The 288,358-nt window shown below is 35.3% G+C and overlaps 1 protein-coding gene and 1 pseudogene across 9 annotated transcripts; both read left to right on the forward strand.

The window, feature by feature from the left end:
* Nucleotides 1-10,345: 10,345 nt before the first annotated feature.
* On the forward strand, nt 10,346-160,294 carry Ikzf2 (IKAROS family zinc finger 2). 9 transcript variants are annotated; one of them, XM_046462915.2, is made up of 9 exons: nt 10,970-11,251; nt 12,458-12,561; nt 14,062-14,110; nt 14,914-15,018; nt 107,221-107,487; nt 113,450-113,617; nt 138,069-138,206; nt 146,177-146,320; nt 152,015-160,294. In XM_046462915.2, exons 3-9 carry the CDS (start codon nt 14,077-14,079, stop codon nt 152,737-152,739), a joined length of 1,581 nt encoding a protein of 526 aa, XP_046318871.1. In that variant the 5' UTR covers nt 10,970-11,251; nt 12,458-12,561; nt 14,062-14,076; the 3' UTR covers nt 152,740-160,294. The 9 variants fall into 9 exon arrangements, with proteins under 9 accessions (XP_046318872.1, XP_046318871.1, XP_046318869.1 ...); XM_046462913.2 differs by having other exon boundaries at nt 12,458-12,524; XM_058585183.1 differs by lacking the exon at nt 10,970-11,251 and adding an exon at nt 11,295-11,713.
* A 24,999-nt stretch (nt 160,295-185,293) lies between these two features.
* Nucleotides 185,294-185,446, forward strand: LOC124105668 (large ribosomal subunit protein eL39-like; annotated as a pseudogene).
* The last annotated feature ends 102,912 nt before the right edge of the window (nt 185,447-288,358 follow it).

The following is a 288,358-nucleotide window of genomic DNA, read 5'->3' on the forward strand; positions in this document are numbered from 1 at the left end:
GATTGAAGAAAGCCCATAGCTCATGGAAATGGCTTTACTTACCTCTCCATATGCTACATTGATAAGCTTTGTCTCAGTTGCATTACCCTATATTGTTTCAAGACTTAAATACAAATGAAATTATTGACTCAAAGTTGGTCTCCTATGATGATGTTGTAATGGGGATTTCTATGTTTAGTGGGTGGGGATCATACCTTCTTTAAAGAATAATCTTCAATTCCAATTCAGGAATTGGAATTGAATGCCTAGATGTTATATTGATCTTGAAGTTGCATTATAACCTATGGCTATGACTAGAGACATAAGAATATTTTGCTTTTAACATGAGGGGTAATTTCTACTTGCTTTTTACATTGTCATGTGACCTAAGTGTGATAATCCTTTGTCATCAGCTCTCAGTATACAATGCTTGACAAAATCTAGTGACTTCAATGAATAATACAGTCTTCATATGATCCAGAGGAAAGGCTTTAAGCCGCCTTGTTTTCTTACCCTCATTTTGAAGAAAATAATGGGGTTGAGTTGGCAGAGAAGTCCAAATCTGTCAAGACTCAGAATAAAGAACTCTTAAATTGTAAGTGCGAAGGAAAGCAAGTGTTAGGAGGCTATCGACCTTATTAGGAGTCACTGTATAGCAGGGGTATGCAGGAACTTGGACTCTGGTGATCATTTTTAAAAGTTTCTGGCCTAAATGTTTCATCTTATAGTATAATAACTGCTGTAATCACTGCCCACTGGGTAAAGATGTAAATAACAATGGGCACATTTAAGCCCTGAGGCTTGCTTGTCCATCTGACTCCAGATTGAGGGAGGAAGAAAGCTGATAGGGAGATTGAAATGTAATATGGGAGCTCCAGCTGAGGTCAACTCACCCTTTTGCACTCTCAGTTACAATACTGCCTGGTACCTCCCTTACCCTAACTCAATATTCTCCCAAGTTTTTCTTGATATGGAACCCCAAAGTCCAAATCCAAACAACATCACCCCACTTCTTTAAAAGTACATTTATTTCTTAAACAAAACAAACAGACAAAGGGCTGGGGTTGTGGCTTAGTGGTAGAGTGTTTGTCTAACAGGTGTGAGGCACTGGGTTTGATTCTTAGCACTGCATATAAGTAAATAAAATAAAGATCAATTGACAACTAAAAAATATTTTAATAAAACGGAGAAAAACAAACAAACAAAAACCAAAAAACCCCTCTTCCTTGAGTTTACTACTTCCTTCTTAGCTAAGGTGAATATGTGATTTTACATAGAATCAAGGAGAAATTTTAAAGAGTGAAAGGGGGAACTATTGATAATTATATTAGGACACAGATGTAAACTGAGACTGTTCTTGGAAAACCAGTTCTTCTTTGGTCCTCTCAAGTGAAGACAACTCATTTTCCTACAATTCACTTGATAAGGGTTAACCAAATGGGATCAGCTTCCCCTATGCCATCAAAGACATTTTCAGAACATATATACTTGTTGAAGACCCAGTTCCTCTGATTGTCAATTCTTTCCTGATACTTCCTCATGATCTTTTATTTTTGCTGTTATTTATCAGCCTTTATCACATAGCTACAGCCCCAATTCTATTTCTTTTAATTAAATTTAGCTTCTTTGATTCAATGTCTTCTAGCTTTGTATCTGACAATTTTTTTTTACATTGTATCAATACTTTTTCTGATTATACTGGGGCTGTGCATTCAGCTATTGCTCCAGCATTGAGTACATTGATGGATTATTTGTGATCAACAGCCTCAAATGGGTCTGCTTGCCAATTTTTGTAGACCTTTTCAGTTGGCCTCTCTCAATAACCTGCCCAATAACCTCCTTCTTGCTATGGCACCCGAAAGTCCAAATCTATTCTTCATCATCTCACTTCCTTAAAACCATATTTATTTCCTAAAACAAAATGGAAAACTAACTCTTCCTTGAGGCTTCTTCACAGCAGTTATTTCAGTCTTACTCAATGTACTAACTTTTCCCTTTGTCTTTAGTAAATGACATTGATGTCATCTTAAAAACCTTCCTCAACTTTTCATCATGATATCTAACAAATTTATTTGTATTGTACCCAGTCTATCTTACTTCTGAGGTTCAAGAGGTGTGTCCTCTCCTATCTGAAGCTAATCATGCCACCTGCACAAAAGATTCTTTTTCTCCCCCCTTAACATTTGGGGACTTCCCTTTTCTAGTTTTTTCTATCTTTAATCTGTTATTTGTACTGATGCTTTCATATTAGCATTGGGTATTCTGAAGTCTTAAAAACAAAACAAAACAAACACCTCTCAACCCATATTGTCCTCTATCTACTAGATTCTACCTTTCTTCTTATACCTAAACTTTTAAAATTTAATGTCTATACTCACAGTCTCTACTCTCTCACTTCTTGTTCTCTCCTCAACAACTTTAACCTGCCTCTTGTGTCATCATTACAGGCAACATTTGATGCTCATATTTTTTTTTCCTCTCTCATTCTTAGATTTTCTGTGTTTTTTTTTTTCTCTGAGGGGCACCATTTAGACAGCCTAGCTAAAAATGACTGCATGTTCTTTATGAATTTCCTTAAGTGGGATGACTTGACTGAGGGTGAATGGTCCACTGAAATTCCCAAGCAGCCAAAAGAATGAGTCTATGATATTCTCAAGGGACACTACAAATGACATGGGCTTCATGTGCTCCAAGGTCGAGGGTCTGGCCATTAGCTTGAGGCATTGCAGAAACTCAAGTGTATAGGTACAATACTTACTGTTCTTAGGACGCACAACTATATATTTCTCAACTCATAAGAACTGGGTGTACAAAACCCAGAAATAACATTTACTTATAAAGAAAATTATAATTATATATTTTTTCTCTTCATAAGAGAATCATATGGAAAGTGAAAATATAAGAAAGATGCTAATGTTGAGTTTAGAATTGATGAAGGGGTTTTATGTATATAGTCTCTGATAATAACAGGCCATATATCCTGCAATGTCTCGCTCCACATCGTAAATGACCTCTGAAGTCAATATTTTCAAAGACTTGCAAGGAGGGTGCCCATGTATCTTCCATATCATATTGTGAAGAAATGCAATTCTTGTTTTACCAGTCAACCAGTGTGATATCAACTCATCCTCTAACATAAATATTGGGAAATTAAATTTGCAAAAAAGAATATACTATGAACATATCAGATACTATGTTCATTTATTTCTTGGCTGCCTCCTGATGTTTTGGGTAGCTCTTGTGGATTAGAACAGGAATTTCAAAATGTCCTACAGTGAAGTTTCCCCAAAATGATTAATAAGCTTCCTTCATAAATAATGTTTGTTATCAAATGAAACCATTATTTCTTTCTGTTTTTAGAAAAAAATATATAGCTTTCATGCCTATGCAAACTGGGATAGAAAAGTCTAATCAAAATAATATAGTTATGTTTTTTACTCCCATAGTTACTATATTTGTAAATTAAATTTGAGAGAAAAATCCTAATCTCACAGGTTTCACTTAACAGACTGTAACAAAATGTTCAAAGTGATTTACTCTAAACTGAGAGCTGCTCCCTGCTAGAAAACAAATGTTTCCTGAAAAATTCAAAATATCATTTAGCAACACCATAACCATTTACAATTACAGCGTTCACCACAGAAAGTCATTCATTTTTTGCACAAGTAAGTGAAGTAAGTCTATAAAAGGAAGAAGGATGATCCATGTGTCTAGAAGCAATGAATCAGAAATGATCTCTGTTGAAACAAAATGTGCAAATATGTTCTTATCTATATCTCTTTGTCATTAATTGTTACTCAGAGTCTTTTGTGTGTGTGTGTGTGTGTGTGTGTGTGTGTGTGTGTGTGCATGGTTCTGGGGATAGAACCCAGGGCCTTGTGCATGAAAGGCAAGCACTCTACCAACTGAACTGTATCCCAGCCCCTCAGTTCTTTATAGGATGGTTATATTTTAATTTATTCCCAGTGTCTCCCTCATGTCTTTTACTTGTTCAGAAGCACTCAAAGTAGGTGTTAATAAATAACTGGTAGTACAACACTAAATATCAGGTCACATGTGATACACAGAAAGCATCAGGTTTGGCAGATTTCACATTCCACATTCAATTGACCTTCTGAGAACATTCTGGACGTTCAGTTTCCTTTCAAGAGATTTAATACTGTTACCCAAAGCGCAGTATTTAACTACAGCAACAGTTCTATATGATTGACAATGATATTTGGTTATGTAGTGCTGGGAGCCATTAGCCAAGTAGGTATGACAATTTCCTTGCCAGCGTACCCCATGTTGCTGACATGTTGCAGTGACATTGAATGTAGGTGACCTTGCTCAAGGATCAAGGCAGATTAGGGTGTTCCCGGTTTTAAGATAATCGTGTTTAGGGCGTTCCCAGTTTAGGTTCCAGGTTTAAGGTTTAAGATTATTCCTGCTGGGAATAGGGCGTATCCTGCTGCCTGAGTTCCCCTTGAGTTCTCACGGGATTCAGACAGTATATTTTGGAGATAGAAGCCCAGTGGAGGTGGATTTTGGCAGAGAACGTGGATTTGGGCAGAGAACGTGGAGATTTCCCCAGAACGTGTTTGTAGACGGCTGGTGTGAGTTCGGGAATAAAGAGTTGCTGTTTGAATCTACAAGCTGTGTGGTGGCTCGTGGTTGTGTGCCCAGCCAGACTGCGGCATTTGTGCCCAGCCAGACTGTGGCAATGTAGGAGACAATATAGAATGATGGTCATGAATATGGTCTTTATAGAACTTAAAAATGTCTTTGGCACTGTCTATCTTTAACACTGTGGAACTCAGAAAAGTTAATTAAGTCTCCAAGCTTCAATTTCTTCAAGTAAAAATAAGGATAACATTACCTCTGTTAAAATGACAGTGGGCGTCAAATGAGATAATGCATGTGATGTGCTTGTCCTAGTGCCTGGCATAAAATAAATGCCTATAATGATAATTATACATAGCTTTCCAAGTCTCACTGATACTCCAGTTTCATTGAAATCAGTTATATCATCAATCTGAAATATTATATTCCTTATATGGATTTATTTATCAATAATGGTACACTTCAAAAACACAATTCTCCAAATGGAATATAGTTTGTAGGACATTTAGTGATATTCTTAATCTAATGGGTAGGACTTTCCCAGGTATCTAGGAGCTCACCATGATGTCAGGTTTCAGTTATGTTTCTGAACATAACTGCTAGGAGGATAGATACTGATATTCTTTCTTTGTATATCATGTCTTGTGACAGTTCAGAATGCCACACTAACTTCTATATTAAGCTAACCTTTCTCTAAACCACAAGTCTTGAGAATAAAAGGGAGGTGGTAGAGGGAGGTGACATTTGACTTTACTACCTGTAAATGACCTTTCTTTAATGCAAATCCCTTTTCCATAGCACACACTCTCTTTCACTATTATCAAACAGCAAATGGCTCCAAAGTTCTATCTCTCTAGGGCTCTAAATTTCCTAGGTTGCCACCATCTGACCATAAAAAGCAAGAAGGTGGAGTTCCTGGATTCACTTTCTGTTGGAAATTAATTCCTCTATTTTCTTCAGCCCATGTAGAATTATTTAAGCAAGTAATCAGATTTTGCTGCACTGTGAAAGAATGTTGGTTCACAAAGAGCTGAAGCTTCTCACAAACACTGGGCATGTACTTCACAAGCTTTTCACAGGATTAAAAAGACAGGATCATACTGCTGTTGGCACTGTTTTAACTACCAAATGCTTCCCTGGAGATGCAACCTGTGGTAACTCTGCTTTAGAATACAGATCCACCTAGCAGATCCCACCTTTGGTATTACAGATCCTTAGGCTAGCCTGTCCTATTTTCTCCTCCTACTCTAAAGTCAAAGGATCACTTTGACTTTATCTTCTTATCCCTAGCAAAATAACTTTCTTAATTTCTTGTATTTAGTTGCAAAAAATATTCTGGAAAAACGAAGGTGGTTTTTATCCTATATCTAAATGAATACTCACTAGACAATGTCTACTTGTTTTATTGTTATCATCTATTTGTATGTTTATACAAAGTTGTCTTTCTCTTTTCTTGTATTAACACTTCATTGAGGATCCCAATATCATGACTGTATTGCTTGTTTGCTAAAATTTGAAGGTTTCTTAGAATGTTTTTCCGCAATGCCTTTTGACAGGGTTTTTGAGCATTATCACTTGACCCAGCTCGGAGTTACATTTTTGCATGAATGGCACTAATTTCCTCAAAAGCTGAATACATCTGCATTTTAAAAACAACTGTGATGGATTTTAATGACATCTTTAAAAATATATACTTTCATTGTTATTTAGAAACTTCTCTGATCCTCACCTTCTTTGTCTAACTCCCTCAATTTATAATTCTCTCCTAGGATAGATTTTTCTTATCATCTGCTCTACATCAAAATGAGCTCTTTAAAGAAATCTAACATTATTCTATCCAAGTGTGAATTTAAGTCACAATGTTACCTTTTCTAGGGACAGGGGTATTTGGCACAAGAGCCTATCTCTAATTGCAAAGTGACACTCTTAAGAATTGTTTAAAAGAACCTATTGTTCAAAATATATAGAATAAGAAGCCCCATACCATGCAGGACTCACATGCCAGCCAGCTAGACTTCAGGCCACCTGAAGTATTAATATATTTACTCATAAAAGGGATTTGGGAACTTAGAATGTTTTCTTTGAAACTATGCTTCCATTTCTGGCTTCTTTACTTCTTCAGTGCTGATCTAGGTCTACAGGAGAAAAGTGAGACTGTTGTTCCATGTCCTGCTTAAAAAGATAACATTACTTCAAAGACAAGAACAATAACACCTGACAAAAATAAAACAAATTTTCAGTTTAAAAACACTGTGCCTGGGGCTGGATTTGTGGCTCAGTGGTACAGCACTTGCCTTGAATGTATGAGGCACTGGGTTCGATTTTCAGCACCACATATAAATAAAAAATAAAGATCCATCAACAACTAAAATTAATAAAATAAAATAAAAAACCCCCCACTGTGCCTACGTATGCTTCTTAATTTTAACTTTTTCCAGGAATTAAAGTTATTTTGGGGTACTTACTCATGCAATTTTGTTCTAGATCTAGCACCATAAAACCATCTAAATATATATAACATATATATATATATATATATATATATATTTCCAAAAATTTCTTCTTTGATATGAGAGAATTTTTCTAAACCCTTCTCCCCTTAAAACGAAAACAAAACTTAAAAACATGGAGTTAATTCCTTGAACAAACAAAAATTAGATTTTACCCAAGTTGCTTTAAAGAAAATGGAATTTATTTTCTACTTTTTTTTGGAGGGGGAAGGGGGAACAGGGATTGCATCCAGGGGAACTTAACCATTAAGCCACATATTTTTAGTTTTTATTTTTAGAAAACATCTGCTAAGTTGCTTTGGGTGAGACTGGCTTTGAACTTGTAATCCTCCTGCCTCAGCCTCCCAAATTGCTGGGATTATAGGAATGTACCACCACGCCTGGCAAAAAGGGAATTTCCTTTAAATCTAAGACAGATAATACAAACCACCCAAAGAAAACAAAACTAATACTTAAGAACATACTTTTTAGCACTACAGCCTTGTAATATTTTTCTTTAGGTAATTGCACTTAATTGTTATAAATTTAAATATGTTGCACTTCTTGATAGTCACCCTGGCTCTTGAACTGTCAGATAGTGAGATGAAATAAGCTGTTGATGAAACAAAGGAGTCACATAAATGTTTTTTAATCAAAATTGCATTTACATATAATTATAGTCACTTTTTCAATTTATACTTATACATTTATTTGATAACATCTACCAAGAGGTTCTTGTGGACTACAAACCAGAGTTGACATGTTAAGGATATATGTAACATGATTTATGAATAAAGATTTGACCAAATTGTGGAATAAGAATGTATCTTTGATATTTTTAAAAACAGTTTAATATTCTAAAGGTAGATATGTAATTTCCTTCAAATTCATTCATTCAATAAATGTTTGAGTGCCAACTTGTGCCAAATACTATTCTAGTTCCTAGAAAACAGTGATTATCAGGACACACATAATCCCTGTCCTTAAAAATGATCACACTCTGGTGGGAGAGACTGATTTTAAAACTCAACACATGAATAAAATATTTATAAATTATGTTATGAAGGAAATATACAAGTTGCAAACCAGGATTTGGTGCTGGGAAGAAGTTTCTACAGGGTAAAGCTATGTGAAAAATGGAAGAGGTAAGGTATGTTTTCTCCCTGTCTTGTCACCCCCTTGTCAAAGTGAAAATTTAACTCACCAACTGGATACAGTGGCAAAAGAATATGGGTATTCCATTTCCCTGGTAGTATATTTTCATGTGCAGTGCAATTATGGCAAAGAACACAAATATACGCATCCTATAATTACTACCAAAATACTGTGGAGACAATCTTGAATTACTGCAATTTATGTAAGGGTTCCTTCCCATGAGTGGATTTCATTGTAAGTTTTAGTGCCAGGACCATAGCTCCAGAAGCATGAAACAGAACCCCAATCCTAGCATGTAAACAACCTTGACTTCCCTGAATGAGTTGAATACACTATGATCTGCAAATGAGAAAGGAGCATGTGATGTTAAAGAAAGGAAAGGTGTACAAGGTGGTCTAACTCAGAGCAGCCATTGAGACTTTTGCCACTCCAAAATCTGAGATCCATCTCCTTCCTGTGTTCAAGAATCTCACTCCTGGGGAGAGAGGGTAACCCAAATATAAACTATCAGAAGGCTCAACCACTAGAGGGAGAAAGTGTGCCTCTGGTGACTAGGGAGCCAATGAAAGCAACTCATTAAAAGGAGAGGCTTCAAGGGAGCTAAATTAAGCTCTAATCAGTCAGGGGTAAGACCTATATCAACCATGGAAGCCTTGGGAAACTTCATGATGAACCCATAAGACTTTACAATTGATTCTCTTCTACCAAAGAATTCAGTTGCTTAAACTATCAAGATATTTCACCTTTGAATGTTTTAATTCATGGTTTCTAAGCACCTCTTTAACTTTGCACATACTTACAATACTTAAGCTTAGTTTCCAGGAGGAATGACAATATAGAGAAGCTATGTGACCCTTTATATACTGGCCATTTACATATTATGAACAAAATTCCAATTTTCTCAGTTAATTTAAGATTAAAATCTTTGCTATCCATTGGGATGATTAAAATGATTTGTGGGTTCTGTTTAGTCTCTCCTAAATATGACTTTAGAAAAATTAATTTTATTTTGATCACTGGAAGATAGGTAAAAAAATTGCTTTACCAATATGTAATTCACAGGCACAGTAACTATCTTAAAATCATTAGAAAGTTGTTCCAAGCTTGAGCCCAAATGATTTCTCTCCAATCTTGTTTGCTGTATGGCATCATAATTTTCCCCACTCCCCCCATCCAAATAAAGGGAAATAAAAGGGAAAAAGTGATTCTATTGGCACAGTTGATCAATAAATAAATACAATATATGGAATAAATCTCAAAAGGAGATCATTAAAAAAACTTAACTACAGTATTACTCAAGTTATACAGTATCCATTATTTAGACAGTCTCATTGTGAACGAATTCTTCCCTCACACGAAAAATCTAAAGAAGACATTTCCCCAAATTTCCCAGACATACACAGTGGTGCTTAAGATAAAGTTGATAATTTTATTTTCTATGTGTCATTTCTCTTTCCTCAGAGGGGGGGGGGCGGGGAAACCCTCAGCAACTATTTCTGGGATTCTTAAAAGGAGTAGGAGGAGTGGAGTACGGTGCTGCATTGATTTTCTTCACAATCTGTGATATGGTTTCTCAGAAATGCTGTTTGGCAGTCCTGATAATTTCATGTGTTTTCAAACTTAACCCACCCAGACTACACAGTTCAGTATTTTCAGCTCCTTTCATTTTCCTTTTCCCCTTTAATTATAGATGTCTCCATTCCCTCTTTTTTGCAAATGTGGTTAAGAAAGATACTAAATGCTACTATTGTAGAAAGAACATACATTTGTTATTCTCATGACGATTTCTAGAAATTCTTCCAAAATACAGAGGCTGTGATCGATGCTTTTTGCTGGGCAACACTTGAATGAGGGTCCACTTTTTTGGACCCTCATTCGTCCCTCTGACTTGGATGAATGTGGCACTTGCCGGGGGGAGAAAAAGCAAGTAAACACTCTAATTTTAAACTTGCACTGTAAAGCACTTTCAAAATAGTCATAGTTGAGCTTCATCTCAGACCTGAATTTCTGCCTGGGTCCATTCCCGAGGGCCCCTCTATTCTGCTCGGTGTCCTGGTCTACCAGGTGCCCTTTTGTGAAACTGCACCGTAGACTTGACTGCGAAGCCCGGGCGAGCTGGTGGGTGGGTCCAGGCGCACACCCCGGCTCGGACCAGCACGCCGATCCCAGAGCTCCGCGTCCTGCGCCGCGACTGCCGTCCCGCTCCAGTCGCCCGGCCTCTCCACGAATCCCAGTTTGAAAGAAAACTTCACGCGGCCGAGATGAACCTCCCTGCACCGTTCCAATCCTTCCTTCCCGGCGGGACGAAAACGTGAGATTTATTAGGAACCTGGGGGTGTGCGTGTCTGTGTGTGTGGGGGGGGGCCGCCGCCGCACAGCCGGAGCGGGTTACCTGCCCTCCCCCGGACGGGGGCGGGGTCCGCCGCGGCGGCTGGCGGGCGGGGGGCGACGCGGCCGGGCGCGCGGGTGGGCGCGAAGGAGTGCGCGCGTCGCGGAGCCGCCGGGGCAGCACTTGTCCTGTAATCGATTGCCGAGCGCGCCGAGCGGCTGAGCGCGCCGACACGCGCACACGCGCCCGCCAGCCGGAGAGCACACACACGCGCGCACACACTCACACTCGCACCGGCGCTCGGGTCCCGCACACACGCACGCCCGCGCGCGCGCACGCACGCCCGCGCCCGGGGCCCAGCCGCCCGCCGCCCGCAGCCGCCGCCGCCGCCGCCAGCCCGCCCTCCGCCCGCGGGCGTCTGCGCGAGCCCGGCCGGCTGGGGAGATGTGCTCGGGCTCCGCCGGATCGGTTTCTCGGGGTTTGACCAGCTGTCCCGGGCTAACCCTGCTCCTCGCTGAAGATGGAGGAAGTAAAAACAGGATTACCCTTAGCTACAGATCCACTGCCTTAGTTTCCACCACCAACTGCAGTGCACAAACACACGTTAGGCACAGGAAAGAAAGAAAGAGAGAGGACACACTAACAGTAAACACAAACAAAAGGGTGATGGGATTATTTTACTGCATGCACTGCTGAGGTAAATCTCCGCTTGGCTTTTGCGTGGGGAAGAAGAGCTCTTGTTTTATTTGTCTTCTGATTCATAGATTATATATGAATTTGTGTATGATTTGCAAAGGGGGGAGTGTTTTCAAAGTTAAGTGTAATTATATAGCATCTCGTTTTGCACTGTGATCAAATGACTTGTTGCTGTTAACCAGTGATAATAATAATATAGGTGTTTTTCTCTGGGAGGGATGGATTGTGGTTATGATTAGGGTAATGATTTCTGTTAAGGACGCTCAGGAAATCGGGTTGAAGATGATGTCCTCTGCCTTAATTTATCTTCCCCTCCTTGTAATCTGTTTCTGGGATGTTAATCGATTAATCAGTTCTCATCTCTATAGCTGTCACAGATTTGGACTTGTTTTGCTTTGTTTTAACTTGAATTCTAAGAAGAAAGATTGGATAGACTGGAATAAATTGCAGCTGTCCAGATAAGGTAATATCCAGATCCTGTTGGGATTGAAAAAAACAAACAAAACAAAACAAAACAAAAAAACTGGTATGACACATGTAAAAAGGCAGCAGTTAAATCACTTTGACAGGTTCTGGTATGGGCGAAAGAGATGGAATTAAGATTTATTTTCTCTCTCTCTCTCTCCTCTCTCTTTCTCTCTCTGTCTCTCTCTTTGCCAAAGGCCAAAAACAGTCCTGTGAAGTTGGCCTGGGTTCCTTGCTGGGTTATGCCTGACTGTCCCTCCCCTCTTACCCCCCCTCCCCTTTTTTTCTTTCAGTTTTCTTGTCTTAGCTTTTGGTCGATTCTTAAGGAACCGGTGGATCAAGTTTTTTCTCTTCTTGTTAATCGCATTGCTGTAGCACTGACTGACCTCTCTCTCTCTCTCCCTCTCCCTCTCTCTTTTTTTCCTCTTTCCTGAAAGTACGTGGTGCCATTCCTGAGTGACTTTTCCTACTAGACCATCCCAAAGGGACGAGGGGGAGGGGTGGAAGAAGAAGGAGGAGGAGGAGGAGGAGAAGGGGGGTGTTCCTTCTCTCTCATTTCTTGGTTTTGTTTATCTGCCGATCTGTTTGCTGGATTTGGGCTTGGAATGACCCACCTGTAAAGTGCTTTTCCTTCCTCCTTGCCTTGAACTCTGCAGGGGGCTTGGCTTGGAGGGGGCCAGAGAGGGAAAGAGAGAAGGGGGAAACACAAAAAACTTCTTTCTTTCTCTCCGTTTATCTTCAGCCCGACATTGTCACCTCCTCTTTGAGGGGTTAGAAGAAGCTGAGATCTCCCGACAGAGCTGGAAATGGTGATGAATCTTTTTTAATCAAAGGACAATTTCTTTTGTATGTACATTTCGTTTCTCTTTCTCCTTTTTCTTTATTTTCTTCTCTGAGGGTTAGTAACCATTTCATTGATGGGGCAGACTTCTTTCACTTCTCCCTGACGTTTCTTTCTTTTTAATATGTGTATGTTAAATGTGTACGTTTTTAAAGAGATAAACTCATTTGTTAAATATCCGAAGAAACTGCTCCCCTTTTGAACTTCCCGGATCCCTTTCCTTAAAGCCTTATGTAATCATAATTTGAAAGAATTTGATAACAGGACAGCAGGTTGAAATTTAAGTGCTATGTAGTTTCAGAGTTGGGAATTTGATCTGATTATTCCACAAAGAAAGAAAGAAAAGTTTTTTTTGGTGGGGGGGCGGGTAGGGAGGGTGATGGTGAAGCAGGGGAGGGGAGGGAGAAGGGAAGTGGTTTTGGAGACAAGAAGTGAAGCTGCCTGTTTTCCAGTAAGTAATGGAGAAATTCCAGGAGCCAGGGCTAAATATACTTGGCGATCAATACAGAAATGGCTCATTGTGAATAATTTAGCTGCTGGTGCAGTGAGAGTTTTGAAACTAACGGCAAAAAGGACCAGGGCCAAAAGAAAAAAAAATAAGTAAAAATCTCTTCAGGACTTGTCAATTCTTAAACTTTTTCCTTCAAAGAATACAGTTAGATTATTGATCTTTTCATTATGTGAATCAAAGCTAGGGGGTGTCATCTCATATAATTTATTTTTGTTTCTGTGAGTTAAGTTCTGTCTTGTGTCATTGGTGCATGAAAATAATTCCCCAAACTGGAAAAAAGTGATTCCTTTCTGCATAGCCAAAAGTTTCTGAAATTCTTGAAATCAGAATGTATTAAGTAGACTTGGCATTTGTATCCAACCGTGGTCTGGCAGGAAATTAAGGTTACATTGAACAGGTGCTTACACAGAACTTGGGGTAGGCTAAAATGTCAATACAAGTCAGAGAGTTGGCCAAGTGCTGCAGAAGTCTTCAAGACACAGTTGGGCAGGAAGTTTTTTGTTTTGTTTTGTTTTCTTCTGGTTGTTTGTCCTCCCCCTCCCAATTAGAACATGATGAACCAACTTGCAACAATTGTGAATAGAGCTATCTGTATACTGGGGAAGTCCTCAAACTGCAGTGTGATTGTGGGAAGTAGTGAATGGCAAAGAACTTAAGTCCCAGTTGTAGCTGGCAAATTTAAGGTGTATTTCCCTCATTTTTTTTTTTTTTTGTTAAAACAAATAAATTTTTATTAAAAAGAGCCACTCTTTTCTTGCTACAGCCCATCTCACAGCACACTTATCTTTCCTGTCCTATCTCCAGTAGGAATCAGATCATTTGCAGAAGGAGTTCAGTGACTTGCAAATGAGCACATACAGTACACTGTAGTATGTTTCTTGGGCACAGGTTGAAGCAGCAACATGGTCTAACTGCTTGGAGCTTCAAATAAGAATTTAATGGCAGATAGCAAAAGGAATCACTGTGTTTAAGGGTATAATTTCTTGTTTTACAGCATTGCACTTTGACTATGGAAACAGAGGCTATTGATGGCTATATAACGTGTAAGTATTCATTTTTCACTAATTTGTTATTGATGATAAAGTTACCTTTGTATATTACTTGGGATATAATTAAGAATTCTGTTCTCTTATTTTTTTTTCACAATTTTCCTTTAAATGAGTTTGAGAAATAGCACAGAAACGAGATATATCAGAAATATAGAAGTATACCTACTACTTACTAAATTAAGGATAGTATTTAAGTCAGTCACAGCTTAGCAGATCAACACTTTTCTACTTGATTTTTTCCCCCATTTACTTTTAAGTTTAAAATAGGTTAGGTTATTTACGTATGTACTAGTATGCTGTGTACTAAATATTTACTACTCTGTAGCCTAATTTTTCTGGACACATAATGTGAAAGAAATCAGCTTCTTTTAAGTTGACATTTTTTTTTTAGCAAACTCTTTTTTCAGACATTTAACTTTGTAACAGGCAGCATTTTGGAAAATGCTTATAATACATTCTTTATGTTTAATAATTAAATTAAACGTTAAAACTTATCTTTTTTCAAGGAAAAGATACTTTAGAAGTCAACTACTTCATTTCCCCTTATTTGATGTGTAAGAGCATTGTGATAATAAAGTTTCGTTAATTTTTTTATTGTGGGCTGATTGTGGCTTTTCGTCATTTCATTCATTGACTATGTTTCTAAAAGATATTTCCTTATAGTTTCTTTTAAGGGAGAAATGTACTGCTTAAAAATTCAAGACTATGCATTTCACTGTGTATATGAAGCAAAGTTAGTAATTAGATTTTTTGTGACAATGAACAGAGACCAAAAGATTTTATTTTTGTGAAAACAGGTGACAATGAGCTTTCACCTGAAAGGGAGCACTCCAATATGGCAATTGACCTCACCTCAAGCACACCCAATGGACAGCATGCCTCACCAAGTCACATGACAAGCAGTAAGTCTTCATTTTATGATTTTTTTTTCTGTTTCTCAAGTGACAGATTTGAATTTGTTAGGTCTGTGGGGTCTGCTCACATTGTGGTGTTGCTACTGCTGTAGATTTTGCTAAAGAAAGAACAACATAGATTTATTCCTGTTCATTCTAGTATCATAAAACATGAGCCTGCTTACTAGTCTGAACTATCCCAAGGTGGCATTTGGGAGCTGGTGCTTACCTGTATCAGGTAAGAAATGTTAGAATCTGCTGATTAGTGTTTTGACTTGGTGAATTTCTATCTGGATTTGTTATTGTTGTTGTTGTTGTTGGATTAAAAAAAATATGGAAACATGTCACTTCCAAAGGACTTTTCCATTGGAAAAGGACTCTTGCAGCATATTTAAAAAATAGCATTATTTTATGTTATCATGGTACAAAGCTAAACCATTGTATTATTTCTTGCTTAAAAGAGAAGGTGGTGGGGGGGGGGGAGAGAGAGAGAGAGAGAGAGAGAGAGAGAGAAGAAAATGTTAGTTTCTCCTCCAAAGCATTGTAAGTGGAATATAATTGAAATTTATCAAACTCATTTATATTCATTTCTCTAACAAAGTTGAAAGCATTTGTTTCAGATTGTCCAGGAGAGAGTTGTGAAAATTTGGAAGGATGTTTTGAATTTGTAGGAATAGACAGTTTTGGCTGCTATTTTGATAAAGGGTCATTCGTTGATGTAGTATACTATGTTTCAGTGTAGTAAAAAAGCAACTTACATGCAGTCAGTGACACAAGACAAAATACTTACAGTTATTAAGAATATGGTTTATCTTCTCTTAATGTTTTATCAGCAAATCAACTGCCAGTACTCTGTTATTCCTACTCAAAAGTAATTTGAAATCTTGTTTTCTTTATACTTTTGTATTATCTTCCTATATGGAAATGACAGGATTTATATGTAAATATAATTTAAATGGCGAGTTTTCTGTTGATGCTATGTGAAGGAAGGGCATTTCTTTTCTTTTGTGAAGACTAAATTGAAGAAAACCGAATCATCTATTTAATTTTAAGCATATACTTAATTCTAATTACCCGAGAGAAATTTTCCTTTCCACTTGCCTCTTATAGCCTTTTAAACTTAAGTTATTTTAAAGTTACAAGCTTTGTAACTAGTTAAGCTTACTGAATTATAAGCAAACGTATTTAGATTACTCTTGAATACATTTTGCAATTCATTAACTTTAAGCGATCTTGGATTGAAATATTTGAATTTACTGTATTTAAAAGTTTTCTTCTTTAATAATGGAGGAGTTACTCAGAAAATTTCATCATTCTAGCAGTCCTTGAAATTCCTTTACTGTGTAGAAAAGAAGAACTAAGAAAGTTATTGAGTGCATATGTACTAAATTATATTGCTAATTTCTTATATTATGTCTTGCAGCATTAATTTGTGTTTTCTGTGTTGATTTGATAAAGGTTATTCTCTGTAGCAATGTAGGCAATAAGAGTTTTTACATTTAATATTTAATTGTTGTTGTTGTTGTTGTTGGATTACTAGTTCTTTGGCAGGATATGTTTTTATTTCACAGAAACTTTCTACATGATTTCCTAAAAAGTCAAGACAGGTTTGCATTATAGTTTCTTTTTATTAAGTATTTAACTATTGGATTTAGAAATATTGAATATATGGAGTAGAGAGTAACTGTTACTCAGACTTGACTGTCTTACACTGGTCACCACCAGAATATCTGCAAGAAAATGCTGGTTAATTAGTTAATTAGCCCCTTCATTTGTGAATTTGATTCAGCTTTTGCAGGTACTTGCTTCAAAAAGGCAGTTCACTCATCTTTTAAAATAAATAGTACGGAGTATAGGCATGATTAATTTGAACAAGTAAGAAGTGTGCTTTTGACATTCAAGCTTTTCTCACCCAACAGTAAACTTATGTTTGGTAAAGAGTTTCTTGTGGTGTTGTGTGTTTTTTTTTTTTTTTTTTAAACTTTCTAGCCTGGGGCAATTCCATGTTAGTATAGTTTTTGGCTGAACTGCACATGTTTTCAGGTTCTTTTCCAAAGAGTTGCAGGTTAAATATTTTGGCTTTCACTTCAGAGCTGTCTGTGCATCCTTTATGTAGCCTCTATTTACAGTATCTAGGTTACCCACTTAGGTGTTAGATGGAGAAGATACCCATTTTTCCTCTCTTAGATCTAGGAGAATATCAACATTTTAGATTGCCAAAGTAAATGGGGTAGAGAGGAACTCTTGACCATTAATTAGAACAGGGAGCGAGAATTGGTCACTCGGTTGCTTTTCTGTGACTTAGAATACTTTTTGGGTATGAGACCTGTCAAATCACTTGTATCTGAGATCACTAGTTTTCTATATCCCTTTACACACACTGTTGATTTTGTTAAATGAAAATAGCTTATTTTCCTCATTTTTTGAATCTTCAAATATACTTCTAAAGGACTGCTGCTTCCTAAAACAGAATAAGTAAATGCAGAAAACTTTATGATAGAATAAGAGAGTCTCTAGTAGCAAGGAAGAGAGGTCTGTATGTAATGGGAAAAGGAGGAAAAATTATTTTTAAATATTTTAGAAAAAATAAAAGAAGTAAAACCTTTGACTTTTATAAACCTACTAACATTCTGGCCATAAAGTATTAATAAGATGTGATAGATAACTTATTTGGCTTTAGGAAAGTGGTCAGTATCACTATAGGGTCCTAGTCATTTGTTCAGGGTATTTGGGGACTATTCCAAGATGAAGGGTATCTGTACAACTTGCTGCCAGCTATTGTATAAAAAATAATGACAGCAGCTATCATTATTTGACAGTGCTAGAATAGAGTACTGGCGGCTTGGGAGAGAACTAAAAATGTGATAATGCCTGACATTTTTTAGTTTTAAATTTCAGCGTATAAGATAACCTTGAAAAGAAGTAAGAGGTATTAGTGATCCTAACATTCTATAATGACTACTTCCTATGTTTTAGACTGAATTTTCATGGTGAACTTTTTAGACTTTTTATTCTGGAATAAGGATCTCTTTGATAAGAGGATGGGCACTGTTGCCTGGGATCATTAGTGTACATACTGAGTCTGCTGACAATCTTCGATGTCAGGGATGACAGAATATGCCTTGATGGCTACTGGAAATACACAATGTTAAGTGATTTTAAAAATAGAATCTGGAAGTTAAGAATCTGAGATAGACAACTCAGACAGAACAATATAAAAATAATCCATATTGTGTTTTGGTCCATCAGATGAAACTTTGTGATTCCTTCTGATTCTGGGTTAGCTTATTTCCAATTCTTGCATAGTTGCTTTGCTATCAGTTTTAAACTGTTCAATACTTACAGCTGACTATGTTGAAAAAAAATTAAGGCTCAAAAATTATAATTTTTTAAATAATGCAAATATGTAAATGTTTTGTAGATAATTACTTAAATGATCTATGAAAATATATTGACAATTTGTTTCTCTTACTTTAAAACCTTTAGGTGGATCAACTATATAGTCACTACTATTTATCAGTCAGTTTGATGGCCTGGTGGCATGTATGGAATTGGAAGAAGTAGTAATTCCAGTGTTACAAGGCTCTGACCATTAATCAGGTCAGGGAATCTAGTTTATTCTTTTCATAGTGCTTCACATTCATTTTTTTTCTTAGTTTCCATTTTTAGAACCTAGTGAAGCAGAAGTATATTATGATTTCTATTTTTCATATGTGGAAATTGAGGCTTGAAGAAATCAATTGACCTGTTAGGTTGCTTAGCAGAAAGATAAAATTCTCAGGGTTGGGACATAAAGTGGGATATAACTTTGTGGGTAGGTAGATAATTGGTATCTGTCTCTATCATCTTATCCTCTCAGGTTGTGTGCCATGTCCAATACTGAACCATGTTTTAGTGACAAAAAGAGTATTACAGAAATAGAAGAGTGTTATTATGAGGGTGGAGCAACATCAGATAATCTTGTCAAGCCAGTGTTCTAATGTGCTTTTTAAAATATAGCTTATATTATGGGATTCACCAGCTTTCTGAGTTGTCTTCTATAGCTTAGTTTGGCAGTCACCCTTGGTTGGATTTTCATAGGGCACACCCAAATATGACACCAGCTGGGCTTGATGTAAAATCTAGCTCTGTTTGGAATTGTAGTGCTTTGGTTTGTGTATATGTCCAATGTACTTTACATTTAGTTCTTATTTGTTAAAACTTTTAACAAAAGCCAAAAAGAAATTTGATTTAATTTCTTTATACCTATCAGAGATAAATATCTGACTGCATTTCTAAAGAAAAAAGAAAACTAAAAGAAACATATATTTGCAGGTAATTAACAGAAAAAGTGTTGTTGTTGTTATTATTATTATTATTTTGCTTTGTAACTCATTCTACCTCGACCACTCCATATTTTTAGACTGCTTAGAGTTGAAGATTAAGGTTTGTCTTTGAAAAACAAAAATGCTTACTGTAGAAGGGTTGTCCTTATTGCCTTTATCTTTGCTCAAATCTGTCTTTCTCTTTGGAAGTGCTGTTGTTAATATGTAACATGATCGATTATGTTCCATTGGGAGTCTTCCAGGAAGCCATAATGAATTAAGATCTCTGGGTTCCTTGCTCATCTCTCCTAACTTTTGATACATTGATATATTCTGAATATTGATGTATTTTGATCTATGGTTTTCTGAAAGATCAATATAGCAGTGTCACAGTTCAAACCCAAGGTAGCGTATGTTGCTTTTCTCTGCTTTTTTTCTTTTATATCTGTTTATATCTAATATGTGTGTGTGTGTGTGTGTGTATATATATATATATATATATATGTGTGTGTGTGTGTGTGTGTATATATATATATATACACACACACACACACACACACACATGTTAACATGTTAGTACATTTGTTAATTAATTGAGACACAGAACATCTGTGCTTTGCAATAAGTAAGGAGTATTAAGGAATTTATCCCCCATATTATAAATGCATTTACCACTGGATTGAGAGAGGTAGAAAGCCCTTGTTTATTGAGGTTACATGGGATGCTCAGCACTGTTCTAAATGCTTTCCATATTATTAGTCTTTGCAGCAATTCCCTGAGGTAGATAACCTATCTCATCTCTCCATATGATATCATAAAACTGAGGGGCAGAAGAAGCATGGGAGTTATACTGGCCACTGACTTGCTGTGTGAACTTGGGCTTTTTTTTTTTTTTTTGCCACACAGGGAATTGAATTTAGGGGTACTTTCTCACTGAGCCAACACCCAGCCTTTTTTATTTTTTATTTTGAGACAGGGTCTCACTGAGTTGCTTAGGGCCTTGCCAAATTGCTGAGGATAGCCTTTAATTTGTGATCCTCCTGCCACAGCCTCCCAAATTGTTGGGATTATAGGTATATGCCACCGCGCCTGGTGAACTTGGGCATTTTAAGTTGTATCCCTGAGCTTCAGTTTCCTCAATTGTAATTATGGGGGTAAACAATACCTACTCCAATGGGTTGCTGATAGATTTAAATGAAGCAATATATATAAAATGCTTAGCATGATTCCTGGCACTTAATAAGACCCAATAAATTATCACTGCTGCTATTATTCAGAGCAGTCAAGTCACTGTTTTTTGTACCCATGACTCATAAAAAAAAGGGTTTGTTTTCAAACCCAGGTCTGTTTGGAGTCTGGATCTTTTGCTCTTGCCTGTTAACTGCATTGATCCGTGGCACAGAGACAGGTATTTTTGGTAACTTAGAGTAAAAATTGAGGAAAAAATATTCTCTACTATTTAAAGTTCTATGAACATTTTTGTTAAGAAATAAATAGAGTTTATCTGTTTGTCAGAAATTATTTTAATTGATTTTCAGTGTTCTCAAATAAAGTTGTATGGTTTTGGTCATATGTAAAAATAGTCATTGCTTATCCTGGGGTGCCAAGGATACCAGTCATTAGGACTGGAAAAAGAAAAAGTATCCCCCACTTTTTTTTTTTTTTTTTGGTCCTGGGACTGAATCAAGTGTTACTCTACCACTGAGCTATATCCCTAGCCCTTTTTATTTTGAGACAGGGTCTCTCTGGTTTGCTTAAGACCTTGCTAAATTGCTGAGGCTGGCTTCGAACTTTTCGATCCTTCTACCTCAGTCTCCTAAATACTGGGATTACAGGTGTGTGTCATGGTGCTGGGCAGAAAATATCCTCTTAATAGAGTAATATGTCCATATAGTCTTTCACAGCATGTTCCCCTCAAAAATTTAATATTATTTGATGCTCTTAAGTGTACCATAAATCTCACTTGATTTAAATTGTGCTAGGCGTGGTGGCACATACCTGTAATCCCAGCGGCTTGGGAGGCTGAGATAGTAGGATTGTGAGTTCAAAGCCACCCTCAACAACTATGAGGTGCTAATCCAACTCAGTGAGACCCTGTCTCTAAATAAAATACAAAATAAGGCTGGGGATGTGGCTCAGTGGTCGAGTACCCGAGTTCAATCCCCAGTACCAAAACCAAACCAAAACAAAACAAAACAAAAACTTGATGATACCTATTTAAGTTGTAATCAAGTTGTTGCTGTGTGTGTTGGGGGCAATGGTTTAGATGTATTAAATTTGAAGTAAGCTTAAAATATGATTATTAGTTATAGGCATTTGACACTTTGATGTACGGTTCTAGTTGACTGATTCAACAATTTTGTTGGCTGTCTTCTAAGGATGCCAGGCACTGTAAGGTACATATGTGCACCCTTCTTGTCCTTTAGGAGCTCATGCTCTGTGGGGACAAACAGACTTCTTCTAAACAGGGTGTTGTGTTATAGGAAGCTGAGTATCTTCATGATTATAGGGTGTGAGAGGTGGTACTAGTTTGGGAAGATTTCCTAGAGGGAGAGGCTGCATGAGCTAAGATTTATTTATTATAAAGGTTTTAGGAGAGGAGTGGAAGGTATCTTCAGTAGATGATGTACCCACAATGAGAGCTGAGAAATAGCATGCAATATTCTGGGAAATGTAGGTAGGTTGGTATTTCTAGAGTATAAAATTGGCCTCTAGGAAGTTTGAAGCCAGAGGTTACTCTGAAGAGTTAATCAGGATAGGATGATGGAATATTTTAGCATGATGGTTTTCATTTTCAGGAGAGCCAAGGCTGTTAACAAAGCAGACTTAGGGATTTTTTTTTTTTTTTTGGTGGTGGTGGGGGGTGACATGTTTGTGTTTTTTGAGGTGGAGTCTTACTGTGTTGGTCTCAAACTTCTGGGTTCAGCTGGTCCTCCCACCTTAGCCTCTTGAGAAGCTAGATCCACAGTCACAAGCTACTGCACCCTGCTTGTGATTCCAACTTTTTCATTGATGTGGATCACACTGAATGTAATGTGGGGAAAAACTTGTGGATGGGGACCAATCTATAGGTATGGGCATCTTTAATAAGTTGTTGTAGTGATTGAGAAAGCATGAGAGCTAGTGGTAGTGGGGATAAAAAAGGAAGAGAGGCATGAGAGATAGGGATCTGGTTTCATTTTTCTACAAGGGGATCCAAAGGGAGAGAAGAGGGGTGAACATGAAATTGATAAAATTATGCTCTCTCTACATACAGATATACTACAATGAATCCTGCTTTTATATCTAATTATAATATATTAATGAAGGTAATAATAATAATGACAAATACAGTAATAATAATAGAATACAGTAATAATAATAGAAGAGTGATTAGTAGAGTAGAGCAAATGGATCAGTAGAAAGAGGAGGGGAGGGAAAGGGAAGTACTGGGGAATGAGGTTGATCAAATTATCTTATGTGTATTTATTTTTTTATTTTTATTTTTTTGCATTTTTTTAATTTTTTATTTATTTTTTGTTTTTTTTAATTTAATTTTTTTTTGCATTTATGAATATGGCATAATGTGTCCCGCTAGTACAAATAATTATAATCAATTAAAAAATAAAGAGAGAGAGAGTGTAGAGTTTGGGTAATGTCTTAAGAGTAGATTGGACTTGGTTAGTAGAGTTAAGGAGAAGAGGGAGTTAAATATGGTGATTCCCAAATTACTGGATAGAAGACGATATGTTCCCTCAGCAAAGAAGACATTCTGGAACAAGTTTCCAGGAAAAGATTAGTTTAGTTTAATTCTGGATACAGAGTTTGAAGCATCAATAGGGTATAATATGAGACAGGCACTCGAGATTCTCCTACCTCGGCTTTATAAGCTGCTGGTGTTACAGATGTGCGCCATGGTCATCTGCAAAGGAATTCTTTTACTCTAGTTTCAGAAGTTGGATTAATGTGATATACTCACTGGATTTTTAATCAATAGGGTAGAATATGGGAAAGGATAGTAATCAAGTATCTGGACACATTAGAGTGTGAACTTTGCTTAGTAGTGAAATGTAGCTTGTGCCTTCCTTCCATGATCCTGTATGAGTTCAGCAATAGTTTGGTATTTCTTAAAAATTCGTTCCTTAGTACCTCTTAGCTTTATTTTCCCAATTGACCCATGAAATAAAAATCATATATTGAAGTGGATAAAGACATGCTTTAATAATCTCTTTGCTTAAAGGAATTCTTTTTTTTTTAGTACTGAGGAATGAATCCAGGGGCACTCCACAACTGAGCTACATCCCCAGCCCCACTCCCCCTTTTTGTATTTTATTTAGAGATAGGGTCTCACTGAGTTGCTTAGGGCCTTCCTAAATTGATAAGGCAGGCACTTTTGATCCTCCTGCCTTGGAAAGCCGCTGGTGTTACAGATGTGCACTATGGCCATCGGCAAAGGAATTCTTTTACTCTAGTTTCAGAATTTGGATTAATGTGATATAGTATTTATTTTTAAATAAACTATGCTAGCTCTTCTCTTTATAATTTTATGGTGTATTTAATACCATAATTTTTATATTTATATTTTTTAAAAAGTCATAGCTAATATATGTCATATATTCCAATGCCTCTAATGATTTGTCTTTATTCTATACCTATTTCTTTATGAGTAAATATGTAATTTATAATACATAATTTTTTTTAGCTAAATGCCATTCTGTTCTGCCATATTATTAGTCAAGGAATTTAGTACAATAACTCAGAGACTTTTGAAAACTTTGGGATAAATATGTAGACATTGTGCATATTATTTTCAAATGATTTGGAATATACTTAATTTTTTACAGAAGATAATAATATTATGTCCCTTGGGTAAAATTACCTAGAGAAGAATTAATTATCATAGTATGTATCTTAAAATATATGTTATAGAATGCTATCTTAAAAATGTAAATTACCCAAGATACCATAGAGTTCCAAATGCATTTAATGATAGAAATACTTCTTAGATGTCCTGCATGTGGAGATTTCAGAACTCTCTAGAGAGATGCTTTTCATCTTTGTATCATTGATCCAGCAAATATTTATTGAGCACTTACTTCTTGTAATGCACTGCTGGTGTTTGGGCACTAAAAATTGTTAGAGGTGTTTTAAAGAGAAGGATGTTATTTTCAAGGGTCCAAATAAATTGATTTTATTTGAGATTATAATATTGTTTATTGTATTTAGAAGTAAATAGGTGTTATGTACATATCATCATTTATATCCACTATAAATGAATTTATTGCTTGTCATTTATATGCATTATAAATGAATTTATTGCTTATTTTGTTTTATCACCGATTATTATTTTTTTTAAATGCAACGTTGAAGACATACAATGAGACAAAGTTGAAAGACCAACCAGTTACATAGAAAGGTTCCTACAGGATAGCATTACCCCATGAAATTATTTATAATACAGGATTTGGCTCTCACCCTTGCAAGTTCCAAAACTTGAATTGTGGCACACCTAAAGTATATTCCTGTATCAGGGTTGACTGACATTAAATAAGTTTACAGAATTAATATTTAAAGTCTGGGTGCCAAGTTATGTTTATACCTTCATTAAAATAAAAGAAACAAACAAAACCCCCAAGCAGATAACATGGGATTTGGCTTACTGTAGTTAGCTTGACCAGATCATTTTGTTCTTTTGAACTGACCTATATGGGTAATTAATGAAGGTCGTTTGCTGAGCAGATTCTGAACAAATGAGATTATATAATTCAAATATTTAGAGGTCTTATATATTCAGCATCACAATAGAGATAACATTGCCCTTGGGGTTGAAGTCCTTTGTCTAATTCCTTCTCCCTTGAATGGATATGGATTTAGACACCCTAGATCTAGGTTCAGTCAACATACTTCTGAGATGCATTTTTCCCCCCTCACCTTCTTAACTAAAAACCCCAGATTTAATCTGTAGCCTATGTTAATATTTATAATCAGGTTACAAGAAATTCTTGCTGGCCTGGGATTCATTCAATTTCTTTAATGTGGTTTATATTTCTGTTTTAAATTTGTTAAATGTTGATTTTGCAGCTTAACTCTAGGAAGGCAATCTTAGAATGAATGCCTGTAAAGGATACTTCAACTACTATTGCTATAAATTTAAACTTCTGTTCAGTGATATGTTGACAAGTGTTATGGTCAGCATCTTAAGAGGTCTTATGTCTACATTAGATGAAGATGATAAGTAGCACTGCCGCCTAGAAAAAACACCTTAAATGAGCTGAAGGTTGAGAAGGAACATCCAGTTTATAGGTCAGAAGGAAAAAAAAAAAATATCACACTAATTCCATGGGATCATGGAAGTAATCTGACTATAACATATAAGATTTCATAGCAAATTTATAATATTTCATGTTACTTAATAGGAATGATATCTGTTCTGGTGCTATATAATCATGTTCAGTGAAATCCAAGTTAATATTAGTATGAATGTTTTCATGATGCCATCATCATCATCTTCATTACTACGACTACTATCTTTATATGGCACATTTAGAATTCATGATTGAACACCATATACTTGTAATTTTAAAACCAGTTCTCTATCACTTATTTAAAACTGTTTTTAGTAGCATGTACAAGATGAAATGCTTCAATTAAGTATTCTTATGCACTTCAGATATTTTGAGGAGCATATAATTAATCAGTGTAAAGTCACGTTCTAATAAATTAACATTCTGGGTGTCTACACCTTTGACATTTTTGTCATTGCTCTTTTATTATCCTTGAAGCTGTAGTTTTTCTCACACCCGACTATATCAACTCTACCTACTTCTTACTAAGACATCAAACACAGGGCTTGGTAATATTTTGAAGTGCTGAGATACTACATTACTCTTTTTCAGTTGAATTAGTGTTGAGAATTTCTGGTTGAGTTCTAAAGAGGCACCATTTCTTTTACAGCTATACAAAACATATTCTGTTATGACCATTTTTGTGAAGATCCTTATATTGTTTTTGTTTAAAACACACAATTTAAACAAATAATATTTACATAGAGAAATATTTTTCTTTTATAAAATATGTCTTCCAGATACCTTTATTATCCATAGGATCTTATGTAGATAGCTTTATTTTCAATACATTTGTTGTCACTTAGATAGAAAAGTGGCATTTCTGTGTTTTTTGGACTGAGGATTTGTGTTAAATACCTGATTGTAAAAGGTGTATCTATTTGTATTAGAAATGTTTGCTCATATCATTCATATATTTTCTAAAACTTAGAAATTGGGCTATTAATTTTTAGGTCTTAAAAATTTTTTTAGGTATTAAAGATAGGTAGTGCCTAATCATTTTTGGGTGCTGTTTTAAAGTTTTAAACACAGTAAAATTATAGACTCTATTATAGTATTTTGAAATATAAAGTGAATTCTATTATAATGTTAAAATTTCACCAAGCATTTGAAAGCAGCAATACATTTTTTGGCATAACAGATAATTAGAAAAATAAATATATATTCTGTCAGTCTACTGTTTTCAGACTCTCAAAGCCTGAATTCCATATTGCCTCTGCATGAACTATGACAAATTCATAACCTAATGACAGTTTGTGATTGGGGGATTTTGGAAACCAAACAAAAAAGAAACATCCCCTGTCTCCTGGCAAAATTAAATTTAAAGTAAATTATTTTTATATAAGTTATCAAAGAGAAGCTTTTTGCATTAAAGATTTTGACGAATTTGAATAGTTTTTAGTTGGTCTCACAGTTTGAGTAAAATAGCTAGTAAAAAGTTTGAAGGGATTTTATATTTTAGCAAATCAGAAAAGCTCTCCTTAACCAGAAAATTGACTTTGTGGGACTCTAGGTGCAAGATAATGCCATTTATGTTTTAAAAGCACAAGTACGTGTGCATATGCAAAGATAAGGGCAAGAAGGAAACATCAAACTAATGAAATAATTTACTTTGTAATCTGTGAGGGTAAACAAGGCTTTTATCTTTTGTTTTTCCTGAACAGTTGTGAATTCTTTGGATTTCTTACAAAGAAGGAATTCATATATTTCTTGTGTAATTCCAAAAAAAAAAAAAAGCAAATTCAGTCAGCTCTCTTTTCAAAGACATAAAGTATGGTGCTGTTTTGCAAGAGAGGTAATGATAACTCCGATCTCAAAGGTTTAACTTTGAAATTTCAGTGATATTATAGACTCATGAATATGGACTAGTGTCATTGATGATAAATACTGAAGTCTGTTTTTTTCATATACGAGTGTATATACGGGTGTTATCCTCGTATTTATTGACTACTATTTTAGATTTAGTTAGCCTATGGCATTTTTTCAATTGTTATAATACTGTGGGATTTCCAGGTAATATAATACCCTCTGATTTATTTTATGAGTGATCATTTATAGCCTCAGATACTGTAAACTAAATAATACACATAATATTTGTTAAAATGATTCCTGCAATGGTGAGGAGACATTGTAGGATATGATAGCAAAAGATGTCTGAGTTGAGGAGTTAAAACTTAGATTTTCTGTTCTATCACATACAGGGCAAACAAGTTTACTTTTTAAAGAGAGCCTCAGTCTCTTTTTTCATGTTTATCAATTTAAAACTCCATTGAGTGTTGCTAATTTTTTCCTTTAAAATTTTTAAAGAGAAACTGTTTTTAGTAAGACAACTATGGTATGTTGTTAATGAGAGTAGGACCTGTGAAAATAACTTGAGGCACATGAAAATAAAAAAAAAAAAAAGCAAGCAGAGATGTGAAGTATAGAGAACTTAGAAGATTGCTGGTTCAATTAAGAAATCAAGAACCAAAATAACCAATCCTGCAGTCAGTAAACCTAGTAGGGAGAGCAGAAGGACAAATGAAAAATTGGACCATTTCTTCCTTTCTCTTTTCTTTTAGAGTATGTAAATAAAGAAATCAGTTTCTAAGTCAATCAAGGAAGCTTCCTACTTAATTATGAAGAATATGGCATAGGATGAGAATGGTTTCTGGTAAAAGGTAAATGACTAAACATTCAGACTCAGTAACTGAGATAACTGAAAGCCAGGGACTTGGAGATGGCGAGAGGTTGGTTAGGAGAAACTGAGGTCCTGAGAGTTTGAGCTGATTAAAGCAGGGCAAAAGTGGGTAGTGCCTCAAATAGATTGTTCTAATACACCAGTACTGCTACCAGTGCCACTTTAGACTCATCTTTTGCTTTTATCTTTTGCACACAAGTGACTTGTGATAAGCTGGGTTTGTGTGTAAGAAATCCCAACTGGTTATGTTCTGAAATTAACATTGGTCTTGCCTATAAGCTGCCATTTTACTTCACTGCAGAAGGATGGAAGATTGGGGAATTAGGGAGACCATAAGCCTGGCAGAAACAGTAAGAAATCTCTGTGCTCTTCCTACCCCCTTTTGTGAGGTATCGATGAAGAAGGAAACTGATATTGAGCAGATGAGATGGGGTTTTGCATTCAATTTTTGTCTCTGATCTGTTTGTTATCTTTTCATTTTCCTCCTCAAGTGTCTCTGACACAGGCACTGAGTGTTTGACAGACTTTCTTTTCTTTTCTTTCTTTTCTTCTTGTTTCAGTGCTGGAGATTAAATCCAGGAGTGTCTCCCTCTGAGCTACATCCCCAGCCCATTTTTAAATTTTATTTTGTGACCAGGACTACGTTGTCCAGGTCAGGCTCCCTGCCTGAGTAGTTGGGATTACAGGTGTGTGCCACCACACCCATCCTGAAAATGCTCTTTTGAGTATATACTCTACCAGAGATTTAGAATCCCCAGGTTGGTTTTTACTCTTTGAGACACTTTTTTTTAAAAATAAGCCTTGTGATAATATATCAGTAAAAAATTATCAGGCATGAAGTAAAGTTTACATAAGTATTATAGTTAAAGGAAAGGTTTAAGGTCATAAATAATAAGACAAAATCAAAGTGTATGTTTAAATTGCTTAAGAGAACAAGCTAATTTTAAGCCTATTAAAATAACATTTTTATTTGTAAAATACATTAAACTATTCAAAATGCTTTCACATCTTGCATAGAATGTACAGATCTAAATTTTAGCTTAATGTTTATTTGAACAGTTTCAGGAGAATCTATTATTTCTGGTGTTACTTGGCTGACATTTATTTGTTACTGGAAAAGGACAAACATATATATTTTTTTTAATTACAGAATTGAATGGTTTTTTCCTCTTCTCTCCCTCTCATACAAAGAAGTGAGTCCTGATACCTATTAGATGTGGGTCCCCAAGACAGATATTTAATCTCCAGGAATCTTACTTTTATTTATAAAATGGAAACATTAATATCTGCCTTGTCAGAATAGTGATCACAAGCATTAGAGAGAATTATATAAAGCTTCTAGAATGGTGACTGGCACATGGTCAATTAACCAGAATGATAGTTATTATTGTATTGTTAGGTAAACAAAGTATATGATAAAGTTGAATCCAGTAATAACTAAGAAACATCCCACAAATATGTTAAATAAAATTTATATCAAATAGTCTTTTAGAAAGGACATGCTGTTAGTCTGCTTTTCATCGATAATGACAATTAAAAAAAAAGTAGTCTAAAGCATTGCCTAAAGCACAAGATTCTTGGATCACTTATTGAACATTTTGCTGTCAGATAGACAGACTCGTAAACCTTGTTTGAGAAGAATTGTGTGTATGGATATAAGGCAATTATTAATGCTGTTGTATTCAAATCAATTACTGAAGAAATGAAAGTAAAATTACCTAATTAAAGCAAATCACAAATAAACCTCTGTTTGTGAGGGGGATAATTGAAATGGCAATTATGCAGTAATAATGCATTTCATTTGAAGATGGTTATTCAGAAGGTGTTTTCTGGCAGGTGGTGGCTCTATGGTACCTGTACCTCCCAACTGACCTTGCCCAGATTTTTTTTTTAAATCATGGATTTGTTTACTTGTACACTAGATGTGTTAGTGAATGGATTTCCTTTGTGGCTCTGAAATTTCTCAAGTTTTCATACTCATGGTGCTGTATGTCCTGCGTCATAACTCATCTCTTAGTTGTGTGTCCAGAATTCTCAGAGCTTACTATTAGACGCCAGTAGTGTCTTTTTTTCTTCTTATTCTCAGAAGAATCCAGGAGAAAAGGGAATATATTTTCAAAAGTTTGCATAGCAGAGTACATGTAAACAGACATGGTCATGTCTGAACTTTAACTCTTTTTGGGACTCTAAGTCACAGCGCAGTCAGCCCCTATAACTATATGATCCTTCTCATCCAGGAGTAGTTTCCTCTCTAAAATTTTGGAAGCATCCATCTCTTGCTATCTTGTTTTCCTATTACTTGATTACTTGAGTACTGCTTATCTCCCCTCTGCAACTGGAAACTGCTTGAGGGTAGAGAAAATGATTGTAAACTCTGTAGCCTGAGGGTAGCAGACAGAGAGAGCAGGGCTTTAGAGCTGAAGAGACTGGGATTTTTATCTTGACTGAATTTTGTGTTGGTCTTTATTTCCTCATTTGTAGAATATGAAGTTAGTGCTTGACTGTTAGGGATGTGAGGATTAATGAGTAACTTTAGTAAGGCTTTTCTTACGGTGCCTAATATATTCCAAGAAATAATTTAAAAAATATTAGTTTCTTACATAAAAGCTATGAGTTCATTTGTGTTAGTTATCTAACTGAATGCATTAGAAACCCATCTCAGTTGTTCTGGATGTTATTTACTGAGATTGTCCATGGGTTTGGTCACTTCAGTTGTGCTATCTGTGTTGAGTATACCAGAAACCAAATCACCCAGTTGGTCAAATCCACAAGGCAGTTTTAAAACTAGTGCTCTAAAGTTAGCTCTAGCTTAGACTTTTAACTCTCTTTTCAACATTCATTTGAGCAGAATACTAGGTTGATGTAAAAGCTTTAGGTATTTGGAAGCTTCACATGACTTCAAAAAAGTCCATGTTTTATCCAGTATCACTCTAGAATTTAGACATAAAGTCATAAAAGGCTTTTAAAGGATATGTGTATAGAGTATTGATGTATTTTTGTCAGCATATCTACACACTAATGAAAAGAGTTGAATTTTACTCCAAGACACTTTTGTTATTTATGGGTAAGACATATGCATTAAGAGCTGGAAAAGTTTAAAGTTATAATTCTAAAGTTATTGTTATTATTATTTTGGTTAATGAATTTTTATAATCTCTCATATCCAAGATCTCTTAAATCATAAATTGGTGGTTTAGTAGGCACACATAAAAATACCATGTGATACTACTATCATTTTTAGTTTATTCTTATCCAGTAGCTGAATCTGAAAGATCATTTAGAAACGTATGAATCAAATGGTTCTTCCTTCAAACTGTTAAACAGTTCTGTTTATACCAGATTGTGAGACCAGACCTCAATTTTCTTAGGGCAGTTGTGATAATTATCACATTAGTCCATGATATTATTATTATAACAGTGCCTGGGATAAGATACACAACCTTTACAAAGGTCCTTTCCCTAACTCTTTAATCCTTTCTTGAAGTATTTTTTAGATGTATTCTAACAATGTCCAAGCAATTTGTTGGGTGAGCAACCCTTATCTGGTTTGTAAACATTTGTTTGTGATCATTCCTCTAGTTGCAAGAAATAAGGCAATGTATTTAATAGCTTGGTGAATACCAAGACATCTCATTGTTTATATTGTAACAGATCATCTTCTTACAAGTAGTGTTTTCATTGTTTCTCTACCCTTGCTTTTTTTTTTTTAATGTTACAACAAAATTGTATGTTATTTGGAAGCTCATGAAATATAATTTGCTTGGCATAAGGATTTGTAAATTAAGGCCTTAATATTTAACGGGAAATATTATATATAAGAAAGCAGTGCGTGGCTGGGTTTGTGGCTCAGCGGTAGGTCACTCACCTAGCATGTGTGAGGCCCTGGGTTTGATCCTCAGCACCACATAAAAATAAATAAATAAAATAAACGTATTGTTTACAACTAAAAAATAAATATTTTTTAAGAGAAAGGAATGTATTTAATACAAACTGAACTGAAGGTTCAGATTTCCATCTGTGTATCTATAGTAGCAATTTAATGATAGTAGGTTACATACATTTTTACACTGCAAAGAATTTTTCGTGGTAATCAATTTGCACTTTTCTATTTGACCTTTTTTTTTCCTTTATTGTGTGAGTGGTTGAACTTGAATTATTTTAAAATACTGTCAGCTTCTGGCAAGATTTGTTTTAAATAATAAAGTGCATTTTTACCTACTTGGGAAGCTCTTAAGAATGGTGGGAAACCTCAGGACTCTTCCAAATGCTTTCTTTTGGAGTGGAAAATTTATGAGTATTTTGGATTTTAAATGTGTTTTTAGGATCATGTTTCTGAATGATCACAGCTTTGGTGATGATGCCTATTAATTTATCACTTCATAGCAAAGTATTTATTGCTTGAAAATGCTCTCATGCTTTGAATTTGGTGTTTCAACTTCTTTTCTGTCTATGAGACCCTTGAATATGGTGATTAGTATTTGTTTCAGAGTTTCTATTTTTATCATGTGTTTTGATTTTTCTGGAATACTGACTGTTGAGATAAAGGAAATGATCTAGTTAATTGACATCAGAAAATCAGAAGCTTTTGATTGAAAAGTGAGATCTATTGCCCCATTTCTAAGAGAAAGAAATAGAGGAATGACCTCGTTAGCAGTGTTGTAACCAAAGGCTGTCAATTAAGCCAGGAAGAGAAAATATCTGGTACTCACCTTCCGTCTTTTGGTAGCCCTTATGTCTCTATCCGCGGGTCCTTTTCTCCCTCAGTTGATTTCTTTAGCTACCATTGGCGCTTTGTGATTTTAGACTTTGTATTTAGTACTCTTCCTTTCCTCAAACCACACATCTAGTCCATCAGAAATCATTGGCTCCACTTCTAAAATACATCTGGTATTTAAGTAATTTTTACCAATGACAAGTTCAGTCCTATCTCAGGGCCTTTGTACCAGCTGTTTCTTCTCTTTGCAACAGCTTTTGTTTGTAACTTTGCATGAAAAATCCTTCTTTTCTTATTTTAATTTACCTGTTGCCTCCTTGGAGTGTCTTTACCTGAAAAACCATAGGAAAGTAAGCACCCCTCCTCCATTATCCTAATTTGTCTTTATTATACTAGAAAGGGTCTAAAATTATCTAATTTATTTGTCTACTCTCCCAGCACATACTTGAGGAATGTTATTAGTCATGTTCACTGATGTGGCCTCCGTACCTGGAATAGGGCCAGTAACATAGAAGACAATAAATGTGGACTCATAGACTAACTGACTTGCTATCTTTTTCCTTTCTGTAAATAGAATTCTCTGTGTCTGTGTCTGTAACACGCACAGCACTTTATACTATAGTCTTCATTCTGAAGCCTCTATTATAGAAATCTATGTACCTAGGCCCAAAGTCACACAGGAAAAGAGAGCAGGCTCAGTGATTAGAAATCTTGTCTTCCTGCTGTTGATCTGGTTTCTTCCTTTACATACATTCATACCTTCTTTTCATTTATTTATGTAATTACTTCATTCATAACAAATATTGGATACTTGTGTGCTCAAGTTCCTGTAGTAGTCCCTGTGAATGCAGCTGTTCTTATGTTTTGTGGTGTAATTCTACAGAAGTGGTCAAGAATACCAGCTTTCAAGTTATGAAGAACTGGATTCAAGTCTTTACTCAGGTTAAACTGTAGGAAATGGGATAATATTCTGTTGTTTTTCAACTTAAAGCTGTGTGTCCTTGATTTTTCTAAACTCAGTCCCCTCAAGTGTAAAATTGATATAATTTAATACTTATTACAGATTTTAAGAAGTAAATGCAACAACTTGCATTAAACACTTAGCTCATTCACTGGCGCCCTTTGCTATTATTGTATATAGACTAAACATTTGCCTACGGCTTTTTATACTTACTATTTAGAGTTCCTAAAGTTTGAAAGTTAGATAATACCAAAACCTGGTCTAAAGTTACCACTTGTGTTCCAGAGACTACATATATTTTTTTCTGACTCAACTGCTATAAGATTTAGAATTTTCTTATCCATTAAATAAAAACAAAACACACCACAACAAAAATCCCACCAAATTTGTTATTTTCAAATTTACTGTCTCCCAAATCCTTTGTGGTGTTTCACAAATCTGTTTTATTTTATTTTGTAATGGCAATTTTATTTAGGTTTTCTATTTGATTTTATATTATATTTAAAAGCATTTTAATTATTGTGGTTGATTATCATGGTAATTTCATCATCTCTTAGTACTTAGAAAAGGCAATGCTTTATAGTTCCTATGGATATTTAGTGCTTAGGATATTTTGGAAATAAATGTTTTAAAGATAGTTAATTGGATGGAAAAGTTGTACATTATAATTCTTCAGAAAATAAAATTGATATCTCTAACCCAAAATTTTTGTGATAGATTAGGACCAAAAGAGAAAATGAAAACAAGTATGCTGTCGATTCCAAATTACCTTTATTTGAAATTGATTAGCTGTCTTCACTTTATGACTGTTTGTGTGTAATATAGATCAAATAAAGTATTCAGAATGGGATTAACTATCTGGAAGGAAATAGTGTTATCTAAACCCTACAGCTGGAAAATATGAGAATTAAAAATTTAATTGATTAATACTGTTTTATAACAGTATCTAATGATTAAGGACTGTTAGGTGGAAATGACATAATGGGGTTTTCTCTTTGGAAAATAGTATCTTAATTGCAATGGTGTTCCACTGGGTATTTAGTCAAAATGGTATTTACTGGGAATAAATGTAGTGTCTAAAAAGAGATCTAGCTCTAGGTTGGTTGTTATGAAGCTTCTGATGAAGATTTGGGGAGAAGTTTGAAACTAGGATGTGAAGTCAGAGCAGCATGACTTCACCTAATGTACTGTTGACCCCTGTTCCACAATCTCCAGTAATGGAAGGTCTTTGATAAGTGTAACTGTGTTATACCCATTTTATTTACAGTTTTCATAGCTAATGAATAATAAAAAGTCCACCAGGACCTGATTGTTTACTTCTCTAATAGCAATTTACAGTGGTGCATGCTGTGGCTGTTACAAACCATGTCTTATAATAGCATTTGCTGTGAGTAGCTGCTCACCATTCTGTATTGTGGTTGCAGCTGGAGAAATAGAAAATTGGTCATTTCCCGGCAGATAGCAGTAAGTTTCAATTCAGTCAGATGCTGTATGTACTGTGATAGGTTTATAATTATTACCCAAAGACTGATGGTTTTTTTGGTGAGTGTAAATTTGTGCAGCAGTAATCCATTAAGAAATCAATAATCATTCCATTCTGATGTGTAGTTCCTATTCACTTTCATAAATGTGTACCAGAAGCTGAAACTAATGTTTTGTTTGGTGTGTGTGTGTGAGTTTGAAATCTTAGTTAACTCCTAGAAATGAAGAAATTCTTATCATTTTTTTTTCCTTTAGTTAGATTCCTTTTTCTTTGCCTGGGTTCCCTTTCTTTGTATGTCATACCTATACCTACTTAATGTCTGTCTGTTTTTCTAATCTTTTAGAAAATTTATTTTGGCCTGTTTTTAACATTTCTTCTTTTCTCCATCTTTTATTTCGTTGTTTAATATTGGAAAATTATAAGTTTAAATTACCTCAACATTTCTCTAATTGGAAGTGATTCATTGCCAAATCTGCAAGGTAGGAAAGTGGAAGATTCTTCCTTTTTAAGATAGAATTTTAACCTTAATGGCATAATTTCATGAAAAATAAATTAAACATTGATTAAGCTGTATCTGCTGAGAACTATACAAGATACCATTGGGGAAAGCCATGGTTAAGGCCAACACTGACCCTGCTCTTAAAAGAGTTGTTTATATTTGGGGGGGGGCAGATAGAAAGAGAGGGAAGGAGGGGAGGAGCACACCTGCGCACACAGGCTCAACACAAAAACACATAGATGTGAAGAAAGGGGGAAGTGGAGGAAGTGGGGGAAATGTGAATACCAAGCCATCCATTATGAAAGCTGTGAACTGAAACTTGGGTGTTATAGCATGATAATGCTGGGGAAGACGGGTGTGGGAGGTGAGCTTTATCCCACAGGGGATGTGGCCAGCATTACAAAATTCTGCATGGTGTGGGGCTAAAGAGCAATCTAAATAGATAATGTAAATAAAAGTGATCTAGGAACAGGGCCTTTAGTTTCTTGTGTTAGCAATTTCTTAATTATACTTCCATATTTTTTTTAGCACATACTGGCATGTTCAGGTATATACATATAATTTTTCACTTTTCTATTAATAATACAAACAGGAATAAACTGTACATATTGACCTGTAGCTTGGCTGAGGATGTTTTTTGCATATCTACAATTTGTTGTTGGCTTCATACAATTCCATTATATCCTGAGGATACACAGTGACTTACTTAACTAGTAAATTTACTAGTTACTTAATTAGTCTTTCACTGATGAACATTTAGGTTGTTTCTAGGTTTTTACTTTTACATAAAAAGTGTTACAATGAGTGCCCTTGTTCATTTACCTTTGTATACTTAAGATAGTGTAGTTTAGCTGTAGATTTGCTAGGTCAGAAAGTATATGCACTGATCATTTTGGTAGGCAAGAGTATGGCCAGATTGTCCTCTGAAAGGATTACCAATTTTAGAATAAAATCAATGGTGTCTGAGATCCTATTTTTATACCTTGTCAACAGTACATTTTATTAATTTTGGTTAATCTGGTAGGGAAAAATGGAACCTGGGTGTATTTGACATTTCTCAATTATGGGTATTTAAATATTATTTTATATGTCTGTTGGCTGGAAAGTCCATGTTTAATTTCTGTTCTTGATTCATTGTCCAGGAGAAATTGTTTAAAAACTCTGTTAAGAACTTGAAGGCATGGACTGCATGATGGGATGGTGTGTGCCTGTAATCCCAGTGACTCAGGGGGCTGAGGCAGGAGGATTCCAAGTTAAAGGCCTGAGCAATTTACAAAGCTCTAAGCAACTTAATAAAACCCTGTCTCAAAATTAAATAAACAAACAAAAAACTTTAAAAAAAATGGTTGCATGCGTAGCTCAATGGTAAAGTGCCCGAGGTTCCACCCCTAAAAATCCATGCTCCCCACGCCCCACCGCAAAAAAAAAAAAAAAAAACTAAGAGAAGAAGAAAAATACTAGATTTTATTTGAGATCCATGTTTTGTGACATTAATTATGGAAAATGGAAGGATACTGGTTGTTTGATATTAAGAAAAGTCTTCCAAATGTTGCACATGCTAGAACAGAAGCTGTTGCTATTATTCCTGTGTCTGCTTTTATTTCAGTGGTTCTTCTCAGTAAAACACATACAAATCCCTTCCAGGGTATTCAGCATAGCACTTGAATAAATTTCAAATTGTTACACTAAGGAACTTGGTCATCCATATAATAATTCTTTTAGGAGAAAAGCATGTGTGTCTAATACTACAAGTAGCCAGCAAAGGATTCAGAAAGAAAAACAAGCCCTTTACTTAAACATTTGATTAACATTTAGGTTGTTAGGTGAGATATAAGGGGATCGATACCTTGTGTGGGGTGTGAGGGATAGGACCCAGGTTCTTTCTTTCCAATTTCAAGAATGCTGGAGATCTTTGAGTATGTCAATTGATTTGTAAGTTAAATTGCCTAGAAACTCAGAGGCTAAGGCTACTGAGAAAAGCTGAAGTCTGATTCTTTCTCTCTCTCTTAAATATACTTGTTCATGAAACTACCAGGTTTGGACTAGTCTTGTACTGTCTTTACATCGGAAACTGATATATAGTTGAGGGCAGAGAAGGTTCATTGCATGACATGTTTTTACAAGAGCAGTTACACATTCAAGTATGTTGTGTAGTTTTGTAGCTCCTAGTGTGTCCCAAGAACAGATTGTTGGCAAACTGTTAAAGAATATGCTAGAGATTACTAAGGACCTGGGTTTGTTCTTTGACCCAAAGATAATCCTCAGGTAGGAAAAACCTGTATCTCCTTTCCCTTTCCCCAGAATGACGGCTTGAGGACGTACTGATTGATCCTTTGGTTTTTGCCTCCAGAATCACATTTTATATCATCAAGCTTCCAAGTTGTCTTCTGGAGTAAATTCTCTCATTCTCTCTCTCTCTCTCTCTCTCTCCTCTGTGTGTTCATGTCATTCACCTCATCACTGAAAATGACCCTTGAATTAAACACTTACTTGAAAGTGACCCTAAAGGTCATTTTAAACAACTTCCCTAACAAAGCAAAAATATTCTTGACAGCATGTGTGACAGGTGGTCTCTGGGATTTTACTGGATTTCTAGTGCTGGAGGAAGGAAGCTCACTGTTGTTTCTTATTCTTAGAAAGTTCTTCCTCAATTGATCCCTTATCTGCCCCTATACATGTCACCTCTTTTTTATTATGACAAAAACCAGATATCTATGGGCAGTTTTAGATGCTTTGTTCTGTGTAAGTGCTTGTAGGTTGGGTTTTCATACAGGTTTTTAAAGGATTTTGCATTGGCTCCTGTGTTTAAAAGAGTGTCGCAATTTCTTCTGAGGAGTGATGCCACAAGTGCAATGCTTAGGGACATATTGTATCTCTTTCCGTCTTTGCCCACATAGCTGTAGATAAACTGTGAAATATGGTAACTAGAAAAAAAAAAGTCCTGGGTTTATTTTCTGAAGTTTACATCTTACAAATGTTCCTCTTGGTCATTTTACTTTAAAAACTTCTAAATCTTTAGTTGGCAATTCAGATTAAATTATAGTCAAAATGATATTTTGATTGAAAGATACACAGTTTTTCTTTCTTTCTTTCTGTCTTCTTTCCCCCCTTTTCTTGCAGTACTGGGGATTGAACTCAGGGGCACTGCAAATCTGAGGTGTAGTATAGCTTCAGTTCTTTTAAAAACTTTAAAATTGTGAACAGGGTCTTGCTAATATGCCCAGGCTAGACTCAAATTTGTGATCTTCCTGCCTCAACCTCCAAATTTCTGGTATTACAGGCATGTGCCACCTGACTTGCAAATATGCATATTTTGAAAACAGATATTCATAGATTAGACTTCCGTTTCAAAAATAATACAAAATTTTGGCTTTATGCAGACCTTTGAGTAGTTACTATTACCCTAAAACAACACTTTGATACTTAAAAGTGGGACTTAAAAACCAAGGGAAAATACAGAGACATTGCAAAAGGTCTAAGGAGAAAATGGAATCATCTTTCAGGGTTTTTTTTTTTAGCTTAGCATGTGGAAATTTACCAGTTTTCCAGCTGACATTTCTTATAAAAAAAAATCGTAGGTGAAAAAGATAATTTGGAGTCTCTAAAAGTAGTTCTAGGCATTTACATTTGTCCCTCTGAGGATATTAGCAATATCTGAATTGGCTTATGACTTCGTATTTCTCCCTTGCCTGAGTGGCAGTTTTACTGTGCCTTTATTGGGTTTACTGTTGTAATTGGATATGGAATTGTGCCGGGAAGCTTACATTTCAATATGTGCACCTTAGCTATCTAAATCGTTAGGATGATGACTCACTTACATTTAACAGGGAAATTAGCTGGCTTTGTCTCTGTGAACTTTTGGGGAGGAGTTGACCCTGGCTGCAGAGAAATCACCAGTGTTTCAGGTCACCCGTGTCTAAGTCTAGCCATGTACAGGGTTGTAGTCTCTCTTGATTAGCCAGACTAGATTTTGTCAGGCATGTCTTTGCTTTAGTTTGGAGAATTATCTTATTAGGAGACTGACTGCCTGAGAAATGATTGGATATAAGTTTAAGAGATATGTTAGCCCATTTAATTATGTCACTGCAGATTTGGTAAAGGTGCTTGAGCAAGGTCTTATAATACCCTAGAGGTCTCCCAACATGAAAAAATTATGAAATTCTTGGAGAAGAATAATCCTTACAACCAAGCTATTTTAAGAAATAGTTATATCATGGAGCCCTGTTTGCCAAACTTGCTTGATCATAAGAATCATGTAGGACACTTGTAAAACTAAAGATTCCCAGACCTCACCCCAGGATGCTGAATCAGAATCCTCAAGGCAGGAGCCTGTGACTCTTTAATCCTGATGACCAGGCAATTTAAGAAACATTAGCAAACAGTGTCAATGCTGGGAATGGGAAAGGACTGCACGAGGACTAGGATGCAGATAGTGATTGCCTCAGGAGCTGGTATTACAGATGTCACCATCACTCAAATATCCCTTTTGTACTGGATAGTAGAAGAAATGACTGAACTGTATCTTTAGGGTTTGTGTGTGTAGGGTTATAGTTCTTCTCAAGAAAAAACTAAAATTACAAAGATATATTTTATATTTGTATTGCAGCATACATGAGGTCTTCACTTTTCTCTCGCTTTTTCTTTAATCTACATGCCTTAGCATATTTTTCTTTTTCTTAGCCTCCAAGTCTTTTTGTTTGGGATGTTTTATAAAATCATGTATAATATTTTCCCACTACATTTTATAAGACTGAATGTTTTCTTTCTCCTTTTCTCTCTCAGTTGTATTCCTTCAGCCTGTTGACGCAAAATAGACACATGTTCCTGTTTTAGCCAGAGAGCTTGTGCATCTGTTGACACTTCAGAAATAATCAGTTTAGATTTCAACAGCTGATTAGTGCTCCTAACCAAACTGAGAAGGAACTCTTAAGAATGGTAACAGATAACATTCCACTTAGTTTTCTGTACAAAAACCTGGTAATAAATATTGCAAACCAATTCTGTGTTTATAAAAGTTTTTTTCTTTGTTGTACCCCACAGATACTGTCAAAACATTTAGTGATCTGTATTCTGCCAGTCATGAATTCCGTTGGTAATCACAAGCATTTTGTTAGGGTCTCTTAATTTATAGCAACTGGACAAACGTTAGAAAGAATACAGAAAGAATTTCAGGGATATTCTACGTGACCTGCTAAACAGTTTCAGGAACTCCAGCTTCCACATTGAATTACTACGGAATGTAAGAAATATAGCTAATGGTATCAGCATGGCACCCAAGTTCTGATTTGCCTAAGATAGGAAGCCATATCCCCATGACCTGGAGCCAAAAGGAAAGAAGAGCTGCACGTTTTAAATGCACTTCTACAAACATTTACCTGGTTGACCTTATATTTCTCCTACAGTCTGGAGAAATAGATTAGAAACAGCATCAGGCAGCATAAATTTGATGAATAGAGTCAACATAGAACACATAAAACAATTATCTAGAAAAGATCCTATAGGACAATTTTGTGCATCTTAGCCAATAAGCAAGTATTTTTGAATACATTATGAAAAATATTGTGTGTAGGATGGAGAAGAAAATACATCCTTCCTTTAAAGAGAAGGAAATTTAGCAGAGTGAAATCATTAGATTAAAAAAATTAGGTAGCTGACTATTTTAGATGTGAATTTGAGACATTCAGGCAAACATAACACATTTTCCAAATTATATCCATATAATTAAAGCACAGGATACAATGCTTTCTTAGGAAGAATTGTAGGTGATCAGCCTTCTAGTTAGATTCATAGAATTAATCGTATTCTGTCTGTAATCGTGTCACCTTTTTCTATAATAAAATCTGTTTGCCATTCCTCTTTCTGAAAACCTTAATGACTCTCTTACCAATGAAATGATGGCTAATAAGCTCTTCAGTATTTTATACTACACTCTTTATTAAACAGCCCAATCCATCTTTTTGTTTTCATCTCCTGAAATTCCCTTTATACTGTGCTTTTAGCCGCAGAAACTTGCCATGTCTTTAACATAATATGTTCTTTCATATCTTCTTATCATTGCATAAATCCTCCTCTACCCTTTTTAAAGATTTCTGCCTATTTTCTCAACCAGGCAAGTTCCCAATCCTTAAAGATCAAATATTACTGTTTCTTTGAAATCTTAGTCATTCCCTGTATTTACTGCATTGTACATTATTGTTTTATGTTTTTTTCTCCCATATTAGATTTTGAAATCCTCCAAAACAGAGACTGTGTCTTTTCATGTTTGTACCTGGAATCTTCTTGCCTTTGTACCTGGGCCAGAGTATCTGTACCTTTCCTCAATGCTGTATGAACACATGACTAAGGGAAAGGGAGTGAGTTTTCATGAATAGGATGGAAGTAGGGACTGCCTTTGAGGAAAGAGAGATGGATGTGTCCTCTGATAGGGAAAACCAAGGGAGAGACCCAGGCTCATTTAATACATAGTCTGCCTTCAATAGCAAATTCCTTCTCTAAACAAATAGCTACCACCTCATGAAGGTCACCTAATGAGACTGCTCCTTCCTTTGATGTGCATAGTAGATATTGATTAATTCATTATTATTTTTTCTCCTTCAGGATTGCTAGTGAAAGTGACTTCTGATCTGATTTCACCTGCCCTTGTGGGAATAGGATACAGTAGGGATCTATATAAGACAGTGACCTCTGAACCCAGATCTGTAGAGATATCTTGCACACGGTGCTCAAATCCAACTAAGACTTGCTTCCTGCTTATTCTTGTAATTTGGAGCTGGCCAAGATGGATACGTATGTAAGCTATGCTTCATGGTACAGTAGAGTATTAATAAGCAAAATTCCTATGAACTTCCTTATATGTGTCATCTGTAACAGAATAATAACAGTGGTACACCCTTTCTTCTTTGTCCTTCTCATGTTTCTTCTCTCCCACACTTTCATCTGTCCTGTTTGTGCTGGCTCATGGCTTTAGACTTCTAATGAAACTTCCTCTGGCTAAACTTAGGGAAATTTGTTTCGGCTTAGTCATTTACCCTTTGTCAGGCTGACCTATTTCATTAAAAATGAGGTTGTGGTGGGATGAGTACTTAGAAAGCAGGAAGGGGCCATCCACCATTGCTCTAGCACAGGCTCTGTAGTTAATGCAGGCTTTAGGGTGTTGTCTCTGTACTATGCTCACTTCTGTCCTAGCACTCTTTTTTACAGACCAGCTTCCCTTGTGGCTCTTATATCCAATGTCCTCCTCAGTCCTGCCTCTCTCTCAGAAGTATATGATTCTAGTAGGTCTTCACAGTCCTTCATACAAACCAAAACCTGTTTGGAGGCCCTAGGAACCTTTTTCTCAGCTCTCCATCTTGTCATGGAACAATTTCAGTAAATTAATCCAAGCTGAGGTTTTCAGAGAGTGACATAATTTACTAGAGTACTGCTCTCTTATGGTAGAGTGTGTGTGCTTCCATAGAGGTATCTCTAGAGATTTTGTTACAAGTCATAGTAATAAATCTGTAGTGGAATTTTAGACACCAGATCATACTTGAGAGCTTCAAGAAGTTTGTAGCAATGATTATTATTCTATTTATACGGAATAATAGCATTAAATTTACTGTCTTCTCAACCCAAAGATAGTTCCACACCTGAATTGAAGCTTTTTTTCATGAGTACAAAATATCAGCATTCATCACTAACTTTATGGTTACAAAAGTATTAAAGAATATTAGGATCTAAAGTCGGGCATTCATTGACCTGTGCCAAATAACTTTGTGGAAGAAACGTTTTAAGTGTCATCTGTTTGGTATTCTGGCCAAAATAAGAGCTTTGAGCTAAAAGTAAGATTACCAGCTACCTTGCTCAGTTTGTTAGAGTCAGTGCTTTTTATTTTTGTTTTAATATAAGGACCTTCTAGTTATAGTTTCATAAATACTGAACAAATTTCTTTAAATATTTCATAAATATGGTGCTGAATACTGCCTATATGTGTACCTGAAAATTTCAATTAGGAGACCTTCTTAGACCATCTTTTCTTGGTAAGCAGTACTCACTCGGATAATGTTAATGTGTGCTCATTTATGAATTGTCATAGTTGTTTAAACTATTCCAAGAAAAAGATTTTCAGCAATTTTGATAAAGACCCCAAAACCACAGCTTCTAAATATTCCAAAGATGAAATGCCACAAGTAAAAAAATATATATTTTTTACAAAATATATCAAAACTTTCATGTTTGTATCAAGGATACCTGTTCTAGGAAGGAGGGAAAACCTTGTTGGTTGGAAAACATAGGGTACAAAGCCCTTAATGTAACTGATATAGTCTTTTAAGTCCATTTAGATGTTACCTTTCTATTTTATTAGGAGTGCATTTTTGTTTTGTGTTCTAATTATGGTGGTGGGTACACAAATTTATATGTGTTATAGAACTATAACACTATAGAACTATGCTGTGGTTTGAATACATCTCCCTAAAGTTCTTGTGTTGTAAACCTAATTCCTAAATTCAGATGTGTTGGTAGTTGAAGGTGGAATCTTCTGAGAGATAAGGGTTAGATGATGTCATAAGGATGGGCCCCATGATAGGATTAGTGGCCATTACAAGAAAAGAGAGACCTGAGTTTTGCAATCTCTGCTCCACTTTCTGGCCTTATTATGTCTTCCACTATGGTGTGATGCAGCAAGAAGACTTTCACCAGCTGCAACCTCTTGATATTAGACTTCCCAACCACCAGAACTGTGAGAAATAAAATGCTTTTTTTTGTAGATTACCCAGCCTCAGGTGTTCTGTTTTAGCAACACAAAATGAATTAAGACAAAATATATGCTAAAAGGAAAAATTAAAAGCTAAATTTTTTGGTACAATTTAAAAAATAAAATGACACTATGAAAGGATGCATTTTCATTTGAAATAGTATAAAAATGGTGGTTAAATTCCCAGAATTACCAATGTGATATTTATCTAGTTGGTAGTATTCATAGTGTTATGCAAACTAAAATCACTTCTGAGACATGTGCTTCAAATCACAACTTAGAACTTGAAAAACACCTTTTCCCATTCTCAGAAGCGGTGAACAGAAATATGGCAGCTGGAGTTCTGATGATAGTGGTGACAAGTGCTGCTGACAGTGACTGCAGTGATAGATGTAGGGGCTCAGAATCAGGATTCAAAGAGGACAGTGGTTAGAATAGGATGCAAAGTGGGCTAGGGAAAGGTTGATCAAGAAGTACAGTACTAAGTTACAGTTAGGAGTGAGAACTTCTAGTGTGTTGTTGCACAGTAGGGTGACTAGATAACAATATAATATACTACATATTTCAAAAAGCTTGAAGAAAGGATTTTGAAAGTTTTCACTGTAAAGAAATGATAAATGTTTGAGGAAATAGGTATATTTAACCTAATTCAAACATTACATAATGTGTAAGTGTATCAAAACATCACATTACTCCATTAATATGTATACATTTTATGTTATTTAGCAGTTTTAAAATAATGTTAATAATAATAATAATAATAATAATAATAATAATAATCAACAAGAGGATAGTGGAGAGTAATTGTTGGAGACTCCGGAGTTAGCAAGACAGGTCTTCACTGATGAATATTTGTATTAGTCTGTTTTCCATGGCTGTAGTGGAATACTTGAGGCTTGGTGATGTATAAAGAAAAGAGGTTTATTTAGCTCACAGTTTGGGAGGTTTTAGCACATGGCACTGGCCTCATGTCAGCTCTGATAATGGCGCCCTTCAATGCAATCTCTTGGTTGATTTTATGGTGGGAGTGTGTGTGTGAGAGGAAGAGATCACAGGGAGAGATCACATGGTGATATAGGATGCCAAAGACCAGGAAGAGCCCAGTCTTGTTCCTTTATAATAATCCTCTCATGAGAACTAACCAGTGTCCCATGGTAACTACCTTAATTTCTTTGAAGGGCATCACCCTCAGTGACCTAATTACTTCCCACTAGGCCCTACTTCTGGAAAGTTCTGTCACCTTTCATATTGCCACACTGAGGATCATGCTTTCCACACATGAACCCTTGGGGATAAACCACATTTGAATCATAGCAACCATAAGCTCTATGAGGTGTCTAGCATTCTGTCCTTAGTAAGTGCTCAATAATTGGGGACTAGAAGCTGGGGCTTAGATTCTGCCTATGTTTAAATTCTGGCTCTACTTACCAGCTATGTGATTTTGAATAAATTGCTTAAATCTCTCTTTGCCTCATTTTCCTCAGCTCTCCAGAGTGTGAAAAGCACCTCTCTCATAAGGCTATTGGGAGGATTGAGTATTTAAAGCTGTTAGCAGAGTATGGGACTCAGAGTAGTTCCCAGAGTGAAGTGTTGCAGTAAATGTCAGAGGTGATTTATTCAGTATCTGTTGGTTGCATGGCAGCATCTTCTGTGGCTCATTGTGTTAGGAGGCAGTGTTGAGTGGTAGTTGCTTGTTTACACCTTGGCTTATTTATTGAGGTCAGGAGCTTTTGTGAAAATAATTTCAAATTACAGCATAGTATACCCAGATGTTTAAAATTTTAGTATTTATTGTTTCTCTTCCCTCTTCAATTCTGAGCCATTTTGTTCTTTTTTCTTTCTTTTTGAGTAATGGGGATTGAATTTGGGGGCACTCAACCACTGAGCCACATCCCCAGCCCTATTTTGTATTTTATTTAGAGACAGGGTCTCACTGAGTTGCTTAGTGCCTTGCTTTTGCTAAGGCTAGCTTTGAACTCATGATCCTCCTGACTCAGACTCCCAAGCCACTGGATTATAGGCGTGTGCCTCTGCGCCTGGCAATTCTGAGCCATTTTCCTTTGGAATTTTACTTTAAATGCTATTTAGCAAAAACTATTAGGCATATCAATTACATGAGGGATTTAAAATATGAGCTAATTTTCCTGGATTGTGATTAGTAGATATGAGAATTATGCTTTTAAAGAATTATATTTTAATGGTATAGATAATTATTAATATTTTCGAAAGAACAAAGCAGGTTCATTAAGGGGACAAGAAAATATATATATTAAAAAAAGTCAAGGGTAAGCACTCATAACCCATAGAGTCAATAACCATGCACAATTATAACAGCAGAAACTCACATATAGTGTTCACTGTGTATTAGGCACTGTTCTAAGTGCTTTACTTATTTTTCACTTAGCTACTAATTCTGTTTAGGTTCTTTTCTATTCTCATGTAGACATTGGAATGGATGGGAATATATAATAGAAATTGTTTATCATGTGATTAATTTTGCTTTAACATTAGACATCTTGAATTCTGTTTTATGTCACTAAGCATATACAAAACATGATTTTAACAGCTGTGGAGTATTTCATTCTGTGGTACATAATTTTTGTGCTTCTGTAACTAAGGAAGAGTTTCACACTGAAGGTGTTGATAATATGGTTTTGTTTTTCTACAAATAGTATCATTAACTAGAAAGTCAGTAAAGTATAATCTGATAGTCCTTCATGTTAAGTAAGGTTTAGGCAGTGCATTGGTGTTTCTAAGATTTTTATCCTGTTTTGTATGCAATGTAAGAGAAGCTCTGATTTGTGGCTTTTTTTTTCTGTCATAAACTCATACAATGTGATAATAATAAAACTGTTTCTTTGCAAAAATGTTTTAAAGTAAAATAATATCTATGTACTTATTATGCCATATAAATAATTTGGCTCTCTTGTTTTACTGAAAAGGTAGATCCAACACCAATTGACAATTTCATGACAGTAAAGGGGACAATTTGTCAAGATCCAGATAGTTTGAGTCATGCGGCACCTTTGCCTATTCCTTTAACTTCTTTCTAAGGCCAGGAGATCATAGTGATGGATTAGTTTCAGGGTGTGACTCAGTCTCTGATTATAATTTGGGAGATATGTGGATCTGAAGTTGATGGGCAAGTTGCCTGGTTAGCCAGGCAAGCTCCATTATCTCAAGAATGGTACTGATTAGTCTGCTATCTTTTTGAGAGACCTCACTATGAAAACAGGTCTTTTCCCAGGGTAGCAAAGAAACAAAAGGAAATATTCCATATGAGGTTGAGGTTTAATTCTTCTGTTGTTTCAAGCCTACAGAATTTTGTCTAAGAGTATACTATATTTATTCAGAAGGGGCTACGAGTCATTTTTCTTCTGTAATCACGTTCACTTTCTACCTACCTCAAGTAAGGACCATTTCATATTCAAGGCATTCAAATGTATAATTTTTTTAGGCCAATGCCTTATGTTGGCTAAAAGCTCAGTAAACTTATTGACTAGTACATGAATAAAATTAAGTGAAGGCTTATATAGCAACATGAAAATGACTTATCACAATGAGTATGATTATCCATCTTTTTCATAGCTACCATGCCCTAGCATCACCTATTTTAGCTGTGGGTTTGCCTTTTTTAAGCCATAAGTAAAACTGCTGTTTTTCAGTTTTACTTACAAGGATTAACATGCATTTTCCTGAATTCTAGAAAACTTCCCCTGAATAGATGTATGCTTTTGTTTCTGAAGAAGTTAATGCATTAATTAAAGTCTTACTGAATCAGATGCTGTGGAGTGTTGTATTTTTACTATTTTTAAGGAACTTTTTTTTTTTTTGGCACTTGGGATTTAACCCAGGGGTACTTTACTACTGAGTCCTTTATTTATTTAGTTTTATGAATTTTGAGACAGGGTCTCACCAAATTGCTTAGGTACTCACTAAATTGCCAAGGGTGACTTTCAACTTGTGATCCTCCTATCTCATCCTCCCTAGTTGCTGTGCCACACTGTTCCTGGTTTAGGGGACTTTTAGAAGAATCTCTCACCCTCAGTTTCATAATGCCTTTCATACACTTTATTTTGGGAAGGTACTGGGTTCACAATACTGTATACCACATAGTTAATTAATATGGCCACTATTAATTACATTTCCTAAGTCCACCCAAAAGTAAATAGATGGGTGAAACTTGATAGGAAGAAACAAAACAAAACAAAACTGGTTCATCTCAATTTTTTGTTTAATTCAAAATACCCTTAGATTTTTTTTGTAACATTTGTTTACATTTAGGGTTTATTGAAATAAAACTATTGGAGTACTTGACAAACTTATAATTAAAAAAAAAAACATAAAGAGCCTTTGCTCCTATAACATATGTGTGTGCACCCACACACAACTCTTTTTTTTTTTATTTTAGGGGAAGATTGAATTTAAATTTCTCTGAGGTAGAAAACATATTTACCCTAAGAAACCCTATTGTTTTTATTAATAAGTATTATAGTATTATCAGCGAAAATATGAAGCTGGCCATTTTTTGAACTTCAAATTTGGGATTGGCTATCAGTGTTAGAGAAATTCAGGGAGATACTTAATGGCAGAGAACATGGCTAAAGAAGATGTATCAGACAGGGCTGATTGTTATAGGTGTATTAGGAGGGTGGAATTCCAGTTGCAGTAGAAGATAGGTGTTCTGCCAGCTTACTGGCACTTGCTGTTCTTGTGATAAGCATAAAAATATCCCTTTACCTTTATTTCTGTCAAACTTGTGTACCCTTGCCTCTCCTTGTTGAATACATGCCAATTTTAAGAATATAATTCCAGTCAAGTTTAGGAACATACTGAAACAAAAGAAAAAAATACAAACCCCTGCCTTCACCCCACCCACACCACAATTGTGGGGGAAAGTGCCTAATATCAATAAGTACAATTGAAAAAAATAGATTTAAAAAAACTTATCACTTCCAAAGTAAATTTATTTTAAAACATGGCTCTTTATTGTTTAGAGAAATAGACATGTGTGTAGTTAAAGGTTTTCTTGAGTTGTCCCTGAAATTCAGGTAGTATGTTTACCAAAGATGACCTAGATACTAATACTATTTTCCATATACAATGTGTGAAACCTAGCAAATTGATATAATAGTGAAATTATGTCTAATAGAATCTTATTCTCCAATGGCTCTAAAGTTCATGTTAGACTTATAGAGGAAATACAATGACTCTTTGTTTCAGGCTGGATTTAAAATGTTTGGACCCCTAGCTGGTTATGGTGATGCACACCTGTAATCCCAGCCACTCAAGAAGCTGAGGCAGGAGGTCTCCATGTTTAAGGCTAGTAGCCTCAGCAATTTAGCAAGACCACGGCAGAAAACAAAACAAACAAACAAACAAACAAAAAAAACCCAACTACCTAACTAACTAGAAGGAAAGGGGTAGATCTCGTTTTAAAAATGATGAGTCATTTAGATCAACTAATGAACTAAATCAATCAGTCAATAAAAAGGGCTGGGGATGTGACTCAGTCATTAAGCACCACTGGGTTCAATCCCTGGTACCAAAACAAAACAAAAGTTAAAAAAAAAAAAAGATTAGGGCACTCCCTGTTACCATTTTCAGACTGAATTAAGGTTGAACCATCACTGATCTGGAGAGCCTTTTGTTATAGGTGGACCAGGAGCATGTGTGGGTGTGCATTGGTATTGGTGGATATAGTAGAAAAACTCAATTTTCTATTGTGGAAATGACCATAGGATGTTGGTTCCCTTTTGTACCAATCTTTGTCACATGCTTTTTTCCCCTTCAGTTTGAATCTCTTGAGTACTATATTAGCTCTTAATTATCCTAAGAGGATAATTGTTCATTGAAACACTCTTGGTGTTGCCAGTTTCTCCAGCTGATGTTGTGGATGAGGGACATTGAGCTTATGGATTTCAGGAACTGGATACTGAGTTCCTTATGACATTCCTGTAGTAAGTTGATGGTGCCATAACCTCTTATACTACTCAGTCAGAAGCAGAGTCCATTGAGTTTATAGATTTGAAAATCTGGAGTGTATGTCTGCATATACCAAAGATATTTATGTTACTGTGAAATTGTTAACAAGTATCTCATTTTGTGTCATTATATATAATAACATCTTGTTATATGGTAAAATATGCTGGTAACTTATAATTTCTTAGCATGTTTAGTGATTTCATGAAGGCCCTAAAAGGAGTTAAGTGTACCTGTGTATAAAAGGGAGAAAAAGGAAGATTTAATGTTTAATCCAGCATGTATTATATTTATTGGTTATTTGATAATGGCTTAGAAGGAAAGGGGTAGACATAGTTTTAAAAATGAGGAGTCATTTAGATCATATTGGCATGCTTATAATAGTTTTTATTACATGATAGGGAATCTATATGTCTAATGCTTTTTAAAAAATTTTGGAAAGGCTGTTTTTATTTTAGCAACTGTAAAGTCAAGAGAAGTGTTTTGCTAAGCCTATCAAATTTATTTTTTAAACATGTATTTTTAAGTATTAATTTACTTAATTGCCTTCAAAATCTGTGAGATGGATATTAAAATGTTATTCACACAGAACCTAACCAGTAGAACTATAACAATCAAATATAGTCAATCAATTTCTACCCACTCCCAGCCTCAGTTCAAGACCACTTCCCTAAATATTTCTGGTTGATAATTTTTTATTGCTTTAAAATGTGACATTTTTTTAACATCATAGTTACCACATAATCACTGTTTTAAAACCTGGCAATTTCTAAAAGCAACAAAAAAGTTGATAATATAGTTTTCTGCAGGAAATAATATGTTATCAACAGGTGAAGTTACTTCAGCAATGTGAGGATGGTTCCATTATAAGGGAATTTGCTAACATTTATCATACTAAACTAAGGAGATCTGTCATATCATTTTTTCTGTGCATACTGAAAAGACATGACAAAAGTTAACAGCCTTCCTTTATGCTGAACAAATAGGATTAAAGGGAGACTTTTTAAATGTGATAAAATATGTTTATGTTGGTTCAAAAACTCCTAGGACTTATTAGAAGACTCACATGCTCACTAATATCAAAAACGACACTGTTGTTCACTTTCTTCATCATTTTTTAATATTGTGCTAGAATAAGTTACTAATGTGCTTAGGTAAAAGAATGAAAATAGGAGCATAAAAATTTGAAAGACAAGGGTAAAAAGAATCACTTTTTACCCATGATAGTATTTTATACCCATAAACTTCAGAGAATCAGTTGAAAAGTAATTTATAAACCATAAAATAATTAAATAATAGGAAATTCAAAATTAATGTACAAATATAATGTAATTGTGTAATACCTACATTAAAGAATATGCTAAAGAATTTTTAAGAATGAGAAGGCATGCTATATTATTTGACAGGTACTGAACCTTAGCATAAGCGTGAATTGGAACAAAGATGTATGTTTAAAAAAAAATCCTGCAACTCTTTTAATGAACACAAATGAATTTTCCTAATACATAACAACTCCTAATAACTGACAATAAGAGCAACTATGTAATAGGAGTTTGGTCAGATTATCCTAGTAGTTAAAGAAAAATGCAATTGTCTTACATATGTAGTTACTCAACTTCTCTTAAAATAGGAGAAATATAAAACCATAGTGACATTTTAATCCATTTTATTTGTAAAACCCATAAGTTTTATGGCATACTCTTTTGGCAAGGTTGCAAGGAAACAGGGAATTTCATACATTGTTAATGGGAATATAAATTGATATAAATGTAAATTGGAGCAAATGCATGCAAGTTTTGACTACTCCTGTTTGTCTTAAAATGTAAAATGTTGACTGTACAATTTATTCATCTTTATTGTAGCTTTGTCTTTTTGTGAAAAGATGGCAAAGATTTTGCAGATAATATTCATCAATAAGGGAATGATTAAATAAATTAGGTAATTCCATAATGGAATATTACTGTATTTTACTGCATAATTGTTGCCCATTTTATGCCTTTTTTTTTTTTTTTTTTTTGCAAAAATGTGAGGTGAAACCATTAAAAGAAGCTTTTAAAAACTTGTGCTGTTAATACTTAGTTTTTACTAAACTATCTTTGGCACAAGATTAGGATGCTTGGAATACTTGTGAATGTACTTTAATATGGTGACAGTGATTATGATGGTGCAACATGCTGTTTTAATATACATAAAATGAGGAAACTTAGGAATATGGAAAGATTTCCAAAATATATTTCTAAGTAAACAAAACAAAACAACAAATCCCCAAAACAAAAAGGAAAGGACAGAATAAAATAAGTTACATTTGTTAAAAAAAAAAAGGAAACATTTGCTGGTAATTATGTAAAACAAGTGGAAGGTAATACAAGAAATTAATAAAATGATTACTTGGTTGGGGATGTGTTTGTTGGTAGAGGTATGAGAGCTGAGCAAATAGGGGACTGGTATGGAAGCAAAACTCATTAGATGTCTTTTTAAGCTTTTTTATTTTTCAGCCATGCAAATATATATCTATTTGATAAAAATGTCAATAAAGAAAAGAAAAATAACAAACCACACTAAATGTTAGTTTTTTTGAGAACATAATACTTCTATGAAGTGAGACTGAATGTGCCAACCCCTAAATTCCTTGCCAATGCAACTTCGAGAAACTAGTGTAGTCCATTAATTTGCCTCCCCCGTGACCAACTTAGATGTTGGTTTCTCTCACTGAAACCATTTATTGGTACTTTTATTTATGTGTACATTTAATAATTGTAATTGCATTTTATTTTTTGGTTTATTATACTTTAATAGCATCAAATAGTTTTTATTTGTATGTAAGTGGCCGTTTTAAGATTTTTACCAGTTAGGCAAAAATCAAGACTGGTATTCATTTTAGAAATTAGTTGATAGTTTTTATATAACATACAACTTTGGAAATTATGTAAACTTCTCTGTATATATTTTACTTTGCTTATGTTTATCCCCTTGAAATATAACATTGTCCAATTGCTGTGCTGTGAAGTGATAGTAATAGCAATGGTTTTAGGAGTTGATCTTCATTAGAGTTATGGTACAGTTACTAATTATAAATGAGAACACTGAATATCTGTTAAGATACAGCATTCAAGAGCTACATCTTATTTTGGTAGGATTCATTTAGCAGTTCTGTAAATTTTTCAACTTTTCACAAAATGGGTTTCTTAATCTGTAGAATGTGTATATTAATACTTACCTTTTGTTAGGGTCAGAGCAAATGAGTTCAAAATACCTCATGTAGTATCTTGGACATTTTAGAAACAATATAAGCATTTATTAATTTGATAGTTATGTTAATCAGGATGTGTAGCTATAAAATTCCAAGATGAATATTAATAAGAAAATATACAATGTTTTCCACTAGCTACATTTTGTTTATTTGAATAAAATAAATTGATTATAAAAGATTCACTGCTATAGTTTTTTCACTCACTGAAAGCCTGATAAGTTCATCTATTAAAAATTCTTTAAAATAATCTACCCAGGGCATTTCATAAAGGGAATTAATTGTTACTTTGAAATATTTTAAATAATATTTGATTGTTTAAAAATGGCATACAAGTTGAATAGAATAAGATGCAGCTATTAACTATATTCTAAAATGTAATTATGACTTAAGAATTTTTCAAAATACATAAATTACAATAGTTTGTGCAAATTTAAATTGTAGGATACCAAATTTGTAGGTAAAAGCCTGTAATATATGCATATATATAAATGTGTGGTATATATATTTTTCATAGAAAAAAGATGGGAAGAATATATGCTAATGTATGTTAATAGTGGTCACTTTTTAGTATTGTGGAACTTTATGATTTTTTATGTATAGTTTCTTTAGCTCTTAATTTTTTTCTCTTTATTTTTGCAATGAACACACATTACTTTTTATATCAAGAATAGAAAGGCATTGTGTTTGTGTATTCTTCAAGATTGTATTTTAGGATGAGTAAAATCTGAATATATGTATTTCCTTCTTAAAAAAAAAAAAAAAAACAGTTAAAGCCGTATTAACTTAGTGAACTCTTATTCCAGAAGAATAGAAGTTGGCACGTGGAAGCACTCTTGGAACGTTTTCCTATTGAGGAGGGGTTTATTTTGGTAAAGTAACACTACCACTATAGCCCGATGGCGATTGCAGTGGAATCAGATCTCAGGTCACATCAGTTCAGTAGCTCAGCATGTAGCTCAGTTCTCTGAAATTGTGGGCCTCATGAAGAAGATTTTTTAGAAGCTAATCCTTGTGTCTTTTCATGCATGTAAATCTGTTTATCAGGACCAGGGGGCATTGGAGATCATACAAGTAACACATTAAGAAAAGTTATTTTATTCTATATAAGTGCAAAAGAAATATTCAAAAATTTATAAAGTTCTGCCATAGTTCTGATCAATAAAAATCACCTACTTCTCAATGAATAATTCTGCATCTTCTGTAGTTCTCATTATTCCATTTCTTAGCTCTTGGTGTTATACTAGTTGACATTAGACAAAGCACCCATTTTGAATACTTTGGAGAATCTCACTAAGTTCAGAAAAGAATAATGCCAATAATGCCTAGTTGGTTGCTATGAAGTAATTTCAGTAAATTTTCCACAGTTTACCCTGTCCTCCTGATAATTCAGTATGGTGTCACTGTTATTTTAATGTTACCTTTGGCTTGATTTAGCATCTTACCCCTGATTGTTTATATTTCATTTAATCATAACTTTTGAGATGTAACAAGGTCCTCTTTGTTTTAGAGATATGAAAACTAAGACCTAGGAAAGTTAATGAACTGCCCAAGATCATGTAGTTAGTACATAGATGCAGTTCAGGTCTTTTGACTTCAGTTTAGCATGTATTTTTGCTCTGCCACATTCCACTATATTTTTTTTGAGGGAGAGGGGATTACTGGGGATTGAATTTGAGGGCACTTGACAACTGAGCTACATCCCCAGTCCTATTTTGTATTTTATTAAGAGACAAAGTCTCACTGAGTTGCTTAGTGCCTGGCTTTTGCTGAGGCTAGCTTTGAACTCTCAGTCCTCCTACCTCACCCTCCTGAACCACTGAGATTACAGGTGTGTGCCACCTGATAATTCTCTAAAATGTTAAAAAGAAGGCTCTAGCATTTTTGCAATATCTTCTGAGGAGTTCAGAAGTATGTATATATGTTGTGTGTTAGTTTGTTTGGGGGGCACATTGTCTAGAATATTACACAAAACTCTGATACATGAAGGTAAGTATGTAGTTCTAGCAGTGACTAAACTTGAGCCCTGATTTACATAACTTGCCTGTTAAGTTCCATTTGGGTTCTCACTATAGATGAGCAAATCTGTTCTTTCCATGGTAAGAGAAGTGTGTAGAGAGAATTCTACAATTAGAATTTTGAGATTCTAATGGAAAATGGAAAAATGTACGTATATACACATACTTAAAATGAGCCACATAGTTAGTCAAGATTTCAAAGATGCCACCTTTCAAAACTACATTGCCAAACTATGAGACCTTAGGATTATTATCTTTCTTGCCATAAATGTAATAAATCTTGCCCAAGTAAGAAATTACTCATTTTTATCACTAAGCCTTAATGTTGTCCTAAGCAAATGATGAGAAATTGTAGTATCTTCTAAGGACCGCTGTTGGATTGTGTTTTATTAACCGTCCAAGTGCTTTGTGATGGTCCTTTTTCAGCATATCTGAGGGAATCCAAAGTGGTGTTTCTGATCCAGAAGAGGCTAATTTGGCCACAGTAGACAAATGGACCTGTTGATGAATGGCACATTCTCTTCACCTCAGCCTGTTATGTGTTATGTAGTTAATTTCCAAATTAATAATTTTCTTCATTATAATTAATCAACATCACATTATATCTGTTCTTTATCATATGATGTGTTGCTTGGTGGGTTATAAATAATTTAAATAAAATTATATTAGTATTTTTTGTCTTTTAGCTCTAGGGAGATGCTTTTAGTTTCTATATTTAAGTATTATGTTTAACTACATAGAATTCATTTGTTAGTTAATATTTCAATACTAATTTTTTGGCTGATTATTTTTAGTCATATGGTAGAGCCTTCTTGTTCTTTGAGCAGCCAATTTTGAAGTTTTCAGCTTAAATAAAGACAGGTTAGGTAAATTTATTCTTAAAAAGGAAAAAGGGGAGTCAAATCTTGTCCCTGTGTTTCTGACTATAAAATTTATTGATAAAAAAAGTTTTGCAACAGTTTATACATTCACCTTTTGCCCCAGAGATCTTGCTGTCCTGAAAGTAGGCAAAACATTAAAATAGTGTAGGAGCAGTTATTTGAAAACTCTTAAAATTTGGTACAAACATTACAATGAAATAGTTTTCTGAAAGAGCTTGGTTAAGCAATGAGATCAGGAGCATAGCATTCTCACAAGAGAAGTTTTCAACAAGATGCCAACCTACCAATAGTTTTAGTTGAAGAAGTTCTGTTTTGTTTTTGTTTCTTTCTGGGTTATGATTTCCAATGTTTGATAGTCAAGAAGTGTAATAAAATCTTTGTACTTATCTTTTGATTTTGGTGACAATTTTATAAGTTAATAAATTCGTAGTTTTTTGTTAGAAAAAAAAATATATATACACATTTACATATATATGCATGCATGTTCTTTCACACTCACAGATGTTCTATACTTCTTTTAATTTTTCAGATAAACTTATTTAATCAAGTTATTTGGGAATGTTTGAATGTAACAGAGGTGATACAATGTATTATATTATATTGATACAATGTATTATATTACCTGCAGAAAGGGTAAGAGAAAACCAGTTGAGGAATTACAATATCATTCCTTCATTGTGTATTTATGGGGGTTTCCTTTTCTCTAATGGTATTCTTCTGTCCCTCTCAAACTTCTCACATATTTTTACTCATACTGATATCAGATTAAGTTCCTTTGGGAGCAGTTGGAAAGGAAAACAGCCAGGGAGAAGATTGGATCTTGGGGGAATGTTTGGGAGGGAAGGCAGTCTGGGGAATTGGTTTCTATGGGGAGCTCAAGGGAGAGAGCTTTGCAGTAGAAGTCAAATCTTTTGGGAGGTTCAGAGGAATAAAGGCTCAGGAATTGGACATTTCAGGGAGTCACTAGAATTGAAACAAGCAGTCAGAGCAATGAAAGAAGTCTTTTGGATGTTCCTCAAAGGAACCCAGTGAAGGAAAGCAATGAGCTTCTTGAGAAAATTTTGAGATAGAAACGGAGGGGGCTGTGTGAGTTACCTTTGTCATTGACTCCGTTTAGGTCCCAGTGCATGGAAAGATCTAGATAGGTGTAGTTATAAATGGGCTGGCCATGTAAATCTATTTGTGTATGTGAATGTGGTTCTGATTTCCTCTTCTTTTTACAGTCTTATCTGAGTATGGGAATGGCTGAAGGCTTTTGCTATCTGTGTGTTGCACGCTATGTGGATCTTTTAAGGCGTGACCTTATCAAAGTTGACATCTCAATGCAAAGGAAAATGCAGGGCAAGCTTGTTCTAGTTGGGGTTCCTGTCACCAGACAATACCAGTGTGGAACAATGGATGCATTACCTGAATACACTGGGTACAAGCACAGCCCCTCTTGTATGCATGTCTTATCCATGTTTAACAGTTCCCAGAGCAGGGTGCTATGGTATATGCCTGTAATTCCAGCTACTCTAGAGGCTGAGGCAGGAGAATAGATGGTTTGAGATTAGCCTTGGCAACATAAGTGAAACCAATCTCAAAAAAATCAGTCAATCAATAAAAATAAAATATGACTAGTATTTTGAGTATTATCTGGAAGAGAACATCTCTTTATTCTCTTCTGTTCTTTTTTGTCCACTGTGAATATATTTTAGGGGGAGGCCTTTTGCTCCCATAGTTAGAAAATGTGGAAAAACAAGAATACAAGGTCATAGTGAAAGTAGTACAAGATTGGAAGAATGAAAGTCTTTTTCTTCACTTAGTAAAATGATACTCTTGGCTCAAGGCCAGAGAAACAGGAGAGTTGGGATGGTGCAGACAGGACTAGCAACAAGTTTGTTAAGGAATGGGCTGAGAACACCTTGTCTCTGCCCTGTGGTTTACTGTTTGTATTTGAGTTTAACTCTTTGTTTTTTGTCCCTTGGAAGCAGTGGTAGAGAGATTACACTAAGTTTTAAAACCAAGACAGTACAAAACTCTTAAAACACTTATTGGGTAGCCTAAGAAGAAAGGTTAACAGGTTCTGTTTCAGCTGTACTATTAAATGCATTTCTGAGGGTTTGCAGTACCTCTTAGCATGCGATAGTTAACTCTTTAGCCCTTTCTACTTTGTTGTAAATAGGATCTGAGGTGTATGAGCACTGAAATAAAGGAATGAAGCCCTATTTTATCCAGAAAAAATAGATCTTTGAATACTAAAATTCTCCGGAATGTACAGTGTACATACTTTACATCACTCTTAGTACATTTCAAAATATACTATTATTAACAAAGTCAAAGTAATTTTAACACTTGCTTATAAATCTTATCATAGCATTTGTAACTAAGGAGGAATTTTATAGTGAGATTATTTGAATGTTATATATTTCTTTAATAACAGTTTTTACAATTAATATCTTTAGTGTATCTATATGCACCTTACAATAACCTTCAGATGTTGTATTACGTTAATATTTCTCCTAATTACCCAAGTTTACAAAACAAAAATTTATTGAAGATTGTGTAAAGTTTTATTATAAAGAAGACATTTTGTTTTAGGAAATGGAAGTAGAAGTCAGAAACGTTAAAAAAAATTCTCATCCTTTCCTTTAAAAATAAGCCTGTTACTTTATCACTTACCATCTTTACTCATTCACTCATCATTTCATTCAGCATGCATTCATTAAGTGCTCACTAAATTTCTTTTCTCTGCCTGTTGACTTGATAAATCAAAAGGTTATTTCTGTAAGCATTAATAAAATATTTTTGATTAGCCTTTTATGAATAGTAAACTATCAGGCCAGGCTTTGGAGACAATGTGCTTAAAGTGTTGACATTAGCTGTGGCATACAGATGTGTGTTTGTGTGTGTGTGTGTGTGTGTGTGTGTAGGTGTGTGTCTGTTGTCATTTTTCAGTCCCTCATTGCTTACTCAAAGTAATAATTAGCTACTGAGTGACCTTGTGTGAATAAATTAATATTTAAGCCTTAGTTGGCTTACCTATAAAAAGGGAGAATACTCACGTTTGCTAAGATTTTTATTAGATTTTTTTATTATTTAAACTCCTATGTAGTATTTAGGACATCAAAGAAACTCTGTTTCTTATTACTATTTATGTTTTCATTATCCTGACCACTGTATGGACTTGAGTCTCCAGTACTTGAATCCATGTGATCTTGATTCTTATTTTTCCCTTACTACTTGCCTCTTATATTCTAGAGTTTAAAAGAATGTTTTGGCTGCCCTGTTCCTCACATGTGCTTCCTTCTTGATGTCGTTGTATATGCTGACTTGCTTGCTGTTGTAGAGCAGCAGAGTATTGCTAAGGAAACATACCTTTATTTTTTCTCATTTTCTGGTATAGCTGGGAATGTGACAGGAAGATTGGAATATTTGATTTTTAGCTGAATCAACACTGTATTTTTCTATAGATTCAATATAATTAATTGATACCTCTTTTCACTTAAGGATTACACTTAGTCTTATTATAACTCAGTTTGTTCTATGCTGTGGATTTCAGTGCATCTTTTAAGTTTCTGATATGAGTTATTAAAATCATATGAGATAGATATCTTATTTCTGCTAAAGTTTTTATATTACTTTTACCTTATGAGCAAACAAAGGGGAGTACGAAAGAAACCCCTCTAAACTTGTCTGGGTGAAATTGTGAACTATTCTGGTCTATTTTTGTTTGTATTGAATTTAATAATCATGTACTATACTGTACTATGCATTTTAAGTTAGTATTGAAAATTTAACCTGCAAGTTTTTACTTTTTCTACTTTCTCTTTATGCTTTAAGAGCTTATTACCTTTGCTCTAGCTGGGTAAAAGTTGGGCAAACAGATACCTTGACAACTGCCAACAGTACCACACCTTGACTTTCCTAGGTACAGAAAGTAGTCAGTGTTTCTGGGAATATTATATGTGTCCTATATGAAAGATGCTATTCACAAATTCTAGTCAAAATAACTGTGATTGTAAAGAATGAAAATCACTACAACTTTAAAATATATATTAAAATATGTATCATATGTACTTCTTCCTGGTTTTACCAAAAGAAGTGGAAAACAAATCTATTGTAGCAAATTGAGGTTTATAGCCTGCAGATCACTTCCTGTTGGCTTCATAGTGACACTGTTTTAAGTGTCAGTTTTGAATACTAGTAACTCGTCATGGATCAGTTGCCTGAAATGGCAGGCTTATTTGTTAAGGGAGGAATGACATTATTTCCTGTCCTTTTGACAGCACTAAAGTAAGAGTAAAGTGCTGTGAAAGAATGTTCCTTTGCACTTTAGGTGTGAATGTACTATCATTTGTGCTACTGATTTGATTGCCACAGCTACTATCATTAGCATCTTGGACCAAACATGGAACAAGCTGTACTGTATTTCATGTATGATGTAGTACAGAGACTGATTAAAAATACCCTGAAAGTTGCTTGATTATTCCTTTGATAGCTGATTATGGCCTTACACCTTTAGGGACATAAAGTTATTTCCATTTGTGGATGTTAAACATTTTAAATCATTGCTTTCTAAAATTAAATATAAATTTAATTTGGAGCCTAAGGAAGGATTTTCTGTATTTGAACTACTTTGTTTTGGTAATCTCAGAATCATTTAATAGTAGATAGTGTCAACTGCCAGAAAACCTCCAAAAGAAAGAAAGAGGCTTCCAAGTTGGAGAAATAATGAGTAATGTTGGTTTAGAGACTGTCTCTTACCTTCCTTTACAATTCCAGTTCACTTCATAGTGTTTTAAATAACCAACAAAAACATTTTTATGATTTCTGAGTTTCTTTTAAGGCAGGTTTGAAGATGTGAAGTGACGTGGACAAGCTAAAATATCATTATAGAAGGAAGAATGTTTTGTTTATCTTTATTTCATTGTATTATTTTCTCATACTGATAAGAAATAGACAAAACAGTTTCATCACTAAAGGGATGTGTGCTACACATATGTGTGTATTATATATCATATTTAATTTATTGTATATTATATAATCTATATTATATAATATATTTAATATATTATTACAATATATTATATACAACATATAAAATATATTATTATAATATGTAATATATTACATATGATACAATGTATGTAAGTATGGAAAGATTAGCCCTAAGGGAGTTCAATTCAGTAGATAGAGTATTATTACTTTGCATTAATGCAGGAGATTGTGTTGAAACCATTACACAGAAGAAAATACCGAATGAGTATTTTATTTTACTTAAAAAACACTTTAAACTAAACATTTAAATATGTTTTAAATATATTACTAACTTTTTTGGCTGTATACTACTGGGACTTTAGTACTCCCTCTACCCAACACTTACTTTTAGTACTACATTGACTAGCAACAGGTTCTGTTAAAGTTACCATCTGTTTCTAAGTTTATTGTAATTAGATTAGTGTAAGGAACTTCATCTAATAATTTAAAAGTGAACCTGTGTGGTTACTTTTATTCGTTGTGTTTTACACCTTATTTTGTGAGTACAGTATGGAAGCCATTTGGTATTATTCTGTATTAATTCAGTATTAAATCATTACTTAGTTGGGTTTTAAAATAACTTTTTAATATGGCTATTTTAGTAATTCTTTGTTGTTTATTGCTATCTAGTTTGCCTGGAGATCTGTGAAAGTGAAACATCATAAGTACATTTTTATAGTTTATCATGAAATAGTTGGTATCCATCATTCCTAAAATCAGATATTCTTTAGAGCAGTCCTACTTAATGTACAATCTGTAGACTAGAAAGTGTTTGTTTCCAGTCTGCCTGGAGATAAATATGGAGATTGAGTACATATAAAACTTTTATAGAAAATTGCTGGAGTAATAAAAATTGGAGATCTATACTTGGTATTTGTCAAATTTTACTTTTATTATATTATACAAAGGTATTTTTCCTGTGATGAATTGGAAATTAAAAACAAAAAACAAAACCTGGTCCTTCCTTCATAGATCACTTGAGATACTCTGCTTTAGAAGATATAAGAGTAATTATGTGCTCAGTACCAATTAGCTTAAATGCTACATAATAAAATATAAATATATCCAAACCAATTTATGTAACTAATTTACTTGTGTACATAACAATATGTTTTATAAAGAAAACTGAAGTGTAAATAAAAGCTTTAGAATCTAAAGCAGCAGAGCTTTTACTTATACTCCTTAAATTTTTTCGTGTCAGTTAATCCTATTTAAAGCACAATGGGGGTAGGCTCAATATTTCCTTCATATTAAAAATATGGAACTAAGGGTCAGAGAAGTTAAAAAAAATATGTTGATGATCACTTAGCTTACTAACAAAGCTCATATTAACATATACTTTTGTTCATAGTATGATTAGGCCTCTTAACATTTTTTCTTTTCAAAGAGGAAATAGTATCATATACTGGGTAAAGAATGTTGTTTTGTGTTTGTAGGTAAAGCTTTTCTTGTTTAAATAAAATAATAATATTTATTTTGCTTTTAAATTGTTATTTAACTGCCCTGTATAAATTCTGATATATATTCTTAGTTATTTTAGATATCAATTTTGCATGGCTAGGTTGAGTTACACTACTATTAGATTAAATTTGCAAATTATTCATGCAGTTAGTAGTAATATAGATTTGTGGATATTTTACAGATTACCCCAAAAGTTCTAAATTTGTCATTTAAATTTTTTAGAAGATAAAGTTCCAAGATAGAGTATTATAAATTTTTGCTGATTATAAATACCTACCCATTAAAAATAGTTGATTTGGGAAAGATATAGAAAAGAGAGTACAAAGCATCCATATTCCCTATCCCTCAGAAGTAATAGCCACTAGCCAAACTTAGTAACATACATATGCAGATTTTTACCAAAATGGGATGAAATATACCTTTTATAATGTTTTATGTTTCTCACTTATAACTTCCTGGTACATATAGATCTATAGCCTCAATATTAATGGCTATACAGCAATAATCCTAACTAATACCAGGGGCTTAGTGTGCATCAGGCTCTTAGTAAGTTCTCTGCATTATCTATGTTTTATGATTATAGTCTGGAAGATAATTTATGTTATCATCACCATGGTTTGGGGTGAGACATAAGTTCAAGCAGATTAATGGCCACAATTATTTAATTAGTAAATGATGGAGCCAAAATATAAACCGGTGCAGTTTGATTTTAGAGTCTGTGTTCTTAAGTACTATGTGTAACATTCTGCTCAATGTTTATACTGTATTTTATTTATTTATATCTTCTTTTGATATGCATTTAGGTTATTTCCATCTACTTATCATTATAAATATTTTTGCTTCTACCTTTTAATCAGATTACTTCGTCATGATAAATTCAGCATAGGAGAAATGCTTCATTAAATAATTTTAAAGATATTGCTATTTCCAAATTGCCCTTCAAAGTATTCATACCAATTTATAGTCTTACTAAGAATATGTAAGTGAATGCCTGTTTTTTCACACTCATACAAATTGTTTTTTATTCTGTTTAATAATAATATGGGATCTTAGAAATTTCATGATTTTTAAAATGTAAAATATTCCATGGTGGTTTGTAGTTTATAAGAACATATTTTTGAAAGGGAGAATGACAAGGTAGTTTGTTTCTATTTCAGGTTATAGAAAGAAGTCAGTTGAGTGTGTTGTATATTTCAACCCTGTGTGAACATTTGTGCTTACTTTTAATACTATTAACAGCCATTCTACTAGGTAGCATCTCCATTTTCCAAATGGGAAAACTGGAAAGTTCAGAGATAAAGTAACTTTTTCTAGTTAGATGGACAAGTCAGGAATTAGTCGTCTCAACAGAATTCTGCACATCACTCAAGCTTATGTACTTCTGTGGGCTTTTTAGTGAAAGATGATGGTAGTTGTTACTTCTGTATATTAGAATATGAAATGGTCTTTTTAAATCTATATACTTTTTTCAGATAAGAGGAAAGGAATCATGCAGTGTTTTATTGTCTATGTATCTTTTAATGTTTTCATGTGCATGATGCTGTAAATCACTAACTAGTTACAAGTCAAAGAGGAAAGCTTAGGTATTTGCAAATCCACAGTGTTAGGTTTGTACAAGAGACTAAGATGAAGCTTCTTTCATCACACATGTTGATCTTGACTCCATGCCTGTTACTACAAATGATTGATAAATACAACATTTTAAGGATAATATGCTCAAGTTATAGTTGATACAGTTTGTAAGATGGAATCCATTTTCTCAAAAAGCAGAAGAGATGTAATTTTTGAGTAGTGTTCTCATTCTTTCTGTGGGTGTAGATATTCGATTTTCAGGAAATATGCATATAATATTTGCTCTAGTAGTAGTATTTAAGATATATATTCCTCGAACCTCTTGAGTTTATCTTTGCAAACGGAAAGGAGGAAAGAAGAAAAGCTAAGAAAGAAAGGAGGGTAGGAGTGAGGAAAGGAGGAGGGACAGACAGATTGCAGGCAGGTAGACTACCTGACCTTTTTTCAAGGAGAATCTCCAACTCAGTTGGTTTGCTAGATACTTTTCTTTTGTAAAATTCTGTCATTTAACTAGTTAATATTTCATTGAATATACGTTTTGTTTACTTTCATTTGGTCAGTTCATGTGCTGATCTTTGTGTCCATGTGTCTGGGTAACTTTGGACAGTATTTAGGGATTGAGGATAAAAATTATCAAGGGCAGAAGTAGAAGAGGTAACTGACTCCCTGGTTCTCTGCTGCCCTTGAAGGCCCTGGATGATGGAGAAACAAGTGCCTGCATGTGTTGGATTTTGTTAGTTGGATCCAGCTCCAGCAAAGAGACAACCAAGGTCACGTCAGCACCTTGGAAGGCTGGGAAGCTGGAACTAGAGCAGCTGAGCCAATCCCCAGACAAACAGGTTTTAACCAGGACAAGAGTGAGAGAGGGCTTTGCTTTGGAAACTCTTTGCCCATCACCTAAGGCAGTGATTCTGTTCATATTTGTTTTCCTGCTGTCTGTTCATTTTTCTGTAGATTATTTATGAAGACATTTATCTGTATGTATGGCAAAATATAACTGCTAATTTTTATGTTATACTTTAAGGGTTTTTGTTGTTGTTTGTTTGTTTGTTTTGGTTTGTTTTCTTCAGAATAAGGAGCAAAGGAAATAGTAGTTTTGAAATTAAGGCAGTGTGACAGAAGGACCAATCTTGACAGTAGTTAAGGGGCAGTAGTTTTTTGACTGTCAGCATTTTATATAAGGTTAAATGCAAATGAAATGCAGTAGCTGCCTCAAAGACGTGCTTAATTATTTCCAGGTTATATAATATCAGATACTCTAACTTTTTTTATGCTAGAGTGAGATTTTCATAAAATTTATAAAAATGGGAACTTGGATTCTAAAAGCAGCTTCTTTTGTAAATTGTTACAAATCACAATATTTCTCTTTAACTTGTTTCTCCTTAATATATAGATCAGTGATTCTCTAATATATAGATGCATATTAGAATCACCTAGGGAAGTTTAAAAATACAGATGCTTTTGATTTATAAAATCATTATGGACGTCCAAATCCCACTCTATACTGATTTAATCAACATCTTTGGGGGTGGGATTTGGACGTCTATAATGATTTTATAATTTATTCAAATAATTTTGATGCACAACGAAAGTCTAGATCCACAGATATATAATTATATAAGTGACCTAACTTCTGTGCTTTTCTGAGGTTTATTAATACACACTATTTTAATCATGCTTGAAAAAATACTCTGTAAGGTCTTTTTCTTTTTCGATATTGAGATGGAAAATGGTCTTTTGGTATGATCCTGTACTTATATTCAACCATTAATATAGTATAAGAATGTTTGAAAATAGATATTATAAGTACATGATTATATCATATTGTATCAACATTTGATTACAAATAAATATTTGATTTGTCAACAAGTACATATCAATGAAAGGATTGAAAGTAAAGGGATAGGGAATGCTACTTATTGAACAGCATGGTGTGCTGTGTGCTACCCAGAAATGTTCTGTGAATTCACAGTAACCCTTGGTAGTGGAATCATGGTCTCCCTATACATTGAATAAATCAGGACCTAGAGTTAAGTAATTAATTTTAGTTGCGTTTTACTAAATTGCAGAATTGCAAGGGTATACTCTTCAGAGTCATGTGAATGATGTAAAGGCTAAGTGTAGAGGTTTCTGAATACTTTAAAAGTGTCAAGTTAGAATGGACCATTAGATTTAAAATGTCTATTGGCAAAAAGTGAACATAAGAAAAAATAGTTCAGAGGAAGAAATTTGTTAACTTATTTTACAGATTATGCAGGAATAACTCTTGGCATAACATCAACAGTTTCATTGTTATTTTATTTATTTGTTAGCTATGACAGAGATGGAATTTTACTTTAATTTTTGGATATGATTATTCACTAATAAAATGCTTTAAAATATTGAACAGTAGCCCCCCCACCATTATCCAAGGGAATATGTGTTGCAATATCCCTAGTGGATACATGAAACCATAGATAATACTGAACCCTATATATACTACTTTGTCCTATATATAATATCTATGATAAAGTTTAATTTATAAATTAGGCATAGTAAGAGATTAACAATAACTAACAATAAAATAGAATAATTATAACAAAAAACTGTAATGAAAGTTATGTCAATGTGGTCAGTCTCTCTCAGAATCTTATCACTTTTACCATTTTATTTAATGGAATCATTTTATAGTTATCTTTGGCATATCCATATTGCCAGAATTACTATTCTTGAGTTTTGGGATTATTAAGACTATTTGAAGAAGAACATAATAGTTGATTTGACGACCAAGATGGCCACTGCGCACCTGTTGGGCAGGTAGTACATGTAGTGTGAATACACTGGAAAAGGATGATTGGCAATCTGGGTGGGATGGAGCAGGATGGTATGAGATTTCATCACATTACTCAGAATAGAGTGCAATTTAAAACGTATGAATTGTTTACTTATGGAATTTTCCATTTAATATTTTCAGACTGAAGTTGACTAACTGCAGATAACTGAAACCATGGAAAGTAAAACCTCAAATGGGGGGTACTGTATGTCAATTTATGTGATGAATCTGTTTCCAACTAGAGCACACTTTTTAGAACCTACACAATTGAACACCTAGATTTCTCAGCTGTATTGAGTTAGCACAAGAAGTTAATTGTCTTATGATATAACCAGTCTTTCATCTTGATTTTATTGCATATTTGATGTATTTTCCCTAGTTTTTACATATAAAGACAATACTAGTTCAGTCTTCAGTGACTTATTATAAATAAACTTTTTTTTATAAATAAACATTTTTATGTGGTGCTGAGGATCGAACCCGGGGCCACACGCATGCCAGGCGAGTGCGCTACCGCTTAAGCCACATCCCCAGCTAAATAAACATTTTTAAAAATAAACATTTTTAAACACTTTAATATCAGGAGTTAATAGCTTATACAAAAAAAACTAGCCTTTAAAATGGTTTAAAAGATAAGAAAAAAGAAATGTTGGTTTCTGTGATCAAGGAAATACACATTAAAAATACAATACCCCGTTTCACCCATGATATTTAAAACACTAAAACTACTGAGATTATTTTACATTGTAACATTGTATTGGTTTTATTCATAATTTACATTCATAGCATTGATGCTCTTATATAATACTCATGAAACTCATTTTGTAAGGAAATTTTATGTATCAGGACCTTGTAATATACATACTTTTAAGACTCTGGTCTTAAGAAATGAATCAGAAACAGGTATATGCATAGATATTGTCACTGAAGCATGATTAGCAGAAATTATTTTTTGGAATAATTCGTAAGTAAATTATGGTTATTCCATAAAGTAAAGTTTTATGTAGTGTTAAAAAATTATGATGATGAAGCATTTCTTAATGACATGGGAAATTATTTAGGTTATTTTTTAGGTCATCATAGAGAGGTAAAGTGTATATAGTATATAATATAATATGTAGTATATAGTATATAATAAATTCTCTACTTGTCTTGAAAAGAAACAATAAAGAAACATTCTAAATGTTAAATTAGAGGTATGTTTGGGTGTTGATTTCTCTATCTCTGATTGTACCAGTGTTATGTAATGAAGTATTATGGCTTTGATAATCAGAAAAACTAAAAAACCCAAAGTTTACTTATCATTAGCACTTTAATTGGGGAGGGACAGGCTTGATTTGATGTTTTCAGATTTTTTTTAGCAATCACATTTTTCAGACAATCATTTATATCAATCCTCTGGCAGTTGAATTTCTGTATTATGAAATTTACATCAAATTTAGAGTATGGTGTTCTCTCGATCAAGAAACATGTCCTCAGCACATCTGTGCTGCTTTTTGAGATTTCAGTAGTATCTTCTTTTGTACTATTCTTCTGGGTTTATCTTGTCATAGGCTGTGTAATATTTATAGGTAACTGCAACCAGGAGATGGGTTACTTATGAATATCAGCTACTATTAAGGATACTCTAAATGCAGTTTTTTTTCGGAGCTACCAGGGATTGAACTCAGGGGCAACAACCACTGAGCCACATACCCAGCCTTTTTTTTTGTATTTTATTTAGAGATAGGGTCTTACTGAGTTGCTTAGCGCCTGACGCTGGCTTTGAACTTGCAATCCACCTGCCTCAACCTCCCAAGCTAGTGGGATTACAGGCATGTGCCACTGCTCTGGACAGTTTTTTTTATTCTAAGTCATACTATTAAAATTTTGTTTTAGTTATCTATAATTATCTCTTTGGCAAATGGAAATAATATTCTTAGGTGAGCTAGAATTATTAAATTAGGAATTTTTCCCCTGAGTTTTGCTTATGCTGAAATATATGCAATAACTTATTTTTCTTTAGATTTAATGTAGTTTATTGTGCCTCTTAGTATAAACTGAAATATCTCTTTGCTCTTTCATTAACATATGTTTCTACCATAAGAAATTTCAGTAAAACTAGATAAAAATAGGTTAATTTTAATAAAATCATTTAAAAAAGTTAATCTTTAAAATATTTTGTAGTATACCATGGAACAATTAAAGAGTTAATTTGCATATAATATTAGAGGAAAGGGGTGGAAGGTGGGGAGGGAAGGAGAAAATGTTGGGGAGTGATATTGGCCAAATTATATTATTATATTGTGTATTATATACATGTTAAATATATGTAACAATGAATCCCATCATTATGTACAACTATAATGCACCATAAAAATGTGGAAAAAAAGAGTTAATTTATAGTCAAAATAATATATGCATACTTTTCAATTTTTGACTCTTCTAAGTTTAAACTGTATTGTCTAAATAAATCTTTATTATTATATACCTTTTCACTGAAGATTATTCAAGTTTTTAATTTTTTCAGCTTACAAAATTTGACTGTGTATGTTCTCCCACATGGTCATTTTATAGTATCTTTTAATTCAGTTGTTCTTACTTAATTGGTGAATCATAAGTGTATTATTTTTAAAAGTTTCTCAAATAACTAGTGTGCTTTGGGAGCTTGAGCGTAGCTCTTAAAAATGTATCTTGTTTTTCTTTTATGATTTTACCAGTGCTATATTATATAACATCCTGATTTTCAACTTAATGATATGTTTTGGTCAATTTTAATTTACTTTGTCTACCTATCCACCAAGCATTCATTTTAACATTCACTGACTGAAAGAGCGTACTGAGAGCTCTTGCACTTATACTAGTATTTCCTTAGTTTTTCCCAAAGTCTACAACGTTGACTTCAATTCTGATCTTAAAATTTGTATTTCTAGCTGCATTAATGTTATTTACAAATGATTGTTAATAACACTTGAAACTGTACCTATACTCTATCCATCCTAATGTCTTTATGGATACCTTGCTGCATACTACAACTGGTGAGGCAGCCTGTCGCAACTCATGCATCTCAGCCCACATCTTCCCAGGGAGCTTCACTCTCAGACCTGTGGGGGCTCAGATTCCCTCAGAAAAGATGGTTCCCTGGTGGCAGTGCCCGCATTCAGCATCAGCATTTGCTGACTGTCCGTCTATGTCCCTGAAGCTATGGTAGTCCTTTGCCAGCTCTCTCCTGCTATTGCTTTTGTGAACTGCAGCTTCTCTGCAGTGGGCCAATTTATATAATTGTTAAGTATGTAGAATATCACCCCTTTATTTACTTCAGCTTCAAAATTGTTATAGTAGCCCTTTATTCGTCCTTTACCTCTAGTTACTTCTCACTCTAATATATTCAACATTCCCAGATGAATTGCTCAAATTTTATTCCCACCTCTAAGAGATGGGAATTGCAACTGAGATCAAACCTTTTAGCAATTGACCTTACTATGACTGCTTAACCTAGTAAGCCATACCTCTCTCATATGAAGTCAGCTTGATCTTCCCACAAAAAAATGTTCTCATTTATCTTTTTGTTTCCCTTTGTTCATTTTCACATCTCTGAACTCTCTATCTTGTGCTATTTCAAGTCAAACATCTTCTTTAAGTTCTACCTCAGTTCTATTTCAGGTAAGTCCTCCTTGGAACTTTTACTAGCTTCCCAGATTATTATGGCCTCTCTTCTTAAAATCCATATAACATTCATGTCTTATGAAGTATTAGTGCCAGAACTAGAAAGTTTAAGGTCATAGACCTGATATTTCTTCCTAACTTAGGAATCCTTTCTGCAAAACATGTGCTGTACAATGAAAATTTCTTCCAAGAAAAGCTAGTGGTTCTGTTGTTGGGCACTTCTGGGCCATTCCTTCATTTATTTAATAAGATTTATCTTGAGGGAAATTAAATGTTAAGCACTAAGCTTGCCCAGTAGCAATGAACAAAGTACATGTGGCTCTTTCATTACAGAGTTTACAGACTAATGTGGGAGAAGACATTAAAAGTGTAGGAATATATATGTAAACATGTAATATTTGTAATAGGTGCTATAAAGAAAAATAATCGGGTATTATAAAGAACATCAGGGGCTTAGTTTTTATTGAATCTTTAAAGGAGATGAGATTCAAGCTGAAGAGTGGGTGAAGAGGGGCAACTCAAATTATGGAAGACAAAGTATATATGTGGGAAGGCCCAAAGGGGGAAAGTTGAATTTTGTTCGTATTCATTAAAAAAGTTAAAGAAGGGAAATGGACCTAGTACATGAGAGAGATGAAGGGTGACACAATAAATGGCTGGAGAAGTTGAACAAAGCCATTGTAGTAAACGTTTTCTTGTAGACCATGGAAATAACTTTGGATTTTTATAGTAAATGCAATGAACAATTATTGAAAGATCTTTGAACATTGCTTTTGTAGAATTTGATTTATTTTTGGGTGGTGTAGGAAAGGAGATCAAGTTTTTAAATATAGGAAGGCTGATTTCCTCAATCACTTTACTAACTTTACAGCTATTGTCTCTGAGGGCAAAAAGTTTTCTGAATTAATAATTCTGCCATGTCCTAGGAACACTGTTGTATTCTATGCTATAAATCCCATTGCTCAGGAGGAGATCAGACTACTTAAGATGCCCATGACTTTCCGGGGGGAAAGACTAGTACCTGGTCACTCTAACAGCATGGAGTGCAGCACTGACTAAATCCCAATCTCACGAAAGGGCAGTGAGATTCTGAAATAAAGTTGATTTGTGGACTAAAAGGGAACATCCAGGCTGAGAACCAGTATTCAAGAGAAGAGCTTTTGAGCCCCTGGGTCCTAGACCAGAAAGTTGTGTAGATGTTATCATCATTGGTGTATATTATACCCTAAGTAGGAGTAACTGATAATGGTGTAAACCACAGAGGTAGAGGACTTATGACTGAGCTGGGCACCAAGGGAAACTGGGTCATCAGACCACTGTGACCATCCCAGAGGGGACTAGCATTGTTGGATGATAAAAGATCAATAGCCTTGGGAGTAGCAGACTAACCCTGTTTACCTTCCCTGCAGTAGCTTGCAATTCTGGGGCAAGTAAGAGTGCTAGCTATCTCTATAAAAATTTAAATATGACCAAAATTATATGTAAAATTATAGAAGAGGTTATTATGGTTATAGTCTTTAAAAGATGATTTCTACTATATTTTAGAAATTTGACTGGAAAAATATTAAGAGAAGGAATGGGAAAGCTAAAGTACGGGAGGAGGCCAACAATGGCTAAGTAAAATATACTTAGAATAAACACCTCCAATTCCTTCAGTAGTTCCTCAGATAGATGATTTTTGAACTTTAGACTCAGCCATTCAGAAGATCACATATGCTCATCAGCTGTGTGTCACCCACAGGTTTACTAAAGATGCTGTGTATGCTTCTCTTCAATCTTGTTAAAAAGTAGCCCCTTGGCATACAGCTGTGAATACATCTTTTCAAGTAAACATCTTTTTATTAATTAATACTCTTTGAGTGTGGTTGTTCAGCCTGTTAACAATGTACCTCCATGTTATTTCCTGCATATTTATCCATTTTGACCTTGAGAATATTATAAGAGTTTTCTCCAGATGTACAATTAAAAGTTCATGATGAACAAAGCCCATAGTCTTTTTAAACTACCAGTCTAATTATTTTATCAACAATATATTAGTGAATATATATTGGATCATACATTTTTGAAACAAGCCTTTGCCTAACAATTGTAATGGCTCCATTGTGAGCTTACTTATCTAAGGTTTGTGGAATTCACATAATTGCCTTTAAAAATTGTAAAATTAGCCCACCTGTGGTGTTCTGGTGCCTTTCATCTTCTCTAAAGCATTTTTCAAAAGTTCTTGGTGTATTTTCTTGAAGACTTCTGCATGTTCTTTGAAGTTTCTAAATATATATCTCATCTGGGCCTGTATTAATTTCCTGGGCTGCTGTAACAAAGTCTAGATTGGGTGGTTTAAACGGCAGAAATGTATTATCTCACAGTTCTGGAGGCTAGCAATCTGAGAGTAAGACATCAGTGTTTTTGGTTGCTTCTGTAGGATGTGAGGGGCATCTGTGTCTCCTCTAGCTTCTGATGTTTCATCTTTGGTGCTCCTTGGCTGTTGGACACATTACTCTGGTCTTTGCCTTCACATTCACAAGTCATTCACCCTGTATGCTTCTCTGTGCCCCAGGTTCCCCTTCTTATAAGGACATTAACCATAGTAAGTTAAATGCCCACCCTGCTCCATTGATCCTCATCTTATCTTCATTAATTATGTTTGCAATTTTTTTTACAACTCTAAGTTTTAAATTGCCCATTTTTTGGTAAAAATAAAGAATGATATAAAATCATTTAATTTTATAATTCTTTTCTATGCATGACCAGAATATCAACTAAAAGTGTGAATGCCAAGTAAATCAGCTTAGGGCTAGTGACACAAAAATCTTATTTGTTTAATCTCTATTAAAAAGCTTATAAGAAAAAAAAAGTAAGAAAAAAAAAAACAATGAATTTCATCAGAAGCTGAACCCAGATGTTAGAAACCCTACTAGCCTGAAATTTCTATTTAAGACACATGTACTATAGTAATCAGGTTTTATTCCCTACTACTAGCCCCACTGACCTGATTCATGGACGTTAGCCTTCCTCACAGTGTTCCTGGTTACCTTTGGGAACCCGCTATTACTTCACCTATATCCAGAAACCATTCTCTTTGCTGTACTCTTCCCTGGCTCCCAAATGTCTGCATCTACAGACCAGGAAATAGATTGGCAAAGATCCTTTGTTGTCACTACCTGTCAAGAAAAAGCTAGTGTTCACGCCAAGACTGCCACGTGTGGCTTCTAGGTTTCTTTGTAGGTGTCCTCTCTCTAATGCTGTTATGCCTTGCCATCTGGGCCTTAAAGAAGCTTTGCTAGTGCCCAGAATATCAGGAAGTGACTCTTGACTGGTTTCTGACTATATTCCAGAATTTCGTTTCTTATGAAATTCATTTCCATCATTCTTTGGCCCTCATTCTTCTACTGTAAGTATTTACTCTTAAGGAAGGACTCCAAGGGAGATGTTAGGCTGTGTTTTCTTCTCTGTACTTATATCTGTTACTAACCCTTTATAGAATAAGGGTTGTCATGCCCATAAATGGTCATAATTGGAATCAGGGATATAGAGTGGATATTTATTTTGGGCCCCCAGATCTGTCAGACAAGAATATTCTATTACATAAAGCATTGCATTTACTAATTAGAATAATTCCTTGGAATGGTAAAACTTTGTATATCTTAGGAACAAGCAAGACCCTTCGTATGATTATAATGGTATAAACCAAGGGAATAGTAGTAGAGGGTGATATGTATTTCAAAAAGGCCACCCTGTGTACTCTGGAGAGTGGACAAAGGAAGCAATCATATAGGCACGATGATGTTGAGGAGGCCTTGGTGAACATGACATCCATGATCCAGCTAGAATGGTGGCAGTGGGGAGGGGAAGAAACAGGCTAGAGCCTATTGGACTTGCTGATGGATTGGAAGTGGCACATGAGGGAAAAAAGAAGTATAGGAAATGACTGCCAGTTTTGGCCTCAGCAACCCAGTGAAAAGTGATATCCTTTACTCCTATGGAGGGGAGGGAGTAGACTTGGGGATTGAAGTGAAGAGATCTGTTGTAAAGATACAAAGATAAATGAGACTTCCCAAAGTGTCTTCCTCAAAGGATTAGAAAGCAGAATCTTCTCTGTGGGTAGTGCAGTTGTGAAACCCCAAACAGTGCAGTGGAGGACTAGAGCTGTCAGGTGCTTTTAAGACTTGGTCTCCTCATCTATCCATGGGCATGTGTATTTTACTGGATTGTTTTGAAGATTACATTAGATAATGTTTGTGAAACACAAACAGTGCCTAACACCCAATAAATGTCAAAAGTTATTGATGCTGTTGTTATTTTTGGCAAAAGGAATATTATTTTTAAAGCTGATTTTAAATATTTTGGAATGAGAAAGATAAATGGAATAAATAATAATGAATACTCATTCTGAATATATATGTATACATAATATACATACTTATGGGTATGACTTTCTTATTTGGGTTACATTTTTGTACCTTATAGAAATAACTCAAAAGTATTAAAACCAGTAATTTGAATTTTATGAGCATGTGGGGAGGTCTTCTGACTTATGAATATGATTAGCAGTGTGAGTTAATATTTCTGCCTCATAAGGTCTGTGATACCTTCATGCAAATCAAAGTTCCCTCAGCAATAAGGAATCTAAATGCAGCAATAGAGACTATTTCGATCATCATTTTTTCTCTGCTCTCCATGGGTTAATCAAAGGTTTCATATCAATACCTTTGATTTGCTCAGTTTTTCCATTGATTTGACTTTATTCCACTCTTTGTTTTAACAATTAAGATTACCATTTAAGTGTGCTGGTGTTGCGGAGGTTTTTTTCAGAGCAGAACGTATACTTGAGAATATTACATTGGGACTCTCCACGTGGCATTAACAGAGAGATCTTGAAAGAGCAAAGGCCAGATCACTTAAGAAAACCACAGTCTCTTCTTTGGCAATAGTGTTGAACCTGGAGGAAAGCCAGAGGTAGCCAGTGTAAAGTTAGATTCCATTCCATCAGCATAATAGTTAATAATAGTTGATTGACAGGGATGTGAAGAGTGCCCTCTTTTCTAACCCCCCTCCACTCCCATTCCAGGCTAACCTCTCTAGGGAATATGCCATTCCTTTCCCCATTCCTAAAATTCTTTGCTTGAGCACAGCCCGGGGCTGCTGGACTTTCGCCCAACTGTTCATAGGGAGGTTGAGAGATCTCTCTGAAAGACTCATGAGTCCTGAAGTTACTGGTGAGGAGCTCAGCAGTCTCCAGACATCTTTAGGGATGTGGAAGAAACAGGAGTTTCCCCTGCTAGTGTTCATGTGAAACATAACTGAATTCCTATCACTCACCTGAACTAATTTAATAGCAAATAATTAGGATCACTTCTGCTTTCCTTTAGCCATATGTGACATTCTTGTTGATGGAAATTTAGGTTGATTTTAGTAGGTTTTTTTGTGCATCATATCTTGTGGCATATATTATTTTGCATTGTTAAAACTATATTAAACTATATTTGTTGGGGAGCTTAGTACCAGTAAATTAGTAACATTTGTAAATTTTTTCCAACTTTTTTTGGGGGATGCAGGTATTTGTAGAACATGAACTATTCAAGTAGTTACAGCATTCCAGGGATTCTTTCCCTGGATTCTGCATGCTTACATTTGGAGTTATATTTAAATACTAAGAAGTATTGCTAAATATTGTTGAATGTAAGATTCAATGGCTGTAGTGTTCAGGTGAAAATGCAAAAGTATCTTCCTGTGTCCAAGTAATTCCTCTTCTTAGTGGCATAATGATTCCAATACAAGTAGTCTTATGTTTTGTAATTTGGTGAGGTTAACATTTTGTATTGCCCACAGTTTGGGTTAGCAATTATTCTTTACCCTACATCTCACCACCACAGAGCAACTTGCTAACTTTTAATCACTACCTTCTCAAGTTTAAGAACTTGGCCAGAGTGATCCCGGAAAGTCTCAACATTTTCCAGTGAGTAAAGTCCATCTCTTTTGGAGATCTTGACACCTATCATTATCAAGGCTGCAACCTCCTGAAGGATAATTGAGAAAGGAGACCTGTTCTCCTGTATATTTATTAAAGCATAAAGAGGTTACACACCAGGATAGGATAATTCTTAAATAGAATGCATTGTATTGTCTGGCGGATTGACCCAACATCATGTAGCCTCCTGCGTTCTACAGATTATGTTGTGGGTTTCAGGTGTTTTTCTCAGGTCAGTTTCCCTATCATTAATGCTGCAACACCTCTGCTGAATAGATATCCATTCTCTCATTCTTTTATTACACCCCAGTGTAACCAGCACTGTTGACTCTCAGGGGCTGATAAATAAACCCCAGTTTTACTGCTTTTGTAAATAAAACTTTTAAGATGGTTTCTGTATTAAGAATATGGTGAATAAAATCCTAAATCAGAGTTTTTAATCAGCCTCATTTAAATGGAATCACATTTAAATGGAATCACATTATGGATGTTAATATTTAATGTTAATATACATGCATGACATGTCACTGGCCTCAATTATCTTACTGGCAAACAGGAAAACCTGTCCAATCCATATAATAACAGAAGTAATCTGAATATAGTTGCTCTCTGGAGCACTGTTTAATAAAAGAAGGAATTTACCTTTTGATTTTTAAAATGCTTACTAAAAATTGCCTTTACTGTCATCCAAGTGTTTTTGTGACACAAAAGAAAGATCACTCAGGAAGGATTCAATTTTATTCAGTAAACATTTTCTGAGCATTACTGTGAGCCAGTCACTGTGTTAAGTGTCTGGAACACAGGGATGAATAAGCTTGTTCCTGGGTCACTGTGTACAGTGTAATAGAAGAGACAGTTAAGTCATATTACTCCCCTTACAACTTGGGTGTAGAGTGGCTGTTCTCCTAGGGGCCATTAGTTTTGGCAAATTTGGTCAGAAAGGGATATTCTCTCAGAAAATCGTGTTGGGACTGGACCTTTAATGATGAAAGCTGAAAATGAGGACAAATTAGGACATCCAATGAAAAGGGATACTGCATGAGCAAAGAGCATAATCAGCAAGTGTGTGGTGTGGGAACAGGAAAGGTTGCAAAGTATGACTTCAACAAAGGTTAATGTTATTCTATATATTTTTTTAGGTCAGAGAAAGCCTGATAATATATTTTTTAATGTGTATAAAAGCCTTCAAATAATACCCAGTACATCAAGATCTTAGCACTTCATAGCAACTTAGAAAATTCTTAAGGAAGATACAGTAGCAGGAACCTTTTTTTTTAAAACCACACACAATGCAAATGTGTTTAAATGAGTAGCAAAGAGGATTTCTTTAATTTTTGATGGATAAATTGTATTATTTGATCACTGGCATATTCATTTCTACATACAACATTAATTAACCAGCTTCCACTTAGGAAGAAAAATAATGTTAGGAAGATATTAGGTGACCAAAGTAGACATGGTGCCTGCCTCATAGAACTTTAAGATTAGGACAAAGTCATGTTTTTTTCTCTTTGCGGGTGTATTCCTATTTTAGAATGACATAGATCGTCTCTAATTCATGTTTTTTATCATTTTATGATTGTTTCAAAAATATTTTTGTAGCCTTTGCTACTTCTCTGAGATCTCTTATATGTTCATTTCCTTATCCCATGCTATAATAAAATAATTACTAAACAGTCTTAATAAAATACTTACTATAGTGTAACACTGACAACAGGAACTAAATTAATTTTGCTGAGCACAAACTATAGTTTAGGAGAATCCTTTGGACAGAGAGCAAGGAATGGAACTAGCATTTATTGAGTACCTCTATGTGCTAGGCACTATGCGAAGAGATTTCTTGTATTTTATACATTTGTTTTTTAAAGTGTCTCTGGATATTGTTTCAGTTTTTAAAAATAAGGGAAAACTTCCAAGATTGGGAGACCAAGGCTACTAATGTATCCTTTGACTCAAGCCTTTGGGATTTGAAATCAAGATGGTTGGATTGCATCAGGTATGCTCAATTTATGTAGCTTTGACAGGTGTGCTTGAAAAATTTGTAGGTCATAAGTATCAGTTTGAGTATTTAAAATAAGGTCTGACTTACTCCAAAATCTGTTATATAGGTTATTTACATTTCAAATATTATAAAAGCAATGTTTTCATTTAAGGTGGTATTTTCATTTTAATGTCTTATTTTCTGTTTGTAATTTTTAATAGGTTTTTTCATGTTTATGGGTAGGTAATTCAAGTGAAAGTTTCAAGAGGTGTGTCAGAGATATAAAATTATCAAAAATATGAAGGAAAATAAATGTAAAATGCTTTTCTCATGATCTAAATGAACTGCTGATAACCTGCAAAACAAAGTAAAACTTGTCCTTTGAAAGTACAGTTCAGAATAAAAAAGGAAAACTTGAACTGTTAGAGATAGTAAAAATGTCCCTAGTTTTATGGATGCAATAAGTTAATTAGCTGAAAACCCATCCAAAACAATTGGCACTAAAATTTGTGAGTCTTTTTAGTATTCACCTAGAGTTAAGAATGGATTTTTTTTATTCATATCATTATCAAACTTTGAAGAAGGATATTTTTAACTACTGTTTCGTAATAGATAAATTCTGATGGTCTAAATATCCCTTCACATCTCATTTAGTTAGGACTTTAAGTAATTTGAGTGACATAGGATATCACTTCCATATGTGTTAAGGTCCAAACATTATACAAGTACAGTTTTTAAATCATCTTGCTGAGAGGCTTTACTTTATTTACATTATTAGCACAGATTCCATGGGCGGGCATGTGTGTGTGTGTGTGTGTGTGTGTGTGTGTATGTATATATATGTGTATGTGCGTATATATATATTATAAGTATCATCACTTCTGGTATTCTGGTATATATATCATAGGATAAGCTTATGACAGGTACATTGGTAAATAAAAGAAAGCACTTATGTGACATTTGCTTTACCTTGTGTATGTGTTCATATTTTTAGGTAGCTATTTTATTTCCTTAATTTAGCTGTAAATGAGGATAATGCTCATTAATTATCATTTGTTGTATTCTACAATATAATCACAATTTTATATATCAAGCCTTTCCTGTATATTCATGGCTATTGGATTTCATGATAATTTGTTTCACTATATAGTACAGGACACTGAGTAGAACAAAAATCTAGGAAAACAAATTCCCATTTGACATAATATCAAAAATTGTAGATTTTGAATAATTATGTAGGTATACTTCCCTTTCTTTTAACTGAATCTTGCATTCTTCTAGTCTTTTTATAGACCTATCTTAGGTTATGGAGTTCTTATTAAAAATTACTGTGTCTTTTAAAAAATGTATTTAACAATCTGTTTGACTTTGCAGCCTGACCTGTGACCTTTACCTTTGAATATCCTTAATGGATTCAAATTCAGGACCCTAAGGAGGGAGGATGGTAGGAGCTGTGTGTTGACTCACTAGTTTAGTACAGATTACATTTGATGTTAGTCCTGGCCTGACTTTAGTGTCTCACTTCCTCAGGGTCATAGTTTGTGGTTTGCTCCCAGGGTTTTGAGTTTCTTGTCCTTAAATTCCACTTTCTGCATGGCTAATTTCTGACTACCAACTGTATGTACTCCATTTGGTCATACTGCATTGCACTTGAACTGTTGTTCTGTCTGCCTGGATATCCTGCCTAGTTTGGCAAGTCTCTTCAAGTTTCAAGATGGAGTTTAGTCATCTTTTTGGAGAAGCCTCCCTTAACCCACCCAAACTTCTTTGTTCATCTTTTCCTATACTAAGTGCACACATCTATTAATGTATTCATCATGCTGTATTCTCATCATTTGTTGACTGTCTCTGAGCTTCTTGTAGTTCAATAAGTGTTTAAAAGAGTGAGTGACTTCTGCTACTTTGAACGTTGCCAATCACCTGTTTTGCACCTACTTTGAGGATATTAGATACTGGCATTTAACTGAGTCTTCTAAAGACATACATACCTACTCTTTTATTTCTTACTCTATAATACTGATTTTAGTGTATGTTTGAGCCATTCTCCAGTTGCTGATTGCTGTGATAATCACTGGGTATCTGTGTATGTTGTAAGTCTTCTTGACTTACCTCATGTGCTCTTCCTGGGCTTGGCATGCCTTTAATGGGCTTCCTGGTGAAAGCTCTGTATTTGTCTTTCTAGCCTGTAAGCTTATGATTCTGCCTGACTTAATAAATATTGGACAAATGAATAAAAATTCTAATTGATTTTTATCAGTTTTAATAGATTGATACTAAAAAAAAATTCCAGCCCAACACACACATGCACATGCATGTGTGCGCACAGACACACACACATGTACACACACACATACTCTATAAAGGACTATTAATTGTTAGGAATAACTTAAGAATAGGTCAAGATTGTCAAACAATCCATCTTTTTTAAATGGATTACAGAAAATTTAAAAAGTTGTCTTTTCCCGCTCACCTGCCATGTGTGCTGAGGTTGTCAAGGCTGTTAGAATAACTTATGATTTTGAGTCAGTGATAAGTATTTCTATATAGTTTAATTAAAATTAAAGCATTTTGTGCTATGGCTAACTGTATACTTCATCTTAAATTTGTTATAAATTTTAAAATTAATGTTTAAAAATATTCACAAGATACATGAAAATGTACTAGATGTATTAAATTATTTGAAGATGCTTTTTAAACATTTAGTTTTTATTTATTTTACACATAGTTTTCATCACTTTTCTTATTGTCATTGTTTGTTGTTTTAAATGCATGGGTGCTTTACCACTAAGCTACATCCCTAATCTTTTTGTTTTTATTTTGAGACAGCCTCAATAAGTTGCTGAGGGTAGCCTCCAACTTATTATCCTCCTAGCTCAGCCTCCTGAATTGATGGGATTACAGTCATGCACCATAATGCCTACTTAATTTTCATTGTTTTGGGGCTTTTTAAAAATTACTTATTTTCTATTCCAACAATTTTCAAAGTTCCTCCTAAAATTATAATAATTACATTTTCAAAACTATTGCCCCTGGATTGATCAATCAATTTCTTTGTTCTCTTTTTTATTTTGATTTTAATGTGAAAAATTTTGAATATATAGAGAAGTAGGCATTTAATGAACCTTCCTATATCCATTGTTTAGCTTCATAGTTACCAATTAGTAGGCAACTCTCTCTCAAATCTTTTTATTTTTTTTAAGGTGGTGCTAGGGATTGAACCCAGGACCTTGTGCATTTGAGGCAAACACTCTACCAACTGAGCTATAGCTATAGCCCAGCAAATTCTCATTTTTTTCTCCTTATTTTAAAGCAACCAATACTCCAAACATGTACATTATATTTTAAAGCAATCCCCAACTTCTTTGAAATTTCCCTAATAAAATGTTTGTAAATCCCTCAAAAAGCAAATAATTCTCCTTTTTTCTGATATCAGAACAGATCAAGATCTTTTTCTTATCTATCAATATATCTAGTTTTTATAGCTATTCCATGCTACATAGAAAACTCAAGATGGGTGCTTATATTTGTGTACTTGTAGTGCTTATATTTGTGTACTTATATTTGTGTACTTGTACTTGTAGTGTTTTATTTCTTTTGTTCTAATTTCCTAGTTAAATTTATAGGAATTAGCACTGGAATACACAGGGCTACTGTTTGTTTCTAGTAGCACTGGGGATAAGATTAGGCATGTGCCATTGTGCTACATTCCCTTCCCGAAATACATGGTTTTAAAGTGTCAGTCAAATTCTTTGCTAGAAATTGCTCCTTTAGCTTATCAAATTCATGAATTGGTTTTCTTTTTTTTTTTTTTTTTTTATTATTTGGGATTGACCCCAGGGCCTCATGTCTGCTAGGTAAGCATCCTACCATCAAGCTACATTCCCTGCCCCTCCCACCCCTTTCTTAAAATTGAATTTGTGACAGGGTCTCATTAAGTTGCCCAGACTAGCCTCGAACAAACTTGCAATCCTTCTGCCTCAGCCTCCCAAGTAGTTGGGATTATAGGATTACAAGCATGCATCCCCAACACCCAGCTGAGTTTCTTGAAATGCTTTGGGTAGGGTTCCAGATAATAGGAGAAATGGTATATGAATTTTGATTAGAGCAGTTAATAAGAAAACATGTACTAAGTGTTGTTCCTTTGGTCTGTATCTTGGAGAGGATGAGCTGGATTTCAAAATAGAGGGCAGAAAAACATGGAACTAATTAAATGTCTTAAGGGGACTAGCACTTAGGGGAAAATGGAGGTGGTTTCCTCCCACCCCCTCCCAAAAAAAGGACAGAGAAAAGAAAAAGCAGGAGATGACAAACTTTGCCTATTTTATTTATATTTTTACCTGAACTAGTAAAGATTCTGTCTCATTATGATGGGACATGCCAGTGGTACATAAGGAATTTATGGTAGTGGTTTATGGATGGTTTATGTTCCTGATAGACTGTTCTTCCTTTCTCCCCTCAAAATAAAGAGAAAATTATAGAAAACAAAAAACTAAGAAGTATGGTACCATAGTCCACTTTTGCCCACACTTTCTGTGTTTTAAATTATTTGCCATCAATAGAGGTCCTAAGATAATTTATGGAAAATTCCAGAAAAATAATCCATAAATTTTAAATAAAATGGTACATCATTCTGAGTAATGATGAAATCTCTTCCCACTTTGGTAAATGCATCATTTCTTTGTCTAGCTTATCCATGCTATATATGCTACCTGCCTGAAATGTACTTAGCTGTCTTGGTTACTAGATTAACTGTCAAGTATCACAGTGCTTATGTTTAAGTAACCCTTGTTTTACTTAATAAATGACCCCCAAAGCACAGGGGTATAGAAATGGAAAGGAGGTACCTGGGCATGAAGCATGACTAGATTAACTCTGGTATTATGTAGCAATGCTGCAGGGATTATGGGGGAAAAAAATACTAGGTGTAGGGTTTGATCCTATTTCAGGTATTCACTTGGGATACATCCCCTCTGAGGAGAACAGCTAAATTCGAAGTTTTTCAATAGAGTTAACTTTAAGATGATGGGCTAGTCCTGTCATGTCAGCTTGATATAGTAAAGATAATAACTACCATCCAGCTCTTGTCCTTTAGAGATCTGGAAAGACATAACTCAGTGAACATCATTGATCATGAACACAATTGGTTAAAATGAAGGTCAAGAAAGACATTAGCATGCCAGAAAAAACTGAGTTCTATTCTGTATGGTGGTTTGCACATCTGGCCCATGAACATGGGTCAAACAGTTGGGAACTAAATGGTCAAAATCACTTTATTTCACCAAAAGATAAGTTTATTTTTGTTGACTCACATTTCAAAGGAATGAAAAAACAGTATTTGAGAGGAAAAAACAAAAATGGGTCCATTTTCCTGGCTTTGAACTGTTAGCTGTATGATTTTGCCCAAGTCAATTGAGTTTTCTGGGATCCAGTTTTCTTACAAGTTTATTGAGATAATAATACTACGTACTTCATATTGTAGCATTAACATCTAATGAGATAAAAGATTCACAAATACTCTGTGAATTATGTAGAAAGAAGACACATTTTAATTACAAATTCATAAACAAGTAGAATATTTCTCATAACTTGTAATTTTCAGTAAAAAGCAAAGCCCTATTTTTATTAATGTCTATTTTCATTAACACCTATTAGTTGTATGTATTAATGGGAATCACTGTGATATTTCTACACATGCTTATAGCATGCATTGATCACATACATCCACTCGCACCTTTTCATACTTGTCCTACTTGCCGCCAAAAACTGCTTTTTTAATAGGTACTTTCAATGTTTTTAACAGAAGATAAAATGTTACTCTCCACAGCTTTTCAGTTTCTTTAGAAATTTGAATCAACTTAAGTTTTCCTACTTTTTCTACTCTTCTCTTCTAAAATGTATTGAGCTAAACATAAATCCATGTATTCATCATTTTTTAAAGAACATATGGGTAATATGTTTGTAGTTAAAGATTTGAGGACACATGCATGTGTAGATTTATCAGTGGGATTTCTAGTAGGATCATAAAGCTTTAAAGCTAAAAGGAGTATAGAATTTAGATTTCAGACAGATATATACATACATATATTGCATTTACACAATTTAAAGTAAGGTAAATATGTTCATTTAAGCTAATGTAAATATGATCTTTTATGAATACATAGAATGAAATCACAATCAGAAGCCCAAGGAAGGTTCACTTAAAACAAAACAAAACAAAAAACCCTCAACCTGACAAGTGATAGCTGCTAGACTGTTTTCCAATTTTATCATTTGTATTTATTTGCTGTTTTTCACCCATTTTTTGCCAGAATTTGTTATGCATAAAAATAATTAGCAGCAATGGTTTAATATAAATTTGTAGAGAAAATTTCTTCAATTTAGGAAGTTGAAGAAATTAATATTCCTGTGATGAGAAAAGCTTCAAATAATAAATAATGATTTAACTGGAGCTACAGAATACTAAAATTTATTTCTTGGTATACGTGTGTGCTTTTCAGGGATACATTTTAAGAACCACTAGTATGCACACATGACAAATGAGTACATATGTTTGTTCTCCCTTGTGATACTCATCTTAGAATTCTGATAGCAGAAAATTAATTTGACTAGGAATTTTTAAAATATTCCTCTTTATACCACAATTGGTGCAGCTCATGAATGTAATATGGATATCTATATTGTTATCAAGCTGCTTATGTAAAGATGCTCCACAGTACTTTAGGGAAATTTGTGCTTTTGTGTTATATTTTTGTTGTTGTTCTGAGGAAACCAAAATTTTCCCTTAAATAAGTTTTATATCCACTATATGCTTACAGATTTTTTAAGTTTATATACTTGGATTTCTTAATAGTGACTTTATAGAATTTGTTGATAGAAGTGGTACATTATTCGTGTTTCTTTTGATTTAAAATAATATTTGTTATTAGTAGATATCAGAAAGTAAGTCTTAGCTTCTATGTTGTAAGTAATGCTATGTCAGTCTTTATACACATGTAGTATAAGCCCAACCAATATGTTTGATTTAAGAATTCTGTTGAGTAAATTCTAACTAATATTCAGTCTGGATTTTAATCTTTGACATAAATATTTGTATGTAACAGTTCCAAACATGTCAGAATAACTTATTTTCTTTAGCTTAGTGATATATTGTGTTACTTACTAGTGAAAAGCAAAATGATGAACATATACTTTCTAGTGTTGTGTCCCTGTCAACTGTAGATGGATGTGTCTCTTCAAAGTTTCTTGCTTTTTGTTGTCCTCTGGTGTGATCATTAGATCAATGCTCTGGATGTTTGCAACAAAATAATGAAGAATATTTTGAATATTATAACTTTTTTTTAAGTTTGAGAGGATATTAGACATATTCAAGGGACTAGAGAAATATGATTATAGAAATGGGGTCATATAGGTACAATATTCTTGACTTCAGAGGTTGTTAAAATTCACTTTTCCCCCCAGTCTCTGGATTTTAAGAGATAATTTTCATATCATTCTATCTATAGGTCTTTTACAAATTCGTATAGTTCTTTTGATATTAACAAGGCTTTCACTTTCCTGATTTGCATTTTATACATTTAAGTTGAGCTTTATATTTTGGAAATATAAAGTGTACATTGATTTTCTGCTACTTTTCTTATGAATAAAAATTATGTCCTTCAAGAGTGTAACATGTGATCAATTTCACATTAAACATTTGAATAGTTCTGTGTCTTGATGTAGAACATTTTCATGATTTTGAGGAAACGTATGATGTCAATAATGGGTAGTGATCATATACATCATATTTCCTAGGAAGTATTTTCTTTTAAGCTTTTATAAGTTCTTCTCTAGTAAATATATATTCAGTTCATTTTTACTTACTTAGTGGGAAATTGAGATACTAATATTTACCTCCTTTATTACTCACTGACCATAACTTACCAGAAAATTTAGGAATCTTATACCTTGTTCTGTGCTTGGTTTATGAACTATGTTAGTTTCCGTTATTAACTTTTACTTATGATGTTTCTTCACCAATGGAAAACAGTTCTCATTTTCTCCCTCCCCCCCAAAAAATGAAGAGTATGCCCAAGTGGAAGAATTGAATGTTTTTTAGCATTTGCATCGTTTTTTGTTGTTGTTGTTTTTTACACTTTCTGCTTTCTTATTCTCAGGACAACACTGCCTGTATTAGATGATAAATATTCTATCATGACACTTATTGATTCATACATTATTCAATGAATTTTAAAAATGAAAAGTTAGTTGGACAAAACTGGAGAAAAAGAATAAGTTTAAACAGAATAAAATATATAGAATAGAGCTTAATTTGAGGCTGCAAATGAATGGGTTTCAGTATAGTAGACCTCATATTTATGTTCAATATGAATTTAATTTTCATATTTCTTCTCCTGTACTTAATTTTTGAGTTGCCATTTTTAATGGATTTTTATGGGCGCTTAAAACAAGAGCACTAGTAAATACAAAGTCTGATGTGCCTGGGCTTGAAAAGGTACCACATCAATGGAGAAACAAAAGTAAATAAATGCAATTCTCTTATCAGGCTTACTTTTAAAAGTGCTGAAACTCACTAAGGCTTATATAAACTCATAATTAAAGTTGTAAGATGGGTCTTTTGCCTTCTCTGTTTTAGAATGAACTGTTTGATGACATATTCAACCATAGGATGTCTTTAATACCCAATGAAGATAATAATAATAATAAGATCTGTAGAGTTTAGAGTGTCTACTGCATCATTCCCTACTGTCATATAATACTATATATTTTTGGCTAGTTTTACTTCATATAGGTGCTGGTAAAAAAGTGAGTTTAAAAGAGAATAAGTCATTGACTAGTAATACATGGGAAGATCACCACTTGAAATAGGAAAAAAAAAAAAAGCAAAGGAAAGGAATCTGAAAATGAATCTTTGCGTGACCAATTAGTGACAAAAATTTCTGAGTTACTGCTTTTTTATTTTTCATCATTAGCTGATTTGATTGGGAAAGGAAAAGAGATTTTAATTTTACCCTTGTCATGCAGTGCAAGAATTCACTGTTTCAAAATGGAACTGACAAGTGAATTTCATTAAGACTGATAATGTGGCAGCACAGTGAAAGCTTGCAACTCTTATCAGCACGTAGAAATTTTAACCAAGCTATTACTTTTTGACCAATGTTCTATTACTTGTCATAGCCATCTTGTATTTAATGATGGTGAATAGAATAGGTTGGTAAGGTTTTTCACTTTAGGTGTCTGTTCTATCTTTGTATGTGTGTGTTTCATTTAGTTTTTCTTAAAGGTTTTGTTCACATTGTGCTGCTACCTTCATGGTGAAAAGGCAGTTATTAGATTTTTTGTTTATTTGTGATGGACACATCTAGGAATTAGTACTGAGAGCTGCCAGTTGATACTGACATATGTATTTTCAACAGTAAATATTCTGCTTTTTTATATAATAAAAGCAAAACTCCATATTAGCAAAATTGTAATGAAATTATGGTATTTCTGACACATGGTAGAGCTACAAGTTCTTAGTTCCATGAATTTAACTGAATTTCTTTGAGCCCTTCTCAGTTCTGTGCCTTTATTCTAATTGTCTCCCAGTATACAGACTCTTGCAATATGGTGTCTCCCCTTGTCTCCATCTGGTAGAAGCAGAACATGAAGGGAAGACTATGTATAGTTTGGTGGTTACTGTATCTTTGGTGCCTTGGGGTATGTCTGGTATAAAAGTTGCATATCATGAGTATTTGTGGAGGGAATGAACACTCACACTTGTGTAAAGGTGTAAAGTCCAGTTCTTAGATAGACTGCATTTGGTTCCTTTTCTTTGTAGATTCTTTGCACTTTTGAATTCATCATGTTGCATTTCATTCATTTGCATGCTGCTTAGAATTCAGTTGTGTTTTGTTCAATGTTGTATGTCTTCATTTATTTTGAAATGTTCCTTTATCAGTTAATAATAAATATGTGTATAGTTGCTGGTAAGATGTGAATGGCAGTATCAAGGGGAATGAACTTTACGTTTCCATGTTTATACATATTTTATCCCCACAAGGTTCCCTTGGAGGCCAATGATAGGCATTATGAGATTGTTTGGCTGATTCAGAAGCACAGTATCATTTAGCTTTATGATGTGTTCCTAATCATCAGCTTCCTTTTCTAGCAAATGAAGCTAATTTCTACTAGAAAGATTTGTTTGAGAATTAAAAATGGCTAACATTGAAGGACACTCAACTATGTGGGTCTTTACTAAATGTTAGTACTCTTCCCTTTCTGTTCATTTGCACATTCCATTGCTAGCCATTTCACAATACTGGCCCACCTAATGAATCCATTTCCATGCCCACAATGGTACTGGATTTAACCTTTAGGAACCTTAAATCTTTCATCTCCAGCAATACTCTTTTGAGAAACCTAGACATCATCTTGACTCTCCTATATTATTTTTCTTCCTTTCAGCCTGAATGTTTTGTCACTGATATCTGTGCTTCCCTTGCATCCTGTATTGCTCTTTTCAGAGAACTACCTACATTGTTGGTAGACTCTAAGTTGTTCCTGTCTTGCTGACCCCTTATATATCACCCCTGTGTCTCCAATATTTGGCAGTGTCTAGTGTGTGGATTGCACTCTGTACATATGTATTGAATGGTTGAGTGGATTTGCTTATTTGTCAGTTTTTCTGGGAAAAAGATGATGTGAATGCAGCATGATGAAAGAGTGAATCCTCTGACCCAGAACACAATCTTTCCATGCACATTCTTTATACATGCTTAATGTAAGCAGGAGTAAGGATGTTAATGTATGAACAAAGAAGCTAAGTTTCTGTCTGTAAAAGCTATTTTCAGAACTATATATGACTATATATTATTTGTTTGTTTGTGTGCTTTTTCCCCTTGTGGCTAAAACTATGCTATTTAAACCTCACTTGATGACTTTGTAATCACATACTCAAAACTCTCATTATTGTACATAGTTAAAAATAGGAGTCTCGGGATTTCCATGTTATTTGAAAAACTTATCAGTATTTCATTGTATTCTCTTTAACCTATAATTCTGATGTCAGCTGGAAATGTAAAGTTTCATGAGTAACAGGAAGTTAGTTTAAATTTTGGAGAGGTAAGTTTTTCCTTTCTCTGAGAATAAAGGTTGAACCAGGCACTTGAAAATAAATCTAGTCCTGAAATGCATGAAAATAATATTTGACTGGTTGTGTGTTTTTAAAGTACTATTGCTCAATTCAAGGAGGGCTACCTTGCCATGAGGTACATTAGTCATGTAACAGGTTTAAAGTACTTAGGAATAATACTATGAGGAAGAAAATAAAATTGATTCAAATGCTAGTGTCAGATCAAGGAAAGAAGACAAAATAGCTTCATCTTCCCAGGCACATATTGTTAACTTTGTTCTGTGGTTTATTTAGGTTTCAGCTTGTCCCAGAAGGTGTTGCTATACTGTGAAAGTGTGAGGAGTGCAGTAATGGAACAGGCTCATAAGCTGTCTCATCACTTGGGCCTACTTGGGCAAACCAAGCTTGAGTTTCTGAGTGGTCAGCTTGACATTTTAAAGCAATGAGAAGTTGTGTCATTATTCCAGACTACTGTAGTACTTAAAGAGAAAAGATTTAAAGTTCATTGCAGTAATTGCTGACAGCTTCTATTGAATGAGAGGTGCTTTTAGTAAGCTTGTGTTTCTTTGAAAAAAGACAACCTATTAGGAACATGAAAGAGAACAGTGGGCCTTGTTAGACGAGAGTGACAAAAATGTAGGTTTGGGCAGTTTTGCATCCCTAAAATAATCGTGTACATTTTGAAAGAGAAGATGAAGTAAAATGGCTTTTAGCAGTTATTCATGTATTTATGGTCTTTAAGCAAAGAAAGACTCTAGACATCTGAAACTAACACTCTATATATTTTCAGTAACTAAAAGATACAAAACCCGGTGGCCAAATGGGCACAGGGAGCAAGGTAGCCAGCATGACTGGGCTTGGCACAGTCCATGTGAAGTGCTGAGGCAGCCATCCCCACTGTAGCAGCATTCCCCGCCCTGGAAACCTGCAATTTGCCTCTTAGTCCCAGATGGGGAGGAAGCTCGCAAACAGCCGCAAGCCATACATAATGGCAGGGTTCACATCCTGAAAGGGACAAAGTGGAAGAAAGGAAAAATTCAAGAGTCTTCATAACATTATCCAAGTCAAGGATTTTATGCCTTCTGTGAAGGCTGTAGCACTCTTTAAAGTTTTAAGTCTGTTCTGTTTGTTTTGAGTCTTTTTCCTCTTTTGGATGCCAGCCAACATTCAACTAAAGGAAACACTTGGGGATGGCACCTTCTTCACACTGCACTGTCTTCTGCTTAAGTAGCAAACATGTGCTGCTTAGTAGAGTGTCCCACACACGTACCAGCAAGGCTTCCAGTGTGTTTATATACTGGGCATGTGTATAGACGGTCACACTAAACTATGCTGTTACTCATGACCTTCAGAACACAGAGAGATCAAGAAGTAGCAATGCTGGAGTTACACAAATCTTTACTTATATAAAATATGAAGCATCGTCTGGTTGTATCCTGGAATGGTAGACCAAAAGAACAAAGGCCCTGGCCTCTGGCAGATAGGCTTTTAATTATCTTACCTGCATAAATAAATAGCAGCATTCAATTTCACAGAGAAGGATGCCAAGCTTCTTGGAAGGCAACCGTACAATTTTAGGTGACAGATGAGAGCCTCAGCATTACATCACAAGTTAATAGAAGAAATAATCAAACCCAGTTTATATAATTTTTCGTGTCCTTATTGTCCGAACAAAAAGCATCAAGCATTTTAAGAGGGGTTTATTTTAAATGGATAAGGTACTCTTCATATCTGAAAAATGTACTATTTTACCTTTCCAAGCTTAAAAAAGCCATTTATATATGCTTTAACTCTTTCAGGTCTACTTTGCTTTCTCTGATTCATAGAACTGTCATCATTTTAATGTTTCATCTACTTTAGTTATGAGCTTTAGAAAGCAGGTTAAGGGGTGATTTAGAACTGCAGACAGACAACACATTGAATAATCAAAACTTCAATTCACAAAGAGAAGGATGGCATGCTTAAAGTGACTACAATTTAAAACATGTTATCTTTTTGAATTAGTGACCTTATGAGAACATTTCTTGATTATTTATGACCTACATTTTGCACTGAGACTTCATAGTTGTGGCATATTCTGGTATGGTGGGGGGTCCTGTTCTGAGTCATATTCACACCATATTATTTTGTAGTGCATAGTTTCCCTTGTAAAAGGGAAAAATTGCTCTACATATTTATCTATATACACACATTTTACCAGTGCCACAGCAGGGACCATGTCTGTCTTGTTCACTGCTGTATCACTGTGTCTGATACAGAGTGCGTACTCCATGAATAATTTTGAGTGAATGATTTTTAAGCAGTTTCTTCCTTCAGAATCAGATGGTTGAAACATAAGCCTTCTCATAAGCCGATACTACTTTTCTTTTGAATTTACTGACATTCCAGCATTAATTCTCTTTTACTGTATTTTAAACCTACTTTGACTTCAGCATGTCTTCTATGTATTTGTTACCCATTGTGCATATGTATTCCAAAAAAGAGCATCATTCAAATCCAGTGTATATTCACACTCTTTTTTCCCCCTTTCATGCTTGATTCCTGCCTAAAGTGTCATCTAGCTTCTACCTTTATATAAATATTATTCAAATTTTATTATAATCTTTAAAACTTTTTTCACTGATAAATGAAAACATGAAGATGATATGTATTTATGGGCAACTATCTGATGTTTTGATATACATATACATCATATAATGTTCAAACCAAGGTAAATATACCAATTGCCTTTTTTCTTGGTGAATACATTCAAAATCCTTTCTTTTTGAAATATATAGTATATTATCATTATCTATAGTCACCCTCCTGTGCAACAGCATGCCAGAACTTCTTACTCCTTTCTAATCATAACTTAGTACCCATTGATCAACTCCCTGTTCTGCTTTGGTAAAAGCCATTCTTTCTGGAATGAGGTGATAACTCATGGTTTTGATTTGCACTCTGTGAAGGTTGGTCACATTGAGCATTTTTTTTAACACACAAGTTGGCCATTTGAATACTTTGATAAATGTCTCTTTTAGGTCTATTGTCCATTTTTAAATTGGGTTATTTTTCCTTTGCTATTGAGTTCTTTGAATTTCTTATATATTCTGAATATTAACCCCTTATCAGATATGTAGTTTGTAAATATTTTCTCCCATTCTATAGGTTGTCTTTTCACTTTGTTGCTTGTTTCCTTTGCTGTGTAACAGATCTTTAGTTTGATACTGCTATTCAACTATTTTTTGTTTTTGTTTGCTGTGCTCAAGATCTTGCCCAGAAAGTCCTTGCCTATTCCAGTGTCCTGAAGTACTTCCCTTATGTTTTGTGTTTTGCTTTGCTTGGTACTGGGGATTGAACCCAGGGGTGCTTTACCACTGAGCTACATTCCAGGCCTTTTTATTTTATTTTATTTTTCATTTGAGACAGGGCCTTGGTAAGGTGCCTAGGGCCTTGCTGAGGCTGACCTTGAACTTGCTACCCTCCTGCCTCAGCCTCCCAAATTGCTGGAATTACAGGCTTGTACTACCACTCCTGGTCTTCCCTTATGTTTTCTTCTAGTAATCTCATAGTTTCAGATCTTACAATTAATTCTTTAATCCATTTAGAGTTTACTTTTGTAACAGATGAGAGATAGGAGCCTAGTTTTGTTGTTCCACATATGGATATCCTGTTTTCCCAGCACCATTTATAAATGACTGTTCAAAGTGTTCAAAGAACACTGTGTGTTCTTTGGACTTTTGTTGAAAATCAGTTGACTGGATTTGTAGGCTCCCTTTATGTTTTACGTCTAGGCTCTCTTTATGTTTCATTGTTCTATGTGTCTCTTTTTTTATATGGTACCATGCTGTTTTACATTCTACAGCTTTGTAGTATATTTTGAAGTCAGGCAGTGTAATGCATCCTGCTTTCTTTTTTTGCTCAAGATGGCTTTGATAATTCAGGGTGTTTTTAGTAGTTCCCAAATTTTAGGATTATTTTTTTTTTCTAGTCTTTTGAAGAATGCCTACAGGTTGCATTGAACCTGAAGATCACTTTGGGTAGTATGAACATTTTAACAATATTGATTCTTTTAAACCCTGAAACAGGATATCTTTCCACTTTTTGTACATCCTCTTCAGTTTCTTTCATCTGTGTTTTATAGTTTTCATTGTGAAAATCTTTCACCTCTTTGTTTACATTTATTCCTAAGCATTTTTATAGCTATTGTGAGTAGGATTGCTTTCTTGAATTCCATTTCAAATAATTGGCTTTTGTTGTACAGCAATGCCATTGATTTTTGTATGTTGATTTTGTATCCTGCATACTCACTGAATTCATATATTAGTTCTAGCAGTTCTTTTGATGAAGTCCCTGAGTTTTCTCCACATAAGATCATCACTACCAGCAGTGACAATTTGACTTTCTCTTTTCTAAATTTGGAGTCCTTTCCTTCTCTTGCCTGATTGCTTTGGCTGGCACTTCCATATTATGTTGACTAAAAGTGGTGAAAGATAGCAACATTGTCTAGCTCTAGATGTTAGAGAAGAACCTTTCAGATTTTCCCCCATTAGGTATAATGTTAGCTGTTGGCTTATTACATATAAACTCTATTATACACAAATCTGGAATTAATATCTTAAATGCCACTTCTTTCAGGAAGCCTTCTCTTCCCTGTACTTCCCTATAGCAGAAGGATTAGGTTTGTTTGATATTTTACACTTACGAAATAGCTTCATATTGATCTTTCAATAGGAAGCAAATTAACTCTGTTATATATCAAGTATATTTAATACTCAGAACTTATTATCTTGATTTTATAAATGAGAAAAATTGAGACAGGTTTCCTAAGGTCCAGTGACTACTAAGGTGACAAAACCTGGCTTCAAACCTTAGGAATTGGATGTAGATCCCATGTTCCTAGCCACAGGACTGAATTGCTTCTTTAACTGACTGCACAATTGCTAAGTCTTATGCTTTTTTACATAGATAATATTATCCCCACTTTGTACAGTAGCAAATGGGAGATATCAAGTGACTTAAGATTCACATGTTAAGAGTTTAAACACAGGTATTCTAGTCCATCGTTTCCATTTTTATCTAGTATCTCATATCTTGCTTTGTAACTATTTTTTATCTTCTAATATGTATGTTCTATATGCCTACATAAAGTGTTCATTCTTTAAGGACAGGAAACTATATATGGTTATTGTTAGGGGAAAAAAAGCACTGTTGCTATGTTATGGAATACAGCTATCTGGCACACATCTGTTAAAATTTACTTGGCAATTGTACAAATTAGTCTCCCTTAATCTCTACAAGCTTTCTCTTTGTCACTACTTGGTGTATTTTATTGTTCGACTTTTCTAATTGACCAATTCTGCATCTCAGGGCCAAGTGTGGATTCTTTTTATTATTCTCTACTAGAGAAGTGTTTATGGAAGAGCACTAGTAAAAGAACCTCTGTGGGCTTGATCTCAGTATGCATGACTTGTGGATATTTGAACCCAGAGTACAAAGAGCTGTTGGGTTCCCCTGTCCGTTCACTTCAGAGACCTAACTGAGCTGCTGAAGTAAGTCATGGGGCTTTGGATCCTCCCTCTGTCGCTGTTACCCTGTAATCGAAACCCTGCTCCATTCCTTATCTCTTTCCCTTTAGTGTGCAGCGCTGCCTTCTGACCTGGTTTAAGTGTCCTTAGTGACCTCTGGCAATCTTGTGTTGTGGTTCCTTTTGGGAACATGCCACTCGGCTACATTTAATAGTAATGATTTTATTCTCACAAAAGTTGGTTTAAGAACTGTGTAGTCCCCTTACTAAATAGATAATTTCACAATGCAGTTTGCTTCACAAGCCTTCCACAGTTATGTTAAGCAGATGGTTGCCAAACACCAATTCAAAGTCAATTGCTCTTATATGAAATAAAATCCACGTTCAGAAAATTTGGCAGTATAAGCTGGTCTACTTCCAAAACAGGCTCTTAGACACATTTCTCTTTACCCAAACTGCCAAACTCAGTACACCTGCATTAGACATGGGGTATAGATGGTATGAATTGATGCAAAGTTATCATTCTTTAACATAGTGACTTCTTTTTCTTTATCGATAGCTAGTAGCTGCTTTGCTTTTGATGACAGGGGCCATCACAAGATTTGATCACCAGTTAGTTCTGGTTTCAGTCTCAGCTGACTCTGAATAGTTGTATCACTTGGACATGTTACTTCATCCATTCTAAGCTTCAGTTTACTCATCTATAAAATTAGTAAAAAATTACATACTTCAGAGTGGACCGTCATTATTAAATCAGTCAATATGCATAGTGCATAAAGTGTTTCCTGTCATACAATTGTCCTTTGATTAACATAATGTTGATGTTTTGTGTTTACAATATAACTTTGCATTGTTATATTTATCAACAGCTAATTGATGCAAGGTCTCAGTGACTTACAAAGAGATGTCTAATATGTCAATCAGCAGTAATAGTTCAACAAATGTATACTGGTACCTGTAAATGTATGCAACAATAGGATGGTTTTATGACTGAATAAAGACCATATTGACTTTCAAGGACCTTATTTTATAGGTGGTGTGGAGCTGAGGTACATACACAATTGAAATCACTGTAATGTAAGGTAATATAAGTTTCAAGGAAAAAAGGTTGAGGTCCGAAAACATTCATGAGTAGGGTAGCAGAGAAGAAAACCTTGAATGGCATGTTTATTTTGCTAGAGATAGAGGAAGAATTTCAGAAAATAATAATTGGAACAAGGAAAAAATAAAGACATGTAGGATGTTTTCCGAGAAAAGTAAGAAAAACAGTTTGACTGGAAAAGATGAAAAACTGAAGGACTATGAGGACATATGACTGAGGGATATGATGGGACAACACTGTGGACATCCTGAAGTCACACATCAATATTTGTTGGTATAATATAGTAGTATGTAATTTGTAGGCAGTGGGTAGTTATTGAAGATGTCAAGACTGCTAATGTGAGCTCTGCTTTAAGAACATGAATCTAACAACTGAATGAATTGGGAGGGTAGAGTATGGCAAAAGACAGAACAGTTAGAAGACTGTTGAAATTGCTCCAGATGAGAGTTCATCGGGGGCTCAAGAACATGCAAAAACAGAGGTGAAAAAATGGAGTTATATAAGTGTGACTGATAATGAATCTTGAAGACTTGGCAAATGAAGTCATACATTCATTTACAGGCTGGAGAAAGGAATAGGCTGTTGTTTGCCTGTGGTATTTCTATTTAAACTAGGCTTATTTTCACCACATTGTATAATTCTCATGAACTAGTTGTCTGCCAAAAAAACAGAGACTTCATCCTTGGGCTACAGTGGTGCCATTGTGCTGTGTAATTAGATGTGTGTTTTGATGATGGGCATGCCATGTAAGGTTTCATGCATCATGGGATATCATTAAGGAGTTAGATGTTTTAACTTTCTTTAAATTTTACATTTTCTTTTAAGAAAAGATGGAGGACACTTTGTTTTTAAGGTATATCTAAACGTAAAGAAAGTGCTATGTGAGCTGCTCACAGATGTGACTTACTTTTATACCAATAATAGACACAAGACTCAAAACCTGGCCACAAAAGAAGTCCTGAAATGCCATCCTCTGTAAACTGTTGGTTTAGAGATTAAAATTGACAATGTTGACTTAGTCCTCAAATTGCTGTTTTTATGTACACTGATAAGTCATAGAATAACAAGGAATAAAACAATTGATGGAAAAATGGAAGGGAGGAAGGAGGGAAAATATTGAATATTGATTCTTCAGTAATTAAGTATACTTCTTATACCTACTTCTGCCTTAAGGCCAAAGAAAATTTAAAAATTAGTGGTTAGATTTTTAAAAATGTGATGTACATTCCATTTTGATAGAAACTATTAACTTAGTAGTTCAGTTTATGAAAACTTAAAGTAGTTTTCTTTTGTCCGACCATTTTGGATTTAAATTCCTGGTATCCTCTTCAACTCATGGACAAGAGCCATTTGTTTATGACTCACTTTTGTCCTAAATATGACATTAATGTCAGGTTACTTGCTTCATTGGAGAGCGTATGGTTTCACGGAAAGATGGGTAGACTAAGAGACGAACAGCTTGAGTTGATATCAAGCTGACATTTACTTTCTATTCTTTGCAAAGTCACTTAATCATGGTTCCATGTGTTACCTATGGCCGCTTTACCTGTGATTTAATCATTCTGAGGCAAAATGAGGCAGAATACATATTATATGAATCATAAAAGCTATAACTTGTTATTTTTCTCTTATTATCATTACTAGTATTATTAGTTGAAGGATCCTAAGTCCTTTGTCTACAGCGATCATCCTGTCTAGCCTACTGTTTTCAGGACATCGGATGTTACTTTTCCCCATATTTTAGATGGTCAAGTAGCTGAATCAGGATAAATAAAGTTCCTAAAGTCCCTCACCTAGTTACATGGTAGAGGGAGAGGTTTCCTGCCTTCAGGTGCAGATTAAATTTTACTGCTATTCTTGAAATAATAGTAGTATTTCAGAATTAGTATTGCCTAGATCTGAGGTACTCCAGTGGGTATAATAAATACACAGTCCAGCTCTAGTGGAAGATGAGGAGAAGGAATGGGGAGAAAACAGAAGGTGGTGCAATGAGCAGGCTTAGCATGCTACGACCAGTGGCTCAGGTGCATTTCACTACACCAGGGTTTGAACTTGTCCAACCCTTTACAAAATCAAGTTTAAGGATGTTGTGAGGGAGCTGCAAGATTTATTCATTTATTTATCCACAGTTAAAAGGAACAAAGGTTTGATATTATATGAAATTTTGTTGAAGAAAATATAAAAATTTATTTGCATATACCTTAAAATAATTTTGACTGTGCTGATTTTGTTTAGACTGTTGATAGATTTTTAATGAATAACTGTACTTTACATCAGAGTTTTGAAAGCAGTTAGGTTTTCTAACACATTATTTAAACAGCTGCTGAGCTATTAACACAGATTTAATCATGTTTGGTGTTTCCGTTTTTAAAGTTTAAATAAGCACTAATCTGTACTAATAAACATTAGTGCAGATACAACTTCAACAGATTATTAGATAGATGTATTGGTTCAATTAGTGTGTATAAGACCATTTCATGTATCTGACACAGACTGGGACAAATTGATGCTTATAGTTTATAAAAATCCCTTATGTGCTCACTTGAATTTTCACATGACAGAAACCAGAGCATGCTACAGGGACACTGCTACATCGATGTTCATAGCAGCACAGTTCACAATAGCAAGATTGTGGAACCAACCTAGATGCCCTTCAATAGACGAATGGATAAAAAAAAATGTGGCATTTATACATAATGGAGTATTACTCTGCATTAAAAAATGACAAAATCATAGAATTTACAGGGAAATGGATGGCATTAGAGCAGATTATGCTAAGTGAAGCTAGCCAATCCCTAAAAAACAAATGCCAAATGTCTTCTTTGATATAAGGAGAGTAACTAAGATCAGAGTAGGGATGAAGAGCAGGAGAAGAAGATTAACATTTAACAGGGATGAGAGGTGGGAGGGAAAGGGAGAGAGAAGGGAAATTGCATGGTAATGGAAGGAGACCCTCAGGGTTATACAGTGGAGGGGGTAGAGAGAGAGGAGGGGAGGGGAGGGGAGAGGTGTGGAGGGGGGAGGGTGGAGGATGGGAAAGGCAGTGGAGCACAACAGACACTAGTATGGCAATATGTAAATCAATGGATGTGTAACTGATGTGATTCTGCAATCTGTGTATGGGGTGAAGGTGGGAGTTCATAACCCACTTGAATCAAAGTGTGGAATATGATATGTCAAGAAATTTGTAATGTTTTGAACAACCCACAATAAAAAATTAAAAAAAAAAAAATTCCACTTACACGTCACACCTAAAAGGCCTTTTTCCAATTTGCTCAGTATGGTTTTTCAGCTTCCTTTTATTTGGCACTGTGAAACAAATATTTCTTAAACTCCCTTAATATTAACTTCCTTTCAAAATTAATATTTTAAAAATATGGTTAGGTAACTAAACAGAAGTAAATCATTCATTTGACAGAAAGTAATATAAAAAGCCTATTTTATATTCTATATGATTACTATGTTTTATATCCTTTTAAATAGAGAAAATAAATTGTATTTTCTCTGTACTGTTTTCTTGGCTAGGAAACTTGGCTAATTTGTGGGTTAGTAGAGTCAAGTAATAAGTTTTAAATTGTAGAAAGTTTAGTTAATAAATTAAAAAAGATTTTAGTAATTATATTTTCTGTTCTGTTTACTATGATAGTTCCAGAATTTGGTGACAAAAAATGAATAGAATTATTTTTGAAAACCCAGTTACAATTTTGCAGATACAATTTATTCTCTGTATTTGACAATTCAAAATTAATATTTTCTATCATGCATATAAAATGTTTTTGTCAAAAATTTAAAATCAAGTTATTTTTGTATTATTTAAAAAATTCACTTGCCAGATGTTGCCAAAATCATATGGTGTCTTTCCAGGTAAAATTAGAGAATCAAAAATAGTAAAGTAAAATTTTTTTTTTTTTAGAGAGAGAGTGAGAATTTTTTAATACTTATTTTTTAGTTTTCGGCAGACACAACATCTTTGTTTGTATGTGGTGCTGAGGATCGAACCTGGGCCGCACGCATGCCAGGCGAGCACGCTACCGCTTGAGCCACATCCCCAGCCCCCAAAATTTTCAATTTCTAAGGAAAATCTTCTTCACATTTCAGTTCAATAAATTTATTATGTATCTAAATTGTATACCTTATTCAGATGTTCACTACTCTTACTCATGAACTCTTTCATGGCCTATTTCTATATGCATACTGTACTGTTAATATAGTTTTCTTTTTTAAGTTGGTAATAAATCTTTTAGTTTTAAACCTAAAATTTTAAGCAAAGTGTAGGCAAGCAAGATATATTTAATACATATTTGCTGGTTCTATATTGGGGGAAGTGCTAGGATCAAACCCAGGACTTTCTGCATTCTACCACTGAGCTGTACCCCAGTCTCTTGTCTATGATTTTTAAAGAGAATACAATGTTGTCTTTGTTTTTTAGTGGTTGGGAGGATGAGTTCTGTTAAGTATAAGGTCCAAAAGTGTATGTATCAACATTGTACACTTTATTTTTCATTTCATTCATTCCATAAGGTTTTCAACTTTTTTTTTAATAGTGGTGGCATATAAAATTGCCATTATAACACAGGTTGAATGAAATGAAAATTTTTTAAGAGTGTCATAAAATAATGTAAATTTGCCCTATTCCATTTTTGGATTGTATCAATTTTTCAATGATACATTACTGTCTACCTGTGTAAGTGCTTCTATTATTTCTTTATTTGATATTGCACTAGTGAATAAGATGTAAGTCTAGCCTAACCATCTGCCTGCTATTATGTATCTAGAAGCGATAATTATGAAGCCTTTGAATGTAGTTACTGAAGAAAATTTATAGCTAAAGATTGTTTGGCCTGAAAGTTATTTAAAAACACTCCCATATAAGTTTCCTTACCTCTTGTCATTGTTGTATCATTTGAAAATGGAGGTTACTATGTATTTTTATGGGACCTATAAGTTTAAATTCTAATGTTCATGAATAATATTTTGAAAGTAATAAAGAAGAGTGGGGAGGCTTATCTTCATAAGCACATTTTTATTATGATGCTATTTTTCTAAACATACATGTGGAACGTTTTACCCTGGAATATATTCAAATTTTTTATATGCAAACTTGATCATAAAATTCTATCTTGTTAACTATAATCTTTTGTTTCATAAGTTCACAAACCTCAGAATCTACTAAAAAATTTGCTGTAACTACTAGTTATAAGTTCTAAACAGAAGGGCTTTTACAATGAAAGTATAAGAAACATCATTATCATCAATGACTGATTGCCTGTGTACAAAGTAACTTTTTCTTAATCAATAACAACTTAAAATTGGACTTTTGTTTTTAAATGTAGACAATATCATCTCCTTTTTAAGAAAACAAAAATTCTTTCTTTTCTTCATTGAAAATATTCAGATATCTTCGAAGTTTACTTTTTGGTGACTACAGTGTTGAATAACAGAGCAAATTGATCAGTTAACTAAAATCTTTACATTATGGTGCTTTTTTCCGCCCCCAAATACTCGAGGAACTTCTTATCATGAAATACACTCAAAGCTTCTTATATATAAACTTCAGCGTTGCTAATAATTTGTTCTGACAAAATGCTATTTTTGTCAAGGCATCATTGCTTGTCAGTATATATTAATGTGTATAAATACCCACAGATATGCTTGAGTTTTATGTCCTTCATTTCAGATTAGAGGAACAGCTTGTAAAATTGTTCTTTGTTTTGAGATTTCTAATGTCAAGATTTCATTTCGCTCATACATTCTCCCACATAAATAAGAGAATTAAATCACTCATTTATGAGAATATTTTCCTATTACCAAATTGTAAACAAAATTCCATATAATGAAGATTAAAAATTCAATTTTAAAGACTTGAAACCTAGAGTACTGTGAATATTATTGTGTGATGATTAAGAGCTGTAATAGCTTCACGTATTATAGCTAAAAATAGTCACAATACAACTCTTTTATTAATATATAAATTATAATTTAAGGTTTGCTTAATATGCTACACACTTGAATTTAAACATTAATGATTTAAATTAGGTTCTCTTCAATAGTAAAAGTAAATCATGGGAGAGTTAAGATTCAAAGACTAATTTATTTAATTAGTTGCTTTTTATCTTAGAATTTCAACCTAATTTCAGAGAGCTGGGTTAAAAATTAATTACCATGTGGTTTAGGGTTGTGGCTCCACGGTAGAGTGCTTTTCTAGCACATGGGAGGCTCTGGGTTCGATCCTCAGCACCACATAAAAATAAATAAATAAAATAAAGGTACTGTGTCCAACTGCAACTAAAAAAAATATTTAAGGAAATTAATTATTATGAGATTTTTGTTTATATATCGACTGCCAGTTTTTGAAAAATATAATCTATGATATGTATATTGCAATGTGTTATAATTTATTGATTTACTATATTGGGACAGGAAATATATTAATAGAAGATAATATTTAATAATAGAAGGTAAAACATATAATAAATTAGATAAATATATAATTCCTAAAGTACAGGAAAAAGTTCCAGCAAAAAAACCCAAAAACATTTATTTTAAATACAGTGGTTCCATCCAGTATATTCCTCAAGGAATAGCAGATTCTAACTGTATTTTTTATATGTATTAATTTTTAAAATGACATTTTAATACATGTCTGTTTCCTGTTCTTATAATATTCTCAATAGGGAAAGAGAGAATGTAAGGTCAAGTCACAGTCTCATAATTTTGTGCTGTTTTGAAATTTGAGAGGCCTGTAGTTTTAAACTTAAAAGCTTTTATGTATTTATTTCTTCAGTTCTGAAATGGAACCCAAGTAAATTTTATGCTCATTAATTGTAGCTTATCAAACTCTGGCTAGTTCAGAAACAAAACTAATGGCATTGCTGTGAAGCTTCTACATTTCAGTACATCACCTGAAATCAATGTGTAGGATAGTTTGCTCACAGGTTTGTATTAAGTCATGCTGAATAAAGTCATGTTTTTATTTATTCTCAACTTGTCTTTTAAATGACAATTATAAATAAAGTACATCACTACATAGTATAGTCAATAGCATTTTTCATTGATTAGAAAAGTCTCCCTTATCAGAAAAACAATTCTTTTTTTTTTTTTTTTTTTTTTTTTTTGTAGAAAAGCCTACTTGTAGCAAGATATGGAACCCAAACGACATAATTGAAAACTTTAAAAATTCAACATGTGAAATTTGCTTATATGCCATAAAATACCCATGAGTAATGAGTAAAAAAATAAAATATTTGCAAAATATATCATAAACACAAGAATAAATTCCTTACTATAGATTCAATAATCCCTATTCAAAATGTTTAAGATCAGAAATATTCCTGATATTAATCTTCTGGATTTTCGAATACTTCTGCATGTATAATGAGATATTTGGGGAATGAATCTCAAGTCTAAACGTGAAATTTATTTATGTTTCACATACAACTTTACACATATCCTGAAAGTAATTTTATCCACTTATTTTTAGTGTGCCTGGTTTTGACAATGACCTATCACGTGAGGTCAGTTGTGGAATTTTCTACTTGTAGCATCATGTTAGTGCTCAAAAAGTTTTGGATTTGGGAGTATTTTGGATTTGGGATTTTCATGTTAAGAGATGCTAATCTTGTATATAAAGAATGTTTAAATTCAGTGAGTAAAGACTGATAACCTCCTAGAAAAATGGCCAAAACGTTTGATAAAAATTTTGGGGAAAAATAAAGAACAACTAAATTGTACAAGAGAAGATCAACTTCACTCAACTTAAAAAAAATTATAGACTAGTGAAATACTAGTTTCACATTGATAGTTAATTGAGGTATAAGAATGTCAGTAATGAAGACAAATAATCTTAAATTTCCAATGATAGTTTAGATGAATGAATTCTATTACATCTAAAAATGGATTTAGGCCTGGGGCTATAGCTCAGTGGTAGAGTGCTTACCTCACATGTGTGAGGTACTGGGTTGGATCCTCAGCACCACATAAAAAGATAAATAGATATATTGTGTCCATCTACAACTAAAAAAATATTTTTTAAAAATGAATTCAGTCTTCTGAGTATGACAATTATGATCATAGCTGCTTTTTGAGACAGGAATTGAGGAATTGTTATTTTTGTGTAGTAAAGTACTTAATTTTCATTTTTAATTCTATATATTATTTCACTTTTTTTATTATGTCATGGATTCCTTAAGCATATAAAACAAGTAAGTTTAAGGCAGTAAAACTCACAATCAGTTTAGTAAAATAAATCAGTGAATTCTGCTTGACAATCTCCTGTTTACTACAAAATTTTTAAGCATGGTGAAAATATAAAATTAGATGAAATATTGTCCCTACTTATTCTAGAAAAACAATAATTTCATATTGATTTCTAAATAAAGTAAAACTCAGCATAGTTGACTAAATTAGAGATGTGCCCAGCCAAGGGCCAGGTGTGGTGATACATACTTGTAATCCCATCAGTTTGGGAAGCTGAAGCAGGAGGGTCACAAGTTCAAAGCCAACCTCAGCAACTTAGTGAGGCACTAAGCAATAAAGCAAGACCCTGTCTCAAAATAAAATAAAATATTAAAAGGGCTAGGGATATGGCTCAGTGGTTAAGCACTCCTAGGTTCAATCCCCAGTACGTCCCCCACCCCAACCCAAAAAAAAGATGAATCCAGCAAGGATGCATATCCCTTTGGAGATTGTAATCTACGGACTCAAAGTTAATTAATCTGCACAAAAATCTTATGCAATTAATACAGTTCTTTATGTACAGAGAAAAATAATAGATATATATGTTTGGTATATTTACTCATTTAATGCTCATATCAACCATAGCAAGTGAGACCATTGTTATTCCCATTTTATAGAGAACAAAGATTTGAGTTCCTTAAGAATTTAAGGATCATCATCACTCTTACTTTATAAACTATTTCAAACTTTATTTAGTAATCTGAATTCATTTTCTCTTTGAAATGAAAGACTAAGATTCAGAAGTTAAGTAATTAACTTAACTCTAAGTAAATCAATTAATTCGAAAGTATTCTGCTAGTGTCTTTGTGCCATGCTACTAGTTAATAGGGGTGCTCTAAAGAGAGCAGGGAAAGAGCCCTGTTGATCACACTCCCTGTCCCAATGAGTAGTGACAAATATGATAAATAAACAATGCGGTTTCTCCAAGAAAACACCTGCAGTAAAAAGAAATTCCGTTCTTTTTATGAAAATATTTCCTCTGTTCAAGTAGTACCAGAAAAGTTGTTTCATTTAGTAACTTTGATGTGATTTCTTAAGAAATTTTCAGGATCACTGGATTAAAAAAATCTAATATAAATTTAATATAAACTAATATAAATTGCTTCTGCTTTTTGAAAAGACTCTGTCAGCAGTCCAGAATGAGGGCTGTGCCAATAGAATTCCAACTTTTCTGTGGGATGATCCAAAAACAGCAAACAGAGGGCATTGAATTTCTTAACAGTCGCAAGTGTGTACATGTGTGTTATGCCATTCCTCTCACTTGTTGTTTTTTGTGTGTGCATACATTAGAGATAGAATAGCTGATTTCCAGACTGGTATGTTCCATAGAGATTTTTTTTTTCATAGAAGAAATAATGGCAAAGTAACTTCAGAGCATATGAGGTCTGTGCACTTAACCTTACCTGCATTTACACAGCTCTTAACTGAATATTGGTGTTTAGTTTGATTTTAGGACATTTGCCTGCGTATGTGAAAGACATTTGCTGGATTAAGATCTTGAGTTGTTTCTCTTGCCCTGTTCAGAAGCGGGTTTATACAAGTTTTCAGATGTGAAGTAGAAAATATGAATATGATGATTGTTAAATTAAAAGGAGGCATGGCTCAGTGAATTTGGCAATATTTAATCTTGTGTCTTCCATACATATATCTCACTCTGAGTAGCTTTAGTGACAAACTCAAAAGCCAATGCTAGAATTATGTAATAACTTGTTAATATGTAAATATTTGGGTTAAATGAATGTGGGCAAAAATAAAGGACAGTCTCTTTATCTAAAGCTTTGCTGAGCCAGCTTTGGTTTTATGACACAGTTTCATTAAAATACCATAGAGCATAATATGCATCAACATGGTCTTTGTTGATAGGTAGTATACTGTTTAATATATCATGTGCATCCACTTACTAGAATGACAATGGGTAGAAAGGAGACTGCTGAAAGCACATAGCATTATTTAAAATTTCTTCTTTTTAATTTGCAGCAAATTCAGTAAAGCTAGAAATGCAGAGTGATGAAGAATGTGACAGGAAACCCCTGAGCCGTGAAGATGAGATCAGGGGCCATGATGAGGGTAGCAGCCTAGAAGAACCCCTAATTGAGAGCAGTGAGGTGGCTGACAACAGGAAAGTCCAGGAGCTTCAAGGCGAGGGAGGAATCCGGCTTCCGAATGGTAAACTGAAATGTGACGTCTGTGGCATGGTTTGCATTGGGCCCAATGTGCTTATGGTACATAAAAGGAGTCACACTGGTAAGCAGCTGAAAGAATAACCTGATGACTGCCTGTGACATCTGATGTTGATATTACCTGACATCTATTCTCTTTCCTTTTTATTCAGGGGTGGCAATGGTGAAACTACCTTTTCAGAATTCTGCTAGTATTGGATTGCTGAAAAGCAGAGAGTAGCCTGGGTCTTGACTTCCAGCCTTCAAATCTGAATAGCATATCAGAAAAGAAGTTTGGGATTCAGTTTCCACAGTTCTTAATATAGCAATAATATGATAAGGGTTCAAAAGGTATAGGAGAATTTCATTGTGTAATTCAATCTTTTTGTATTTCTATACATATTTTACCATACCCATGGGCAGGTAATATAGTTTGCTAGCCAAAAGTTTATACTACAAAATGGCACTCATACATTTATAAAGGGGTGAATTGTTTTCACTTTATCTGCTTAACTCCTTTAAATATGAATTTCCATCAGTCCTTTGCCTACCACAGGTCTCTGTAGTAAGCAGTTACTTTCCCTAGTTCAGGAATGTTACCATTTTCCTATGAATATTGACTGTAACTCCCAAAGGAGATATGTAGATTCAGATATGACAAAGGGTGGCAGTATGGAGTAGAAATGTATAATCATGGAATTGGGTTAAAAAGAAAAAGCTCTCAGATTAATTTAATATACACTTTAGAGATGTAAAATCCTTTATGAACCAACCAAATGAGAAGGCCTTATTTCAGTCTCTTCAAATTCTTTGCCAAAATTTAGAAACAGTCACACAAAAAACAGGAATGACACTGGGGTAAATAGGAAGTTTCAAGTTTATAGAAAAATTGGTTTGAAGGTAATATAGCTTTCACTATAATGCAAACTGGTATTCTACAATAGAATACTAATAACTACTATTCTCAGTTATAAAATGTTATAGCTTTGGTGGAAGTGATGAATCACAATAATGTATTTAAAAACATTACTTCTAAATAATTTTATAATTGGGTTCTGAAATCATGAGATATGTAAGTTACATCAAGTGTTTTTAATAAACCTCTCATCTCACACATGAAGAAAGTCAAATGATTTGTTCATTATCCCTTTGGTAGGTAAGGGCATTGTTGAGTTTAGAACCAAAGTTTCCCAGATTCTCAGACTAGTTTTGTTTGAATACAGTGTACTTGGTATATTAATATACCAATAATTGATTATGAAGTGTGACTATAATCTAAGGCAGATTTTTTAAATTACAGTGAAAATCATACATTAAAACCAGTATTATCATAATCAAAATCATCAGCTTTAGAGCATTATACTTTTCACAACCATGCAGCCAGTTACATTTTTGCTTTGTTTTTAATTTGCTTTTTAAATGGCAACAGGCTGTAAAGTATCTTAGGAAAAGTTAAGAGATCAAACTTGGTATCAATTTGATAAGAAAAAAAATGGAAAAGATTATAAAATAATGAACCTAGTTTTTGTCAGTCTCATATAGTAATTCTAACTGTAGCCACATAAAATTAATTCCACAAAGTTATAATATATTCATGGCATCAGAATGAGTATATGGAAGAAGATAACACTCAACTCATTCAAATGTATAATTTCTCCTATCCAGTATTATACAAACTACAAATCAGTCTAATGACGTTGTAGTTGAATTGTATATAGTATTAATTTTAAGGCTGAAGTGTATACTAAAAATAATATTTGTGACATTTTTAATAAACACTGTGTGTTCTTCATTAAGAAAATTCAAAGAACCACAATACACTTTCTTGAAAATTTATATCATTTTTCACTGTATTTGTAGAGATATTCATGAGTTTTTAAAATAGCAATCATTGCATACCTACTCTACTATCCGTTTGCTATTTACTCCTGTAGTGAAGTCAGGTCAAGTCATTTTAGCACTGAAATGGTCTAATTGGGATGAAACATGTTTACAGTTACTCAGATTTCCACAGGTTCTAGGAATATGAGACTCCTTTACCTGATAAAGGCAAGGAGAATGATTACAAAACCAAAGTACACTTGCAACACTATGAACATTTTTATTAATAAATGCACATTGGAGTATTATGCAAATTATTATTCTTTCTTCAGAGCTGGGAGATTGTTAATGTTAGCCATTCATGGAAGAGTTTGGAATACTTACCATACTTTGTTGACTTTGAAATTTTGGATGTGATATCTTAAATTAGCTCTTTTAATACATGTTTCTAATGACCCAGTTTACTTCTATGAGTGGGTCATGACATTTCAGTTCCATTTTAGTACTGTTTAAAGACAGAAGGTCTATTTGTGTTTCTTTAATTTAAACTAAATTAAGAAAGATTGAATCAGAATCTAGTCATTAACCTTGTTTTCTCTGTAATATTTTGAACTAGTGTCTTAATTTTAGAACTTCCTACTCTTAACAATTATTTGTAATTAATGTAAAAGGCACTGTCTTAAACCCCTATAAAACTGCTGGAAAACAGATTTTTGAGTGTCTTTTAGGTCATAGAATATCTAATATAAAACTAACAGTGAAAGAAGGTGTCCAACCTTCCAATTTATTACAGTGACATGGAGTATCAGATCTACTTCACTTCTTCTTCTTTCTCTTTCATATTCTACTAAAGTGCCAATTCCATTGTTTTATTAATGACTTGGTTTAATTTTTTTGGCATTGCTACTTTAGTACCTAATCAGGTAATATTGTCATCGGATACTCCAGGCACTCTTCACTGGGAGTATAGAAAGAAAAAAACAAGTAGTGGTAGTAAATCAATTCATGCCATGAGTGTGAATTAGTGAGAATATTATATAGAAGATCTATATTGTATAGAATATTATGTAGAAGATTCCACTTTTGGATTAGAGTACTCCCATCATTGTAACTAAGTTTTCAGCACTCAATTTTATACATTGTAGTACCATGGAGCAATTTTCTTGCTCTAAAACCTTCTCAAAAGGTGCTTAGGATTGCACATATTTGTAAGTGGTGGTTCTATCCAACACAAGAATATCCTGTCTTTGATTTGCCAAAGCAAATTGATGTATTTGGATTATACTTGCATTTCGATTAAACATATAAACAATAATTTTACAATATATATTTATGAAAGCATATAAACTATTAAAATATAATTTATTCCATAATAAAATTACAAACTCATTCTTTTATTTGTATTTACATATTTCAGTGAATAACTGAAAATTGAAAGTGTGTTTTTCATATAATTAAGACATTAAATGTTGTTAAGTAGATTTCACCTTAAAATGAGAAAAGCCCTATGATTGATATCCAAAAGTAAAAAGCTCAATCAAGACTTATTCATAATTGAAATCAGTTATTTCTCAAAGCCTTTTCTGGTTGACACATTACAACTTTGGTACATTCAAACAGTGTACAACTTTGGTACATTGCTATCAGTGCCTTGTCTTCTATTAAAAAAAAAAAAAAAAAAACAGCCTGACTGGTTATTTTCGTGGAGCCTTGTTCTTTATATATCTTCTGAGCATGGAACTTACCAGAGGCCTCCACAGCTTAACAACATGGCAGTATTCTAAGACATATCCAGACCTGCTTACATTTCTCCTACCCTCTTTGAGACTGATAGTATGAATTCAGAAGTAGTAGTTTTGTAGTTTTAAAATTTTCAAAGACATCTGGAGTATTTGTAAATGTAAAAACTAAATTACCCTGTTGTTTGCCTCATAAAAATTAGGTGAATTTAAAAATTCTTTAAAAAAAGGGTTATCCTGTTGTTAAACTGTTGTTTCTTTTTTAGAGTAGCATTACTTTGAATAGTGAATTAACTAAATTAAGGACTTTTAAATATTTTAATTCAAAGAATATAGGTGGTTCAGGGAAAATCTAAGTCAACATGTTACTGATGAAGTATTTTCCAAAGGCAAACGTGATTTCAATTTTTTTTCTACTAATTTAATTAATTTTCAAAGTTATTGCATACTAATTAGCTACTTGCTTAGGAAATCTTACATAGATAGATTCCAAAAGTAACATCAAATTTTTGAAGTAAAAAGTATAATTTTTCTTCTTTTTTCAAAAAGTTAATTTGTGAGAGCAGTACCTCAGTCTGTCCTTTTTTATGAATTCTGTGGCAGAGGTGGGGAGTAGATAATTATGGTTTTTAAAGGGTGTGATCCATTATTTCATTGGAGGGAAAATAATAAAAGAAGTTAAGTTGTATTATATGTATATAAATAAAAAAATCTGCAAAAAAATGAGATTTTAAAACTTTGACTATTTCGTAAAACTCCATATGAGAGGTTTTAGATTTTACCAACTAAATCAAGCTAGTTAAATAATACAAAATTTAGGATAATTTTAACATGAATTTTTTGAAACTTAGCTCTAAGGGCTCCTAATTTTTAAAGAGAGAACTTTAGTCCCCACCACACACATACCTCATTATTTTCTATTATAAGTACAATAGATTATAAGATATGCCTTAAAAATTTATTTATTCTTTTTAACAAAACTCAGTGATAGAATTTGCACTGGCTGCTGCCAAATCTTCTTCATGTGTCCTAGTTTTCTTTAATTAAAAAAATCCCTGAATTTACCAATATATGCCCAAGGACCAAAAATATGTATTGAGGTTTTATGACTCACTATTATTTTTGCTTTTTTGTGTGTATTTGCACTGTACTAGGAATTAAACCCAGGGTTTGTGTTTGCTAGGCAAGGTACTCTACCACTGAGTTATATTCCCAGTCCATTTTTTAAAATCTTGATACAGTAGCCCAGGTTGTCCTTGAATGTGTGATCCTCCTGCCTCAGCCTCTGGAGTAGCTGGTATTACAGGTGTTAGCCACCCGACACCACTATTATTACAGATATTTCAGCTAAAGATATATGAAACACACCATTAAATGGATTTTTTAAAATGCTGAAATTATAATCATCTAATCTCAAGTACAGAAATGGTTCAGTTCAACCAAAAGGAATTGTTTTAAATTTTTTTCAAAGCTTTGAGCTTTAGAATGATCCCTTTTTACTTTTTACTTATTTACTTAGGTATTAATTTATAATTTATTTCTTATCTATCTTTAGAGATAGGCAATCTTAAAATTATAGTATTTTCTTTGTAATTTTATAGTTAGTTTGATCCTACTTGCCAATTTCACTGCTCCATTACCTTAATGTTTTTATATTTGATGACACTGGTGACAGCCATTTGGTGGCAAGAGAGTAAACTAATAATTCAGGTTTAAACAATTTTATAGCAATATCAATGACAGAAAAAGTGAAAGAAGATACCTGTCAAACATAGGATTTTCGTAAAATAAAGAGAATACACAAGAAAGGTCTGGATGAATAATTTTCATATTTTTGGATTTTCCCTGAGATGCCAGGAAATTGAATGGTTTTACTGTTACTGACCAGCAGAATCAAAAGATTTGATTCTGTGGTAATGAACTTTGTAATTTGGTTCATTCATTATGGCCTCTATCTCCCTATTACCTGAAAGAGGGAGTGAGACTCACAGTACTTTCCAACCCATAATTTCTGTGAATTTTAAAGAAAGCATGGTAAAATAATTAGGTTTTGTATCCAAACTGACCAGGTTTGGTTCTCAGCATGTATTCTTATTAGATCTATAACTATAATCATATACTTTGATTCATGCATTTCAATTTCTTCATTTATGAATTGAAATTATTAATACCTAATTATAAATGTCATTGTGAGGATTGAAATACTATATGTAAAGCAACCACTAGGGCAGTAAAGTGATGGCACCTAGTTGTTCAGCTGTTGGTAAATACTGTTATTGTTACTCTTTTGAAGTCAATAACAGGAATCTAGTCAGATTTATATGAAGAGGGGAAATGACCACTTGACCCAAAGCCTGAGACTTTGTTATGTTCAAAGCAAATCCTAGAAAATACGTATTTAGAAGACTTAAGAGTATCATGATTAGAGAGAATTGGCTGTTACTTGCACATTACTTACTTGATTTTTCTGACTTCTTCTTTCTTCAGGTGAACGTCCCTTCCACTGTAACCAGTGTGGAGCTTCTTTTACTCAGAAGGGCAACCTTCTGAGACACATAAAGTTACACTCTGGAGAGAAGCCGTTCAAATGTCCTTTCTGTAGCTACGCTTGTAGAAGAAGGGACGCCCTCACAGGACACCTCAGGACCCACTCTGGTAAGTGTCTCCAAGTGTTTGAGAAGAATGATAAAATACAAAATTTCAAGAGTGTATTACAGAATAATCCTGAGTAATGTTCATCTTTGGTGTGTAGCTATGAATAGTCCATCCAAACAGTATATCTGTTTGTGTACATTAAATAACTAATAACTTGCAGGATGCATATATGGCCCTTCTTCTTTAGGCTTATAGACTTAGCAGAAAGGAGTACCATTAACTGAGTTTGTTAATTTCAGAATATTGTAATTATAAATAGCTGTCATTTTTCTGATTTATAATTTTATAATTATTAATGCAGAAATTATGGGTAGTCCCAGATAATTAAAGATCTAGTAAATTAATAACTACATTCTGAAGTTCCTGTACAGGAGGTGAAAGCTGTGGGGTTTTTTGACTGATACAGTGCTAGGCTGGGACCTCTGTGGAAAATAATCACATATTGTTATTTTTGAATTGGAAAACATTATACTCATTAGAAAATTGGCCATTAGAGTAATATTTCATTTTCTTGTTTCTTTAACTTCCAAACTATAGTCATTGGACTCTATCTGAAACTTTTCTCTTTTTATAAATGATTTAAAAATCCAGAATGTTTGATTATTTCTAAAAATGCCAGAATGTAAGTACATAAAGTAGAAAGAACTATCAGAAATCTGAATGAATCTCATTTGACTTTTAGTATGAATTGCCCTAACTAAGAAGTTAAAAGTGGAAAATTAATATATAATACTCTCAAGCCAGAAATTTGAAAATTGTGAGGTCAGCATTGATACTAGTTTAATCAGTTATTGAGAGGGGAAAATCTATGCACGTGAATCCATGCACAGTTTCTATACCTTCTCCCATTATCGCTTTGTGCATGGGCCCATTAAGCAAGGGCTAGGGTGGTAAGATAAACAGTTGGACTGACATCCATATAAGTTACTTGATCCTGATTACTAAAGCCCTTTTCAGTGAATGCCCTCAAGAAGGAGTTAATATAGAACATCATATATGTTAGTCAGCTTTTCCTTGCTATGACCACAATACAAAAGAAGACCATATTAGAGGAGGAAAAGTTTATTTTGGCTCACAGTTACAGAGGTCTCAGGCCATAGTTGGCTGACTCCACTGCTCAGGGCCAAGGTGAGATAGAACATCATAGCAGAAAGATATACCAGAAGAATGCTATTCAGTTCATGACAGCCAGGAAGCAGAGAGAGAGGCGGGGAAGAGACATAGTCCCTAGGCCACACCCCTAGTAACCTACTTTCATGCCCTGTCTTCATACAGTTACCATCCAGTAGTCCATTCTTCTAACAATACATTAATTCATCAAGTGGATTTACCACTGATGAGGTCAGAGTCTTAATGATACAATCATTGCCTAAAATCCCCATCTGTGAACCGTGATTTCAATGCATGAGAATTTTGGAGAACATCCCAGATTCAAACCACAACACCATGTTATCACATTTTATACCAATACTGAAAGATATATCCACATAACTCTCCCCTAGAATGTCTATCATCAATTTTCCATTTTTGTTCCTTGAAGTCTTTAGGTATATTTTCATAGCATATATCATTGCTTCAGCCCTCTCTTCTTCCACCCAGCGTACAGTCAGATGTACTTGTAGAAACTCTCACAGCTGGGGGATATGCTTTCATCACTGTATTTTAGGGCTAACCTCTAAAATGGACTTGAAAATAGAGTATCATCAGTGGTACCAAATACCATGCAATTAATTTCCAAACTATATTCCCACTGTTACATTCTCCATTCACTGGTCATGGAGAACACCTTGTAAGTTGATAGATATGGTCTGAAGTGGACATATTAAGTAGTAGAAGTAGCAGTTATCATAGATACTTGAGAAATTTGCTCAAGCAGAATGTTTGGCCTTCCCAAACCTGCTTGGTTCCAGCTTCTTTTAACAATGTTATATAACTCTTATTTTATGATATGTTTAATCAGATAACACCTAGTTCATGATGTGTAGTTTGGGCCACCCAGTTATTTGGAGTTCTGTATGCTATTTCTGTGTGTTAACTGGAATCCAGTAACAAGTTCAGAGCTGCTTTTAAGTGAAGGATGGTTATTGGTAGAAGATCATATTTCTTTAATACAAAACTATTAGGGATCTGCACTCTGAGGCTTCCATTGACAGAGATGTCATACAGCATCTCTGCTTGCCACCGACATTTCCAAAAATCACTACATCTGCTAGGCCTATAACCAAGGGTATAAGGTAGATTTCCTCATGGCCAGGTATGCTTCAGGTCCTTTCCTTGCCCAGACTTCTCTCAAACCTGACAGCCTTGGGGAGTACTTAGTACCAGCATTAGAACAGCATACCAACAAGTGCTGTCTGCTTCTTCCACAACCCAAAGAGGCCATGATGTTTTGTTCCTTGATCTTCATAATTGAAGATTCAAGATAAAGCAATTTATCTCTTTGTATTGAAGATCTATTTCAACACTCCTGGACCACTGGATCCACAACATGTCATCAATGTGCAGAGTCCCTGAACTTTCATTGAGTTTATCCCCTGTCCTCTATTAATTATCTTCTGGAAGATCTTGAGTGTTTACTATTTCCTGCTCATCAAGTCCAATCTGTCTAATGTTATGAACGTAATAGTCCAGCTTGATGTTTCATGGTATGTTAAGATGAACAAGATTTCTCCAGACTATATTATAACAAGGAGAGGAGAGCTGGCCTAGCCTTAAGATAAGATAATGAAAGCATGTTGTCCCTGCATTGTGAAGGCAAACTGCTTCTGATTATCTTTGTTGATAGGAATTGTTTTAAAAAGAAATCAGGTTTGGGGCTGGGGCTGTAGCTCTGTGGCAGAGTGCTTGCCTAGCATATGTAAGGCTCTGCGTTTGATCCTCAGCACCACATAAAAATAAACAAATAAAAATAAAGGTATGCTGTCTACAAAAAAAAAAAATTAAAAAAAAAGAAATCAAGTTAGTTGTTTCATACCTGAGATTAGGGATGATAAAATAAGCTCCAGTAAAGATTCTCTAGTTAGAAGTGCATTTGCAGTTGGCATTAAGATGTGATTAAGTCTGCATTCATCCACAGATCCATCTAGCTAGTGCATTAGCTGAACAGTTTAAATAGGTATATAATGTAAGTTATCGTCCCCACATCTTTCAGTTTTCTGATGGTTTCACTAACATCTGTAATTCACTCATAGATGCATTATGTCTTCCTTGTCATTGTCCCATAGCCAAGAAATAGTAGTTTTGATATTGCCCATTTTATTCAGCAGTGCAATTCCATAACACTTCAAATCAGATTTGAGAAGAGTTGGTTTTCAGCTTCATTTATTCTGAAACTTAGGTCAATAAAGGATCTTTAAAGCTGACAGAGAAACTTCTTGATGTTTCACCTGTTTTGACTTAAGCATTCAAGGGGTTCTTTCACATTTGCATGTCCATTAGGGCCATTAGAGTTAGCCTTGTCACTTTACCAGCCTCCCTCTACATACTACTGTTGCTATATTATATGTAAATACCACACCTTCCCAAACCTTACCTGTTTCACACTTCATTCCATACACCAGCAGTGACAATTTGAGTAATCATTTATCTTGCCAGCACCTGTCAAGGCTTCTGAGTTTCATTGACTACCTAGTAAGGAGGCTATCCCAATGTCCTTCCATGTGAGCTTCCTGGAGCCTTGGGCCATTCCTGCTACCAAAGATTCTTATTAGTCAGTAGCCTGACAGTAAAGTCCTGAGACACTCAAGTGGGGAAAATTTGTGAATCAATGAAAAGACAGATGTTCCCAAGAGAATGATCAGGCGCTAGGGAAACCATCAGAGAAGGGTGGAATGATAGGAAATCTTAGGCTAATAATAGGAAACCATTCCCTGAATAGGGAAGGGGACTGAGTGGTCACTGGAATGAGAGAGATAAGAGAGGGTCTTTAGCACTGACCTTCAGTGGAGGCATGCAGCCTCTGCCACCCTGTGACTTAGGGGCCATACACAGTGACATCAGTCTTTCCATCCTCCAGTTTCTTGCTGATGTTCACCTTGTCTAAAAAAACCAGAGGACAGGGGAGGCTATTGAAGAAGCCAATATAAATTAGCTTTCTGCAGTAACAAAGCAGAGCAAAGAAGGGTAGAAAATAACTACAGAAGTTAAACAGAATTGCCAGATTATCTAAAATTTAAGAACTAGTATTTAAAATTAGTAGAATGGGGTTTTAGGTATAATAAAATGATTTTAAATTTAAGTTCTTTTTTTGTGGTTATTATTACTGGTAGAAAGCATTTTGCTTCCGCCTTCCCCCAGGTAACGACTGTCCATTGTATTATTGTGTTATTATGTTGAATATTAATATGATATTTCTATGTATAATAATTTAAGAAATTAAAAATATTTAGAAAAATGTCTGAAATACAGTATGTTTTCAATAAATTCTGTCTGTATATATTTAACTTTGTGTGATTCCCATATGTGCCAGTGGTTCCCTGTCTGGGACTCTGCTCACATCCCTGGAGGACAACAGGTCTCATCTTGGTCTGACTGTATGGCCTTCAAGCTAGACAATTATGACAGATAGTTGCTGGCATTCTTGAGCTCCCCCTCGACCATATGCACTATACTAATCACCTTCCATGAATTAGTTAGAACCCTTTTTTCTGACACAAGCAAAAGGAGGAAGTTTATAGATTAACAGCAAGTCTAGTAACAAGGAAAATGCTCTCAATAAAAAAGTTCTTGCATTAAAAAATGTAAATACAATGCATACATTGAATCATTTATATTTTGATATAAAACAGACCCTTTTTCTTCACTAGGAATTTGTAATATTACATCTAAACTGTAGCCTGGTCCTGTGTAACATACCTATAATCCCAGTTACTCAGGAGGCTGAGGCAAGATGGGCACAAGCTCAAGACTAGCCTCAACAACTTAGTGAAATCTTGTCTCAAAATAAAAAATAAAAAGGTCTGGGGATGTAGCTTAGTGGTAAAGCACCCCTAGGTTGAATCTCCAGTACTGAGGGAATAAATTAGTCTGAAAATAAAATTAGTCTAAACCACGCATAATGTATCTCTAATTATATTTTCAGTTTAAAAACTAAAAGACCTCTATAAATCAATGATACTTCTTTTAAGTATTTAAGATTTTTTTCAGTAATTTTATGATTGTCTTTTCCCACCATCAATTCTTTAGCAATGTTTTTATCAATTCATCTCCATTGAATCATTCCAAACTTGTAAAATTCATTTAAATAGAAATAGCTTTTCTGTGATATTTCATTGGAAATTGAATACTTAAGTACTTTGTATAATTATAGTAACATGTAGTAGCTGGCATCTCAATGGATTTAGCTACAGTCATAACTGATAGTGAGTACCTATACAGTCTACCTCCTGGGGGAGAAGTGTTTGGAAATACCAGAGTCCTGCCGGCTCCAGGAATTCGTTTCCAGGTTAGTTTTCCCTGTGTCTTACCAAGGGGATGGGGAAACAGTCAAGAGGAGGTTGGCTACAAGAGCTTCTTGCTGTCAATATCACTATTTACAGGTGAGGAGACTAAGGCAGAGAGAAATTGCACAGAGCCTATATTAAATCAAGGCTATCAAAGTCCAGATTCTGTGTCCTTTATCACTATGCTAGAGATATGTGAAACAGTCTTGTATGTTTATTCTGTAAAAGTTTATCTTAAAGTAACTCCTAAGGGTAAAGGGAGAGAAAAATCCTGTGCTGCCGTAAAAGCAAGGGGTCAGAATGTCTGGGTTGAGAATGGTCTCACTGCAAGTCAGCTGTGAGACTCTGTCAGGTTATTTGATTTGCTCTTTAAATGACCCTCTGATGCTCACATTATATGATGCTAAATACAATGCAGTTTGCTTTCCCTACCTGGAATTTTCTGCTGATTAGTCACTACTACCAAACCTTAAGCAGTAGATTAAGGAGAAGGAGGAAGAAACTACTTCCTTCTTCCTCCCCCTCCCTGCTCCTGGCTTTCCCTTCCTTGCCCTTCCCTCCCAGTAGGTTTGCATGGATCCTTTTAATGTTTTCATAGAATCTTCACAGCACCAATATTCCTACTATACTACTCTCTGCATTTCCACCAAGAGATAGCTATGATGTATCTAGGAAAGAAAACTTCTTAAATATGAATATTAAATGAAAAAGAAGAGGGAAAAGAAATGAACAATTAAAATATATTATCAACAGTGTTATCAGTTGAGGATCACAGTCAAGATTTCATCCCAATGTGAAAATGAACTTCTCTTTTAAAAATATGCTCCAGATATATATTGTATAAAAAACTTGTAGGAAACTGAAGAAGTACCGGTCCATATTTAAACTCTTGCTATTCACTACCCTTAAGATAACCATCTAATTTGATTTATGTTTATAATAGTGTTTATGTGACTTTTTAGTAACAAGTCAGTGAATCAGTACTTCTGCTACAAAAGTGATTTTTATTAGTTTTGCCTCTTAGTTTTTCATTTTAACAAGTGATTAGTCCTTTCATTCCTAGAAATTGATTAGTGAGCTTTGTACATTTTATTTTGCTCCTTTTAGATGTCTTATTATACCCAGTACTCAAAGGAAAATCGTATTTTAATTAAGCCCTGAATGCCTATTAATCAAAATAATACCTAACATACTTGTTACCTAAGCTTTCAATTAAATGATATTAGTAATTCTTTATATGAATAACTTAAAAATACTTGGTACAATTATTTATATGATATATCTTTATCATGTAACCCTGGAGTAAGAACGATTTGAGGAACCCTCCACTGCTGAAGTTCTTTGATTTAGTATCAGTAAACCTAACTTATTCTGAATAGGTATCTAATTTGTTTCCAATTAATTCAGGAATGTTGATTTTTTTGTACAACAGTACTTTGCGACCTATTCAGTGTTTGGCAATTTTCAATTTAAAATGTTCTTTTTTTTTTTTGTCTAATTGTCAATTAAAAACTATTTTGTCTTATAAAAAGGAACTGGACCAGATATACCATAAAAATACCAATCTATTAAAACAACACAGCTTCCTCCCTATTGTACATTTTTTTTATTTCTTAAATAAGAACTATCTTGATTCTTTGTGTCCCTGTTATTCCACATCCTATATTTTCTCCACAAAAATTAGTGAATGCTTATTTTTTTAATTTTTATTCTCCTCGGAATTAGTGAATGCTTATTATTTTTTAAATTTGTTGTAATTAGTTATACATGTCATTAGAATGCACTATGATATGACGTACATAAATAGAGTATAATTTCTCATTTTTCTGGTTGTACATAATATAGAATCCCACTGATTGTGTAGTCATATATGTATATAGGGTAATGATGTCTGATTCATTCTACCATTGTTCCTATGTCAATTGCCCCTCCCTACCCTTCACTGCCGTCTACCTAATCTAAAATGGAACCATCATTTGACCCGGCTATTCCACTCCTTGGTTTAAACCCAAGGGACTTAAAATAAGCATATTATAGTGATGCAGCCACATCAATGTTTATAACGACTCAACTCACAATAGCTAAATGATGGAACCAACCTAGGTGCCTTCAACAGATGAATGGATAAAGAAAATGTGGTATATATACACAACAGAATATTACTCAGCCTTAAAAAAGAATGAAATTATGGCATTTGCTGGTAAATGGATGGAACTGGAAAATATCATGGTAAGCAAAATAAGCCAATCCCCAAAAAACCAAAGGCCAGATGTTTTCTCTGATATGCAGATATTAACTCACAGTAAGTGTTAGGGGGTAGGGAAGAATAGAATTACATTGAGTGTTTGTTCTGAATATTGATTTTTAAAAACATACCTATGAAATAGTACAGATATTGTCTGTTTTTATCTTCCTTTTTTAACCCCTGCTTTATGTTTTTTGTTCATTTATGCCCTTACATATCATGAGATAATCCCTGTGAAATTAAATATGATGATCTATTCTACTTTTCTATATGTTGGCACAGTTACCATTAGTATAAGGTGACATGAACCATCAAGCATCTTTAAGGCATTTTTAAAGAGAAATTTTTAAAGACAAAGCAGCTTTTTCCACATCTTCAAATTTCTTAAAATTCGAAAGCACTATCTGGCTTACAGTGAGATAGAGCTAACCTTTGTCCACATTATTAAAGAAACAATGTCAATTGTTTTCTAGTTTTGTTTTTTTTTAATATTAGTTCATTTAATTATACAGAATAATAAATTTCATTGTAGCATATTCTACATGCAGGTAACATACTTTGATAGTTTTAAATTTCATGAAGTAGTCTGTTAATTTATCATGAGAGTGATATGCTATCAAACATAAACCTTATAATTTCTTACTAAGAATGTTATTACCACAAACACATCATTTCAATAAATATCTGACTGATCAGAAAGAAATTCCATAAACTAAAGTGTTTTCTCTGTAGTCATTCGTTCTTTTTTATAATGGGCCAAATTTCCATCTCATTTGTTTAAATTATCTTCCCTTCTCTCTGGTTTCATGGTCTCTCTGTCCCCCTCTCCCTCTCCCTCTCTCTCTCTCTCTCTCTCTCTCTTTCTCTCTCTCTCTCCTCCCCCTTCCTCCCTCCCTCCCTTCTTCCCTCCCTCCCTTCCTCCCCCCAATCCTTCAACCATTTGCTTCAACATTCCTTCATTTTGGTTATTGTGGTGACTACCACAAAAAAGTGCATAGTGTCCATCAGTTGATATTATATGCAGATGTTTTGTGTAACATGGATTGCTACAGTTTACAGACATTTAGCTATTAATAGCACTGGTTATTTTGTAAAATGAATGAGAAATAAAAATATTTTAAAATTATCCATTTGGCCAAAAGATTCTTATCATCAGGTATTTTCATATTAATAGAATTTTGTAACTGGACAATTATGACTTTTGAACCAGATTTGTTAAGGTGACCTTTTAAAAAAGTACAAATCCATGGACCCAATATAATGATAAGTACATTGGGTCAAATTTTGCTGGCCCAGAAACTGAAGCTAGCACAGCTCGGTTGTAATAGTAAATGGTGCACTAAGCATAGTTTAATTTGTCCTGCAGGCTACCATGAGAAGGAACTGTTTTAAACTGATTTTAGACCTGGCACTTGGCCAGCTTTCTGGGTGATCTCCCAAGTGTGAACTTTCCCCACCTTCTGCCCCTCCTTTCCTTCCTGGAAGTGGTTGATGGAAATGGGTTACATTGATAATTACACAAGAGTGTCAGTTGCACACGTGGTTGACATAACAGAACTATGCTGATTTCATCCATCATGTTATAATAGTGATGCCCTGCTGTAAGTTTTGTGATAAACACTGAAAAAAAGAGATGGGGCTAGTATCTTTATTTCTGACTCTGAAAATACAACTTAAGTCCTTGCTCCTTGGAATTTGACCAGGATATAAAAGCTACTTTCAGTCAGGCAAGCTAGTAAGACAATCCATGTGATTTCTATCCTGTAGAATATCTATTTTTTTTTAATCCCAGAGAAATAATCATTGCATATCTACTCTATTTTATATACTTTTTATAAACACATTAAAAATTAATAGTATATTTCACCTCTTCTTCTCAGAGCAGTAGTCATGGTTCTTTAAATCTTAGATCCTTATTTCCAGAGGATTTTTTTTTTTACAAGAAATCGTCTTCCATAATGCATATATGTTCCATGTAGCTCTTGCCACTTTGGTGTAAAGACATTTATTAGATCAATTCTATTTTCGGTTCTAGAGAAGAAGCTAAGATTCTTGGCTTCTTTCTCATTTTCCTAAATGTTCTGCAGACATTGTCCTGATTCCAAAGTTTATTAGCTGTTTTGTACATGCAGAGATGTTGGTGTGGATAGTCTTCAGCATCTCAAATAAAGAGCTACCCTCTTCTATTTTGTATCTCTGTCCCTTCCATACTGTATTGATGGATGGTTTAAGTGGATGACTGGGTGGATGCTTTTGGCTGAATATTCTTACTTTGACTAGAAAGTTTGAGATGAATGGAGGTCAGTAGTAGTTAGGTGTGTTTTCTAGTAGATTATAAATATTAGTCCATTATAAATTTTTAATTGTAACTAATATTTAATAAGTGCTTGCTTTGTAACAATCATTTTTTGTCAGTTCTGGGGATCAAACCCAAGGCCTCATGTGTGCTTAGGCAAGTGCTGTGACACTGAGCTACACCCCAGCCCATACAAACATCATTTTAAGGGCCTTATTTTACAATTAAGGAAGTCAAGTTTAAAGATAAAGATTATCTAATGTACTCATAATCTGTATAATTTTACATATTATACATAGGTAAATACAATTTACCTTCTTTTTCTTTTCTTTCCTTCTTGCCAACAGTGATTATTTGGTTGGATTTTAGAGACATACGTGTGCGTGCGTGGGTGCGCACGCGCGCACACCCACACACACCCACACACACCCACACACACCCACACACACACACCCCATAATAAATCTAAATAATTGTATCATGCTCTTATAAAGAAAAATAATTTGTAATGCTCAAGGACACATAGAAGTTTAGAACAAAATAGATAAATCTATAAAAGTATGAATTGTCTTTGTGAGAGTACTTTGTTATTATTTAAAAACTTGCCATTATAAGGAGAGGTGCATATTTTATGTAAATCCAATGAACTTATGAAAAGCTGGGCTATAAACTCTTATCTCGCTGACTCCAAAGCCCATGCGTTCAGCTGCTATACACCTGCTTTCCAATCTATTCTCTATGTAACAGCCAGAATGTTATTTTAAAACTCAATTTAAATCATGTCACTTCTCTGCTTAAAATCTTTTAATGGCTTTCCATTGCCCTTGAAATAAAATCAAACTACTTATCATGGCCATGGAAGTTCTGCCCAACTCTCTTATCTGATTGCATGCCACTCTATCCCTCATCTTTATGTTCTTTGTCACTGGAGGCTCCTTTGTTCTTTCCTACCCTTGGGATTTTGCAGTGATAGATGAGCCTAAAAGTCACAAGCTTCAGCTCTTCCCAGTTTTTTTGCATGACTACCTTATTATCCCTCAGATATTGGCTCCAACACTATGTCCTTGTAAACAGTGGCTCCCATTGACACCACACCTAAAGCATCTTCCTGGTTACCCTCCTTTTTCCTATCCATATCTCAGTGTCTTCAAAAGCTCAAATCAGAATCTGGAGTTATCTTAGGTTTTTGTTGAGCAATCACCTATCTTCCCCTTCTCAAACATAAGCTATGTGCCATCAGGGACCTCCTCTGTCTTATCTATTAATGTATTTTGAGCTCTGGGAACTGTGTGTGTAACATAATAATCAAAAAAATCTTTCCAGGCATGGTGGAGCATGCCAGTAATTCCAATGGCTCCCGAGGCTGAGATAGGGGGATCACAAGTTCAAGACCAGCATTAGCAATTTAGCAAGGCCCTAAGCAACTTAATGAGACCTTGTCTCAACATTTTAAAAAAGAAGGGAGGCATGGCTAGGGATGTGGCTCACTGGTAAAGCGTCCCTGGGTTAAATCTTCAGTACCAAAACAAAACACAACAAAAAACAACTTTCTTGCGTACTGAATGGAGAGGACTCTCAGGTATAATCTGCTTGTTCTAAAAAATCCCACCCCCCAAAAAAAAACAGAAATATTAACCCGTTCTAATTTTTTTTTAGGGTCAGTTAATGCACAGTTTTCAAGTTTGTATACCACAAAAACAAATGGATTTGCAGATATTTTGTCTTATGAAATTAGATGTAGCTCAGTGTTGTTCTTTTCACTCACTTTAGCACAATAAACACAGCACGGATGAGTAATAGCCTTTCTCCCCTGTTGAAAATCTTCAAAACAGTTCTAACTAGGAAATAAAATTTATTCACTGAACACATATTCCTCAAGTATCTTAGGTAGTAGGCATTTTTCTAGACACTTGAGATACACCTGGGAAGAAAAAAGATCTTTCCCTTGTGAAACTTCCAATGCTAATGAGGGGAGATGGGCAATAGTCAGTAAACATAATAAATCATTAGTCTATTTTGTACATTAGAAGGTGATGACTGCTACAGGGGAAAAAACAATCGCCTTTTATTGACTATATGTTCTGTGCCTTAAATCTCCCATATGCATTTAAAATTTTTTTTTCACAGAAATGCTCTGTGTTAGGTACAACTGTTTACGCATTTAATTTAACCTAGCACTTAACTGCAATGGGCATTGTGGCTAGAATTTGAAATCCAAGAAAGAAAGCACATTCTGTATACATACACATATATTCTTTATACTATATGAATAACCCATTAATTAGAGAAAGTTATCTGCTTCCAAATAGATTATTTTTGGACCTCTGTGCTGCCCAACTGTTTTTTTACTTATAGGTTATTATAATATTGCCAAGTCACATGAGGAAAAGTATTTTAAAAAATAGAAATTACATCAAAAAGGAAGAGATTATGTGGTTGGATTATTTATTTTATATGCCTAGAAAGTTTTTACTAGCTTTTTTATTTCTTTTTATTGCCCTGACTTGTAAATGTTTTGCCTATTTGTGATAAGGAAGCAGTATGTCTTTTGTCTTAGATTTTACTGTACCTTCTTCTTGCCCCATTCTAACATTTTGCACCTTTATAATTTCTCTAGGTCCTTTTCCTACTTTTACAAGTTAAATAATTAATATTATAGTAACCATGAAAGAAGTGGGCATCTGTCTTAATTCAGTAGTTTATGATTTTAGTTATTATGATTATATAGACCATATTTTAGGTAGCTAGTAAATATGTGTCGTATGAATGAACAATTGGCACATATATATTATAAACAGAGGCAGTTTTTTGAGATATTTAAGGATGTATTTCTGTTAATTGTTTTCAGTAATTATTTTATTAGGAAATATAAAAATAAAGAATAAAATTATATCTATGTGATAAGGAAAAGCATGGAAAGCATAACTTGCACTGCCCAAATATCTTACAGTGTATACTTTGTTACATTCTATTTTGCTTTCTTACCTTAGTCATCCAGTTCAAGAAATCTGAGGAAACCTGTTAATTAAAGTGATAGAAAAGTACATGCCAACAATCTTACACGGACCTTTTTCATTTCTAAATTGTGCTTTTTTTTTTTCCCCCACAGGGAGCTACAAATAAAAAGTAGGTTCTTTAGCTTTAAAATATCTGTGCTTTTTTAAAAATTTAAAAGTGTCACACATACTTCTATATACAATTTCCCATGGCATTTGTGAGCTTTGTAAGGTTTTAAATTTAATTTGAAAAATCAGTGTTATTTTATTATAGTATAATGGAAATGTTGGAATGGGTGAGAAGTTAGCTCTTTGAACACAGAGGCAGCACCTGCCTTGATTACTGCGAATCCATAGCACCTAGAACATGGCACACTGATGGCATTCAGTAAACACACATTAAAAGAGTGCTGAAGGAACTCTACTCCTTGCTCAACATTTGGCAAATACTGTAAAAAAGAAAGAAAATGCCTTAATGTTGGCAGTATGTGCCTGTTTTACTGTCATGGGGAACAATCTCAATCCCATTCACACACACAAAAAAATTGCTTTCTTGGGAAATTAATAGTTATTAAAATAGAAAAAGAATGTTGCATTTATTATAATTTTAGGAAACACTGGGTTAAATGAGTTTATTTGCTTGCTGCCTTGTTTTGTTACAAGGATTGTAAACATCCAAAAGAACCTTTGATATACTCATGTACACTGTGAATCTCGTAAGAAATTTCCATTAAATATAACTTTTTACAGACTCACTTAAATATTTAATGTTATTCCCTTAACCCCCAACTGCACTGATAAACTTTTCTTAGATAATATTTGACTGTGATAATTTTTGACTGACACTTAATTATACTGATATGATTTAGTATAACAGGAATTCTCTTTGAAAAATAGCTCACTATATGGATCTGTTTCCTTTCCAAAATGTTCTCTTCCCACTTGACAACTTTATTTTTAAAAATTTAGAGTCAGGCATGGTGGTACACACCTGTAATCCCAGCAGCTTGGAGGCTGAGGCAGGAGGATCACAGGTTCAAAGCCAGGCTCAGCAATTTAGCAAGGCTTTAAGGCTGTAAGCAACCTTGTGAGACCTTGTCTCAAAATTGGAAAATAAATAAATAAATAAATAAATAAATAAATAAATAGAGCTGGGTCTGTGGCTTATTTGTTGAGCACCTTTGGGTTCTGTAAGCCCTAATAACCAAAAATGGGAGCAGACTTCAAATGGATCAGTAAGCTTTCCTTTATTCAGCAGCAGAGTCAATCAGTCATGTATCAGAGGGGCTTATTGTGGGGGTGAAAAATGTCCCCCAGTTACAGAAGGAGTCTAATAGTTTACAGTGAGAGTGACGTAATTATTGGAGACTGAAGCAGGACAAGTCGGTATGGACAGTCTGGAAAGAAGTTGTAAAAAGTCCGAAACTCATTGTTACTGGGAAGGGATGAAAGCTCAGTTCACTTCTTCCTCTGGGATTCATTGTTACCCAGAGCTTCACTATTTGCTTTTCTCCTTCCAGGACTCATCCGCAGGGGGAGAGGGTAAAAGTCCAGGGCCCAGCATTCAATATCTGCAGTCTCCGTGTTCAGGACACATTGTTGTTGGGAAGGGGTGAATGTTTGCTTTTGGTGGAGATTCTGGGGATCGAACCCAGAAAGGGATGAATATTTGCTTTTTTTTCCCCTTATGGCCCACTTTACTAGGATAGGATTTACTGGGAGAGGATCAGTGATTAACTTCCTTCACCCTTCTCCTCTGGGTTGGACAGTTTTGGGGAATTTTCATTTTCCACATCCTTCAGGTTCAATCGCCCACTAAAAAAATAAAAATAAAAATTAGAGTCATTAAAACTTCTAAGGATTTAGGAAAAAAAGTGCTGTGAATGTTTCTCCAAAATTCTCTATCAGAATTTTAAAACTTACAAGAGTAAAATAAATCACAATGGGGGGAAATACCAAGTTTTTCACCACTTGAAAATTAAAAATCTCTAAACCTCAAAAAATGCTGGAGTTAAATATTTATTCAAAATAAGTCCAAAAGTTATTAGCATTAACACATATAGAGATTGAACAAATTGGTAAGATAATTAGCACTAAGACAATAATTAATAGGTAGATGAAGTTATTGAAAAGATAATTTGAAAGGTTAGCATACAAATGACTAATAAAGTTTTTGTTTAATGTTTAGTTTCACTGATGCAAATTAAAAAGAAATACAAATTATATTGAGTTGCCTAGCGCTGAGGTTCCCAGAATTTCTTGGTTTACTGTGTCCTTAATATTTTAGTAATTTATCAGGGTTTCTTTAGGCCTAAAAGAAATACCTAATAGTTTCATTTAATAAGTAGTCAGCTCCAAACAATTGATTTTTACAATCTAATGGCCATTTTTAAAAAATGTAAATTGGGAAACCAAAATGATATTTTTATTTCATTCTTTTTTTTAAATTTTTATTGTTGGTTTTTCAAAACATTACATAGTTCTTGATATATCATATTTCACACTTTGATTCAAGTGGGTTATGAACTCCCATTTTTACCCCGTATACAGATTGCAGAATCACATCAGTTACCCATCCATTGATTTACATATTGCCATACTAGTGTCTGTTGTATTCTGCTGCCTTTCCTATCCTCTACTATCCCCCCTCTTTATTTCATTCTTAAATAGCCAAGGTTAATTATAAGTAAGATCATGTGCCTTGGGGATTGTACAACTTCCCAAACCTTGGAAATAGTTTGTATAATGTCACTCTTTTTTCTTATTCCATGTTGAATTTGACATAGTAGTTACATTGTATTATACCAGCAGTTAAAACCTAACTTCACAAAAATGCAACATCTTTGAAAAGAATATAATATGCTGTGGTGTTGAAACTGAGCAAGTAGTTTGTAGATATCTGAGAGGTGTTTATTATTTCCCTCAAAAATAGAAAGTATCATATGTTCTCTACCTAAGAATTTGCTTCAGTACCCCAAAGTTCGTTGTTTGGACATAGACTTTGCATGTTAGCAGAGAATTTACTGTTTTAATGGGAGCTCTCTGTTAATGACAGTATGGTGAAATGGTTCTTTCGTATACCTCTCATATAAATATTAATTTGCAAGACCTTTTTTGAGTCAGCAGTATAGCAATAGAGATTAAAAGCCTTAAAATTTGCTGGGCTTGGTGGCACGCACCTGTAATCCCAGTGGCTCAGGAGGCTGAAGCAGAAGGATTGCAAGTTCAAAGCCAGCCTCAACAACTTGGAGAGGCCCTCAACAACTTCATGAGACCCTGTCTCGAAATAAAAAACAAAAAGAAGGATTAGGGATGTGGCTCAGTGGTTAAGTATCCTGTGTTCAAAACAAAACTTTATTTTTTATTTTTACACAAAGTCTATACCATAAAATAGACCACTAACTCAAAGAGTAAAATTTATGGATAAAAACAAAAAAAAAATGTGCCATATGTTAATGCTCATCTTTCTTCAGATTGATTTATAATTCCATAAGCAATTATGAATTAAAATAAAATATTAAAAGTCCATTTTGATAAAGTACATACATTTAATTTTATTAAAGGAAAAGGAATATAATATATGCATATTCTCTGTGGCTGATTTTATGTGTCATGAAAAGTGGTAAATATGTTTTCTGTATATGGATGTTTCTTTGTATGTTTCTATATGTTTAAACATACATACATCTATATAAAGAATAAAACATTTACCAAATATATTAGTACTATTGTAATTTGTTTTATAGGTTCACTAGGAAAACTCTTGAAGTGACCTATTTCAAGAAAATATAAGTGAACAAGGCTGACATGGCTTGGTTGTGCTATATATCTTCATAACACCTTATGAACTTATGGTAAACATTCCTGTTTCAGTATTCTTATGGCCATTTGACTTGTTCTTCTGGAAGTTATGTGGGCACTCTAAGAGTATAGGAATAGCTATTTCTTTATTTCTAATTCTAATTCCTTATAGAGACAGGAAAAATACTAGTAAATGCCAGCAACTTTTTTATCTAATTGAATAGTTGGCAGAATCATCAAGTGTTTTGTTTTGTTTTCTAAAACTTCTATTTTTACCTTAGTCCTCAGGTCAATAGTCTATATCTACATCTCTGACAGATTATATCTTCAATTTTCGTTAATGTAGGATTTTTGCTAGGGTAATATGGAAATGGAACATCATTTTAAATCCTAAGGGCATTGGAAGCATAATGCAGGAATATTGTGAACAATTTTATGTCAATAAATTCAAATAGATGCACTGAGTGAATTTCTTAAAATATAGAAATTATCACAGTGTACTCATGAAGAAATAGATATTTTGAATAGACATATTTATTCTAAGAATTGAAATTGAAATTTAACACCTTCCAACACAGTAAAGTCCATATGACTACACTGGTAAATTCTGTCAAACATTTAGTGAAAAGCATAATTAAGGGGAAACACTTGCGAAACAGATTTTTCCAGAGAATAGAAGAGGGAGGAGTACTGTCAAATGAATTTCATGAGTTTGATATTACCCTGATACCAAATCGAAGACACTACAAAATATGAAAACTTTATCTTATAACCCTGTTGAACATAGATGGTCCTTAATAAGACATAGCAATGATCCTTAATAAAAATTTAGCAAATTAAGCTTGTAGTTATGTGAAAAGAATAATATATCATAACTAAGTAGGATTTATCCCAGTTGTTTAGCACCAGTAATAATCATTCAATATAATTCTTTGTATTAATAAAAACAAAAAGCAAAAAAAATGTATAATCATCTTCTTAGTTGCACAAAGAGCATTTGATGCAATTCAGCGTTTGTGCACAAAAAAAAATTTTAATAAAAATTTAGTGATAGAATAGAAAGGAGCTTCCTCAACATGATTAAGATCATTTGTGATCTTAATTCTAGATGATATGTCCAACTATATAGAAGTACCAAGGGATCTACCCAAAAGTTTCACTAAGACTTTAAAATGCAAGGAAAATGTAAACATGGAAGTGCAGATATCTCTTCCACATGATGAGAAGAAAGTGAGTGTATTTCTATGTGGAAAGAATGAACAGTTTAAAATTAGAATTCAGTGCCACTTACTAGAGCATCCAAAAATGTATGAAATACTTCAAGAGAAACTTAAATATGTTATAAGAACTATACACTTAAAATTCTTAAGCATTTCTGAGAGAAATTAATGAAGACTTAAACAAATGGAGAGATAGATCACCACCGTTAAATAATTTTTCCTGATATTGAGCCTATCACTTCAACACAATCCCAGTAAATACACCAGCAGCCTTTTTTTGTAGATATTGGCAAACTCACTCTGGAATTTGTTGAGATACAAAGAACCTCAGTAGCCAAAAAATTTTGAAAAAGCAAAGATAGATGACTTACCCTACCCACTCTAAAGACTGACTAGTTAAGACTTGATCTGTTGGTTTAAGGATTGACATAAAGATTAATAGAATAATAATGGAATAGAGTCCAGAGTACCCCCAAATACATGGCAAATTGATTTTCACCAAAAATATTTTAGTCTTAAAGTATATTGTTTTCTACAGATGGTGCAAAAACAACTAGGAATCCAATTTTTTTTTAAAAGAATAGCATTAAGGCTCTTATACTATATACCATATAATTTGAAATAGTCACAGACTATCTGTAACTACAATAATGTGTACATTGTATGTATATTTATGTTCTCTGTATACACACATATTTTGTAATACCTGCTATATATATATATATATATATATATATATATATATATATATATATACATACACATACACATACATACACACACATTTTCATTTCCTGAGAGCTAAAGGGCAAGCATCTAAATTAGAGACCCTAGACAAAAGACACAGCTCATGTTTCAGAAATTTCAGAATATCAAGGACAAAGGGATGATGCTAACAGCTTTCAGATAAGCAGCCCACATATTAAGCTATATTTGCATCAGACTTTTTAAAAGAAATGGGACATTCGTAGGTCAGTGGAACAAAACTTTAAAAATGTTAAGAGAAAATGATTTCCAGCCTAGAAATTCTATAGCCAAGAAAGAGAGGAAAACATGGGATTAGGCAATCAAGGAAGCCAGTCATGAGGGAATACAAAGACAGTCTCAGGACAACAGTTGTATAATAAACCTAAAGTACCATCACTTCCATTAGGATCAGGAAGTGCAGATAGCTGTGAAAAGGCAAGAAGGGAGTTGGGATGGCACAGAACCTGAGGCACTGAGACCCTTGAGTGTTTAGAAAAATTATTAGTAGGTATGGGAACATTTGGAGAAGGGAAAAGTAGCACTAGGTACAGAAACACAAGCAAAAGTAAAAAAAAGAGACAATTATTAACAAGGAAAAATTGAAAGTTTTGCCAAAAAGGAACTGTAATCACTGTTGAGCCAAGTAGTATATTATGATTGATATTTTCATTAATAATGGAAATTTTCATTTTTGTACTATTAATCAGAAATTGTTATATAACTATTAAAAGAAAAGGAGAATTGAAAGGATGTTTGTAAGAGAGCTGAATCCTTAATTACCAGGACAGAAAGGCAATATATTATCTCAAAACTTGATAAATTACGAAAAACTTATATATTAGTTAGAAATATGGATATAATCACTGGAAGAAGGAGTTGAAATGGTTGCTTTTTGGGATAATTAGATTGCTGGAAGCCAGACAGGAAAGAAAGTATGCATTTCATTAAATTCCTTTTAGGTATCTTTGGGTTTTTTTCCAAGTATGGACATATATATCTGTGGTTAAAAAAGAAAGAAAGAAAAATAATCATTAGATTGAAAATTAAAAGACGTAGGAATACTAACCAGAGTAAGTAATTCCACATTACCATAATTCTGTAATCTATAAGAAAATTGTTACTTACTAGCAGGAAAAAAGTACCATTTCATAACAGGAAAATTTTCAAGATGCATTGTTCAATAAAATAAGCAGATTATAAAATACAGCATATAAGGGCTGGGGTTGTGGCTCAATGGTAGAGCGCTCGCCTCACATGTGTGAGACCCTGGGTTCGACCCTAAGCACCATATACAAATAAATGAACAAAGTAAAGATATTGTAAAAAAAATACAGCATTTAAGATAACCCAGTTTTATAACAAAATTTATCTTTGCATGTATAGAAAAATTCAAGAAGATAATTCAGAAATGCCAAATACAGTTACTTGATTTCTTGGTAAATTTTTAAAAACTTTATATGAATGTATTGCTTCTGAAATTAGAAAATGATGTAAGAAAAACTGATGAGATAAAACTAAAGAGTTACCAAGTGATGTCATCCTTGAAAAGTCCATTTGTAAGTTATTTCTATGAACAAGACACCATTCTAAACTCCTTGGAAGCTACAAAGGTACATGATAGCATTTAATTTCCCAAGTAGCTCACAATGTTATATAGGAGATGAAAATGAATACCATGCATAAAAGACACAAATAATATAAGGTAGAAGAGTAAAAGTGTCCCACGCTTGAATGGCCAATACAATCACAGTTCTCTAGTAAGAAAGATCACTTTTAGATGGAAGGGCATTCAAGAGATTGTTGAGAACGAAGGAAGAGACTTGAAGAGGCAGAAATTGGATTAAGCCACTCAGAAACATACAAACAAACAACAACAACAAAACACCCCAAAAACCTAAGACTCAGAAGTGTAAGTGCAGGGTAATTTTGCTGAGATGGGAGGTATGCTTTGTGGCCAATTTGCATAGGATGCTGAAAACCACATAGAGCTATTCAGTAGAAGTTTGCCCTCAATGAAGGCAGTGTTCAAGAAGGGGGTAAAATAATTACACACAGGAAGAGAAACCCTATTTGAAACATATTATGCTAGCCCAGAATTTAAAGGAAGAGATAAACTTGAAAAACATTGAAGCAGTTGAGTTCACAGAAACTAGCGATATTTGGAAGTGAGAATAGGAGGCAACAAAAGTGGCCACATTATTGTGAGTCTGGATTATTAGACTAGTTGCCACACTAACACAAAAGGGCTGCTATCAGAATAAGGAGGGAGTTTTGTGGAGGAAGATAATTGTAGATATCTGAATGCAAAATTTGATTTCAGGGGACTATCCATGAAATGATATTTAAAAGGCCGTAGGTAATATAGTTTTGAATTTCAGTCAGTCACTCAGTAAATACATATCTTCTCCTACATTTTTAGTAATAAGTATGATAAGCATTATCAATTTATAAGTAAAACATCATCTTTGTCCTATGGAGCTCCTCGTTTGGACTAGGGAAAAACAGATATCAACTGGATCATTATAGAGCAACTGTCATGTCATGTATCAAAACAGATGTTTACATTATGTGGAAGGGAATCTCAAGATCATGAAGAGTGTAGGTGGCCAGCAGGAGTTCACAAACAGGGAATCATTCCACACATGATGTGGATGTTTCTTAGAAATGAAGACTTAATCTAGAGAGCAAAGAGGAAGAATATTATTCTGAAACCAAAATCTGGAAGAACGTGTTTGTCTACAAATTGGGAAGAGGTTGAGAAGCCAGTGAAGGCGAGCACAGAATCGCATTCCAGAAACAAAAAGGAGATTCAAGACACAAGGTGGTTTGGTGGTGACTGAGAAATTAGGAAGTTTTAGAATTGCTAAAAGTTCACTGGATTTAGTAATTAGGAGGCTATTGACTTTAAGATGTTCAATAATATCAGAATGACAGTGTTTTATTTGATGAGAATGTATAATAATAACCATTATAAAAACAAAAATTACAGTACAGGTCCTCTCCTATGACTATATATATGCTATATTTGTTGAGAAAATATGTGTATTTACTTACAAATAAATGAACTCCTAATTTGCAGATAAACTTGTCACGTAGAGAGTAACTATAAAGAATATCTCCTTGGACTTGATACTATTAAGAAATAATATCAAGGAACTGATAGGAAATGATCTTATGAGGATAGTTGGCCATTGCATTTGCAGGGGACGTTTGAAAAATATTTCCAAAGAGTATTCAGGCAGAATGTGGACCTTGAAGAAAACAATTGATAACAGTTCTTAGAAATTCTGAAATGCTACTCCTCCACCCACCCCAACCCCTACCCCAATTTTCTGACTACTATTTTTCCTTTATTGTTTTACTCTAAATGCTCTATCTCTGACAGAGTTTCCTGTTCAAATTTTTCACACTAAATATGGTCCCCATGTCATACTAGCACATTATTCATTTGTTCCATAGAACCAACCATAATCTGTAATACATTGTTTGTGTATTTATTGTCTGTCTTCCTCCCCTGGCTGTCATTTACCTAATATTAGGCGTCATGAGAATTTGTTCTCCACTTTGCCTTTCAGCTTCACCACAGTGTTGTTACAATTCAAATCTATATTGAATGAATGAAAGATAGGAAGATAAGGTAGAGTGTTCCCAAAGCAAATTTCTTGGAGATGGAATAGTTACAAGGCATGTCAAAGTCCAACATGTTACCCAGTATTTGAGTTGTTTGAGTAGTATGAAAATTAAAAGGTGAGAAAATTGAGGCTATACCTTTAGAACATTTGCTCAGATCCCCGTTGGACTCACTAAGAACAAGGAGGAGATGAAGAGAATGAAGTGATGTTTCAGAGTACATCCATGACAAAATGGAAGAAGTAGTAAAGTATATGGGTGGGTGGAAAATGCACTGAGAGCAGTGAAGAGTGTAGTGCCTTTTCCTCCTTGTCAGGGGAGTGGTGAGTCTGTGGATGGTTAGGAGGCAGGAGAAATGGAATGGAGCCATGTTTCAATTCAACTGAGGAGCCATGAAGGTTGCTCATTGAAATAAGGGGAAGTCTAGGAGGACATATTCACAGCAAAACAGAGGTATCATAAGACTGGGTAACAGGACTAACAAGTATTAGTTAGCTACAATATAAGTGTATATTATTAATCAGTTAATAGACACATTTAGTGTAAATTCATCGCTATTTCTAGAAAAAAATGAATAATGCTAATAGTAAACAGGGACTTTTTGTTATGTAGTTCCATATATTTATATTATTTACACTGTTTTGATTAAAAATATTTTCTTGTGTTCTTGTAGTGATATAATTCTGTACAATAGTCACATCTACTTATCAGAAATTATTGGTTCCGAAAAACACTTTGCCTAGTATTTTGTTAAATGACTAATCATGCCTTAAAAAACTTTTAAGAGAATTTACCAAAAAAATATAATTATGAAATAACTTATTTTATTTTGTATAGATCTCAAATACAACCTAAGGATTTTTTTTTTTTTTTTTTTTGGTTTTTAAAATTCAGTCCAGTGAAACATTCAGGTAGCTTGAGTACTTTGTTTTCTTATAGTATTTTAGTTTCTCTTGTGACCAGTCTCATCACCTGGGTTTGTAAGGTGACTGGAGTTAAGGGTGCTATCTTCTGTCATGAAAGAGTTGCCTGTCTTTTCTCTTGGCAAAACTCAGATTCCTGTGGGAGTCAAATGAGAGATGAGGCCTGATTAACGCTGTGTTTTATGACTGAGGGCTTTGGAACAGACCACCTGGCGTTTTTGTTGCTCTGTATTCATTTAAAACTAAGAATCCTAAGAGTCAAAGCGCTCAGTAAAATTCTCATGAATAATCATACATTAAAACCTCTTTCCATAGAGGTTGTTTTTAATCAATTTTATAAAGTTTTGTACAGGAATGTCATAGTACATATTTTAATAGCTATACTGAGATAATGGCTCCCTATTAAGGGAAAATTCATTTCCCAAATGTGAGATGTTTTAGAAAATATCACTTTCATTGTAACTAAATATGTCGGGCTTCCATAATTCCTGTTAATAATCCTGACTCCAACACCTACTGGCTAATTCTTAGTATTATAAAAGCATGCTGGTAGGGAAGAATACACTTATATGCTGCAAAGTTTTACATGTGTGAATAGTCATTACCAAGGTGGAAAGAAAAGAGAAACTCTCTACTTTTATCTGTACTTTTTCTCACCACTTGCGTCTTTTTAATCTTCTTGGTACCCATGAATAATCTCTTTTTGTTTAAACCATGACATTTTAAGTTGTTGCATTTTAATTTTTCTTTAGAAAAATGCCCTACTCTTACAAAAAAAATGTATCTAGGATACTCCTGATTTGTATTTTGAATGAGTCAAAGCTGACATAATTTTGTAAGTGTAAATGTGTTTAGAGTCAGATAATTTGAAAATTGATCATCGGTCCCACAGAGTCGGGAATACAGTCAGAACGTGAGTTTGATTCAGTATTTCCCCTATTGCTGAAGGTACCAGCTGCCTGTCTTCTTAGTGTATTTTAGTCTTAGTAGAAATTTATTATCTTTTCTTGCCTAAACAGGAATGTGGGAGGAGAAAGAGATATAAGTCTGAAAAGCATATAAATGCTTCCTCCAAACTGTCAAAAGTTAGCTGTTAATTTCGCTTTGGACGTGGATGAGACTCACGGCATCCTACCCTTGTTCTCTTTGCAGTGGGTAAACCTCACAAGTGCAACTACTGTGGACGAAGCTACAAGCAGCGCAGTTCACTGGAGGAGCACAAGGAACGCTGCCACAACTATCTCCAGAATGTCAGCATGGAGGCTGCTGGGCAGGTCATGAGTCACCATGGTGGGTAGCAATAGCGTCGCGATTTTCATGCCCTCCTGTGCTGCTCCTGTAGTCTTTTATGGGCTAAATAGTTCCCTCCACCCTTCAACATGAAGATCAAATCTTACTCTGTTTCAATTTAGATCATATTAACTTTGTATGGGATTATCTTTTTAAACACTTGAAATGAGCTGAGCTTTGGGATACATCCATACGTTGCCAACAAGCTCTACTGAGTTTTTATGATACTCCCAAATTACTTCGGATAATGTTTGAATTCATGTAACACTGGCAGCCAGTCTTTACTACGCCAAGGGAAGCTACTGTTTTCTCTAACCAAACGTTAGAAATGGTTCCACACAAAGCTGTAGGTCTCCAGAAAGAATGAATTGCTTATTTGCATTATTTCTTGTGTTGGGAAAATATTCAGTGATATAATTTGAATTTTCTCCAATCTATCTTATAATGAATCTGAGAAATTATTAATTTTGCTTTCACATGTGTGAAACATGATTTAGACTAAACTTTGACACCATCACCCTCCTAAAAAAACATTCTCTAAGCAAAACAGCCTGATCTCCACAATACACAGTGACAAGAAGGTTGTCCTTAAGGCTCACGAATTCATAAGTCTCAATTCACAAAAAGTCAATTTTAGTAAGTCAGCCTTACAAAGGAAAGTGATGGATTTCAGTTCTTTAGATTTCTACTTTCTGTCTTGCCTAATTATATATACATATATTATATGTGTGTGTGTATATATATATATATATATATATATATATATAATTTGTAATTGTAGTTGGACACAATAACTTTATTTTATTTATTTTTTTATTGTGGTGCTGAGTATCAAACCCAGTGCCTCACACGTGCTAGGTGAGCACTCTACCACTGAGTCACTACCCCACCCCCTAATTATATTTTTATACTGACTGATTTTATTATTCATGTGAATTCAAAAATCTTATTGATATATTTCTATCTTTATTTAAAAATCGTTGGCTGAGGGGCTGGGGATGTGGCTCAAGTGGTAGCACGCACCCCTAGCATGCGTGAGGCACTGGGTTCGATTCTCAGCACCCCATAAAAATGAAATAAATATATTGTGTCCACCTAAAACTAAAAAATAAATATTTTTTAAAAATGGTTGGCTAATATTGAATGGTAGTTTTCTTTACTTACATTTAAAAATACAAATATTCTTTTATTGGCTTAGATATAGTACCTTGAGGATAATTTATGGTTTTTTTTTTTTTTTGGTTTATGTTTTTATGGGTTTTATGGGGATGTGCTTATTAGATCAGTATCTAATAAATTATATAATTGTTATAAAAATTTTTAATTTCTTTAAATTTTATTAAACTATAAAATTATTTGTTGTTGAGAATTAAAATTTTAAATGTTTGTTGTTATTCTAAATAATTTACATATTTCCTTGTATTAGGATAGGTTCTGTAATCTAAAGAATCTGATTTAATTCCATTAGTTGTTATGATTGAGTCCATTTATTTTTATATTACTAACACTTTTGTTTGTATTTGAACTCTTTTTGTATTGCAAGTTTTATTGCCTGAGCATGCAAGCATGACATAGGGCCTACAGCATAGAGGTTATAAAATGGTGGGCTGTGAAGTCCAGTCACCCTGGTCTGCTGCTGTAGTGTCATAGGCATAGTGTAAGAAGTAAATGGTATCAGATGTATAGTAAACACCCCCCAAATAATTCGTACATTTTAGGACATTAAATACTAAGAAACAGAAATCTGTCCTCCCCTATAATGTCGTCACTTGCCACTGTTAAGAAGTACAGGTTCCCTTGACCTCCTTAGAACACTGTTTTGGATTTAAGGATTGCCTAAGTCAGGGGACTCATGGAGATCGGGAGCATTCCAGAGCTTCCCAGAGATCCCTTATGGCATCACTACTACTTTTCCTGTTTTCCCACTGTTCTAACATTTGATTGGAATAACATGCACATTCTGTTGATTATTTTTTCCATTTAGTTATTTATGAAACTCCAAATGGCTTACATACCCAAATAATCAAAATAGAGTTTCTCCTAAAAGATTTTATATTAGTGCAGGAAAGTAAGGTATAAATAAATAATTATAACCAACATTTGGCTCATTACACTGTCATAGAATTAATATTGACAAAAAAGTTAGGTGTATTTTGGGAAGAGAAAAAGACGTCTTGTAAACAATTGGGACTTCGGTATTGCCCTTTATTTCCCAGATTTCTTGGATCTTTTCAGACACAGGCCCTTTATAAGTGGTGCCAAAGCTGGGACAGAGGAGGACAAGTGGGACAGAGAAAGAGGGAAAGCCAAGGAGAAGTAGAGGAGGAAGATAATTCTTGATGTCATGGATAGAGTTGAATATTTGTTCTTAAATACTAGATACCATTTTAACCACATTAACCATAATATGAATGCCATTTTCTACCATACTTTTCTAGGTTTGTTGTAACAATAATTTGGGGTCATCATTAATCTCCTTTTTCTTTTATTGACCTGCTTAATGAAGAGTTGACTTTATGAGGTAGGAGTTGATACATCCATGAGAGAGAAAACTGTATGTAGAAACCACATAAGTTCATCATTAATCTTGTCACACACACACATAGCATGGCCAAGGTCTCCTTTTCAACAGAGCCACAATAAAATTCATATTTATCCCATCCCTCTCTTCTTTTCCTGCTATATATTATCTACTTCTTTTCTTTCCCTTTTAGTGGTAGGAGTTAGGGTTGCCAGTTAGTGTGGTTGCTGTTAAATCTATAAAGGGAATTTTTGTTCATTTCTAATAGAGTTATTTTTCCTAACATCTCTTTTCCAAAACAAGTTCATCCCATATTGGCTCTTCTATTAAGGAAATGTCTGAAGGAAAAAAAAAAAAAAAAAGACATTCTTCCACTTCATTCAGAAAACATTTATTGAGGGCTTGCTTGCTCTTTGCCAAGATCTATGAAACATTTAGGGAATTTAAAGATAAATGAACACAATGTCTTTTGTATACTTACATTCTGTTAGGAAACACATACATTTTAAATATAATAAGATGAAACAAAGCAAAATTGTTAATAAAGATGTGTTTGCAGTTTGGGAGCATGGATGTAGGGGTAGCCTGATGGAGAAGACAAAGAAAGCTTCTTATATGACACAGTGTTTTGATATGAGCATTAGAGATGGTAAGAGTCACAGGTATCTGACAGGACACAGAGGCTGCTCATTCCATGCAGAGAACAGGGAAGAGGCTTGAAGGAATAAAGAATCCTTAACAGATTCTTTGACACTGGGTATGATTGGAGCTAAAGGAGTGGCAGGAAATAAGACTGAGTTTAGGAGACCGTAATGCAGAAGCAGAGCCTTTTTTACTAATGAAGTCTCAACACTACATAGTGATGGGAAACCACTGGCTAATCAAATGTGCATATTTGAGACACAAATGTCACCGATGTAGAATAGAGGACTGACATCTGTCTGGCGCAGGGCGTGAGTGTGAGGAGAGACCCAAAGTGATAGTGCCAAGGAAAAGATGAAGGCGCAGTGGTGGGACAAGACTCTGAGAGGAACATTAAAAACATATTTAGGAAGTTGAATAAAAAGTTTTTATAAATGTTGATTGATTTCGAGGAAAGGAGAGGAATTTCATGACTTTTAGTTTCGGAAATACAGATAACAATGAATTGGTTTTCGTGGCAGATTATTTATCTTATTTCTATGTTGTCTTTATGCTCATTTTTCATGACTGTTCAGCTTGAAGACAAAGCTTTAAAAACCAAACTGTGTAATTAATTGCCTTCTTTCCACAAGACAAAAATCAAAGTGTGAACCAGAAAGTCAGCCAACTTGAAAGCTATGATTTCATAGGTTTGCACTTTGGATTATTTTGGAAAGGGCGGTTCTTTTCCCCAACCATGGAGGTATAATTGAGAGTTTACAAACTTTCTATTTAGTTTTTTTGTCTTATTTCCATTGTGTGACATCATTTCCTTTGGTAAGTTATATTGTAAAGATCCATTGAATAGAGTGTCTCACATAGAAAGTCAAATAAATTGCCATCTCTGAGGCTTTTACCAAATATTGGAAGAAACAACCAATAAACCAACAATTAGAGCACCGTGTGGCAAGTGTCACAGGGCACAGAGGACAGGTACCTAAATCAGACTGGATTTCCAAGAGGAATTTCTAGGGGAAGTTATGTAAAGTTTGAAAGGTAAAAATAACAAGCTAGTAAGTGGAGCGGGGCATTTCATGCAGAGTGAATAGCATATATGAAGAAACAGAAGTCTAAAAGACCACGGAGAGCTAAGGACCTGATAGGAAATTTGTACATTTGGAGCCCAATTTGTAAAGACAAGAGAAGGTTGTGAGAGTAAAGATATATGTTCTGTACCAAACATCCAGGGCCTACTGTTCTAGGCAAAGAATTTTGTACTTTAACCTAAAAGATAGGATTACAGCAAAGCGAGTATCAGCACTGTTGAATGCTGTCAAGAAAATAACTCATGTAAATGAGAAGTTTTGGTTTTAGATTTAGTGACATGGAGAAAACTTGTGACAAAATTCAAGACATCTGTTTTGCCTGCCTGATGTCCCTTCCCTCTTCTCTTGATAATATGAGTTCCACGTTCCTTTTTGAGAACTTTCTCCCATTGCATGCAGCTATTGGGGATGTCAGTGCAGTTCCGCAGCCCTGTCCTGTCCAGGGGTATACCTGTGACCTAATATAGGTCCTTCGTTCTGTTTCTTCTTGGAATTTGAATTTTAAGATAAAAACCAAACAAAACCAACCAACCAACAAATGAAATGCATGTTAGGGCCACTGTGGTGGTGCATGCTTATAATCCCAGCTACTTGGGAGGCTGAGGCAGGAGGATCACAAGTTTGAGGCCAGCCAGGCCAAGTTAACAAAACCCTATATCAAAATAAATTTTTACAGAGGGATAGAGATGTTGCTCTGTGGTAGAGTTTCTGTCTGGTATGCACATGGTCCTGGATTCGATCCCCAGACTGGAAGGAAGGAAAGTAAAAGCTATATTGGGAGTACTATTATGGTTCTGCCTTTATGGTTCATCAATGTGACGAAACAATGATACAATGCAAGTATAAAAATAAATAAGGTCAAAAAAGATCTTTGATTATGAAGTTTGCTCAAACAAGTGAAGTTAAGCACATTGGTATGTTTTTAGCCTAGCTAAATGTCTTACAATAGGATAAATGCAATTGAGATGTCAGATACCTAGAGAATTTGCTTTGTGTTTTAAGCAGTATATATACAGAAACATTTTGTTGAGTTGCTCCCAGATTCATGAAAGTGAAAAAAATCAGATTACGTGATTACATAATTGAGTAAAAGAGTATCAGTTTTTTTCCATTAACAGATATGTCAACTGGTTTATAAGATGTCAGTGTTTAAGAGACATCTACAAAGAACAGGATAGCATAGTGGTTAAGAGGTCAGGTTCTGGATCCAGACCTCCTAGTAATAACATTCCCTCCTAACTAGAAGTAAACACAACATGGAAGAAATTACTTAAGGTAGCCAGATTTTTGTTTCCCCTCTGTAAAATAAGATGGTAATGACACCAATTTCATGGGGTTTTTGAAAGAATTAAAAGAATTATTAAATGTGACGTCTTAAAATAGTACTTAGCACCTAGTATATACCCGTTATTATTGCTGGCATGGTAAAAGATCAATTTGGGCCATAAGGGCTGTTATAAAGAAGAGATTAAACCAGAGCTCTGCCAAAGTCATTGTTTTCAGTTTACATGAGCTTCATTGAACTTGGGACAAATCATCTGAATTGAGGTGGATGTGGTGTGGGACAGTTCCCACACCCAGGTTTCGTTTTGAGTGTTAAATGTGTGCAAATACGAAAATTCAGGGTAAGACTTAGACCAGAACTGCCAAGTTTTAGATTACTCATTTCAGAACTAGTTAGCATATTCAATTTGGGGGGCAAACCCCTTTAACCACTTTTGCTGTTTTTTTTAGCAAAGTTTACGACAATTTTTTTTCTTGCAAAAATTTTTTCATTTTGAATCTAGGTCTGTGATATATTTTCATCTTTGTTTCACCCATGAACTACTTTAGTTTTGGAGTTATTTTAATAATGCAGTAAATTCCTGTGAATCTACTACTCCTTCTCCAAAAAGTTAAGATTTTGACCATAATCTGTTTTTCATATGACCTGGCTCCCCACCACATCACCATTCCATTCTCCTGACCATTTATTCTAAATTGTGTGGTCATTCTTGATTGTTTTAAAAATTCTTTGCTTTCTTTTTAGAATCTCTTGATTTTCTCTTAAGTAATTTTTTTCTTTTAGTTGTTGACAGATTTCATAATACTGGGCTTGGTGGTGCACACCCATAATCCCAGCTACTCAAAAGCTGAGTCTAGTAAGACCCTGTCTCACAATATTTTTAAAAGGCTGGGGATGTAGCTGAGTGGTAGAGCACTTGCTTATCATGTATGAGGTCCTGGTTCTACTTCCAGAAGAAATAAAGAGGGGTTGGGGGAGAAAGAGAAAGTTACAGGTAATGTTTTGAGATACACATTTCTCATTGATAATACCCTGATTAATTTTGGTATAGAAAATTACCTATGTTTCCTTCTTACTGAATCTCTTTTTGGAATTGTTTTTCCATATTAATATCCAATAGTTGCAATATTTCTTGCTATTTATAGCCAGAATATCTCTTATTAAACATAGATTGAAGATTAACTTTTTCTGGCCCATCCAATCTATGTGTTATATAGATTGAATGTTAATTTCCTTAAATTGTCCAAACTAAGGAAACCTTTCGTGATGCTATTTTTCATTTCTTCAAAATTAGCAACCTGCTAGTGGCTATTAAATGAGTTACCTGAATTGGACATTCAATTTTCTTCCCTTTCATCTTTGCTTTCTTACTTGTAGTGCATAACACCAGGATCCCCTTATGAATGAGAATACATTATGTTTCACACAGTGGGACTATCCTGTACAAATTAATGGACCAAAGTAAATAATTTTTCAGTGCATGCTGAATAAGTAAAGATAGCTAAAGATATAGAACCTTTAGGTCTTTCCTTTGAACATTAGTTTTAATCAGATAAATCTGATTGAAAATGTTACCCTATTCTTAATTCAAAATCTTTGGCCAGTATTTCTACTCAAAAACAACCTTTATTATCTATACTATGAACATCAGTATCTAATGTCAATATCTAAGGCCTGACATAATAGCCCATAGCAACTTAGATAAATGGGACGAGTAGAGAGGAGCCCTGGAGTTTATGTCAAATGAATTAGAGCAGTAGTTTAGTGAGCCAATGTGCCAATTTGGAAATGGATTGTTTTATCTTGCTAAAGAGCTCTTTTTAAAATAAATTACGATCATAAAGCTGCCACCATTTACTATGCATAGACATGTTCAGAATTGGATCTCCCCATGAAAGCTGCTTTGTGCAGGTATTTAAGCTACTGCCAATAAGGCTAACAGCTCATCAAACAGAAAATCTGCTGCAGGAAAATACATGGGGGTTGGGGTGGCGGGGAAATGGTCAAAAAATATTTTGCTGTTATTCTGAGTGTCTGGTTAAGGTTTTCTCTGAAACAAGCTGACTTTCTAAAATTGTTTTATAAAGATAATCTCCAAAGCCTTTAAAATAATGTAGCCTTGAATTATTGATTTTAATCAGTGTTCAAAACAATTTTAGGCAAAATATGAGAAATCAGATGAACATGTTTGCCACAAATAGTGCCAACAGTTTATGTTATTGATCTGAGAGAAACTCAGATAAAAATGAATTCCACTGAATGTGTGTGTAAAATTAAACAGTATTCTTTCACACTAGAGATTATTCTTTATACTTGCTTTCATTCAAACATACTAGCTTATGTTTTTTTATAGCATATTGGAATGGCAAATTTATCTCTGTATCTTTCAAATTGTTGAAGAAATTACCAGAATGCCTTTTTGTGTGGTTTTATATAGTACCTCCTATGGAAGATTGTAAGGATCAAGAGCCTATTATGGACAACAATATTTCTCTGGTGCCTTTTGAGAGACCTGCTGTCATAGAGAAGCTCACGGGGAATATGGGAAAACGTAAAAGCTCCACTCCACAAAAGTTTGTGGGTAAGCAGTGCAAATGCTTTTGTTTCTTTACCAGGTGACCTCAGTTGGAAAGGCAAGTTCCTATGTATTAGAAATATATATGGGACATCTTAGGTCATGAAAAAATATTCATCTCTTCTCCATTATTCTTTTCTACTCCCTGATACTCCATCGACATCACACTTATTTACACACACACACACATAAACACACTTATTTACACACACAAACACACCCTTAGATATACAAGCATAAGAAAGAGAAGTAAAGACTGCTAATCATCAGTCTCCATCTAAAAATATAATAATATATAAATTGAAATAACATACAAAATAAAATATTATTAAAAATAATTACACGTTATAAGGGCCCTATGATCTAGCCTTTTAGCCAGCTTTATAACTGTTTTTAATTTGGCAGTAATACCAGGATTTTTACTTTTTTTAACATGGTATTAATTCTTTTAGTATTTGATCTAGAATTAAGAGATTTTTTTTTCCCCAGAATTCTACATTAGAAAAATAATGTAGCAACCTACATTCAAGATACTTCACATGTGGATCTATACTGTATATTTTGATCTTTGTTTTCCATCCAGCCTATGATTTTGAACTGAAAAGATTAGATATCATATATTTAGACTTGCCCTTTTCATATCCAAACCCTTAGATATTCTTTGGTACGCCCAGTGCTGGCATCATTCTAAATGCATGCTGTAAGTCATAGAGTGTCTCTAAGGATTTAAAAAAAAAAATCAGCTTTTTTTTTTAGAAAGTAAACTTATATTCAACAGAAAGATTTGTTAAAGAAATGTCACTCACTGTGTATTTAATATATATATTCTTGAAGACTTATGTGTAGGTAAAAATAAGAAGAGAAAAGTACTAAAACAGATTCTCACATTCTAAATTCAGCATTGTAGGACATCCTGATTGAGGGGTGATTAGGAGAAAACCTTTTCTTTGGTTACTTCAGAAAGGAAGGAGTAATAAAATTCTGTTTCCATAACGTTTTGAGAAGGTTTCCTTTCTATCTAAAATCGAAGAACCAACAAATCAACAAATTACTGCTTTTTGACCAGCTGGTGGAATTTAGTAAGAACTCACTGAAAGAAGCCTAATGAGTGACTCTAGGGGTCATATTAAGTCAGTTCAAGACTGTACTCAGAGCCCTACGTTGGGAACTTCTTTCTGTTACCCTTTCTTCTTTTTTATAGGTATCTTTTAGGGGGAGGAGGAGGGAAAACAGGAGGTGGGAGATCAGAAACCATTACATTTATTTTTAAAAAATTAATTTATTGAAGGACATCAAATGCTTATATCCAACTAGACACTAAGTATAGTTGGAAAAATAAGAAATTTGTTAGTATTCTTTTTTGTCTTCTGAATTTATATAGTCTATTCTTTGTAACATTTTTGTCATGTTTCCTATGATGGAAATGCTACTCTTAATTATATTCCTTAGAAAAGAGACAGATTTTTAGAAAATTACAGTATGAGTCTAAAGTAATGACATTAGATGTTTTTATGAAGAATGAGATTTTTTTTTCTTTATTTGGATTCTATCCTAAGAAGATATAGCAAAGAATAGCGCAGTGACTATTTCAGTGCTTGTTCTTGAAATGAAACTTTTCATCATTCCATACTTGCCCCAAATTCCTTTTTTCCATCTCCCTCATTTAAATATTATTCTTTGACCTTGTCAAGGTCTCCTGGCCAATGATCTATGCACTTTATGCGTTCTGTGTCTTCTGGCACTCTCATGCTAACATGCTTGACTCCTGCCTTGTTGTCCTGCCACCTTCTCTTGGTGAAACCTCACTATCTCATGGAGCTGACTGAGCATTTTTTCCATATTTATACCTCAGCGCGGCTAGTACTTTGGAGAAAAATCCCACAGTCAATAGATAAATGATTAACTAATCTCCAGTATCAGCTGGTCCATCCATACTATGTAGCAGCACTCCTCTAATCTCTCCCCAAACTTCTCTCCTGCTGCTATTTTGAACCTTTGTTCTCTGAAAGCTTCATATCTTATGCCTAGGGAATGAGTTGAAAAGATTTCAATATATTACCAATCCTATAGGATCATGTGCATCTTCGTTAATATTTTAGTCTTTATTTCCTTATTTCAGTAAAAGCACTATCCCTCCGATTCTCTCTTTTGGTGTCTGGAATTTTTCTATTATGTCCCCCCAGATACCTCACATGATTAGTTTTCCTTTTTCTCACTTGCCTATCAGTATTTAAGGTGATAAATTATAACCTTTTAAAAATTCCTTCAAGCCCAAGTCTCCTTCTAGTTATCACCCCCTACTTTCTCTTTCTCTTCAAAAATGGAATTGTTGAAAGAATTATGTACCTACTTTCCATGACTTCTTTCTTTCTTTTTCTTTTATCCTAGTTCATGTAACCTCCTTTCTTCCCTATGCTCCACTGAAATTATCCTCTGGATGTTGCAGCTTTCTTTCACAGTGCCAAGTCCAGTGGACCCTTTTAGGCTGTATCTCTTACCCAACTCCTGGCGAGCATTTGCCACTTTTGAATAGTCAGTTCCTTCTGAACATAATCTTTTCTTGGCTCCATGACGTTGATCTCTCCTTCATTTCCTCCAGCCAGCTTCCCTAATTGCTTCTTCTTATTCCTCTCTATGTACTTATCCTTTTCAACTGTGCAGAAGTAGAGTACAATGGAGGACGCCATTCATATGTCTAAATAGTTTACTATTTTAAATAAAGCTGAAAAACAGATGTTCTACCCTCCTAACTTAGAAGGCTAAGTTCACATAAATATAGGATTCTCAGATTCCTTAGTACTCCACACCAGACATTGGCAGCATGAGCAGAACCACCTTCTGGCCTGCAGCCAGACCCCTCCCTTAGACCGATTCCTGGTTCTCTGTTATCAGAATGGTGCTCATGCACACATTTAGACACTCCTGTCTTGCATTTCCAAATTCTTTTTATACTGCACACCTATCACAAAAAGAGTAGTATCATGGCCATGCGTCAAGCTTAGGTGAATGCTCATCAGTGGCACAGTTGGTATTCAGGAGAATGGAACTCATGAACAAAACTGTACAGACTGGAAGCACACTTGGAGCCATTTGATAAAGGAATTCTGGGGTCTGAAAGTTCCCAGACTATGGTCTGGGCAGTGAGCCTGATAGGCACATTCTTTTTAAAAAAAAATTCATTTTTTAGTTACAGATGGACACAATATCTTTATTTTATTTTTATGTGATGCTGAGGATTGAACGAAGTGCCTCACACATGGTAGACGAGTGCTCTACCTCTGAGCTACAACCCTAGCCCATTCTTTTAGCCCTAGAAACTCCTCATTCCATGATGGGCAAGGCCTAGAGCTTTCTAAACATGATGCCAAGTTCAGGAATACCAGTTGGCTTTATCTATAAGATGACATAAAATTGTTTCCCAGGTTCTATTTCTGACTCTTCTTCACAGTTTACCTGTTGCTGAGTGATAATAGTGTGTCCCATGCTTCAGATCAACTTCTATCAACTGATGACTCTCATGTCTACATCTTAAACCCAGATCTCTCTCCTAAGTTTGACACTTTATCTAGGGGCTTACTGGAATGACTATTACTCATAGTGCCCCCAAACTGAATTTATCATCTTTTTTATCTGTCATCCACTAAGTTTCCCAAGCCAGAAAACTGTGCTTCATGCTTCCTTTCTCTTTCTCGTTGTCTACATCTAGCTAAACATCAAGCCCTGACTACTGTATTTTAAAATTTCATTTAAAAATACATTTCATTTTAAAATCCATTCTGTTGGTTTTTTCTCCATTTGCACTGATATTACACAGTTCAAGCCACCCTGATCGTGATAGTAACTTCCTAAATCCTCTTGTTAAATGAATATCTAATCAGACTATTTCCCTGTTTAACCCCTTCAGTTCCTATTGCTCTTAGGATAAAATTCCAATTCCTTTGCTGTGAATGAGCCCTGTATTATATTATCTGGTTCATCTTTATTATCTGTTTCCTCTCAGGTCTGCTGAAATATAAGCACTTCCTTATTTGTAAGTCATGCCCTCTTGCCTGAGCTTTCCCACCAGAGGCTCTACCCCCACGTTTCTTTGCTTGACTAGTGGTGGCCACCACATTCTTATTCCTGACACCACCTTCTTCGTGAAGTCTTTCTTTCTTCCCCTAGTATGAGTTAAATATGTCTCTTATTTGACCCTATAGCATACACTGAGCTGTATTATAAATGGTCATTAAATTGCTGTCATTCCCTCAAAACTGTAAGCTCTTTGAGAATATAGATCAGGTTTATGTAACGTAACTTTGAAACTCTTGACATTACAATATCTTAAATTGGATGCCATGAAATAACTTCTCATCATTTTTTCTTCAATTTTTTATTACTCCAATCATTACCCTGATCTGTCTTTGGAGCCATTTCTTCAAATCTGAAATAATACTGACTACCTGAATGTGCTTTTCCAGAATGCAGCTCTCTGGATCCACTTTTGCTATCATGATTATAAATTATATTTAGCATACTAAATGTAAGAATTCTACATATATTTTTAAGAAACATTTATCTATAAGATTTACCTATTGGAATAACTAGACAAATACCACATTGTTTTAGTGACAGAATTTTTAATTGACAAACTATTGTGTCATCTGCAATATTTTGAGAAAAATTAAAGTTACCTTTCCTATTTCAGGTACCAAAACTGTTGTATAGTTAATGTTCAGGCATTATATTGAATATTAGAGTAAAATTATATTCATTTAAGTAAATATTAAAGAAAAACCACAAAGATATTTTAAGCTAAAAAAAACACAGAAAACTAACAATGTATGTCCATAACAGCATCATCACGCATATCTGAATAAGAAAGTGATGATGTAAAAATGAGTAACTGTCAATTTTTAGCAACAAAGTTATAAAACACGAGATCCTCCAAGATTATGAGCAAGTACATGTAGAAATAACCCCTAACTTATTTTTTAAATTTTTTTAGTTGTCAATGGATCTTTTATTTATTTATATATGGTGCTGAGGATCGAACCCAGGGCCTAACACATGCCAGGCAAGCGCTCTACCACTGAGCCATGACTCCAGCCCCCCAACTTATTTTTAGCTAGCCTCAAACTTCATTTTACTAGGTGATGCAATTTTTAAAAGTATTCTAATAAGGACTTTTTTGAATCCTTCACAATGATATACATTGTGTTGTCGTTTTTCTCAAATAACAGTAAAATAAACCAAATTAATCCTACACAAGAGTGATGTGAGATATTATAACCAAATAACTCTTGCTTTCATGATCTTAGTAGCTTGGTCACTGTATTTGAAATATGCAAATCAAGCATAGTCTCTGACTTATTTTCACCTCATATTTATTCTTTTGCTAGAGTCCCTAAGCTTTATGCAAGTAAGAAAGTCAATAGAAAGTGAAAACAAGATAAACATACCTTTCGGGCTAAATGTGGTCTTGTGATGGCATTAGAATAAGTTCACATGACTTTTTGTGACTAGTTCTCTTTTCATAGTTAGAATGTCTCTGGGTCTCAGCAAAAGTAAAGAGCCCAAACACTGGGTCTAAAGAAAAAGATATACCATTTTATGGAAAAATGGAAGTGATTTCTTAACTTTATTCCCTTTTATAACTTTTAATCCGTTAACTGATTTCATTATTTTTTCCTTTTTCTTTTCTCTTTCTCCTCCTTCCAGGGGAAAAGCTCATGCGATTCAGCTACCCAGATATTCATTTTGATATGAACTTAACATATGAGAAGGAGGCTGAGCTGATGCAGTCTCACATGATGGACCAAGCCATCAACAATGCAATCACCTACCTTGGAGCTGAGGCCCTTCACCCTCTGATGCCGCACCCGCCAAGCACAATCGCTGAGGTGGCCCCAGTTATAAGCTCAGCTTATTCTCAGGTCTATCATCCAAACAGGATAGAAAGACCCATTAGCAGGGAAACCTCTGATAGTCATGAAAACAACATGGATGGCCCTATCTCTCTCATCAGACCAAAGAGTCGACCCCAGGAAAGAGAGGCCTCTCCCAGCAATAGCTGCCTGGATTCAACTGACTCAGAAAGCAGCCATGATGACCACCAGTCCTACCAAGGAAACCCTGCCTTAAATCCCAAGAGGAAACAAAGCCCAGCTTACATGAAGGAGGATGTCAAGGCTTTGGATACCACCAAAGCTCCCAAGGGCTCACTGAAGGACATCTATAAGGTTTTTAATGGAGAAGGAGAACAGATAAGGGCCTTCAAGTGTGAGCACTGCCGAGTCCTTTTCCTAGACCATGTCATGTATACTATTCACATGGGCTGCCATGGCTACCGGGACCCACTGGAATGCAACATCTGTGGCTATCGAAGCCAGGACCGTTACGAGTTTTCATCACACATTGTTCGAGGGGAGCACACATTCCACTAGGCCTTTTCATTCCAAAAGGGACCCCTATGAAGTAAAGGACTGCACATGAAGAAATACTGCACTTACAATCCCACCTTCCCTCAGATGTTGGCATACCGTTTTTTAAAAAATATTATTACTGTCAATAATTCTTATTTTGTGGACGCAGTGTCATTTGCTCTGCCTAATTACAATGAGGAAGAAGCAGAAGAGAGAAGGGACGGGGAATATTGTTTCCTGATAACTTGGCTTGTTTATTTTATGGGAACTTAAAGCAGTTCATATCTGCCACATATAGATATAAGGCATACCGTGCTTTGAAAAAATCACTTGATTCATATAGATTCACCTAAGATATTCTAATTTGCCACTGATGTTCAGGATTATGATGGAAGGCAGGAAATTTTAGGGTTTTCTGGGTAGGACTTCAGCGATTTCAAATGGTATAAGTAATTTTACTCTTCAAAGAAGAACTTGTTTCAAAATGTAAACTGGTTTTTTGTTCTTTAGAGATTATGGAATACAAACACATTGTTATTTTCAGTGATAACTCCTAGGATGAGTTCAGTCGTCATGGGTTCTATGTTTACTTCCCCTACGGAATTTATAATTCAGTATGTTTTACACTGTACCATATAGCAAAACTTTTAAACTACAGGTAGTTAAGGACCACTGTAATACATCTGAGGTCCTTTGATCTTATTTTTCTAAACTTAAGCACTGTTTTTCCATAGTTTTGATGACTGGCATTTTATAGACACCCTGGCAGCCTTACTTTTAACACCTTTAATAGTATTTTTATGTAGTTTTCAGAATAACATATGGTCTACAAGAGGGGATAAGAGGCAGTCAGTAATTTCCAGGTGGGACTCCACTTTTCATAAATTTGGGATTTTTTTTGAAAGTTGTGATGGCGGCATAGTATGTGTATTTGTTTCTAAAAGTATGCTTACAGTTGTCACTTTATCAGCATTTAATCAGTGTTAACCAGTCAGCAGAAAAATATAATTAGGCTAACAGTAGGGGGAAAACCCACTAGAAATCCCTTTTCTGGTATTTCTCTCTTCACTGGTTCTTTCAAGCTGTGACCACTCAGTGTTGTGTCCATAGTTCATTCCTCTTTTACTCTTGGAGTAGAAGGTCCTAAAACTTGTGCTATATAGGCTACTTCATTCAAAATCTTGAAGCAATTGCTTATTTGACCTGAATGTGGTAACTTGAACCTTACAAGGTTATTGAACTAGGGCTATTCTAGTATTTCTTCAGTAACAATATTCACTACTTTTGCTGCAGAGAAAAGGGAACTTCTTTGTAATCTGTTCACTGGGCTACACATCAAAGAAGCAACAAAATTTGCTCTTATCCTTCTTATAGTATAGAATATGACAGAACCTTCGAGCAAAAGTGCTGCACACTTTTCTGTGTTTTTTTTTTAAAGACATTCATCCCTGTAAATCCCTTAGTACAGAATTTTCCATCTTTTAATTTATACAGAACATATGTTGCCATATTTCATGTGCAGATTTTAATTTCATTTATGTGGGTGTTCTTTTTTGTTGTTGTTTTTTCTTTCCATTCAACAGCATTAGAGGGGAGGAACCAAGTGATGCTGATTCTCAAGTCATTTGAGGGGAAACAGGGGAAGGTAGAACTTGCTGCTTGTGTTTGGGGAAAACAGGCCTGACCATGACTGGATTATTTGATAAACATTTGTGAATATTGAACTTTCTATTAAGCAGTAACTAATTGCTGCTCTAAAAGATCATAAAATAGAATGCAACAGTGTGGTGTGAGAAGTATCAAGACTAGAAAACTGTAGTCAGATTAGCAAATCTGGCCCCAGTGCTGCTGTTAATTCATTTTCTAGTTTACCGTTTGCTTATTTAAGCAACGTCTAAGCACTAACACATAACTGGGTAAAATTAGTTATAATTTGGCTCTCTCTTTTACTAAGTCCTATCATAATTATTTTTGGAGAAATGTCCAAACTGTTCCTTTAAATCTGAGAAATGCACCAAAACAGAGATGTATAGAATGCCAACTGTTTTTTTTTTTTTTTTCCTGCATGCCTTGGTACATTGTGAACATTATTCAAAGATAAAGCATGTCTTTGAGGCTTTCTCACCCCCACCTATCCTAACTCCTTCCAAATCATAATTGAAATGACATTTCTATTTTCCTTTTAGATGAGGTTAAAATAATTTTAAGGCTCATGATTTTGTGTTTTACTGTAATTTAGGGAAACATTTGGATGCCAGTCAGTATGTTCACAATTTTGCCTGTGTATGAATTTCTGCTGGCATCATTTATGAATTTTATTTCTTTTTTTTTCACTTGAATAATCACTTACCTACCTGCCCTGGGATGAAACTGAATTTAGGTGGACCTAAAGAATTGTATAGTTCCCCTGTGAAGACAGTACTAATGCACTCTCTTTTTCTGATTTCATTTTTATGAGAAACTATTTACTGAAAGGAGCTAATACTTGTGAATGTATATTTGCTGCAAATGTATACTTGCATTTTCTTAGCTTCATGATATGAGGAACAGAAAGAGATGATGGATCAAGGTGTGTCTGGGACAAATGAGGACAAGGTCAATTCACATTTGTAGGTTAGAAAGAATTTTTGTGAACACAGTGCTTTCTGAGAAACACTGGATGGCTATATTTGCATGCCCCTTCATCAAAAAGGGAAATATGCAACGTGGTAGCACCTAAAAATAAATACGAGGGTCAGACACAAAATAAATCAAAGGTTTTACATAACAGTTGTATGCCCAATTTATTTAGGTGAGATTTCACAGTGCAGAAAGTATTTGAGGGGCATGAAAATGGGTTATCCTCTGTATTTTCCAATCTGGCAAAAATCCAGAAATTCATCACATCTCTTTGCCCTAATTTTGCCCAGATTTTTTTTCATCTCCAGCTCTTTTTGGAAAAGATTGCTGCCTCTTTGGAATAGTGATAGTCTCTTTTAAAAAGCCATAGTAGGCTTTTTAAAACAATGAAAGTGGCTAGTAGGCGGATAGAAAGAGATTTGAAGATGTTGAAACATTCCGTTAAGAATTTTCTGGAGGGACAAAATAGAAGAATGAGAGCCTAGAATTCGGATTGGGGACAAAGTAGGAAGTTTCTGTCTTACATACATACAGGCAGTTGTATGAATCAGTGCATGTGCTGTGCGTGTGTATCACACACATTCTTTAAAAGGAAAGTCAAGAAGCAAAAAGTTATTAGATGTTACAAGAACATAGAGATTTAAAATTATAGTTAATACCTGATTGTATTAAAAAAATAATAAGATGTTACTAGTGTGTCTTTAGGACTAGTGGCAATTATTAAACTTAAATCTTTGGGTCTTTATGATCTACTTCCAGAACAAAGTGAAACAATGAAAAAAATTTAAGATGATTGATAAAAATTTAAAGAAACATAAATTCATTTTTGAAAAGGAAGAAAATATAGAAAAAATAGTAACTTTTACTTGTTGGTAAATAGACAAAGAGAAGAATATTTTCATGAGCTTTTAAAAATTTATTGTTTTTGTGTTTCAGTTATACAACTCCCAAACCATGAAGTGTTTAGATTTTATAGATGTTTATCAAAATTTACACCAGAGAAGTCATCCAGATGAAAAATTATGTTTTAAATATTTTCCAAATCTTATTTCATCCTATCTCCAAATGGTTTGTTGGGGTAGAAAAAGAACATAAGAGGCTGCAGAAATATAAATAAAAAACTATATGCCCCTAATTTTTAACAGACAGAATTTAAACTATAAGAGAGGTGCTACCTACATTTTTTAAAAACTTTGGATTGTTCATTTTGTTTTTTAAAAAAGTTACATTTGTGGTCCTCTTCAGTTAATTTTATATATTATTTTAGTAAGTACTCTCTGTTTGATTGTTCTATAGCAGAAAATTCTCCAAATGCAAAAGAAAAAAAAAAGTGGGAGTGAAATTGAAGTTTGTACATACAAAAGTTATTTTAGAAATATTTTTAATTCTCCAGTTTCTGCAAAATAATTAAAATATACAGTAACTGGTCTCTGAAAATCCTGAATTTAATGTATTAAATACTTATAAACATTTTTATATTGGTGCCTTTTTAAAATGCATTGAGAGTGTTGGTTAGCTATTTTAGCCCTACAACACTTTTATTGTGTATTTTTTAAAATTACTAATTGAATACTGTATAATTCATCTTTATGTTCTTAGGGAAAACTGCTAAAGCAATTTTCAATACAGAAACTTTCAGCTTAGCTGCTAAAAGCAAATGGAAACTTTGAAACCAAATTTTAGTTTTTTTAGTTTGATAGTATTTTTTAATCCCATCCCAATATTATATAGGTAAAATAGAAGGTGGGGTGAAATTTTAGCTGTGAATTCATTTATGGTATGTGCTTTTGTTTTGTTTTTAAGAGAGAATAAGTTCTGTATCACACAAGGATTTATTAGTAGAATTTTGAGTCCAAAAAAATGCAGTGTTGTTTTTAATTTTTATCCCCAGACTAGTGTTATTCTAGTCTTGGAACCTCTCTATCTTCTAATCTGTTAATGTTTTATGGAATAATGTAAAAAAGCAGATAATTAATTCTCCTTGAATGAAGCAAAACTGAACAGTTAAATCACATTGCTATCCTCCAAAGCCTAATCTCAAATGGTTTCAGACCATGGTTGTGTATTACCTGCAGTGGATGTGTTAGGATATGACAGCTTTTTAAATATGAGCTGCTGGTTATGTAAAGCAAATGTCATATGACCAAGAAGCTGTGATATGCTAGTGTTTCTTTTTATCATAGTGTATTGCTAGGCCAAATAATGACACCTTGAATATTTTTACATTTATTGCAGAAACCTAAAATTTTGGAATTTCCATAAGGTTTCCTATAACATTCTCTTTGTAGCTTTTTAGTTTTATCTTGCTGTACTGTAAGTTTGTGGATATTTTTCACATGCACTCTCAGAAATAAGTTCTGTTCATGGGATTTTTCCCCCATATCATCATATTTGTATATTTTCTGTATAAATTTGTTATTAATTAACCTTTATTCCATACAGAATGGTACAATCATAACTAGTTTTCTAAGATGTCCTTTTTATTGTGAATAAAACATAAAATTTAGAGGCCCTCTGCTACACCACATAAAGTGTAGCATGTAACTTCATATAGGTACAAATAAGCCAGTTTGCAGCAAATTGGGCCTTTAGATTACCTCACATGACATACAGAAAGAAGTGCTTCTTGAACAGGTGGAGGTCACTGAATCCCCTACTATGCACTTACTAGGATTTCACTTAATTTAATTTACTGGAAATGGATTAAAAAAAAATACACTGTAAAAAGAGAAGGACTCGATTTTATTTTTTTGTTGTAGATTTCTTTTGTTCTTTTTTTAAAAAAAATAGTTCAAATTCTGCAACTATGATTAAAAAAAGAAGAAGAAAAGAAAAAAGAATTGTCTGTCCAGCACTCTTTGATTTTGAACATAAATCACTTTCCCTTTTTGTGACTAAATTCTCTTCTTAAATTCTTTACACTCTCCCCACCTCTCTCTCCTCTCTGTGCATCTTCCATCACTGTGTCTGGATGCCTTTGCCTGGCTTTCCTCCTACTGGTTAGAAGATTAGGTCAACTCTTACTTCAAATTCATTGTTCCCTTCAGTCTTAATTTTTTGTTTGTGATTTTTTGTTGGCTGTATAATCTGCTGACATATTTTTATACTCAAGTGTAGTTTTATATTAAAAAGAAAAGTGGTTGGATTGAAAAAGTAAGCTATATAACCTTTGTGTTACTTTCACTTTCAAATATTGGGTACCTAAAATATGACTCCAGAGATTATGTAATCCAACTATGGTGCATCTGCCTTCCTTTTTATCAGATTTTACCTTTTGATTTGGCTTTCCTCTGAAAATGTAAATCATGAGAGATTGAACAATTTTTTGCAAGTATTTAGAAAGATGTTAAAAATGTAGAGAAAAGAGTCTTAAATTTTCTCCCACTTTGGGAGAAGAATGCTTTAACATTACTATAATAATATTCCAGATGTGGGGGGGTGGGGTCCTCAGGCCCCATGTTTGTTCTTAACAGTTGGACCTTTTAGACCATGTGTTATTTGCAATCCTAGAATGGTTTTAAAAGATTCTCTACTTTCCTTCTGTACAAGTGCAATACTCCTCTTGAAGTCTTAAAAACTATGGTGATTTTTTTTTTCTTTTCAGAACTGTTCTATCTTTAGCTAATGATAAAAAGAAACCTGTGGAAATCTTAGTATGTTAAGGGACACAACAGGCAAAGAAAAAAACACTCCACTATCAAAAGGTTAGATAACATAGAAATCCCTGGTCTGGTCACGTGTTATCTTTATTTAGGCTAAATTTTCACTGAACTTAGTTATCTTTGCCTGAGAAATGTGACCTAAAGTTAAAATACCGATAAACTGAATATTCTTCTTAGATCCTGCCCAATGCTCTAATAAACTAATATTTAATATTTCTTATTTCATTTCTCATCTTTTGGAAATGAATTATGAAAGCACTTAGGTCAATTTTAAATGTACATCACCTATTTGGGAAAATTTTTTTTAATATATGGAGCAACCCTGTTTTCATACAAAATTTAAGTAAGAAGTATTTTCATATCGTTCATATTTATATGTAGTGTGCTGGTTTTCTTTCTTTTCTTTTTTTTAAATACCTGTGTTCCTGTAGTAAAACTGCTGTAATGTAAATACATGTTTTGTTAAAAAATGACATTTCTTTGGCATTTCTTTTAAAGGCAGTTACTGCATTTGTACAGTATGTGTCTTGGCCATTTAATTTTTTTTTTTCTTTAACAATACCAAAGGTAATTAGACGATTTTAAAGACTAATTGCTTGACAGTTTCTAGGATATTCTGAGTTTTAGAAGCAAAAAAACAAAAACAAACAAAAAAAAAGGTCAAACCAGTAAACCTCATTTTTTTTTCAAACTAATAATTTGGGAAAATAAAACTATTGTTTAAAAAAGAATATATATATAAATATATGTAAAATTAAAATTCCAGACCTTGTATGTCAGGTTTGCTCAGTGTAATGTAGTTTTTTTAAGGCTCAAATACCATACCTCAGAAAATGGGGTTTACTATGGAAATGCTGAAACAGTCTTTGCAGCTGTGTGACAAGTCACTCTTGCTATATACTGATTTGGAGACCTCCGCTAAACAGGTTTATCACTGCAGACTAAAATGTGGGACTTGTATTTTCTTTGTTTTTAATGCACACCCATACATGCTTTTTGCATGTATGTGGTAATGTGTATATGTGTATGAATGTTGTATATGCATGTGTGAGTGTGTGTCTGTATGTGTGTACAACTAAAGAAGCTGCAGAAACTTTGTAATACTTTGTGAAAAGGATTATATTATAAAGGTTTGTACTGTCTGAGTGCACAGCTACTGGAATAAATTTAGGGAATCTCAGGAACAAGCATATAATTTGTCCAAGATTTATTTCTTCTCAGAAGTGTAAGTGCAGTTTTTAATTCTGTATATTATTTAATATTTTACCAATAAAATAAACTTCTGACATAAAAAAGTTTGCTATAAAAACTTTCTGGTGAAAATTCTGTGTGTGCAAATACATCTTCCAAATATGGAAGACAGTTCTGTTGAATAGCACCAGGCTTATTATCATTGCCACTGTGTATGGGTCATACTTTTGGTCCTAGAGAATTGAATACATGTGATTCCAGCAACCCTCATCTCAATCTTTAGTTAATCTCCATCATTATATGTAGACCACTAAGGCAGAGAATGATTATATGGATTTTGAAGGAAGACATCTCTACCATTCAGACAGTTTTCATATAAATCTTATTTTACCTTTAAAACAAATTTAAGAGGTATTTGTGTCATAGCCTAACCCCTTTTTCTAGAAGAAGGAGTAAAACCTAAGGATAGAAAGTTGTGGCTCCAAAATGCACAATGAATTTCATATGTGGTCCAAGTAATGGTCAGTAATCAGAAAAGAGCATTTCTTAGGAGTCAGATCAAGATAAAAGTAAAAATTAAGTCTCAGAATTGCTCAATATCATTGGCATAAGTTTGGTTGCTAGTTCTGCTTCTTGTTGTACTGCCACTATGCAAATACAAACTTCATATCTCTTGGATGTTACAAATAGTTTATATTTTACTATGATAGATGTGTTCTGTAACAAAACATCTTCAGAACCAGAAATATAGATGGACATATGATTGCACACTCATTTTTTTTTAGCTTTAGCTATCTGCTAAAAGTCCACCACCACATTTGAGATAACTATTAGTCTTTTCTTTATCAATAAACATTTACAGAGTTTCATGGATATTTATCACATTCCCCAATGATTTCACTTTCAATGTCACGCAGAATGAAAAATTCTACAAATTCAAATGAAATTATACTTCCTTTATAATAAATACTAACCTAATAGGGAAGAGGGGTTGCAAATGAGAACTAATGATAGCCATGCGAAGAGGATGAGTATTCTAAATTATTCCACATGATGGGCCCCTTCAAAATCAGCACACACACACACACACACACACAAATTCTACTTTCTGATATTCACAAGAGCCAAATGAAAAAGATTCTTTTGAAAGCCATGCCATCTGTTCTTGACTTCCACTGAAATAGAGTCAGAAATGAAATAAATGAGATCTTGATATGATTGTAAGACATTTTATCAGGATACTTAAGCCCAAGGAGTTACCTTGAGATACAAGCCACATGGTGAAGGAATTTCATTTTAGTTACTTTTCGCAAATCTACCCCCTATTATTAGGATATTCTAACTAAATCTCATTTTTGTTGTCTATTTTGTTAGTAACCCTACTGAAATCACCAAATGTGATTTTTGTTTTTTAACCTTAGTAGTAGTTCCGACAGGGATACCAATTGACAAATACGAATTTGACCACTTTTCTCCTCTTTGGCATAATACCTAAAGGAGGTGTTTTCATAAACTACCCAAATGGGCAAATGGGAGAAACTGACCAAGAAGATAAAGTGATTGGGACATCCATAATTCCAAATAATAGTGGATCAAAGCAGAGAGAGATACAAAGATATGCTTAGTCTGAGAAAAGTCAATGTGTGAGTCTTTTCTTTCTATATCCTTCCTGCTGTTTTGTTTTGTTTTGTTTTTTTGTTTTTGTTTTCTTAACCCCAGACTATGTTTTCCATCAGATCAGCCACTTCTAACTTCAAATTTGTCTGGTAAGAGACAAGTCCCTCAAAATGGTAAAAACAGGTACTGCCCAAATTAGTGTTGAGTTGTTTGTTTTAGAAACCCTCAGAAGAGTACATGAACCTGACCATCAAACCAGTTGGAATGTCTGAGAGGAAGCAGGATTTTTAAGTGCTCCAGGAAGAATTAAAGGTAAAAAGGAAGTAAGGTAAGGATGTTTGTGTTGGGCTCCATTGTGCCTTAGGTAAGCATATGACTAAAAGGGAGGAGCCATTCTAAGTTGTCATTTTAAGGTAACAGGTGGAGCTGGGATCACAATCAGTTGTCTCTTCCCAGAGTGCCTAGTGAAATCCCTCAATCTGGAAGTAGGGGAATTGAAGAGGGAATTTGAAAAGCAGAGTCCCTCTAATATCAATGCCCTGGGCTCAAGTATTGGTTCTGATTTAGTGACATAAAAGCTTGAAAGACTGACCAAGGAAGCTTTTGAAAATGATGGCAGAGTCTCCAACTCAAGTTCCTAATATAAAGTAGGGGTGAGGTGACCCAGGGTATTTGGCTCTTAGAGTAGTAAAAGTGCATGCGAACTTTGAAAATGGAATATCCCAGTCCAGGAAATGAATGATCATATTTGCTTTCTTTTTTTCTTTCTTTCTTCTTTCTCTGGTTTTCCTCATTATGCCTTCATCTTTATTTCTCTGCATCAACCTTTGTTCTTTCTTCTGTGTTCTCTACATAACCTGCTGTCCTTGATCCAGTCACAATTCTGATTAATTGCTATAAAGTACAATCTCTTTCAATACGAGTACTTTAATGCATCCAGAATGCATATGAGTTTTAACCATGTCCTTTTTTACAAACACTTTAAAAATGAGCATGATGATTACTGACTTTTTCTGATTCCCTCTCAAAATACTCATGGAAAATGTATCTTCATTTTATTGGCAAGGAAACAGTTTTAGGTTGATTGTGATTTTGTTTGTAAACACCCCAAATCAGTGAAAAATCTAAAACTGGACTCTAGTCCAGATAAACTTAGCCCAGTATTTTCTAAACCACTTTATTCAGATTTTGATTGATAAACCACATTAATAAAAGGAAAAGCAAATATTGGAAAGTAGTGGCTAGCAAAATATAATTCAGCAGACATACCTTAAAGTTTTATTTATTCTAATTTTTAAACAGAATGATCCTAAATGAAGTCATTGGCACGGAGAGGAGAGCTGAGATATACAGTATTAAGTCATAAGAAAAAAATAACTGGAAATTAAAATTTTACTGCAGAAATGTTTTAAAGTAGATTAATTATTCTTGTTCAGTCTCTTAAAGACATCTTGTATTCTTTTTATGTAAGTGTGGGGTTTTGGTTTTTATTGAATTTCCTTCATGGTTAATGGAATTCTCTATCCTTTTCTAAATCAATATAACCATATCTTCTTACTCTTTTTTAAAAAATGTTTTTCATTGTGGAATATAATATATATATCAGCTTTTATTTAATGTATATAATATAATATATCAGTGTTTATACTTTATTTTCTGATTCCTCTTCATTTAAAAACCTTGAGCTAACGCACTCTTCATATATGAACTTATCTGTACTAGAAGCTCTAGTCATGATATCCAAGTATTGTCAATGATCTAGTTGTAATTTCTTTATATATTCCAAATTTAATGAGCAGTGTGGACATTGTGCTTATTCCTCTCAATTGTTAAAATTCAAATTTATCTCTTTACTCTTAATTGCATAACATAAAGCAAAAGCAGATTCATCCCAGTCCCAACTGTATGCATAGTGAGATGAGTGATGTATTAACCACGAAGTCTGACCTTCTGTTATCTACCCTTAGAAATGGGACATCCACTTCCATTTGGGATTCCTTGGCTTTGATCTGAAAATGTCACCGGCCTTCAGGGATGGTTGCTATAGTTGTGCCTCCCACCATATTCTCCTTGTCTTACATCTGCAATATAAGTAAGTAACCTCAGTTTTTGGCCTTCTGACAATCTATTCCTTATTTGTTCCACCCAATCCCATCTCCCTTTGCTATTTACTTATTTATTTATATCAGACCATAACATACATACATGTTACTATCATTGGATAACACTCAAAGGGAAAGGAAAAAGAAACACTGGAACCGCAAATGACTCATGTTTTTCCAAACTCTCAGCCAAATTATTTTTAATCATCCTAACAAATGTCAGTTTGGCTGTACCATAACACCAATACATTTTCCAACCTACAAGTATAAGCCCAGAGTCTACTGCTTTCTTCTTTAATGTTTTGACAAGTCTGATTATAGTTAAGAAAGTGATCACTTATTCACATAATGAGCATGGAAAAAAACTCTGCTGCAGGCATGAGTATAGACAAATAAGCACTTTAGTTTTCTAGAAAAATTCAATTAACTTTCCTGGATCTTTAAGATAGAAAGTGGATCATTGCCTAATTCATTTGAAATAAAGATGAACTCCATAGAAATATATCCATTATGTTTTTTTCTTTATTTTTAGTTATAACTCTAAAATGCATATACAACATCATCAATTTAAACTATAATATGCTGAAGAGTGCATTCTCTGCCTTAATTATAAAAATATATTTTTTGTCTTTTTAAAAATTATCAACCATTTTGAGAGACCTGCCACTAATTTCCATTTGATATCTCTCTGCTTCGGTAAATGTTCATCTGTGCCAACATATTTTGAACTCTTCTTAGAGTAAATTTATCTTGGGTTCATAGTTTCTAATTTATAGAAAACACTGAAGAGCTTGATATGATGTGATGACTTGGGGGCTATATAGAAATTTATTAACATATCATTCCACTGATATAGATTGTCTTAATGATATGGTTTCTCTTTCTTTGTTTTAAATAAGCAATTTGTCATAAGTATGTCAGGATACCACATATGCATGGATTAGTTATATTATAGTCCTATATCTGACTCATAGACGACATGATTAGTCCAGTTTAAAATAAAAAAAGCATTTATGAACCCCTGAAAATGAATAAGATGACACAGGATGCAAGTTTTTCTTTCTGTGATCATGTGGTTCATATTAATATCCATAGTCCTTGCCAGCCACATTTCCAATTCAAGTATTATTATTAGTTACCACGTTGAAGTTTATAAGTAGCTTTGGGCAATTCTAGTGCCCCATGGTAATTTGGCATATTTGAGCATCACATTATCAACAGTGGCAGCCCAGCAGCCTGTACTGGACAGCAAGTATCCCCCATGGTAAGACAGCACAGGGCTAAGTTACAACTTGTATCATTTATTCACTTTTTATGACATTTTAAGTCTATAGATTCACTTATTTATTTTCATTTGCTCTTTATTCTTTCAGTCTCTGAATGCTGTAATAAATAACCTTTGCATTTTTCAGAAGCAAAACCTTTTCAACTTTCTTAAAAATTTTTTAATTATTTTTATTTGTTCTAGTTAGTTGTACATGACAGCAGAATGCATTTCAATTTATTGTACATAAATGAAGCACAACATTTCAATTCTCTGTGCATGGTATACAGACGCAACTTTCATCCTCTATGTTGTTTTTTTTTTTTTTTTTTTTTTTAATGTGGTGTTTTGGATTAAACCCAGGGCCTCACACATGGTAGGCAAGCACTCTACCACTATTTTTCTTATTTGAAAACGAGACTTATTTTTACTATTTTGAGACCATGTAAATCACAAATGCAATTGTTTGGGAAAACTGCCCCAGTACTTCTTTACTCTTGCAAAATTGCCTTGGTCTATGAGATCTGAATTTATTCCATTTGACCAGGCTGTTTTGGCAGAACTATAATAAAACTAATTTGTAGGAACAAGGACAGCTACATCATTGGCCATGTGAATGACAGTAAGACTGAATGACTTACCCCACCTCATTTATCACCGTGTGCAAACAGGCCTGATTAATATGTAGCAACACTTGATTCATGACACAGCAAGGTCTTTTCATATTTTACTATAAGTAAAGTAAGCCCATAATGGGTTTAGGTCTGAAAAACGTCCTGGATCATCGAATATTAACACAGTGTATCTAGAAGTTAATAAAAGAACGTACCCATCTTCAAACCTAAATTTAAACCAAAATTCAAAATGAAGGGAATAAAATCTTACCCTTTGAAGATGTGAGGGTTTTCCTCATTTTCTTTTGAGAACCCTGAACAAGTTACTTAGTAAATAGTTCTAAGGGAATGAAAAATGAGTTAGGAGCATCACATATTTACACTTTCAATCCAGGATTCTGGCCCTGTGAACATTACTTATTCTGTGATTTTTGGCAAGGTCACTTTGTATCCTTGGAGAAATTTAAGCAAATGGCTACTTCAGTTCTTCTAATTATTTAGGCTGTACAATGAGACTTTAAGAGGATAGAATGTGCAGATAATTTAGTCCTCAACATCAAATTTAGGTCCACTTGGAAAGTTGAGAAGATCATAAACTCTCTTTGCTTTCTATGCTCTTTCTTTCTTTCCTTCTTTCTCTTTCCTTCTTTCTCTTTCTTTCTTTCTTTCTTTCTTTCTTTCTTTCTTTCTTTCTTTCTTTCTTTCTTTCTTTCTTTCTTTCTATATGATTGATTCCTGTTCCAGTATCCACTAGAAGAAGTCATCTAAAGTTTAAGGGACCAGAGTGCCTATCATATGCAAGCCTTTTGTCTGAACACTATAGAGAGTTCATTTATTTATTTAGTTCTTCCTGTGTTCCAGTCTAGGTGCTTAGGACATAAGGTTAAACAAGACACAATTCCTGTATTCAAGAAAATTGGTATCTTCTAGTGGGAAGGCAAACAAATACTTAGGCATAATAAAACATGATAGCTGTTAATAAAAATGTAAAAATAATGTGTTATAAAAACAAATGAGAGGGGAACCTAATTTGGCCTTGTAGAAAGAAAATATATATTAGTAGAAGTGACATCTAAGTTGAGTCCAAAAGATAAATAAGTTTGGCAAGGAGGGAAATGTGAAAGAGGGAAACAGAGAGCAGAGGGAAAACATTTTCCAAGTTCTGGAGGAGAGAGTGAACCAGTTGAGAGGATGAAAATCAGAGAGTTCAAAAATCAGAGAAAGACAACACAGAAATGGAGAATAAATTGGATGATTATATTTAGGGAATTGTGTGTTCACTATGGCTTGAGGACAGGATGAGAACAAGGATGACATAGCAAGAGGTGGAACTGGAGAGATGAGTAGATATCAAGAGTTTGGGTTAAGACTTTGAATTTATATCAAAGGAAGCAAGGACCAACAAAAGGTCTGTTTTGGAGGGACATGATTAGATTTGCTTAATTTCTTGAGTTTTCACATGAGACAGAATTGGAGACGGTGCCAGACTGGAGGTCAAAGCTGCTGTGATATCTCCTGGAAAAGATGATGGTGGAATGTGCTATGGAAGTGGTATGGAAGGATCTTAAAAGTAGAATGTGCTGGACTGGTTTGAGCTGGATTGCATGTAGGTGGTAAGGGAATGGAGTTTATTTAGGGTAATACCCTAGTTTCTTACTGGGAAGGCTAGATGCATGGTGCTGCTATTTGCTGACATCAGAAACACAGGGGGATAAACAAATTTAAAGGGAGCAAAGATGATTAATACATTGAACATGTATGCAAAATGTCAGTATGACATTCAAATGTGGATGTATAGTTGGAAATTAGTGATATCAGTGTAGTATCTGGAGAGAGATCTTGACTTGAGTGACGTGTACATGTGGGGGGTATGTAATATATAATTAAAGCCACAGATTTGATGGGATCATCTAGGGAGAGTGTACAGTAAGAAAGAAAAGGTTAAAGTCAAATTCATGCAGTTAATGTACAAGATCCTATTAAACAAAGTAAGATACAAGAGAAGGAATAAGATTTGTATAAAAAAATGACGATAAAGAAAAGCCTTGATCAAGGGTCAAAACAGAGGTACAAATTACCTGTGGACTCAGAATGTGATAAGGTTGAATTGATGAATAACCATGTAGATGGGATGATCTTCAAGAGAGAGTATGAAGATTAATTATTAGAGAGTTTTCAGAAAGACAACTAGAAAGTTGGGTTACAGAGTTATTTCAGTTGAAATGTACCTTAATTTTCAGTTCCTTTGAATTTTAAGTGTGTAGGAAAAGGAAACAAAGAGTAGAACCAGAGAGTTCAAGTGTCTACAAACACAAAGCATTTATTGGTCCAGAGGGTCCCTCAGACCTCAGGGCAGGGGAACTAGTCACACAGGTCTCTTCTTTCATGAACACTTTAGTGGTTTCTTGTTTTCCTTTGTGATGTAAAAGGTAGTCTAGTGTTTATTCTCTTTTTAAGTGTGGCAATTGTAACTGTATAATGGAGATACATGTTTGAACTTACTTCTTTAAATATGTCATGCTTGATCATTTGCTTTTGAGCTAGAAGTTATTAGAGACTACCTCAATTTACAGAGAATGGAAACTGAGGTGCTCATCATGAGCCTTTTGGTAAGTTTACTTGTACAAGCTTTTCTCTTCACATTTAGTTAATTCACATGACTGGAGACTGCAGTTTCATCACAGTCAGATGATGTTCAAGGTCATATGAAGCATCAGAATATACAGATACAGAAGGATCCTATATTTTCACACAACTTTTTATACTTTTTTTTTAAACTTAGGTTTCTCTGGAACCACTTCTCAACTACACTTTAATACTTATCTTCTGGTAATCTAAATGCTTTGTAGGAAATTTAATATTTTTTCTATTTATTATTATCTAGGTCTTCAGTTACCCATTCATATTCGAATTAACTGGATACATAAATATATAATGCTCAAGTAAATCTTATTATTTTTATAACCTACATAAGGAAGCCATCTTGCAAATATAATATAAAAATAGTATAAAAAATCATTTAATATCAAATTACAGTGATAAATCATTTAAAATCTAACAATATTTAAAAATTCTACAATCCTAAGAGAAATGTTCTGTACATCCTATAATAACTTTTAAAAAATATTTTTAGTTGTAGATGGATACAATACCTTTATGTTATTTATTAATTTTAATGTGGTCCTGAGGATCAAACCCAGTGCCTCACACATGCTAGGCAAGGGTTCCGCCACTGCTCTATAACCTCAGCCCCTATAATAAGGCTTCAAAATATTTTAAAAGTCTACATACTAATTAACACAATTTATTATAGGTGACATTTCACATGAGAAATGGCTTTTGGCAAGTCTTCTAAGTAAAACTAAATCCACTCATGAGATGATGATTGTCATTCTTAGAGCAGAGCTATGCAGTAGAAATGTAATCTGTGCCACAAATACAAGCTAAGTATGTAATGAAATTTTTTCTAGAAGCCATGTTAAAATATTTTAAGATAAAATTAATTTTGATATATTTTATTATTCCAATATACTTAAAATATAATTTCAACATGTAAGAATATAAAACCTATCAACAAGATTCTTTACTTCCTTTGTTTTTCCTACTGAGTCCTTGAAATACAGTATATATTTTGCATGTATATCTCCTCTCAGCATTAGTTATACTTCAAGGGCTCAGTAACAGATGCATGGTCTACTCTAATAATTAAACACAAGTATGTAAATACTTCTGGGTTAGGATGACCAGGCCTCCTGTGGAATTCTTATCTATGTGGCAATCACTGATTTTCTTATTTCATCTTGAAACCAATCCACTGACATAGATACCATTGTCAATCCCATTCTTTCCAAGGATTAACAAGAGACTTAAAAGAATTTTGTCACTTTCCTAAAGCTACAGAGTTAACAAGTGATGTTCCAGGGATTCAAAAATGAAAATACCCAGTATCTTGAGATGAAATGTATAATTATCTTTATATGATTTTCTATGTATAATTTTCAGTAGGAATAACCAATTTCATTTTAGGGGAAAGTAAATTTGTGGAAAAGCGATTGAAGTGATTTCACAGTTGGAAAACAGCCTCATCTCCCTTGTGGGATAAGAGAATTCATAAGTAGTAAAACAAAACAAAACAACCCAAAAGAGATGGCATTGTAGAGATAGTGTAGCCACAGATCTATGTCTATGTTAAATGAAACAGAAACATGAGCAGAGGCAGGAAAGATAATAGCATATCTTGGATATGTTTTAATGAAGTGATATGAAAGAGAATTAAATTGTGGTAAGCCATAAAACATTGAACCTCTATATTATTGAGTATACTAAAAGACAATCAGTAATGAAATTGTTCAGAAAAGTGGAGAATTGATTTTGAACTTAATTTTATGAAATATGAAGTCAAACTAGCTTGAAACTTAAGAAATTTAGCTCAAGATATGGTGTATAAAGAACTAAAATAAATATTAAGCAAGTCTGATTTGGATGAAATCAATGATGAATGTGAGAATCAGAGGAAAATCAGAGGTCCAGGAAAATCATTAATAAAAATGGTGTCCTGTCCTTCTAGTGAATCTTTCTGTACAGTTTCTCTGCTGCTCACCATAACATTGTAATGGTGTTTTCTTTCTTCTATCCAATATTGAAATTTGCCTATTTTTTTATTTGCAAGTTTCTTCAGTCTTACTATCTTTTCAGCCTGCAAATTACATCTCTTTTTCCAAATGGCAAGCTATATTTTTTTCCACCACTCAAGGTACCACTTGAAATCAATTTTACTCCAGGAAGTCTTCCCAAACCACACATGGGAAATACAGCATCCTCCATGGTGGGGAACAATGCCATGGATAATTTATACAAATGCTCTCATCCTTACAGGTTAAGTAATGCTTTAGGGTGAATCTATAAGCTGGGGTCTGTCTGGTTTAACCTCTAACCTCTTTCCTACCTCAACCTCCACATAACTCTGGTTCAGACCACACAGTCTTCCTCATTGCTTAGGTTTATATCCTTTTTCCTAAGCATTCTTCCCCTGTCCCTCTTGCTTGATGTTCCCCTATAATTCTGTGGGGGGAAAAAAAAGCTAACAAAATATTAGTATTCAAAGCAGCTGGAAAGTAAAAAAGAACTAATGGAGGCCAGGAAGTGCTTTATTTCCATTCTTATAACAGGTCTTCTCTTGCCATCTGAGCAAAAGATACATAATGGATGAAAGAGTCTGAGCTTTGAACTACACAGACCATGGATACTCTTAAGAGTTATTTATTTTGTTAATACTACTTATAGTATTTTAATCTTCCTATCCTCAATTTCCTTATATGAAGTAGTGAGAAAAATACTTAAGAGACAGCTATTTTGTGTATTTACTTATGTATCAGTTGATTTGGGAAAAGCAAGAAATAGCCTTTGCCATTTATATATTAAACACAATGTATAAAAAAATTCTTGCCTTTAAGAGATATGTAGTAGATTAAAGGGAAATAGAAATAAAATTAAATATCAGTAAAAGTACTTTAAAGTGGTATGATAGGAGTAAGTACAAAGTACAGGTAGAGGCAGAAAAGGGAGAATTATTTTACTTGGAGCATGGGGAAATCATTTGGGAAAGCCAGATTGTATTAAACTGTTGATACTTGAGCTACAGTGGAAATAGGACATGGTATGAAAGGTAGGTATTCTACATATTTATTAAGATATTGATTCACTCATGTCTTTGTTCACAAGCCATGCATATTTCCCTGTCTTCACAGTGCTTACAGTCAGTGTGGATATGAGACAACTATGTTAACGGAAGTGCTCTCAACCGAGCACTTTAACTGACTTGGCAAATTAACCAATACTAATCAATTTCCTTTGCAAAACAAGCTGATTAATATTCAGGGCTCAGTGAAAGCTCATAGCCAGTAGGCCACGCTCCAGTAAGCCTACACACTTCTCTCATTGGTTTAGTTGCAAGCCTGCCAAGAATTAGCTGTATTTACTCCCAAACTATTCATGCCAGTTGACTTATTATTGTAACCATGTAATATAATTAAACATTGCTTACATAATTCAATGAAACAGAGTGTAAAACGGAAGAGTTGTTTCTTTGGAAATTAAGATGACTATTTTGGAAAGACTCAATAAAATACAGTTGCTAAAAACTTTTCTATCAAATTAGGTACCAGAAAAACGATGTGAAAAGATTCAAACATTTGCAAACCAGTCTGAATACAGAATTTTTTCCTAAGTTTAAGGAAAATGAAGCTAGAAATTAGAAATGGTACATGACGATTACAAAAGACTGCATGGATTGTGAGTCAATGGGACCTATACCCAAATTAAGGGTCATTGCCCTACATCAAAAATTGTTGAAGGACTGTACATTTAAATGTATTAGGCTAACATAAATGTTTAAGGTTGTAGATATTTTATGGTTCTCAGATTTGAACCTATTTTAGTTACTACAATCACACAGGATAAGAGGGCTTCTAGTAAAGAAATGTGGTATATGTCATTTTTCAGAAAGTATTGGGATGTTAGCCATTGATTGTGGGAAGAAATGATCAATCCTAAAGAATAAGAACTCTGAAGTACGCATGAACCAGGCAAAGGAAAGGAGTAGGGAGAGAAGAATATTCAGTACAAGCAAATCAAGTGCACAGAGGACCTGAGGAACCTCTGCTCAATGTAGCTGGAGCAGACAGTATGGAAGTGCTCAAGGTGAGCTGCTGGGGCTGCAGGTGGGGCTAGATGCAGATTTGGGAAATTCTGATGAATCATAAATCTTTGAGCTTTATCTTGAGAGGTTTAAGTTAGGGGTCATATTATCAGATTTAAGTAAGATGACTATTGAGTGTGGAGGTAGACTGGCTTTGAGGAGCAAAATTGGAGGCAGGAGATTGATTAATCTAGGTAAGAGAAGTGGGCAGCCTGGATTAACGTGATAGCAATGGAACTAGAAATTTATGATGGATTTTAGAGATGTTTCTGAGAACTTTGAAGACATTTGTGACACAAACACAAAATATGGCAATGGTTAAATATAATCAAATATGGCTATAGTCAAAAAGTAGTAGGAGAAGTCAAATATGTCTTCTAATTTCTGGGTACGAAATTTGTTGGATGGTGTCATTTGTACAAGTGCACAACTTTAATGAAAAAGATATTGGTTAGAAAGTAAGGGAAGAATAATGAATGGTCATTTGGAAGCACAGTGAATAGGTCACAAGACCTTTAATTAGAAGAATCCTCTAAGTGACTATGCATATCAGGTTTGGGAAAGAAGAAAGCTGTAGAAATAGAGGATTGTTTGATATCTGTACATTTGTAGTAATTAAAACCATAAAGAGTAGAGCAGATTTCCCAAAGAGAGCTAGTAGAATATAAAGAGAAAACCATATAAGAAAACTAAGTAGGAGGCCGGGCATGATGGCACATGCCTATAATCCCAGCGACTCAGGAGGCTGAGACAGGAGGATCCCAAGTTCAAAGCCAGTCTCAGCAATAAAAGCAAGGCCCTAAGCAAATTAGCCAGACCCCATCTCAAAGTAAAAACTAAAAAGGGCTGGGATGCCACTCAGTAGCAAAAGATCTCTGGTTTCAATCCTCCATAACAAAGGAGGAGGAGGGGGAGGGGGAGGGGAAAGGAGAGGGGGAGGAGGAGAAAACTGAGTAGAAAAAAGTCCTAGAGCACAGATTGGAGTATGGGTGAAAAGGAAACAAAGACAAAACTAAAATTAATAAATTAATAGCTAAAAATTAAGAAGAAGATGAATGTTCAATATACTCATTGCTCCTGAATGAAAATGCCCAGTGGATTTTGCAGTATACACCTTCTGGGTGCCTGTTATTGAAGTCCTAGTCCAGAGTGCTTGGAGCTTAGACACTGCAGGCTACAGGGAATGAATGTAGAGGACATGAGGAAATGAAGAAAGAAGATGCCATCATTTTTCTCTTTCAAGAGTCACATGCAAGGTGTAATACAAAGAGAAGAGCCCGAAAAAAAGGGCAGATCTGGACAGCCTTGTATTCCTAAGCTGAGGGGGGGTTGAATTTTGTCCCAGAGGAAACACAAGACACTAATGTTTGTAATAGAAACTAGCTCACTTGGACAATAGTGTGGAGGGTGGAATTAGCATGCCTGAGAGCATTAATAAAGGAAACTAGTAGCAAAGCCCTATTTTGTATTTTACTTAGAGTCAGGGTCTCACTAACTTGCTTAGGGCCTCACCATTACTGAGGCTGGCTTTGAACTTACAATCCTCCTGCCTCAGCCTCCCAACCTGCTGGGAAGCATAAGCCTTTTGAAAGGCAATTGCTGAAGCTTTAAGAAGGCCAGCATTTTCAGTCTAGGTGTTGTTGTAAGGAAGCAGAAAGGTAATTGGACATTCCTGTCAGCACTGTCATGATAGCAACCATATCATATCCGTTAGGCACCCACTCTAAAGCCAGGCAGCCTGAGTTGCGATTTTAGTTCTGCTACTTCCTAGCTCTGTGAAACTGGGCAAGTTACTTAACATTTCTGTGCCATGCTTTATCTGCAAACCAGAGACAGAAGAGAATGACCATTATAAGTTATTACAGGATAATTGAGTCTCACAAGAGCTAAATGCATACTGCAAACTGTTCATAACATAAATTAATAGATAAAAGTAATCAAATAAATCAATACTATTGATTAGAGAAACATATTTGTGCATTCTGATACCATGCAACTGTGAAAAATTATGTAACTATTAAATAATATGGGAAGATATTAATGTGATGAATTTGAAAATTTATAAACCAAAAAATGATTCCTCAGGTGAAAAGACAGTGTGTCCATAGATATTAGATATGCAAGATGATTTTTAGAAATGTATATAACATAGTGTTTCTATAGGTGGTTGGATTATAAATTTATTTAATTTTACTTTTTAATATTTATAATTCCTAAGTTTTATATATATATATAATATATATATATATATATATATATACACACACACACACACACACACACACACACACAAATATATATAAAACATTATTTTTGTTAAGAAACAAATTTTAAAATATTATGGAGATCAGGAATATGGAATAACAAGTGATAATTTTTCTTTAACAAAATTTCTGAAATGAGCTGGGCATGGTGGCACATGCCTGTAATCCCAGCAATCTGGAAGACTGAGGCAAAAGGACTGCAAGTTCAAAGCCAGCTTCAGCAACTTAGCAAGACCCTTAGCAACTAAGCAAAATAACAGATAAAAAAAAAAAAAACAGCTTGGAGATACAGCTCAGTGGCTCAGTGGTTAAAGGTTAAATGTCCCTGGGTTCAATCCCTGGTACAAAAAAAAAAAAAAAAAAAAGAGAGAGAGAGAGAGAAGGCGTGAGAGCTAGAGTACTTTTCTTGCCAGTGAAGGAGCAGGTGTATAAAGCATTTGCTACCTGCAGTCTACCACTAAATGAGGGCAATGAGGGCTGCTCTCATAATCATTAAAATTTCTTCAGGCCTCCCAGACTTTCAGCACCAGCACAGTAGCCAAGAGCAGGAGGCATGAGAGGAAAACTTTTAAATGAGGAACATTCTAGAAGGAGAACTGTCCTAGTAGGGCATTCTGGACATGGCTCCTGGTGGTCAGGACAGTGTCTAGAACTAGTTATCTGTAGGGATTGCCTCAGGACCACAGAGAAGACTCAAGTGCCAGACAATCTAATGTCACCAAGATAAGTGAGAACATATTTTTTTAATATGCTTTCTTCCTACCTGTCATTTATGCAAACTTGTTTTAGTATCCAATCTAAAATCATACTTGGTTTACCTCTCATTTAGTATAGATTATAAACCCCAGCAAATGTGTAGATTACATTTATCGCGTAATGCTTTCTCCTGTGCTAATCATTTTGAATATTCAATAAACTCTACTTGAGCAACTGATGGCATGAGTAACATGAAACCCACAACAAAGGAAAGTTGTTTCAGCTAGCCACACATCATCTTAAAGGCCTATCGTTTTTTAAAATAGATGGCATTTCATTTTGGATTTCTGGATTTCTTGATTCTATTATGGACTAAAATTCTAAAAGCAATAGCAAAAAAAAAAAAAAAAAAAAATCCCAGAAAAACGTGTTATTGTCTCAACCACAACTCTTATCAGAACAAAACTTGGTGACCTTTAGAACTTTGACAGTTTCAATAAGTATATCAAAAATACTTCTGAAGAAGTTATAACACTAAATCAGAGCAGTATGAATGTGGAAATTCCTATAATCTAAAAAAAAAAAAAAAGAAGACTTAAAAAAAATAACTTAAGAGTGTATCACACACATGCTTCAGAATAATGATAAATACAACATTTAAAGAAGACTTCAAAATTAGATGCCATTTCCAATTCCTGAGTCAATGGCCTGACCGCTCAGCTACTGTATTAAAATGTTAGACGGGGATAACCAGCATGTCTGGGTCATCCAAACTTTTCTAGATGTTTAAGTTTCCACATTTGAAAGAAACACAGCTGCGTTATCTAAATAGACAAGTCTTATAATTTCAAAGTTCAAGTCCACACATAACACAAAAGAGAGAATTACAGCTACATTAGTGGTTTGCCACAACTCCATAACTAAGCCCCCGACTTCCCCATCCTTTCTTTTCAGCCCCACCCCTCCTCCCCATCCTCGCCTGTAGACAAACAAGCTCTCCAATCTAATTCTTATCAAGATGGAAACAAGGCCAGACCTGCTCTTCTAGATAAAGTGCTTTGGCTTCTAACTGCCTGGCTGCTTATCTTTCATCTTGCAGTGTTAACCATACCCCTTTCCTGACCTGCTCTACTTCTTGTTTTCGGATGAGCAGCAAGGACTGGGGGCAAAATATGCTTAAATGGACAAGTTCACTCTCTCAGGTCCCTCTCCATTCTTTTTAAAGTCTGTTCAAACCTCTCCGTGTCCAAAGTGTCTCTAAAATGATCAAAAGTCATCTTGCATGCATACACTACCTGTGATTTGATAGATTTCTAATTGCCTTTTCCAGGTTTTACTCATCCTACTCTAACTGTATGTATAATTTCTTAAAGATTAAACTTTTCATGTTGATCCCCCACCACCACCTCCATCCAACCAGGGGAAGTGTGTCAGATTGTCTTGAGTAATAGTGGATTTTAGAGTTTGGTTTTTTCCCCCTCTATTTTCCCCTTACTGTCGGCCTAGATCCTAATAAGCTGAATCATGTTCTCATCTAAGCTGTTTGGTTTGGCTTACCTGAATTCTTGTGTTTTCATACAAACAAAGCATTGCACTTTCCTGAGCAGGTGAAAGTTAATGCTATATAGATCTTGAGCAGTCAGGCCATGTAAGTGCTAGGTGCAGGATGGCTGACTGTGTAAGGTTAACTGTGGCACTATCCTTCTTTGACCCTTGTTCCTTACACTTGAAGTGGGAAACAAAAAATAAGCTAGTCTTGTATTTTCAAGGATCCTGGAAAACTCAATTCTCTTATATTTTGAAACAACTATTAAGTTGGACTGTGTGAGATTGCCCAGGACCTGATGTTGTAAACACTATGTTCTACTTTATGACACCTTTACCCCACACAAACTCATGTACCTGAACCTGCATGTCCTTGAAAATATGGGAGTCTTTCCAAAAGAACTTGAGCTCCTTGGAAGGAAACCATTCTACTAATGCAAGATTTGTTTTGTTTTTATTCTGAAATTTAGCACTTAAAGCTAGACTTACATGACACATCAAAAAATTATATCATCGGTACACCGTTCTGATTCAGGTCTTCCATTTTTTTTTTAGCTTAGAAAAAAATGAATCTTAGAATTATGCTGCTTATTTTCATTTCTCAGTGTCTTCTTGGAAGTTAGGAGTCCAGTTGATACTCTGAAGCCATTCGTTTAACTATGCCAGTATTATATTATATGCTTAATAGGTATAAAGTATTTCCTTTGGTACTAATATGGAAAGAAAGATAAAAACCTGTCTTTAATGCAATAGTTTTATTCCAGGATAATGATTATGCTATTTCCCCCTAACTATGGCATTCTCATAGAATTAATTATCTAATTAGTTTCAGGATAAAAACATTCTTAAAAACTAAAAGAAAATACATTTCATAGTTCATGTTCCCCTGTACCCATAGGCAAAGTTCTAAAGTTTTTTAAAAAATTATTATCAAAACACTTGCTCTTTAAGTATTCTTTTCCTTAAAAGAGACTCATACTCATTAGCAAATATGTTGTTTTATTTCTTATCTCTTCTAAAAAATATCTTAATTGGTGGGTGTGTGGGGGGGGGCAGTTGCTGGAATTGCACCCAGGGTCTCAAGCATGCCAGACATATACTCTGTCACTGAGATATACCCACCAAACCTTTAAAGCTTATTTCTTTTAAAATAAATATGATGACTTTCCCCATGAGTCTCAGAGATGGAAACTCTAAGTAATTAAAGTTCTTGCACTTGAAGAAGAGGGATCTTTAGTGACCCATTACTTTTGAAAGATCTCCTTTAGTTGCCTGAGGTCAGAAGAATTTTTCCTCTTTATAGACTACCCTAAAATACATTGCTACTATGGGCATGATTTCTTGTCTTAGTGACACAAAGAAAATTTTCGCTAGACATTGTTTTCCTGTTTTGTTTGTGTATTTCTTTAACTTATAGTATGTCCTTATATGACTGTAAAGAAAGGGACAGGCTTAAATAAAATAAAATTATTCAATGTCAAATGTTTAAATGTTTTTCAAGTCCACTGAAAACTGAAAGTACAACTTAAAAATAGGACTAAATCAAACTGTATGATAGTGCATGGAGTTCATTGCCTTTCTACAAAATCTTTTTATTATTATTATTATCATCATTATTTTGCATTACAATTATTAATACACCTTTATACCACAATTTATCATATAAAAATACATGTATGAAGACGTGAATTCGGTGTCAACATACCTTATCTACAAAATCTTTAAGTAGGTATTACTTAAAAAAATTCTCCTGTAGTTAGAAAATATCTTTTTAAAAACTAGCCTGGGCTGGTGGTAAAACTTAGTGATGGAGAGCTTGCCTTGTCTAAGGGATCCCCTGGGTTCATCCTCAGCATACACACAAGTGTACACACACACACACACACATATACACACGCACAACTGGCCAAATTCATGTGCAAATGTAAGCCAGCTTAACTGGAACAAGTTATAAGAAGACAGGAAAGGGAAAACAAAGCTTTGGGGCCAGAGTTTGAAGATAAATCTGACAAATAGTTTGGGGGAGGGAAGAGTCTAGAAGTGGGATGGGCTTTCAGTTAATCGTTCAGGCATGATAAAATGATAATATGAATTTAGAAATAGTGAGGATGGGAGATTGTAGAAAACATTCATGAAAGGTGTTTTTAATGAAAAAAAAAGTGGCAAAGACATAGTGATTTATTCGATCATGAGAAGGACAGAGGTAAATCAAAAGGTTGATTCAAGTCTAGGCAATAGAAGGAAGAATGGCTGCGGGACTGACATAATGAGTTGGGAGGGAAAACTGATGGAGCATATCACAGGAACCATTCAGAAAAGTTCAGAGCTTGAAAAAAAAAATGAGATTTCCAGTGTAGTTTCCTATGTATTAAGAGGGCCACAGGCCTGGAACTTGAAGGAGAAGCAGGGGCTTATGTTTCTGACTTTTTAGAACCATTTGCATAAAAACTTTTATGAAAACTGTAAGACTGTTTCCAGAGTTCACTAAGGTCATTCATGTTTAGAGAAACATCTCAAGTCAACAGCAGTGTCCACAGGTAAAATTGCCACACCTGGGAGATTTGTAAAGGAAGAGAAAACAAATTTGGGGGACTTATACTACCCAATTTCAAGGGGGAAAAAAGCTACAGTCAATATAGTGTGAAGGTGGTATATTAGTAGACAAATAAAATGGTGGAACCGATTGAGAGAAAAATAAACACATAGACAATGGATGTTTGAAATAATTACAAGGGCAATTCAATGGAGAAAAGATAAGACTTTTAAACAAATGATGCTAGAACAATTGGATAGCTATATCCCATTAAATGAATTGTGATTCACCACTCATTTAATACATAAAAATCAAACAAAAATGGATCACAGCCCTAAAACAAAAATATGGATGCATTTTAAAATCATGAGTTAGGTAAAGATTTCTTAGATTCAACACCAAAACCAAACCCATCAAAGAAAAAAATTATTAGATTTCATCAAAATTAAAAACTCCCTTTTCAAAGGTATTATTGAGAAGAAAGTAACAAACTTGGAGTAAATATTTTTAAAAATCATATTTTTGATAATGAATTTGTAGTCAGGGAAAAAAAGTTTCAAGTTCAACATAAGAAAGCAACTCAAATTTTAAAAAATAGCAAAATGTTTAAAGATACTTTACCAAAGAAGGTCAGAATGCCAATATCATTATCATTAGAGAAATGCAAAATAAAACCTCAGGTAAATACTACTACTTATCTTTTCAAGTGGCTAAAAATTACCATATTAATTGTATCCAGTGTTAGCAAGGCTTTGGAGAAAATGGAACTCTCATATATTTGCTGAAAGGAATGTAAAATATACACCACTTTGGAAATCAGTTTGTTAGTTTTTTAAAAGGCAAATATATCACCATATGTTAACTATACTTTATGCCCAACAGAAATGAAAGTATATCTTCATAGAAAAACTTGCATATGAATGAAACTTTATATGCAATAGCCAAAATGTTGAAATAACCCAAATGTCTGAAGAGTAGATAAAACTGAAAGCTTTGGCAAAGTGTACTATTTTTATACAAAGACTCATACTTTATAAAAGAATGAACAATTTACACATGAAACAGCATGATGATCTCAAAATCATATGCTGAGTTAAAAAAAAAAGTGAGTACCAAATCATTGCATTATAAAACTCTAGAAAATAACTAATCTATAGGAACAGAAACCAGATTAGTAATTGCTTAGGGATAAACACTGGGGGTTAGACAGAGGGAGGACACGGTAATTACAAAGGTTCATGAGGAAATATTTGAAGGCAATAAGTTCATGATTAGAGGGATGGATGTATAAATATATCAAAACCTTAAATTGTACATATTAAATATGTTCTGTTTATTGTACGTCAATAATATCTCAAGAAAGCTGTTAAAAAGGATAAATAAGCTAATCACTACCATCATAGAGGTTTGTTATGGTTTAGATATGAAGTATCCCTCAAAAGCTCATGTGAGGCAATGCAAGAATTTTCACTAGCAAAATGATTAGATTATGAGTATTAAAATGATTGATCACTGATATGAATTAACTAGGTGATAATTTTAGGCAGATAGGGTGTGGCTAGATGAAGTAGGTCACTGTCTTTGGGGTTTATGTTTTGTCTTTGGCAAGAAGAGATCTCTCTCTATGCTTCTTGGTTGCCATGTCCTCACCTGCTTTTCTCTGCCACGCCCTTCAGCCGTGATGTTCTCACTCACCTTGAGCCCAGAGTTATGCAGTCAACCAACCATGGATTCAACCTCTGAAACTGTGATCCAAAATAAAATTTCATCCTTTTAAATTGCTCATGAGGTTTTGGGGTCACAGCTGTGCAAACCTGACTAAAGCATAAATTGCTATTGAGATGTGGGCATTGTTTTGACTACCCTGACCACGTGGTTTAGAAGCCTTTGGAGCTGATTTGGGGCAGGGGGTGGGGGGATGGAATTTTGAAAAGTTTAGAGATACAAACTGGAAAAGATTTAAATGTTGTAAGCAGAGCTTAATGGGCAATTCTTGTGAGAGTTCCAAAGACTAGAATGCCAAAAGGACTATGGACAGTAAAGACTGGGCTTATAAATTTTCAGAGAAGAAGGACTTTATTGGAAACTGGAAGCCACTCATATTATGTTCTGGCAAAGAAGTTGCCTACATTTTACCCAAGTCCTGAAACTTTTTATGAGGCTGAATTTAAAGGTAATGTACTATTTAATCTGGTAGAAGAAATTTGAAGGCAGTACAGCATTCAGGGGGTGGCATGGATTTTGCTGGTGGCTTTTAGCCAAGTTTACTGTAATAATGAGGAGCAGAAATCAGAGCAGAAAAAACTGAAAAACTTGCAATATGGCCAGAAATGTATGAGTAAAACTGTGGCTAGGGAAGTTGTGATTGTTCAAGTTGTTAGAACCATTAAATAGATACTAAGTACTTTACCCAGAAACAAGAGGCAAGATGGTTTTAGGGCATCTCAGAAATGGCAAGACCTTACCCATCTCAGGCTCAAGGATGTAAACACAAAATTTGCTTTGAGAAGAGACCACTGGGGTGCCCACTTTGTACAGAACAGCTTAGAAAGTTGTTTTGCCAGGCTCAGAGGCTACCACAGCCATGGTCCCAGGTGGCTTGGCTCCTGGTTGAGATAGTGGTAGACCTTTGCATCAGCCATGTGGTGAAGATTCTGCAGGAACTTAGGATGCAGGAGTTAGGGGGTCATGCAGGCTTCCACCAGAGTTACAAAGGAAATCCTGGGAGGCCAGGCAACATGTAGCAGTACTGGAGTCCCAGGAGGCTGCCCTGAGAAGGTGATACATAAAGAAGTGAGAAGGAAGCTGAAGCTGCAGTAGAGAGCCCCAAGATCAAGAGATGCCAGCAACGTAGAATGTCTGCTGAAGAAAGCTAAAGGAATGAGTGGAAGAAAGCTAAGAGAGAGGCCATGTACATCCAGCCAGGCCATAATGGTGGAGCTACACAAGCCCTTTGGTGCTGGGAGCCATTAGCCAAGTAAGTATGACAATTTCCTTGCCAGCGTACCCCATGTTAATTGTGGTAGTGCTGACATATCTTTGCTGATGGTGTCACCAGTGATGCAATTTTTCCCAAGGAGCCGTCAATTGGCTTGGTGTCGTGGCATTTCTGTATCCTCCTCCCTTCTGCTAGTGATGGTCTAAAATTTGGGGGCCAATGGCTTATGCTGGACCGGTAGTCAGTGACGGGTATGATCCAATTGCAGTGGTATCAACCTAAGACAGGAGGCTGACGCCTAAAGGTCAGTTTTCCGATGACGGGTAAGAACCATATGTTGAATTGGACAACCTACCAGGCACGGTCCATAAGCCACATTAACCTCACTCCCCCACTGGCACCAAGGCCAAATTTGGGGGCCAACAGAGGTGAGGCAAAGAACCTCACCCCCCCACTGGTGCATAGACCTATCCACAAGTATGGCTGTATGCTGGACCGGTAGTCAGTGACGGGTATGATTCAATTGCAGTGGTATCAACCTAAGACAGGAGGCTGACGCCTAAAGGTCAGTTTTCCGATGACGGGTAAGAACCATATGTTGAATTGGACAACCTACCAGGCACGGTCCTTAAGCCACATTGCTTGTTGTTTAATTAATCAGAAGGGGGGAGATGCTGGGAGCCATTAGCCAAGTAAGTATGACAATTTCCTTGCCAGCGTACCCCATGTTGCAGTGACATTGAATGTACTTAACCTTGCTCAAGGACCAAGGCAGATTAGGGTGTTCCCGGTTTTAAGATAATCTTGTTTAGGGCGTTCCCAGTTTAGGTTCCAGGTTTAAGGTTTAAGATTATTCCTGCTGGGAATAGGGCGTATCCTGCTGCCTGAGTTCCCCTTGAGTTCTCACGGGATTCAGACAGTATATTTTGGGATAGAAGCCGAGTGGAGGTGAATTTGGGCAGAGAACGTGGATTTGGGAAGAGAACGTGGATTTGGGCAGAGAACGTGAATTTGGGAGAGAACGTGATTGTAGACGGCTGGTGTGAGTTCGGGAATAAAGAGTTGCTGTTTGAATCTACAAGCTGTGTGGTGGCTCGTGATTGTGTGCCCAGCCAGACTGCGGCATTTGTGCCCAGCCAGACTGCGGCACTTTGGAGAGAACACCAGTTTGCCACATGCTCCAGATATTGAATGTGGAGCTATAGGACTTGATTGCCCAGAAGAATTTCAGTCTTAAATTTTGTTCCATCTTTTGTGTGTGTGTGTGTAGGTGTGTGTGCCTCTCTTTCTTACTTTTTGGCATGGAAATGTTCACATTGTGCCTTTATATATTGGACATATGTAGCTTATTTTTGGTCTTTACTCTTATAACCAAGAGTTTGTCTTGAGTCTCAGATGAAATTTCAAACTTGGACTTTTGGGTAATGTTGGAACTCCTAACATTATGGGAACTCTTGAAAATGAACTAAATGTATTTTTCCTTGTGATATGGGCATGAGCTTTTGAGGGTCAGGGGTGAAATGTCATGGTTTGGATATGAGGTATTCCCTAAAAGCTTATGTGTGACAATGCAAGAATTCACAGAGGTGAAGTGATTGGGCTATGAGAGGTGTACCTAATTAGTGGACTAATTTACTAATATGGATTAACTGGGAGGTAACTTTAGGTAGGTGGGTTGTGGCTGGAGAAAGTAGGTCACTGGGGATGTGCTTTTGGGGTTTATATTTTATCTTTGATGAGTGGAGCTCTCTTTCACTGCTTCCTGATTGTAATGTCTTGAGCTACTTTTCTCTTCCACATTATTCCACCATTACATTCTTCCCAACTTTGGGCCCAGACCTATGAAGTCGGCCAACTATGAATTGAACCTCTGAAACTATGAGCCAAGATAACCTTCTCATCCTTTAAGTTCTTGTCAGGCCTTTGGGTCACAGAGGCAAAAAAAAGCTAACTAAATAAGGCCCTAAAATAAATGAAAATTTAAGAGGGGAAAAAAATGAAGATTGTCTCCCAAATGCTGTAAGAAAAGATAAAAGAAACCCAAAACAAAGCCAGTTGTTTCAAGGAGTGCACCATTAAAAAAACATGACATAAGTCAGGTGTAGCAGTGCTACACCTATAATCCCAGCCACTCAGGAACTTGAAGCAATAGGATCACAAGTTCAAAAGCAGCCTCAGCAACTTAATGAGACCCAGTCCCAAAATAAAAAATAAAATGGGCTGAAGGTGGTTCAATCCTTAGTACCAAAAACAAACAACAAAAACATGACAGACATATCATGAATGAGGACTGAGTCTCATGTACTTGGCAAAAAGAAAGCTACTAAACATCCCTTTAAGAGTAGTGAGGTGTGAGCCAGAATGTCAGAGGCTGAGGGAAGCTGGTTTTAAAAGCTGTGATATGAAAACAGGAGAAATGAGATGGTAGCTAGAGTGGGTAAAGGGAGAAGGTTTTTGGTGAAGTTTGGAAGTAGACAAAAATCAAAGAGGGGTGAAGAAGAAAATGAAGATTCTGGAGATGAAGATCAAAGGTGTGGGAACAAGATTGTTGAGAAATAGGGAAAGGGATGTGCTCTGAGGCACAGGTGCCAGTCTAAGCCCTGGAAAGGAGAAATCCTAATTGTTAACTCCTGACATCTCCATGAACAGGATGGTTACAAGGTGGATTAAACTCTCATAAAAACCAAACAAAATAAACAAACAGAAAAACTATAGTACTTTTGCCCACAGAATTCTGGGAAACCCTAGATAACCTGACATTCTGACATTTCTTAGCACTCACCTCTGTTTTCACTCTCTGACATCGATACACCCTGATTCCATTCTTCTCACCATGTCTTCTCATGAGAGTTTCAGGATCAAGTGATTCCTGTCCAAAAAACAAAAGCAAAATGTTCCAGTCCCAGTGGATTTAACAGAAACTGGCAACAAAAGCACGCATAAGTCAGAGAGGAGTCACTGGAGAAGAACTAAGGCGGGTCTATAGGAGTTGCAAGGAGATGGCCAATATATTGCTATATCAAGGTCACTGTCATGTTGCCTTATTAAGCTGAAAATGTCAGCACTATTAAACAGTTGGACATGTTCTCTTGGGAATCTGGTTTTTGTTTTTATGTTCTGTATAAGTACGTAGGTTCAGTAATTTTTAGCCCTTTGTGGGGAAGGGCGATCTCTGATCAACGAAGACATACTAATCATCATTTCTAGTCCCCTAATGTGACTCCTCTTGCTGTCATCTAATGTCCAAAGCCCTAATATACAGCAATATTTCTGTTTCCTTGCTCTTAGCTTCCTGCCGCTTCAGGAAGATTGCCCTGAATAAGAGGGCAAGAGGGCAGGAGAGGAATCAGGGATAAGCTGTGGGTTTATATGTACAAGGAATAGAAGAAATCTCCATGGGGGAGAGGAGGGGAGGCAAAAGTATAACTGAAGGGCAGAAGGTATTGCTAAGGCTCACAAAATACTGGAAAGGATATAAGCCCTAGAAATGGCTTGGTCTCAAATTCAGTCTCCTCTTCCTAGTTAAGCCAAGTTTCATTCATCTTGTTCTATCCATGTTGAGGGTATACTGTTTACCTCACCTGGCTATTCAAACAATCTAATAACCTGATGGATTTAAGTAAATAGAGCACTAGGGCAAGCAATGTAGGTAGTTATACTTATTATATTGATGTTGTACAGTAGATATTTTTAACTCATGAAAAAATATCCTCAATGTGTCTTGACTCTGTTATTTGTTTACCATAAATATTCAGTTAACACTGTTGACATTTCAGTGATTAATTAAGCAGTTCTCTGTGTAAAACAAAGGAAGGTTGACCAAAGGTTAGAGAACATATCTATCTGCAAGGATGAAATGAAAATGCAAACAACTGGCCTTTCTCCATGTTTGAATGTTCTTTTCTCTTTTGGTGCATACTGGGACTTACTCCATTCTCCCATCTTGTCACAGTAGAGGTCTGCAATGAAGAAACAGTAACTGAGAAGGTTTTGACCCTACAAGATGAATCCCCAGGGGGGAATTCTCAATGAAACCCCTGAATTGCTGGATGTTTTGTGAGCCATGTTCCAATGTATGCATAGACCTTTAAATTTCTTAGTGTAGATCCATACCCTAAACTGAGACAGATTGACTAAACTGTTTTTTAGGATCAAATGGAACATGCCTATAAAGTAAATTAATCTCTTAAATGCATACCACAGAGTACCCGTAACCTACTTTAATTCTAACATCAAGCCTGCTGTTGAATTATAGCCTTTTGATACAATTGAACTGTTTCGTTTTGTTTTTTTTTTTTTTTTCAGAAAAACTAGTTCAATATTTCAGGCATTTACTACCCAGAAATTTAAAGGTTCTAGAATTTGTAGATTACATCTTTTATCCATTTATCAAGGCAAAAGAAAGTTTTATGAGTCAGAATAAATGCATAAACTCAGTATTAAGATGTCTTTTATCATGAATGGGGATTCAAACATCAGTCTGAACACATTCTGATAATCATTGGTAATGTGATGGTGGATCAGCTTGCCTCAAGTTTCACACTACAATCAAGAATTCGTTCAAGTGCAAAATGGAATGCAGTCTTAGTGATCAGGATACATCTGCTAAAGATAGCACACTCCTTGCCCATCTGATCCTCCTGGTGGCAGTTCACTGCATACTGAGTCCTATGACTTCAGAGCTATAAAGGGTCTGGCAGGAGCTTTTCCCTGCTTTATATCATGGCTGGAATTAGTTGATAACCCAATCCAGGGCTTTGGGTTAGCTCCAAGCACTACTAAATTAAGTATTATTACTACTCCGGATGGTGGGGGAAAAAACTTTTTTCTTTTTTCATTTCTTGGATTTTGGGAGAGTATGGGATTAGGCAGAATATCATTGAAGCAAATATTTCCTTTGCTTTAAAAGAAGGAAGAGCATACTCCATGAGTCAAAACTTACAAAAACAGTTTAAAATATAACTAAGCTAATAATGTGAAGTTAACATGGCAAAGCTACTATTGTGAAGTTAATTTGGCACATGTTTAATGATACACATTATTATTGTGCTACACAGTAATTAGGCATAAATGGCAAGCAATTAATATATATGGCTGAAATTAGAAGTTTTACACAGCCAAACCAATTCAAATTGATCTTTTTCTACTCGCTTCATTAATTTTCCATTTTCTATAAACAGTATCAACATTGACAGCTTTCTGACACCTGGCCTTAAGAAACTCAGTAGAAAATTATTGTTCTGTTTTAAAAATGAACTTGACGTCTGAGGAAAGTGATAAGCTTACCCTGATTTGAATACTACGCAATGTCTAAGCATGTATCAAAATATCATGTGGTGCTCCATAAGCAGGTATAATTTTTATGTGTCAATTAAAAAGTAAATTAGAAATGTATTTGAAATCCCTCCCTCATTATGGGTGTGTGTGTGGCTTAACTAAACCATGCAGACACCAATACCAAGTTTTAAAGGGGTACTAAATAAATTCACTAAGGAATCTGAGTTTCTGCTCCACTCTTCCACATGGCCCTGTAGCATGGGTGGTTGAAGTTTCTATGGCTGAGTTTTCTAATTCTCTGACTTACAGGAAAAGAAGAGATGCAGAAAATGTGGCAGATATGCATGCCTCAAGCTGTATCCTCTGGGATTCCAAAGGTTTCAGCTCTGTCCTGCTATCATTTCTGGTAACATTTCCTGTCTCCAGGTTCTAGGGACCACCCCTCCCTATTACTCCTTCAGACCTAAGGCTTGTGCCAGACTCTGCTCTCACACTGGGTGCATTGCAGGGGCCTGAAGTCTCTTTCTATCTACTTCCTAAAAGTGACATTAAATTCTTCACATATTTTCCAAATTTGAATATGCTACCTGTTTCCTGCTTGGACCCCGGCTAATTCAAAAGTTATGATTTCACCTATAAGCATGTATTTTGTCAGGATAAACAAAAAGCAAGGTTATCATAACATCCCAGTATTTCTTGTTTTACTTGTACTGTGTGTGTTTTTTTTTTTTTTTCATTCTCTCAATCTTGGTTTGTGGAATGTAGTAGAAACTAAATATCAGCTTGAGTTAACAAATGAAATCTATGTAATGTCTAACATTTTTGAGTTACAGTTTATAACATCAGTATATTCCAGTGAGACACTCAATGATTAAATCATAAATTGTATATAAAGAATTATGACTCCATGGTGTGAGAAAGCAAAGAATAGAGGACACGCTCTAATATACAAGCTACCCTATGAATTTAGAAACTGCCCATCTACCTTGGACCAAAACTTTATTTTTAGAGTTTCTTACTCTTTACATTGCCATCATTTTGCATTTTCATTCACATCATAGTCTGATATAATTATTTGAATCACCATGGTAACTGTATTTTCTTGCACAGAATATATGTTTAATAAATTCAGTTGAACAACTGATTACTGAGTAATCAAAAAGATCATTTGATGGGTTGTATAGATAATGGGTTGGACAGGAGTGATTGGAGGCAGAGATTAGTTAGGAATCTATTGCAGTACTTCAGACAAACTAAATATTTACTGAACTTTGTTATAGCTTTGCTTTGACTATTGAAGTCCTGCTAAATATGGGATTGGGACTTTGGAGTAAAACTAGTTTTGGAGTTTTTCTGGCAAATTCTTCTGAGTTTATTTTCTTTTTCTACATTACCTTTTCTGAGGCAAACGATTAATTACCAGATAATAATAACAATAGAACTGGGGCTGTATCTCAGTGGTAGAGTGCTTGCCTAGCATGTGTGAGGCACTGGTTTGTTCCTCAGCACCACATAAAAGATAAATAAATAAAGGTATTGTGTCTATCTACTACTAAAAAATATTTTAAAAAATAATATAATAACAGTCACAACAACAGCAGCAGCAACTTATAGGAATATCCATTTAGTTACCATATAATTGGGAAACACAGAAAAAGTAATAGCAAAATAGTAAAGCAGTTGAGGAGTCATAACGTGTCCTGGAATTAATACCCAAGTGAACGGTAGAGACGACAGATGCCAAAATTATATGAAACTATAAGGTGGCTGTGGGCTGCTAACCTTGGGAAGCTTTCATGACGAGCATGATCTTAATAGCTAGGCAGCCATCTAGAAAGAGAAGAAAACTTCATGGTAAGAGAAATTCTAAGAAAGCAGAGTTGCAGGAAAGTCTTTTTTTTTGGGGGGGGGGGTCCTTTTCTCATAAGCTCCTCTCCAAGGTGCAAAGCCATCTGAGTCAAGAGCAGGGTGGAGAGATGCTATCTCAACTAGGGGGAGGCCATTCCACTTCCTTTTTTCCCATTCCTCAAGGCTTAGTGAGACCTGAAATGCTTGTCCAACATGTTGAGGTACTGCATGTTTTTAAGTCTGGCCTAAGTTCACACTAAAGACCCACTTAAATATCACACAAGAACTAAACTTTAATGTATTTTAATTCTAAAATTTGTGGGGATGCTATTTCTTCCAGGAATGGTGTATAAATGAAAGATACATACTATTTAAATTATCCTAAAAATTATAAGGAAAAATTTAAATGCCCCCAAGTAGAGAATTCTGAAAGAAGTTTATTTTTGTAGTGCATGTTTTGCAAATACTGATTTGAGTCATTTACATGTATGAATAGATCATTTATTTCCTCAATGACCATATGAGGTAATAATTCAAAATTATTCTAACTTCATAGATGAGGAAACTGGCAAAGAGAGGCAAAGCAACTTATTTAATGCCCCATAGCTGGTAAATGCTGGACCAGTGGTCAAATCGAAGTAGTCTGACTCCCAAGATTTTGCTACTACTTGCCTTGAAAATCTAGATGACTTTTCTATATAGATCTGCCTGTAAAATCTGTTTAATTAATTACTAAGGATTCCATCCCATCCCTCACATCCCCTCTTCTGTGATGTGCTTCTTTCTCTATATGCACCTTGACATTTACCCTCGTGTTAAAAGTTAAGCACTGGATTCACAACCTCAGTTTCTGCTCTACTCACATGGCTCCTGTTTAGATCTCTCTGTTCCCCCAAGGGAATATTCTCTTCACAGAAACTGACACCAACTGTCCTGGGTTATGAATAACTTAAAGCGCATAGGATTCCAGGTCAGTGATGAGTAACTCCTCCCTCAGATTTGCAATTTTCCCAAATGTTCCATGTGATAGAGAACCTATTTTCGTGGTGCAATCACAAAATTCTCTTGTACATGCAAACATGTCAGTGACTAAAAAGTGCCTCCAAGTTTTTCACTGAAATTAAATGGATAATCTAGTTTGAATTTTTTTTTAACCTGTAAACTTTTTATCCCAAGCTGATCAAAATGAAAACAAACAAAAAACCCCAAAAAACCGCTGTCCCTTGCACTAGCTCATGACCAGCTTTGTAGAACACATGAATATTCCAGATCCCCCCTGCTGCTTCAAGATCTGAGGGAAGAAAGGCACCATGACAAGGAAAGGAGAGAGGTGAGACCTGATTTAGAGACAGAAGAAACCCCACTTGTTCATCATGAGTTCTGTGTCTCTGAATTTTGACTCGTAGAATTTTAAACAAGCTCCGAATGCTGTTATTATCTTTACCCTCTGGACACAAGTGTGCATCAGCTGCCATTAGTGAAGTCCCTTGCCCTGCTGCACAGAAGAGAGTATGGGAAATGGGGTGGAGGCCAGTGTCACCCACCACCACCACTTCCTCCATCTGAAGGAAGGATGCTTCCTTTTAGAAACTGTCTCATGAGTAAACATGGTGTAACCACTGATCTGTCTTAGGGACAAAGCATTAGTGCCAGAACTGGATGCAAGGGTGAAGTGAAAATCCCAGCAAAGAAGGCAGCATACTGATTGGACATTCAGAGGAAAGTGTGCCTGAGAGGATGGCAGAGTGAGTTTTCTAGTTAAAATCCCAAAGGAATGACAGAGGACAGAATTGAGGTTGAGGTCTAAATACAAACTTTGTATGCTTAATTATTTTTCTTTACTAAACCAAAAAGAGTCCATGCATTAAGTATGTTCTGTCATAAACAGCAATGGAGAAGCAGCCAAAAGAACCCTGGATTGAATCTGTGGGAAGCCTATAGATTATTCTTCTGTCATTGTCCAGGTTTCCTTCAATAAATATAAATGGGTGATAAAGCCCTCAGGTTAGAAGCTTGCGAATATCTTGAGATTTTCTGTGTTTACCTTTTCTTCCTATTTTAATTCCTTTTCAGCTAGTAAGCTATAAAAAATTCTCAACCATTTCTATCACCTTTATACTTTGATTTCTCTTATGTGTTATGGGGTAGCCTTCCGTTTTTCAACCCATGTAAAGGCAGTTTCTGTCTTAGGTTGTATTAGCTCTAGAAAAACATGTTGGTTATCACCTTTTGCCCTCTACTCCAGTTCAGTGAAATGTCAAAGCAGGACTTGAGTCCTCTGTCACTGAATGGTGCCTATAACAGAAAGGGTTTTTTGTTTGTTTGTTTGTTTGTTTGTTTGTTTTTGGAAAATGGCATGGTACATCAGCCACAGTTTGAAAAACTTATGGTTATTAATTTAGGATGTTTGTTTGGGAGACTTCTAGGTTGTGGAGGAACATAATTATTACATTTTATAGGATTTTTGCCTTCAGTGAAAGGCCAGGAAACAAAGTACAAATATGTTGATAAAATGTAAACTAGTACTGGGTACTCTACAAGGGAATGAATAGGTAGGTAGCTGTTACTTATTTATTTAGTAAATTAAAGAAAGGGGAAAGAAGAAAAGAACTATTTAAATTGATTTTTTAAAGATAATATCTGGAGAAAGATTCAAGTTCCCATGTGAGTCATTAACAATTACTGGATTGTTTGATGTATACATATACAAATTCTAAGTAGTTTGGACTTCAACTGATTACTGAAGATGTTCATACACTAAGATCACAACGTGGTCTCTTTTCTAGAAGCTTACCTTCTGTGGGTTAAATGTGGATGAATGAATGTCATGTTTGATTTGTTTATGCTTCTTTTTTTATTTTTTAAAATTTATTTTTGCATTACAATTCTTAATGCACCATTATACCATAATTTATCATATCTCTGATTATATATAAAGTATGTTGACACCAAATTCACTTCTATATGTTTGATTTTTATTAACCTTTATTGTCTTTGCTTTTCACCTAAAGGACACTTCTAGTTATAATTTTCTGAATTTCTAAGAGTTCTACCTTAGCTAATCTTCATTTTGAGATGTAAATGAACCCCCAACTGATAATCGAAGAAAAACTTGTACTTAATGGTAACAAGATTGGCATAAATAGGCTCACTGGAGAGCCCACTGTCTCCTCTGCTGAGACTATAAAGATTTAGGATCTCAACCTATCAATGTTTGGACAAGAAAAAACATTCCCACTAGTGATATAAACTACAAATAAATCCAGGTCTGTGGGCTTCGGCATTGTAAGCACAGATAACCTAGAAGGGACCTCAAATGGATCAGCAACCTGCCTTTATTAAGCATGGGCAGAGTGGCACAGGGCACATTTTCAGGGGAGAAAATGGCCCCTGGTTACAAGAAGGGTCTGCTTTTTATAGGTCTTAATGAGAGTTAATCATAGAAGAATGTTTAGTGTGACTTAATCATTAGAGACTTGGGACGTGCTGGCTGGGCAGTCAGGAAACTAGTTATGCAGGTTAAAAATCTAACTCAGGAAAACAGCTGTTCAAACTTGAAACTCTTTGTTACTGGGATAAAAATCTAGAGCCGATGTGTTCGCCTTCTTCTCCAGGACTCAGTGTTACTGGGGAAGGATGAATGCCTAGAGCCCAGGGCTCATTACTTGTCTTCTTCCTCCTGGATCCATTGTTACCCAGAGCTTCACTATTGGCTTTTCTCCTTCCAGGACTCATTGGCAATGGGGAAGGGTGACAGTCCAGGGCCCAGCGCTCAGTATCCATATCTGCCTCCTCCCCTCAGGACCCACTGTCACTGGGAAAGGATGACTGTTTGCCTTCTTCCCTGCTCCCTCCTTTTGGGCTGCACAGTCCTCCTTTCTTCCTGGGGTCTGTCTTGGGGGATGCTATTTTCCATATTCTTTGGGGATCATATGTATTAGGATGAACACCTGGAATCTAAGAGCAACTCCAGGCTCTTCTATAGTGAGGACATGTCTGCCCTACTCTTGAAGTTAGTGGTAGTCAAGGTGCCTAGGGTGGTGCTGATGTGAATCAATCTTTTCTGCATCTGGAATGGTGAGGGAAAATGTTGGGTGGAGCTCAGAAAGGAATAGAAAACACAGGGCATGTCTGGGCATGGCTTAGACTGCTATCAGTTAATGTAAATTTTAACGGAGGAATGGGCATATTTGTAAATTATTTGCAAGCAAAATGAAAGATGTAAAGGATACAAGTAAACTGAATATAATTAATATTTTTGTGTTAATAGTAGGAGAAAAAGAATTGTTTGATTCCTCACAAGACTGAAGGTTTCCCTAAGTCTGCAGCGTAGTTCAAGGTATCTGACCACACCAGAGTTCTGTACACTGAGGGAGGAGGGCAGGCTTTGTACTTCATGAAGCCCTCTTCTGGGTTTTCTTCTTGACATGGTTTTTTGACTCACTTTGTCAATTCTAACTAATTGCTCAATACACTTACGGCGCACCCCCACTCCATTTCCCTCAGTAGCATAGGAAATGCCTACTTGCAAAAATGTTCATGCATGAAAATTAGTATTGAAAGAGCCAAAGTACATTCATAAACATAATGTATTTTCAATTAGAAATATTCTCCATATTAAGAAAAACCTTCAAAAATGTCTGCTTGCAGTGTTCGCCTACACTGTTGAAAGTATCTTCATGCCCCTCAGCCTTTCTTTTCTCTTTTCCCTACATGTTAAATTTATAATAATTCCATGTAGAATTGCATTCAGAATTTGGACAGATTGCTGCAAAGTCTACTGGTTCCTACAGGATAAGATCACCTCACTCCCACATTTACAGTACTATGATGTTTTCATAGATTTATTGCCCTAATTATGAGCTAATGAGCACAGAGTTTTACAAGGAAATTTGCATTACTTAAGTAGGACAAATTATCAACTTAACCAAGATAAAACATCTCTTATTCTTTTCGACCCTTCATCTCCCCAACAGAGATAGCTATCATCTACCCAAGTTAAACTGGCTTTCAGAGAAGACGCCAAAAGCTACCTTATAAATAAAACACCACTGCAACTTTAAGGAGTTTGCTTGGCAAAGTCCTCACATTTTTGGAAGCCCTTTCATTAGTGTTCTCATTTAGCTACTTATACACCCATCTCCTACTATTTTTAAGTCAGAAGAATGTGAAGGAAACCATTGACAAGACTCTTTACAACCCAAAGGAGAGTTCAGGAATAGTTTAACATAACAAAAAATATAGCATGAGTACACACTGTTTTCAATCTCAAGTATTAAGCTTTCTTGCCTTAACAAAATATAAATTATGTTAATTTTTTTTATTGCAGCCAGGAAAAAAAAATACTGACACACATTTTACTTCTCTTTTTCTTTCCTTCATGTTTTCTCATTGAGAGAAATAAGCTTGGGGTTTGTTTTAGAGTTGGAAGATCATCCTTTTATGAGATGAGTTAAGAAATAAGTTTGTAACCACTGACTTTCTCAAAGTATGCCTTTTTTCCTTTAGGTATTAGTTTGAAGATTCTGAGAAATGCCATAAAGTGTACTACAAGGGGACCACCAGGGGTTCCCTAGGAGATTAAGAAGAAAAGGTGAGTAAGCAAATTAGTCAGCTAAATTAACTAGGGGTTTTAGAAGACATGAGGTTCCTAGTGCCAGTGCATTCTGCCTCATTAGCTCCATTAGTTGCTTGACATTGTCATTATTCTGCCCACTTTTCTCGATGCAGTTTCACTGTGTCAGCTTTGATTTCCCCCCTGTACTTATGTTTTTTCCAGCATAGAGCTATTATATCACCTTCCAGGAGCATTGATTTTAAGTCAGGTGTCACAAATTTCCCACTCATCATTTCCTTGCAGGCGTGAACTGTCTGTTGCTGCTGCCGTGGCTCCTTTCATTATTTCAGAATTAATCACTCCCTCCCATTGGCCAGGTCTCGCTGCCTCCTTCCCTGTTGAACTCAACCTTTAATCATTAAGTGTTCTAATTGACAAACATTGAAATAACTTCCCATCAATGTTTCTTGGCAAAATTAAATCATTAAGAAGGCAAGGGAGAGGTTGATGATAGGAGTTGTTTTTGTTAAGATTATCAGACCTCATCTCTTATTTGTCCAGAATTGTAATAGAAAATGTTGGAGGGGTGACAGAAATAAAAGCAATCATCACCCCTGACCCATGAAGTACTTATAATCCTGCAAGGCAAAACACTTTTGAAAGGAATGAACTATCGATTGGTTCACTTTTGGTTTAGGTTAGTTTTAACAAAGCATAACTTTAAAACTCGGGTTAAATTCAGCAAGTCAGTAACGGATGATAGAAGTTTTTTTCAGTGATGAAAGTAGCAATAATTGCTAGAACTTCAAACATTAAATTGAAGTTTTTGAAACAGGTGTTGCCAATTGAAATTTTATTCTACCTCTCACTAGAGGAACTTATGTACCTGTACCGAAAAAATATAACAAATCTCTTAAAAATGACTGATATACTACTGTCTCATCATCTATAATGTTCAGGCCATTCTTTTTCCTCTAGAGAAACAAAATTGTAAGACCTTTAGCAAAATTCCTACAAGTACTTAACTATGTAGTATCTGTTTTTACTAGCATAAAGAACATCGATTTTTTTAATTGGTCCATTATAATTATACATAGTAGTGAATTCATTGTGCCTTATTTGTACATGCACATAACACAAGTGGATCAATCAGATTCCCCAGGGCCTTTTCTTTCCCTTCCCAATCTGCTTGGTCTAATTTACTGATCTCTTTTATTATTATTAATATTGGTACATTATATTATATATAACAGTAGGATTTGTTGTGGTATAATTGTATATGAACATAGCAAAACATCATCAATTTTTAAGAAAGGATAGTACAAATTTCATTGCAAAGCCACATGGGAATTATATCATCTCTGGACAGTATTTCTAATATGGACTTAGAACATGTTGCAAAAATAGTCAAATGTTTCATTTGTCAAATGTTGTGTACCTCCAGCTTGGAAGTGATTTAAAGGTGGAATTTGCATCCTGATCATGGCAGTTTAGATATTTTTATATTTTCAGATATATAACAGAATACTTTTGAAAGCCGAAATAGGTGTAAAAATAATGTAAGAGAAAATGTTATTTCTCCAAAGCATAAGACTTAAAGTTAGAAATGTTGACAAACTCACTGATGTGTCATCTTCATCTGCCAAGTCACTCGTCCCTTCCTCCAGCTCTGGTCTCCCTGTTCCTCTTTCCCTGTCTTTCTTTCTTTTTTTTAAAATTTTTTTTCAGGGTTATTTTTCAACTTGTTATCGAAGTCTGTCCTGCTGCTTCTGAAAAGCAACAAAACTTTCTTGGAAAGAATAGCGTGGTGATAGAGTTCTAACCTGAATGCAAATTCCATATCTGCTTTCCTTGGGCAGGTAATAAGCTCATTTCCTTATGTGAATGATTCTAAAGGCCTAATTTACCTACATTTAGGAACTGAACAAAAACAAGAGGGCAAGCATTTCAAAGGACACTGAGGTAAAACATTTCATCCAAATGCCAAGTAAATATTTTGTCCATAATATATTTAGAATTCCGGTCAAGCACTGCTTGTCCACATTTTCCCAAGTCATGAATTAAATTCTTGCACATTAGGCATGTAAGCTCTGTGAAACTTGAATGAATTAAAATATCATTGAAAATATAATGGGATTCATTTAAAAAAAACTACCAAGTATTTACAGTGCTAGATCAAATTTTTCAGGAAAAGTTTTCTTCAGTTACTCCTATTAAAGATGTCATGTGCAGTTTTGAGCATCCTGAGCTGAGGTTTTATTTTTGACTGAATTATATTGGTTATAAATGTGCCCTATAATCCTCAACATATCATTTGATTTTACAACAGGAAATAACTACAAAATTTCCTTGTATTTTGGTTCCATTAATTTCAGTACACAATGTAGAATACTTTGGTAAATACCTATCCCTTAAAGGAAATTAAGGGATAAAGGAAAGCTACGGAAATAGCTTCCCTTAAAGGAATTTCCTAAACACTAAGTACCATGTTATTTATTCTGCTATGTAAAATGTGCAAAATACACAACTGGGTCTATAAATGGCAATACTGAAATATCATTTAAATTTGATTTTTTAAATAATTATACTTATCAATTTTAGAATTCCAATCAATTTATCTTATTACTTAAGGCACACTAAGTTACAATATGGGGCAGACATTGAAATATTTTGTACTTTGTTCAGCTATAATACCCGTCAGTGCTTGGCAATTATGCTTCCATTATTTAATTTGAAAGACAAGAAACATTGCTTACTTACTTAACCTGACTTGAAATTACTGTCTTATCGGATCCTACATAGAGACACTCTACAAAAAGGGATATCATGCACAGAGTAATTAATACATTGGTCCATCTTTTCTAGAACACTGATCTTCAAACTTAATGTGAAGCATTAAGGAAATGCATTTTCAGGGCTTTCAATTTTTCTGCTCCTTTGGGAATGTACGCAGTGACCTACACACTGTAAATACTCTATAAGTATTTGTAGACTCAAAATGAAATTTCATTTATAACTAATGAATCTTCCAAACAAGCTATCTTGAGATAAAGGCCTCGCTTTGCCAGTGATGTTCAGAAATATGAGTGTTGCCTAAGATTCTCTTGCATCTCTGCTAGTATTGCTCAAGATTCCTAATCTTTCACAAAATTTGTTCTTCACCCCCATGAAAACAGGAATAGATTAAAGTCATTGCAATGCCTTACAACTTCAGCAAATGGCTCAAGATATTATCTTTTCTCTCCTCATATTCTCCAGAAATCCAGCCATGTATATCTACATAACTTTCTAGTTTTAACAATATGAGGCTTCCTTTGCTGAATCTTTTTTCTTTTAAATAAAGTCAGTATCTAGTTTTCTACCCACATATTTTAATATTAAGTGTGTCAAAACCCCCATAAATAAATTTTTCTTAACACTCCCATACTTTTGTGACTGACATTCACACTGACTCTTATCCTAAATTGTTCCTTCCTTTACACAATTAGGTTGATGAAAAATATTATATGTAATATGCAGTAAATTTTGTTATATAAAGTGAAAGATTAACTGGAATATCTATATAGAATGGTAATAATTTAATATATAAGAAAAACAAAGTAAAATTTTTAGTGTAATATCCAATAGGGAAGATGCCTAATAATTGTTAAGTATCATTCCTCTATACTTTCCTCACTCATCTCTGTGGACATATATAATAATTAAGGAAGAAATATAGATTTATTTTTATTCAGAAGAAATATAGGATTGTGTTAATTAAAATCACTAAAAAGTCCATTTGCAGGAGTATATGGGAAGAAAAGTCAAAGAAGGGAAGAACATATCATTCAGTTCACTATAGACCAGAGCCAGCCTAATTTTTACTTGCAGCAGTCTTTCCTGTTGTGAGAAAATGTAATATAGTCAGGCTGCAGCAAACTCTACTCCTCAGTAATGCCAGAGTTTATTAGAAGTATGTTTTGTGTCCCCATATTGTTTAGTTACATTCCTCCTCTGGGTTCTGATTATCTTTGGTCTTAGCTACCTACTGTTTCTTGATTCACCATTCCTATTCAAGACCCTGTTCTCTGCAAGTAAGGTCACCTAAGTACCAACTAGTTGCTATTTCTAAGATGGCATAATTCTTTTCTGAAAGTCCCTCAAGTACCTGAATTGGGTTCCAAATCATCAATCAATATTCCTGTTGTTGAATCTACCTCTGCCTCTAATTCTTCTGGTCTTTCCTTGAACAGGTTATACGACATGCTCTGAGTCAACATGAATTTCTAAATTTTCTTCAGCTTAGATTCCATATTCAATAAAGCCTGTCCCATCTTGGTAAAAAGCAAATGAAACCCTTGGGCCATTTTCAGAGGTCTCATTGCTTGCTTGGTTCTAACTTGACCAAGGTACCCTTTTCCCTACCAAAAATGGGTTTAGATGTTATATGAGTATGATCACATATATTTAGTTTGGCTTTTGCTTTATCAGATTACTACAGATACTGTTCCACACTGCACGTTTCTAAATTTCTACCTGTAGCTCAAATACATGCACTAGCAACATATACCCACTTAAATATCTTTTAGCTAAATCTCAGTAAAACACATGTTGATCTATGACTAGGTACTTAGATATGTAGCCAAGATGGCAAATATTAACCTTCACCTATTTCCATGGCTCTCTAATCATTACAAAGAATCAAAAAAATTCTGTTCTTTCTAAAGGACTTGTGAGGATTACCACATGTGTAGGAATCAAATACATTCACAAATGAGGCAGTAAAAATAATATTTGGAAAAACACCTTTTAATGTCCATTGGGTATTATTTGTATATTAGATGGTGGTGTTACTGTGTGCAGGATTTGGTTTACTTTTTCCATAGTCCTTCTAATCTTTGGTAACAAAGTCACATCTCCTTGATCACCAGTTTATTAGTTTAGCCAAAGGTATTTTGGCACCAGAGACCAGCTTGGAATAAAACCACAAGTCTTATTAGAAGATATTACTTGGTTCATGGAGAAGCATACTAGTCACAAGCTACTAATAGGGATGACAACATTGTTGTTACCAGTTTGTCTTTACACGCAATAAAGTCTCTGTATCCTCTGCAGACCACACGATGATTGCCTTGCATCTCTATTTTATGTTTTGAGGTGAGAAATAATTTCAAATAAAGTGAACTCAGGTGGTCAAATGAATAAACAACTAAAATGACTATGGAATTGGGAAACAAGATGCCAGAATGGAATAATTTAAAATGGCATGAAGTCTCTGGATAAGATCAAAGAAAGTTCCCTTTTCAGTTTGCACCACTTCAAGGGTGGGAAAGGGCCCTTTACTGTGGTCAGTATTTATTGTCTGCATAAGCCTGAGACATTTCTTATCTGTGGTGCCACAGTGTGAAAACCTTTGAAACAGACTTGTGTTACCCAAGAGAGTGCTGGAGCCGTGTAGATAGCAGAGGGCAATGGCGGCTGTGCCAGTTGGGAGGTCTGGGTGGGGTATTGCAGTGTTATGTACTGATGTATTAGAGTAGGAACGTCAGTTCTGCCTCTTCAGCCTTATGTTTCTGAATTGGAAAATAATTTCCAAATTTCTATGTCCTGTGGCTTATTTCTTTAAAAACTGGAATCTGGCAGCTTAGAAGTTAAAGTCTCCTCACTGAATATCATTCAAAAAAGAGCTTTGTGTGTGCAAACTTTTGATTCTCTCATTTAGTCAGATGCAGTTCTTAAAATATATATTTCCCTTCCTTGGAGTTTACACATGCAGCATTCTAGGGAGAATACCCTTTCTCCTGGTCTCTACTCAAGGACCATTAATGCTTTAAAACTTTTACATATAAGTCATTCCATTCCATAACTCAATAGCTTACTTTCCTATTCCAATAATTTTATTCCTTAAAAGTAGACAGTAAGCAATCATTGAGAAAGGAAAGTTCCTCTTAATTGTAAAAAGTAAAACCTATAGACAAGAAATAGGAGACATACAGCTTCATTCTCCACAGAGACAGAGCATGCCCTCCTAAAAGAGACATTTCAGCATCTCATTCATCAAAAATCCACAGAACAACTTCTACAGCAAATATGGGTAGTATTTGTGTCATAGGTTTAGATTTCATAAAAACCCAGTATCTCATATTTCAGAGCTGGAAGTTCCTTCAATGTCAAGTAGATGAATCTCTCCATTTTAAAAATGAAAAAAATTTAGCATCAGAGATGCCAAAGGATCCTCTCTGGTCATGCAGCCAGTGAGATCTGCAACCCTGTCCGTCCTCATTTTAGTTCCCTTTCTAATCTACCATCACATCTCCCCTAGAACAATCAAAGAATGAAAGGAATCAGTTGTACTACAAAGGTATATACACATACAAGCAAGTCATTTGGGAATGAAAACAAAGGCTAAAAATAGTAAAAAAAAAAAAAAGATGGAGATTTATTAATAATCAGACCTATTCTAGTTATCCCAATCATATTTAAAAAACAGTATTATGGGATGTATTGAAATAAGTAAAACAGAGTCATTCTGATTCACCACAATTATATACAGTTAAAACCTCTAAAAGACTTTACAGATGAGAAATGACTAAGCCAGTTTTCGAGAGTATTCTTTTTCTTATGTAGATTGTCTCCAAATGAGTATTTTTTAGTCTTATAACCTGCTTTAGTTTTAGAGCATTTGAAATGTAGGGCTTACTTCCTCTTTTTTGAAAAGATAATTCCAGTGTAATCTGTTTTGGGAATCAAGATGGGACGCTTGGGAAACTGACATGCCCCACTGAAGACATTTTGCATGGCATCTGATAAGGAGAGCACCCGTTGCAGTCTCAAGATGTGAAATCACCTAGGAATCTCCTAAGATCACTTAATGAGTGACAAATAACCAGGGCAAGGAACACTGGTGCATCCTTCATTATCCAATCACACAGGGATATATCTGGAGGAACAGATATCCAAGATGCCTAAAACATAAAGTATGCTCAGGCTTGCTTGCCTGGACAAATCCCCAGAAAAAAAAATGTATAGTGCAGTTACTTGGATGCCATGTGAGGAGTTATTAGCCAGCTGGGCTGAGTGAGTGACATTTGGTTGAGGCGGGGTGTGGGCACAGTACTCCAGGCAATCTGGCTTTCCCCAGTATTTATTTGGCAAACTCAGACATCGTTCCTCACTCCTCCCCCTCATATCTGAAGCAGTCATCTTGGGGTGAGATGATTTATTATAAATTGCACATAATGTTACTTAAAGAGCTTTCCAAGGGAAACCGACCTCCTGGAAAACAGTCTCAGGTCAAAGAGGAATCTGATATGTGGCAGCACCACCTCTGACCTGGCCTGACTGACCTCAACCATCTTTGGCTTCCTAGTGCTTCTGAGATCTTCCTTTGCACTTGTGGATGAGCCTGGATCAAGTTGCAACTTCTTTAGATAGAGGAGAGGGAGAATATGAGATGGAAGCTCCATCCTGTCCCCCCTCAATATGCTGAGGAGCTATGAGGGCTAGACAGAAGAACAGCATGCAATCACTCTCTCTGTTTACTGCTTCTTTCTGGGAGAAAGTCAGGGTTTCCTCATCCCAAGAAAGGTGGTGCAGAGTGTCTCTTCCCAGATGACTCTAGTTTCTACCTTTCTTTGTTCTTCCCATGTCTGACCTGCTTTGTTCAGACCAAAGCTGAAGAATCAGCAGTGAGAAATCCTCAAGCACAATAGAGTCCAAAGGAGGAGAGACATGTGCTCATAGGAACATGCAAATACCTGGGGGCTGTTTTGTCCCCACCGCCACCACCCTAGTGTGGCAGCCAGCCTCCTGATTTCCTTTGCACTTTAATCAGGGCCATAAGTAGGGCATGTGATGAGATCAGGAAGGTTACCGTTTCAAGGTAGTGATGGAATGGTTACACTTGTTCCATTTCCTATGCCCTTTACATTCATGAGATCATTATCATTAAAACGGATTTGTGCTGTGCCATTTCCTGTTCTTGTTACAATCTTTATCATGACAAGAGGGTACCAGGTTTTAACGCCTGGTGTTATATTTAACTGTTTTCAATAACTGGTGTGTAATATGATTTTTCTACCCACAAGGTGTTGTCTGCACATAAAAGTAAACCTAGTGCTGTACTGGAATTTGAGTGACGGCATACTGAGTGTTTTGTGACTTGACAACGTCAGGGTAGGGACAGCCATCCTCTTCCTTCTGCATCCCAACCTCACCACCAGAGTTTTCACAAGAGACTCTGACTTGTTTCTGCAACCTCTACTTAGACAGATGCCTATTTTTTCTTACCTATGGCTCTTTAGAGCCCAAATGACACTCCTAGTGACAGTCAGATTGTATCATGTAAGGGGCAAGGCAGTGCAGTTTCCAATTATCATCAAAGAATTTCCCCACCATTACTATGCTGAGACTTCAGGCTGTTGATACAGATGAGATCAAAAATAGAACATGGTATAATAAGAACCTTTGCTTCCTGCCACGGACTAGAATCAGAATAGCTAATGGCGCAACACTTTCAAGCTCTCCTTTTTTAAAAGTAGGTTTAGTTCTTGTGAAAGCTGCTGAGTTGACAGCTCAGGATACTATGGATAGAAGAATGATAGGCTTTCTCTCCCCGGTTTTCCCACTATACCCTCAGCCTGCCCTGGAGGGAATGTCTCAAGAAGAAAGAGAGTAGTTCTTTCTCCAAGTAATTTTTAATCTTTGAATTTGGGAATAGGAGTATTATCCAAGCTGATTATGAAGAATTTCAAGATGGGGCTGTTTCCCCTCAGATCAAAGCTCTAATTGACAGGTCATTTTATACAGGCAACTGCAGAACCACCCAGCAAGACCCAGTTTTAAAATCACATGTCTCTTCCTACAGGCAGACTCCAAAGCTCTGCAAATGAGTTTTGTAATGCATTGTGTGTGGCTGAAGTTTTAAGGACTCAGCCTCCAGTGCAAGATGGGGTACAACTTTTGCTTCGTAACCAACACTCATGTAGCACCAGTCATTGCTAAGGCTGACCCACCTCCAGTTCTTGATAACAGAGAAGCTCAGAGCCATGGGCTGACGAGGAGGAACTTGGACTATAGGGATAGGTTCGGGATGGTGGGAAAGCCAAAGTCTCTCACTACTTAGTAGAATAGAGCTAAAACTACCCCCCCCCACACACACACACACACACCACCTTCTTATAGAGGACCTGCCGGATATTTAGACACTTGGGGAGAGGCATCCACTGATACATTTCATAGGGGCGGTGTTCTGAAATTTTGTATGAACTTGGTTGTGAGCTTATCCACTTTTTCTCTCTCCTAAGATGTGCCTTTCTAGCCTTTATCTTATTTCCAACATCTGTGACAGCCCACATGTTGAGAGCCACTGCTTTGGGTAATCAGGTCTCTTTCTTCACTCTAGTTCTCAAAGATGTTACCCGACCCACTCAGAGAACAGAGACAAAGGTCAGTAGATGAGCAACATTTGATTTCTCGCTTTCAAGAGTTTGACTCCTTTCTCATTTGGGTTGTTTTCTTATTTGCCCAACATGCTTTTAATCTTTTGAGTTTGGGGGCTTCTTCTCTCTCTCTCTCTCTCTCTCTCTCTCTCTCTCTTAAATGACATGTGTACAATGTATGTGATATCTAGAATAACATCTCACGAAAGTAAGGCCTTAAAGTGCAAGCACAATTAATGGTTGTCTCACATGCTAGCACCACCCGCTGGAAAGAAAGGAGGCACTTAGGGAACACTATCTTTTTAAGGAACGGAAAATAAGAAAAATATCACCCAACTTATAAAGGATGGAAATCCATGATCAAATATAGCAATTCTTTCTCAGAGGTAATGTTGAATGCCAACACAAACATAACCACATCACCTGCCTTTATGTCAAAAAAGAAATAGAAAAGAAGCTAAGGAGAACAGCTCCTCCTTTTCCTCTGAATATTGTTCTACAGAGTTCATGAGGTCAGGAACTTGACACTGGTTTCGAGTGGAAGCCAGTCAAGCAGGATTTCTTTGCCCTCTGGACAAATGGTTAGCCTACTTCAGGAATTTTGAATAATTATTGCTGTTCTCTTCAGCCAGGAGAATTTTGCGTTTCACAAAGAAATGAGCTTGTGGCATTAACTTAATCCCATTGCCTGAGTGCACAAAATCAGTTTTGCTCTGCAGTTATTTTTCCTAATTGGTGAGTATGAGAACTATTGTCTCTGATTCCTTGGATCTTGGAGAAAATGATGCACCCATGGTATTAACTTAGAGCATGACATAACACCCAGCCTCCTGCACTTCCCAGAAGAAAATCCCTTTAAAAATATGTAGTAGTAAAAGCAGAAGATTGCTCTTCCTGGTATGTCTAATGTTGCTTTTCCTTGGAGAGATGCCAAGTCAGCAATTCTATGCCTGTACCCATAACACTCAAGAGTTTTGAAGTTTCACTCTTTTCCCTACCAAAACTTCTCTTAATTCCTACACAGATACCTTTGCAGTGTTTGAACTCTTGGTATCATCCTAGTAAGTCTGAACTGAGATCATTAATGTGTTGTTGTGAAACAAGTGGGTGAATGAATATAAGTAAATTCTTCCATAGTCAGGTTTATGAACAAGACTAACATCTCAGTTGATTCGAAGAGGACGTGGTATTAGCAACCACTGGCCAAAGTTGCCAGAAGCTGTATTTTCATCAGAAAAGCAAAGTCCTTTTCCTTTTTAACTCCCTCTTACTATTCCTTGGTGATTTCTATTGTTTTGGAATCATTCTCTACCATACATAACAAGTACTATTAACCATATGGGATTACCTGTCCAAATTCCCAGGGAACAGAGAGTAGCTGTGAATATTTTTGTATGCCTCAATATTATTGTCTTAATGATGCCTGAGATTACTAGAGTAATTTTTGCCAAGAATCCTCCATGCAATTGACATCTCAGGAATTATTCCATTTATAATAGGAACCCCATTAACTTGGAGGGAGAATTATTATTGTTTCATAAGCACTATATTGACTCCAAAATGTACAAACCTTTTGATCTAGTATAGATAAATCTAGTCTATGTTATTTTGATAATCTGTGAGGGTTCTTTAATTAGCAGGGGTGAGTTGTGTGTTTTTTGGATAACAACCAACCCAAAGCATTTAGTTGGTCTTTTGACCCAAGTGAAAAATATACATCGTGAATCCCTATGCAACCTATACAATTGATCTTGTATCCAATTAAGCACCAACAAGCCTAATGTATTACATAGTTTTTTCTCAAGAGTTTGACTTACGTCTGTTGATTGCTTTTCTGTCATTTCAGTACCCAAAGGGTGTTTCCAGATTATTTAAAAAAATAGTTTAGTTCTGTAATCTTACACAATTTGCCTTGATGTTTTATCACTCAAGCTTTTTAATTGTGTCTTTTTTATATCACCATCTCTGGGATACTGTAAGGGGAAAAAAAAACAGATTTAATGACATTTACTTGTTTACCAAATACTTTGAGCTCTTTAGATAAAATTAAATACCTTACAAGGAATGATTTCAAGTTGGTGTTTAGTTAATGCAACGTGGCCAAACTTTTGAGACGTGGCAGAATTAAGTTGGTGGGCATGTCCCACTTCAGAATTTTATTCCTTATAGCCTATGTTAGGTCATGTGAATTCAGGCGACTCCAGACTCAAGAATCTCAATCTAGAAACCTTCATTTTGCTTAAATTTGAATGTCCAGATTTTTTTTTCATAATTCATTGTAGACCACATGACATCTTCCCTATTTACAAATTTTAAAATGTGCCAAATAGCACTGTTAACTGTAGGTACAATGTTGTAGAGCAGATCTGTAGGATGTTTTCAAACTTTATACCTGTTGAACAATTCCCCATTTCCTCCTCCCCCAGGCCCTACAACCACCATTATGCTTCTGTGGTTTTCACTATATTAGATAAGTTGCCCTAGAAGAGCCGTGCAGTATATTTTCTTCTGTGATGGGCTTATTTCTCCTAGCATAATGTCCTTAGAGTTTATTTATATTGTTGCACATGGCAGGATTTCCTTCTTTAAGGCTGGATAATATTCCAGTGTATGTATATACCACAGTTTCTTTTTCCATTTGCTGATGAACATTTTGTTTTGGGGTTTTTTTTTACATCTTGGCTGTTATGAATAATGCTGATTTGGACACTCCCTACTTCAGAAGTTTGCTTCTGTCTTGCCAGATGAGACTTTCTCAGAGCTGCACTATAGTCCAAATCTATTCCTATATAATCCTCATGGTCTTTCTTAATGTCAGTTCTATGTCAAGACATAAAGAGTTTCCCGGCCTACTCTCGCCCTCTGTCTCCAGTTATCTTTCAAAAGCAACATCCCAATAAATCTCTTGTACTTCTGCTTCCATCTTGGGGTCTGTTTCCCAGAGGACCTAATCAGCCCACCTTCCTTGCATTCCAAATCTCTTTCTAGCTGTGGCCCTATTTCTTTTTCTGCTCTCCAATAAAACTTCTAATAAGAGCTGTATAAAGCTGTGGTTCCACTTCCTACTCTATGCCTGCTTGCTAACTGCCATCTGTCTGTCTTGTATTATATTACCAATGGTAGGTATGTAGCTCAGTGGCACTGACATATTTTTTAAGAGGACGGAAAAATTAACAAAAACCGCCACCCACATCAGAGAGGCAATATCAGGTCTTAGCTAAGAAAATAAAGTTTGGATTGAGATAGTTTTGATTTGAATCACACATCTACCACTTATGAGCTATGTAAGGTTAGGGAATGAACAGAGTATTTAAAGTATTAAAAATAGAAAGTAATATAATATTAAAAAAATAAAATGGTAACATCATTAACTGTTGTATTGTTAAGATTATGTTAAAAGTTTACATAAATATTTGGGTGAGGGAAATTAATATTTCCTAAATATCTATTATGTACCTGAAGTTCAGATAGACTCTTTAGTTTTTTAAAAAAATGTATTTTAGAGTATGTTTTTTCTACCTTTATATTAAATTGATGAGAATAAACAGATATATATATATATATATATATATATATATATATATATATATTTAAATATAAAATAGAACTTTCACAAATAATTTATTCCATGTTTGCTTAAAAAATACTTAATGTCAAAATAATATGGATTATGGTCTCAAGGCAAGAAAATTTAGGAACCTATAAAGCTATTTTCCATTGGAGTCCAATATATTTAAATTTTAATACATTATAAATCGGGAATAAAAATCATGCAGCATTTCGTTAAAAGTCGACTACTTTCCTGAATATTTGTAGTAGTTATGTAAGATAAAGAAAGGCATTTAAAAGATGGAATGACAGCTACCATCTAAGCCGGGTGATTTACTAAGTACCGGTAGGATTTCAGTGCAGTGGCTAACTGTCCTTTTGACGGAGCTTAGAAAACTGGAGCTTAGAAAAGTTGAGTAACTTGCCTAAATTCACTCAGCTAGTAATAATTTCAGTCAAAATTCGAACCCAGATCACTAAATTCCAACCTCTTTCCTTTTCAAAGGTAGGCAATCATTTCGTTGGTTTGACAGTATGAAAAGGTAAGTCACCTTAATGGGAGAAAGACGAGGGCTTTTGTTTTTGTTTTCCTGCTCAATCTACAACAGTAAAACCCACAAGGGAGTTTTTTGTTCTGGTTCAAATAATATTTTATTAGAAATTAAGTCATATAAGTATCTGATGAGCTCCATCTCCAGCGAGACCTACATCTCTGCAGAGCAGTTGGAGTTCAAATGGAATCCCTCAGTGTATTAGGCTGTGGCAGACTCTCCTGGGTGCCTCACTTTTATGAGCACTAAAAATCCACAAAAAGAATTGAAAAAAGACTTGAAAGGCCCCTGTGAGCTGACCCAGGGTCTGAAAGCTCCTCGCCTGTGCTTCCTAGTAGGAGATTCTGGCTTGATCAATCCCAGAGTTTTGCTCATAGCCAGCAGCAGCTCCACATGCCATGCAGGTGGTACTTGAAGCTCCCAGAGGGATGAAAAGCCTCATCACTCAGCAACCGCTTTGGCAGACTAAAGGGTGACAATGATTGGCTCTGAACAAGTGAGTAAGAGAAACGGTATCCAAATCTCTGGAGGGAGGAGGGCATTCTGCAGATTTTTTAAAAAAACTTCTTTTAACCCAATGTTAAATATTTTTCACAAATCCATAAAATTAAGCAAATCTATTTGCAGTAGGAAATTTAGACACATGAATCAGGGTCCTGAAAATCACCTTTAGTAAAACATCAGTTACTTTATTCATTCATTTATTTGCTATTTACTGATACACTGTCAATGCCTGATACTGTCCTAGGCCCCAAGGATACAGCCTGATGTCAAGGAGGAAGACAAATTGCTAATATGTCAGCTGTTGATAAATGCAAGGGAGGAAAATAAGGTGAAGGAAGAAACAGGGTGTGCTGTGAGGAGGGAGATGGATGATATTTCCACACAGTCAAGGAAGGAAGCATATTTGATAAGAGAGCTAAAGGAATAAAGGGATGAGCCATCTGATATTTGTAAAAAGAAGAGCAAGAACAAGACGGTGCATGGACCAATAAAGAAGTCAAAGTGCCTGGAGCAGCGTGAAGATAGAGAAGACAGGAGCAAGAGGTGGTGTGGGACTGGGGTGGCAGCTCTTTGTAGGCTAGACTTGGATTTCAGCTTTCAAAGTGATGCAAATGATTGTAGGGTCTTGAGAAAAGGAATAACATGATGGGGCTCATCATTTAAAGGGACTACTTTGGATAAAAGAATATAAGTGGCAAATGGAAGCTGAGAAATCAGTAGGGAGCTGTTCTAGTTGTTTGGGAAAGAGTTGATGGTTTGAAATCATTAGATCTAGATAGATTTTGAAGGTAGAGCTAGCAGACTGGATTGCTTAGATATGGAGCGTGAAACACTAAGGGTATTTCAGGATAATATAGGGCCATTTATAATGTTTGGGGAGACTAGAGGAGAAACGGTTAGATGAGGACTCAGAAACGGAGTTGTTAATTTTGAGATACCTTTAGATGGTCAAGTGAAGAAATTGTTGGATACAGACCCTTGAAGTCTGGGGAAAGATCACACTGAAGAAGTAATTTGGATATGGTCCTAGAAAGATCACTGTGCATGTTAGGTGCAATGGTATCAGCTAATAGTTGAGAAAATTTTTAGTATGTGATGGGCATTATTTAAGCCCTTGGTTTATATTAAACTCAACCCTCATAGCATCACTATGAGGTGGATAGATGCCATTATTCATCACTTGAGGAAACTGAGGCACAGAGAAGTAATTGTAGTCTGTTCGAGATCAAAAGCTAGACAGATGGAAGAGGCCAGATTCTAACGTAGATCTATCCACTGAGAAGTTGCAGGCTTCACACCACCACTTTCAGTCCTGCTTCCAAGCCTGGTTCCCACCAGTAAGGGTCAGGGAACAAAAAAGAATAAGAATGAAGGTCATTTAAGTTTTGTACCATTTAAATTCTATGCTCAAACAATCATTAACAGGAGGAAGGAGAAGGTTCATAAACAAGTTGTTGGAAACAAAACACAAAAATCAAACAAACCTTTTCTTAAAAGCAAGGCAAGTAACCCGGAGAAAGAAACAAAGATGCATTTTATCTTATTCTATTTTTTTGATCTCATCTATAGATTGTAAGATATCTTTCAATTTGAGAGCTCTAAAAGGACAGAGAAAATGTCTTAGAATTGATGCAATATATTTTAACTTTTTTCCACAGCCTGGTTTCCTTTGTTGACTGGTCTATAAGCATTATTTCACCAGGAATATATTGTTCTTAACATACTCTCCATTATACTAGACCACAATGCCTCCTCTATAATAGGAATGATATTCTTTTCTAGAAATAATATTCATTGTGAGCCCTTATTTTAACCCTTTCATTATTTTGCTATATACAATAGCTCCTTCAGACTGATGCTCATTGCAGTGGTTGATGATGTCATAAGAAATAAATAATTTCCACATTTTCACTGAGGGAAGAAACTTTATCTTATTCTCTTGCTATCTCCAATAAAATATGGGCTCAGTAAATCTTTCTGAAATAAAAAGACATTGAAAGTCATCATTCTTGGCATCAAAATGTTGCTATGTACGTACATAAAATGCTTACCTTCTGTCACTTTAAATTTTGCTGATGTGTTCAGGTGCTAGTATTTATGAAAATAATCATTGTATCCTTGGTTGGCTAATCTGCATATATTTCAAGTTTCTCCATCTCAGGTAGCTCTGGATATGACCACAGTGAGAGTGCCACCCTAGAGAAGTTGTTGTCCTACCGAGTGGTGGTAAAGAGTGGCAAAGAGGTGAATGCTTTATCAAGACAGTAGAGCAAGCCCTAGGAAAGGTCTGCTAAGTGAAATAAGTTGACACCAAAAGACAAATGTGGTATGATTACACACACAGAATGCACACTTACAGAGACAGGAAACTACTGGTTACTGGGGGCCAGAGGGACAGAGGAATGGGGAGTGTTGTTTAATGGCTAGGATATTTGGGATAATGAAAAGGTCCTAGAGATGGGTGGTAGTGATGCTTATACAACAATGTGAATACACAGAATTGCTTAATTTTATGATATATATGTTTTACCATAATGAACAAAATAGGCACACACAATAGGGCAGTCACAATGCTTCATTTCTCATTTCTCCATGCTTATTTGAGTGGATTTTTAAAGATGTGACAGCAAAGTCAGATATCTGTATCTGCTTCTAGATAGAAAGCTGTGTACATACATCTACCTGTAGCTCATGCCTTATCTTCAAACAAATGGTACTCCACCTCCACCCAACCTGTCATCAATTCAGACATTCAGTTTTCAGTCTACTTCAAGTATGCATTTTACCAGTTGAGTTTAGGGCATCTCTTAGCTCAGAACTTACAGACCCCTGAAATGAAGGCTTGCATTTGCCCTAAGCCAGGATAAGAAAGGGCTTCTTTGGAGATATTGGCCGTGTGTGCCAGGGTAACTTACAGTGACCCCATCAGATGCTGGAAGAATCTAAGAGGACATTTAAGAAATATTTAGTAACAGAATCCTCCATGTTTGGGAAGTCAAATACTTTGGAAAACACAGTTGAATATATTTTTTGTTTGTTTTTTCCTGCTTAGAACTAGGATATGATAGAAAACTCACATACCTTTGCTGGCTGGCAGAGCTTAGTTCAGTTCCTGGCCCTGTTCCCATTTTCCATGTGATCTTACACAAAGTATTTTTCAGATCTCAGTCTCCTTAGGTACCAGCATTCCCAATCTTATACATATTTTGCTGAATTGTAAGTATAGAACTACCATGCTCAGCACAAAGTAGAGATTCAAGAAGTTGAAGATTTCTTTTCCTTCCCTAATTAAACTATCCTTATGTGACCAATAAGAGTTTCAACTTGGTGATTTTTAAGTATGGGCCACCCCAAAATGGTCTCCATATATGGAGAGGACTTTGCCTGTGATCCCATGACAGAAAAGGGTAAAATCTACCAGTGAGAACCATCTAGTACAATGGGGAGAAATCAAATGGTTGTTTCAAACTCAAAGGAACTCTAGCAACTTTGACTTATATGGGGAGTGACACACTCAGATCAGTAGAACTCGAGACTGTTTCCTTTCCTGAAGAGTTTAATGGGAGGTAGATTCAGGCAAAGACCTGAATTTCAATGGATCTCTTTGGTACTGCAAAAGGGGAAAAGCAGGAATAGATAGTTCACTATCTAGGTTGCCATATCCAAGTGCCATTGATTATGGGAGGGTAGAGAGCAGTTTCTCTACTTACAAGATGAAGAGAATAGAAATAGAGGAAAGCTTTGAACAAACAGCACTATATATTTATATATTTGGGCTAACTATATAAATCCCTTGTTATCTCCAAGTCTTTAATAAAAGATGCTACAAACTAACCTTACTAGTGCAAGTATTTTTTGGGGAGGGGCGGTAACTAGAGATTGAACTCCAGAGCACTTACCACCGAGCCACATCCCCAGCTATTTTTATTTTCTATTTCAAGACAGAGTCTTACTAAGTTGCTTAGGGCCTCCCTAAGTTGCTGAGGTCGGCTTTGAACTAGCAAACCCCTGCCTCAGCTTCCTGGGCTGTTGGGATTACAGGTGGGCACCATCGTGCCAGCAGAGTAAATGATCTTTAGGAGGCAAAAATCAAGAGGAAACTTCTCCATTCTGCTTTAAATGTGACACACAGGAGAACAATTCAGAGCCAGAGTTGACCAGGAGAAAGGCACTCATCCTCACCTCCCTCTTCCTTGTCAGAGTTTGTGGAAAGGCTAAAGCATGCAGGGTCCCTGCTACATGTGGGCTAAGGTTCAAGTTCATTCCATTGAATGGAAAAAGACAGGGCACCTCAGCCAAGGCCTGGAGACCAGTAATGGGCTGGGAAACAGGAAGGTGCTGGTGCAAGCCCCAGTACTGCTGTAATCCACTGAGCTCGACTCAAGGCTGCAAAGCAAGGATATGCTCTACAGTATATTTCTTGTAAAGGAAGAATCTAGTCATTTCTGGGGAAGAGATTTATTTTCTTCTGTAGATTTTTTTAAATGTATTTACACATAAAACATTCTTCTCACTTCTTAAAGGGAACTGACTTCACAAGTGAAAATTCATCAACATTTCCTTTCAGAGAGTTTGTCAGCTGCTTAAATGTGTATCTCATACTCAGGTTTTTCTTTTGAATAGGAACAGAGATTCATAACTTCATTAAAGGCTTGACTTATTTCTTGATGACAGAGAAAAGTGTGCAAAGAGACAGCTTGCTTTTAGATATAGCTTACATGTAAATATAGATAAGTTACCTTTATTCGTTGTATTCCATTTACTTTAAAAAAAACTGCCTAGAATTTTGTTTTTATGCTACAATTTTAGCATTGTTAAAACTAATAGACCCACAGATGGATATCGGTAGTTAAAATAGTATTTTTGTTTTGCTTCTCAGTGTTTTTTTTTTTTTCTTCCCCGTTACAACCATTTTGATGTCAGTGAGGCAAACTCAGGTGTATTTGAGTTATTTCCTCTGTTGAATTATGGAAATTCATTTTCAGCTCGCTCGTTAGCCAGCTGAAAAAATAGCTGTGTGAAGGGATGTTTGCAATATTGCAGATTCTTAGTAAATGCTTCAAAAATAAAGATTATATAAACCAATGTATGAACGAACTAACAAGAGTTGGCCACATTTCAAAGGAAACAGCCAAATGCTCTCCACTTATGTAGGTAACAGTTCTACTCTCTGCCTATCTTTTGTACCACCTGCCTGTCAACATCCTCAACAATGGCACACACAGTGGCACCAGTGTACTCATACAAATGTCAGGCTAGGGAAGTGGGCACCCGAGACTTATGAAGGTCTAGTGCAAGAGATTGAAAGGTTAAATTCTAGGGAAGGGAATGAAATTCTCCCTCAAGTGCCTTCCTGTTCAAGTGACTTCTGGTCTCAATTCAGGCCATTAATACTTTCATTTGAGTTCTCTTGACTACCCTTTAGGATTTTACAAATGACATAAAATAGAGATTTCTTTTGAAAAAAAGCATACATTTAACAATATTGTGTTTTTACAGAACTGATAATTCCAGATTAAGTAGAGGTTTCCTCTTCCTTTCTCTTTCAGCAAACTTTCTTCATGGGTTTGTGTGTTTGTGATTAAACAATTACATCTATCTCTACATCCAAATGTGGATTTCACAGTTTTCTATGAATTTGTAATAGTTCTTTTTTTAATAAATAGGAAAAATGACTATGTATAGTACCAATGGAATTATAATGTACAATATTCATTGCATTTCCTGAATAAAAGGTTAAGTTTATTAACACCTAAAATTACTAAGATTTCTAAGGTGCATACTCTTATCCCTAAGTGACTTTGCCATTTTCTTTCACTACTGGCATAATGGAAATATCTGCAATTAGGTCTTTATCATCAGGTATGTAAAGCTGTAGCTGCCCTTTATACACAAACACGAAGATGCGAAGAAGTAGCATTATAATGTGTACAAATATAGATAGATAGGCTGGAAGTTGATAATTTCACTAACTGAACTTAACAAAAACCCTAGATACCTTTGTGTGATTTTGCTTTAAAAGATTCAGTCTGGCCAGGTGCCATGGCACACGCCTGTAATCCCAGTAGCTTGGGAAACTGATGCAGGAGGATTGGAAGTTCAAAGTCAGTCTCAGCAAAAGCAAGGTGCTCAGCAACTAAGTGAGACCCTGTCTCTAAATAGAGTACAAAATAGGGCTGGTATGTTGCTCAGTGGTTTCGTGCCGCTGAGTTCAATCCCTGGTCTCCCCCCATCCAAAAACAACAACAACAACAACAACAACAACAACAACAACAAAAAACCCAAATAAACAAAAGGATTCAATCTGTGTATGGTCAAATGATTAGTGCAAGTTAATGTAAAGTTTAAAAAGGAAAAATAAGGGAGAACAACAACAACAAAAAATAGATCTGGGCATGTGCCTGGTGACACGGGTAAATTCCAAGTGCCAATGACTTGAACAGATTCTTTCCTGGCTTCTGTGCATTGTTTGGGATTAGAATTTTAAATACCCTGAGTAACATGGAAGTTCTCTGAAAGCTAAGTCTGTACTCTGATTAACACTTACTTTCTGATAATTCACCTAGAAACATAACTGAGAAACTTTGCTGCGGCAGTTTCTTGGAAATGGGAGTGATATGCACAGTCACTCTGCTTGGAACGTCATCAGTTTATTCCTAAATCCTGGCAGAATGAATTCAACACTTGCTTGGTCACTGCTCCAGCCTTTTCGTGTTTCAGAAACAAGGCCTCCTCCTTAAATACCCACTGTAAACATCTTTCACGCCACAACGCTCCTCCTTCCTCAGTGCTTCCCATTTCAAACTCTGCAGAGAACATTCCAATTATGATGTTTCTCAGAGATAAGTGATAGAATGTGCTGTGCTTTTCTTTGAAATATATTCTTGCAATTTTTTTTTTAAATAGGACATAAAGATTTCATTTCTCCATGTTCCATTTCTTTAGAAGTTAATGTTTGGATGAGATCTGTGGGCTTTGGTGATTAACAACAAAACAAAGTCTATTGTTGTAACATTTAATATTTATCACATCGCTTTTCAGAGTTCAAAATACATTGACATTTCCTTCTTGAAGTCCAAATGCTTTTAGTACCACCACTGGCTTATTTTCAACTAGTTTGTTTTCATTCTTGAAATACCTGTTTACTCATAGAATAAATTTCTTTTAAAAAGAAAATTATGAAAATTAAAAAATAAGGTTAACTTCTTATATATATTATCTTTGGATTAATTTAGCACAATGTTTAAATTTCAGATTGTGGTGAATTTTATCATGGCTCTGCATTACCACATTGGATGGCCAAATAAATATTGTACTTTAGTCTAAGACTTTGAAAAATCAATACTATATAAACAATTAAAGAAATCACAAATTTGTGGAAAAACTCCACAAATTATAATCACACGTTAGCACAATTTAGTACTAATTTTAAGCTTCTTTTTAGCCCTTCCTCTGATTAGGATCCGTATTTTTTAAAAAGTATATCTTGCATTCTTTCTACATCCTTAAGTATGAGACACTAATGATAATAGCTGTAAAGTGGTTTTATTGCTGTAGATTTCATGATAGAAACATCTGACATAATGATTTAAAGTGAATTTTAAATATACAGAACAGAGAGACCTTTTGTCTACCCCAGAAAGGTCAATTTTTCCTGACTCCATGATAATAAATGACAAACTCCAATAGATAATATTCCTTATTAAACAGCAGATAACTTCCCTGAATTATTTCCTCTGCTTTTGTGTGGTGCATTCAAAAGCTTTGAGAAAAGTTCATTCAGAAAGTCAAAGTCAAGGTGTCCTTTTTTTTTTTTTTTAACTTCAGGTCTTTAGACCTTCAGCCCCTTAGATAAAGTTTGTGAGAATATTAGAATCTAATAATACTGTCTAGCTTACAATTTGCTCTCAATTTGTAGCTATCAACAATCAGAAGTCTTCATTTTAAATCATTCAAGATATGTACAAATATTGAATAACATTTCTAAGAACTTTGTATTCAAATACAAGGAACAGTCTAGACTGCCATTTTCTTAAGGTGTGTATGGTAAAGCTCCTTCCCTGTGTCTGTATTGGGCTTTCTGTATGCATGGTTACAGAAGGAGTGATTAGGATGTACTTTAAAAAATAAAAATAAAAAAATAAGTATTTTCTCCAAGTGAAAACTAAAAATAACTATGGGAAAAAAAGCACTTAGTCTTCAATCATGCTCCATCATCAGGTAGTATCCTAATTTAAATTTGGTGCTTTTTTGCTAATTTGTAACTTCTTCAGTTGTTGGTAGCATACAAGAGGTTTCCCAATGTGGTATCTAATGCATCTATTTCTCTATTTTCAGGGTCCTCAAGCTAGACCACAGAGACTCCAGGGCTTATTAGACATCTCATTAACTACAGGATCTTAGGAAAGTCATTTAGTGACATTTATGTGAACCTGAGTTTCCTCATACGTAAAATGTAAGAATGAGGGGACTGAAATTACATCCTGTATGCCTCTGTCCTCTGAAACATCATCATGCCACAATCCCAATTCAGCTTCCTATTATAGCAGGACTCTCGGTTCTAGTGGATCTGCCCACCTCCATGCTGAATTCTGGTGTTTAAAGTTTATTCCAGCAATTGAAGTCACTTTTGACTTTGGAAAATCTTTTCTGTTATTTTTATTTGCCCTTTGAAATTTAAGACTCTTACTTGAATTTTTGCAGATATTCCTACCTGTTTCCAAACTTGAGTAAAAACCACCATGAAAGCTGGAATTGTTTTTATACTACTTGGCAGGATTTTGTACAGGCAGCTTGGCTTGTTGGCCATAGGTCTCTTAGTCACAGCCACAGGTAATCCATTTCCTTCTTGGCTGTTAGGGAAAGGCCTAATTAGCCAATCCAACAAGTTCTACGCCCCACCCCTGGCTTCCATGGGTTAGCTTTCAGCTCCTGCAGGCTTCCTGCCAGGCTGCCCTGCAAGTGATCAAATTACCTGTCCAGCCCAGCCAGCCACAGTACAATGCTGTTTACCTACCTTCACCCCACAATTGTCTTTTTCTTCATCAAAAGTTCTGCTTCGTTTAACTCTGAGTCATTCTTTTCTCCCTAAGGAAACCTGTCACTTCTCGCATTTGCTCATGATGAATTCATGATTTTGTAGTAATTTTTAATGAAATAAAACTACTTTACCTTCTTATTCCAGGGCACACGTTGCTGAATTTCACATTATGTGATATGATTTAACTTCAGGACCAAATGAAGTAAATGCTCCCCCCAAACCCTGAGAAGATCTTTTCATCCAAATAAAAAAAAAAAAAGTATGCATGTGCTACATGTATTAAAGAAACACAAACCACAATGATTCAGTAAAGTTAAGCGTTTATGATTTTCAGAAACATGGAAACTTAATTCTTTATTTCATTGTGGTCCTAGACTTTCATTTAAAATGAATGCCTTCTTATAACTGTCTTTGCTGAGATTAGTATATGAAAAGATAAGTTGAAGAAATGAAAACCTTAATATATCAAGGGACATTTAGCAAAAAGAATGATTCATCTTCATGAATTCTGGGTGTATTCCTAAGAGTTCAGCTGGGCGGCCAGGTGATCAGGAGAAGAGGGTTATTTACCTGGGAGGACCTGGAAAGCTTTTTACACAGTGTCAACAGGATTGTTGTTAAGCAGCAAGTTGGCAAACATGGAAGGTTGTCATTAAACAATGTTGGGATTCAGAACTGTTGACATTTATTTGCTTTTTGACTAGTCAACAGTTCACAGAGAGATCCAAGCTATCTTTGACAGAATAAAGCATATGCATCATTGCACTCTCTCTCTCTTTTTAAAGCTCTTGGCAACCCCAAAACAGGGTGAAACAATTCTTCAAGGTAAGGGCTTAAAAATTAAAAAAAAAAATGTATTTCCTTTTATGGGCTTTAGGGAATGGGTTCATGAACTCCTGAAAATGTATATGATGTATTGAGTGTGTAATTATGTACACACATACAGTCTCCTGTTTGGACAAGGGTGTGCCCATATCTTTTATTACATTTTTAAAGGGGTCTGTGAAACAAGAGCGGTATGCCACTCTGCGGGATCTAAATTGAACACCTTTAATAATTCTGGTGGAGAAGGGTAAGAAAGGACACCAAGTTGATGAAGGTGTCTCTCATACACAATGTTTAAAAGCATGGCCAGCTAGACAGGTTGACATGGAAGTAAGAACACAAGTCACTGCTGCAAAGGTAAGGCTGGTTTTTTGGAAGCAACAGGGTAGTGATTGAGGTAGTTAATCCAGCCTCTCCACCAAGGGCATCAGGGCTTTATTCATCTAGTGAGGAGTCTGTAGTTTTGGGTATCTTTGGAAAACTGACAGCAAGTACCACTTTTATAAGGGTCCTACTCACCCATTCTATGTCAGGTGGTTATGGGTCTGGATCCCTCCTGTTATTGTGCTCAGCTCATGGCACAGTCCTTAGACTAAATTCAGAGTCACCTATTTCATCCTCTATTTGCTAAATAAAAGAAAACTGATGACTCAGGATCCCCACACCACAAAATTAAATGTGTAATTTATTTATATGGATTTCTTGAAATGTAGTTTACATTCATCAATAATTTGACATTATGGTGAAGAGCTCCTACCAGATTCTTTTGCCAAATCCCTCAAGGTAGCCAACTTTAGAAATGGCCATTTTATGTCTAAGATTCGTTGCTTTATTTTTGGTAAATGAACCACATGAACTTCAAGATTTTTTTTTTTTTCCAAACAGATTGCCACCTTTTACTATGGCTTCCATGTCAGCCCTGTCGATCCACATCCATCTACCCAAGGAAAACAATAACAATGAGAAGCTATGCCCCAGTTGGCTCCTGAAGACAGGTCTCCTCCTCATAATCATGGTTTCTCAGGTCAGAGGCCAGTTGATTAAAACCCAGGGTCTTTCACTTATGGTTCGTTTGTAGGATTGCTTTTCATTTACCTAGTTTTGAAGAAATAGCCCTGCTCGTGCCTTATCTGCTTCACTGACCAGTTTATAAGCCAGTGACGCTTGGGCTAGCCCCCTTCCCCATACACCTTGGTCCCTCACCTGGCATTCACCTCTACCCTTATGTGTTTTCAGGAATGTGTGTGTGTGTTTGAGTGTGTGTGTTGAGGGAGGGGATCATATTCAGATTTCCCTTGAAACTTTAGAAAATATTCTTAAAATATATTTTTTTCTTCTGAAGTTCTTCGAGTTAACTACATGCATGCACATGAACTCTATTTTCACAGAATGTGAGATTTTACTCATCAGCAAGTCAAGTTATCAGAATTAACTGGCAAACTATCTGCTGCTTTAGCAAGGCTGAATTTGTCAGCATTTTAAATGTCTATATCTACTGATGGTATCATGTTTTTCAAGTAAAAAGAATGCTGTTTAAGCATTAAACAGAAACACTATTGATGAAACATCGGCACATGGATAGTCACTTGCACATAATAGTGACCAGGTTGGTACAGTATGCAATGAAATGTAATCTGTGGTCTCTGATCTCGTAGACTTGCATGGGGAAGCAAACAATAAAACATCTCTGTTTCACTGACCTCTCACACAAATTTAGTGTTTTCTTTTATTAAAACTGTAGGTGGCAAACAATTATAGTATTAGTGGTATCTGTAACTTTATCATGAAGAGAAGTGACAAAAAGTTTCCCATCAATGTAAGTCATTTGGATTTCTTGAAATGTAGTTTACATTCATCAATAATTGGACATTATGGCAATAATTGGACATATCAACTTTTTACTTATTTAAAAATTAAATGTATTTTAAATGCAAATATATGTATTATACATATATTTTCAAATTTGTTCTTTAATGTTTAGTTGCCTCTTTCTCTATAATTGATTTGCTTTGTAATTCTATGTATTCTATATTATGCATTCAAATATTTAAATATATTGTTCTAAGAAAGGACCTATAAACTTCTTCAGATTGGCAAAAGGTCCATTACAATAAAAAGGCTTAAAGGCTTTTCGGGATTGAAGGTGAAAGAATGAGGCTTTTAGAGAAAAAACTAAATAGGGACATAAAAAGTCAGGTCTTCCAACAGAATAATCCCTTGGGTCCTGCAAGAATCTCCCCTGCATATAGGCTTCTTCCTGAGTCCCCTGCATGTGACTTACCCACCACAGAAGCATTATTTTCACTTAACTCTATTGAAACAATCAAGACACAATCTTGCTGACTCGTAATTTCATTATACCAAGATAAATCCCAGGATTTTGAACCAAATTATTTTCTTACATATTAAAAAAAAGAGGAGTCAAATATTGAGTTTTTGGAGATGAATAAACTATTTTTAAAAGCTGAGTTTTTAAAGAAAATTGCATTATAATAATTTTATCTTGAATTTTCAATGCAGCTTTCAGCCATTATCTTTATCTTCATGAGAGGACATTGAAAAATAGAATATGTATACTGGAGAACACAAAGGGAACTGTGACAAAAAGATTTTAAGGTTAGTTAACTTAAACTTAAGTACTGAATGTCTACTATGTACTCTCTACATTGTGTTTGACAGTGGAAATACTTAGGAAATAAAAGACATAATTTATTACTTGGAAACATGCTCATTTTGTTCTAAGCATAGACCTATCTATCTGTGAAATAGTATGAAAATATGTATCAGTTTAATTGGTAAAAAACGTAGATAGTAATATACGACAGTAGAGTAATATTGACACACAGAATTGGAGATAGAAGAGGCCCATAAGTATCCCTTTGATGCTCAATAGTAATAGATGAACTAGCAGTTATAGATTCTTTATTAAATTCTGGGCACTTTCCAAGCATTTGTCCAATTTCTCATTTAATTTCTTTAATTAAACGCATTTCACCAAAATTTAGGAAGATTAAGTATATCCCTTAAAGTAATTCTGCAAGAAGGTGATAGATCCCAGTAGAGAACCCCAAACCATCTGAATTCCAAGTCAACCTACCATGGGCATGGAAGAAACACTTTGTTGTGATGTTTGAAGCCACTAGCACAGTTATCCGCATATTTTAAACGTTTGATAGTTTGTAGCTGAATGTATTTTAACTAAAGAAGAATGGCAAAAATTCAAAACTAGTAAGAGTAACCCCAACATTTAGATTAACTTCCTATTAATTTTTTTCATTAAATCCTTCACTCCAAAATATCTAGTAGCATAAACATGGGTGCAATCACTCCTTATTATCCCTTCCTTAAATTCTGAGCCATGTCAACCTCACACACAACAACAAAATACATTAATATGTGTATGGAGGTGAAATAAGCATACACATTTTTGTTTATAATTTATTAGAAATTTATTTTAATCATCCAACCAATTGGCTGCCATTTCTTTTTATTATCACAGTACCTATATTTTTAGTTTTTAAAAAGTTATGGTGTTCTGAATATGTTTCATGTGACCACACATTGGATTTAAACCAAATTTTTCATTTCTTCATATATAATTTTTACCTTATTGTCTTCTAATATCCTTACTCCGCAAATGGTTTTGGCAGATGACAAGTGGTTTATTACTTCTATTTATTTTCAAACTGAATGTCTTTCCTAGATATATAACTCACATGTATTCTAACTCTTTATCAGAGTTAAAATTTCAAAATGCCATCTTTTTAAATAATAGCAATATGGCTGTTCAAATGGTCCATGACGAATTCATGATGCTTACTTCAAATGACATATTCTGGATGAATATTGATTTCCTCCTAAATTTTTGTTCTTTGAATTTGTGAATTCTTGCAAACCCATTCCAAGCACAGTTGTGAGGTAATAGGTGCTATGCAATTAAAAATAAATCCCTGAATACACAAAGCCAAGCTTTGTTCCTTTGGAGGCCACGTAGCATTTCTTCAGTGGCAAAAAGATTAAAGCAATATTAACCAAACAAGGGATGTTTCCTACTCAAAGTCCTCAGAGCAACAGTGTCTGAATTCCACATTAGTTGGGAATGCAGTACTCTGCCCTGGACTTTCTAAGTGATAGCTGGCTTAAAGTAGATTCCCAGGTTATTGGTAAAAGGCTTACTCTTGCCATATTGAGATGAATTAATAGTCAAATTCAGACTCAGTGGAAAAAGAGTAACAGAACTGTCAAGTAAGAGAGGGAATATCTTAGGAGTGGGTCAACTCAACAGCATTACTAGTCTAAATACTTTCTTCTTCATTTTCCCCTACTCTATTATATTATCTCTATTCTTGAATTTATCCAAAATATATTTTTCCTAGTTTGGTCCGGCCAAACTTTGCCTTGTTCTGAGTCTATTGGTGTGTTAGACTTGTATTACCTGTGTCAGTCCACAGGTAGCACCTTTTCTGGTGTATAGTGTACCCATTCAAAGACAGGAATCGTATATTTTTACTGCAAACCTTGATCATTTATAATTATCCTAGATAATTGATAATTTTATTTATTTTCCCAACTTTCAAACATGTTTTTCTTATTTTCTTCACTTTCTTTCTTTTATTTTTTTTAACTAATTAAAGGTAGTAGAATATCCTTTTTGTGAGAAAGCCCTTGCCACTGAAACCTTAACATTCTTATTACATGCTTACTAACTGGGATGTTCTTGGGGCCATGTTGAATTTTCATAGTGTCATTTTGTTAAGGGTATAAATGACAACAATCTAAAGTTTGTCTTACCCTGAATTCCCACTTGGATATAGATTATGCTAGAAAATCTCAAAAATGATTTGTTCATACATCTATCCAACATAATTTTGAGTAGAAAGCCATCATATTATAATGCTTTAGAGCTACTGCAGCTGACAGCAGAAGATAGATAATAACAGGGCACAGAAAGGACCTTGATGTTGCCTGATGAGATGGTCTGTTTTCAGCTAGAGGTCAAGCATAAAATGACTCTTCCCACCCAAGGGGGTTTAAAATGCCCACTGGTTTTCTTCAGCAAATCACATTCTGACCTTGGTAGAAAAGATGGAACTCAACTGACACAGGAGAGTTCAGAACTCTGAGGAGCCTGAAACTCTCCCCCAAGACAGTTATTAGTTCTCCTCAGCACCCCTGGAGAAGTGTGAATGGCACATAGCAGGAGAGTCAGAGGTGGGAAGGAACAAGAAGGTCTCTGTTCAGTACAGTCTATCCCCTGTCTGTGAGAGTACACTGCTGTTGCGGACCAGTCATGCTGCTAGTCTGGGCATCAGTAGATGCCCCCATAGCAGCCCCCAGTGCTCGGCTGACTACATTCTCTGTGGCAATGACATTAGGTCATTAGTGTTCTATGCTTTGATAGACTTATTCTCATGTCTCTTTTCCTGGAACTTTTCCTTTTTAAAAATCCCCTCTTGCCAGGCTCTGTGGAGCATGTCTGTAATCCAAAGGGCTCAGGAGGTTGAGGCTAGAGGATCATGAGTTCAAAGTCAGCCTCAGCAACTTAGTGTGCTCCTCAATTCAGGGAGCAGCTCAGGGAGACCCTGCCTCTAAATAAAATATCAAAAAGGGGTAGGGATATGACTCAGTGGTTAGGTATCCCTGGGCTCAATCCCTGGTATCAAACAGACAAAAACCTTCCTCTTTATTCACTTAGATTCTCTATACTTGAAGGAATTTAAAAAAAAACAACTTTTATTTTAACCTGTGGTTTGAGAGTCCTGACCCAATATGTTCATGGTATATAGCTACCTTACAAAAGGAAGTCAATATACCATATGTCTAGATATTTAAAAGTTTTAATTAAGCTAGTAAGATCTTAAATGAAGTGAGTTCCATCCTGTGTTCTATTAGAAAGCAAGGTTCAAATCTGGGATGCTCACAGACTTCAGAGGTCCACAGTGAATGATACTAGGTAAGGAAGACCAAGCCATTTGCCCCAGGCCTTCTGCTGAGGTCCTTAGTCTTCCTGCTACTAGCTCATGACAAGTGTGAGCACTGTGAGGACATCATGGTAACCTTTGGTGACATTTTATACCTCTCCCCCTAACAAAAATCTCACAAAACTTTAGCCAGCTTCCCTTAATAAAAATCTTGGGTAATAGCACAGTCTGCCCCTTGAAGAAGACAGGCCTGTGAGGGTCCAGTGGGCTCAGATCCTTTTGGGTAGAGAAAGAGTCTTTTGGATCTAGACAACGGTCTTAGAAGTGTGCAGACTGAGTGAAAGAGGCCCAGCTGGCAGATGGCTAGAGTTAAATCCCCAAAGCAGGAGCCAGGGTGAGGGTTCTCTTTTCCAGGTCTGAGGGTGGTATTGAAGTTGGAGGGAGACTGAAAGAGGGGCTTTACAGGTTAGCTTAAAAATTTTAACATTGTACAGTAGAGAAAATGCAGAGAACACAACCAAGTGGAAAACTCACACACATGCTACTCAGGTCAGAGAGTTTTTAAGAGCTGCAGTCTTGGGAAATTTCCACACAAATGGGCATCTGGTATTTTCAGCTGATATTGGAAAGAACTCAAGTCCTTCACACAGAAAAATTGGGAAAGCCTCCATATACTTGGTGTCAAATGTATAAATAAGAACCCAGACCTTCCTGTGATTTTTACTGAAGAGATGCAGTCTCCCAGCACACCAGGGTGGGACACAGAGAAGTGGGTTACCAGAACCCAGCGAGAGAACAAGCCAGACCCTCCAACTTCAGAGATTAGATGTAAGCAATATTTAGATATCTAAATCTTATTTCAATATGCAAATTTGTCCCTAAATACCTTAGATTCTGTTTTCAAAAGTTATGCACCAAATTATCAATATTTAAAAATTATTAGTCTTATCTCCCAGATTAATTTATATAAATATGGCTTCAAATGAATGATTTATCACTTAGATAATAAAAATTAGTTCTGTGTTCAGGAAAGAGGAAGAAAAAATTTTGCTGCACCTGGTTAGAAAGTGCTACTTTTGAGAATAATTTTGAATGACACAAAGGTGTTCTCTCATTGATGGGTTTACTCTGTTTTATTTATTTATTTTTTTTCTTTCTGAAATTGCCTAGAGCCTCAAAATTTCAAAACAAAACAAAACAGGTGTGTGTGTGTGCATTTCCTGTGGGAATCTGCCATCCCTTTGGTTCCCCTCTCCTGTGTGAAATAAAAAAATTCAAATTTCCTCCTTCAAGTCATGCTTCAACACGCCAAGGACAGACAGCACACACCTGTTCCACTGTCCACGAATGTCACTCATCATCTGCAGGAAGGAAGGCTTTGGGAGGCAACAGGGGGAACAGGGAAAGGATGATCTGCAGCCACCTGAAGACCCGGGCATGGCCTCGGGCATTTTCTGTCTGATGACATGGAGTTACAAAATTTGGAAAAGTCAGAGCTTCAGGGTAAAGTAGCTGCATAACTCCTTTGCTGGGAATGAGGATGGAAAACATTTTTTTTTTTTTTTTTTTTTTATGGTTTGTCAGCTTTCAGCACAGTTTGGAGAATACTAAACGCATGGGCCATTACTCCATTCTTGTTCTGATTTATTTGTACCATCTGTGGCGAAAAAAAAAAAAAAACCCACAGACTAGAAAGAAATTACCTTGACAACTTCTTTTACCCCAAAAGTTGTATTTTCTCAATGTTCTAGTTTAGACTTGTTTCAAAAACCCATTTGTGGAGTCAAATAGGAAAGTTTCTCATTAGAATTTACTCGAAGAGTTATGACCTGGCTTGTGTTAATTTGTCTAATGAAAGCTAAGTGCTTTGATTCCTAATCAAATTTGAAAATACTTATTTTCTTTAGAGGAAGCATTAAAATGTAGACACCCATTAATTTACTGATGGGCTTAAGAATGGCCCCCCAAAAATGTTCACACCTGAATCCCACGAACCTGTGAATATATTACAGGACATTGCTAAAAGGAGTTTGCAGATGTGAATAAGACTCTTGAGATGGGGAGAGCACGTGGATTATGCAGGTGGGCAGTGGGATCACCTGGATCCTTATAAAAGAGGGAGGCAGATGGTCAGAATGAGAACCCTGGAGATTTGAAAAAAGGTTACTTTGACGACTTTGAAGATGGAATAAGAAGTCCAAAAACAAGATATACCAGTAGCCTATAGAAGCCAAAGAAGCAGAAAAGGCAAGAGAATGAATTTGCTCCTGGTGCTCCAGAGGAACACAACCCTGCTGACCAATCCCTTCATTGCAGCCTGATGAAAGCCATTTGGACTTCTGACTTCCAGAACTGTAAGAGAATAAACTTACGTTATTTAAAGCTATTGGTTTGTTATAAAACAATAGGAAATTAATATATTTACAAATTAAAGCTTAAAAATCTTTTCAAATTTCTAATGACTCTACAGCAATGGGAAACTTGGTCACTTTTCTTCATGATAAAGTTACAGATATCACTAATACTACAATTGTTTGCCACATTCATTTGTAATAAATGAAAACACTAAATTTGCGTGAGAGGTCAGTGAAACAGAGATATGTTTTGTTTGCTTTTTTGTTTGTTTGTTTCCCCATGCAAATTCATTCCCAATTTTGTCCAGATTAAAAGCCACTCAAGCTGACAGAATTCCTGCTCCTCCTGCATGATGCATCTGCAAATAGTGACTCCTGCTCTTCCACTATAGTTCAGTGCACCATTTCCAAGAGGTTGTGGTCCAATTGAGTGCTAGTTCCCTGGAGGCTCTCCTTATCAAAACTCTTAACCAATTGTATCAAATGGTTGTTTCACAAGTTTCCCTCCTGCAACTATCATTGAACTACTAGAAGACAATGATGGGTCATTTATTCAATTCCATTCCTATATCATCAATTATTTATGTAGTGATCTATTAGCTCCTGCCTGTGAGGATACAGTGATAACAAGGCACAGGTAATATCCTTAATGAGCCTTAGCTATGAGGGCTGCTGCAGGAGTGAGGTCTAGACAAATGGATGAAAGAGTACATGGGCTTCCATAAGGTAAGGTCAAGGACTAAAGGTTATTTCAGAAGAGGCCCCAAAGCTTGGCATTGCAGTTTTGGGAAACCTTTCAATAGGCAGATTTCAAATGCTAACTGTAAAATGGAGCTGGATATGTTTGCTTTATAATCATTCTTAAACTGTACTTACGTGTTTTATGCACCTCCCATTATGTACATTTCATAAAACAAACAACAGATATGATGGGTGTTGGTTTGGAACATAATGAGAGATTGGGGTGCTCTCCACTGGGTCAGCAGGTTGGGTGGAGGTGGTGTCTCCACACCCAGCCTAGTGACTATCACTCCTCAGTGAACAGCTGAGTCTGGGTTCAGTTGATGTCATTACCTAAACCTCAGCTGCTCTCCATTCAATTCCAAGTGGCCAGGTAATTGAGACCTTAGCGAGTTTTATTGCAATAATCTTTTAAAATTGCTATCATTCTTTACATTTAGGGCATATATTCAGCCTAACCCAGAAAGTAGCTACTTCTCTGTTTTTAATACCCCAAAAGGGGGTTTTCAACAATCTCCTTGGCTCTAAAAATACATTAGAAGACAGACCTCCAAAAAGTTTACGGGCTGGAGATGTAGCTCAGCAGTAGAATTTTTACCTAGCATGTGTGAGGCCCTGGGTTCAATTCCTAGTATTGCCCCATCCCCACCAAAGTGATGGTACTTAATATACTGAAGTTTTATAAGAAATGAACAATGAGAGCATTCTTTTGTTTTTACTGTGTGGAATTACTGTTACAACAGAGTTTAGATTCTGGTAATTGATTCTTTTGGTCCAGAAGAATTCATCATACACAGAGAATGTCATATTTGTTAAAACCAAATACTCAGGAAAGTCCATAGACTGCTGAGTCCATTGCTCTGGGCCCAAGGAGAGCCAGCACTTGATGGTTCAAGGACTTAGTAGAAGAAAAGAGCTCAGCTAATAGAGGGCTCAGGAATAAGTAAGAGGGGCAGGGGTGGAGGGAGGCAGGGGAGAGGGAGAAGGGACAGGGAAGATGCACCTTTCCAGGGCAATCCCCCAGGGACCCACCCCCTCCTGCCATGCCTCACCTGCTACAGTTATCACCCAGGTCATTCAAACTAGGATGGACTGATTCGATTATAGCTTTCACAGTGCAATAATTTCACCTCTAAACATTTCTTCATTAACACAGAGCTCTGAGTGGGGGGTGGACACTTTATATCTAAACCATAATATTATACTATGCCAGTTAATGCTCTTTGTTTGCAAGAAATAGAAACTAACTTAAAGGACAGAAGAATTTAGTGTGAAAATGTGGAACAGTTCCCAATATTTGAGAAATAAAGAACAACCAGATGTCCAGAGAGACAGAAGCAGGGCCGTGGCGGGGAGCTGGGTGAAGAAATAGGGTCCATCACTTTGGGCAGCTATAATCAAAAGACAGCTCCAACCATGTTCTGTTGTTGAGCCAAATTCCTAGGACTTCTATGTGATTGGTCTTGGCAAGTGAGAGAAGAGATAGGAGGAAGTGCCAACTCACCCCTCTGTGCTTAGCTCTATAATTTGACAGTCCCACCAAGATGGTTCATGATAGAGGCCGGCAGACCCCCAAAAATGAGAGGGGTGTTATGAAAACAAGGGAAAAGATAAAGAACTGGCAAAAGCAGCACATGTTCACCATCAACATTTTTGTTTTACCAGGGGGAAAAAAATTGGTCTTTCTGATATAGCATTGCTTTTTTTTCTGAATATTGCTCATCTTTCTGAATATCTGCATCAGGGGTTCAAATACCATTTTCAACTAAAGGGCATGGTACACTTTATTATACAAGCAATGGTAACAATTTCAGAAGTCCTAGCTGTTCGTCGCAAGTCACTTTATAATTTTACAATTGAGAAAGGCAGTTGGTTTTAAGAAGTGCTGCCTTCCTGATCATCTCGCTTCTTAGAATGATCACATTAGCATCGATTCTTTGGATATAAAAGCATACAATTTATGATATACAATCTGTGGACAAAATTAACATCAAACATTAATAAAAATACTTACTGTTCTTTCCTTATGAAACATAAAGTACTTTTTTTTTCTTTTTTACTTCATGGGATGTTGAAGTTATTCAATTTTCACTTTAATTCACTAATGCTCAATTATCATGTTAACCATAATCTAGGTTTGCTTGTCTTATTTTCTTCCTAGTATTCAGTGATGAAGAGAGGGGGTAAAGAAGATGTTAGATATTAAATATAATTAGTGTTAAAAGAGGGCCTGATGAATCAGGGTGTTATTTCTGAAAAGAATGACTCAAGAAAGTCTTGCTGGTCACAATTACTAAAAATTAGTCATTCTGTGAGCTCTTTTTGCTGATACTAATAGTTGAAATACCTTTGAGGGAAACCCTTTGAAACTGCTGCCATGTGACATCACTTTTCCAGGCACCCAACTAGTTATCAACTCGTCCAAAAAGAGGTGAGCAAAGTTTTCTTAGAATTTAAGTATCACTGAAAAGTACATTGATGAACTAACTTCTTTTTCTGGCTAGGTTATGAGTAGATGACTTTTGTTCTGTGCTTGATATTCCATGAAGCTACTTAAAACTAAAGACTTCTGTAAATATCAGTTTCTCAATTTGGTTAATGGGGACAATAGCAATATTCATCTCTTATGGATATATTAAATAATAACTTTAAGCATTTAAAAGTACTTAGTATAAGCACTGTACACATACCACAAGCTTAACAAGTGTTAGTTAATATAATAAGTGTTAGTTAATATAATTTTTACAAAGCAATTTTGCAATAATCAGAAGGCTCCATTAATTTCTCCAGCCTATGAGGGAAGGCTCTTTAATTTTATTACACCAGTGGACTTTATCTGTTTCACAGTTTATGTTGCAACTGTTATTCCCTAAGACTGTCAAGTTCATTTTCCAGGTTATCTGTAGTGTGCAATCATCTGGATCCTTCCCTCTTGGCTTTTCATAAGACAGTGAACTGGCATATCCCCATCATGATCAGGCCACAGGATGCCAAGGAGATAGACCAATTCCCTTGACATTTCTCCCTGTTTCTCAAGGGCATTTGTTTTCCTTTTTCTGCCTTATCACCTTTAGAAAAATCTTCTTTTGTTCTCAGAATTGCTAGTGAATGCTGTTCTCACGATTTGCCAGAAGATGTACCGGCCTGTCCAGGGATGATGGATTCCATAGAAAGGACTTGGAGTCCTTGAGAATGGAATTCATACTTATCTTGACTGAGTAATGACAGGACAGGAAAGATGGTCAGTTTGGGAAATACATAAATGAGGGAGAATCAGGAATTCTTACCATATATGCTACATCTTCATAAAAGAGAACCTTGAGATATCCCTATGGACATTTTTTCACATTATTTGAACTAGGTTATGTTTTATGGTAATTATTCCTTAATATACTAGAAATATTCCTAGGTTTGCAGGGGGATATTCATGTTCAAAAGAAAATATTCTTACATTGACACATTATTTTGCTAGACACATTAGTTGTCCTGATTTAACTTCCATTGTGTAGTAAATAGAACCTAAAGGATCATATGGAAAGGTTTGTTTGATTGATTGATTGGTTGATTGAACTGGATTTTTAGGTAAAAGGAGCAGTGTTATACCCAAAAAGAAAGAAAGGAAAAGGTCTATTTGATTTTTTTTTTAAAACTACTATGTGTTGAGTTCCTATCTGATACCTTCCTAAGTGCATTTGAACCTTATTTCATTTAAATCTTCTAAAAAATCTATGAGCTAGTATTATTTTTATCTCCCATTTTACAGTCAATTAAACTAAGATTAGAGTCATTTACCCAAGATCACAACTAATAGGAAATAAATCAAACTCTTATTAAATCTAAATTCAGGGTGCTTAGTTCCTATCTGATGCCATAACACCTCCTTTAAATGGAAGGTGCTTTCTCTTTTAATGTTAAGTCCTATAGATGATTTTATAAATTTTGTTTGTGGAGTTTTGTTTTATTTTCTCTTCACAATTGCCCACAGATAAATAATTTCATAATATGAGTGATTTAGCTTCAGATTACTCCTCTTCAAATTGAGGGAGTGAACAAACCTCAAGCCAAAGCAGAACTGGAGTATAAAAGTCTCAGCTCTGTAAGGGTCCCGGAAAACCTCTGAGTGCTGTGGCCTCTGGGCATCTTTCCAGGCTTAGCTTGCCTGAAGGACTTGCTTGATCCATCTTGCTAGTTCTCAATGGAGAACTCTTTATTTTGGACCCTATTCTTGTATTCTGCTCAGTGGACTTGAAAATTGGAGATTTCCTTGCTTCTTGGTCCTTCCTGTGCCTGGGAAACAGAGTTGGAATTCTTCTTTTCTTCTCTTCATTCGGCAAAAAGACAACCCACCAGTTACCACTCCTTATTCCAGCTCTTGGAACCTAGCCTGGGCCAAGAAAAGAAGCTTAACTTCCTTCACCTATTTCTTCCTCCAATTGATTGAAGAAATTAAGAAGGAAATGTCTTTTGATGTATATTATATACTACCAAAATTTACATTAAAATGAAAAAATCCCTCATTATGATTATTTGAGAGAAAATTGATACAAGCTAATAAATGAAATAATTACAATAAAATACAACATCTCTTTCCTCCAGCCTTCCTGTAGTGAAGATTAAGAATAAATCATTGTTGTTTTGGTAGAATGAATCCTCCCTGTTCACAGATTTGGATACCATGTATACCCTAAAGTCTATGAGCCTTATTTATATAGTCATCTTTTATTTTGCTAAGCCAGAAAGAATGTATGTGGCAAACACTGCAAAGTATTCATCAAGATCCCTTTTTCTTCCTGAGCACACACCTAGACTATATTTGTTAATCTCCCTTGCAGTTCAGTGTGACTAAGTGCTAGTGTTCTTGCACTAGTGTGTTCTTGCATACATTTCACCTTCTGGCTTGCTGAAACGGAACAGATCACAGCAACCTTGAAAGGACAGTAGAGACTTTGTCATCCTGTTCACTGAATGACTGCAAAGAGCTGAGCTGCCACTGACCTGGAACTTTCACATTGGTCTTTTCCCCAAACAGAAATAAACATATTGTTCCCTGAGACATTAAATTTGGAGGTTGAATTGTTACTGCATTATAGCCTGTCCTAGCACAACTAAGTGTGCCTGCGCTATGGAGTTCAAGTTTCTTAGCTAGTGAGAGAGCTTGGTAAGCTGAGTGCTTGTCCTTCACCATGACTTGCTGTCTTCTACTCATCCTAATACAAGCAATAACTTGCCAAATGGTAGATCTTTTGAATATTGGTTGGACATGATAATACAAATTAAGCTAACTCCTAAATGGGTAGAATGAAATTTACCTTCTTCATTCTCCAAGACTGTGATATTGGACCATTTTTTTAAAAAATTAAATCTTAGATTATAAAATTTCAGGATATAAGGTTAGGGGGAAAAGAAAAAAAATGATACTTATTTGTGACTACTAAATTCACTGGGTAGGCTGAAAAAAAAATGGTCTCCCAAAGATATCAGGTTCTAATACTAAGAACCTTCAAATATTAACCTTATGTAGAAAAAAAATTGCAGGATGGTTAAATTAAGCTTTTCGAGATAAGCAGATTATTCTGCATTATAAGAGTGGACCCTAAAAACAGTCATGTATATTCTTGTAAGAAGGAGGCAGAGGTAGAATTGACCCAGTGAAGAGGAGCAGGCAGTGTATCATGGAGGTAGATTGAAGTGATGCAGCCACAAGACAAGGGATGTCTCAGTCACCAGAAACCAGAAGAAGCAAGAACCAGATTCTCCCTTGGAGATTTGCTGTCTCCCATTGTCTTGAGGATCATGGCCTCACAGACTCCTTGATTGAGACTTAGGGAAACTGATTTTGGCCTTCTGTCCTCTAGAACTATGAGAAAACACACTTATGTTGTTTTGAGCTACTGAGTTTGTGGGATTTTTTTTTATAGGAGCCACAGGAAATAAATCAATTCTCTTTTCTAATGACTGAGTTTATATCTATGACATTTAAACTCAAGTCATGAGACCTAGGATTGCTTTTCTTTCTTTTGACCTAGAATAGGTAGACAGACCACGTAGGTCGTTGGAGGGTCTTGAAGGTGTCTCAAAAGAAGGGGCACCTTTCTTCCCCAAGTAGTTTGAATCATTGAAAAATAAGATAGAAAAACAGTGGGAAAATAAATTACCATTTTTTTCCCTCATTAATTAATTTTGGAAGATGGACTTACTCATACAGAACCTCAGATCTACAGAGACTCACCTTATTCTCATCAGTGAATACTCTGGATATCTAAAATTTAGGGCCTAAAATAGCAGAGTGGAATATATGTTTTCTTTAGGCACCCAGCTTGCAAGAGAATAGGGAGATAGAGGGGCTTCATAAAATTAAATGATTCCCTCTTTCCCCAGGTAGAGATGACAGGACCACTATGCTGGTGGAAATCCCCCTACATGGAAGGAAATGTGAGGCTGGGGATGAAATTGTTCTCATAGATCCATTGCAGTACGAACCAGGATTAATAGGTATCTTTGGGTAGGAATGATGACAAACTGGCCTTACAAACTGAGTGGAAAACAACTTAAAATGTAGGTAGGAAAGTCATAAGCTGTGATCAATTCAGATATGAATTTAGGACTCCAGACAGCATCCAAAATTCTCAATTAGTCTGTTGAAGTCTGGTTAGATCCTGGGTATCTCCTGAATTCACACATGAACCTTCCTTCATATAGTCTACCACCTTCTTTTTTTTAATTTGCTAAAGGGGAATTCGGCTTTATATGATCTTATACTAGAAATTATTTTCATAAATATATTTAATAGTATGTTCCTAGAAATGTGAGCCTTCACTTCTTCATAAACAGGTCCTGATAGATTATTCACTTTCTTCCCAAAATGATTCTTATTTGAAAATTAAAAGAACATTATATCTAGTATTAAAAGCCTATAACTTTACCATGAGGTCTCAGTAATCCAGCTGATATCTATTTGTCTAGGTAGATTAATTTCCTCTAGCTTTCCTACGGTTACTTTATCAACCTTATGATATTTGGAATAAAAGTTTCTTTTGTTTTCACATTAGGACCAGAATGGATTGAGTAATAACATTGCCAAATACCTTGAACTCACATAGTTCCTTTCACCCCGAATCTTTTGCAAATGTAACTCATTATCTCCCCAAAATTCCAATGGTTCAGTAACAATAGATATTCTTTCCACTTTTCAGAGGGGAAAGGGAAAGCCAAAAATGCCAAGACCATATCTGTATTTAGAATTAGAGCCTTTGACTTCAATACCAAACTTTTTGTTTTCTCGGTGATTGTGAATGGGATTCTGGATGTAGCATTCAGCTACTTTTGAAGGAAGTGTTAGCTGAATTCCCGTGGTTGTGCTCAATGATTAAAATATGACATAAGCAAACATTGAAGTACCTACTGTGTGCTGGGCAGAGTGTACCTCTATTCTTAATCTTTGGGGGTTCCTACAACCTTAAGATTTTTATGAGTATCAGATTGGAGGCATTGACTTTCTATTCTAACCTTGTTCATTTATGCAGGTCAAAGAGGCCATACAAGACTCAGAAACTATAAATGTGTCATCTTCAAATAAGTTTAAGCTTTGAATTCCAAAACAAAGGCGTATGGAAGTGTCTCATGGGCCATTTTCACTTCTCCATGAAATACTTTCTATATTACCACGGGGCTTCCTAAAACTGAGAACTCCTTATGGGAATATCAAAAAGTGATAGGCTTCTCATTCTCTTTGATTGGCATGAAATAGAGAAACTATAAACAAGCAATCCCACCAGCAAAAATATTGATTTGATTAAACCACATTGGGTTAAAAAAAAACTTAATGTACTAAACCCTTAAACAGTGTTAAAGTGTTTTGTTATGTTTTTTTTGGAAGGGTACTAGGGATTGAACCTAGGGGCACTTTATCACTGAATTACCTCCCCAGTCCTTTTTATTTGTTTATTTTTATTATGAGAAAGAGTCTCACTAAGTTACTGAGGATCTCATAAAATTGCTGAGGCTGGCCTTGAACTTGTGATCCCCCTGCCTCCATCTCCCAAGTCCCTGGGATTACAAACATGTACCACCATGTCCAGCTAAAAGTTCTATCTTAATTTCACATTTCTAACACATTGAAATTTTTTAAAAGGTAGAAATTTTTACTGACTTCCCATTTAACAAAATGTTATTTTTATAATACTGCTCATGAAAGTTACACATTATTCAAAGTTACCTGCGCATTCCTTTAAAATCTACATAGTGGACAGGTAAGAATCCATTGATGATCTAGCAGTGTATTATTAATTTCATGTTGCAATGTTTTGTCTTTAAAGGTAACATACTTTAGAAACACAATCTTTCATAATGATTTCTAAAAGGAGGTAATTTTGCTTTTTCAGAAAAAAGGAAAAAAATGTTTTCCTAATTTAAATTGTGTTATTCATTACACTGGTCAAAGGAATTTGCTTGAACTATGAATCTTAAAATGACCTACAAAGTCAGGAATTGATTGCCTACATCCCATGGACCTGTATGATAGATCCACATTTCTACTTACTAATTTCTTGTGGAATGCATCTTCATTTGCAATATTCATTCTATCAATAGTATTTTGGGCACACATTTTTGTGTGTCCAGTGGTATTCTAGGAGATATAAAATCTTTGAAAAACAATATATTAACTTTAGGGAGCAAGAAGTATAATTGGGACATTAGGAAATTAAAAATAAAATCTCCAAGTCAATAGTAAAGGAATAGAGAAAAACAAGACCTCACACTGAATAAGTACTAAAGGACTTCCCTGGAATGTGGAAGAAAGAGGCCTTTTTTTTTTTTTTTTTCATGGGAGTGTCTTAGCTGGGAAGACTTCCAAAAGTAGTAAATCCTGAAGACATATAGTGATATAGGTTGTCTGAGACTGACTCAGGCAAAGGGACTAGTGTGAAACCTGAAGATGTCTAACATCTGAGAGACATGGTAATTCAGACAATTAACAAATCCATTTGACAATGTAGGAAGGCATGAGTTAAACAAACAAACCCTGGAGGTGACTAATTCAAAGTTTCCTGTTTCTTTATCATAGTTTTTCTATACATAAGTATGTATCCATATATTTATGCAATTAGAATCACACCGAACATATAGAATATATTTTTAATAACTGAATTTGTAAGAAAAAAAATGGTCAGTGTGGAGCACTTGCCTCACAGGTGTGAGGTACTGGGTTCAATCCTCAGCATCACATAAAAATAAATAAACAAAATAAAGGCAACTACAACTAAAAAAAAAATCTAAAAATAAAAAATTACCTCTTTTTCCTGGTTGTTTTTTTTTTTTCTTTAAGATTGACCTCCAGTGTGAAAGCATCTTAACTATCCTTAACAAATCTGTAGAATTTCCCTCAATAAATAAGTATTCTGCCTAATCCCCCTTCTCCTTTTCTATTAGAATAGGGAATGGGGAGCAGGAGAAACAAAGCAAACTTATATTTTTCTCATAGCTGTATGAGTTCATGCAACTGGCCACATGGAGCAACAGACAAATGTTCATGTGTTGGTCTGCTTTGAGTTCCTTGGTGGTTGGATAGTGTATGCCAAGCATGGTAAAGAAACAGACAGATACAGCTCAGCTCTCAGTAAACTCACAGTGTAAGGGGGTGCTGAAAGCTCAGTAGGAAATCCTGGAATAGTGTGATAAATACTATGACAGAGAAAATACAGGATATCATGGACCTATTACCTCGGCTGATGCAGAAGTTCTTCTGAAGGTCTTAAGATTTAGTAGTGACTCAAGGAAGCTGAGCAATGTCTAGGAGTTAGCTATAGAACGAGGGGGGAAAGCTTATGTTTCAGGAAGAGGGCATAGCAGGAATGAAGTTTCTCAGCATGTACAACAACCATAGCAAGGCCCTCAGCACGGTTGGAGCATACGATGCAGTAAAGTATGGACAGACTTCAACAGATAAGTGGACAAAGAAACTGTGAGATATATATTACATCCCTATGTAATATATATATATCTGTATATCATATATATATATATATATATATATATATATATATATATATATATATCTGTATTATATATTTATACACACACAATAGATTATTACTCAGACACAAAGAAGAATGAAATTATGGCATTTTCTGATAAATGGATGGAACTGGAGACTATCATGTTAAATGAAGTAAGCCAGACTCAGAAAAAAAGAGTACAATCTTTTTTCTGATATGTGGAAGCTAGTCCAAAACAAGGGGTGTGGGGAGCGAAAACAGGAAGGCATTCCATCAAAATAGAAGAGCAATTAGAAGCCTAGATGAAGAGAATTGAGGGGGAGAGAAAAAGGAGGGGATAGGAGAAGAACAGTGGCACGAATCTAACCTAACTTTCATTCATACATTTATTAATATACCACAGTGAATCTCACCCACACGTACATCCACAAGACACTAATCAAGAAAAGAACAAAACAAAATAAAACAAAACAAAGAAAACCTAAAGGTAGATAGCAGAAAAGATCACTAGAGAAGAGGGAAGTGGTGGGTGGGAAAGGGGAGATACTGGGGACTGAATAGGAGCAAATTTTATTCCATGCTTTTATAATTATGCCAGAATGAATCCCACTGTTATATCTAACTAAAAAGTACCCTTAAAAACGAAAGAGAGATCCTGGAAGATGGTGGCGAGGGGAGTGCATTGCCCCCGTGTGCCACGTCACTGTGTGGGAGAATGACGAGTCAGGACGGCTAAAGGATATCTTGTTAGGAATTTCCAGCAATAGTGGGGTGCTCCGGAACCTGGAGGAAGGATTTCCATCGCACGAGGATCGGCTACGGGGACTCAAACGCGAGAGATTTGTCACACGGAGGGTCACACTGCTTATTCAGCAAATCGCCCCGCGGCGAGAGTCTGCGGCGCGCACTGGGAAACGAGGAGATAGCAACGCAGGGATACAGCGCTGCAGTTTCTGCCAGCCGTGCAAGCACTGTACTCAGTGCTGAATTCTGGGTTCGAGACGGGGGAAGGAAGCGGTCCAATTCGGTTCTCCACACCGGTCAGACCACAGAGGAGGCCAGCGGCCACCATCTTGGAGAGCTGACGTCACCATCCCTGTTTTCAACGGACCGCAACTCATTCAGCCATAGAACAGGTAATTTCAGGCTGCCATTCGCCTGCGGCTTGCAGACAAATTACTCAGGCTCAGTGCTAAATAACCCACGGAAACTGCTTCTTGGAGCCTGCTCTTATCAGAGCATACACCGAGCACGGAGCGGCCGAGTTCCGGCTCCCGGAACTGCTCTGGCCCAGGGCTAAGGAGCCCGCGGAAACTGCTTCTGGTCCGGGTCCTGCTGAGTACTGTGGAGGTAAATACCAATCGAGCCTTCGTGGGCAGTGGCAACGGGACTGAGACGGGGCTTGTGAGGGCTGGTCAGGACTCACCCGTTGCTTTGGTCACCCGGCAAAGGGAACGAAATGCTGCCATTCGCATAGGATACCAACATGGCAGAGATCTGATGTCATCAGAAAGCGGCGGAGGAGAGAACTTCATCAATACCAGCGGCGACAGAAACAGTTGGTCTCCTGGTAGGGAGGGTGAGTCACAGACACCCGAGTCTCTCTCGCTTTGTCGTGGAGCCAGAGGGGAGGAGCCGGGCCACCGCCCGCGCCCAGAGCAGGCCCAGCAGCTCGCCAGCGTGGTGGTCGCGTGATCCCAATTGGAGAGGGGGCGGAGCGGAACCGCCACCTGCGCCCGCAAGGTGGGCAGACCTGCTACCGACCGGCAGAACAGACCCAGTGTTACGAGGGTGTGGTAGGAGGGGCAGGGCAGAGCCACCGCCCGCGCCTGCAAGGTAAGCAGACCTGCGACAGACTGGCGGGTCAGGCCCAGCGGCCTGCCAGCGTGGTACACACGTCACCCCAACTGGAGTAGGGGCAGAGCAGAGCCTTCGCCCGCGCACGGATCAGGCCCCACCGGTGTGGTGGTCACGTGACCCCAATTGGAGTGGGGGCGGAGCGGAACCGCCACCCATGCCCGCAGGGTGGGCAGACCTGCGACCAACCTGCAGATCAGGCCCAGCGGTCCGCGGGTGTGGTAGGAGGGGCAGGGCAGAGCCGCTGCCCGTGCCTGCAAGGTAGGCAGACCTGCGACAGACCGGCGGATCAGGCCCAGCGGCCTGCTGGCGTGGTACACACATCACCCCAATTGGAATAGGGGCAGAGTAGAGCTGCCGCCCGCGCCAGGAACAGGCCCAGCGACCTGCCGGCGTGGTAGTCACAACACCCCAATTGGAGTAGGGACAGAGCAGAGCCGCCACCCGTGCCCGCAAGGTAGGCAGACCTGCGACCAACCAGCGCGACAGGCCCAGTGGCCTGCCGGTGCAACAGACACGTCACCCCATTTGGAGTAGGAGCAGAGCAGAGCCGCCACCCGCGCCCGCAAGGTAGGCAGACCTGTGACCGACTGGTGGAACAGACCCAGCGGCCGGCCGGGGTGATAGGCACGTCACCCCAATTGGAGTAGGAGCAGAGCAGAGCCTTCGCCCGCACCCAGAACAGGCCCAGCGGTCCGCGTGTGTGGTAGACAAGTCACACCAATTGGAGGGGGGGCAGAGCAGAGCCGCCGCCCGCACCTGCAGGGTAGGCAGACCTGCAACCGACCGGCGGATCAGGCCCGGTGGCCTGCCGGCGTGGTACACACGTCACCCCAATTGGAGTAGGGGCAGAGCAGAGCCACCGCCCGCGCCCGGAACAGGCCCAGTGACCTGCCGGCATGGTAGTCACGACACCCCAATTGGGGTAAGGGCAGAGCACAGCTGCCTCCCGCGCCCGGAATAAGCCCAGCTACCCGCCGGCGTGGTAGACACGTCACCCCAATTGGAGTAAGGGCAGAGCAGAGCCGCCGCCCGCGCCTGCAAGGTAGGCAGACCGCCGCCCAACCCTGCAAGGGAGACTTTTCAACTATACAAGAGCAATATAAATATATAGGGGAAAAAACATTTCAAAAACACAACAGTTTCACCAAGCAAGAAAGAAACGCAAGCAGTATGAAAAGACAAGGAAAGAAAGGACCACAAGCAATGCAGGTCAACTCAACTTTAGAAGAGGTAACAGCTGCAGCAGATGGAATGTCAGATAAAGAATTCAGGACATACATGCTTCGGATGATCTGGAGTATCAAGGAAGACATTAGATAGCAAAATCAGACAACGAAAGATTACTTCGACAATGAATTACACAAACAAATCCAGGAAGCAAAAGATCAACTATACAGGGAGATAGAGGTTATAAAAAACAAACAGGAATCCTAGAAATGCAGGAAGCAATAAACCAACTTAAAAAATCAATTGAGAATACTACCAGCAGAGTAGAACACTTGGAAGATAGAACATCAGACAATGAAGACAAAGTATTTCAACTAGAAAAGAACATAGACAGCTCAGCAAGACTGTTAAGAAACCATGAGCAGAACATCCAAGAAATATGGGATAATATAAAGAGACCAAACTTAAGAGTCATTGGGATACAGGAAGGTATAGAGCTCCAAACCAAAGGAATGAGCAATCTATTCAATGAAATAATACGAGAAAACTTCCCAGACTTGAAGAATGAGACAGAATCCCAAATCCTAGAAGCCTACAGGACACCGAATGTGCAAAATCACAAGAGATCCACACCTAAACACATTATAATGAAGATGCCCAACATACAGAATAAGGAGAGAATTTTAAAAGCTACAAGAGAAAGGAAGCAGATTACATTTAGGGGTAAGCCAATCAGGATAACAGCTGATCTTTCAACACAGACTCTGAAAGCTAGAAGATCCTGGAATACCATATTTCAAACACTGAAAGAAAAAGGGTTCCAACCAAGAATTGTGTATCCAGCGAAATTAAGCTTCAGGATGGAAGATGAAATTAATACCTTCCACGATAAACAAAAGTTAAAAGAATTTGCAGCTAGAAAACCATCTCTTCGAAACATCCTTGGCAAAACATTACAGGAAGAGGAAATGGAAAATAACAATGAAAACCAACAGTGGGAGGTAGGACAGTAAAGGGGGGGGAATAATCAAAGAGGAAAACAAACCATGTTTAGTAACAGAAATAAACAAATATGGCTGGAAGAACAACCCATATCTCAATAATAACCCTAAATGTTAATGGCTTAAACTCACCAATTAAGAGACACAGGGTAGTAGAATGGATCACAAAACAAGACCCAACAATATGCTGCCTATAGGAGACGCATTTGATAAGAAAAGACATACATAGGCTGAAGGTGAAAGGTTGGGAAAAATCATATCACTCATATGGTCTTTGGAAACAAGGAGGAGTGTCCATACTCATATCAAATAAAATAGATTTCAAGCCAAAGTTAATCAAAAGGGATAAAGAGGGACACTACATACTGCTTAAGGGAACCATACACCAACAAGACATAACAATCATAAATATATATGCCCCAAACAATGGTGCAGCTATGTTCATCAAACAAACTCTTCTCAAGTTCAAGAGTCTAATAGACCACCATACAATAATCATGGGAGACTTCAACACACCTCTCTCAACACTGGACAGATCTTCCAAACAAAAGTTGAATAAGGAAACTATAGAACTCAATAACACAATTAATAAACTAGACTTAATTGACATATATAGAATATACCACCCAACATCAAGCAGTTACACTTTTCTCTCAGCAGCACATGGATCCTTCTCAAAAATAGATCATATATTATGTCACAGGGCAACTCTTAGACAATATAAAGGAGTAGAGATAATACCATGCATCTTATCTGATCATAGTGGAATGAAACTGAAAATCAATGATAAAAGAAGGAAGGAAAAAGCATACATCACTTGGAGAATGAACAATAGATTACTGAATGATCAATGGGTTATAGAAGACATCAAGGAGGAAATTAAAAAATTCTTAGAGATAAATGAAAACACAGACACAACATATCGGAATCTATGGGACACATTGAAAGCAGTTCTAAGAGGAAAATTCATTGCTTGGAGTTCATTCCTTAAAAAAAGAAAAAACCAACAAATAAATGATCTCATACTTCATCTCAAAATCCTAGAAAAAGAAGAGCAAAACAACAGCAAAAGAAGTAGAAGGCAAGAAATAATTAAAATCAGAGCTGAAATCAATGAAATCGAAACAAAAGAAACAACTGAAAAAATTGACAAAACTAAAAGTTGGTTCTTTGAAAAAATAAACAAAATCAACAGACCCTTAGCCATGCTAACAAAGAGAAGAAGAGAGAGAACTCAAATTACTAGCATACCGGATGAAAAAGGCAATATCACAACAGACACTTCAGAAATACAGAAGATAATCAGAAATTAATTTGAATCTTTATACTCCAATAAATTAGAAGATAGTGAAGGCATAGATAAATTTCTTAAGTCATATGATCTGCCCAGATTGAGTCAGGAGGATATAGACAACCTAAACAGACCAATATCAATTGAGGAAATAGAAGAAACCATCAAAAGACTACCAACTAAGAAAAGCCCAGGACCGGATGGGTATACAGCAGAGTTTTACAAAACCTTTAAAGAGGAACTAATACCAATACTTTTCAAGCTACTTCATGAAATAGAAAAAGAGGGAGAACTTCCAAATTCATTCTACGAGGCCAACATCACCCTGATACCTAAACCAGACAAAGACACTTCAAAGAAAGAAAACTACAGACCAATATCTCTGATGAACCTAGATGCAAAAATCCTCAATAAAATTCTGGCGAATCGGATACAAAAACATATCAAAAAAATTGTGCACCGTGATCAAGTAGGATTCATCCCTGGGATGCAAGGCTGGCTCAATATTCAGAAATCAATAAATGTTATTCACCACATTAATAGACTTAAAAATAAGAACCATATGATCATCTCGATAGATGCGGAAAAAGCATTCGACAAAGTACAGCATCCCTTTATGTTCAAAACTCTAGAAAAACTAGGGATAACAGGAACATACCTCAATATTGTAAAAGCAATCTATGCTAAGCCTCAGGCTAGCATCATTCTGAATGGAGAAAAATTGAAGGCATTCCCTCTAAAATCTGGAACAAGACAGGGATGCCCTCTCTCACCACTTCTGTTCAACATAGTTCTCGAAACACTGGCCAGAGCAATTAGACAGACGAAAGAAATTAAAGGCATAAAAATAGGAAAAGAAGAACTTAAATTATCACTATTTGCAGATGACATGATTCTATACCTAGCAGACCCAAAAGGGTCTACAAAGAAACTATTAGAGCTAATAAATGAATTCAGCAAAGTGGCAGGATATAAAATCAACACGCATAAATCAAAGGCATTCCTGTATATCAGCGACAAAGCCTCTGAAATGGAAATGAGGACAACCACTCCATTCACAATATCTTCAAAAAAAATAAAGTACTTGGGAATCAACCTAACAAAAGAGGTGAAAGACTTATACAATGAAAACTACAGAACCCTAAAGAGAGAAATAGAAGAAGATCTTAGAAGATGGAAAAATATACCCTGTTCATGGATAGGCAGAACTAACATCATCAAAATGGCGATATTACCAAAAGTTCTCTATAGGTTTAATGCAATGCCAATCAAAATCCCAACGGCATTTCTTAGAGAAATAGAGAAAGCAATCATGAAATTCATATGGAAAAACAAAAGACCCAGAATAGCAAAAACAATGCTAAGCAGGAAGTGTGAATCAGGCGGTATAGCGATACCAGACTTCAAACTATACTACAGAGCAATAGTAACAAAAACAGCATGGTACTGGTACCAAAACAGGCGGGTGGACCAATGGTACAGAATAGAGGACACAGAAACCAATCCACAAAACTACAACTACCTTATATTTGATAAAGGGGCTAAAAGCATGCAATGGAGGAAGGATAGCATCTTCAACAAATGGTGCTGGGAAAACTGGAAATCCATATGCAACAAAATGAAACTGAATCCCTTTCTCTCGCCATGCACAAAAGTTAATTCAAAATGGATCAAGGAGCTTGATATCAAATCAGAGACACGCCGTCTGATAGAAGAAAAAGTTGGCTACGATCTACATACTGTGGGGTCGGGCTCCAAATTCCTCAATAGGACACCCATAGCACAAAAGTTAATAACTAGAATCAACAAATGGGACTTACTCAAACTAAAAAGTTTTTTACAATAAGAGAGGTAAATAGAGAGCCTACATCCTGGGAACAAATCTTTACTCCGCACACTTCAGATAGAGCCCTAATATCCAGAGTATACAAAGAACTCAAAAAATTAGACAATAAGAGAACAAACAACCCAATCAACAAATGGGCCAAGGACCTGAACAGACACTTCTCAGAGGAGGACATACAATCAATCAACAAGTACATGAAAAAATGCTCACCATCTCTAGCTGTCAGAGAAATGCAAATCAAAACCACCCTAAGATACCATCTCACTCCAGTAAGATTGGCAGCCATTATGAAGTCAAACAACAACAAGTGCTGGCGAGGATGTGGGGAAAAGGGTACACTTGTACATTGCTGGTGGGACTGCAAATTGGTGCAGCCAATTTGGAAAGCAGTATGGAGATTTCTTGGAAAGCTGGGAATGGAGCCTCCATTTGACCCAGCTATTCCCCTTCTCGGTCTATTCCCTAAAGACCTAAAAAGAGCATGCTACAGGGACACTGCTACATCGATGTTCATAGCAGCACAGTTCACAATAGCTAGACTGTGGAACCAACCTAGATGCCCTTCAATGGATGAATGGATAAAAAAACTGTGGCATTTATACACAATGGAGTATTACTCTGCATTAAAAAATGACAAAATCATAGAATTTACAGGGAAATGGATGGCATTAGAGCAGACTATGCTAAGTGAAGCTAGCCAATCCCTAAAAAACAAATGCCAAATGTCTTCTTTGATATAAGGAGAGTAACTAAGAACAGAGTAGGGTCGAAGAGCATGAGAAGAAGATTAACATTAAACAGGGATGAGAGGTGGGAGGGAAAGGGAGAGAGAAGGGAAAATGCATGGAAATGGAAGGAGACCCTCAGGGTTATACAAAAGTACATACAAGAGGAAGTGAGGGGAAAGGGAAAAATAATACAATGGGGAGAAATGAATGACAGTAGAGGGGGTAGAGAGAGAAGAGGGGAGGGGAGGGGAGGGGAGGGGACAGGGGATAGTAGAGGATAGGAAAGGCAGCAGAACACAACAGACACTAGTATGGCAATATGTAAATCAATGGATGTGTAACTGATGTGATTCTGCAATCTGTATATGGGGTAAAAATGGGAGTTCATAACCCACTTGAATCAAAGTGTGAAATATGATATATCAAGAAATATGTAATGTTTTGAACAGCCAACAATAAAAAATTAAATAAAAAAAATCTAAATGTAAAATTAATATGCCTATGCTATTTATATGATAATGTAAAATTAAATATCCAAAATAAATGGGAATGGGATAAGATTGTGTGTAATTTATTATAATTCTCATTATTAAATTTATTTGTATTGCTATTGTTAAAAAAAATGAAAGAGAAAAAGTAAGAAAATTTAAAAAAGAAGAAGAAAGGTATGGGCAGAGAATGTGACCAGAGAGGTCAGAATAAGAGCAGGAAGGACCTTAGAAACTATATAAAGAAATATAAAGGTTTTGGAGTTTGTTTGTTTGTTTTGTTTGTTGTTGTTTTGTTCTTTAATGGACACAATACCTTTATTTTATTTATTTATTTTTATGTGGTGCTGAGGATCTAACCCAGGGCCTTACACATGTGAGGAAAGTGCACTGCCACTGAGCCACAACCACAGCCCAAAGACAGAGGTTTTAAGAACAAGGGACTCCTTAAAATTTGAAGTGGAAAGTGAACTGATCAGATTATAATTTTACTCACAAATTCTCTCAAAGACAGTTACTTTCTTAATTCTGACTGGCAATTAACTGAGTTGTTTATCAAATGTCATGATGCCAAATACTTCACTCCTATTTCACTCACTTAAATCGCTGACTATTCACAATAACCTTTGAAGTAGATACTGTTATTCCAATTATGTAGCTGGAAAACTGAACCCAAAGAGCTTAAGTAATTAGCCCAAGCTCACCTAGCTAATGAATAGTATGAAAACTAGAAGATTTATTTCACCACAAAGCCAAGTTCTCTCCAGCGGACCAGGCTGCCTTCCAGTTATGCTCACAACTAGCTGTTGGATGAGAGTGCCAAAATTTATTTGAAACCTAACTAGAACTGGAGGAGCTTCAAAAAAGGGGGGAAAGGTGAGCAAGCGTAGGAGGTGAACTGGGTGGGGGTGAAAGAGTCGAGTGAATCAATTTCTTTTAGCCACAGATTCTCCTCTACTTGGGTTTGCTTATGTGGGTTCACATGCTCAGGAACTTACAACTGATAAAATCCTTTCAGAATGGGCAAGTTTTCGCTTACAAAGTGGAGTTTGATTACATTGGCAAGCCCAAGTAGTACCCATTTCTTACACTATTTGAGTTTCTGGGCTCATCTTGAAGAAAGAAATTAAAATGTTCTATTGTCAGTAAATGATGATTATGACCCTTTAACAGTCTGCTGTGAGGTATATGAGAGCTTCTAAATAAAAAGGAGCCATTAATTAACTCTTAGTAAGATAGAAAAAGCAGATAAGCAATGAAAGAGAACATTTCCAAACATTTAGGTGTCTATGTTTTCATTGCTATTCTAGTTCAACCATGTACACTTGGTGTTTGAAATCCATGATTCTGTATTCTGTCCACAAGGATAGATATTCAGCAGCTTTTAGTGAAATATAATAACAGCATTGAATTGCTTTTGTTCCTATAACTAAGTGTATTGTCTATGTCTATGAATTAAGGTATGCCCATATACAATTAAAGAGTTTTCAGAGCAAGAATTATTCTTGGGGAACATTAGTCCAGTCCCTCAATTTGTAGATTAGGGAACTGAGATTCAGATTGGCTTTGAGACAGATTCCAGATCCTTTGTAGATTCCCCGGGTAGATGTCTTTCCCTAAAAATATTGTAGTTGATTCAGAAGTGTAGTGATCACAAAGAATAAAATGTAGTATGCTATGAATTATCTTTTTAATAAACAACATAAAATATAATGTTTTTGACATTTTCTTTTTTGAAAGTGTCTGGCTAACTCTATCCTTCTGTAAATGGTAATAGCGAGGTATGCTCCAGTCTGGGAACTGGACTTGTTGAGGAAGTTTTTAATAAAAATGAACTCACTCCATGGAGAAGCATATCCAGTTATTTCAGCTCACCTGGTTTGACTGCAGAGTATTACTTCACAGTGAGGAAGTGGAGCATTTAACGTCTTGCTCACCTTCTACGTGACCCCTTCATACCACACCTCTGTTGAGAGACAAAAACAAACACAGCAACTGAGAATTCCCAAGGGTTGAGGGCCAGGTAATCCTTTCAGAACTACTCTCACCTGATACTCCCTGACTAAGGTGGGACTCTGAGAGTCTGAGAAAACAAAAATCTCTCTTTCCTCTTTGTTTTCCCTTATTCCTTTTGCTTAAAAATAACCATCAAATATTTTATAAAATAATGTATTTTATATAATCCCCCAAATTTTATATAATAATATAATAACTCCTTCACCTACTTTCTTTTGTGAATTACTACCTTTAAAAAACAAACAAACAAAACAACAACAATAACAAAAATGAGGCCAAAGATTGTACATTGGGTCTGAGTTACTAACCTGGGAATAGTCAAACAAATCTAAAGTAAAATGAATGTTCTACATTTGCCAGGAAGCAGCCAACTGAGAATCTCAAAAAAACAGTTCGCAATCATTTTATCTTTCTTTTTTTTTCCTTTTTTCTTCTAGTTGCCCTACAAAGAGGATCTGGGAGATGAGACAAGAAGTATGGTAACTTAAAATCTAGTGTATGAATGAGGCCTTCTAGTAGAGGCTTAATCCATTTGGTCCCTCCTACCTGGAGAGGACCATGCAACCTCTGGCTTACATTCTTTGTACTGGGAACAAGAGACAGTCCAGTCCTTAAGAGAGTCACCCACTCTCAGCACTTAAGTGGAAAGACTTTATGGCTCTGGATTGAACAGAACTGTCAGAGAGAGCCTAGACTTTTTGTCCTGGTTTCCCGGGATTCACAGTTGGATGTCAAGAAGGTTTAATATCCAATTTTTCTGAATCTACTTAGTGAATAGCATTCTGGAGGTCTCTGGCATGGTCAGACATTCCCTCAATCTTTGGGGAGAGAAGTATCTTTCTTTATCCTTTCTAAAATTGAAATTAAGAAGCTCATGTTCCCTACCCAACAAGGATATGTTGGTATCAAACACAGTGATCATATTTACCATGGAGCCCTGGTAGGCACTAGGGTCTGATAAATCAGACACTATTTTATAATCCAAGACTCTAGAACCTGACCATGTACCTTTGAACTCTTGCTCCACTACTTACTATCTGTATGACCTTGGCTGAGGTATTTTCTGCCTTCAGTTTCATCATCTGTATAATGGACACAATAATACTTATGAAGCTTTTTTACATGAATTATTAATATACATAAAGTACAGGACCCATATAGCTTGACTAGTCCTGGGCACATGGCAAAAATAGTTAGCACTCACCATTTTAAACATAGTCAGCCCAAATGAACACTGAGGCACAGAATGATTGATTGAATTTTGATCATAAAGCAAATCACTTAAATTTTAAAAATAAAATTGTTCTTTTGAACAGTTAACTCCAGGGATGCATCACACATTTCTTGCAAATGGGACATCTGGAGTTGTGCCACTTGTTGGGTCCTGGTTTGCTTTGACTTTTCTGTCTGGGGTTCCCAGCATAGCTCTTGTATTTTTTTTTCTTTTAATTTTTTTTCTTTTTTAAAAACATGAAAATTTTTACTCTTATAAAGTCTGCATTGATTTCTGGCACTGGTGAATAGAGTTACAATTTATCCTGGGACACATAAAAAGGAGAACAAGTGTATTTTTTTCTCACAGATGACTCCCAGATCTAACAGTCCTATGTGGTTAGATGTGCAGCAAGTTAACATATGAACCCAAGTGGTTAAGTCCCTCCAGAATTGGATGGAAAACTTATCTAAATTGCTGTTGTTGCTGTGGCTGCTGAACCAGGGTGAAAGTGACCCATCTTTTAAAACAGACTTTTTCGGTGTTTTGCTTTGTTTTGTTTTTTAGGATGAAAAATGAAACCAATGCATATTATTGAGTATGTACTATTTTGAAGGCATTATATGGATATTAGATAAGAGAGGCAGGCATTCTTCTGAGATAAACTGAGTTACTCTAAGTATTAGCTTTCATAGTTTTCAAACTTTCCTCCTTAGAGATTTTTCCTTTTAAATGCATTTTGCTCAGAAAGTGAAAGAATATTCCATTGGGGGAAAAGAAATCCACATGAATTAATACTGGGGTCTACTTCTGTGAAAATATCCAAATTCTCTCACAAACTAGAACCTTGGTTATTCCATCGCGAGTGGGGAGCCCCACTGTGAAATTCTGGGGATGAAGGGACTCTTTGCTGTCCTCTGAGATTTCAACCTGTAAAAGTTTACAGCCCCAAATCAAAAGTCTGCCCAAAGAATTAATTCCTGAGTGGAGTTTTCCAAGCGCTTACAATAGCAACATCAACCATCTCATCTGCCTCCCATGGGGAAAACTCTGCCAAGAGAGTCCTGTTGGCTGCTTGTCTGTGTTCTGCAGCCCTTCCCTTGCCTTTGTAAATTGGCCAAGTTAACACCAAGCCAACCAACACTTACAGGTGCCAAACACTTCACTAAAGGTTCTGTATGTATGAACTCATCTAATCCACTAACAACCTTCTAAGGTGGGGTCCACTATTTTCAGGTGAGGAAACTGAGGCATCCAGAGATTAAAGAACTGCCCAGGGTTGTACAGCTGGAAATGCAGCCAGGATTCAGACGCAGGCCACCCAGCTGCAGAGCTTTTGGTCCCTTGGACTCCATTGCCACACTGCTCCAAGGCAGGGAGTGGGCTGAAGGTTTATCCATGGGACACGTTTTCTTATTTAAGTTTTTTTCATCCTAATTCAATAAAGTTGCAAACTCTTAGGAAAATACTACTCTGAGTGAGCTCCTGAATTTGATGAATAACTTTTCATAAACTTGGTTTCTAAATGACATTACCTTCCAAAGAGAAGCAGTACTGACTGGCCCTAGACACAATTGTCATAAATTCTATATGTAAATAGCACCTGACCTGCTTGCTGTTTAGGGAAAATCCATTACAGCTGTTTGGGATAGAAAGTGAGAGCTCAAGGGTGTGGGTATTGAAGGGGCACTCTACCAAAGGACAGAGGAAGTTGTCTGAGAAGAGTGAAGGTTATTTTAAGGATGTAAAAATAGGGTTTCCTAAAGTTTGATTTGAAGGTGTTTGTATTGCTTTAAAGAAAACTCCATTAAATTACCTCCAACCCCACCCATACACTGGGTCCTATCCACACATCTGTTATTCTGTTATTATAACCAGGAGGAGATGTAAGGATCTTGGCTGGGTTAGTATCACTTCTGGGATCAGCAAAGACAGCAGTAGGGAAGTAGGATCCCAGAGGTACAGAAGCCCCAGGAAACTTTTGCCCAGGGAAATTTGCAGAAATCACAGGAACAACTGTGATTATGCACATGTCTTGGGATTAGGGGAGTTTTCACAACCATCATCTAAATTTCAAGGGGCAGAGTAGATGGAGATGGAAAGTCTCAGTCCAGGTACACTCTCTCTCCCCATGGACCTAGAGTTTTCATGAGGCCACTTACCAGTCCATTCAAAGTTTAGCTTTATAATTTTGAATGGAAATTGAAACATTGTCTATTTTTAATATTCCGTATCCTTTATCATACTTGTCTTTTTTTGTTGCCACTAAAAAATTTAAAAAAAAAAGAGCAGTCACTTACATTGATAAGGCTCTCCTGTCTCTCTCTCATTTTTTTCTGGAAATGACCTGGGGCTTCTTTCATATAGACACCGAAACTAAATAGTCATATTATCACTGTGTTCCTAACCTTAGAGACACTTAGCATGGGTGTGGGTTTGCATAACAGGGAAACTAGTATTGACCTGGTACAAATGCTAATTAAAAGCTGAAAAAATTCAGGGATATTCTGCAGTAATGCAAAATTATAGGTGTGTGTGTGTGTGTGTGTGTGTTTCTCCAAATCATCTAATTGTATTTGACAGTGGATACAAAAGTCAGGACAAAAACAGAAAGAAAAAACAGTTTGCCTGAATGGATAGAGAAAATGGCTCCCTCTTTCAGGGAATGTGGTGACTCACTCTGTGATAATGCATAAGTCACAACTCTTCACCTTTAAAACGGGGGCTGAAACATTTGAGTATGTTGCCACTCAAACAAGGGAGATCTCCGAAGTACATGAGACTCATGTGTGACAGTTCATGCATCTTTGGAAAGAAAGCATTGAATTTTGGGGTGAAAAACTTATGTGAAAAATGAGTCTTTCAAGATCTGGGACTCGATGATATTATGATGCTATTTGAAAAACTGAAAGCAACATCAGACTTAAAAGCAAAACTAAAAAGAGAAACAGCTTGTGTGCAAACGGGAGAAGGGCTGAAGAAAAGGATAAATAAAACCTAATATTCATCAAGTAAGCATTATGAATTTGATGTAATGTTATTTTTAGTTTTTCAAGAGAACTGCTAAACCACATTCCAGCTTCTGATGCCTAAATTGACTAATTCACATCTTCAGACACCAGTGTGGTGAGCAGTTCAGCGTTCAAAGGACCCGGACTCACGGTTAAACATGTGATAAACACAGATAGAACTCTTCACTGTCTGTCTTTTCCTCTTTTCAGATGCTTTTTAAACAGCATATATAAAAGCAATGAAAACATGAAACTCTTTCTTTCTGTCCTTTCAATAATCTTTATTGTAGAAAATAGAAGTTCCTTACATATGAATACTCTGATCCAATTAAACACGTATTTTTTACTTGCTCACTATCAAAATGAGGAAGCTGTTTGCCCACAAATTCTCTAAAGGAAGATTCAGAAGAAAAAGGAATTGCAGTTAATCCTTTCCCAGGTCACACCTAAAATAGGTCTCTGCTAATAGGGAAGTTAGCTGTATTTAAAATATAAATACACATTATACAGTGTAGTAAAGGAATCAGTGATGAAAGAGAGGAGTCAGAAGTTCACTAAAAATGAAATCAAGTATAAAAAAGCGTTCTTCACACTATTACTGAATGTCTGAGAACTCCTGTTAGATATTCTTGGAATATCTAATAGATATAAAAAATATTCCTTGGTTAAGTAATTCTGGGGAAGGCTGAGTTAAAGCAAGTTATTGCCTTCTGCAAAACTTTGGAGTGTTTAATCTACTGAATTTCTGAGAAAGGGATATTTAGTAAGCAGAAATTCTCAAACCTGAAACTATTTTGGGCATGCAAAATGATATATCATATTTTAAGGAAAACAGGTTGGAAAACGTTGGTATAGAACAAAACTTAAAACTTTGTCTACATTGTTGGGGGAAGTTTATATTAATTCAACATCCAAACATTTGATATCTTACTCCCAATGGAATCCTGTTTTACTTACTCCTAGTCCTGTTTTGATTTAATATTTATGCTGAGATGTCCATGCTTCTTGATGCATAAAAGTGAACACTAATGGCCTTGCTCTGGTGTGCAGTGTTGGGCAGTGATTAAAGAGTCTAGTGTAGTTTTACAGCAGAGGGCAGTAACTGAGTGCGGACACAGTGGCATTAAATGGCAGTCCCATATAAAGTTAGAAAATGTCATTTTGTGTGTTTATAGTGGGCACACAGTGTTTGAGAAAAGACTTTCTTTTTTTGGTCAAAGTGTTTATACTTGGAAAAGTCTGCTTCATTTTCATAATGCAAAATATTAATTATTTTCGAAATAGGCGTGCTATTCTCCAGCACTTGTCAATTTGGAGTCCTGCCTTTCTCCAGTCCTGTGTATCAACCCCACTGACCTTTTAGTGTCAATTGCACACCCAGTCTGGTTCAAGGAGTGCTTTAGCTCAAGGGGAGTCCTGTACTATGACACTGCCAGCATGTTCTCTTTGCTGTGATAACTTCTGTCCCTACTGGTTAAGGTATATTGAAATTTGCATGTGAAAGTAAAGCTCCAAATCAGCAATAGGTGATTTTAGAAATAAGACATTTGAACTAACATGGAGACAGGATGCCAACTATGGGAAGTACTGGGAAAAGATACTCATATGTAAGATATCCATACGTTAAGCAACAGATTTTGGAAATCCCAAGTCAATCATCTTAAATAAGAAAAGAAAAAAAAAGGGAACAAAATTTCTAAGGAGGGCCAGAATACAATAAGCAAAGCATACGGGAGGAAATATACAAGTTTTCTCTAAATTATGGTATCCAGAATATGAGAGAAACAGAACAGTTGCATCTGGTGGCAGAAACACTGCAAATGAAATTGGCCCTTTCAAAATTTTAGTTATGTATTTCAGGATCAAACCTCATGGAGAAAGTTCATTCCCACCGTATGGATCATTTCCCTTCTGTTGAGTCTTGTCTTCCTTGACAACATGCCGAAAGCACTCAGGTATAGGCGGGGTATGTGGCCTTTGGGATGCAGCCCATCAGTCAGGTTGTGCACACCCCACAGCTATCACCATTGTGATTCAAGCAGGATAAAAAGAGTTCAGTGCACAATGCAGTGTTCAGGGAGGTGATCTAAAAGCATTAGCCATACCATTTTGGCAGAAACTGTTTTGTGAATGTGTCAGTGATATCTCAAGTACATGAAAAACCAGCTTTACTGTCTCTTGATACAAGATTATTATTTTTTTTTTGTACTTCTAAAGCATTTACTATTGTATAGTGGACAAACATTATCCCTGTTTTTCAGCTCAGAAGAAACTGGAATCTTAAAAAGGTTAAACAACGTTCACAAAGTTACATAGTGAGTCATTTTCTGAATCAGGAAATAAATTGGTGGCTATGATTCCCTTTTCCCTGATTCTACCAGCCAGCAAGAGTCATTTAACACTGTTTACAAAAGTGTTTTTCTTTATTGCCTTGCAATGGGCACTGAACAGATTTTCTGAGACTTAAAAAAAAATCATAAAATGTGACATATTTTGTTTGAGGAACAGTAGAATTCAGTCAATAACATTAACTCATGCAAGAAATTTGATGGAGCATTGATTATTGAAGCTAAAAGATATGAGCCTTCAGTGAAACTCTACCTGTGATTTGAAAATATGCACATAATATCCTTTTTTGCCTCCAGAAATATAGTGCCAATTATACCTACTACAGATTTCTTATGAAAGTTATGTGATTATATTACATGGTATACTTTGAGTTGAATGGATGGAATTACTGAACATAATTTCTTAGAATGATCATATCACTGTTTCTTTTTTAGTAGAACTTTTGTAAGACTCTTATGAAAAAGTTCAAAAATATTACCTAATTTTATCCTATGAAATATAACCTAATTTTAGCATATGTGTTTATACTTGTCAAAATACTTCAGAAGGATGTCCCATTTTTTAGTACTAAACACTTCTAAATATATTGTCATACACAGTCCTTAGGACAACCACTTTGGGATTCTTACTATGGAAGTAAGCCTTACCAAGCAAGACAACTCTGTCTCCCTGAAAGTTTCTTGGGTGTCACTCATTAATTTTGTGGCTATCTATACGTGTTTGCTCCCCAAACCTCTAGCTATCTCCCTTTTAGAGCTACAGCTAAAACATAGTTGGAAATTCCAAATTGGGTTCACTAGTATAACTGGAATTTTGCTTCTTCTAGGCATTGCTTTTAAAGAGACTATTTTATAATAAGGAATAAATAACAAGACACACAAATATAGAAAGACAAAAAAGAAAAGCAAGATGACAAAAACAAGAAGTCCAGTTTACACATTGCAGACTTTTTTTTAACAGAATGCCTTTATTTAATTTGTTTATCTATCTATCTATCTATTTATTTATTTTTAATGTGGTACTAAGGATCGTGGTATTTTTAATGTGGTACTTCAGTGCTCTGCCACTGAACCACAGCCACCCCTCCACATTGAAGATTTTTTACTCAACTACTACTAAATAGAACTCAGCCCTGATAAGCTCTTCCTATCTTATTTCATGTGACATATCAAAGAAATTAGAGTGCAGGCCTCACATGCTTACCATATTTATTTACAGTCTAGTTTCTAGCTTTGGGGACACCATCCAGTGAACTAGGATATCCTGGCAGCTTGTTCCCCTTAAGAGTTAGTGAAGTCTCTTGAAAGGCTCATGCCTGCTTCCGTGTGCCACCAGGAAACAAGTAGACCATAACTACCTTTGACTCTGCCAAGGAGAACAGCAAGCTTGGGGCTTGGTGGGCCTTTGTGACGCCAGCAGTGGCGGTAAAGAGGAGACGATCGATCGCATGGAAAGATAAAATGGGACATGCCACAGCGTCTGAGTTCTCCATCCATCTTACCACCTAGCTTCTTTTCTCATGGCTAAATCTGGTTTCTAGATTTTCTTTATATATATATATTTTTTTACATTTTTAAATTTGTTCTAACTAAACATGACAGTAGAATGCATTTTGATAATCATATATAGATGCAGTATAATTCCTCATTCTTCTGGTTGTACATTATGCAGAATCCCACTGGTAGTATAGTTATGTATGTACATAGGGTAATAATGTCTGATTCTTTCTACTATCCTTCCTACTCCTATACCCCCTCCCCTCCCTTGAATCCTCTCTACCTAATCTAAAGTAACTCTGTTCTTCCCTAGCCACCCCCCACCCCCTTATTGTGAATTAGCATCCACATATCAGAGAAAACATTTGGCCTTTGGTTTTTTGGGATTGGCTTATTTTGCTTAGCATGATAGTCTCCAGCTCCATCCATTTACTGGCAAATGCCATAATTTCATTCTTCTTTAAAGCTAAGTAACATTCCATTAAGAGTTGCCCTTGTGATATTTTTATCTTCGTTTTACAGATGAAGAGAGAAAGAGAAAAGTTCAGAAAGGTAAATAACACATTCTAGGTTATATAAGCACGATCCATTTGCCTTTGAAAGGCCAGCTCTTCTTCCTGGGCCACGAGTTGGCTCATGTGGAACACTGCAGAGCAGTCCCATGGGTCAAGTGGGCACAGGAACTCCCAGGAACTTTCAACACGTGACCCTCCCCATAACTCTAAGTTAGAAAATGTCTTCAATAACACCCTATAAGTTGTCAAAAAAAATCAACTAGGCACTAGATTTTTTTAAGTTATTAAAAGTCATATTAAAAAGAAAAGTATATGGCAAACATAATACATGTGGTAACACATAGTACCTGATTGAAAAAGAAAACCCTACATATTAATAACCTTCCAATTGCTCCATCTGCTGCTTTCTAAAGATGATGAAAATGTCATTTATATAGTCAGACCTCATCGTTTGTGGTAATTATGCTGGAAATTATTGCGCCTAGGTGAAATACAAGGTTAGGTTCCTATGAGCTTCCTCACATTTTCAACAACTGATGAATACATAATCTTGTCTTATAAGTGTTCTATACCTTATTTAATATTGTTGATTCATTAACATTGAACTTAAAGCCAAGAGCACTGTCACTCATGTGTGAGCAAATTTATCTAACACAGACATTTTCTCTGTATGGCAAATCCCAGCCTTCTTGCACTTGGGAACTCTAAACAGCAATTCAGCACTAGACTCAGGGTTCATTTTAAACATTGATTCACAAGGAAAAGCACACAAAATGCAGAAAGAGTGGCACTAAATAGACTTGATAAAAGCCCACTCATGTATAGAATGAGAGCTGAAGCAAGAAGGCGAAGCATGGCTTTATCCTACCTCATCTGTTACCTCAAACTTGGTCGCTACTCTGTGCATGACCATGAATATTCATGTATTGTCATCAATACAGTGCAAAACACTGTATTGATCTTGAGGTTATGAATAAATTTTGTTCAATAGGTGAATTCACAAATATGGAATCTACACATAATGAAAATGAACTATAAATGTAAATAAAACAACATGAAATGAGTTTTAATCCCGTGGCCACTTACATTTCTATCCACAAAGAGAAATCAATAGATTTATATTGGTAATTTTGGTAACCAGTTATTAGCATAATTATCAACCTTGCTTCAGCCTGTGATGATGCATTTTCAACTAAAGTTCGAAGGATTAACCAATTGAAATGTAATGAATTTTAAAATTACTGTGTCACAAAATTAAATCAGTTTGAGGGATAACAACTTGAAATAAATGTTAGTAATAACATATGATAGTAAGGCCAAAATTGGAAAAGGGAAAGAATTGGAAGATGATTCTGCACTTCTGCCAGACTTTCAACATAACTGTTGCTATAATATCCTCCCACTAACTTCTTCATACCAAGTGCTATAATCCCACACAGTCCACATGATGCTCCATGCTAGTAAATGGAGTGACAGAAAAATAAGTGAGAGAACAGCAGGCTGTATTTCCCAATGACTTGGAATTCATACTAAGAATACAAGTTGTACAAATCATATAACAGGGAAGTTTGGAGCACAGTAAGCACTGAGGAGTTGATAAATGGTGACCTTATAATATGGTTTTATTGTTAATGGGCTTGTTTTTCCATCTTTGATATTCTATAGAATATCATGCTTGATATACATCTTGTAAGGTTTTAGTAGAAGCTTGGATACTAATGAGTGCATTAAGGCATTGAGGAAATGTAGCAATCATATTAAAGATACTGTGCCTATACATGCTGATTGTCGTGCTTATGAATGATGCTTGAAATAGTTCAGATTAGCATCATGGTTATGGTCCACTCTGAGTTACTTAGGTCTAATAGAAATCTGAATGCATTATGCTGTCATATATACCTAATTAAAATAAATAAATTAATAAAAAAAGAAGAAAAGAAATCTGGATGTCCCCAAGCCTGTGAAATTTGAAGTTCAAGAAAATTAAATCCATGTATAGCAAAACCATTTTTTTCTCACAATTTTCTAACCAATGAACATTGTGTGGGAAATTGATTCCATATGTTTTCAAGTCATTTATGCAACTTGAATAATTAAAATATTCATTGGTAAGAGCTGCCTGATGTCTTAAAGTCAGGAAATTATCTTATGCCAAAAGTAGACAAACTCAAACACCAAAAGGTCAAGCTAAGTTTGGAATTTCATATCCCACAATGTAATGATTCTAAAAAAATGAAAGGTTTGTTAATCCCTCCTGTTTATTACCACATGGTAGAGAAACCAGAAATTTCTTTATTCTTATATAGTGTTGTCCCTTTCTATATTTGAAAAATCTTTGCCTATTCATCTTCTGTTCTTAAAGCCACCTCCAAATTATGTTGGAGAAGAGCCTAGAGTACTAATGACATTTGTAATAAAATCTTTTCAGCTTTTTAAAAATAATAATAAAATTAACAAATGTTTGATTCTTTTCAACGTAACAGTATAATAAAAATTAAAGATGGAGATGCATTTACTTTAATAATATCCAAATATGTTTTCTAAGAATTTCAATTATTATTCCCATTTTGTAGATTTAGAAATCAAGATTCTGATAGATTAAGTAGCCTGAGAAAACACATCTTAACTAAGTTGAACTTTCCTAGAATACTTTAGAAATTCTTACTAAGAAGCAGGCGTAAAGGAGGTAGCTAATATATTTGGTCCTAGAGAAATACTTTTACAAAACTAGGATTAATCTATTTACTTCTAGAAAGAGAATAAGAGTTGAGGAAAAATATGAAAATGAGGAATATTAAAACTTTTCTTGCATAAAGATGGCTAAATTCAGAGTTCAAGACCTGCATTTAAATTCTGACTCTACCACTTTATAGCTCTTGACCTTGGGAAAGTCATTTGATCTGAGTTTCTATCCTCTCATCTCTTAGATGGTAATAATGCAACTTTATATACTTATGAGGATTGAATGAGATGTTATTGTAAGAATGATTTATAATTTGAAAAGTACCATATATATAAATTATACTAATCAGAATAATATACAAACTGAGGATGGGATTCTGTGATGGAGCACTTGCCTAGCATATGTGAGGCCCTAGGTTCAATCCCCAGTCCTGCAATAAAAGAAAGGATAATATTGAAATAATAGGTTGTCCCTACCTACAATGAAGTTGGGGAAATAACCCACATTATTTTTTCATTTTACTTGTTTCACAATAGGGATTTAATTTTTCTTCATCCTTATTGTAAAACAGCAGTTTTTAAAAACATAGCCTATGAACTATTTTAAAAAGTTATTTTTTAAAAAAGTAGAAAAATCTCTATTTCCCTATCTTTGCATCATTTTTACAGAATGAGACCTTGATTTGTCTCGTTTACTCTAAATTTAAAACCTTTTTCATACCCATAGAAAAGTAATTAGTTTAATTTAACAAGATGGACCATGGCCTTTCAAATAAGATGTTCCTTCAGGAAAAAGAGGGTGGGGAGCAGGGGAGAAAGGAAGAAAACAAATCATTCAGTTGGAAACAAGCTGCTACCTGCCAGAGCAGTCCATGGAAATTGCCCATTGCTGTGCATATTGTGTTTATGCTATAATTAAAAACGGATTAAAACCAACTGGAGCACAGCACCTCGGATGGCTGTTCACCTTCACCCCCAAGAATAAGAAAGCCATGGTGTTAAATTTAGCCAGTGGCGCGCAGCTAAACCCAAGCTGTCTTGCCTGGCCTGTGGGCTAGGAGTGCTCTGACAAAAGATGCACAGTTAGTTTCCCTCTTGGAGATGTTTCTAGTAAAACAAAGGGAATGAAGTTGAATATTTTTTAAGCCAGAAATACTACGTGTAACTAAGGAACTCGTCCTTACTCCTCATAATGTAATGCCTTGAGCACTGGAATTGGTAATTCTGAATCCTTTGGGTCTTTTTATGTGTCTTATTGATGCTTCAGATAGGACATTTTCATTCTCTCAAAGAACATATGACACTCTCAGGGCTCTGCTAAATCTTACAGCCTGGGAAATATAAAACCTTTTTTTTTTTCTCAATTGGTGAAGTGCTTGTTACCTATCTTTTTCCCTGGGGAAGAAGGCTGCATCTCTGTTCTTTGCCCTTTCCCCCCTCCTCCTTTGAAAATGAGTTCCATTGTGTTTACCCAGAATTGGGGCCTTGTGGCAATTAAAAGATTCCAGAGTGGCAGAGGCTAACGTACCAGTAGAGCTGGATTCCAGCTTTCCATGGTAACACCCAACTTCCCTTCTCTAACCTCCTCCTTCTAGTCCACCCAGACAATTCTAATCCTACCTCTGTGGTTACTCTGAAAAGGCATCCAGTTTGGTTATCAGAAAGGATCTTTCTTAAACAAATATTTGCCAGCGTCTGTTTGACTTTTTTGGGGAGTGAGCGAAGGAAGGGCTTGATTCTCTTAATCCCTTTTGATCACACAATGTGTCGATTAGGATAGAATGTAGTCAGGGCTACTAGCACTGAGCCCAACCCATGAGGAGCTGGACACTTCACTGCCCTGAAGATTGCAAACCTAGATGGCTGGATTGGCCACTCATCACCTGGGTGACTATTCCTTCTTGCCATCCACTACACATCCCTTCCTCTGCATGGCAGAAATCCAGGAACATTCCATGAGGGTTACAACATCTTCCTTTTACAATAATGGGCCTTACCTTTCTCTTGGTTCCATGAACTCTTTAAATGTCAAAGTGATTCACATGGGAGGAAATGATCCCACACTCTTCATTGAAAAGTTTAAAGATGCAAGATTGTTTCTCTCATGAAATGGTGTGATGCTATCTTCCTGATAATAATGCATTGCATGTTGATCTCCATCAGTCTGCAGCCAGGCAATCTGTTGGATTTAAAAAAAAAAAATCCAAAAGGAACAGACCCTATCTGGAGAAAAATATTTTTTATAACCACTCTTTTTTCTCACCTGCTTCAGGTACCCTGAAGTACTGTGAAGACTATTCCAAGAAAGGATTAATTCTCTGTGCCCTTATATTGTTGGATATCTTATTATCCATGTATAAATTTGAAGAACTATCAGATCAAAACCAGTTTGCCTTTCACTTAATCTAACTATATTTATCACAATCATTAATGGAAAGTTCATTCCTTCAAATTGTTCATTTCCTTCACATCTGAATTAAATTTTAAACTGTTTCTTCAAAAATAGAGCAACTCAGAAGGGGGGGGGGGGAGTGACAGTGCATGCGTGAGCACAAGCACATGGCCCAGGGTTCAATCCTAAGTACAACCCCCCAAAAGTGAATAAAATAAAATAAAATTCTAGGAATGAACATACAAAGCATGTTGAAATGAATTCACAACCCTTTGTTGAGGACCTTCTTAGCTGTAGTTGACCCTGCCAACTCCTTCACTTAGGACCTAGATTATATCCACTCCTGCCTACCCAGGAATGTACCTCTGAAGTTTTTCTCTCTCCTCTGCATCATGAGTTTCCCCCCTCTTCTGGACCTTTCTCATCTGCACACAAACACGATTTTCCTATCTTAAAAAAGCTGTCTTTTGACCAGACTCACCCCAGCTTACCCCTCCCTCCTTGTATTTCTCTCCTGTCCCTCTTAGACAAAATCTTTGGAGGAGTTGAGTACACTTACAGTCTCTAATTTTTCTCACCCTCTTTCGAAATTACTCCAAGCAGGCTTTTGTCTTTACTATTCTAATTAAATGACCACTCTTGTTAAAGTCACGAAGGAGCCTCACATGTTGCTAAATACAAAGGTCAATTCTCAGTCCACATTTTGCTTAACCTATTAGTAGCCTGTTGGATGTAAATATGTCTATTGTGTAATTATGATGCACTATTTCTAGGATCTACAGCTTTAAGCTTCTCCTATTGGCTGATGACCCCAAGTCTCCTTCTCTGGTCCAGGACTAATATTTGTTGGAAGCATGAGTGGGTGGATGAATTTATCTTAGGTACTCTAACAATAACATTATCAAATTTGAGGAAAAATTCGAGCATATGGCTATGACTTTGCTCAATTGACTGCCTTAAGATGTATTTCCTTATTATAATTTCACTAGTAAGATTGTGAAATGTGAATTTCTTTTTCCAAGTGAAGGTACTTTACCAAAAATAATAAAACACCATAGCTTTATCGTTCTGTTTTAGAAGCAGTGAAAGTTCTCTCTGTATAAATAGTCTGCCATGACAATTCCGTGATATATTTTTATCTATGAAAAGAATTAACTTTGATGCCAGTCGTCACCAACAATTAATCTGCATCCATGGCCTCATGAAAGTATAATGAATGCAATATTTTCCTTATACATTTAGCTCCTGTCTCTTACATCTTTTCATCCTGCTTGAGGATCAGCTCTGAGCTTTATCATTGATTGGCCTGTATTGTCACAATCAGGAAGCACACTATGTACATCAGGTTCCTAGCCTGTCTGATCCTGTCCCATACTTGGTTACCAAGTCCTGCTTTACTGATTGTGGTCTATTTAACTCCATGCTTCCTGGTTCTTGACCTTAGCTATAAACTGGTTTTTGAAATATTCCTAATAAGCTTTGCTCTAGGAAGTGAGCTTCCTGTAATAAGAGGACACTGACAATAAGATTTGTTTCCTTATGAATGTAAAAATGAAACCAGATGAGCACTATGAATTCTTTCTATGGAAACAGATACACATGTGGTATAATGCATAGCTTGTTTGTTTGTTTGTTTCTCTTTTTTTTGTAGATGGACACAATACCTTTATTTTATTTTTTTAATGTGGTGCTGAGGATCGAACCCAGTACCTCACATGTGCCAGGCAAGTGCTCTACTACTGAGTCCCAGCCCCAGCCCCTAGTTTCTTTTTTTTATTATAATAAAATCCCACCCCTTTTACCATGTGAAATTTACACTGGCCTAGAGTGACTTAGATTGGCATTGATAATTTCTGCCTTATAGCAGAGTTATTGCCTGTGTTGTAATGTGCGATTCCTTGGTTAAGAATGAGACAGCAGAAAGTGTATGAGTAGTAGGAAAAGGAATTTATATTACTCTGTATGTATCAATTTAAAATAATGTGGTAGTTTGATATGATAACCACTTTTTAAATGAGTATGGGATTCATTGTTCAAACAATAGGACTAAAAAGGAAGAGGAGTAAGATAAGGGAAGAAGAAAGGAATTCTATTTACAGAAGGTGCATTAATCAAATATGCCAGATAATCTGGAAGTTTCTTTAGACAACTTTTAGTATCCTCCCTGTATAAATGCTTTAATTTGAAAAGGTTTTGAGGCAGTATTACTTAATTAAAAATTCACTTGTATTTGTTGCATAGAACACAGAGAGGCTTAAACTAGGAGAAACTGATTACACTTCTAAGAACTCTTAATATGAAAAAGAAAGGAAATTATATCTGATCTTGAGTTCAAGTCTATTTTATGATCATGTTTTTAAAAGGGTGTTATTTATTTGTATCAGTTTAGAACAATGGAGTCAGCATTGTTTACTTATTGGTTCTGCCAGCTAGTAAAGTACAGGAACTCAAGCTGCCTACTGTGCTGTTATTGTCACTTATGAAAAACAGAAATCCTATACTTTATTTTATAAAACCTTAGAGTACTTTTGAACCAAACATTTATAGCAATTGATAAATGTTAATGGCAATGAAACCAGAAAATTGCTGATTTAAAGGAAAAAAATATTTAACATTTTTACTACTATCCCCTAGCAAGACACGCACATAACAAAACCTATCATTGTACATAGAACTCATTGATGCTCATATTTCAAAATTCTCAGAAAAAAGGTCAACATTTGACTCAGCAGAAAGATTGATCACTATTGCTGGATCCTCCCAGTTGGAATAATGTTTCAGACAGTTTGTACTACCACTCCCTGTGCTGAATAAATACATGAATTCTGCTTTAATTATGTGTCGTGTCAATCTTTCCTTAACATAAAATTCCCAGAAATAGGATAGAAGGTTTTTAATAGTTATTTTAGAGGAGTCAAGGATTAGTCATTAATGCTTAATTCTTGGAAACCACTCTTGTGCCTAACATTTCACATGCACAACCCAGCACAGTCCCTATAATGCACAACTGACATTGTAAAAGAAATCTGACTGAAGTAATGCTCACAGAAGGTAAGTCCTGACTTGTTTTAAGCTTGAAACTTCTACCTGTGAGGAAGAACTGGCAGAGTTAAGAAAGATGCCATATTCAGTGCCACCCGTGAGTTTTCCATAGGGCATCTAAGGCAGTTGTAAAATGCCAAAGCATCAAGGACCAATCAAAACATTCTGATACTGAATATGTGTACGTATGTTCATGTGTAAAACCTGAAATGGTGTTGGTAACATTTGAATCTTCAGCAGCATATTGTTAGGGTCCATAAATCATTTAACTGGTATTTGATGAAGTATATATATTCATTCTTTCTCTTCAATCTTGGAATAATAATTCCTCTATTTCACATCTCATTGAAAGAAGTGTACCTAGACTCTTAATGATATAATATCAACTTGTTGATTCCTCTGGAATGTGGTGACCCTTGTTTTAGTAGACTCAAATATGCACTACATGGATTTTCATGTCACTACTGTCTTTCACAGCAGTTCTGGATTCTCTACTGAAAAAAAAAAGTGCTTCTAATACAGAGCTTCAGCAATCATGTGCCTGGATTAATCTGTCATCACAGCATTGACACTCTTTGCAGCAGAAAATTCAGAAACTCAATTTTTCTGGCTTCTGAGCAACACTTTAGCTAAGGAAAAAAAAAGAGAGAGAAGGTAAGGCCCCTAGGTCACATATTTCTGAAAAAAGATACAAGTTTACATGTTTATCAGATAAACTTAAATCAGAGAAAGTTAAAATTAGTTTGAAAGAAATACATCTTGGAAAGTTTCTGCAATAACAACACAGAGCTCTGTCATCAGCAAGGTGTAAGTCATTCATAATTACGATTCTGTGAGAGATGACTCATGTCTCCTGGATAAATGAACATAAAAGCAATTAGTAGGGTGTGAATTATTTGGTTTCTAAATGGCCTGACAGTTACGACAACCAAATTTAGATTTTTATCTGTACAATGTGGGTTCAATGTACTCAACATTAAATTAACTCTTCTTTTCCTTAGACTCTGAGAATTTAAAAAAAAAATTTAAAAAAATACTCACATTATATTTATTGTTTAAGTTCAGAGAACATGATAAACAGATATGATTCCTATAAGAAGTCACTATATTGGATGTCATACCTGTGAGCATGTCCAGTATAATGCAGAACTTCAAATTTTATGATGGGCAGCCAAGCACCTGCTCAGCGTGCCCCCTGCACATGATAAACTGAGAGACTTGGTAAATTTAATTGCTCTGAATTCTGCAGAGGACATGTCACATACTCAAGGCTGTCTCATTTCTTTTGCTCAAGTGAAATTTATAACCTAAAATGTACACATTGACATAATCATGGAGAACTGAGGACCATGAAGAGATTAAAAAAATTAATCATGGTCTGGGGATGTGGCTCAACTGATAACGTGCTCGCCTGGCATGCGCAGAGCAATGGGTTCGATCCTTAACACCACATAAAAATAAAAGATGTTGTATCCACCAAAAACTGAAAAATAAATATTAAAAAATTCTCTCTCTCTCTCTCTCTCTCTCTCTCTAAAAAAAAATTTAATCATATCCCAATGATTTATTCTTTGGGTTTATCTGAGACTTTACACAACAGCACAATGGCATAGAATACTGCTTAAAAGCAATGTCTTGGGAATGTGACTGAGAAGGGTCCAAATATTGACCCTGTAAATTCTAGTTAGATGATCTCATGCAATCTAATAATTTCTCTATTTCTTGGTTTCCAACTTCTTACAGACTTTTACCAGGATTAAACACCACAATGCTTAATAGATCATAAATTTCTTGAAAAGAGTGTCCCTGTCTCTTTTGTTTACTATTGAATCTCTGGTACCCAGAACACTGCTAGGTATATCATAGGTACTCAATAAATGTTAAACAAATAATTGCGGAAAATGTTTATTAGAGTTCCTGATGTAGAGTAAGCAATAAGAAGATAGTAATAAATATCATATTTAGGACCTTCAAGCATGCCGTTAATGATTTCCAAAGCACTTAGAATAACTTCCCAGCTTCCATAAGGCCCCCCCCCCCCATTATCTTTTTCCTATCTTTCTAACTTTATGTTTGGTTACTTTTGTACTCCTTTCTTCTACCTGTAGCCACTGCTTTTTATCACTGCCTCACAAAAGTCAAACAGTTTTCTATCTTGGGACCTTTGAACATGTTGCTTTCGTGATGCTCTTGCCTTTTCCAATTGTGCATCCAGTCCTCCTTCCTATCTCCTGGTTTTTCTGACCAAGAGCTGTGTCAGGTCCACCACCAGATGCTTTGTTATGAAATCACAGATGCAATAACAATGAAGGGCCACAAACCTCCCATGGATTTCTACACAACACTACTTTGTGGTATCCTTCATCAGATGGTGATGCTTAACTTTCTAAAACTCAGCCAATTCACTTATGCTAGGACTAGTTAGTGACTTTTTAAAAATTTTTTTCAGTATTGGGGATTGAACCCAGGGTGCTTTACTACTGAGAGACATCCACATCCATTTATTATTTTTTTTTTTTAATTTTTGAGATGGGATTTTTATTTAATTAATAATTTTAATTTAATTAATAAATTTAATTCCTGAAGCTGATCTTGAACTTGTAATCCTCCTGCCTCAGCCTTTAGAGTCACTGGAATTACAGGCATGCACCACCATACCTGGTCCTGGTTAGTGGGTTTTTCCCCTGACTGTTCTCAGACCTTTAACTTCCTTAAAACTTCCAGTTTTATAAGTGTGATTCCTACTTCTTCTATAATGGCTTAGTTACTCTTCCCTTATTTTACAGCAGTTGCTAAAGTTATTGGTAATGGAACCATTAAGGTCCCAGAACAAGAGAACTATAAAAGATGAATATCTGTGATTAATTCTTGTTGGATTTAAAGGAATCAATGTTTCTGTGACCAGTGGTAGAGACAGCAGTAATCCTTGGACGAAATAGTTATTTAAATGATCATCACTTTTTGACACCTGGAATCAGGTGACTATATGAGGTAAAAGCTTTGGGATTATCACAAAGCATTTTGTGGAAATAGAGCATATAATATGGTTGGTTACTTGTTTTAAATATTCTGGAAGACTTTGAAAAAGAATATCATGTGTTTGGGGTTTTAAATTCCCAGCTAAGGATATTGGATCAAGGTGGAAGAAAATGTTATATCAAGCTGAATTTATTAATAAGGGTCCACAGTGCAGAGATTCTATGTTCTTGGTGTCACCTTTAATAGCAATGAGAGGCTATAGCAGGTTGGTTTATTGGTTGACTGAAGCCCAGACCCAAAAGATACCTATATCAAATCATGATGTAGTGTTGGAGCTTTCTTGGTGAACAATCAAGCAAGGTATTAAAAGTCTTAGGAAGCTAGAATGGATTTATGATGAAAGATCTTATCACTCAACTTTTAAACTTGAAAATATCCAAATGACACTCCCTTTACCAAAGGTGTCCAAGGCTGCAAGAAATATATTCAGGAGCATCCTTGAAGGGCACTGTGGTGGATATTTTACAGGTCAGTGCTATCATTTGGATATAATTTGAGTGTATCTCTCAAAGGTAAGGTTCATGTGTTGGAAGGTTGGTCCTTCCTTCCTATCACATGCTGGTGTTTATAAGAGGTGGCAGGATTGAGGGATGGGCCTGAATGTTGGTTGCAGGACTGGCCGCCCCACCCCTCACTCTATTTTCCTGTCTTATCATATGATATTTCGCTTTTATACATGCTACCACAATGATACCATCTACCATTAAACTCTCACCTGAGCTGGGACAATGCTATTTGGAATTTTAGTCTGCAAAATTCCAAAGCTACAAAAAATTAAATAACTAGTTTCTGGTGTTTCATTATAATAAAGAAAAATTGATGAACATAGCCAGGAATGATAAAGGAGCTCTTGCTATAAAACGGAACCCCTGGAATTCAGTGGTGATAATGGGAATTCCAGGATGTCACCAAATTAGCAGCACATAAACTTCAAGGACAATGAGGATATGATGATCATAATTGGCAGCAGAGTCAAGGTAGTAATTAGGGTAACTTCACCCACAAAAATATTGACATTGGCTAGATGATAATGAGGTCCCTAGGACTGAAATTGATTGATAGACTACTAAAGTCTTTCTTAATTGAGTGAAAAAGCCCTGGATTTTAAATTCTGACTTGAGTCATCACAATAGAGAGCTGTGATCAATCCCTTCACTAATCCTCAGAGGTGAGACAGTTAACAAACAGGAAGTCAGATTCCCTAGAGGAAAGATCTTACAATGTAGCCAAAAATTTATAGGGCATTCTTTCTATCAGGCCCTTCCAAAGGGTTTCTTCCAAAGGGAACTATAGTCACTGATAGTATGACTATACATTGGAAAAGAGTTAAGTAATCAGACTTTTCAGGGAATATCATGCACTGTCTCCAAAATGACATAAATTTCTGGAGACACAATCACCACTGTGGTCTAACACTCAAAATAGGGGCTTATCAATGTGAGATAATTGATGGGGTATTAGCTTGGGCCCTGATCATCCCCCAAATCTTCCTGTGATTTTCCCTTGGCTTCAAAATTATATAACTGGAATAGAGGAATTCAGCAAATGTAATAATCTTCATATTGGCTATTATGATACAAAATGCTACAGTATATGGAAGCAACTAAAACTGGATTTGCATGCAGATAATAAATCAAAAACCATTCTACATTTCTAGAGGGACTACAGAGATTAGTGATACCACCAAATACCTAAAAGATGCAAAGACAGTGATTCCTGCCACGTTCCCATCCAATTTATCTTTTTAGCCTGTGCAAAAGACAAATGAAACTTGAAGAATGACAGTGGGATTATAATAAATTTAAATCAACTGTTGACTTCAATTGCAGTTGCTGAACTAGATGTAATTTTTGTTCCTGGGGTAAATGAACATATCCAGATGTACAGATATTGACTTAGTAAATGCTTTAATCCTCTGTAGATACATTCTGTTATTATCAGAGTAATTTGCATTCAATGGGAAGGGCCAATATTGCACCATTGTTATCCTAACTTGGGGTTATGTCAACTCTACAATTCTTGTTTATGATTTTATTTTTCAGGGACTTAGAGTACCTCTTAATTCTATGGTACATCATATTAGGCCATTGCATTGATGATATCATTCTGTCTGGACCCAGAGAACATAAAATAGGAGCTACTTAGGAGTCTTTGTTAAGACATGCATCTGCCTGAAGACAGGAAATCTCACAAAAATTTAGATCCCTATGATGTTGGAGAAATTTCTAGGGATCTTTGGAGAAAAGTTTAGCAAATTTTTCATTATATGAATCATGATTGCATCATGTTAGATGGAAGCATGATTTTGCTGGTATCTTCACCTGTGTGTTTGATTGTCTTCTGTCAATTTGGCAAGTTTATAAATGAAAATTAATTTGTGAAAGGCTGAGATGGTGCAGAGGTTTCATGTCCATGGTGAAGCACATGAATCCTGTTCATTACAAAACAAGTAAATTTTGGCCAGTAGAGAATATAAATCTTATTATAAGAAGGCAGGGCATTTTGATTAATAGTGCCATCAAAATATCAAATGGGAAAGAGAAAATTATCCCAAAGGAACTCAGGCTGTGGAATAGATGTTGGACAGCCTAAAATAACCAAGTAATAACAAGAAATATCCAACATAGCTGCATTAAAATATTTTAAAAATTGTATAGTGCAAAGAAATTAAAATACAACTGACAGATCAGGAGAAAATATTTTAACAAATATATGTACACAATTACATATTTACAATTTATGAAGAGGTCCTTCAAATTAATAAGAAAAAAAACAACTACATCAACGAAAAATAGAAAAGTGGGCAATGAATATAAAATGGGAAAAATGCTGATAATAAAAACCATGTGATAGGACTCCTAATGTCACTATTAACCAGGTGGTTCCAAATTAAATAAAAATGAAGATACTATTTTTGCTTTCAGATTATAAACATTAGATAGGATGGTATCACATGCAAGGCTGCTCAAAGGGTAAGATGACACAGAATGTTGGGAGGACAATTTCAGTACTCAAAAAGTGTTTGTAAAGATACTGACCTGCAATTTTACCCTAGACATTTGTTGTGTGCTAGTAATGCTTATATGTGTACACAAAAGGCATGAGCTAAGATATTTGTTATGACATTGTAATATCATAAAATTGTAAAGTACTAAGAGTACATCAATGGAAATGGTTAATAAAAATTATGGTTATATAAATATTATGAAATACTCAGTAATTGTTAGAATGTAGATGTTATATATGTATTACCAAAAAATGTGTCCACAAATACTGTTGCACGAAAATAGAAAAGTAAGTTGCCAACATATATAGAATCTTTCCTATTGGTTAAAAAGTCACAGAAAATGCTCTGGAATAATCTATACTTACCAGTGTCTTTAACAGTATTAACAGTGTTTATCTCTGGCAAAAGGAAAGTGGGTTAGGTGAAGAGACAAAGCAATGTTTTTCTAACGTCTTTTTCCATTATTTGAAATTATTACAAAAATCAGACATTCATATATTCCTTTTGTAGTACAATAATATAAAAAGGAGAAAATAGAACTTCCTACTACTGCCCAAATTTGAGGCAATGAAAATTCTCCAGTTCTACTTGTAATCCCTAAATAATGTGATCATTTCATGGTCTCAGCTTTAGCAAAAGAAAACGGAAAAAAACTCAGATGGAGTTGTCTCTTATTCATTGTTACTTATGGAGCCTTTTAAATTTTTGAAGTAGGGAGACATTTATACTCAGCCTGCCTTATTTTAGGTTGAAAAGAGCTAGGTAACTTTAGGAAAGTAACTTAAGTGTGTGTGTGTGTGTGTGTGTGTATGTGTGTGTGTGTGTGTGTATATATATATATATATATATATATATATATATATATATATATATATACCTGTGTTAATATAGTGTCGTTCTTCTGCTGAATACTATTGTGTGAGACAATCAACAAAACAGATGACTTCCTCAAGTTTTTAAAATGACTGTATTAAAATGACAGGCAGGATGACATGAGGAAAATAGGTTGGAAAGAAAGACCCGGTTCCTCCAGCACTGGGTCCTGCTAGTTCCACAACCCTGGACAATATACTTAGCCTCAGAGCCTCCAGCCCCTCATCTGTAAAGTGATATTAATGACCATTTTCCCTTCCTCACAGGGTTGGCCTTTGGGCTTAGTGAACTTCCACATGAGAAGGCACTTATAAACTGTATTTAAACAGTCTCACTTTATATACTTTCCTGTCACCTTGTGCTTTTCCTTCTTAGACCAATGCAGAAATAATGAATTTGAACCACATTTGATTAATGTATAATGTCTGTCTCCATCTCTGGGTTATAGTTGCCATGACAGCAGTAGAGACCATATCTACCTTTTTTAAAAAAATTAGTTTTCTATTACCTAGCAAAGAACTTGGCCCTCGGTATCTGTTTAGTTGAGTGAGTTATTAAATAAACGAATAAATAAAATCCAGTTATTTTTACCCCCTGTGTTCAGCCATGCTTTTCTGGTATCGAACAGGTTAACTGAAACAGGTGAAAGAATTTCATTCCACAGACTCAGAGCAGTCCTTTCTTGGGGAGTTGGGAATCCTCCCCACTGAATCCACTGGGCTCAGAGGAATTCCATTTGGGCAGGGAGGCCATAATCCACCTAAGTCACCACACCTCGGCTAGGGAGAAAACATTCACAGGAGTAGCTCAGCCTAATGGGTTTGTGGAGACTCAGGACTATCTTCATCAGAATTTCTTATTTGGGGTCAGCCAGAGAATTTAGAAAAGCTATTGACTTTAAAGGGACAGAACAGATAAAAAGCCTCTTTTGAAGCCCAGACTACATTGTTCTTCTACTATAACAACAAATCTTTAAATACCAACCACATAATGGGACCGTTTACATTGACAAATCAAACCAAACCCAAACCCAAAAGCCTTTTCTCGCCCTTGCTGTGCATTGATGGAATGGTTCGTAGAAGCGATCTATACTCTACTCATGACTGCACTTGGCATCTTGGAAGAGTAGTTTGAGTCTTAGTTACTTATCTGCAAGTTTCTTTCTCTAACTGAATTTCTCCAATACACTGTTATTACATTTCCTTGACTTCATAAGCATCCTCTTCCATACTTCACATTAAGGGCAAATAGGCAATTCTAAAACTTAAATAATGGAGAGGCTCTAAACCATGTACTAGCTCCAGGTGGTAAAATCTTAAAAATATTGGGTTTCCTTTTCTGTTTTCTAACAAAGGGCAAGTAATGACTTTTTGAGTCCTCAGAGGTAGTGAAAACACATTAGGAAACGTTATAAGCTTCAGGACTCATTCAAAATGCACCTACTTTTCTTGCAAAAGATAAACAAACCTGATTTTTTTTTCAACTGGATGTTCCAAAAATCTGTTGATAGGAAGAATGCTAATTTAGAATTTAATGTGAATGACAGATAAATATGAGGGAATGTAACTGTCTTCCTCCTCCTCCCCATTTTCGGGTGTGGAAATCATGCAGATTTAATCAGCCCCATTTGAGCTTTTTATTCATCTGTCACCAGATGGTGTGGTACTGTATGATGGTTTTGTGAGCAGCCCTGTTCTCCTGGCAATCAAAGAGTTGTGGTCTTTCTAGAACTCACAGTAAAGAGCATGATAGCTACTAAGTAGAAAGTGGGTTTTTTATTTCCCATCAGCCTGTCTATATTTATGTCTTTCTTTGTAGTATAGTCTTTCTGTTTTTTTCTGAATCCTCTAACAAAGTTTCCTTTATTGTCTCCAATGTGTTATTAAACATTATTTCGTGATAAAAAGATAACTAGTTTTAAAGACTTTCCCCCCCAAATTGTAATACATCTTCTTTAATTTTTGCACCCTCCTGAGATATGGTTCAGTAAACAACACCAAACTGACACCATGCCATGCTGGATGTGTCATGGGAATTCTGATAATTTCTAATTTTGTAGTTACTAGAGACAAATTTGCAAGAGATAATGCATTTTTGGAGTTGATTAAGACCATCAAATCTTTTCAAAAGGAGTCTCTATACTGGTAAATTTGTTGACATACTTTATATCAGGAGAAATGGATTATAAATAAACAAAACAAATTAAAATTTATTTTACTTATAATTTATTAACAAGATAAACTTCAAAGAGCATATTCCAAACCAAATAAAGTATCAGAATTTGATGTCGGCCTTTCTTAAAATACATTTAAAAAATAATACACAAAGGGAAACTTTGATTTTAGAACTACTGTAGTCTAATATTCTGATTGCCCTTTCAAAGATTTTATATAGGTGTGTGTGTGTGTGTGTGTGTGTGTGTGTAATGTAAGTAGTAACCCAGATGTTTTAGGTCAATTCTTGTTTCAAATACTGTGCCCTATTGTCACTTATGCATACACACTTGTAGACAAGCCATCTGCCCTCATTTTTCATCCAAAATTCTTTTGAGAAGCACTTTTCCTTTCTTGCTTCATTCCTCATCCTTTTTCTGAAAGCATCTGTACATCTGCTAGAACACAGTCCTTCTAATTTAACTTACTATAATTGACATTTTTTGATTATAGTTTTCTTTCCTCCTTTATCATTCATGATAATAAAGAATTCTTGTGGCAATAGCTGAGGTTGTGTTAGAACTCCCTATTCTTAATTTGGATTAATATGTAGCAACAGCTAGTAAAGCAATTATAAAATCTTTAGAATATTTGATTATCCATAGTCATTTCTTGTCACTCTTTTACATTTTGTCAGTTGGACCCTCAATCCTCAATCTAATTCCTCTGCTGAAACCCTGCCCTAGTGACTGTATTTGTATAATTTTTGTTTGTAGCTATCAAAATTTCAATGAATTCTGTAGTTGCAAAATAAAGCAAGTGTCAGTTTGGTCATTTCTTTTACTGGAAACTCATATCTAAATACAGAAAATGAGTGTAGTGAAACAAATAGCAACTTCTAAATTTTCCTCTTGAAGGGACAGTTGCTTCATATAAGCAAACAAAATATTTTAAGCCAACTGATATAGCAAAGGTTTATGTGATGTATGAACTTCTTTCCTTAATGCAGATTCTGCTCCATCAATGGTTAGTGAAGGAATGATTCAAAGTACTTGCCTGTACTTTGAATATGTAGTAGGCGATAATTACATTACCAGAGTCTCATTTAAGAGTGAGATTAAAATAAACAGCAAATCTTAAAAGCCTCTTTTAGGATACATTATTTTTTAATCATTCTCAATAGCATACGAGGACAAGAGAAAGTTTCATGAAGTTGCCTATGAGTAAATTTAAATACAACATGAGCAAATGGATGTTTGGTTGTATTAAATAATGTACAGAAATCACTCATGTAGGAAATAATTATAACAAATGATTAACTAGGATTAAGGGATTAGTTTTATAAACATTAATGACTTAAGTAAACTGTGGTTGATAGAGGCAAAACAATAAGATACAGAGCACATAATTGGTATGATGAATCCCTGCCCTTCTAACATTATTCAAAGAATGGAGGAATAGGAAGGGGCTGAGGGTCAGGGCTGTCCTTCCAACAGAGGAAATGATTTTAAGAACCCAAGTGTTATTAAATAGTAACTTCCCTGATGGGACTGTTAGTGAAGGTTAGTAGGAAGGTCACATGAAGTCACACCATGAGAAGAGTCACAGAAAGATTAAATGAATCCAAATAACCCGTCTATTCCTAAATCATCACTTACAACATGGCCAACAGTAAATAATGCCATGGTGCTACAATAAGTATAAATTAAATAACTCTAGAATAAATGACAGATTCTAACCTCAGATTTCACCAAACTGAGTTACTGAAGAAGCAAGGGAGGAAGAAATTGAGCTTATTGTCAGTTTAGTTGAACATCCAGTTTCAGGATTTCCTAACTATTCAGACATCAACTGGCGAATATTAAAGAAAAGAAAAGCAGGCAGTGTATGCTGATCTAACTCCTATATGATAATTTTATTTTCAAAAATGTATTTATTTTACTATCCTGATAGATATACCATGAAAATGTGTTTTTACACACACAGATAAAAATCAAGTTATTCTGGTACAACTATACGTACAACCATTGCTTTTATAGACAAATGAAAACTTGTTAAAAACAAAAAGGAAATGCTAAAAGACATCTTAAATATGTGAATTTGTTTTAAAAGTCAGAGAACTATTGAGTATATAATGAAATATAGTAGAATCCTAACATATCCAATCTCATGTCACCTCCTTCTACCTAAAGGCTATCATTTTCAACATCTTTAGCTATATATTCTGCTATTTAATTTTATATCCACAAGTGACTTACTTTATTGCTATTTATTTTGTTCTTTAATTTTAGATGATCATTTATGAATTTCCAGTTACAAAAGATGAGAATTTACCTCTCTCTACAGCCCTGCCCAGTTACCCCAATCCCCTCCCTGCAATATATCTACCTACTCTTTAACTTACTTTCCCAGTAGATATTTCACATTTGGAATTATTATTAATATTATCACTAGAATGTAAATATTATTTATAGATCATAAATTCAGTTGTAATTGCATTTTATTTGTTATAGAATTTTTTGTTTTTCCTGGACTTCATGTTGCCTTAGTTTTTGTGCTTTTAGTTTCTTATATATTAATCACAAATTTATTTCCTGGCTTTCTAACAAAACTAAAATTCTCCTAAAATTCTAATTTAAAAAAAAATAAGTACCATTTGTGTTTTGACTTATGCCTTCTAGAACCTTGTGTTTTCCAGTTTTGTAGGACTTTTCATCTCCAGGCTTTCTATGCCAGTATCTTATTGAGGTTTCTCTTAATTAATATCCTCAAATTATCTTTAATTTTTTTTCTGGGATTCTTTCCTAATTTTGGAGGAAAATACTGTTCAATATCTTCCTGAGAAATATTCAAAAGAGGTAAACATCTTGAGTTCATGCATGAAAAATGTTTTTATTCTCCTCTAATAGGAATGAGATTAATGATCGATTCTTGGGCTGGGCATTGATTATTTTTTTTTTTTTCATTGAAAATAGCTTTTCTTCAAGACCTTTAAGGTATGGTGTTTGTGTGTGTGTTCTAGCTTCCAGTGTTGCAGCGATGACGTTTATGTGTCATATGTTCTGATTTTTTTCCTCTCTCTGAAAGCTTTTAGGATTTTTCTTTATCCGTGGTGTTCTGACATTTCACAGGGATGCGGGTCTTTTATAAAAAATCAATGTATGGAAACTTGGGAATTGCTTCAACTGGTAATTCATATTTTTTAGTCCTGGGAAATTTCTTGCTTATAGTTTTTAATTTTTTTCTCTCTTCAAAGACCTCTACTTTTGAAAATTATATCTCCTAGATTTTCTATCTAATTTTACCTTTTTCCTTCTTAGTATGTCATTTTGGGGCCATATTTTTTTGAGACTTTCCTAACTTTATTTCAATGAACTTTTAATTTATGCCTTTGTAATTACCATTTTTGGTATTCATTCATGATCTTTGGTTGTTGTTTTAAAATATTATAGGAACTTGTTCTCATTTCATGAATGTAATAGCTAATAATCTTCTTTGTAACTTTTCTTTTGATTTTATTTTATATATTGTATTTTTTCTTGTTTGTTTTGGATTCTAATTTTCATATTTGAGACTTTCTCAAATGTCTCATGACTTTTGGATGTTTGTTTGTGTTATAGTGAACTATATGAACTTGCTATTTTTATAGGCTAAAAATGGTGGAATATTGGTAATTTCATGTGTTTTAATTAAAAATAGAATGTTCAAAAGCTGAGACACTTCATGCAGAATATGGGTTTTGAAAATGTGATCATTTAGGATGCGGATTTTTAACTAAGCCTATTGGCCCAGACCCTTCATCATCATCAGTTATTTCTGAGTACTTAAGTCCAGAGCTTTTCTAGCTTAACTTCTCCAGAGAGCAAACCTCCCGTCTTGTTTTATAGTAAGTAATGATTAGTAGACTAAGAAAACAAATTTAAAAAAAGAGGAACAAGGAGCATAACTATTTATTTTAAAATTTCAACCAATCCTATTTCTCACACTGAAGTTTCAAAAGTGTCTGAACAGAGCAATCCCTAAGGCTTCCCAATGTTCTGTGGCAAGTATCAGCTTGCTTCTGGTTCCCCTGGCCTGCCCACTTCTTGATTTGGCTAGATCCGTTATCATTCATCCTATTTTCCAAAATTTTAAGTTTTGTTGTTTTCTGTGGTTTATCCTGCTAACCTTTGCAGCCTTACATGTTTTTAATTATTTTCTGTCTGCCTTTCATTTTCAAGAAGGAGCAGAAAAAAAAATATATGTGTTCAATCAGTATATTGAGAGCCTTTAGTTTCCTCATTCATTTTGTAGGAACACAAAATCTCAGGAAAATGGTCTGGCCAAACTATTCAGAGTTACTTGCCAAGTAAAATGTCTGCTATACCATTATCTCTCAAACCTTTATTCTTTTCTCTTTATCACAAAAATAATTGAATTTTTATTCAAAGAACTTACCTCTATCTACTTAAATAATTCAATATTTATAAGACAATAGCAGGTTAATTACTTCACATATTATTTCCATAAAGTGCTTTTCTTTTGATATAGATAGATAAAACTATCCATCCATCATTCATATATATGTATAGATTTATAAATATTTATTTATTTATTTATTTACCACACTAGTGAATGATGATTTAAATTTTCATAAGTTTTCATAAGTAGTACAGCTAAAAGTAGACAATGATTGTATAAGTATATAGAATGACTATATGTGTATATAACATATACATTATAATGTATAATGTATATACAATATATACATTATAATCTATATAATGTATGTGTGTGTATATATATATATATATATACATACACATACATATACATACACATTATATAGATTATAATGTGTGTGCATGTGTATATAATTAGTATTTGTATGTTAGAGAATAGACCTTTTTTTGAGGTTGGAGATAATAAGTGTTTTTCTTTTTAAGCACCTGTAAGAACAGAACAAATAAGTTTCACAATTGGTATGATCTTCTCTTCCCTAGCCCCATTCCAACATTTTCTTCTTTTATTATAACCATGATTTTTTACTGTTTCTTGAAATAATAAAAATTCCATAAATAAAAATCAGTAAACACAGGAAAGTATAAATAGAAAAACAAATTGTTTCAAACACCAAACCAAAAATGTAACCATTGTGTAACCCTAATTCCAGCCATCCCTTATGCATATACAGAGAAAGAAGGAGCTATGAAGAAAGGAATGGGGATTTATCAAAATAATTTCAGAACAATAGAATGTTTTTGCATTTGATTTAATTATACTTGAAAGGAACTTAATAGAGAAAAGGAGAAATCAGATTAAAACTGCATTAGTTATTGGACCTCAGATAAATATGGCTTCACCATATAAAGCAAGCATTAAGAAGATCCAGTTAAACCCATGCCTCAATTTCACTCAGTATAAATTGGCTCCCACTATAAAGTTTTCTTCCTTCTCAGAGACTATCCCTCTAAATAATAGACCATAGTTGTGAACTCTAAAACCAAACTTCTATATTCAAATCTTATCTCTACCACTCAATAGATGGAAGAATTTGGGCACATAATTAAGCACTCCATGCCTCATTTTCCTCATTTATATTGTGGTAAGAATAATAACAGACACCGCGAAAGTTCTTTGTTAGCATTAAATGAGATTTTAGAACCCTTAAGAAAAACCTGTAATCCATCTGCAAACATTAGATTTTATCATTCATTCTTCCTCTTCAAATTCTTTCAATTTGATTCATAGTGGTTGCAATATTTTTGTTCTTTTATATTATAGGATACGTACATCTCCAGTTCCGTCTGCCAACTTGCTCTATGCTCACCTGACACCCTGCTTGTCCTCTTTTGCAAACATGTTCCTCCCCCATGGACATGCCAGGCTCTTTAAAACTTTCATGCCCTGGGTCATGGTGTTGCCTCTGTTTGGAATACCATTTTCTTCAGCCAATTTGGCAAATTTTTGCTTGATTTGCAACATAAACTTTCCCATTTCAATAAGTAATGCCACAGCTCTTCCAATAACTTAACATGCTTGCACAGTTCTCCTCTAATTCTTTTTCTACATCATATCAAATCTAATTCACCAGCGAGTTCGATCAGCTCACCTACAAACTATTTACCAAATCCAACCTCTTTTCATCCTTATTACTACTATTCTGGTTCAAGCCATCATGTTTTACTTGGATGATCTCAAGAGTTTCCAAAATGGTCTCACTTCCTCCAACCTTGATCCTTTCCTGATGTCTGCACACCGGAAGAATTCTTTCCTTGGGCTGGGGCTGTAACTCAGTGGTAGAGCACCTGCCTTGTGCATGTGAGACACTGGGTTCAATGCACAGCACCACATAAAAATAAATAAATAAATATATTGTGTATGCCTATTTAAAAAAAAAAAAATCTTTGCTCTCTTGTAAACTTATTCTGGTTATAGGAGAATGCCAAGGTGTTTTCCAGTGTTTTGTTGGATAATGCTAGAAAATATTTTTAAAGGTAATATTGAGTAGTTTTAATTTGCATCTCTCTGATTGCTAGTGATAGAGAGCATTTTTTCGTGTGTTTGTTGATTGATTGTATATCCTCTTCTGAGAAGTGTCTGTTCAGTTCCTTGGCCCATTTGTTGATTGGGTTATTTGTTTTTTTGTTGTTTAACTTTTTGAGTTCTTTGTATACCCTAGAGATTAGAGCTCCATCTGATGTGTGAGGGATAAAAATTTGTTCCCAGGATGTAGGCTCCCTATTCACTTCACATATTATTTCTCTTGTTGAGAAAAAACTTTTTAGTTTGAATTCGTCCCATTTGTCCTAAACCTGGCTGCATACTGATTGTCTGCCATATAGTGCCATCATACTGTATAGAAACCTTTTAACTAGACTAGTTTAAGGTTACAATTAGTTCTGTAAATATGAACATTTTAAAATTAAGTGGAATATATTTTATATTGTTAATAATGGCTCATATAGGAAAATATAGAGCAAATTATGTGCAGTTCTTACTTAAAAGAGGGAAAATAAAACAAAGCCACACACACAAAAATGTTATATTGTTCAGTAAGTATGCAAAGTTGGAAGTAATCTTTCAAGACTGGATTTCTTGTTTGACCAAAATCTTTGTTTCCTATTCAGGGAATGTTACTATATTTTTCTATACTAGAAAACAATTTCTCTACTCTTATTTCCAAAATGTAAGCTGTATTTTAAAAACACATTTCCACTTGTTCATGAAGTTTGAAGATTTTCTATCTTCTAAGTCAATGACTTTGAATTGGAAATTTACTTTACAGTCTTAGATTCTTAGTCTCACTCTTGGTATTTGCAAATGCCAAGAAAGGTAAGAAGTTAAAGAAAGAAAGAAAAAAGAGAGATAGGAAGAAAAGAACAAGAGAATAAGGAAGGAAGGAGAGGGCATAAGGAGGGAGGGAAGGAAGGAAAAAAGAAAGGAAAAATACAATGAATGCCAAAATTTCCCATCATTGAAACTAAAGTGACTAGTTAATACTGCAATAGTAGTAATATTACTTTCCCCAGCATTATTATTATTATTATCCAACAATAATAATAATAGCAACAATAGCCCTTGATTAAAGATTTTCTATGATTCAGGCCCAGAACAAAACATTTTACAAGCATCATCTCATTTAATATCCATATTGCAATTTAATATCCATATGCCACAAGATGTCAGGTAACTTGCCCCAGGACAGGTACTACATGTTATCTTGAACTGGTCTCCTAATGAGATGCTCAGACACTATCCAACACTCTTTTACAATATCTGTCATTATTAAATAATGAATAGAAATGCAAAAATATCCTTGAAGGTTGAGTTAAGAAACTCAGAATATTTGTGGTTACGGTTCTTATTTCCTCCATTGAAAAATAGATTGTGTTTCACAGTTTTAAATCACAACAATTCCATTAGCATTCAGCTTTTGCTGTGAGAGGGTTTGGATCTTTGCCACAAAATGCCCTTTAAAGTAAAATCTGACCAAGTTGTAGCCTAGGAGCAAAAGTGGGGCACAATTGATCTACTAAAATGAAATAGCCAGACTGGAATGGTCTAGCAACCATAACGTATAATGCTGACTACGCAGATTCCGAACCTTTTTAGTGCCAATGAAGCGCTAATTTTTCACATTCAGAGGTGATCACAAATAGACTATCCAATTTCTTTCATTTATTTTGGAAGCAGGCTATAATATCATCCTAGAAACTACAGCTAGAAGATGCTTCCTTCACATCCCCTCATTTTCTACCCAATTCAAATATACAGGAACTTAAGGTAGAGAATGTGCAGCCTGAACTATAGCTTACAGAATTAGTACATCACAGGACATTTAGCGCCTAGGTTGTAAGTGACAGAAACTCAAAGGAACTAGGCATAAAATGAGCCTGCTGATTCCAGTAAATATAAAATTTAAGGGCATTTTTGCCTCAAGCTATATCTGGATGCAGACACCCTAGCAGTTCAGCTCTCAACTTTGCTTCCTCTGTATTTCCTGAAGTTTCAGACCGATAAGAGTCAAGTGGATGCAGATATGGTACCTGTTTTGTATTGGTTTAACAACGTCATAACAATGTGTCTCTGTTAACCAAAGTTCCTCAAATGGTTAACATGGGCTGCTTTTGCGTCAGGTATACATCACTGAGTAAATACCAAGGGTGAATGTAATTGAGTGCTCTGAGTGAGTATTCAGGTTTGGTAACTTCATTTTAATTGAGCAATTATGTTCCACTATTTCTCCTAGGCTACAACTTGTCCAGGTTTCACTTTCAATGTCTGCTTTAAGTTGAAGACTCTAATGGTCCTACTCAAATGCCATGGTGGAAAAAGTAGAGGAGGTATTGTTCCTTTTCCTAGAAGGAGGGCAAATAGATGTTGATCAGACAAAAGAAATTTAGTATCCTGAATTTTTTTCCAAGTCAAAGAGAAATACAATATTTTCTCACCAACAGCTCATTTGATTGATATTAAACCAATTTGCTTCATATCAATTTAGTTTAACTTTTCTATACTTGTTCATATTTAAGCCCAAACACAAGTCTGTTTGTCCAGTCATTTGTCATGGCACAATTTGGAGACAAAATTAAATAAGCATAGAAAATGGGGATAAAATGGGTTGTAGAGCAGGAATAAAACTATGTAGGACAAATTTAGAAACCATAATAAATGCTAAACCCTGTCTTACGTATCTTCCAATTCAATTATAAGTGAGCAATATGTCAAAAAACTGATGATGTCTGATTTGAGGAAACTTTATTTTCGATAAAACCAACATTTTCGGCCTCTCTCTGTGTTAGCAGAGGGTTCAGAAAATTGGCAATTCAATTTAGTTCTTTCTATATCAAAGCATCAAAGTTCCTCTCTGTCTTAGATACCATATTGAAATGTAGGAGGTGAGAGTCAATGATTATAAATCATAAAATAAAAAAGATATCAAATATTTAGCTAAATAAATAATACAAAGTAAATTTTATCAGTCAAATTATAAGCATCCAAGAAATTTTATTGATGGGAATCAAGTTAGAATTATAAGCAAGAAAATTCTGAAATGTGTACAATGAACAATAAAATGCAAATAAAGATTAATTATGCAGTACTCATATTATTTTGACCAGGAGTAATGATAGTGTCTAACTTGTAGAGCTTTTGTGAGAATTAAATGTGATAATGCTTGTGTTCAAAGTCCTCAATAATTGCTAGATACTATATTGAATTTAAATGTCCTTTCACATTGATTTATCTAATTTATAGTTAAAAATTTATAACAACTTTCCTAACTTCACTTATGGCCTTGTTGCCTAAGCTTAATTTCCACTCACGGTCTTTTTTCCCAATCATGCATTTTCCGTTGCAAGTAGTTTGACAAATCAAGTTGTCAAAGCTAATGTGAATAGAACATTGAGTGCATTCTGTAGGCTTTCAAGGAAAACCGTAGATCAGTCTGGGTTGAGAAGATCTCAGCAGAGACCTTCCTTCCCCTCACTGCAGCCAGAGACCTTGGGAAGGGGCAAGGAGAGACAGAGAAGGTGCAAATTCATGAGGGTGTTCTCAGATCCCGGTGGCCTGCTGAGAAGAGTTAGTCTGCCAATTCCTGTTAAGCTTAAAGGCAGGTGCAAGCTGCTATGGGTGCTTAGAAAAAGCTCAACGTTTACGGAAAACACCCTGTTAGCAACCTCCTATTCTCTCAGCCCCTTTGGGCTCTGCTCCAATCCATTCTTAGTCCTGTAGTCAGAGTAATCTCCTTAAGATGCATTTTCTGTGAGTCCTGAATGATGTACTGTGTAAGTAAGAAAAGTTGGTGCTTGAGGCAAGGCTCGGTTTTTCACTCTTCACATCCCATCCAACTTGTTCATTCTTCCTCATGAAAAATGTTAAGCATCTGCTCCTCTCTCTATCCTCATTTCCACAAGCCAGGTGCATGTGCCTATCATCAGCCCCTTGGACTATGCGAGGGGCATTTTATTGCTTCTCTTTGCTTCCTGACTCCTTTTACCAAGCTCTCCTGCATGGGACAACCAGAGAGACCTTCACCTAAGGTAAGTTTGGAGTTTCACTTCCTTGTTCAACCTTCTGTAGGGGCTACCCACTGACCTCTGGAACTGAACCTAAGATCCCTTCCATGGCCCTGAGGGATTCTATACTGTCTCCTGCCAGTTGTCAGCCTCAGGTCTTACCCTACACCCTCCAACAGGTTGGATCTTGAAGTTCCCACTATCTGCATCATGTGTGGTTCTCTGAGTTGGCTCTCTCTCTCCCCTCTGATCTTTACATGGGCCTTCTCCTCTTTGTAGGACCCTTTCCTCCTGCATTCCCAAAAAAGCTCTCATGATTTTATCAAGTTTCAATTTAAATATTATTGTGGTGGTTTTCTGTGAAAGCTTTTGTCATCTTAAAGATTTTTTAATTCATTTAGTCATTCATTTATGCTTTTGTCTAATATTTATTAAGTCTCCAGTATGCACTGGGTCCTTAAATGTTCATTCTGTTATGTTCCCACTGAACTTTTCTGTTCAATTATGGCAATGTGTGTAGTGTGCCACAATTTGTTTTGCGCCTTTTCCTAAAAACACTTGGGTACTCTAAAGGACAAGAGCTATGTCTTCTGATCTAATTCCTACAGCCTCGAACAGTACCTGGAACATAATATGTATGCGCTCAACAAACAAATGCTGAATGAAGATACTTATTTGGACAAGAAGGAAAATTAAGGAGGCAGTTTGGTTGGAATAGGGAAATGGGGATCATCATAATGGGGTTACCTATACTACAGTCCTGCCAATAACCAACCAGTGCTCTTCTTGCTTATCTCTCTTCAGAGGAGCGCCAGGCAAATCACACTGGGTAGCTGCTTCCTTGCGTTTCCCCTCCTTCTTCTGTATGGTAGCTCTTCACTCCATTGGATTGGCAAGACTTACTGAACAGAACAGCAAATGGGCTAATTGTCCAGAATTCTTACAACTAAAGAGAAAATTGGGGTGAAATAATATTGGGAGATACTAACAGTAAACAGGTCCAAACCTTTTGAGAGCACTTTTTCTATTCCACTCTAGGGAAAATAAGTTTTAAGCCACTTTTGTATTATTACTTTGTCTTCCCACATCATGAAGCAGGTAGTTGGTTTCCACAAAAAGTAAGTACTTTTCTGATTAATTGGATGTTAGTATATGAGCAGCTTGATGTGCAATGGGAATCTTGAAGCACATGACATATTCCTGTCATCAAAGTGTACTCTTGGGTGGTTTGCCTCCTTTATTTGGAAGGAGTCTCATGGAATACTGAGACACATACAGAAATTTGGCTGGTGTTTTCATTCATTTCACAGTCATAGTCATGCAAATGTGTTTCTTTGGTAACATCAGGTGATTCCAAAACATGATTATTATAACATATTTTGAAGTTTTGACTTCAAAATGGATTTGAAAAAATCAGTAGTATTTACATAATAAATTAATATGCCATTATGATGACATTATGTACAATAAAAATATTAAGTTTATGAGTAAAGCAAATCAAAATAATTTTTTCTGTCACACTATTTTGTTCTTCACTGTTCAAGTTTTCTTTTGAGTCTAATATTCACAATCTCTCAGTTCATGACAATTTTGAATTCATCACTATATGGCCAACTCTGTGTTAAGTATGACACTCAAGGCAGGGAGAGCATAAATAATTATTGACTGACTACTATGGACCCAGCACAATGCCAGGAATATAGCATATATTACCTCATTTAATCTTCATAGCAGTTGACATTTTTCTAGTCTACAAAATAAAAGTATTTTTCTGAAAATAAACAAGTCTCAAGAAGATTTAATAGATAAATAAGAACTATTTCTTACTCTCAAAGGCCTCCTAGTTATACTCTCAAAAATGGCAAACCTTCTTCCCATTCCTGCTGTTTTCTTCTAGACCAACCTAATGTTGGGGCCTCCGGAGTATAAGCCAAGCCACAGTTCTGTCAGTCCTTTGACCAGGAGAACTAAAGCAGCATTTTTACTGCTAGGAACTGAGTAAAGGCTTAGAGACTGATATGGTAGAGTATATTGAAGTCTGTGGAGGAGTTGGGCTACAGCACTGAGCACCTCTAAGAGGAAATTTAATATCAACCTGCTTGATTAAATCTGGTTTCCTGGGCCCTTGTGGAATACAGCAAGAGCTGCGTGGGTGACTGAGTTCATAGTCGTCCTGGGACTGGGAGAGTGTGAGAGGACTGGGGAGCTGAGTCTTCCTCCAGGTATTTCAGGGGATACAAGCAGCCATTTTGCTTACACTGTGGGCCTGTCAGAGCAGAGGCAATAGTGCTGTAGAAGATTCATGGACTGTAGCAACTGAGAACACTCTAGAGCTTGCTTGAGTCCCAAAGAGCAGACACATGAAAATAATAAAACACCTGTGGGAACCCAATTTTCAGGGACAGGAAGAACAAGAGAAAACTCAAGACAGGTGTCCTGATGGAACCTAATGGGACAAAGATGATAGAAAAGGCAACCCTGGGTGACAGTGAAATGCACAATAGCATTTAAGGAGATAGTACAACAAAGTCTTACTGCTTAAAAGAAACAAACAGATTTTCAAATTAAAAAAAAAAATAAGTGGATCAAGGAGAGTGTTGAAATTCAAATTTGTGACTTCAAAGATCAAGGGAGAGAAATATCAGAAAGTATAGAGCAAAAAATACAAGAGATTAAAATCATGAGGAAAAAGATTTGGAGGAAATAAAAAGCAAAGTGACATAGAATTAATATTAGTTATGAATAATGGGCATTAAGAAGAACAGAAAGAAACAGATGGATAAGAAGTTATTAAGCAAATAATGGCAGAGAAAGATTCCTGAGTTGAGGAGGTACTGATGATTGATAAGGCTAATTGGGATCTAAATAGAACTAATAAAAATATATGACATGTACCCAGACATATCCTGGTAAACGGATCCAAGAAAACTAAAGAAAACATTACAGGATTCCAAGAAATATATAATAAGTTATAAATGACAGAGAAAAGACAGACTTTGGATTTTCTAACTGCAAGACTAGAAACTAGAAAATTGTGGAACAGGAATTATAGACGAATGATAGAAAAAAAGCGCAACCCAATAATTCTATAATTAAGATATTCTTCAGCTCTCAGTGTGAAAGAGATGCATTTTTGATATACATATTTTCCCAGAATATATTATTCACATACTCTTTGATATACTCTTTCTAGAAATGAATCAACCCCAAAAGCAAAGTCAATCAGAACAGAGAACTTGAGATAGAATAAGAAAAAAAAAGGAAGACACATGGTGAAGAGTGAACCTTGCTATTTATCTAGTTAGCACTGTGATGTCAGTTGGTGGAAAAATTTAGTGTAATTGATACACAAGAATTGAGAAGGAAGTACAGCAATTGAGAGTTTTAAACAACTGTAAGAACTTAATATCCTGTATCTTAGGACAGTTAAATATTCTGAAAGTATAATCCTGAGGGAGGAGGGTAAGGATGGCAGGAAATAATAGAATAGGAAAGCAAATTCTAAATGTCATAGTTTAGGGGGCTGGGAAAGAAAGTGAGATAATAATGAAATGTGATTGAGTGGTAAATTATAATCATCTTATTTCTGTATAATAGTAGAAAGTATGAGTTTGATTATCAATGCCAGAGAGAGGTAAGAAATCAAAGG

The sequence above is a fragment of the Marmota monax genome, unplaced genomic scaffold, assembly GCF_021218885.2.
Source record: "Marmota monax isolate L192 unplaced genomic scaffold, Marmota_monax_Labrador192_F-V1.1 WCK01_AAM20220418_F8-fsc00136, whole genome shotgun sequence".
In the NCBI taxonomy this organism is placed as follows: Eukaryota; Metazoa; Chordata; class Mammalia; order Rodentia; family Sciuridae; genus Marmota; species Marmota monax.

Excerpts from the sequence above, each read along its gene's own strand:
- Ikzf2 (XM_046462913.2), top strand. Across the intron at positions 15,019-107,220 it reads ACCAAGTCACATGACAAGCA|CAAATTCAGTAAAGCTAGAA; the intron begins GTAAGTCTTCAT and ends TTTAATTTGCAG. Across the intron at positions 138,207-146,176 it reads GCAGGTCATGAGTCACCATG|TACCTCCTATGGAAGATTGT; the intron begins GTGGGTAGCAAT and ends GGTTTTATATAG.